We start from the raw sequence: 210,175 nt of genomic DNA on the forward strand, positions 1-210,175 counted from the left end.
TCAACTTCCACAGACCAATGGTGATCTGCCAGGTCCAGGGGTCTAAGTCTGTGTAACCGCTTTCAATTACTTTCATTGCAGTTAGATTAGCTAGAGTCCGTGTCTATCATTGAAATTAAAGTCTCTAAATATGACCATTGCTGTTTTATGACAGTGCCCACTTCAGGCCTACCATTGCTATTGTTTATGGTGCAACACTTTGTGACACTGATTTCAGCTATTGAAGAATCGATAACTGGACTCCAGCATACTATGTGTGTCCAGTAGCAGAAATAGGTCACTTAGTAGCCTGCCACTGGTCATACATGTGGAATGATCGCTAGGCTAAATCAATATGGCGGGAAATTGGTTTGAAGCAATTAAGGAGGTCAGTGTTGTTTTAGGTCATTATTTACAATGGCACCCACTATTAAAGGGTTAGTTCACTCAAAAACGGTATTTTAGTATTTTGTTAATTGGCCCACTGTTAATAGTTTAATAGTTTTTGAGTGAACTATCCCTTTAATACAGGTTTCTCTCAAATGATCAATGAAGAGATATTTGGAGGGGCGGAATTAAGCATCACAAATTATTATTATCTGGTGTAATATGGTTTATTAATGTGGAAACATCATGTTAAATTTACTAGTAAATTATCTGAAAGGTCAGCTAATGAGAAATGGTTGTCTTTTTTACATATAGATGTGTAATCACAACAAAGAAGGAGAACTCTTGAAACAATGAAATCAATTGAATATATTTACTCCAGTTAAATTATGACTGCATCATTCACTACATTTCATTGGCCTGGAAATATTTGTGAATAAGGAAAATAAACACAAACTCTGATTTAACTCAGCTTCATTCAATTTCCCAAATTCCATTTTCAGACATGATGTGCATCATGTCACACATCACACATTGAGGTTACACTGGTTCTTACAGGCTGTTACAGGATTATACATTATCCTCTCTTCTCTAATGCAATACTGTACTGACTGTACTGCAGTGACCATCAATCAACCAAGACATTACATTTAGTGGAGGAGTCTGCCATCTACTGTAGACTTGTAGCACCATCTAAAACACGGGCTCCTGCAGAGTTATATACACTGAGTGCACAAAACATTAGGAACACCTTCCTAATATTGAGTTGCATACCATTTTCTCCTCAGAACAGCCTCAATTCGTCAAGGCATGGACTCTACACAGTGTCTAAAGCATTCCACAGGGATGCTGGCCCCTGTTGACTCCAATGCTTCCCACAGTTGTGAGGCTGGATGTCCTTTGGGTGGTGGACCATTCTTGATACACACAGGAAACTGTTGAGCATGAAAAACCCAGCAGCGTTGCAGTTCTTGACACAAACCGGTGCACCTGGCACCTACTACCATACCCCGTTCAAAGGCACTTAAAACGTTTGTCTTGCCCATTCACCCTCTGAATGGCACACATGCACAATCCATGTACCAATTGTCTCAAGGCTTACAAATCCTTCTTTAACCTGTCTCCTCCCCTTCATCTACACTGATTGAAGTGGATTTAACAAGTGACATCAATAAAGGATAATAACTTTCACCTGGATTCACCTGGTCAGTCTATGTCATGGAAAGAGCAGATGTTCTTAATGTTTTGTACACTCAGCGTACATTTACATTACATTTACATTTACGTCATTTAGCAGACGCTCTTATCCAGAGCGACTTACAAATTGGTGCATTCACCTTATAGCCAGTGGGATAACCACTTTACAATTATTATTATAATTTTTTTTTTTTGGGGGGTTGGGGTGGGGTAAGGGGGGTTAGAAGTATTACTTTATCCTATCCCAGGTGTTCCTTAAAGAGGTGGGGTTTCAAATGTCTCCGGAAGGTGGTGAGTGACTCCGCTGTCCTGGCGTCGTGAGGGAGCTTGTTCCACCATTGGGGTGCCAGAGCAGCGAACAGTTTTGACTGGGCTGAGCGGGAACTGTGCTTCAGCAGAGGTAGGGGAGCCAGCAGGCCAGAGGTGGATGAACGCATTGCCCTCGTTTGGGTGTAGGGACTGATCAGAGCCTGAAGGTACGGAGGTGCCGTTCCCCTCACAGCTCCGTAGGCAAGCACCATGGTCTTGTAGCAGATGCAAGCTTCAACTGGAAGCCAGTGTAGTGTGCGGAGGAGCGGGGTGACGTGAGAGAACTTGGGAAGGTTGAACACCAGACGGGCTGCGGCATTCTGGATGAGTTGTAGGGGTTTAATGGCACAGGCAGGGAGCCCAGCCAACAGCGAGTTGCAGTAATCCGGACGGGAGATGACAAGTGCCTGGATTAGGACCTGTGCCGCTTCCTGTGTAAGGCAGGGTCGTACTCTCCGAATGTTGTAGAGCATGAACCTACAGGATCGGGTCACCGCCTTGATGTTAGCGGGGAACGACAGGGTGTGGTCCAGGGTCACGCCAAGGCTCTTCGCACTCTGGGAGGAGGACACAACGGAGTTGTCAACCGTGATGGCGAGATCATGGAACGGGCAGTCCTTCCCCGGGAGGAAGAACAGCTCCGTCTTGCCAAGGTTCAGCTTGAGGTGGTGATCCGTCATCCACACTGATATGTCTGCCAGACATGCAGATATGCGATTCGCCACCTGGTTATCAGAAGGGGGAAAGGAGAAGATTAGTTGTGTGTCGTCTGCGTAGCAATGATAGGAGAGGCCATGTGAGGATATGACAGAGCCAAGTGACTTGGTGTATAGCGAGAATAGGAGAGGGCCTAGAACTGAGCCCTGGGGGACACCAGTGGTGAGAGCACGTCCGGCGGAGACAGCTTCTCGCCATGCCACTTGGTAGGAGCGACCTGTCAGGTAGGACGCAATCCAAGAGTGAGCCGCGCCGGAGATGCCTAGCTCGGAGAGGGTGGAGAGGAGGATCTGATGGTTCACAGTATCAAAGGCAGCATACAGGTCTAGAAGGACAAGAGCAGAGGATAGAGAGTTAGCTTTAGCAGTGCGGAGAGCCTCCGTGACACAGAGAAGAGCAGTCTCAGTTGAATGACCAGTCTTGAAACCTGACTGGTTTGGATCAAGAAGGTCATTCTGAGAGAGATAGCAAGAGAGTTGGCTAAAGACGGCACGCTCAATAGTTTTGGAGAGAAAAGAAAGAAGGGATACTGGTCTGTAGTTGTTGACATCAGAGGGATCGAGTGTTGGTTTTTTGAGAAGGGGTGCAACCCTCGCTCTCTTGAAGACGGAAGGGACATAGCCAGCGGTCAAGGATGAGTTGATCAGCGAGGTGAGGTAAGGGAGAAGGTCACCGGAGATGGTCTGGAGAAGAGAGGAGGGGATAGGGTCAAGCGGGCAGGTTGTTGGGCGGCCGGCCGTCACAAGTCGCAAGATTTTATCTGGAGAGAGAGGGAGAAAGAAGTCAAAGCATAGGGTAGGGCAGTGTGAGCAGGACCAGCAGTGTCATTTGACTTAACAAACGAGGATCGGATGTCGTCAACCTTCTTTTCAAAATGGTTGACGAAGTCATCCACAGAGAGGGAGGAGGGGGGGAGGAGGATTCAGCAGGGAGGAGAAGGTGGCAAAGAGCTTCCTAGGGTTAGAGGCAGATGCTTGGAATTTAGAGTGGTAGAACGTGGCCTTAGCAGCAGAAACAGATGAAGAAAATGTTGAGAGGAGGGAGTGAAAAGATGCCAGGTCCGCAGGGAGTCTAGTTTTCCTCCATTTCCGCTCGGCTGCCCGGAGCCCTGTTCTGTGAGCTCGCAATGAGTCATCAAGCCACGGAGCTGGAGGGGAGGACCGAGCCGGCCGGGAGGATAGGGGACATAGAGAGTCAAAGGATGCAGAAAGGGAGGAGAGGAGGGTTGAGGAGGCAGAATCAGGAGATTGGAGGGAGAAGGATTGAGCAGAGGGAAGAGATGATAGGATGGAAGAGGAGAGAGTAGCGGGAGAGAGAGAGCGAAGGTTGCGACGGCGCATTACCATCTGAGTAGGGGCAGAGTGAGTAGTGTTGGAGGAGAGCGAGAGAGAAAAGGATACAAAGTAGTGGTCGGAGACATGGAGGGGAGTTGCAGTGAGATTAGTAGAAGAACAGCATCTAGTAAAGATGAGGTCAAGCGTATTGCCTGCCTTGTGAGTAGGGGGGGATGGTGAGAGGGTGAGGTCAAAAGAGGAGAGGAGTGGAAAGAAGGAGGCAGAGAGAAATGAGTCAAAGGTAGACGTAGGGAGGTTGAAGTCCCCCAGAACTGTGAGGGGTGAGCCATCCTCAGGAAAGGAACAGTATAGGGTGTACAGTATAGGGTGTGCACATATTTGTACCACCCCATCTCTAACACATTCAGTTCTAGTAATTAGTTGCTCCTTAGGACCTTGATTAGCTGAATCAGGTGTGTTAGTGCAGGACTGGAACAAAAGCCTTTTCAGGAGTAGGTTTGGCCTAATGATATATTGATATTCAGTTAGTATATTGATTAACTTATTGTGCCTCCAGGTGGTGTACGAGCCCAACTCCTGCTATGTGGAAACATCTTACTGTGAGACAGACCTTTACACAGACACCGTCTTAAAATTATTTTTACCCAAGCATGAACCACAAATAGGAGAATGCTCTTGCTTTAGAGGTAAAAATTATCCTTATATGTCTAATTGAAGGAGTATGTCAGAGAGTTAGTGGTAAATCCTTAAAAGTCAATGCATACCCTATGTATAAAATCTGTGAGTTCGCGGCTCCTTTTCAGCCAGCACTGTTGTAAAGCACTAATAGTCATGCTATTAATAAATCAGCAGTGCTCGTTTTGTTTAGTCTTCCCAAATTCACTGCTCAAAAAAATAAAGGGAACACTAAAATAACACATCCTAGATCTGAATGAATGAAATAATCTTATTAAATACTTTTTTCTTTACATAGTTGAATGTGCTGACAACAAAATCACACAAAAATTATCAATGGAAATCAAATTTATCAACCCATGGAGGTCTGGATTTGGAGTCACCCTCAAAATGAAAGTGGAAAACCACACTACAGGCTGATCCAACTTTGATGTAATGTCCTTAAAACAAGTCAAAATGAGGCTCAGTAGTGTGTGTGGCCTCCATGTGCCTGTATGACCTCCCTACAATGCCTGGGCATGCTCCTGATGAGGTAGCGGATGGTCTCCTGAGGGATCTCCTCCCAGACCTGGACTAAAGCATCCGCCAACTCCTGGACAGTCTGTGGTGCAACATGGCGTTGGTGGATGGAGCGAGACATGATGTCCCAGATGTGCTCAATTGGATTCAGGTCTGGGGAACGGGCGGGCCTGTCCATAGCATCAATGCCTTCCTCTTGCAGGAACTGCTGACACACTCCAGCCACATGAGGTCTAGCATTGTCTTGCACTAGGAGGAACCCAGGGCCAACCGCACCAGCATATGGTCTCACAAGGCGTCTGAGGATCTCATCTCGGTACCTAATGGCAGTCAGGCTACCTCTGGCGAGCACATGGAGGGCTGTGCGGCCCCCCAAATAAATGCCACCCCACACCATGACTGACCCACCGCCAAACCGGTCATGCTGGAGGATGTTGTAGGCAGCAGAACGTTCTCCACAGCGTCTCCAGACTCTGTCACGTCTGTCACGTGCTCAGTGTGAACCTGCTTTCATCTGTGAAGAGCACAGGGCGCCAGTGGCGAATTTGCCAATCTTGGTGTTCTCTGGCAAATGCCAAATGTCCTGCACGGTGTTGGGCTGTAAGCACAACCCCCACCTGTGGACGTCGGGCCCTCATACCACCCTCATGGAGTCTGTTTCTGACCGTTTGAGCAGACACATGCACATTTGTGGACTGCTGGAGGTCATTTTGCAGGGCTCTGGCAGTACTCCTCCTGCTCCTCCTTGCACAAAGGCGGAGGTAGCGGTCTTGCTGCTGGGTTGTTGCCCTCCTACGGCCTCCTCCACGTCTCCTGATGTACTGGCCTGTCTCCTGGTAGCGCCTCCATGCTCTGGACACTACGCTGACAGCCACAGCAAACCTTCTTGCCACAGCTCGCATTGATGTGCCATCCTGGATGAGCTGCACTACCTGAGCCACTTGTGTGGGTTGTAGACTCCGTCTCATGCTACCACTAGAGTGAAAGCACCGCCAGCATTCAAAAGTGACCAAAACATCAGCCAGGAAGCATAGGAACTGAGAAGTGGTCTGTGGTCACCACTTGCAAAACCAGTCCTTTATTGGGGGTGTCTTGCTAATTGCCTATAATTTCCACCTGTTGTCTATTCCATTTGCACAACAGCATGTGACATTTATTGTCAATCAGTGTTGCTTCCTAAGTGGACAGTTTGATTTCACAGAAGTGTGATTGACTTGGAGTTACATTGTGTTATTTAAGTGTTCCCTTAATTTTTTTGAGCAGTGTATATACACCAATGAACACTGGTATGGTATCCATTCGTCCAGCAGCCTTATCTGTTGCTGTAATGCAGCTCTGTGCTGTGAGGATAGCCCTGTCTTTAATAGTCTACTTCAGTGGTTCTTAATCCTGGTCCTGGGGACCCAAAGGGGTGCACGTTTTAGTTTTTGCCCTAGCTCTACACACCTGATTCAAATCATCAACTCCTGATGATGTGTTGATGATTTGAATCAGGTGTGTAGTGCTAGGGCAAAAACTAAAATGTGCACCCCTTTGGGTCCCCAGGACCAGGATTGAGAACCACTGGTCGACTGCAGTGGTAAGCTACTGCCTGCTGCATGCTGCATCCACCCGACACCACAACACCAATGATCCCATCAAAGGATGGGACAGAAAGCGGCTTTACATGCTGTGGTGACTGTCTGGCTGGTCACTGGGGCCAGCCCATACAGAGGATCAAACACAGGGCCGGCCCTAGACATAAGCGACATAGGCGACTGCTTAGGGACATTTTTTTTAGTTCGTTTTTTTTAGTTTTTTTAGTTAAATAGTAGAATAAACAAGGTGCATTTTCGAAATCTGGTTGTGCATCAGCAGTTTTTCTCTGGTTATGTCAGTCACTTACAGTCACTCAATTAACCCATGTCAGCTTAAAATGTTTACACTGAACAAAAATATAAACGCAACATGTTAAGTGTTGGTCCCATGCTTCAACTGTATTCTTATGTCTTTTTTAACGCAGCCTGTGATCATCATAGAGGAGAACAGAAGGCACATCCATATTCCAGAGAGTCTTGGCTTTCAGGAATGGGGTCATAATATACTGAACTAAAATAGAAACGCAACATGTTAAGTGTTGGTCCCATTTTTCATGACCTGAAATAAAATATCCCAGAGATGTTCCATACGCACAAAAAGCTTCATTTCTGTGCACAAATGTGTTTACATCCCTGTTAGTGAGCATTTCTCCTTCCCTGTTAGTGAGCATTTCTCCTTCCATGTTAGTGAGCATTTCTCCTTTGCCAAGATAATCTATCCACCTGACAGGTGTGGCATATCAAGAAGCTGATTAAACAGCATGATCATTACACAGGTGCACCTTGTGTTGTGCTCAATAAAAGGACACTCTAAAATGTGCAGTTTTGTCACACAACACAATGCCACAGATGTCAAGTTTTGAGGGAGTGTGCAATTGGCATGCTGACTGCAGGAATGTCCACCAGAGCTGTTGCCAGATAATTGAATGTTAATTTCTCTGCCATAAGCCGCCTCCAACGTCGTTTTAGAGAATTTGGCAGTACGTCCATCCGGCCTCACAACCGCAGACCACGTTTATGGCGTTGTGTGGGCGAGCAGTTTGCTGATGTCAACGTTGTGAACAGAGTGCCCTGTGGCAGTGGGGTTATGGTATGGACAGTCACAAGCTATGGACAACGAACACAATTGCATTTTATTAATGACAATTTGAATGCACAGAGAATCTGTGACGAGATCCTCAGGCCCGTTGTCGTGCAATTCATCCGCCGCCACACCTCATGTTTCAGCATGATAATGCACTGCCCCATGTCGCAAGGATCTGTACACAATTGCTGGAAGCTGAAAGTGTCGCAGTTCTTCCATGGCCTGCATACTCACCAGACATTTCACCCATTGAGGATGTTCGGGATGCTCTGGATCGACATGTATGACAGCGTGTTCCAGTTCCCGCCAATATCCAGCAACTTCGCACAGTCATTGAAGAGGAGTGGGCAACATTCCACAGGCCACATTCAACAACCTGATCAACTCTATGCGAAGGAGATGTGTCGAGCTGCATAAGGCAAATGGTGGTCACACCAGATACTGAATGGTTTTCTGATAGCAAAATGTGTAGAATTGCAGGAAATTAGCTTCAAAACTGGATAAATGTGTAGTATTGGAGTAAATTAGCTGTAAAATTGCAAATTTCTCTCTCCGCCCCATGGCAAAATGAGTAGAATTGCATGAAATTAGTCATACAATTGCAAAATCTTTTTCTCCACCCCATGGCAAAATGTGTAGAATTGCAGCAATATTGTTAAGAAACAGCAACATTTTCATGGGCAGCAGGTAGCTTAGTGGGTAAGAGCGTTGTGCCAGTAACCGAAAGGTCGCTGGTTCTAATCCCCGAGCCGACTAGGTGAAAAATCTGTCGATGTGCCCTTAAGCAAGGCACTTAACCCTAATTGCTCCTGTAAGTCGCTCTGGATAAGAGCGTCTGCTAAATGACGTAAATGTAATTTTCTATATGCCCCATGGCAAAGTGTGTAGAATTGCAGGAAATTAACACTAAAACATCTTATTTTATTTTCTCTCCACCATCAAGAGGGGGCCCTCTCTCTCTCTCTCCCTGTCCGCCTCTCCCTCTTCCTCTCCCTCTCTTCATTGGCCCCAGCCCGTCTTCCCGACTCACAGATTCTCCAACAGCTTGCGCGCACCCCCTGAGTCGGCATGGTAGTTGCCGTGGTAACTCGACACGTCTCCATTTGCTCTGATCAATGGGAAGGTTTTCGCGCAAGCCCCTGGAAGACCCTCAGCTCCAAGGGAATGGAGAAGGAGCAGTGTGTGTGTGTATGTGTGTGTGTGTGTGCATGTTTGTACATGTATATGGTTTTGTGCTAAATTGAGAGGATGCCAAAAGGACAAAAGGAGGAGTGTGTGTGTTGGGGGGGTTGCTCCACGGCCCAGGGGATGCACAAATGGTTCGCCCCTCTCTCCAGCTCAATTCTCTTTGCAAGGAAGGGATTTCATTGTTGCGCATAGGAATCAATGACTATCGGTAGTTGCTTTTTGATGGGTTCACATTGAGCATCAAGAGACACCACAAGGACACTGCAAGATGCAATATTCTCAACAGGAAAGGATTGCAAACACAAAGTATAAAATAAATGTAAATTGAATTCTATTGTATAGTTGTTTTACTTTATATGTTGGGACTAAATGGCCTACATAAATGTAAATAAAGAAGAGAGAGGGAGGGGGAGAGCCTGCAGTGTCAAACTGGCTTCTACCACATGAGGTTTCAGACAGATAGCGCGTGTCCTCTCATCTGACTGAAAGAGTAGGAAGAGAGTAAGTGGGAGGAAGAGGTTTAAGGAACGGGGAGAATTCATCAGGGAAGAATCGTCAAATAGACATTGGAGACCCGAGAGGCAAAGTGAAAGAAGTAATTGACATCAACTGTAAATAAAAGATACTGCAGAGTAGCAGTAATGAAAGACGACTCCTAGCAGGTCCAGGGAGAGAGTGAGAGGCAGGGAGAGGGAGAGAGAGAGAGAGAGAGAAGACCTGGAAATTGGAAACCAACCAAGCAAAGAGTAACCCAGGAAGAAAAAAATCTGTAGAGAAGGAGAAATAGAAGGAGAAAGCTTTGGTAAAACAAGCAAAAGGCAGGGAAACTTAAAAGGGAATCTTGAAAAACACAATATTAACATTTTACCTTTTAGTCATTTAGCAGACGCTCTTATCCAGAACGACTTACAGTTAGTGAGTGCATACATCATTTTTTATACTGGCCCCCCGTGGGAAACGAACCCACAACCCTGGTGTTGCAAAAGCCATGCTCTACCAACTGAGCTACATCCCTGCCGGCCATTCCCTCCCCTACCCTGGGCCAATTGTGCGCCGCCCCATGGGTCTCCCGGTCGCGGCCGGCTACGACAGAGCCTGGATTCGAACCAGGATCTCTAGTGTAACAGACCACTGCGCCACTCGGGAGACATAACACAGGTAGGAAAAACATGACAAGATTTAAGTTACAGAAATGAACAGAAATTATGGTAACACTTTACTTGACACCCAGCGTCATAACATGTTGTCATAACAGCTGACATAACTTGTTATAACCTGTCATAATATGGTCATAACAGTGTCATGACACATATATTTACACCTGTTGTAACATATATTGCATTATTTTATGGCTGGTTATGACACCTACATGAGTGTCAAAACCCACATTTATTACATTTGTTTTTCTCCCTGCCAAGAAGGTTCCTTTTATTTGAAAGTTTGTTTCTTAAGTCCTTAATTGTTGTTGTAATGAATTCTTTAGTCATGTTTTTTTTTCCATCATATTTTAAATAACTTGTAGAAAATGCACTTTATGTCACTGTCAATAAGCATTATGACCATCCTGTGTCACTTTACTTGGACTAAGAAAATACACTTTATGACACTGTCAAGAAGTGACCTTCATAATCATATAAGTCAGATAGGCCTATCATGTACATGCCCTTATGTCAGTCATCAGTCAAAAAGAGGGTGTCTTGTTCTGCTCCTGAAATCTGCTCCTGCATTCATCCAAGTCATCAGCAACAGAGCATTGAGGTAGGTGCATGTCTGACATCAATGTGTGCGCAATTACAATTATAATTGAATATGATCAATTTCAGAAAATGTTATATAACATAAGAATACTGTTGACAAATGGGCTATGGTGTAATGGAATGTTTTGCCTTGTGTGGTAGGTTTTGTGGGTTTTGACACTCTTATGTAGGTGTCATAACCAGCCATAAAATAACACAGTATATGTCACAACAACAGGTCTAAATATATGTGTCAGTGTTATGACCATATTATGACAGGTTATGACAAGTTATGACAGCTGTTATGACATATTATGACATGGTTATGTCTGTGTCATAATGTGTTATGATGCTGGGTGTCAAGTAAAGTGTTACAGAAATGGTCATATGACAAGTAAATGTTGTACGCACATAGAATTTGGCACAGGAGCTGTGTCTATGGTCCATAGTTGTTTACTTAGCACACAGCCAGCAACTAATTTAGTAATTTGGATGAACTATCCCTTTAAGCCACACAATATGCATCCTCTTTTTGTCTGTTGCCGGTGGTGAAGATTATAATGATCTATCAAAGGGTGTACTGCAAGCCTGATTAATCCATGCTGCTGAAAATTAAGAGCCCTGGCCATTTTGCTGAGTGGGTATTTTTGTAAGCAGGGCAAGATGAATGTTTCCTCTCAGTTTCTAATCCCTGTCACCCAGCAGCCATTAAATCCTTATGATAATACCCACAGCCATTGAATCCTTACAATAAGGTGACATACAGCACTCATTGTAGTTAATATAATCAAGGTTTGTAAGTGGCATTTAAGATTCAATTCAATTCTCACGCATACATATTGCATTCCACTATTCACATCATATACAGATTTTGTTTTCTTTGTAATTAATGAAAGTACCCTTTGGTGCCATTTGTATTGAATTCTGCCTAGAGTGGCACAAGATCAGAGGAATGGTCATGAATGGTCATCCCACTGTAGTACACCATAGGGAGCAGACACACATAAAGACCACTGACGTGAGCACACAGATGCTGTATGTAGGCTGCACTGACACACAGACACAGGCAGACATGCAAGGGCCCTCTCTTCCCCTCTCGCTCGCTCTCTCACACACACGCACACACACACACACTCAGAGTGAGTGCTGTTATCTCGTCTGGTGCAGAGACAGAGATGGGGATTGGTGGGGAAATGAAAGGGAAGGACCAGAGGGAGAAAAGCAGCACAAATGACCAGGAAACTGAGCGGCGCTACAGAACACTGAGAATATTATATGTGTGGGCTTTGGAAATGGTTGACCTGGATTACAAGATGGAGTCCGTTTTTAGAGTCAAAAATCTAGTTGAAATGGGTACATTCAGCCACCAACTTGGTACTATCAGATTTGTGTAATAACCTGGTATAGGCCAAGGTGAAACTTGTATAACCAGCTAAATCTTCTACCAGTTCTGTTGTTAGCTTAGTTGCCTGTTTTGAAATGGCAAGACATGGCAACAACTGTACTTTTAATTGGTGTTTCATAATCCCTTTTACGAAGTGTTGGTGTTTGGAGTGGCATGTTGGTCATCCTCAATACGAGGAGCTTTGAACATATCCGCTTGCGGTGGGTCGGAGAAAAGGCTTGACACAGCCAGCGAGGCTTTTGCACCTGCAGATCAAACACACCCAATTAAAGCTCCTGAAATTTTAATCGTGGTGAATGAACTGCCACTGAGAAGGAGAGAAAAAGAGGAGAGAAGGCGCAGAAAACGAGGTAACTTAATGATCGCATCGTGCCCTCGAGAGGCAATTCGCTCTCGCTGCGCTTTGCGGCACTCAACATCACAATCACAAGGTTCATTTAGGCCACACAAACAACTGTGAAGGGAGGCACTATGTTTGCTAATTGCTGATATTGTCCCAACCTAGTTATGGCTGTGTCTATTTGACAGCCATTCCGGAGGGACTCTGCCAGCTGAAGTGCAGTAGTTATAGCCTTGTCAGTTGTCATACAAACATTGCTTTAACAGTTTCCATGGGGTGCCGTTCTAAGGGCAAACTTGTCATTGCTCTAGCTATCTGTGCAGTGCATAGCAGCACCACCATAGCACCATACTGACAGACACAGTTTAGGGACAGAGTGACAGAAGACAGATAAGATACTGATTGGACTGGATATGTGTTTGCCAAGTGGTCAGAAGGGACACACTGGTGGGGCATGACCCATTTCTAATCATGACTGAATGCTGGGTTGTGACAGGAAACATAAGCCCTGTCCAGAAACAAGCCCTAACCCCTACCACCTAGGGCACGTGGATCTGGAAGGGAGAATATTAACAAGTTGGCAGAAATTCAACCAAGTGTATTAGAGTGTAAGGTGGAGTTACTACCATAATTATGTCTGATCTACTCAAGTGCCTAGGCTAGGGGGTAGTGGTAGTTTCTGGACAGAGCCATAGTTTTAATCAATCGGGATAGAGGGCTACAGGAAAATGCTTTTAGGAGGTTCACACTCAGCAAACACAAGAAACATTTGGGAGACACAGATCATGAGCAGCATTTACAAGGGGAAACTAGCTGGTCTGAGTGGGCTAAAGTGTGGTACCTGACAGGGCTGCGCTCTATCTCCAAAGGGCTTTTGCTGCATATGATTGAAGCTGTCATCCACACTTCAAATACCTTCTCCATTGAGTCAGAGAGCTGAAGAGGAGTCGTGATCTTGTAGAATAACTCATGCCAACAGGGAGACAGGCACACCAAAGCTCTTTGAGGTTAAAGTGATGAGATCTGAGTAGGAGGTAAAGAGGGAAAATGGATGGTTAAAACCAAAAGAAGACTGAGGATCATTGCAAAAATGTACTCACTCTAAGCCCTGGTTAAACAAAATGAATGGAAGGATTTTAGGGAGCAAATCTGTAATTGCTTTCTCCGTTGATAGGTTGGTCACGAACCAGTGAGGATAGCGATAATTGCATGTCAAAGTCATCCATCATGGATGCGTGTTAGAGACAGAGAGAAAGCCAGGCAGGGAGAAAAAATACAGCATTCATGTAATGTTTTACTGTTTGATTAAAGTCATGAAAGGTTACCCATTTAAAAACATTTAGAAACTGTATGTACACATCTTTTTATAGCATCTACATACAGGTAAGTGCCAAACTAATGGAAACACCAACATAAAGTGTCTTAGTAGGGCGTTGGGCCACCACGAGCTGCCAGAACAGCTTCAATGCACCTTAGCATACAGTGAGGGAAAAAAGTGTTTGATCCCCTGCTGATTTTGTAAGTTTGCCCACTGACAAAGACATGATCAGTCTATAATTTTAATGGTAGGTTTATTTGAACAGTGAGAGACAGAATAACAACAACAAAATCCAGAAAAATGCATGTCAAAAATGTTATAAATTGATTTGCATTTTAATGAGGGAAATAAGTATTTGACCCCTCTGCAAAACATGACTTAGTACTTGGTGGCAAAACCCTTGTTGGCCATCAGGTTTGCACACATCTCAGGAGGGATTTTTGTCCCACTCCTCTTTGCAGATCTTCTCCAAGTCATTAAGGTTTCGAGGCTGACGTTTGGCAACCCGAACCTTCAGCTACCTCCACAGATTTTCTATGGGATTAAGGTCTGGAGACTGGCTAGGCCACTCCAGGACCTTAATGTACTTCTGCTTGAGCCACTCCTTTGTTGCCTTGGCCGTGTGTTTTGGGTCATTGTCATTCTGGAATACCCATCCACGACCCATTTTCAATGCCCTGGCTGAAGGAAGGAGGTTCTCACCCAAGATTTGACGGTACATGGCCCCGTCCATCGTCCCTTTGATGTGGTGAAGTTGTCCTGTCCCCTTAGCAGAAAAACACCCCCAAAGCATAATGTTTCCACCTCCATGTTTGACGGTGGGGATGGTGTTCTTGGGGTCATAGGCAGCATTCCTCTTCCTCCAAACACGGCGAGTTGAGTTGATGTCAAAGAGCTCCATTTTGGTCTCATCTGACCACAACACTTTCACCCAGTTCTCCTCTGAATCATTCAGATGTTCATTGGCAAACTTCAGACGGCCCTGTATATGTGCTTTCTTGAGCAGGGGGACCTTGCGGGCGCTGCAGGATTTCAGTCCTTCACGGCGTAGTGTGTTACCAATTGTTTTCTTGGTGACTATGGTCCCAGCTGCCTTGAGATCATTGACAAGATCCTCCCGTGTAGTTCTGGGCTGATTCCTCACCGTTCTCATGATCATTGCAACTCCACGAGGTGAGATCTTGCATGGAGCCCGATGCCGAGGGAGATTGACAGTTCTTTTGTGTTTCTTCCATTTGCGAATAATCGCACCAACTGTTGTCACCTTCTCACCAAGCTGCTTGGCGATGGTCTTGTAGCCCATTCCAGCCTTGTGTAGGTCTACAATCTTGTCCCTGACATCCTTGGAGAGCTCTTTGGTCTTGGCCATGGTGGAGAGTTTGGAATCTGATTGATTGATTGCTTCTGTGGACAGGTGTATTTTATACAGGTAACAAGCTGAGATTAGGAGCATTCCCTTTAAGAGTGTGCTCCTAATCTCAGCTCGTTACCTGTATAAAAGACACCTGGGAGCCAGAAATCTTTCTGATTGAGAGGGGGTCAAATACTTATTTCCCTCATTAAAATGCAAATCAATTTATAACATTTTTGACATGCGTTTTTCTGGATTTTGTTGTTGTTATTCTGTCTCTCACTGTTCAAATAAACCTACCATTAAAATTATAGACTGATCATTTCTTTGTCAGTGGGCAAACTTACAAAATCAGCAGGGGATCAAATACTTTTTTCCCTCACTGTAGATTCTACAAGTGTCTACAGTGAGAAATTCCATCATTTGGTGTTTTGTTGATGCTGGTGGAAAACACTTTCTCAGGCACTGCTCCAGAATTTCCTGTAAGTGTTCAATTGGGTTGAGATCAAGTGACTGAGACACACACACACACACACACACACACACACACACACACACACACCACTTAAACCCCATATACTCCTTTGAGACCCCTCTTTCAAAGTCACTGCGATCTCTTCTTCAAACCATGGTAGCAAAAATAATGGTCAATTGAGCATTTTTATACATGATCCTAAGCATGATGGGATGTTTATTGCTTAATTAATTCAGGAACCATACCTGTGTGGAAGTATCTCCTTTCAATATACTTTGTATCCCTAATTTTCTCAAGTGTTTCCTTTATTTTGGCAGTTACCTGTATCTTATGCTACAGCTGAATAGCATACTCCTGTGGGTATTGAGATATTCCCACACAAGAAAACAATGGGAGGTTAATGAAGGAAATAATAGACCAAAATAGAAAAACTACCACACAATTTAAAAGACAATGAAAACATTTGCATACAGTCTATGGTATATTTACATTTACATTTACATTTACGTCATTTAGCAGACGCTCTTATCCAGAGCGACTTACAAATAGGTGCATTCACCTTATAGCCAGTGGGATAACCACTTTACAATTTTGTTATTTTTTTGTAATTTGTTAATTTTTTAAATTATTTTTTTTTTTAAATGGGGGGGGGTGGGGTAAGGGTGGGGGGTAGAAGGATTACTTTATCCTATCCCAGGTATTCCTTAAAGAGGTGGTCGCTGTCCTGGCGTCGTGAGGGAGCTTGTTCCACCATTGGGGTGCCAGACCAGCGAACAGTTTTGACTGGGCTGAGCGGGAACTATGCTTCCGCAGAGGTAGGGGAGCCAGCAGGCCAGAGGTGGATGAACGCAATGCCCTCGTTTGGGTGTAGGGACCAGGGACGGCTTGTTCAATAGGGCGATATGGGCGACGCACTGCCAAACGGGAAAAGGAAGGGATTTTTTTTCTAATCAATTATAAAAAAATAAAAAATTATTTAAAAAATTTATAAATTTATAAAAAATTATATCACGGCAACAGCAGTTATCAGTGTTCACGTCTGATCTGACAGCCACTAAATGTCAAATCAGGCTAAAGTCGTGCTTCAAATGGCCCCGCCCGTTTTTTTTGGGGCGATTTCAGTCAGGTTGAAAATCGCCCAGAAGTCTCTCATAGCCTGTCATGTAAAATCTATTTGTTTCACATTTCAAAGCTTTCAATACATTCTCTATGGGTGTCTGTGGGCTTGCACTTACGCGTTTCGTCATACATAACGTAACCACGAATGAACGTAACTAAGAAAAGACCAGGTAGCAGCCTCAATCAATTCACTACTACTATCAAAATGGCTAGGCTTCAGTCCAACTCGATTGTGTCTTTGAAAGAAGTTCCTTTTGTCGGCGAACAAATTAAGATAAATTGGCAACGAAACAATTAGGACCTCCCAGACCAAATTTAATAATTCAACAGGTTTCTACTAAAGGCGGAAAGTCCTACACCCGAGGATTTTCCAAAAATTGGTACGAACGAAAAAAGACATTGCCACTCACTCAACTGGATGACGAGGGATACAGGCTAGCTGTCCGCCGCCACAACGATGAGGTTAGTGTTGATAATCACAAGTTTACTGGATGTGGATATGGTGTAATAAAGGCAGTTTATTCAGAGGTAAATATATCTGGAATCGCGTTCACGGACCCGTTCGTCAAACTATAAGCTATAAATTAAGCCCCATTACTTACCATATCAGATAAGAGAAATTGCTGCAGCTACATATATTTTACATCCTGGCCCTACATAGTTCACTATTTGCATCACTTACCAAAATATTAGCGTTTGCTAGCGAAGAGATTTGTTGTGGCAAATGAACTTGGGCTGGGAATTGCCAGGAACCTCACGATAAGATATATGCATCAGCATTGCGAGTCTCATGATTCTATACGTATTGCGATTCGATACTGTGATTTTATTGCGCACCATATGTCTGTTGCAGAGGGATCAGAAAGCCATGAGAACGAGTTTTGATCAGTCATGGAAATAAAAGTGCTGAAAACTAATTGGCTCCCAATGTGAAAAGATTGAGAACAAGCTATGAAGGAACAATAATGGTGTTTTGGTGCAGGTACAGCCAACTAGCGCTAAAATATTGCGATATTGTCAATACAGTATATCGTAAAGTATCACTATGTAACTCGATTTATTTCACCCCAATCCCTCAAATTAACGGTAAATAACTGAATTGTTTGCCCCACATTTAGCTAAGATGATTAGCTAGCCAGCTAAAATGTTTTATTTAGTTAGCAGTCGCATCTACAATAGTTTACTGTCAATAACATGTCTCCAAAAATGACGTGGTGTCTCCAATTGTGTTGACATTTTACAATTGCAATGCGCATCCATGAGTATCCACTTTCTGTAGCTCAGCTGGTAGAGCATGGTGCTTGTAACGCCAAGGTAGTGGGTTCGATCCCCGGGACCACCCATACACAAAAATGTATGCACGCATGACTGTAAGTCGCTTTGGATAAAAGCGTCTGCTAAATGGCATATTATTATTATTATTATTATTATTATTTCTGAAGAGAGCCCCGAAACATTGTGTGCAGACATTTTATGCAATAAATGAAGTAGGTTCAATCTAGTAGTTCTGATCTTCTGATTGGTCCTGATGAGTTGGGCGAGGTCACCTCCAGGCTACTGTCACTGTTGCATTGGCTCTGAGTCGGGTTCTCTGTCTTCAAATGTTCAGCCTAAGAGAGGGGATTTTTGTGTGTGTGTGTGTGTGTGTTTAACAGTGATGATGAGTGTGTGTGTGTGTGTGTTTAACAGTGATGATGTGTGTGTGTGTGTGTTTGTGTGTGTGTGTGTGTGTGTGTCCTCAGAGCAAGAACTCGTGAGTTGGAAGAACTGAGAGGCCTATGGCGTGGGTGTTGTCCTTGGCCACCTGCTGACAAGGCTGACAAGATAGGACCCTTTTGTCCATTGTTATTGGATAGGAACAGAACTTATAACCAGCTCCTGACCTAAATAGATCTTAGCACAACATTTTACTCAACATATCATATTCCATATTCACTATAACAAATATATTTACTACGACATTAGCAAGAACCGCCACATCCTCAGCCGGCTAATCCAGTGTGTGAAGTTTTAGGAGTGTTTGAGTTAGCTTTGCGAGGCAAAGATGAAACTGAGGGCTCCACCAACCCTGGTAAGCCAACACTTTTGAGATCAGTCAATAAATGCTTCTGGTATTGACTTATATGCTGCCCCTGTCTTCATGTTGTTGCTGGACATATCTTTTTTTTTAAATGTGTGTAGGTCACCTAAATCATCAGAAAAATTGCCCCTCCTGAGAATTTTTTCAGGAGCCGCCACTGGTAGGGACTGATCAGAGCCTGAAGGTACGGAGGTGCCGTTCCCCTCACAGCTCCGTAAGCAAGCACCATGTGTCGTCTGCACCATGTGTCGTCAGCGTAGCAATGATAGGAGAGGCCATGTGAGGATATGACAGAGCCAAGTGACTTGGTGTATAGCGAGAATAGGAGAGGGCCTAGAACTGAGCCCTGGGGGACACCAGTGGTGAGAGCACGTGGTGCGGAGACAGCTTCTCGCCACGCCACTTGGTAGGAGTGACCGGTCAGGTAGGACGCAATCCAAGAGTGAGCCGCGCCGGAGATGCCCAGCTCGGAGAGGGTGGAGAGGAGGATCTGATGGTTCACAGTATCAAAGGCAGCAGACAGGTCTAGAAGGACAAGAGCAGAGGAGAGAGAGTTAGCTTTAGCAGTGCGGAGAGCCTCCGTGACACAGAGAAGAGCAGTCTCAGTTGAATGACCAGTCTTGAAACCTGACTGGTTTGGATCAAGAAGGTCATTCTGAGAGAGATAGCAAGAGAGTTGGCTAAAGACGGCACGCTCAATAGTTTTGGAGAGAAAAGAAAGAAGGGATACTGGTCTGTAGTTGTTGACATCAGAGGGATTGAGTGTTGGTTTTTTGAGAAGGGGTGCAACTCTCGCTCTCTTGAAGACGGAAGGGACATAGCCAGCGGTCAAGGATGAGTTGATCAGCGAGGTGAGGTAAGGGAGAAGGTCACCGGAGATGGTCTGGAGAAGAGAGGAGGGGATAGGGTCAAGCGGGCAGGTTGTTGGGCGGCCTGCCGTCACAAGTCGCAAGATTTTATCTGGAGAGAGAGGGGAGAAAGAAGTCAAAGCATAGGGTAGGGCAGTGTGAGCAGGACCAGCAGAGTCATTTGACTTAACAAACGAGGATCGGATGTCGTCAACCTTCTTTTCAAAATGGTTGACGAAGTCATCCACAGAGAGGGAGGAGGAGGGGGGGGGGATTCAGCAGGGAGGAGAATGTGGCAAAGAGCTTCCTAGGGTTAGAGGCAGATGCTTGGAATTTAGAGTGGTAGAAAGTGGCCTTAGCAGCAGAAACAGATGAAGAATATGTAGAGAGGAGGGAGTGAAAAGATGCCAGGTCCACAGGGAGTCTAGTTTTCTTCCATTTCCGCTCAGCTGCCCGGAGCTCTGTTCTGTGAGCTCGCAATGAGTCATCAAGCCACGGAGCTGGAGGGGAGGACCAAGCTGGCCGGGAGGATAGGGGACATAGAGAGTCAAAGGATGCAGAAAGGGAGGAGAGGAGGGTTGAGGAGGCAGAATCAGGAGATTGGAGGGAGAAGGATTGAGCAGAGGGGAGAGATGATAGGATGGAAGAGGAGAGAGTAGCGGGAGAGAGAGAGCGAAGGTTGCGACGGCGCATTACCATCTGTGTAGGGGCAGAGTGAGTAGTGTTGGAGGAGAGGGAGAGAGAAAAGGATACAAAGTAGTGGTCGGAGACATGGAGGGGAGTTGCAGTGAGATTAGTAGAACAACAGCATCTAGTAAAGATGAGGTCAAAAAGAGGAGAGGAGTGGAAAGAAGGAGGCAGAGAGAAATGAGTCAAATGTAGACGTAGGGAGGTTGAAATCCCCCAGAACTGTGAGGGGTGAGCCATCCTCAGGAAAGGAACTTATCAAGGCGTCAAGCTCATTGATGAACTCTCCAAGGGAACCTGGAGGGCGATAGATGACAAGGATATTAAGCTTAAATGGGCTAGTGACTGTGACAGCATGGAATTCAAATGAGGAGATAGACAGATGGGTCAGGGGAAAAATTGAGAATGTCCACTTGGGAGAGATGAGGATTCCTGTGCCACCACACCGCTGACCAGATGCTCTCGGGGTATGCGAGAACACATGGTCAGACGAGGAGAGAGCAGCAGGAGTAGCAGTGTTTTCAGTGGTAATCCATGTTTCCGTCAGCGCCAAGAAGTTGAGGGACTGGAGGGTAGCATAGGCTGAGATGAACTCTGCCTTGTTGGCAGCAGAACGGCAGTTCCAGAGGCTGCCTGAGACCTGGAACTCCACGTGGGTGGTGCGTGCAGGGACCACCAGGTTAGAGAGGCAGCAGCCACGCGGTGTGAGGCGTTTGTGTAGCCTGTGCGGAGAGGAGAGAACAGGGATAGGCAGAGGCATAGTTGACAGGCTGCAGCAGATGGCTACAATAATGCAGAGGAGATCGGAATGAAATGAACTAAACATCTGGGAAAGGAGAGAGCGGGGCCTCCCTCACCACAACTCCCAAATATAACTCTCCCAACTTCCACCTCAGAAACTATAATTGTTGTAAACTACAGCGGTTCAATGTTTTCTAGGAATAGACTAACTTAGTTTATTCAGCTAGCTAACTAGGTGCAGTATTATTCCGTGAAAATCGTCCGGGCACCTCGTCATAAGACGCCACAGCCAGCTAGCATGCCGGACTCCAACAACATATATCTGTTCAATTATGAATAGTTTGCTCACAGTGTTTTTCAATGAGATATTCACATTCCATTAATTCACATTGAATGGCAAAGGGGAAGAACAGTCTAATCTTGAAGGAGAGAGTTCTTTCCATTGTGTATACTGTACCTCCTCTCATGCACACAGCAGTTCATTGCCTTGTGATCAGGGGGATTTGAAAAGATCAAAACAGAGTTTCATTGGTAAAGAATGTAAGTTCTAGTTTTACAAACTGACCGAAATGCTTAACATTTCAAAACTTTGCCTCTAGACCTGCCCAGGCGCCAGTATGGAGCGATTTCAGTGACAACAGAAATTGCATTTGAATTCCATAATATTGCATTTGAATTAGGATATTGAATTTGTGTTTCATGATTTTAAACTGAATTGAGTGAATATTGCATTCAGTTTAAAAATTCTACTGAATATTAAAATTGAATATTTATATATTCAGTTTCAATGTGGTAGATATTGCATTCATTGTTTGTGTATCAAGTTGACAAATTATCATTTCAAGTTGATCAAGGTTTCATATATGCAACTTCTCAGATGCATTCAGATTCAGTTTCCAAATTCTAAACCAGAGACAACATCCTGGTACTTTGCCAGCCAGGAAAAGTAGATGAGAACAGATAGAATTAAACACTCCTGTGGTAAATAGAAGCTTCTGGCGGTTTCTGAAGCCATGTTGAATTTATTTTCTTCCTATGAATTTGGCTCTAGTGTTCGAACCGTTTCGGCTATAAACTATACTGAACAAAAATGTAAACGCAACATGAAACAATTTCAACGATTTTACTGAGTTACAGTTCATAGAAGAAAATCTGTCAATTTAAATAAATTCATTAGGCCCTAATCTATGGATTTCACATGACTGGGCAGGGGTGCAGCCATGGGTGGGCCTAGGAGGGCATAGGCCCACCCACTGGGGAGCCAGGACCAGCCAATCAGAATGAGTTTTTCCCCACAAAAGGGCTATATTACAGACAGAAATACTCCTCAGCACCCCCCCTCGCCCTCCTCAGACGATCCCGCAGGTGAAGAAGCCGGATGTGGACGTCCTGGGCTGGCGTGGTTACACGTGGTTTGCGGTTGTGAGGTGTGATTTGCGGTTGTGATGCCGGTTGGCTGTACTGCCAAATTCTTTAAAACAACGTTGGAGGCGGCTTATGGTAGAGAAATGAACATTACATTTTATGGCAACAGCTTTGTTGGACATTCCTGCAGTCAGCATGCCAATTGCATGCTCCCTCAAAACTTGAGACATCTGTGGCATTGTATTGGGTGACAAACCTGCACATTTTAGTGGCCTTTTATTGTCCCCAGCACAGGGTGCACCTGTGTAATGATCATGCTGTTTAATCAGCTTCTTGATATGCCACAACTGTCAGGTGGATGGATTATCTTGGCAAAGGAGAAATGCTCACTAACAGGGACGTAAACAAATTTGTGCACAAAATTGGAACATTTGGAACATTTTTTATTTCAGCTCATGAAAAATGGGACCAACACTTTACATGTTCTGTTTATATTTTTGTTCAGTATATTATGACCCCATTCCTGAAAGCCAAGACTCTCTGGAATATGTATGGGCCTTCTGTTCCCCTCTACGATGGTCATAGGCCGCGTTAAAAAGGACAAATTGCCCCCCATAAGAATACAGTTTAATAGCCCCGTCATAGCCCTTCTAAGGATAGCCTTTCCGCTCCCTATTTAATCTTGCGACTGACTGGGTTCGAACCAGGTCTTCTGCATGTCACAAGACTGTTAGCCCACTTCGTTAAAGCCCATAGGGATGAATTCTGGAAGCTAACAAGTCTTCAAGTCTCCAGCAAGGTTGCTCGCCAAAAGAGCGTGGTTCCTCAAACCACCTCAGTTACATTTCAACCCCCTTTGACCTCATAATCAGAGATCACGGCACCAATATAACTGACTGGGTTCGAAATCAGGCCTACTGCACAACATTTTCTGTGGCAAACAGAAGCATCTGTGCACCCCATTTAATGAGTGCCACAGACGTGGTTTGGTGATCCAGGTATGTGAGGAACAACCTTGCCGGAGACCTGAAGACATGTGTTAATGTCAAAAACCAAAGTTATTTCAATCCCAATACCACAGACACAGGCAAGAAGCGAACAGTGTTCACGGTTCTTTAATATGTTAATTTTCTTAGTATTAAAAAAGGGGTTATAGAAGAAAAGCAACAGAACAAAACACAAGGACAGGCCCAGGCACACACACCACATCCACGCTAGTCCATAGTTGATTGGCATGGAGCGCTCGTCACTTCGGTGTTGGCATCATGGGGTTCCGATGCAGTAGTCGCAGCCTCTGCAGTCTCGTCGTAGCAGGCCATGTCTGGAGGGTGGAGAAAGCTTAATCAGTAACGTCATCATACTGGAAACCATTGGTAAGCACTCACACGTCATTCGGCTCTTCGTCCCGAGCAGGGTTGTTCCAGAATGAGTTTTTCCCCACAAAATTGCTTTTTTACAAACAGAAATACTCCTCAGCACCCCCTCCCCCTCCTCAGACGATCCCGCAAGTGAAGAAGATGGATGTGGAGGTCCTGGACTGGCGTGGTTACACGTGGTCTGTGGTTGTGAGGCCGGTTGGACGTACTGCCAAATTCCCTAAAACGACATTATGGTAGAGAAATTAACATTCAATTCTCTGGCAACAGCTCTGTAGGACATTCCTGCAGTCCGTTCATCATCCGGTCCTCTTGCCTCAGATGCGCCGGTAGTGGCGTGGCAGCGCACAGCCTGTGACACCTGTCCTCTCCTGTTGCTGGCTTGAATCTCTGCTGAACATTGTCCGAGAGCTGCCTTTGTGCAGGGGCAACTCATTAACCCCAATACTGTACTCCTCAGGTGTGGTGGGTGTGGCTCAGGTCCCTAATTATCATACTCATTCACACAACGAGACAAGCACTCAAAAGGGGTTAACCAATTCAAAGGAAAGGAAGTCACTCAAATAAGTAAATAAGAAGTCAACCAAAACACAGCACATGCTAGGAATAAATAAATATTAAAGCACTTCTAAGTAAATCAATTCAAAATAAAGCATGAGGTAAACGGAAAAAGGACTAAATAGAACCATTGGCACATGGGGCATTAGTTTGAGTGATGGGGTTCTAACCCAGGTCTCCTGTGTGCCAGACAATGCAACTTTTCAGGTCTCATCACGCGAGCATGGTCACCGAGCCACCTGTATTAGACTTCACCCCCCTTTGAGCTCCTCCTTGAAGAGACCCATCCAAGTCACAGGACCAATGCCTAGGCTTTAGCTCAACCTAGTCAGTCGCATGTTAACCTTATAATGACTACACTTGCTGGAAACTTGAAACTAACACGTCTAACACAAACCATTTACAATTTCAACTTCAATGGGGTGGGGACGTCCCAAGGATCGCGGATAGCATGGACCCTTCTGTTTACCACAGTGAGCGTTTGATTCGATCAGTTCTCTTCTAAATTTCCTGGCTGGCAAAGTACCAGGATGTTGTCTCCGGTTTTGAATCTTAATTTAGAGCACTGAATTTGAAAACTGAATCTGAATGCAGCTGAAAAGTTAAATATATGAAACTGATAAACTTGAAATGATATTTTGTAAACTTGATGCACAGATAATGAAAGCAATATTAACCATATTGAAACTGAATATATAAATATTGAATTTGAATATTCAATTAAATTGAATTTAAAAATTGAATGCAATATTCACTCAATTCAGTTTAAAATCATGAAATACAAGTTCAATTTATGAATTCAATTATTCAATTTGTGCATTACAAATTCAGAAACATTACATTCAAATTCAATAATTAAAAATTATGGAATTCAAATACAATTTCTCTTGGCACTGAAATCGCTCCATATTCCTGCCCTGCCTCGCTTTCTTCCTTCCTTCCCTGTAGTCCTGTCCTGCCTCTAGTCCTGCCTCTAGTCCTGTCCTGCCTCTAGTCCTGTCCTGACTCTAGACCTGTCCTAAGATGAAGATGAATCTCTTACCATTTCCTTGTCTGTGCTTCTGTATACACTGACAGGCCTTCATCGACATCTTAATTCAAGCATAACATTACACGCTTTGAGTGCAGTCGTCCATGAAATGCCATGAAAAATGAAATGAATTGAATGCCCGTCTCATGTGCACCTTTTGACCCGTCCTTTGCTGCCCCCCTCGCTCTGTCGCTCTCGCTCACACACACACACTGACACAGTACACACAAACTCCTCATTAAAATGATAAATTGATTCACACTCGAAGCGCACATTGCCGAGCCCCTGTCGCCATAGCAACAGCCTGGGCTGTGCTCGCCTCCAGGAAATAAATAAATAAACGAATAAATGTATATCACGGGGTGCTGACCGCCGTCTCTGCCCCTTGCGGTGTGTGTGCGTGCATTAGTGTGGGTGGGTGGGTGGGTGTAGGTGTGGTGTTGAAACTACAAAAAAGTTCAGTGCAAAGCAATGAGAAAAAGGGACCATTAGGTACTGTATGTAGGGGCTGAACTCAAGTCCCTTTTTGTGTCTGAGTTTGGTTGTTTAAAGAGATACTGAGACCAACAACATTTACATTACATTTTAGTCATTTAGCAGACGCTCTTATCCAGAGCGACTTACAGTTAGTGAATACATTTTTTATTTTATGTTTTTATTTTTTTATACTGGCCCCCCGTGGGAATCGAACCCACAACCCTGGCGTTGCAAACGCCATGCTCTATCAACTGAGCTACATCCCTGCCGGCCATTCCCTCCCCTACCCTGGACGACGCTGGGCCAATTGTGCGCCGCCCATGAGTCTCCCGGTCGCGGCCGGCTGCGACAGAGCCTGGATTCGAACCAGGATCTCTAGTGCCTGGATTCGAACCGGGATCTCTAGTGGCACAGTTAGCACTGCGATGCAGTGCCTTAGACCACTGCGCCACTCAGGAGCAGTGGCGCAACAACACCTCTCCTTAACAGATGGCTGATATTACTTACATTTTTCATCATCCTTAGGCTTCGGCTGTTGCTCCCTGCTACTTTGTTCATGTTAATGACTTGGATTAAATTACACTGTACCAGGTCTCTTCGACAATCGTGTAATCACAATGCCTTTGCAATTACAGATTTGAATAGTGCTTGTCTATCTACTCTGGCTTTTAATCAGACGGCACTGTTTTGATCAGATATTGCTGGATGAGATAAGTGTTTTTGTATCAGATGATCTGAAAAATTCAAGCACTGAGGATATGAATTTTCATTGACGCTCAAAGCTGGAATTTACCTATCCTAGAGAAAAAGCTTACAAATGCAAGCCTGAATTCAGGTTACAATGCAGTGTACAGAAAAATCTACTTTGCACTGCAAATCCACAGCAAGTTCCTATCTGTCTGGCAGCAAAATCAAATAAAATGGTCATCACCAAGTGGATGCTGACCCCAGGTGTACATTAATGCAGAATTATGCTGATCTGAAATTGACTGGTAGTAGGCCTGTCTCCAGCCTCCTGTGTGTGTGTGTGTGTGTGTGTGTGTGTGTGTGTGTGTGTGTGATGAAAGAGAGGGAGAAGGATAGAGAGATAAAGAGAAGGAGAGTAGGAGGAAGAAGGGAGGGGGGAGTGTGTTTCTCCTACACGTTGCCCTGGTAACTGCATAATGAGGCCCCAGGTGTGGGACACAAGGTTCCGTGTGCATCGTCAAGGATACCATCGGGGCATGGATGCTGTTTAACCATCCGATAGGGCAACTATTCTGTCCAGATCTATACTTGCATTATTCATCTTTCCACGAAAACAAAACTCACAATAAGCAAGAACACAGTTAACTCCCATCCTCAATCACTGAGCATGTATTATTAACACAATCAGTTAAAGGGCCTCTCTGCGGGTTGAGATAACTTGTTTTGGTGTAGCATGTGTTAAATAGGCAGGGATTTTTTAATCTCCAATCGAATTGACACAAGTTCAGATGTGGATAGCAGACCATTTCTGGGGGGTTGAAAACTCTACCCTTGAGACTATCTAGGATTCTGCAGTTAATGTTTGGTAACGTCTTTTCATATCTCTGGCTCCCTTTTATTGGCGAGTTTAACCAGTCACCTCATGCGGCATGCAGATCTCTATTCCGGGCACCTCAATTTAAGAGCATCGTTTGAACTGCGCATGAGAGAAGAAGTTAACAGACTAAAAGAGAAGGATTAGCGAAAGTAGTCAGTTGGAGACCACGCAATTTGCCCTGAGAATTGACTCATTAAAATTGTTGCAAAACATAGTTTAGCTCAATTTGTTAAACAGAGAAGATGCAATGCTGTGTTTTGTTATGATCCCATATGGTTAATGAAGTGAATTCCAGTACTACTGTATGTAGCTATGCACGTGTGGCTTTGTGAGTGGAGACATTCATGTGAACACATGAGTAAGTGTGTGTGTGTGTATGTGTGTGAGTGTACATGCCTGTGTGTCTGTTTAGCATATTCCTCAGTAATAAATCATAGTCAGTGTATGCCCGCAGGCGTTTTGGTGCTCATTTAGACCCCCAGTGGTCGTGGACACCATCCACAGCAATCTGTTCGGTGCCTGGGGCTCCCCTCTCTCTCTCGCTCTCCCTGACACCAGCCTGATCGCCTAGCTAGCCTGGCTAGTGAACCCCAACTCGCACGGTAATCCAGCAAATGAGCGCTTTTCCAACGTGCAGTGGCCGTACATCTGTTGTTTAGTCATTTGTGTAGTCTGTTGTGCATTTGAGTGTGTTTAGGATAAACTACTGTAATTAAACAAATGGAACACATTGTGCTGTTCCCAGACAAAGCAATGTGTCTTCTTTCTAGACAAAATAGTGGTCTATTTGGTCTTTTATGAATTACTTATGGTAGCCTATAGGGTAATGAGCATCAATGTGTATCATGGTGGCTGAGAGTTTTAGAATGAGGAAAATAGATGGCCTTTGAAGAGCTTAATACCCCACACAGCCAATACTCTTTCTGACTCATCTCCTATTGGAAGAAGATTCATGCATGATTCATGAGTACAGTGTTACGGTAGCCAACTCTAGGAAGACAGACTGTGTGACCTAATCATTCTAGTCTAAGATATTGTTGTATTTTTAGGGGACAACTCAGGGTGCTACTCAAACCAGGGACTTGGAGTATTCCGAGCCAAGACATTGCTGACTGTAGGAATGGGTCCGTTTGGGTCATAATTAGCTGAATTAACTGATACAGTCGGCACACTAAGGCCAGGATTCAACCCGAAATGCATTGACAACAAATGTATTGCAGTTGTTTAGGCGGTGTCAGAAGGACCTTTTAAAGGTAATTTACGTTTCAGCCGACCTCCGCAGCGTTTACCATGAATGTGATCTCCTTGAACAGTGGGTAAATTCCCTTTAAAAAGGCACATTGCTGGTATTTTGTGCGCAGCGCTAGAATGCGCTTTGAATGAAGCCGAAATACAGCACATACTAAAGTTGTATGTGTAGTAGATGAGCTCCCTCCCTGTCTGCACCACTACCTCGTCTCATCACTGTTGAGTAGATGAGCTCCCTCCCTGTGTATGCACCACTATCTCGTCTCATCACTGTCGAGTAGGTGAGCTCCCTCCCTCCCCGTCTGCACCACTACCTCGTCTCATCACTGTTGAGTATATGAGCTCCCTCCCTGTGTCTGCACCACTACCTCGTCTCATCACTGTTGAGTAGATGAGCTCCCTCCCTCCCTGTCTACCACTACCTCGTCTCATCACTGTTGAGTAGATTATCTCCCTCCCTGTCTGCACCACTATCTCATCTCACCACTGTTGAGTAGATGAGCTCCTTCCCTGTGTCTGCACCACTACCTCGTCTCATCACTGTTGAGTAGATGAGCTCCCTCCCTCCCTGTGTGCACAACTATCTCAACTCATCACTGTTGAGTAGATGAGCTCCCTCCCTGTGTCTGCACTACTACCTCGTCTCATCACTGTTGAGTAGATGAGCTCCCTCAATGTGTCTGCACCATTACCTCGTCTCATCACTGTCGAGTAGATAAGCTCCCTCCCTCCCTGTCTGCACCACTACCTCGTCTCATCACTGTTGAGTAGATGAGCTCCCTCCCTGTGTATGCACCACATCTCGTCTCATCACTGTCGAGTAGATGAGCTCCCTCCCTCCCTGTCTGCACCACTACCTCGTCTCATCACTGTTGAGTAGATGAGCTCCCTCCCTGTGTATGCACCACTATCTCGTCTCATCACTGTCGAGTAGGTGAGCTCCCTCCCTCCCTGTCTGCACCACTACCTTGTCTCATCACTGTCGAGTAGATGAGCTCCCTCCCTGTCTGCACCACTACCTCGTCTCATCACTGTTGAGTAGATGAGCTCCATCTCTGTGTCTGCACCACTACCTCGTCTCATCACTGTCGAGTAGATGAGCTCCCTCCCTCCCTCCCTGTCTGCACTACTACCTCGTCTCATCACTGTTGAGTAGATGAGCTCCCTCCCTGTGTCTGCACCACTACCTCGTCTCATCACTGTCGAGTAGATGAGCTCCCTCCCTCCCTCCCTGTCTGCACCACTACCTCGTCTCATCACTGTCGAGTAGATGAGCTCCCTCCCTCCCGCCCTGTCTGCACCACTACCTCGTCTCATCCCTGTTGAGTAGATGAGCTCCCTCCCTGTGTCTGCACTACTACCTCGTCTCATCACTGTCGAGTAGATGAGCTCCCTCCCTCCCTCCCTGTCTGCACCACTACCTCGTCTCATCACTGTTGAGTAGATGAGCTCCCCTCCCTCCCTGTCTGCACCACTACCTCGTCTCATCACTGTTGAGTAGATGAGCTCCCTCCCTGTGTCTGCACCACTACCTCGTCTCATCACTGTCGAGTAGATGAGCTCCCTCCCTCCCTCCCTGTCTGCACCACTACCTTGTCTCATCACTGTTGAGTAGATGAGCTCCCTCCCTGTGTCTGCACCCCTACCTCGTCTCATCACTGTTGAGTAGATGAGCTCCCTCCCTAACTGTCTGCACCACTACCTTGTCTCATCACTATTGAGTAGATGAGCTCCCTCTCTGTGTCTGCACCACTACCTCGTCTCATCAATGTCGAGTAGATGAGCTCCCTCCCTCCCTGTGTGCACAACTATCTCAACTCATCACTGTTGAGTAGATGAGCTCCCTCCCTGTGTATGCACCACATCTCGTCTCATCACTGTCGAGTAGATGAGCTCCCTCCCTGTCTGCACCACTACCTCACCTCATCACTGTTGAGTAGATGAGCTCCCTCCCTGTGTATGCACCACATCTCGTCTCATCACTGTCGAGTAGATGAGCTCCCTCCCTCCCTGTCTGCACCACTACCTCGTCTCATCACTCTTGAGTAGATGAGCTCCCTCCCTGTGTATGCACCACTATCTCGTCTCATCACTGTCGAGTAGATGATCTCCCTCCCTGTCTGCACCACTACCTCGTCTCATCACTGTTGAGTAGATGAGCTCCCTCCCTGTGTCTGCACCACTACCTCGTCTCATCACTGTTGAGTAGATGAGCTCCCTCCCTCCCTGTCTGCACCACTACCTCGTCTCATCACTGTTGAGTAGATGAGCTCCCTCCCTGTGTCTGCACCACTACCTCGTCTCATCACTGTCGAGTAGATGAGCTCCCTCCCTCCCTCCCTGTCTGCACCACTACCTCGTCTCATCACTGTCGAGTAGATGAGCTCCCTCCCTCCCTCCCTGTCTGCACCACTACCTTGTCTCATCACTGTTGAGTAGATGAGCTCCCTCCCTGTGTCTGCACTACTACCTCGTCTCATCACTGTTCGAGTAGATGAGCTCCCTCCCTGTGTCTGCACCACTACCTCGTCTCATCACTGTTGAGTAGATGAGCTCCCTCCCTGTGTCTGCACTACTACCTTACAACTTCTGATTGTAACTTGAAGGACTTTGGTGGACAATAAAGTCCAAACTTGTCTCAGATATACAACATTTGCCACACTAGTACTTCACAGTTAAGTTACTAATGACAACTTTTAATTTCTTTTTTTTGTTCTTGTTTACTGACAAAGTAGTATTTCCAACCTGACAGCCACGTACATTACATGCAGTAGTCCATCTACAGGAGTATGCTGATTTGTATACATGTTCACTTCGAGGCTTTCAGCGATCAGCAAAAAGAAAGTAACCCATTCTATTTTACACATACTGCCTCTATTACTTTGATAAAATGACTGATGTCACTTTTCTTATTGTAGTTTTGTTCTCATAAAATATGTCCAGCCAAAAATACCCACGGTTAATGCTTTAAGTCAAGAGGTACTCCCGTTGCTGTCTCAAAAGTAACATCCATATGGAAATGTTGAAATTGAAAAGCACTCCTTTGCACGACTTGCAGCCATTCAGTCCTGTTGGTATCCTCCATCAAAAGAAGGAAGTTCAGGTTACATTTTTTGTTGTTCTTCAGTTTTAGAGTTAAGATCAAGGTCTGAATTTAGTTGAGAATGGGCACCATCATGGGCCTCCAAACATCACTTGCATGAAGTTTTTTGAAAGCATACTGTGCTTCTTCAACACATACACACACACACATACACATACAAGCACCTGAACCACTGACCCAAACACACAAAAACACCCAGACATACAGTACATGCTCAGAATCTACTCATTAGCAATCAAGTACTAACAACGGAAAGGCCACAACATACAGTAGATGCCATTCCAACACTAGACAATCAGCCCATCGAATGGTCATAACAAGAGAAACATTGAAAGGAAGATGGAGTCAATAAAGATGTTGGAAATGTAACAAAACTGCCTGGTTCGGCTCAGTAGATTGAGCTTTAATACGTTGTCCTTTTTTGGTTTGTGTTGCGTGGTGGTGTGCTTCTGATTTGAACCTTTGAAAAACGTCTTTGTGCTCCTGAAAATACCTTAGGGTCCCACATCAACTCGAGATGTTTCCTTCCATCTAGCATACATCATAGTACAGTCGTGGTCAAAAGTTTTGAGAATGACACAAATATTAATTTTCACAAAGTCTGCTGCCTCAGTTTTTATGATGGCAATTTGCATATACTCCAGAATGTTATGAAGAGTGATCAGATGAATTGCAGCAGGCAGGTGTGAGTGCGTCTGCACGCACAGTGAGGCAAATACTTTTGGAGGATGGCCTGGTGTCAAGAAGGGCAGGGAGGAAGCCACTTCTCTCCAGGAAAAACATCAGGGACAGACTGATATTCTGAAAAAGGTACAGGGATTGGACTGCTGAGGACTGAGGTAAAGTCATTTTCTCTGATGAATCCCCTTTCTGATTGTTTGGGGCATCCGGAAAAAAGCTTGTCCGGAGAAGACAAGGTGAGCGCTACCATCAGTTCTGTGTCATGCCAACAGTAAAGCATCCTGAGACCATTAATGTGTGGGGTTGCTTCTCAGCCAAGGGAGTGGGCTCACTCACAATACATTTACATTTTAGTCATTTAGCAGACGCTCTTATCCAGAGCGACTTACAGTTAGTGAATAGATATATTTTTTTATACTGGCCCCCCGTGGGAATCGAACCCACAACCCTGGCGTTGCAAACGCCATGCTCTATCAACTGAGCTACATCCCTGCCGGCCATTCCTTCCCCTACCCTGGACAACGCTGGGCCAATTGTGCGCCGCCCATGAGTCTCCCGGTCGCGGCCGGCTGCGACAGAGCCTGGATTCGAACCAGGATCTCTAGTGGCACAGTTAGCACTGCGATGCAGTGCCTTAGACCACTGCACCACTCAGGAGTGGCCTCGGGGAACAAAACATCAACATTTTGGGTCCATGGCCAGGAAACTCCCCAGATCTTAATCCCATTGAGAACTTGTGGTCGATCCTCAAAAGGCGGGTGGACAAACAAAAACCCACAAATTCTGACAAACTCCAAGCATTGATTATGCAAGAATGGGCTGCCATCAGTCAGGATGTGGCCCAGAAGTTAATTGACAGCATGCCAGGGCGGATTGCAGAGGTCTTGAAAAAGAAGGGTCAACACTGCAAATATTGACTCTTTGCATAAACTTAATGTAATTGTCAATAACATATTTGGACACTTATGGAATGCTTGTAATTATACTTCAGTATACCATAGTAACATCTGACAAAAATAGCTAAAAACACTGAAGCAGCAAACTTTGTGAAGACCAATACTTGTGTCATTCTCAAAACTTTTGACCACGACTGTAGGCTACAACCGTTTTGCACAGCTCCTTTGATAACATCACACATAGTTCGAGAGATGCATAGCAGCAGAGCCCAGCTTGTCAGTCCAGGTTTTGTACTGTTTTGTGGTTTGACTGTAAGGCTTATTAGTTAGTTAGTGACTACTCCTTATACCTCCGGCCACCCTGTATTTTTTTATAGTAGTTCTCCTGCTCACTCTTGTTTTGAAATTGAATGTCCCTCTCCAGGAGGACTAGCGCAGTCTTGCGTCGTAAAGTGGACTCCCGGCTTCTCCCATCGTGGGGGACCTCGGTGTGGGGGAGGGGCGGAGGGGGAAGCATCTCTGGGTCTCCGTCGCTGGTCGAGGAGCAGGGCGAGATGGTCTGGTGCAACCGGAAGCTACCAGTGCTGCCGCGAGCACCACCGCTGTCGCCGCGGTTCAGATCGTTGAGCTCGTAGGAGTCTCGAGGGTCGCTGCCGTTGGACGCGCCCCTCCACTCCCAGGGGTTCCCGTTGCCTGAGGAGGGGGGCTGGCCACCGTGCACCACGGGGTGGTGGGGGGCGTGGGCATCTACGGTGATGATGGTCGAATCACGCTGGGCCTCTGAGGGCGGCCGGTAGTGGGGCGAGTCGGCACTGGCCGTAGAGGAGGTGCAGGAGGAGGTGGAGGTGGTCTCGGAGGACTTGGGCGTGCCCCCCGAGGAGGAGGAAGGGAGGAGTCCCTGCTGCTTGGACATGGCGATCACTTGCATGATACGCGGCTGGTTGGGTGCCCCGCGAATCGACCCGCCGCCACCGCTCTTCTCTGTGATGGACTGCCACTTGGCGCGGGTTAGTGCACTTTTGGGCGACACTGGCGGGGGACCCACCTCGGGGATGTGGGGGGGTCTAGGGGTTGCCACCACCCTGGCACTCCCTGGAGGCCCCACACTGATGGGGATCGGACTGGTGAAAGCTCCCCTGTTGGACTGCACCGTAGATGGATACAGCGAGGCCTGTGGACCCCCGTCCTCTGACCCTTCCTCCCCCCCTTCGGAGCCCTCCTCACTGGCCTCCCGCTCAGCCTCATCCCTGAGGCTCAGACCCCGCATCTCCATGGACTTCTGCTTCCACTCTGTCACTAACTGCTGTGAGCGCATGGGGTCCATGGGCACCTGCACAGCCTTAAGCCTCCTCTGCATGGGCTGAGTAGGCTGCATCATGGGCTCCTCTGGGCCCCCGTTAGTGCCCAGGCCCCCGTTAGCGTTCATGCTAGATCTGGGCAGCGTGTTGCTGAAGGTCACCATGGTCTGCTGGCCCATGGGGCTGCGGGGCGCCAGGAGCTCCACGTCCACGCTGGCCCTTTTCAAGCTGCCGATGGAGGCCTTCTCGCGCTGCAGCGGCCGCCCCATGCCCTCCAGCCGGTCCAGGGAGGGCGGCACGGCGATCTCGTCGGCGCTCTCCGATGCTGAGGCAACACCTTTGTTGTAGACCGAGTCGTGGCCCCGCTGGGTCAGCGCTCGCAGGGCGTCCTCCTTCTGGGGTGGTGGAGCTGGCCTGATGATGATGTTGTCGGAGGACCTGAAGTTGCCAACGGCGTGGAAAGCCTGGAAGAGAAGAAGAGAAGGCCTTGGTCGCCTGAAATCCCTCCACAGCTACTCAGCATAATAGTCCTGTGGAAAGTCATTATCATTCAATATAATTCTTCTTCCTGGTTATTTGCCTGCGCTTTACACTCCAGAGGAAGCCGACTTAAACAGAACTGAGGAGCTGGCTCTAACCACCGCTCGCTATCTCTGATAAGAGTGAGAGAACACAGGGACAAAGAGGAAATGAGAGAAGGACAGAGATATGAGACAGAAAAGAGCTATGAGAAAAAATGGCATACGAATGAGAGAGCATGATAAAACAAATGGGTATGTAGAGTAGGCCCCACCATTGAAAGACAGAACGTCATGGAAAGACACTTCCAGAATCTGTTCAAATAATCCCCATTCAGGCGAAGGACCGAAAGAGTGTCTAAAATGGAGAGAGAGAGAGAGAGAGAGAGAGAGAGAGAGAGAGAGAGAGAGAGAGAGAGAGAGAGAGAGAGCGAGAGAGAGCGAGAGAGAGCGAGAGAGAGAGCGAGAGAGAGAGAGAGAGAGCGAGAGAGAGAGAGAGAGAGAGAGAGAGCGAGAGAGAGAGAGAGAGAGAGAGAGAGAGAGAGCGAGAGAGAGAGAGAGAGAGAGAGAGAGAGAGAGAGAGAGAGAGAGAGAGAGAGAGAGAGAGAGAGAGAGAGCGAGAGAGAGAGAGAGAGAGAGAGAGAGAGAGAGAGTGAGAGAGCAGGAGAGAAATGATGGGCATGAAAGTGAACTCCATCCCTCCTTGAGGACAGATAGTCGTATGAAAGCGGAAAGCAAATGAGAGAGGGAGGAGTGTGAGAAACTTCAATAAGAGCAGCAATCTGGAGATATCAAAGAGCCTAGCGCTAAACTGCAGGTAAGCCGTTTAAGTGGGGGAGGGAGAGATGGCATGCAGTTTGATCAGCTGAAATCCCACATCACTGTCTGGTGAATAACACTTTCCTCTCCAGTGCTCACATCAAATAAAATCGCAGAATGGTTTTGGCTACTACAGGAAGTATTAGGTAAACTCCCCTCACAGATACCTTTCAGAAATGTATGTGCGCAAGAATAGCCCTTTGTAAATCAGCTTTGATAGAATCCTTAAATGTCATGTTCCTAAATGTTTTCATCAACTGTCAATCCTGCAGATAGAAAAAGCCCATTTACAGAAATAAAGATTAATATGCACCATCACTGTCAAATAAATGTCACGTCAAGATAGATGCCCATGGAAGTTAGGTCTTACCAGGTAGGCAGCGATGCCGGCCCCTATGAGGAAGCCCACGTAGACGTCGATGGGGTGGCTGCGGTACTGGGTGATCTGGGTGAGGCCGGTTAGCGCCGCCACGATGGCAAACGCAAACACCAACACTGGCTTCAGCAGCTTGGTGCTGTCTGAGATGGTTGAGTTGAAGTACATCTGCAAGAAGAGAGAAATTGAGAAAATACATGGTGAGATATTATAACAGAAAAACTACAATACATTCCATTCATCTATGAATATGATACATTTGATTTCTGCTTAGAAACGGGTTCTACGTGTTTTCCCTTAATTCAATCCGCAAATGTTAAGCTTTGTGATAATATTTTAAGCGGTTTGAGGCAAACATTTCAATTTAAGAGCTACCAAATATATATATATGGGGGGAAAGCCAGTTTGGCACAATACGTTAACCTCGTCCTTAAAATAAATAGCCAGGACAGATTTGCTCAAAGGATTTGTGCATTGAGAATCTGGTGTGAATACTTTGGCTACAATTCCACTTTATTCTCAATCAATATTAGCACACAATGCCCTAATTTGTGGCTAATCAAACTGGTATTGTACTTGGCCAGCCACTGAACAACGCATTAAAAAGAGCCAAAGACGGAATCTGGGGGGAAGTTTTTTTATCACGACTTCAAAAGCATTCTCAGCATGTTTAATCAATAAAACTAGCTAATCGTGTTTTGTCGCTGTTTTTGTTTGTAAGTTGACTTAAAGCGATAGCCACTTTTTTATTTCAGTTGAGTCCTGGGGACCTATAGGGAAACACTGCCACATAAAATTGTACCTGGCCCTAGCAATACACACTAACCATGCTATCAACTCCATTCTTGATACACACAACAAACTGTTGAGCGTGAAAAACCCAGCAGCGTTGCAGTGTGCGCCTAGCACCTACTACCATACCCCGTTCAAAGGCACTTAAACCTTTTGTCTTTTTTATTTTTATTTTATTTCACCTTTATTTAACCAGGAAAGCCAGTTGAGAACAAGTTTTCATTTACAACTGCGACCTGGCCAAGATAAAGCAAAGCAGTGCGATAAAAACAACAACACAGAGTTACATATGGGGTAAAACAAAACATAAAGTCAAAAATACAACATAAAATATATATACAGTGTGTTCAAATGTAGCAAGTCATGGAGGTAAGGCAATAAATAGGCCATAGTGCAAAATAATTACAATTAGTATTAACACTGGAATGATAGATGTGCAAGAGATGATGTGCAAATAGAGATACTGGGGTGCAAATGAGCAAAATAAATAACAATATGGGGATGAGGTAGTTGGGTGAGCTAATTTCAGATGGGCTGTGTACAGGTGCAGTGATCGGTAAGGTGCTCTGACAACTGATGCTTAAAGTTAGTGAGGGAGTCTCCAGCTTCAGAGATTTTTGCAATTCGTTCCAGTCATTGTCAGCAGAGAACTGGAAGGAATGGCGGCCAAAGGAGGTGTTGGCTTTGGGGATGACCAGTGAGATATACCTGCTGGAGCGCATACTACGGGTGGGTGTCGCTATGGTGACCAATGAGCTAAGATAAGGCAGTGATTTGCCTAGCAGTGATGTATAGATGGCCTGGAGCCAGTGGGTTTGGCGACGAATATGTAGTGAGGACCAGCCAACAAGAGCGTACAGGTCACAGTGGTGGGTAGTACATGGGGCTTTGGTGACAAAACGGATGGCACTGTGATAGATTACATCCAATTTGCTGAGTAGAGTGTTGGAGGCTATTTTGTAAATGACATCGCCAAAGTCAAGGATCGGTAGGATAGTCAGTTTTACGAGGGCATGTTTGGCAGCATGAGTGAAGGAGGCTTTGTTGCGAAATAGGAAGCCAATTCTAGATTTAACTTTGGATTGGAGATGCTTAATGTGAGTCTGGAAGGAGAGTTTACAGTCTAACCAGACACCTAGGTATTTGTAGTTGTCCACATACTCTAGGTCAGACCCGTCGAGAGTAGTGATTCTAGTCGGGTGGGTGGGTGCCAGCAGCGTTCGATTGAAGAGCATGCATTTAGTTTTACTAGTGTTTAAGAGCAGTTGGAGGCTACTGAAGGAGTGTTGTATGGCATTGAAGCTCGTTTGGAGGTTTGTTAACACAGTGTCCAATGAAGGGCCAGATGTATACAAAATGGTGTTGTCTGCGTAGAGGTGGATCTGAGAGTCACCAGCAGCAAGAGCGACATCATTGATATACACGGCGAAAAGAGTCGGCCCAAGAATTGAACCCTGTGGCACCCCCATAGAGACTGCCATAGGTCCAGACAACAGGCCCTCCGATTTGACACATTGAACTCTATCTGAGAAGTAGTTGGTGAACCAGGCGAGGCAGTCATTTGAGAAACCAAGGCTATTTAGTCTGCCAATAAGAATGCGGTGGTTGACAGAGTCGAAAGCCTTGGACAGGTCGATGAAGACGGCTGCACAGTACTGTCTATTAACGATTGCGGTTAAAATATAGTTTAGCACCTTGAGCGTGGCTGAGGTGCACCCTTGACCAGCTCGGAAACCGGATTGCATAGCGGAGAAGGTACGGTGGGATTCGAAATGGTCGGTGAGCCTTTGCTTTCCTAACTGCTTGTGTATATTGGTTCCTAACTTCCCTGAAAGGTTGCATATCGCGGGGGCTATTCGATGCTAATGCAGTACGCCACAGGATGTTTTTGTGCTGGTCAAGGGCAGTCAAGTCTGAGGAGAACCAGGGGCTATATCTGTTCTTAGTTCTGTATTTTTTGAATGGGGCATGTTTATTTAAGATTGAGAGGAAATTACTTCTAAAGAACAACCAGGCATCCTCTACTGACGGAATGAGATTGATATCCATCCAGGATACCTGGGCCAGGTCAATTAGGAAGGCCTGCTCGCTAAAGTGTTTTAGGGAGCATTTGACAGTGATGAGGGGTGGTCATTTGACCGCGGACCTGTTACGGACGCAGGCAATAAGGCAGTGATCGCTGAGATCCTGGTTGAAGACAGCGGAGGTGTATTTAGAGGGTAAGTTAGTCAGGATGGTATCTATGAGGGTGCCCATGTTTACGGATTTAGGGTTGTACCTGGTAGGTTCGTTGATAATTTGTGTGAGATTGAGGGCATCTAGTTTGGATTGTAGGATGGCCGGGGTGTTAAGCATATCCCAATTTAGGTCACCAAGCAGTACGAACTCTGAGGATAAATGGGGGGCAATCAATTCACATATGGTGTCCAGGGCACAGCTGGGGGCTGAGGGGGGTCTGTAGCAAGCGGCAACAGTGAGAGACTTATTTCTGGAAAGGTGGATTTTTAGAAGTAGAAGCTCAAACTGTTTGGGCACAGACCTGGATAGTATGATAGAGCTCTGCAGGCTATCTCTACAGTAGATTTCAACTCCACCCCCTTTGACAGGTCTATCTAGATGGAAAATGTTGTAGTTGGGGATGGACATTTCAGAATTTTTGGTGGCCTTCCTAAGCCAGGATTCAGACACTGCTAGAACATCAGGGTTGGCGGAGTGTGCTAACGCAGTGAATATCTCAAACTTAGGAAGGAGGCTTCTGATGTTAACGTGCAGAAAACCAAGGCTTTTACGGTTACAGAAGTAAACAAATGATAGCTCCTGGGGAGTAGGAGTGATACTGGGGGCTGCAGGGCCTGGGTTAGCCTCTACATCACCAGAGGAACAGAGGAGGACTAGAATAAGGATACGGCTAAAGGCTTTAAGAACTGGTCTTCTAGTGCGTTGGGTACAGAGAATAAAGGGGGCAGATTTCCGGGCGTTGTAGAATAGATTCAGGGCATTATGTACAGACAAGGATATGGAAGAATATGAGTACAGTGGAAGTAAACCTAAGCGTTGGGTAACAATGAAAGAGATAGCATCACTGGAGGCACTGATTGAGCCGGTCTCGGCGTGTATGGGGGGTGGAACAAAGGAACTATTTGAGGCAGTTTGAGAGGGACTTGGGGTTCTACAGTGAAATTGTATAAGAACTAACTGGAACAGCAATAGGCAAGGCATATTGACATGGGAGAGAGGCATAAAGCAATCACAGGTGTTATTAGAGAGAGCTAAGACAACAACTGGTAATGGCAATAAAGTTTGGGCTGAGGCTAAACGGATAAACAGGATGGGGTACTGTGTAAAGGAACAGTCCAGCAGGCATCAGCTGTGCAGCTGAGTGATCATAAGGTCCAGTGAACAGCAATATGTGAGTCCGAGAGCAGTTCGAATTGGTACTACAGCACAGCGATCAGGAAGCACGGCTGTCGTTTGCGTGTGCTAGCGGGCCGGGGCTAGCAGATGGATCTTCGTGGTCGTCGCAACCGGAAGCCTGTTGAAACCACAGACGATTACGTCAGCAGACCAGTCGAGATGGATCGGCGGGGCTCTGTGTCGACTCTAGGAGGTCCCGTCCGGTTGACAGAGAGGTAGATAGCCGGGAGATGTGCCTGACTCAAGGCTAGCTCAAGGCTGATTAGCCAACAACAACGTTCATTTGGTTGCAGCTAGCTAGTTGCGATTATCCAGTGTTAAAGGTCCAGTGATTCCGGCAGAAAATCTGATAGGTTCTGGGTCGATAACGCGCTGTGCAGACAGTGCAGACTGGCCGATAATAGTCCAGGCTAGAGCTGGCTGGTAGGTAGTGCAGGCCACGGATAATGGTGAAAAAACACTAATGGTGGCTAATAGCAAGTAGCTAGTTAGCTGGTTAGCTGGCTACTCCCGTCCGGTAGACAGAGAGGTAGATAGCCGGGATATGGGCCTGCTCGAGGCTAGCTCGAGGCTAACTAATGCTTGCTTCGGGGGCAGTGGTGATTAGCCTACAGCAACATCCATTCGACATCCATTCGGTTGCGGCTAGCTAGTTGCGATCCGGTGTTAAGGTCCAGTGATTCAGTTATTCCGGCAGAAATTCCGATGTTCTGGGTGAAAACCACTAACGGTGGCTAATAGCAAGTAGCTAGTTAGCTGGCTGGCTAGTTTCAACTGGAGATTCTAGATAAAGGTGAGTAAATAATAGAATCCGTTCTACACTGAGTGAGGCGGGTTGCAGGAAAGTATATTTAGTAGAAGGATGAAAAGTGTGATAGGGAAATATATACGTAAAATACAAAAAAAATACAAAAAACGATTTACATGGACACACAAGAGAACACGACCGCACTGCTATGCCATGTCTTGCCCATTCACCCTCTGATTGGAACACATACACAATCCATGTCTCAATTGTCTCAAGGCTTAAAAATCCTTCTTTAACCTGTCTCCTCCCTTTCATCTACACTGATTGAAGTGGATTTAACAAGTGACATCAATAAGGGATCATAGCTTTCACCTGGATTCACCCGGTCAGTTTATGTAATGGAAAGAGCAGGTGTTCTTAATGTTTTGTACACTCAGTGGCAAGTTTATTAGGTACACCACCCCGTTCACGAAAATGGTGGCCGTGGCTTGCTATATAAAGCAGGTAGACAGGCATCGATGCATTCTGTTACTATTCGACTGAATGTTAGAATGGGAAAAATGAGTGACCTAAGCGACTTTGCCCGTGGTATGATCGTCGGTGCCAGGCGTGCCGGTTCCAGTATCTCAGAAACGGCCGGCCTCCTGGGATTTTCACGCACGACAGTGTTTAGGATGTACAGAGAATGGTGCGACAAACAAAACACATCCAGTCAGCGGCAGTCCTGTGGGTGAAAACAGCTGGCTGATGAGAGGTCGAAGGAGAATGGCAAGAATCGTGCAAGCTGACAGGCGGGCCACAAACAGGTAAATAACGACTCAGTACAACAGTGGTGTGTGTTCTGCATCTCAGAACGTACAACTCGTCGGCCCTTGTCACGGATGGGCTATTGCAGCAGACGACCACACCGTGTTCCACTCCTGTCAGCTAAAAACAAGAAGAAGCGGCTCCAGTGGGCACGCAATCACCAACACTGGACAATTGAGGAGTGGAAAAACATTGGCTGGTCCGAAGAATCCTGGTTCCTGTTGCGTCATGCTGATGGCAGAGTCAGGATTTGGCGTAAGCAACATGAGTCCATGGCCCCATCCTGCCTGGTGTCAACGGTACAGGCTGATGGCGGTTTTGTAATGGAGTGAGGAATGTTTTCCTAGCACACGTTAGGTCCCTTGATACCAATTGAGCAATGTTTCCATGTCCCTAAAAATTCAGGCTGTTCAAATAAAATCAAATCAAATGTTATTTCTCACATGCGCCGAATACAACAGGTGTAGACCTTACAGTGAAATGCTTACTTACAAGCCCTTAACCAACAACGCAGTTTTAAGAAAGAATACCCCAAAAAAATATTTTTAAAAATAATAACATTAAGAGCAGCAGTAAAATAACAATAGTGAGGCTATATACAGGGGGTACCGGTACCGAGTCAATGTGCGGGAGCACCGGTTAGCGGAGGTAATTGAGGTAAAGGGGGGTCTGACACGCTACTAGATGGGTGTAACTAATAAACTGGCCACTGAGTGTACATAATAACCATCATAACGAAGTAAACTTGGAGTCACGTAATGATATGTTGTGTGGATTGTGTGCATGAAAATCTGTCGCCAACGGATGGAAACCTAGCTAGTGATACTTCATACTGTGCATTTGTCGCAGGAAGTGTACTTACTGATATGTACACAGCAGCAAAGGCAGACAGGGTTGCGTGCTGGGAGGGAAAGGTTTTCCTGACAAGAAAGAGAAAACGTGTTTGTGGCAAGATGAAATGCTAGAGAAGCAGACAGACAGACACCATATGTCACACAGCTTTGATCACAATCTAAAAGGGGAGAGGAGAGAAAAGTGATAGTGTGGAATAAAGATCACACCTGCACATTGCTACAATGCGGGTTAGTGTTGTGGTGTTGTTGTCAAGGTGTGCTGTATCTGTCTAAGTGTACAGTATCGGTACATCCCTGTTTATCTGTCTATGACTGATCTGTGAATCTGTGTTGAAATACCACAAAATGGCTTCCTTACTAACTCCAATTCCTGATCACTTAGTATATCTTAGTATACCTAAGACTGGATGAGATTGATTATCTGAAAGCAAAATGGAGGAACAGAAAACTTGTCGTGGGTTTCATCTTGCCAGTCGGTTTAGATCTGTGGTCCAGAGAGGAAGGAAACAAGAAAAGGAGGCTTTTCATGAGTATTAAGACTCATCCTCTGCCAGAGAATATAAGATGTTCTGTTCAAGGCTGCATTCCAATCCTTAGTACATCATGTCCTTGAAAACCCATTAAATTAATATTTACCCTTCATTTTTCCCAATGCAATGTTATCCCTTATTGTGCCTCAGTGAGAGCCTTTGAACCACTCTGTCTTTTTGATTGGGACCACCGGTATGAATGATGTACAGAGACGAGGACACACATTATCCAGACTAGCATACTACTAACAATGCATGCCAAAAATAATTGCTTCATTCAAACCGGTATTCTAGTATAGATACTGTAACAGAACCTTAATTCTTCCTGGTTCAGGTGGTTATGTTATGTCATGTTGCTACCTGGCAGAGACGATGGCGTGCTGGTCGTGACCAGAGCAGATGTCCTTGGTGATGTAGGGGTTTTTATCACAGGCCACCCCTGGCTGAGTGTAGTTGGGCTTGCACACAGTCAGGAAGAAGGGGGTGTGATAACCTGTGGCCAACTGAATCACATCAGTCATTAGAGCCGTGGCACACAACCCAAACACATGGACACCTGGAGAGACAGAGACAGAGGTAGAGAGAGAGAAAGGGAGTGAAAAGAGAGGAGGGTGAATGGGAAGAGGGAGAGAGAAATACAGAGAGAGAGATGGGTGGGGAAGAGAAAGAGAAGGGAGCGAGGAGTGACGTGAGGAGAAAGAGAGAGTAGTGAAGACAAGAACAAAAGAGGAAAAAGAAAGAGCAAGAGTGAGTCATCGTCATACTGGATATATACCTGAACAGGCGACATTCATTTGACACAGAGTGGAACCATACCTACGAAGCGCACCGTTCGCCGAAGGAAGGAGTTGAAGTTGCACCCACCGGCGTTGATGCTGCCTTCCACCCCAGGTCGGATCTTAAGACGTGACTGCATGAAGTAAACCAGGCCCTCCCCAATCATGATCTGACCAGACGACAAGATCACACAATCAGAGATACAGCAGTACTAATCAATGCATTTGGACTTGATAATTGTGTTGAACGCCATCTCAGAGACCGGCTATTAGAGAAAACAATTTGAGTATTAGATTTTTGTATGTGGTATGTGTGAACTTGGTCTCATGTTATATGGTCTGATTTGAATGTAAGCCTATATATTTGACAACTATATTTTGGTTTGAGTGAATTCAACGTATTCATACATTATACATTATTGTCTGAATGTTTTTACCATGAGTTCATGTAGTTTGAGTGTATAATAGCTTAATTATACATAGAGTGTATCACATAGGCCATACGTGGGTGTGTTTAGAAGGGTACTCATACAGGCAGAGCAGCATCGTGTGTGTGTGTGTTTGGGTGTGTGTGCACACGCCCAAGTGTGTTTAGAGGGGTGTAGTCACCGAGGCGGCCGGCCCAGCGAAGGCCAGGCTGAGCAGCATGAGTAGAGGGATGAGCTCGTCTCCACCGTCAACGTAGGGCATGCTCAGCATGCGGTCATGGCAACGGAAGCCTACCTGGGCAGGCTGGAGCAGGTCCGTCAGCTCCAGGAAGTAGAGTGACACCATAGAAGAAGCCACAATGGGCAGCTGGGAAACAGGAAGTGCAAGTGTAGGTCAAAGGTTGTTGTCAGACTTGTCACTATACTTACTACCACTAACTCTAACCTTAAAGATAACTATATAGAAGTTTGCGTCTGGGGGTACTCTTGAACCAGAAGGGGTCCCCTAAATAGACTAACTAGATACTTGAATAGATAAGGTTCAGATCGTTTAAAATAATGACATGTGAGCGGAAAAGATAGGAAGGCATGTCATCCTCAGCTTCAGCGTATTGATCCAAATGTATCCACCCATGATAATCACAAACAGAAGACACAGCGAGAGAGAAATGCAGAGCGCCAGACAAATATATTCTTATGGAGTCAATAAATATGTGTTTGTTAGTTTGTTCATTCGTTTGTTTGTTTGTTCGTTCATTCATTCGTTCAGTCAATCAATCAGATACAACCAAAGACTATCATTATAGCATGTTGCTACATGTCGAATTCATAACGCTGATATTTCTACCCACCTCTACAAAATAGAAGCATGGCAACAGAGTCAAGCTATCTTTCGGCGGCTTCTTCTTGGGCTTTGGGTCTCTTGGCGTCATCATTGTGACGTCTGATGTGGACAAACCTGAAAGAACACATAGTTGAAGGTTAACAAAAAAAATCATAGTACTGAATGAGCTCAGGGCCATTTCTTAGTTATTTTAACGGACTATATTAAAATGGATTCAATTTAAATAATTCATTAATTTATTCCATTAAAATTGATAAGAGATGGTCCTGAGCTCGGAATGCCATGTAGGCAAATGCAATGGTAAAACACGTAGGTGTCCATGATAATGAATGACTGGGGAGCACAACTCAAGGCCCTCATGTTCCACAGTATTGATGGTTTTCGTTTCTCTTTGGCATTTAATTGATAAATTAATGTTATTGGTTTCCTGGAGAGTGCACACACCTTGTTCCAGGTAAAAACCAGTCACAGGTTAAAAGACAAAAACCAGCAGGACAACCAGCGCCCTTCGAGGACCAGAACTGCACCCCTAACCTAGACACTAATCTATTTCCCTGTTGCCATTACTTGAGCATATACTGGCACGGTAGGCCAACTTGTGTAAGCCAAATTTGCCAGTGAGTGGACACACATTGAAAGTGGTTCCTTCATTATTATAGCCCACACATACAGTACCTTGATAGGCCTATTCTGGCACTGAAAACCCATACCTATGGAGAGGAGGATGCCAAAGTAACTAACTAGTGCTGACTTTGGCCGACCACGCACACAGCCAGTCTCGCTAGCACTCTGAGCATACAGGTGAGAAGCCAAGCCTGGAACAGACTCTCTCCATGGGTACTGTAACATTACTATTAACCTTCTCTGCTAGCAGCTAATTATGCTAACCAGCAGGCGATGAGATCAGGTGCTAGATGTTTTTAGAAAGGTATTGCTAGCCATCTTAATGTAGGTACTGAAGAATAGCAAAATTGTGATAGTGAGTTTCTCATTTTCTCATATTGTTTTGCCAAGAGAATGTTCACAAAAAATGTGCTAATAATTGGCACCAATATCGAAATGTGTCGGAGGTTTTCATACCTCAACAGCAGTGTATTGTGGAGATGAGTCCATGTCCCACACCATCTGTTGTGTAGATTGATATATATATATCTGCATCTACTCAATATATGGCATGGGACATGGAGTCATCTTGACATTAGACCACTGTTGAGGTCTGACTGATTTTGATATTTAGGAATCAAAAAACATGCAACTTCGATATTGGTGCTAATTATCACTTGATTTAATGTATGGCACATTTTTTGTGAACATTCTCTTGGCAAAACAATATATATATATGTATATGTATATATATATATATATATATATATATATATATTTGTTTTGCCAAGAGAATGTTCACAAAAAATGTGCCATACATTCAATTAAGTGATAATTAGCACCAATATTGAAGTTGCACGTTTTTTTATTTATAACACTATGCAATGTACAGACATTTACAACCGCTTATGTCAGCTTATATCAATATCTACAGGTTGAAATAGGGTACGCAGTGATACCAACTTGCAATTGACATAGTGTAGCATTAACGCAGCTGTTATGTATGGTATATAAATGTGTTATGTAGTCCCTCAAAAGAAAGTACTTCCCTGAGCATATAGATACTCACTTGCTTGCTGTTTGTGTAGGGAAAATACAAGTGCCAAGATACTTGACAAGACAACCCTAGAGTGAGGGAGGTAAAATGCCAACAGAGTGCTCGTCTTTCATTGGGGAAAATACATGTTTATCTAGAGGACCCAGATTTTCCTTAAAAGAGGGTGGGAGGGAGAGAGAGAGAGAGAGAGAGAAAGAGAGAGACAGACAGAGCGACAGAGAGGGGGGAGTTGTGTGTGTTGAAGGGGTTGGGGAGTGTGGAGAGGAAGGGGGTTTAGACAGTGCCTCAAACAAACTGAGGTCTGTGTATGTCTCTGGTCAGAGAACCAGCTTGACAGCCAGCGAGAGGGTTTGAATGGGGAGTCTTTTAATTAAACAGGATGGATTAGATCACAGCTGTCCTCACTGGGGCTATTGTTGCACTCAAGTGAGAGTCAAGATGGTCCCTCAGTCTAAGACAAAAAGCAAGTAATTTTTACACACGTCCTCCACAATGTCTGTGTGGAGTGTTGTGGGCAATGCTGTCCTTGCTCCAGAGAAAAACAACACTATTCTATACAAAGGTGGGGACTCCTTTTGGAGGAGGCTGAAATCAGGGGTTCCAACATCTTATTAAGCAGGCAGGAAAAAATTTGAATGATTTTAAATATTGTAAAAAATATATATTTTGGCGACAGTTCCACCACCTACAACATAACAGTAGGTTGAGGTACCCTGTAACTCCCCAATTTTAATCCCAGCAAACCAGGGAAATCCTGAGGACATTCGACAACGTTTCCATCAGGTCCCTTAAGGGTTTCGGTGCGACGTTATCCCTCTGACGTTCTGAGAACATTCAAAGAACATCGCATGATGGTCCCAAGGGAACGTTCTCTGGAGGACCTTTGTCTAGTTCCCTTTAAGTTCCCAGGACATCACTGAGGACCATGTCAGGACCTTTTTAGGATGTTCTCAGGACGTTCATTTTACTAGTCCTTAGGACGTCACATGATGGTCCCAAGGGAATGTTCTCTGGGGGACCTTTGTCTAGTTCCCTGTAAGATCCCAGGACGTCACTGAGAACCATGTCAGGACCTTCATGTCAGGACCTTTTTAGGATGTTCTCAGGATGTTCATTTTACTAGTCCTTAGGACGTCGCGTGATGGTCGCAAGGGGGACCTTTTTCTAGTTTCCAGTTTGTCCCGGGGACTTCCCCAAAGACGTTTTCAGGATGTTCTTGGGACGTTATGTCATGGTCCCCTGGAGGTTTTGTCTAGTTCCCGATCTATCCCAGGGACGTTTTTAGGACATTCTTGGGACGTTGTGTCATGGTCCCCTGGAGGTTTTGTCTTGTTCCTGGTTGGTCCCGGGACATCCCAAGGACGTTCTTGGGACATTATGTAATGGTCTCCTGAAGCTCCCTTGATTGTCCCAGGTGTCCCAAGCCATTATAAGTAAAGTAATGACATGGTATCAGAGCATTAAGATAAAGTGGTACGCTGTTCAGCTTAAATATTGTAAAATCTTTCATCAATGACAATATGATTACAATATTGACATGATTACTTAGTACTGACTTTTCAATATGACCCCACCTGGGATTTGGGGTATGCTGATCGGTCTGCTGCACCACAAAGTCTGTAGAATTTCAGAAGTCCCCTATCTCTGCACTTAACAAAAGAGTGCCATCTGCACTGCTAGTTTATTATGAGTTAATCTGACTATTCTCTCATTGATTTAATTTACTTATTTCAGCAATTTGAGTTTGGGTTTTTGGTATAGTCTAATGTTGGTGAGGCATATTATTCTGTTTTAATGTTACTCCTGAATCACTATGATAAATATAACCGTTTTTCTTGAGTGTATTTTTAACAGAGCTGAGCTTTACTTTGAAATGCAACGTGTAGGAATAGGGCTAAAGGTGAAATCAGTCACTGATTCAGACATGGTGGAGTAGCAGGAAGATCGGAATGCTGTGAACCAAGAGATTGTGAGTTCAAATCCCAGGTGAGGACATGTTAAATAATAATGACTGTATGAATAAAAATACACAATGCTGCTGTTTATTTGAGACCATCAGGTGATGTCCGCAGGACCCGGTAACTAGACAAAAACCTCCAGAGGACCATGACACAACGTCCTCGGGACGTCCCCGGGACAAACTGGGAACAAGACAAAACCTCCAGGAGACCATGACACAACGTCCCAAGAACGTCCTCGGTACAAATAGGGAACTAGACAAAACCTCCAGGGGACTATGACACAATGCCACAAGAATGTCCTTAAAACGTCTCGGGACAAACCGGGAACTAGACAAAACGACTAGGGGACCATGACACAATGTCCTGACGACTTTAGGCGACCATTTCTTGACATCCCGGGAACCTCCTAACAACTCATTATTGATTGCAGGGATAAGAGTGGCATTGTATAACTAAGGCAGGATTGGACTGATAAAGAGGATTAAGCAAATTCAATATTCCAAAACAAACTAATAATGTACTACTGTAATACAACTTTATTAACTTAGCTATACAACCATGGTAGGTATGTACTGTAGGTAGGTAGATACAGACAAGACAGACACACACACAGGCAGACATGAACATATTTGGTGCAACAATAAAACAAATTCCAAATGTATGGGTGTATAGGCATTAGGTCCTAGGTGTGCAGCTGCCATACAACGTGGGGTGCTTATCAATTGAGAAAAATCCAGAGATAAAACTGCGACATTGATTTGTATCTTTTAATGTACGCAAATTGTCAGGCTACCAAAGAAATTACCTATGGTTACATGGCACAACGACAAAACGTGCTGTCTGGTGAGTGAGGCAATAGCCTATACCTCAAATCCATATGGGAATCACATTTTATATGAATCACTAGGGCAGGCTGCCTATATGACTACAAACACACATGGTTGAAAATATCATGATCATGGATGATGGTTGCTTGACATGCACACAGTGAGAGAGCTATAATTAATTCGATCAATTAGCCTATGCATATCAGATATATAAAGTAAAATACATTTAAAGCATAAAATCCTTATAAGAGAATAATAAAGACCAAAACTCACCTAGGCTATATGTAGCCTAAATACAAATAATAAATAGAAAATCAGCAAAAGTTAATTGATTACAGATATAGCACGAGGAATATATGTGATGGTAAGACTAGGCTACTACTGTCGCTGTTCCCCCTTTACGCACCGCAAGTGGAAATACCGTCAACGTTTCTCACAGCAACTCAGTCCATTTCACTTTCTTCTTTCTGCTCACGTCTCACACGGAGCGATCCCGAAGAAAGCGTTTAGTGGGTGCAGTTTTGGTGGAGTGAAAATGCACGATTTCCTCGGCCTCAGCGGGCTTTTGACTTGGGCAACACTGGCGATTCAGCGAGAAATGCCTTGCACCGCTCCCGGTTCAAAAGGTTGCTTCGGATACTGTGGTCTCGCTCTTGACCTTAGCTAGATGGATGACAGATAATCATTGATAACCTGTCTATTGACAGCCCTAGTATACCGTCATGGGGGAACGGGGACTGTCAATGATGCATCCTAGGCTACTGCAAAAAGACTGTGAGAGCAGAAGAAGCGGGGAGGAGTGTGGGTGTGTGTGTAGCCTTTCGTGTAGTGCGTAGCCTTTTGTGTAGTGCGTGTGTGTATGTTGCAGCCAATATGAGAGAAAGGCGGTTTCTTCCCCCACCATAATTTTAGGGACACATGGCGTCAGTCTGCCCTCATGCATTCTCTCTCTCTCTCTCTCTCTCTCTCTCTCTCTCGTGTTCTTTTGAATGCTCAGTGCTGTAGCTTTACACCAGAATAACTTCAAGGAGTCATTGTTTGGGACCACGAACGGGAATCTGTGCAGCACGTCCATTTTTAGAGATTCTCTCACTAATCAGGTAATTGCTGCAGACACTCAATCACTGCCTTTCAATGAAAACGATCCTCCTATGGAGGAATCTGCACCGAACGCATGCTGCACAGCATTGTCCACAGGAGAGTAGGCTGTGCTTGCCTTAGCCCTACAGCTCTTGCCTCTGTCTTGCAGGATTTTCTGTGGGTTCTATTTTGGGACAATATGAGGGACAATATGATATACCAGCATTCAAGCCTATACACTGCCTGTGCCTGCAACACATCCCCCATAGTCCTTGTCGTTTAGCTCCATAGTCCTTATTATAGGCTACAGCTATTATAAAAGGGATTGTTTTTTTGACCACTATCTCTGTAGTCAATCACTTCACATGCAAAGAATAATTTTACATTTTAGCAGACGCTCTTATCCAGAGCGACTTACAGTTAGTGAGTGCATACATTTTTCATACTGGCTCCCCGTGGGAATCGAACCCACAACCCTGGCGTTGCAAGCGCCTAATAATCAGTAGGCTATACCCTTTGGGCACACCTAGCTATCTTTATTAACGTAACTTCTGTGCACATTTGACCCTGGCAAGCTTAGCGTTACAACAGGAGCAAGCAGATGGAGTCTCACGGTCATAAATGACTAATAATATACATGTTGGAAACTCAGCATAACACAGTGCTACATGAGCAAGTATTTAGACCCAGCAGCAATGGCACCACATTGTAAGCGACTGTGTGAGCAGGACCCAGAAATGGATCCAAATGTCTCAGCGGGTGGTGTGATCCACTGCATCACTCCACTCTGCCTGCCTGCCTGCCAGTGTGAAAAACCTAATATCTGCGCTGACACCCACGCTCAATGCAGACAGGGAAATGTTTCACAGTGCAGTGGGGAATGGAGGTGGTGTTTAAGTGTCATCATTCCAAGCCAGAGGATCTCGGCTCACTTAATGAAGGGGATTTGTAATTGATAAAGGGGATGCAGTCCAGGCGGCACGCTAGCTCTAGGCTCTCTCTCTCTCTCTCTCTCTCTCTCTCTCTCTCTCTCTCTCTCTCTCTCTCTCTCTCTCTCTCTCTCTCTCTCTCTGGGTAATGATGATTGAGGTCGTGGCCGGGCCCCCTTCGAGGTCTCTATGTCACTGGTTGGTCGTGGTGGACCCCCAAGGTAACCCTCTCACAGTCGGATATAAAAAATACACACAGGCACGCACGCGCACACACACACACACATGAACACACGTGCACGCACCCATAAACACACACACAAACATGTATCCACTGTATACCCCCCCCCCACACACACACAGAGACAGACAGACAGACACACACACACACACACCATCAGGGCCAGCTGCGAGACAGACAGCTAATGAATGAGCTCCATCCAGCCGTTTAGTCTCATCCAACCAAACACTGGGCCATTAACTACTGCTTCTAGTAGCCAGGCTGGGCTAGCCCCCTTACTCTCCACACCAGATACATTCCTCTTTGGACAAATAGTATATTTACTATTTATTCTATTTATTATTTAGAACTTTGCAAGAGCACTACACAGAGCCTACCAGCAGTTGTTGGGTTAAGCATTTATGTTTAAATATAGGTAGAAAGGTGCTATGAATTGTTTATGAATGTGTTATGTCATCCTTATTTTGGGCGGCTGTACTAAAGCGTCACCCAAAAAACAACATGGGGTGTAGTTTGACGGAGAGAGAGACTGTATAAAGTGCTACACTTTATATGGAGAAGGAAAGAAAAAGAAAAAAAGTGCTTTGTTATTGTCCTCTCCATTCCTCCCTGGTGAAATGGTGTCACGGCTGAAGTTCCTGAGGGCCTTTGTTACAACAATATACTGTACATTGGTTTAAATAAGGGACCACTGTGACACTGGCCAGGAAAACCTAGTGGGAATTTGTCCACATCATATGGCACACTGTTACTGTATGCATGTATGCTGCTGTTTTGGCCTTCCTTGAAAAAAAGGGATTCTGAACCTCAATGGATTTCATCCTCAATTCTGACTCTCAACCTAAATGAATAGACTAGATGAAAATATAGTCTTCCACCTGGCATAGAAAAAGGCAGCTCAACTCAACATAACACTGTCTGTTTAATTGAGAATACAGTAAAGCCTAATATTCCGTCGAGCCTCAACACTTTTTCTCTAGTTTTCAGGTAGTACACAACACGCTTGTGTTCTTTCAGTACAGCACATTGCCAATTTGTACCCTTTGTATGACTGAAGAAGGAAGAACCCTCAAAGGATCTATCCGTCTCTTGAGCTGATGAAAAAAAGCTGATAACGCGGTGGAAATGCACTCCCCTTCGCCCTCTCTCTCAGTGTTTATGGTCCTGCATTGACTGATTGCATTGTGATAGATTTTTCCCTCTCCTCCCTCCTTCTCTTCCCTCGTTGGTCCCTGGGCTCGCTCGCTGCAGAGCCGTTCCGCTAGGTTGCGCGGATGCCTCGACAGAGGGCGAGAAGAAACAGCTGCCTCGCATGAATTTACACTGGACGATTCACCAGCCGCCACTGCCCTAGCCATCGGCTGCTCTGCTCGGCTCAGCCAGTGGAATCAGTCTGTTCTGTTGGTATCTCCTCTCATCTCCACTGAGCTATCAGAGGACACCTGGCACTGGCAGACCAACAGGAGGCATGGCTACATGCAGTCCCCTTGTTTCCTTGTCTCCTGATCTGAAAGGACTTGATAGAGAAGAGGAATGGCGGGTTAGAAAGAAAGGAATGTCAGGGTTTTCAATTTCTATTGTTCAATCCCATATTGAGAAAGATACATTGTGGCAACCAGATTGTCCTGGCCTGACCGGCACCTAGCAATTGCGGAAAAAAAATATATAGTCAGTGATGAGAGGTTAAACTCTCCACTTCTCTTACTGTATAAAGACCATCGTGGGCCTAGGAGACCAAGATGATGATTCCAAATCTGTTCCGTTAAACCTATCTTTCCTACACTGTCCCCAGGAAACTGTCTGAAGATACTAGTATCAGTATCTGCTCCAACATGAAATATACTGTAGCTCTCGATTAATGCTCTTTGACAGTATCTTTTGGGAACCTTATTGCAGAAGCTGAGAGTAACTGTCAAATGGGATGAGTGGATCAGCGTAGGCTAGTGGAATAGAAGTCAAAGCCCTTCTATGCTGGGTCTTTTGTGTAAATAGAGCAGAGTAGTAGTCTTAAAGGGTATCACCTCACAGTTCAGACTGAGGAACAACTGTATGGAGAGGCTGGTCTCCAGATGTGAGAGAGATAACCATGTGTCCTACCCCTTCGATTCCAGACATCCATTTAACCCTGAAAATCAGCCCTGTACAAGAGATGTATTCAAATGTTCCGAATGTTGCAGATAAAAATATGTATCGAGTTGACCCAATTTCCTACTTTACAACATGAAAGCTTCATATATGTTCTACAGAATACATACAGTATCTCACTGAACATTCTGTAATGTTGCACCCTGCTGTAGGCCCATGGTACCCATTTAAACCTGAAAATCAGATGGATACTATCTACTGTAGATACACACTTCTCTCTTCTTTATACCACCTAATACCAGACAGCAACTTATCCCATTTATTAGCTCTACTAAATCACTCAGGTCATTCATTTCTCTAACAGACATATAACAGAACTGAATAGAATACAACTTTATTGTCCAACAGGAGAAAGGTACCCAAATCAAGGTGACCTGATTGTGTGGAGACCGCATGCGATGAGGGCAAGCAGCCAACCACAACGGAGCAAAAGACAGGAGGGCACAGAGTTCACCTGAAGGGGTTTGGTTGAGGTGGGTATTGTGCCAATGGTAGGAGGCACTATTTTGGTGGCTGAAAGGAGAGGGGAGTTCGACTAATACATTTTTTTTGTTTTATGGGGTGAACCAAGCGGTTTTTCTGATATTATGTAAAGCAGTGGTCCATAGGAAGTATTAATTTGAGTGCTAATTGCTTTGACTTTATACTATTGGGAAATAGACAGGCAGTTCCCTCCTGTAAAATTGATTCAGAGACATTCCCTGGTTAAATCAGTCTCATTTCACTTGGACCTGGACATAAATTGTGTTTGAATATTACATAGATGAAAGAAAAAATGTAATCATGCTTTGAAATGTTTAAATCTTGTGGTAAATTTAAATAAAAACCTACACTCTTCACCCTGAATTGGCTATACTAGATCTTTTGAAGTTGTCCAGACAGTCAATTTCATTCCAGCTATTTCAGGGACTGAGATATGACTTCAAAGAAAATAAGTTGTGTTTGAAAAATCTCTAGTCCTTTTCTATTAAACAGAACCTCTTCTGGGAATGGGAAGTAAACCCTTCAATTTGATATACCATCTTCAGTTAATTCCACTCATTATTAGTTCCTTCATCTAATCCCTGATGCACATGACGGGACTAACACCAGATTAGGCTCTATGCACACTAGACGTCTAGAGCCCCCCCAGTGGCACTACTTTCCAACTACATCTGACACACACTAAACCACCAAGGGCCAAATCCTAATTATTGCGCAAATCTCCCATTGCCATCAATGCACAATTTATATGAAAATATGTCGAAATAGGATTTGAAGTGAAAAGTCACACCTCTCAACCGTAAGGTCCTCAAGAAGCTTTATTTTCTTGACATGCATTTGGATATAAAAAGAGACATGAAAAACATGTGGGTTCTATTTACAGGTAGAAAACAATTATGGCATGATCACAGCCTTTCCAAATGGCGATATGTGCAATACAACTGCATTGATATCCAATACTTCATCATATTGGATATGGGATCTGTCCTTCATGATATCTGCTAGGAGGCAGCAGCGCTGTGCCAAGCTACTGTCCAAACTCCAAAGGCTGATCTAAAGTCAGGGTTTGCGGTGGCGATGGGCTTGTCCGAGTCAATAGTTGTCCGTTGACTGATCTCAGGACAGTGTGGAGGGGATCCTTCTCCAGAGGCCTCCGCACAGGCAGTTCTTGATCCAGCGTTGCTCCCACTGCTTCATGGCGTTGGTCTTGTTGGGCGAGCGGAGCATGGTCACACAGCCACACCTGAGGTAGAGAGAGAGAGGTAGAGAGAGAGAGGTAGAGAGAGAGAGAGAGAGAGAGAGAGAGAGAGAGAGAGAGAGAGAGAGAGAGAGAGAGAGAGAGAGAGAGAGAGAGAGAATAAATACTGAAAAAGGCTGAAAAAACAGGGTCGGGAAAATACAATCTTCAAAGTGTTGCTTGGACCAACAAAGGTTCTTAAAAAAAGTTAAAAGTTACATGTAGAGGGATATAATGATGTTAATGTTAAGGTAGAAAATAGGGGAAAGATGCAAGTGCTAGGGAGTGGGTGAAAGAGTAAGTGGTGTCTGACCGGGTGCAGGCTTTGCTCTCCTCTGTGGGGCAGACTCCCATGTGGAGACAACGTAGATTATCCATCCTCTGGGCCCCTGGGCTCCTGGAAACACACGTGCACACCCACACATTTTAGCAAATGGGCTGTTACTTTTTCAACTTTACAGCAGGCTGAGCTTCATCTGACCTTTGACAACAAACAGTGATCCAATGACAACTGTGTGTAGTGTGCTTTGGGTTTTCGCCTCAACATAGTACAGTGTCACTTGAGCACTATCCCCAATGTAACCCTAAAAAGTCTACCAGGTTCCCTAAAATACCCTTTTCTAAATGCCAGCTAGCCGGCTCCTGTGGGTCTCACCTGGAGAAGATCTCCACCTGAGCGGTGGAGTTGAGACCCGGCAGGCTGTAGGGTTTGCCAAACTGCAGCCGCAGCGGGTGCTTGCCCTGCAGCTTGCAGATGATGCCGTCGTTGACGGGCAGCCAGTCCATGCTGGGCACTAGCAGCTGGCTGGGCAGCAGGCAGCACTCGTCTATCAGCGGCTCATCAGGCTCCTGGGGGTGGCCCTCGTCCCGAGCTGGAGACATTCATGGGTGAAGGCCAGGCACACATACAGTGAGGTCCAAAAGTATTTGGACAGCAACACGTTTTGTTTGGGCTCTGTACTCCAGCACTTTGGATTTGAAATGATACAATGACTATGAAGTTAACGTGCAGACTGTCAGCTTTAATTTGAGGGTATATTTATCCATATCGGGTGAACCGTTTAGAAATTACTTTTTGTACATAGTCCCCCCATTTTAGGGAACCAAATGTATTTGGACAGATTTACTTACAGTATGTGTATTCAAGTAGTGAGTAGTATTTGGTCCCATATTCCTAGCACGCAATGACTACATCAAGCGTGACTCTACAAACTTGTTGGATGCATTTGCATTGCAAATGAATAGTAAATAATGTATTGTATCATTTTGGAGTCACTTTTATTATAAATAAGAACAGAATATGTTTCTGAACACGTATACATTAATGTGGATGCTACCATGATTATGGATAATCCTGAATGAATCTTGAATAATGATGAGTGAGAAAGTTACAGAGGCACAAAGATCATACCATCAAGACATGCTACCCTCTCACCATTACCAATAACAGGGGGGTATGATATTTATAACTTTCTCACTCAACATTATTCACAATTCATTCATGATTATCTGTAATCCACATTAATGTAGTTTAGAAACCTATTTTATTCATATTTACAATAAAAGTGACAAATAAAATGACAATATATTATTTACCAATCATTTCTATTGGGCACAAAATAATCTGAAACAACAAAAACAAACTACAAATGCATCCAACAAGTTTGTAGAGTCACAAGCTTGATGAAGTCATTGCGTGCTGCTTTTGACTACTTTAATACAGTAAGTGAATTTGTCCAAATACTTTTGGATATTGGGCAGGGCTCCCCAACCCAGTTCCTGGAAAGCTACTAGGGCTGGGTAATTTGGCCTAAAAATCATATCTCGATTTTTTCAAATTCATGGGCAATTCACGATATATATCTATACATTTTTTTGTATGTTCTCTAAATAAGCTAGTTGTACAATTAAAAGTCAAATACACTGCATTTCAAACAGTCAGCAATAATCGAACGAATTCAGGGCTTGTGAAATTATACCTAGGCTAAATATAAACCTTCCACAACCATAAGACCCACTAATAATTTAATTATTTTATCAAAATAGTTTAACCTGCTTTTTTGCAAAAATCACTGATCTGGTTTTCAAGTCTGTCCCTTTCGTTTACAAATTTAACCACAATCATGCATAATGCACATTCACTAATAATGTCCAACTTCTTGTAGCATACATTATAGAAAATTAACACAGATCTCATAATCAACCTCTCAAGCACAAGCTAGTGAGTAGCCAGCTAATCTTTATATTTAAAGTCTAGCCAACTTGGATCTATTTGCTAGCAAACAAAGGTAGAACAGTTGTATTGTTATGAACAAACCTTTCTGTCCGTCTCTGTTTGAACAGCATGCTAGCCTGTCCACTTTGTTCATATGTTGAAATCAAGTGACCTAACTAATAAGAACGAGTTGCCAATTCCTTATATAAATTGTATTTTAAGCTCATTGCACTTTTATAAAACATAGACTAGATGGCTAGTATTGCAGTCTGTGGCTAAAATTCTACTAGCAGTCCGTGGTACCGCAATGCAGCACAACAGAAACTGAACATTCATTTTCCAGAATCAATGTTCACTGTAGCCCTTGATCATGACTCTCAGTTCCATTACATTACACATAAGAGTCATTGGACGAAGGTGTCTTCTGTAGGGGGGGGGGGGGGGTTTGTTAAGAGCCCAGACGCTCAATCTGAACATTAACACGCGTCGCTTGCTGCAGTACGGTTTTGGAAGAATAAGGACGTTACCTTTCATATCAGAAAAAAAAACTTTTTAAAAAAACGAAAGGTTAAATTGATACACACCTTGATAGGGTTAGGGTTGCCACATGGCCATATCTCCATGTTATAGCACTTGCTTACGAAAGACAAGAGGCGAGCACCTGTGCTAATTAGCTATCTAGCTGCTCTGAACACCTGTGTGCAAGCATAACTCGGGAAGTGTAGCGGAAGTCTAGTTTTGTCGGATGGAGGCAACCATATCTGTATGAATCTGTGCAAAACTGCTACAGTAAGTGTATATTTTTCTTTCTCGCTGATGAAAGATAAGGGCCATATGTTGTTTCGAAAGCCGTATCGCAAGCAATGATTATTGCATCGTCGGGATTGTAGTTCACATGAGGTAGTCGTGGGCGAAGCTAATGGCTGAAAACAGAAGGCAGAATGCTGCCTAGATTTTGAGAGCTATGTTCATTGATACTCCCATTTTAGTAGGGTCTGTTCTTCGCGCAATTTGAGAAGTTGAAACATACAAAGGGTATCGATAGGGTCCTGGGTGGCGCAGCGGTCACCACTACAGCCTGGGGTTCAATCCCAGGCTGTGTCACTACCGGTCGTGACCGCGTGCCCCATAGGACGGCGCACAATTAGCGCCGCGCCCCTTGGCTCATCGTGCTCAAACGACTCCTTGTGACAGGGCCGGGCACCTGCAAGCTGATTTCGGACGTCAGTCGAACAATGTTTCCTCCGACACATTGGGGCGGCTGACATCCGGGTTAAGCGAGCAGTGTGATAAGAAGTAGGCGGCCGAAAATGTTTAGGAGGACGCATGACTCGACCTAAGCCTCTCACGAGCCCACTGAGGAGTTGCAGAGATGAGCCAAGGGACCTAATTCGGGGAGAAAACAGGGTAAAAAACGATGCTTGTGGCCATACCACCCTGAACACTAGGGGTCACATCAGGGTCGGGCCTGGTTAAGACTGAGATGGCAGACCCCCTGGGACTACCAGGTGCTGTAAACTCAAAAAATGTATACTTTTTTTTTTTTTACTAACAAAAAAATAACCGGTATCGATATAAAAGGTTAACTTTTCCTCTATTAAAGTAACATACTGTCTCAATGCGTTTTGGTATCCATACGATGGATTCTGTTGTACCAAACCTCAAAACCGTTTTAAAGCAAATTTGCTGCAATTATACACATTTTGCCGTAGGGTGGAGAGAAATGTTTACAGTTTTGAATATGATATCTGAGTGAGAGTGACAAAAAAAAAAAATGGGGTTCCCCCGTTCAGTAATTCAACCATGAATACTACAAGTGTAGATAGCTGGCTGCTACACTAACTTACCAATTAATTTATTTTTAGACATGGGCTAATGTGACTGTCAGTGACTGACATAAGATAAAAAACTGCTGATGCACAACCAGATTTCCAAATTGCACCTAAATAAATAAAGAATATAATATAATAATATCTATATATTTTGGTGGAAATGGATCCCCGGACCTACAAAAGGGGGGCCGCCAGTTGCCCATCCCTGGAGTAGACTGATAGACCAACAGAGCAAACCGATAATACTGTTATAACCAAAGGTATCTGGCACATTTAACCCCACATACACACATGCATCCACATAGTCAGCTACACATGTTCGCCCCATCCTTACAGCAGAGCCAGAGCTTGGTGAGCAGGCGGAAGAGCAGCGACATGCTGTCCTGGTTGTCCGAGGTGGCCGTGTAGATGGGCAGGCAGCCAGGCTTCAGCAGGCCCCAGATCCGGATCATCACCATCATTTCACGCAGCATGCCCAGGGACGAGCCGTCACGCAGGAACCCAAAGCCGGGACGCACGATGGAGCCCTGAGAGTGGACACAGGTTAATACGGACAGAGACAGACACACACACTATACTAGCACCAACTCTACATTCGATAGAACGCTACATTCTTTCAATGCAATATCATATCTTTAATATCAAATGTGGTAAGCATGGTTTTCTGGAGCAATGCACCATTTTTCAGCACGTTGTGAAAAGGCCTACACTGGTAGCTCGATTTAATGAAAATGTATGAGTAAATCCACACATAAATGGTGGCACACTGGAGACCCACCTGATTGGGTAGGTTAGCCATCAGGTAGAGCACAAAGTCTCCCACCCATTGGATGAGCTGCTGCAGAGACTGGAGAGGGGGGCCGTCTAGCACAAACTCCTCTGTCTTCAGGTTGATCATCACCTTATCGATATCTACGGAGAGGGGGAAGGTCAATCTCAACCCGAATCACTGAAGTCTTGAAATAAAACGGCCCATAACTGTAGGTACTAGCTAGCAGATACGAGGGCCAGCAATGCAGCCTTAAGCCTACAGTTTCTGTCTGTTCAACAATAACAACAGGTCACTATGTTCAACTCCAGCTCGGTTACAAACTGAATAGAGTTCCAGCCTCACATTAAAGCTGCAATATGTTACCTTTTGGGCGACCAGACCAAATTCACATAGAAATGAAGCAGTAGATCTGTTCTGTGTGTGCCATTTCTATGCTTTCCGTTCTTACGTTTACTTTTTGCGTCTTTTACATTCGGTTTTGTACACCAGCTGAAAATACAATATTTCTGGTTATTGAAAATATATTTCACAGCGGTTTAGATGGTACAATGATTCTCTACACTATACATTGCCTGAATGTTAGCAACCAGGAAATGGCGGAACGATTTCTGCATATTGCACCTTTAAGTGAAATTGGTATCCGAAGCAGGATCTTTCTATTCATTGATTATACAGGTATAATGGTAGTGATGCTAGTCCTCCCACCAGTGTCAGTATTTTTGGCGCATATCTCTGCCAGCCTATCCCCGGGGCTCTTGTCTGGCGTGTTGAGGACGTGGGGCCTTAGCAGGGACTTGAGGGTGGCGCTAATGGCGATAAGGAGGAGCTTGGCGTGGAAGTCGCAGGCTCGCGCCGCCGTAGCCGCCGATAGCTTACAGAGGGAGGCCTTCACTGCGACGATGCGTGTCGAGAGCACCTACCACACACACACACACTGTATATTAGAAAAACAAACAAACACTTCCATCCTGTCATTGTCACACATTTCAGTCTGTCAAACCTAATGCCATGCAGTGGGGATCCCTGGGTTGTGTTTTGAAATGTCAACTAATACCCACATTTGTCCAATAAGAACATACACTACATGACCAAAAGTATGTGGACACCTGCTCGTCAAACATCTCATTCCAAACTCATGGCCATTAATATGGAGTTGGTTCCTCCCTTTGCTGCTGTAACAGCCTCCACTCTTGACTGCGAGCCAGGCCTAATCGCCCAACATCAGTGCCCGATCTCACTAATGCTCTTAGTCACCGCAGCAATGTTACAACATCTAGTGGAAAGCCTAGAACATTGCTGTGGTGACTAAGAGCATTAGTGAGGTCAGGCACTGATGTTGGGCGATTAGACCTGGCTCGCAGTCAACGTTCCAATTCATCCCAAAGGTGTTTGATGAGGTTGAGGTCAGGGTTCTGTGCAGGCCAGTCAAGTTCTTCCACACCGATCTCGACAAACCATTTCTGTATGGACCTTGCTTTGTGCACAGGGGTATTGTCATGCTGAAACAAGAAAGGGCCTTCCCCAAACGGTTGCCACAAAGCTGGAAGCACAGAATCTTCTAGAATGTCATTGTATGCTGTAGCGTTAAGATTTCCCTTCACTGGAACTAAGGGGCCTAGCCCGAACCATGAAAAACAGACCCAGACCATTATTCCTCCTCCACCAAACTTTACAGTTGGTCCTATGCATTCGGGCAGGTAGCGTTCTTCTGGCATCCGCCAAACCCAGATTCGTCCGTCAGACTGCCAGATGGTGAAGCGTGATTCATCACTCCAGAGAACACATTTCCACTGCTCCAGAGTCCAATGGCGGTGAGCTTAACACCACTCCAGCCGACGCTTGGCATTGCGCATGGTGATCTTAGGCTTGTGCGGCTGCTCGTCCATGGAAACCCATTTCATGAAGGTCCCGACGAACAGCTGACGTTGCTTCCAGAGGCAGGTTGGAACTCGGTAGTGAGTGTTGCAACCGAGGACAGACAATTTTTACTCACTACGAGCTTCAGCGGTCCTGTTCTGTGAGCTTGTGTGGTGTACCACTTCGCGGCTGAGCCGTTGTTGCTGCTAGAGATTTCCACTTCACAATAACAGCACTTACAGTTAACTGGGGCAGCTCTAGCAGGGCAGAAATTCAACAAACTGACTTGTTGGAAAGGTGGCATCCTATGAGGGTGCCACGTTGAAAGTCACTGAGCTCTTCAGTAAGGCCATTCTACTGCCAATGTTTGTCTATGGAGATTGCATGGCAATGTGCTCGATTTTATACACCCGTCAGCATGGGTGTGGCTGAAATAGCCGAATCCACTAATTTGAAAGGGTGTCCACATACTTTTGTATATATAGTGTATATTTCAATTTCACTACGGTGTGCCCTACTGAACACGACCCTGGTCCACCTACCTGCTGCAGGGCTTGGTTCTGTCTCATGTACTCCTCATGGAGCTTCTCCACCAGGTTATGGACCATGCCCGGCTGCACATGGAGCAGCACATCCCACCAGTCGTAGCCCGTCACCATGCAGTACTCCAGCAGGAACAGCAGGTGGCGCAGCAGTGTGTTCATGTCCAACATCTGGCCCATGGAGGGAGACACGCGGATCATGTGCAGCTGAGGAGGGAAAAAGAGCCAAAAGGGGAGATCTAAAATATTGGTGGAGTTTTTTTGTTGCTGTTCATATCTGGGGGCTCGCCTGGGATGATTACCAGAATTAAGGACAGCGATATGGATAGCTTATTGTTGTAAAAGAGGATAAAGTTATTGGAGTTTTTATTTTGCCTTTAGACCATACACTGCTGTAAGCTTTAACACCAATGGCTGGTCGACATTCAAGGGACATTGAAGGTAGAAATTATCTATTTTTCCTTTTTCAAAAACATAAGCCATCTAAGCTACACAACATCTACCTAGATAAAATGGGTGATGAGGTGCTGATATGTTAAATCCCTACAACTTATCCAGAATGCCGCAGCCCGTCTGGTGTTCAACCTTCCCAAGTTCTCGCACGTTACCCTGCTCCTCCGCACACTCCACTGGCTTCCAGTTGAAGCTCGCATCTGCTACAAGACCATGGTGCTTGCCTACGGAGCTGTGAGGGGAACGGCACCTCCGTACCTTCAGGCTCTGATCAGTCCCTACACCCACACGAGGGCATTGCGTTCATCCACCTCTGGCCTGCTGGCTCCCCTACCTCTGCGGAAGCACAGTCCCGCTCAGCCCAGTCAAAACTGTTCGCTGCTCTGGCACCCCAATGGTGGAACAAGCTCCCTCACGATGCCAGGACAGCGGAGTCACTCACCACCTTCCAGAGACATTTGAAACCCCACCTCTTTAAGGAATACCTGGGATAGGATAAAGTAATCCTTCTACCCCCCTTACCCCCACCCCACCCCCCTTACCCCACCCCACCCCCCCCAAAAAAAAGCATTGTAAAGTGGTTATCCCACTGGCTATAAGGTGAATGCACCAATTTGTAAGTCTCTCTGGATAAGAGCGTCTGCTAAATGACGTAAATGTAATGTTACTGTGTGAGACATTTAAGGTCACTGCATAGTCAACGGATCTGAACGCATTGACACGCAATTGATGTGCTCCAACTAGCTAACCTGTGCTACCTGCGCTCACCTTGCCGTGGTTGTCCACTCCGGCCAGGGCCAGCGAGGTCCAGGAGAACTGCAGGGCCTTGAAATGGACGGTGGGGCCGCCGGCACGCTGGCGCTTGATGGCCGGCTCGTCCCCGGGCCGCTGGGAGGAGCCCGAGGAGGAGCCGTAGAACATGCCCATGGTGTGGAGGGACAGCCGGTGGAGGATCTGGATGCTGCCATCGTGGAAGGCTAGGGCCAGGCCTGGGAGGGACCACCAGACAGAATCACATGAAATGTAATTAACTTTATTGATCTCCAGAGGTGGACACTGAGATTGACACCAGCAGCACACACAGACAGGGGCAACACAGTGAGTGTATAACATTACACTCACCACTTTCTCTGCCATTATACATCAGTCTGTCCTGATATAACTACAGTGGGGGAAAAAAGTATTTAGTCAGCCACCAATTGTGCAAGATCTCCCACTTAAAAAGATGAGAGAGGCCTGTAATTTTCATCATAGGTACACGTCAACTATGACAGACAAAATGAGAAAAAAATTCCAGAAAATCACATTGTAGGATTTTTAATGAATTTATTTGCAAATTATGGTGGAAAATAAGTATTTGGTCAATAACAAAAGTTTCTCAATACTTTGTTATATACCCTTTGTTGGCAATGACACTGGTCAAACGTTTTCTGTAAGTCTTCACAAGGTTTTCACACACTGTTGCTGGTATTTTGGCCCATTCCTCCATGCAGATCTCCTCTAGAGCAGTGATGTTTTGGGGCTGTCGCTGGGCAACATGGACTTTCAACTCCCTCCAAAGATTTTCTATGGGGTTGAGATCTGGAGACTGGCTAGGCCACTCCAGGACCTTGAAATGCTTCTTACGAAGCCACTCCTTCGTTGCCCGGGCGGTGTGTTTGGGATCATTGTCATGCTGAAAGACCCAGCCACGTTTCATCTTCAATGCCCTTGCTGATGGAAGGAGGTTTTCACTCAAAATCTCACGATACATGGCCCCATTCATTCTTTCCTTTACACGGATCAGTCGTCCTGGTCCCTTTGCAGAAAAACAGCCCCAAAGCATGATGTTTCCACCCCCATGCTTCACATTAGGTATGGTGTTCTTTGGATGCAACTCAGCATTCTTTGTCCTCCAAACACGACGAGTTGAGTTTTTACCAAAAAGTTCTATTTTGGTTTCATCTGACCATATGACATTCTCCCAATCCTCTTCTGGATCATCCAAATGCACTCTAGCAAACTTCAGACGGGCCTGGACATGTACTGGCTTAAGCAGGGGGACACGTCTGGCACTGCAGGATTTGAGTCCCTGGCGGCGTAGTGTGTTACTGATGGTAGGCTTTGTTACTTTGGTCCCAGCTCTCTGCAGGTCATTCACTAGGTCCCCCTGTGTGGTTCTGGGATTTTTGCTCACCGTTCTTGTGATCATTTTGACCCCACGGGGTGAGATCTTGCGTGGAGCCCCAGATCGAGGGAGATTATCAGTGGTCTTGTATGTCTTCCATTTCCTAATAATTGCTCCCACAGTTGATTTCTTCAAACCAAGCTGCTTACCTATTGCAGATTCAGTCTTCCCAGCCTGGTGCAGGTCTACAATTTTGTTTCTGGTGTCCTTTGACAGCTCTTTGGTCTTGGCCATAGTGGAGTTTGGAGTGTGACTGTTTGAGGTTGTGGACAGGTGTCTTTTATACTGATAACAAGTTCAAACAGGTACCATTAATACAGGTAACGAGTGGAGGACAGAGGAGCCTCTTAAAGAAGAAGTTACAGGTTTGTGAGAGCCAGAAATCTTGCTTGTTTGTAGGTGACCAAATACTTATTTTCCACCATAATTTGCAAATAAATTCATTAAAAATCCTACAATGTGATTTTCTGGATTTTATTTCCTCAATTTGTCTGTCATAGTTGACATGTACCTATGATGAAAATTACAGGCCTCTCTCATCTTTTTAAGTGGGATAACTTGCACAATTGGTGGCTGACTAAATACTGTTTTCCCCCACTGTATGTTGTGTGGGACACATTCAATGTAGCTACCACTTCCCGACAGAATTACTTCATCTTTGGTGGGTTTAATAGTCCTGCAAACCAACATTATGTAAAGGTGTATGCTGCCACCTGAAGTAATCAAGAGTAGATGTGGAGGGTGGATGATGGGTTATTGGGCACTTACCGAGGCCTGGGCAGAACTTAGTGTCCGACGCCACCTTTAAGTCAGGGTTGGAGATGGAGATGGGCAGCTTGGGCAGAGCAACGGCCGACACGCGGTCCAGGTCATTGGTGGCTGAGAGGATGCGCCATTTCAGGATCATCGGCTGTTTCTCGCCCACTGTGGGGATGGAGAGGAGAAAGGGTGAGTAAGGGTTGTGTGTGTGTGTGTGTGTCTTGATGGGGGCATCTCAGTTGTGGAATCATTAACTGGTCTCCTTTCCTTTAACTGTATTGATCTGAAAACACAATGGAGAATGCCTAAAGAGAATTGACTGTCACCAAAGTGGACAATTGGAAACTACTTTAAACTATTGAGATACCCCCTACAGTTATACTTAGATTTTCCATTAGATTACTTCCTGGTTTTTGTTGTTCTCCTCCTTACCTGCTGGTGAGCGATGCTGGAAAATGTTATTAACAGGGAGGCCTTCTTTTCGCAGTGACCAGCACTCTACGATGCTGCCTGTCTGACTGGAGGCACACAACAGCACCTAAAAGAGTATTAGGTTTTAGGTTTATTTAGGTTTTATTTATTTACACCAAAGAAAAGAAGAGAAAGACAAACAGTACAGATAAAAACAGTGTGCAGGTAGCAAAAAAGACAAATAACAAAAAAAGTTATAATAAATTAAAAGAAGCACATTTCCTCCTGACTGCATGTGCTGCTGCTGCAGGGAGGGGGCAACCAAAGACTCGTTAGCTACAACACCTGACTTGTTTCAGCAAGGAGCAACAAAGTTTAATCATGTTGTAGAGTCCATGTTACTGTAGAGTCCATGTTACTGTAGAGTCCATGTTACAGCAGAAACAGACTCAACCGCACGAATGCCCGTCAATCCTGTCTTAAGTCAGCCTTTTTCTTTTTTACGATGATCTTCATCCATAGCCATCCATTACATGGTAAGGTAATTCTGCCAGCCTTAATTAATAAAAAGTATGCTCTACACTGTTTGAATACTGTGGGGGATTTATTATTCTCATAATTGATGGGATGACTAACTTAGAAAGAATGCATTCTGGACTGTGCTGATGTGGGTTGTGTCACCTGGCAAGCTGTGATTGATGTGAAGAGCTGTTTTAGGGGGTAAGATAAGATAATAATTTGTGTCTCCAAATACTAGACTATACTGTTTCTTTGTGATCTGTGAACCATCCTTGGACGTAGGAATGGTGTCTAGGGGAGCTGGCTCTTCTCACCATGACAGGTTGTTATGATAAGAACGTATGCCTGGTAACAGGAATGCGCCAAGGGACTGGGACTAGCCTGTGCGCCAATGGATTGGCTGAGTAAGTCTAAACCACGCTCAGCGTCTACTCTGATTGGCCAGCAGAGAGCGGGAACTGAGAACTGTCAAGAGTATTTGAAGAACAATCTGAAACAATGGATTAGTTCTCTGAATGCCCTGCGAGGTATTTCAGGGAGCCCGTATATACGAACATCATATTTACCATTGAAGGTTTTGCATTAATTAAAATACTAGTCTATTTAGAAGACGTGTATTGACCTCTTTTGTTCCTAATACCAGATTTGAATTGATGCAACTTAACAATACATATGTTGTACTGGTAAGTGACAAAGCTGGAAAGAACTCCCAATAAAGGACAATGTGTTCCCAGTGTCTCTCACCTGCTCCGAGTTCTCCCTGGTGAGGAACTTGAGGTGTGTGACGGCAGGGTACTTGTCCCTCCTGACCGGGTCTGTGGTGCAGCGCATGAAGAGCGAGGGCAGCAGCTCCGTGTCGATGCGACACTTCTCGTTGACCACGCTCACGCACACCTTGAGTTAGGATGACAATGGACATTTCGAAACCACGACTCAGTGATAATAGCATTGCAATAATAGTACTTAATCGTACAGTAAACCCTCTTTACAAGAAAAGAAAATGCATTAGCATTTGTACAGTGTCGCTTGCCAGACTTACCAGAGACACGGCGACTGGCTAACACTTCTGGTGTTAGCCAGTAATGAAAAAATATAATGTTGTAATATCATTGCTAGCTAATACCTTGTAGAACTGCACAGGTGAGGAGCTACTGCCGTCCGTGGCCGCCACCACGATGTTGCCCCCGCCAGTGAAGGCGATGTCGGCCAGGGCAACACGGCCCCTCAGGCGACACAGGCTCTCGCTGGCTGTAAGCAGCTGACCGTTGGGCTTCAGCAGGGACACAGTGACCAGGCCGCTCACCGTCACTGCCATCCAGCCCTCCATTGGCTTACCCCCGAATAGCGTGAGCGATGGCGAGAACTTGACTCGTGAAAACTTCTCCCCGAAGTTGGTGGAGCCCGACTGTGGGGGAAGGTTGGAGGAGAGGTAGAAAGAGAGTGGGGTGTAGCACATTTCAACAAACTAAGTGGCAAATTACAGTTATATGTCCGTATATAGTTGTTATATGAAGTGCTCCACAGCCAGTGTACAACACCCTTGCCAAATAATGGTATATATAGTATTGGCATATCTCAAGAGCTTTAACCCCTTACATTCGTGGGAATTGGCCTATATGGATAGGGCTAAATTGACTAACATAAGAAACATGGAAAGCATATGCATAACCATTGTAGAAATTAAAAAGGGAACAATTTTGAGATTATGGGAAAATTATTAGACTAAAAAGGTGAGGACACAACAGTTCACCTGACAAGACTGAATCCAAACATTACAATGTTGATTTTATGTGCATTTTACATTTACTGTACTTCTTGCAGCATTTGTTGATAACGAAATCTGAAAATACTCTGGATACATTCAGTAACATAATAAGAATATTCTTGGAATATTTGGGGTAGGTGCAACATAAGACAAGAAAATGACAAGGGTTTGAGAGAGAGGCCTAACTGGTGTTTCCAAGTGGCCACATTACCTCTCCAAAGTGTGCACAGTTCCTAAGTAATTTTAATGCACTTTTATGACTAAAAAAAAAGTATTCAACTATAAGGTGCATTTTTTAGCTCTCCTAGCTGTGCCATTGGGGAACTAGAGCAAGCACACAAAGTTGTTTTGATGTAAACCCAGCCCTGCATTCCCGCCTTTACACAATTACTGTTGTTGCTTACTAAATCCAAAATCTGTCCATTTTAAATCGCAATCTGGGTCAGGTGGGCATAATTTGAAAGCTTGTTCTATTGCCAACATGACTAGCTAAATTATAAAATACGATTTTACAGTGTTAGGCTTTCATAAGGCAATTCAGAGAAGCAAATTGTAATTTTGGTGTGCATAGAATGAAGGCATGAGTGCATTCTGATGCGTGGTCCGCGGCAACTTTTCTTCAAAATTAAACAAACATAGGTTCATTCTGTTCAGGACAGTCCAGGGTGTAACGCCATGTCATCTTGTAACTGTACATCAAACATAGTGTTCATAAACGTTGACACTGTATATTACATACGTTTTATGATTTGGAAATGTGAAGTGCACATTTGGACTCATGGGTGTTTGGCTTGCTTGTATGACATCAAAGCGGTATTTATTATCATCCTCAACGTATCATCTTTCAAAATACATTGAGTCCTCGTAATTGACAGCATTTCCCTCACTCAGACAACAAAACATTTGCAAAAGTTGCCCAATTAGCGGGAGGAATGGTGGCAACTTCTTGTCGTGCGCAGTGCTCAAGTTAAGAACGGCTGTCAGTCAAAACCCATACAGCGCTGTGAAGCTGAGACCCTGAGCTCTGACATCATGTATAGCATGTTCCTGTACAGCCACTGCATTCCAATTTAGGAGCTTATCAGTGTCCAAATCTGCCATTTTCAACCCGTATACGGGTACGAGTGTAAAGGGTTAAACTTGTCTATAAAATACTGACAAAGTAATAAATCATAAGGTCCACACAGACAGTTGAGAAGAGCTGGTAGACTGTGTGAATATGAGAACATGCTGGTCCATTACCATCTCCACATGCAGAGCCAGCTTGACTCCATTGTGCAGCCAGGACAGAGCTACGATGGGGTCTCCGTCCACTGCACTCCCTAGTGAACTCTCCCAGCTGTTGACCAGGTGATCTGCCATCGCCCAGCACTTGATCTGCCCGTCTCCATCAGCAGACAGCAACCTGGAACCTGGAACTCACAGACACATGAACGGATGCAATCGAGCGTGCACACACACACACCCACACAACCTTTTAACTCAATACACTAGGGACACTTCCTGGCATTCTATTGAGTTCCACATCAGTCTATCTGGACTGATAGGGCAGTTGCACCTTTACAGGAATAATCCACTCAAACTACTTTGTGGTATTTTCTTCATTAGTCCACTGTTGATACAGTCCCAAAATGTTTTCCTTTCAGCAATCAAGTTTTCAATAACTTGCCACATCATCATGATGATGCAAAATGCATCATATGATGTAAAGCGTATCATCATGATTATGTAGCAAGTTACAATTTGCTTTTTGAAAGACCTATATCTTGAGAAATTGATTGCTGAATGAAAAAACTTTTTGGGATTGTATCAACAGTGGACTAATTAAAAAAATACCAAAGGATAGTTTTTGAGTGGATTATTCTTTTAAGGGTGGATTTGGTGTTGCTACTATGTCGACCCACCTGATTGGTCCCACTCCAGACAGGATATGAATTCGGCATGTCCAGAGTTAATGGAGTACACATCCCATGGGTGCTCTGTGTCAATGATGTGGACCATATGACTGACTTCTGAAATAAAGCAAATCACTGTAGTGCATGTTCGGCAAATCAAGTCACTTGGCATTGAATTACATATGCAAAGTGATATACGGATATAGGATTAAAACTGATACTGGCAATGGGATGTTTGATTTCAAATTCCTACTGAGCTTTGCTATGCACAACAACATCAAAACTGTCAGAAGATCAGTACCAAGCACAGTCGTGTACCTTTCTCGTCTTCTTCATTTTTTAGGTCTGTCGTAAAGGCAACTAGGTTCCTGCAGGACCAGGCACACACCAGTGGGATGGATGGACAGTGGTTGCTCTTGGGTCTCTTCTCCCACTCACAAACATAGGCCACCTCCATCACTCAACCATACACTTGTCCACTGATTGAGCAAGTATGTTCAGTCCTTGTCCAATCAGAGAAATTGATGTTTAATCAGTCCCTTTGCATGGCTTCATTGGGCTACACTTTGCAGGTATACCACAAGCAAGACATCATTCTAGATAGCTGGATTTCAAATTTACTTGCATCACCTTCTTTGCAATCGTATTATTCTAACATCGTCACTTATTAGTTAGGTTACTTAGTTAGCTAACCGTTATATGCTCCTGTAGGTTGCTCTGGATAAGAGCGTCTGCTAAATTACTAAAATGTAAATATATGCTGTAATAAAGCTGGCTAGCTAGCTAGTAGCTGCTTGCATAAACTACCTGGTTTATAGCAATAATTGTCCTGATTAGCAAGCTAGCATTTGCTAGATAGCATATAGCAATGGTAAAATGTAGAGAACCTGACCATGAAGCAACTACACTAGACGAACTTCTAATAAAATAGTAATAATCTAGCTAAATGTAATCTCTTATTCATATAACTAGTAGGTGAGATTTTAAATGTATTTCCTTACCATCTAGTACAGTGCAAGAAATCAGGGGTATATTCATTAGTTGGATCCGTTAAACGTTTTGCAACGAGAGTTTCTATTGGACAAATTGTCTTAAGTCCCTCCCCGTTTGCCAGTTTGGTTCCTAGAGTAAACTGTTTAAACGGTTTCCGTTGCAAAACTAGTGAATACACCCCAGCCTACTACAAACAAAATATGGGTCATGGCTAGAAGAGATACAGCTTTTGTCAAATTATTATCAGATTTCCCTTTTCATAGCAGGTTAGGATAATTTTACGCAGCAGATTTTGATAATTAGGTTAAGGTTAGGAAAAGGGTTAGCTAAAATGCAACAAAATTTAACTTTTGACGTAAATTTGACAAAATATGGATACCTTCTAGCCATGAACACAAAGATGGTACGGTAGGACCCCTGAATTTAGAAGTATTTTCAGTTGCCTGCAGCATTATTTTTTCTAAATTGCGTTTTCCTTGGTAGGGTATCGTTTCATCGAAAACGAATCACAGTTTAATCTTTTTTTTTTATGATCTCTTTATAAAACAGTGTATGGACGTTGCATCTACAGAGGGCTCTTGAGCGAGTCGACTCTTTATTTGCCTTATTGTTTTCCAGGCTAAATGTTTGATGCTAAGGAATCGTTGAAAACTGGTTGAGACTATTGCAAACGCTAGCGTAGAATCATACTCGTAATCGGCATCTAAGAAGTCAAACTGAGATGATCGACATTCTCGAAGCGAACTCTCGACTAAAAAGTAACATACGGGTTATCATCGTAGAACTTGAGCGATATAGATAGCTATCGTGAGCAGGGTAGTGCTAGCTAACTTGATAACAAACGTTTTCTTATTTGATTGGACGTCTCTGGTGAATTGCAATAAGACAAATACATAACAGCTAAGTTAGCATACTATACTAAGAATATATATCGAGACAACATCACCATAATCGTCAATGTTTTTGCCTCGGAAGTTGCGTACTAGCTAGCATGTTAGCAATGGTATGTTAGCTAGCGGGGGTTTGAATGTTGACTGACGCTTAGTTATAAGGCCTAAAACGGCTATTGAAAATTGTAAAGAAGATTAACATTCCCTTATGCGCCATTGTTAGGTTAATACAATCTGTTAGGTTACTACAGTAGTTAGCCGAGTTGTATTGAAACTCATTAGCTAACATTAGCTACGCTAGTGTAGAGCTGGGACGCTTTGGGCGTTTAGTCAGAATGCCAGATACACAACGACTATGTCGGAAAAATTGATGTAACGCACAGCCCTTCTAGACATCAAATTTGTCACATCTAGCAATTGTGACTGTTCTATGTAAACTGACAGCTGCATTATTGCATTAAGTTAATGCAGTTTTGCACCATCATACCGTTTGAGGTTTTGGTGCCAGTGCCGTTAAATTGCGTACATATATCCACGTTTGAACTGGATTGAGATAGCAAGTCACTATCAATCGTCTTGCAAGACATAAAATGTCAGAAAACCAGGGCAATGTGAACAATAACGTCCCGCTAAATAACAATGGCGGGGCGAACAGAATACGAAACCCTAATATCAACCAGAACCCACTCATAAATGTTAGAGACAGACTTTTCCATGCCCTATTCTTCAAGATGGCAGTTACCTATGCCAGATTGTTTCCACCATCTTTCAGAAGAATCTTCGAGTTCTTTGTCCTGTTGAAGGTAAGACTTCCCTTTCACACGATCTTACCTTCATGTAGGCTACAATGTCAAGAATAGACTAACAAGGACGGTAGGCTAATTTGCTTCAAATAAATTGGTTTCTTACATGCGTGATCTCTGCTTCTCACATAGGGTAACTTCTTCCAATGATTACAGAAAATGTAGGTGCTTTTAGCAACACGGGTGTGTTCCATACACTAGCATTGCTTTCTAATATATTGGGTTGCACAAAATAGTCCTTGGGAAGACAGAAGTTAAATCCAATTCCATTTCAATTTACTGTGCGGATGGGCAGGGCGGTTGGTCATTATGGCGGGGAATTTGAGACAAAATATCTAATGGATCTTATTATTAAACAGTTTCCAAACGGTGGGTATTTTGTAGACCCAATTCATCAATGCTTAACTCATGTCAAAGTCCCTCACAAGTTATTCCTTTTCCACATATGGCGCACGTGCAAGACTTTTATTTTGACTTTAGGTAAGCAGGTCTACAACAGACCAACGTCTGTTTAATAATACAATCCTTTTAGAAATGTGTCTCAAAGTGGGAAGTGAATGGGTCTATGCAGCCTGCCCTCACCATTCTTTACATACTGTGATCATGCCACAGTCCAAATTCCTCATTTGTTTGGAGTGGTTCTGCTACTAATGCTGCTGCTTATGTTTTGATGTGTGGATTAGTGTGGGTGTTAGATCTTAGATGGGTAGAACAAAAGTAATCAACCTCCACAATTTCTGCTTGATTGCATCAGATCAGTGGTTCCCAACTATTCTGACCAAATAAACAAATCATGTAAGTATTTAGCTCTGTGGCACACCACACTGGCACATAGGAATAGAAAAAAAGAGGACTGAGCACGCCCCCATTCTCATCGACAGGGCTGTAGTGGAACAGGTTGAGAGCTTCAAGTTCCTTGGTGTCCACATCACCAACAAACTATCATGGTCCAAACACACCAAGACAGTCGTGAAGAGGGCATGACAAAGCCTATTCCTCCTCAGGAGACTGAAAAGATTTGGCATGGGTCCTCAGATCCTCAAAAAGTTATACAGCTGCACCATCGAGAGCATCCTGACTGGTTGCATCACCGCCTGGTATGGCAACTGCTCGGCCTCCGACCGCAAGGCACTACAGAGGGTAGTGCGTACGGCCCAGTACATCACTGGGGCCAAGCTTCCTGCCATCCAGGACCTCTATACCAGGCGGTGTCAGAGGAAGGCCCTCAAAATTGTCAAAGACTCCAGCCACCCTAGTCATAGACTGTTCTCTCTGCTACCGCATGGCAAGTGGTACCGGAGTGCCAAGTCTAGGTCCAAAATACTTCTCAACAGCTTCTACCCCCAAGCCATAAGACTCCTGAACAGCTAATCATGAACAGCTAATCATGGCTACCCGGACCATTTGCACTGCCCCCCCACCCCCACCCCCATATTTTTACGCTGCTGCGACTCTGTTAATTATTTATGTATAGTCACTTTAACTGTAACCACAAGTACATATTACATCAACTAGCCGGTGCCCCCGCACATTGACTCTGCACCGGTACCCCCCTGTACATAGCCTCCCTACTGTTATTTTATTTTACTTTTTTTATTATTAGTTAAGGGCTGTAAGTAAGCATTTCACGGTAATGTCTACACCTGTTGTATTCGGCACATGTGGCAAATGTTTGATTTGAATGTGGAACAGTTAGGCATACTGTGTGGTTTGAGTCAGCACAACAATAACCAAGAAAAACCATAGCATTAGGTGAAAAGGTTGTACATGTGAAATGTATTAGTTCTAGCTACTAGCCACATCATTGTCATCAACAGAGTTGATGATTGACACACCTATTCTACATCAATTTATTATTATTATTATAGCCAGTAATTAGCTTGACTTTCATCATTGCAGTCAGGCCGGCCTTTCCCAACTGTGATTAGGCTTAAACCCGGGAAAGCCTTTGCTTGTGCAACTCGGGGCATAAAGGAACACATTGACTAAAATACACACTTATCCTCATCAGCTCTGATGGTTGCAGGCAGCATAACAGCAAAGACAGGCATTTTCAGAGGGTTATAATTGCAATGACCCTCAACTCAAGGTCTAGTGAGTCATCTTAACAGGCATCACATTAGAGCTCTCCTGTCCTAGCGTTTTTCCATTTGTGTGTGTGTGTTTGGATAAAAACTAGACCTGTGAAAGAACTCAGAATTCTATCTGAGATTGTTGACTATGTTTTTATGCAGTCAAGGTGTGTGTGCATGCGTACATACACTGAGTGTACAAATCATTAAGAACACCTGCTCTTTCGATGACAAAGCCTGACCAGGTGAATCCAGGTGAAACATATGATCCCTTATCGATGTCACCATTTAAATCCACTTCTATCAGTTTAGATGAAGGGGAGGAGACGGGTTAAAGAAGGATTTTTAAGCCTTGAGACAATTGAGACATGGATTGGGTATGTGTGCCATTGAGGGTGAATGGGCAAGACAACATTTTTAAGTGCCTTTGAACGGGGTATGGTAGTAGGTGCCAGGCGCATCGGTTTGTGTGTCAAGAACTACATCGCTGCTGGGTTTTTCTCGCTCAACAGTTTCCTGTGTGTATCAAGAATGGTCCACCACCCAAAGGACATCCAGCCAACTTGACACAACTGTGGGAAGCATTTGAGTCAACATGGGCCAGCATCCCTGTGGAAAGCTTTCGAGACCTTGTAGAGTCCATGCCCCAACGAATTGAGGCTGTTCTGAGGGCAAAAGGGGGTGCAACTCAATATTAGGAAGGTATTCTTAATTTTTGTACACTCAGTGTATGTGTGTGTACATTGCGTGCATGTGTACACACACTGTGAGCAGGTGTACCAGGCCTCCACACTAGCTAACTGACAGTGGGAATCTGCCTGCCTGCCTGAGTGCGTTACCAGACAGGAGAGAAGAGCGATGCTCTAATGCAGAGAGAAGGAGAGGAAGAGCGATGGACAGCCATTTGCAGAGGCACCTGCCTGTCACTACTGATTGGGATGCGATGGGTGTGAAACAAAATGGCACGTCCCCTATCTGTCTCTGTTGTCACTGACACTTAGCTTTAGGCATCTTTTTGATATTCTGAGTATTGGCTTCCTGTTGAAGAGGATCATTTTAAATAGACCAGGCTCTCTAGCACCTCACGTTTCTCCTCAGCTGACTGCTCTCTGTAGGAATCTATCCTACTGCACCTTTGTAGTGGGCACCTACACTAAGCAGCCTCTGTGACGTTCATTTAGGCCAGGGTTTCCCAAACTCGGTCCTGGCGAGTTTGGGCGGAAAAATTGCCTAATGGTGGAAAAATAGCCTCCTGCCCCCCCCCACCCCCCCAGGTGCACGTTTTGGTTTTTGCCCTAGCACTACACAGCTGATTCAAATAATCAAAACTTGATGAGTTGGTTATTTGAATCAGCTGTGTAGTACTTGGGCAACAACCAAAACGTGCACTTGGGGGGGTGGGGAGGGGGCCCAGGACCGAGTTAGGCAATTTTTCCGCCATTGATGTACAGGATCCAGGGTTGGGGAACATTTGAAAAGGAATTGACCCCAATCCTGATAGGTTCTCTCTCTGCTGCTCCTCAAACCTTGCACGTATGTGAACTATCTGTTGTTTCTGTTTCTGGCAATGTGATTGTCATTAACAGTGTTGCAGGAGGAGAAACATACAAAAATGTATCCTACCTGTGTCCCTTTCAGCGCCATTAAACTAGGGCTGGGAATTGCCAGGGACCTCACAATACGATATTATCACGATACTTAGGTGCCGATACGATATGTATTGCGATTCCCATGATCCTATATGTATTGCATTTCGATATTGCGATTTGCTATTCCAAACATATTGCTCCCTATATGTCTGCTGTAGAGAGACGAGAGGGCAAGAGAAAATTAGTTGAAAACAAAAGATTGAGAACAAGCTATAAGATGAAAAATACCAGACTTTTGGCGCAGGTACAGCTGACTAGCGCCAGCTAACACTACCTAGCAAATTATCTATATAATATTGTCCAAAATAATATTGCTAAACAATCTGTCATAATTGAATGCCCTCCACCCTCTCTCTCTCTTCCTCTACCAGGCCCTGTTTGTGCTCTTCATCCTGGCCTACATTCACATCGCCTTCTCCCGCTCGCCAATCAACTGCCTGGAGCACGTGCGGGAGAAGTGGCCGCGTGACGGCATCCTGCGCGTGGAGATCCAGCGCAACTCGTCGCGTGCGCCCATCTTCCTTCAGTTCTACGACAATGACGGCTTCCAGGGCCTGGTCAAGGAACCAGAGGGAGAGGGAGAAGGAGGGCTGGGTCTGGCCGCGCTGCACCACGAGGAGGAGGAGGAGGAGGAGGAGGAGATGACCCTGGAGATGTTTGACAACAGCTCTGTGAGGGTGAGGCGCTGCTACAGGGTTGCAGGGAGAGGGGTTGAGAGGAAGGCTAAAGGCAGAGACAGACCAATAATTCTGCTACCGAGTGTCCCTGACCAGAATAATGACCACGTAATGACCTTGCATTGTTCATGCCTTCAGAAAGTATTCACACCCCTTGACTTCTTCCACATTTTATTGTGTTACAGCCTGAATTCAAAATGGATTCAATACAAATAAAAAATCTCACCCATCTACACACTATCCCATAATGACGAAGTGAAAACATGTTTTTAGAAATGTTTGCAAATGTATTGAAAATATAATATAGGAATATCTCATTTACTTAAGTCTTCACACCCAAGTCAATACATGTTAGAATCACCTTCGCAGCGATTACAGCTGTGAGTCCATCCGAAGTGTAATAATACAGTGAGGGGAAAAAAGTATTTGATCCCCTGCTGATTTTGTACGTTTGCCCACTGACAAAGAAATGATCAGTCTATAATTTTAATGGTAGGTTTATTTGAACAGTGAGAGACAGAATAACAACAAAAAAATCCAGAAAAACGCATGTCAAAAATGTTATAAATTGATTTGTATTTTAATGAGGGAAATAAGTATTTGACCCCCTCTCAATCAGAAAGATTTCTGGCTCCCAGGTGTCTTTTATACAGGTAACGAGCTGAGATTAGGAGCACACTCTTAAAGGGAGTGCTCCTAATCTCAGCTTGTTACCTGTATAAAATACACCTGTCCACAGAAGCAATCAATCAATCAGATTCCAAACTCTCCACCATGGCCAAGACCAAAGAGCGCTCCAAGGATGTCAGGGACAAGATTGTAGACCTGCACAAGGCTGGAATGGGCTACAAGACCATCGCCAAGCAGCTTGGTTAGAAGGTGACAACAGTTGGTGCGATTATTCGCAAATGGAAGAAACACAAAATAACTCGTGGAGTTGCAATGATCATGAGAACGGTGAGGAATCAGCCCAGAACTACACAGGATGATCTTGTCAATGATCTCAAGGCAGCTGGGACCATAGTCACCAAGAAAACAGTTGGTAACACTACGCCGTGAAGGACTGAAATCCTGCAGCGCCCGCAAGGTCCACCTGCTCAAGAAAACACATATACAGGCCCGTCTGAAGTTTGACAATGAACATCTGAATGATTCAGAGGAGAACTGGGTGAAAGTGTTGTGGTCAGATGAGACCAAAATCGAGCTCTTTGGCATCAACTCAACTCGCCGTGTTTGGAGGAGGAGGAATGCTGCCTTTGACCCCAAGAACACCATCCCCACCGTCAAACATGGAGGTGGAAACATTATGCTTTGGGGGTGTTTTTCTGCTAAGGGGACAGGACAACTTCACCGTATCAAAGGGACGCTGGACGGGGCCATGTACCGTCAAATCTTGGGTGAGAACCTCCTTCCCTCAGCCAGGGCATTGAAAATGGGTCGTGGATGGGTATTCCAGCATGACAATGACCCAAAACACACAGCCAAGGCAACAAATGAGTGGCTCAAGAAGAAGCACATTAAGGTCCTGGAGTGGCCTAGCCAGTCTCCAGACCTTAATCCCATAGAACATCTGTGGAGGGAGCTGAAGGTTCGAGTTGCCAAACGTCAGCCTCGAAACCTTAATGACTTGGAGAAGATCTGCAAAGAGGAGTGGGACAAAAATCCCTCCTGTGATGTGTGCAAACCTGGTTGCCGACTACAAGAAACGTCTGACCTCTGTGATTGCAAACAAGGGTTTTGCCACCAAGTACTAAGTCATATTTTGCAGAGGGGTCAAATACTTATTTCCCTCATTAAAATGCAAATCATTTTATAACATTTTTGACATGCGTTTTTCTGGATTTTGTTGTTGTTATTCTGTCTTTCACTGTTCAAATAAACCTACCATTAAAATTATAGACTGATAATTTCTTTGTCTGTGGGCAAACGTACAAAATCAGCAGGGGATCAAATACTTTTTTCCCTCACTGTAACTTCACCATGCTCAAAGGGATATTCAATGTCTGCTTTTTTTTACCCATCTACCAATAGGTGCCCTTCTTTACGAGGCATTGGAAAACCTCCCTGTTCTTTGTGGTTGAATCTGTGTTTGAAATTCACTGCTCGACTGAGGGACCTTACAGATAATTGTATGTGTGGGGTACAGAGATGAGGTAGTCATTCAAAAATCATGTTAAACACTGTTATTGCACACTGAATGAGTCCATGCAAATTTGGACTCCTGAACTAATTAAGGCTTGCCATAACAAAGGGGTTGACTTTATTGACTCAAGACATTTCAGCTTTTAATTTGTAATTAATTTGTAAATATATCTAAAAACATATTTCCACTTTTGACATTATGGGGTATTGTGTGTAGGCCAGTGACACATCTCAATTGAATCCATTTTAAATTCACAACAAAATTAGCAAAAAGTCAAGGGGTGTGAATATTAAGTCTTTCTCTGTTTTCTTTTTCTCCTCACTTTGTCAGTTTGAGCTAGACATCGAGCCGCGGCTGAAGCCCTCGCTGAGTGGCATCGGCCTTGGGGGAGGGGGCCTCAACAACAGCCAGGACCTCTCCTTCAGCCAGTCGCCCACTAAAGGTATGCAGCCGCTGAGGGAGACAGTCTCCGAGATTGAGATGCTAACACGAGCAGGTAAACTCCCCCCCTGCCCTACCTACCTGAGATTCCTCAATCCTCTCCTCTCACCGCTTCTTTCTTTCTCTTCACCTCCTCCTTCTAGCTAGCTCCCTTATCGCCCCTTCCAGCCATCTTCTTGTCCTTGGTCACCCCCTTTCTGGCATGATTCCATTCCAAAAATGTGTTCCCTTGTCTTCTGCTCCTCAACGACTTCCTGCAGCTGTTGTTTTGAAGGATCAGACTGTTTGAATCAGACTGTGTGGCCATGATGCCATCGCATCTCCCGCAGTGGGCCCTGGCTGTGCCCAGACAAAGACTGTGTGTTGAGCTGACCTTTTGCAGCTCGCTCCAGCAGTAGCAGTCGAGAGCCAGGCTCCAGACTTTAGTTTAGGCCGTGTTTGTGTCGTGTCTGTGTGCCCTTGCATTGGTTTTAACAATTCTAAATGGCCTAAAAGTTTTTTTATGTGCTACGTATGCATGGTTTGTGTTTTATTGCTCTAAGTCTGACTCCTCCTTTCCTTAATTTGATTTTAATTAAGAGTTTTGTTAATGCGTTTCTGTCAATGTTTTGCCATTTTAGGTGGGCTCTAACTTTATAGTTGAAATATGAGTTGTTCTAATGCAAAGCAAGAGTGTGTGGGGTTGGTGGGTTGCTGTGTGTTTTCTGTGTTGGCGAGGTGTGGTAAGCTGCACTGCTTACCTGTGAGTGTGTTTCTCTCTCTGTGTGTGTTGTCTTCAGTGTGGCCTCAGGAGCAGTACATAGTGGAGTACTCTCTGGAGTACGGCTTCCTCCGCTTGTCCCAGACCACCCGGCAACGCCTCAACATCCCTGTCATGGTCGTCACGCTGGGTAAGCGGTTATAAAGCCTACTTATCACGGTCATAAGCATGACATAAAACATGATCGCCGATGTCATGAACGGTCTTAGCTAGATGAGCGGTGTTATTAAGCCAGTCCAACACTCATAAGCATGACATAGGTGTCATTAAACAGTCATGTCTGGGTAAGCTCTGTTACAAAGCCTACTATAAACACTCAAAAGCATGCCATAGCATGTGTCATTAACAGTGATAGGAACTAATGTTGCTAAAGTGATAGGAACTATGACCACTGACTTGCAAGTTAGCTTGCCAATGAGCAGTAGTTGGTTAGATCAGTAGTTACCAATGAGCAGTAGTTGGTTAGATCAGTAGTTACCAATGAGCAGTAGTTGGTTAGATCAGTAGTTACCAATGAGCAGTAGTTGGTTAGATCAGTAGTTACCAATGAGCAGTAGTTGGTTACATCAGTAGTTACCAATGAGCAGTAGTTGGTTAGATCAGTAGTTACCAATGAGCAGTAGTTGGTTAGATCAGTAGTTACCAATGAGCAGTAGTTGGTTAGATCAGTAGTTACCAATGAGCAGTAGTTGGTTAGATCCTTAGTTACCAATGAGCAGTAGTTGGTTAGATCAGTAGTTACCAATGTGCATGCTGATGTACTGTAGCAAGCACTCAACCTCGGGTGGCTAAGATGGACAGGAGCTAGCTGCTGACTTTTTTGATTATATCAGTATATGGGCCATAGGTCATATTGGCCAACACAATGGTGCTTTGTTAAGCACTCCTATTAACGAAACTCAAAGCTGAAGCGCTCTCAGACCACCCTTTGTTGAGCGCCCAACGGCAATCTTTGACATTAGCATTTTAGCAGACGCTCTTATCCAGAGCTTAAAGGCAAGCGCAATAAAAGTATCGCCAGCGAAACACTTCAAGATACAGTGAGGGGAAAAAAGTATTTGATCCCCTGCTGATTTTGTACGTTTGCCAACTGACAAAGAAATGATCAGTCTATAATTTTAATGGTAGGTTTATTTGAACAGTGAGAGACAGAATAACAACAAAACAATCAAGAAAAACGCATGTCACATTAAGGTCCTGGAGTGGCCTAGCCAGTCTCCAGACCTTAATCCCATAGAAAATCTGTGGAGGGAGCTGAAGGTTCGAGTTGCCAAACGTCAAGCTCGAAACCTTAATGACTTGGAGAAGATCTGCAAAGAGAAGTGGGACAAAATCCCTCCTGAGATGTGTGCAAACCTGGTGGCCAACTACAAGAAACGTCTGACATCTGTGATTGCCAACAAGGGTTTTGCCACCAAGTACTAAGTCATGTTTTGCAGAGGGGTCAAATACTTATTTCCCTCATTAAAATGCAAATCAATTTATAACATTTTTGACATGCGTTTTTCTGGATTTTGTTGTTGTTATTCTGTCTCACTGTTCAAATAAACCTACCATTAAAATTATAGACTGATCATGTCTTTGTCAGTGGGCAAACGTACAAAATCAGCAGGGGATCAAATACATTTCTCCCTCACTGTACGTAGTCAGCATAGTAGTCAGGCACACTAAAAAACCTGGTAGAAGTAGCACAGACAGTGTTTGAGGACAGGAGGTGCTGTCTGTGTGAGGCTGCGTATCCTAATCCTGCGTGTGTGTGCGCGCAGACCCCATGAAGGACCAGTGCTTTGGGGACACCTTTAGCCGCTTCCTCCTGGATGAGTTCCTGGGCTACGATGACATCCTGATGTCCAGCGTCAAGGCCCTGGCCGAGAACGAGGAGAATAAAGGTACATGGTGGAGAGGGATGGAGGTGTGTGTCAGTGTTTCTCCTGCATCAGTCTTTCCTTGGTGGTGTGCAATGCTGTGCGCGCGTCTGATCGGTGCTCTGTGTGTGTGTGTGAACAGGCTTCCTCAGGAACGTGGTGTCAGGGGAACACTACCGATTCGTCAGCATGTGGATGGCCCGTACCTCCTACCTGGCTGCCTTCGTCATCATGGTAATATTCGTAAGTATCAGTCTCCACACAAAAGTGTTAAAAATCCTACGTTTAAAACATCCCAAGTGTTCAATTTAGCCCACGAGAAGCCTTTATTTGGGTTCCTTCGTTTCACCAAAACAATTCAACATACACTACCGGTCAAAAGTTTCAGAACACCTACTCATTCAAGGGTTTTTCTTTATTTTTTTTTACTATTTTCTACATTGTAGAATAATAGTGAAGACATCAAAACTATGAAAGAACACATGGAATCATGTAGTAACCAAAAAAGTGTTAAACAAATCAAAATATATTTTAGATTATTCAAATGGCCACCCTTGCCTTGATGACAGCTTTGCACACTCTTGGCATTCTCTCAACCAGCTTCACCTGGAATGCTTTTCCAACAGTCTTGAAGGAGTTCCCACATTTGCTGAGCACTTGTTGGCTGCTTTTCCTTCACTCTGCGGTCCGACTCATCCCAAACCATCTCAATTTGGTTGAGGTCGGTGGATTGTGGAGGCCAAGTCATCTGATGCAGCACTCCATCACTCTCCTATACACAGCCTGGATAGTCCCACTAAGCCCAAGCCAGATGGGATGGCGTATCGCTGCAGAATGCTGTGGGAGCCATGCTGGTTAAATAAATCACAGACAGTGTCACCAGCAAAGCACCCCCACACCATAACACCACCTCCTCCATGCTTTACGGTGGGAAATACACATGCGGAGATCATCCGTTCATCCACACCGCGTCTCACAAAGACACGGCGGTTGGAACCAAAATCTCAAATATGGACTCCAGATCAAAGGACAGATTTCCACCGATCTAATGTCCATTGCTCGTGTTTCTTGGCCCAAGCAAGTCTCTTCTTCTTATTGGTGTTCATTTGCAGTGGTTTCTTTGCAGCAATTTGACCATTAAGGCCTGATTCACACAGTCTCCTCTGAACAGTTGATGTTGAGATGTGTCTGTTACTTGAACTCTGAAGCTTTTATTTGGGTTGCAATTTCTGAGGCTGGTAACTCTAATGAACTTATCCTCTGCAGCAGAGGTATCTCTGGGTCTTCCATTCCTGTGGCGGTCCTCATGAGAGCCAGTTACATCATAGCGCTTTATGGTTTTTGCGACTGCAAAAAAGTTCTTGAAATGTGCCGTATTGACTGACCTTCATGTCTTAAAGTAATGATGGACTGTCGTTTCTCTTTGCTTATTTGAGCTGTTCTTGCCATAATATGGACTTGGTCTTTTACCAAATAGGGCTATCTTCTGTATACCCTCCCTACCTTGTCACAACACAACTGATTGGCTCAAATGCATTAAGAAGGAAAGAAATTCCACAAATTAACTTTTAAGAAGGCACACCTGTTTATTGAAATGCATTCCAGGTGAGTACTTCATGAAGCTGGTTGAGAGAATGCCAAGAGTGTGCAAAGCTGCCATCAAGGCAAAGGGTGGCTATTTGTAGAATCTCAAATATAAAATATATTTTGAATTGTTTAACACTTTTTTTGGTTACTACATGATTCCATATGTGTTATTTCATAGTTTTGATGTCTTCACTATTATTCTACAATGTAGAAAATAGTAAACAAAATAAAGAAAAACCCTTGAATGAGTAGGTGTTCTGAAACTTTTGACCGGTAGTGTATTTTTAATGATAAATTAGCTGGTGCTAACTACACTCTGTGTTAGTCATGTAAAGAAGAAGGGTGAGATAAGCTTTTGTCTGTTTCCACAGAAATGAAAGAGGGAAAGTGAAAAGTAAGAACGAGGGATTCCATTGGATGTTTGTTTTTCTCTGTATCTGCAGACCCTGTCAGTGTCCATGCTGCTGCGCTACTCCCACCACCAGATCTTCGTCTTCATTGGTAAGAACACACACCCCTCTAGCAGTCTTGAAAGACAAACTCAGTGCCGCACATCTCTTTGGCCCTACGCCAAACTCTCTCAACTTTAACCCTTTCCTCTCCGTCTCACCAGTGGATCTGCTGCAGATGTTGGAGATGAACATGACCATCGCCTTCCCAGCAGCCCCTCTGCTCACCGTCATCCTGGCTCTCGTGGGTAAGAGTGTCTCGCCGTTTGAGCCGCCATATCTACAGTTAACTGCAACAAGCTGGGTCTTGGTATATATTTTTTTTGGTTTGAACAAATGAACAGTGGGTAAGTAGAAACTTTCCCTCTCTCCCAGGAATGGAGGCCATCATGTCGGAGTTCTTCAACGACACCACCACCGCCTTCTACATCATCCTCATCGTGTGGCTGGCTGACCAGTACGACGCCATCTGCTGCCACACCAACACCAGCAAACGTCATTGGCTGAGGTAAGCTGTGCATACCCTCCACTCTCTCATAAAATGAGTGACGGGTCGAGAGAAAGGGCCCCGGAACTATTTTGCGCATTTCTATGATTTCAGTTGAAATAATTTGCTTAGAGCTGCTTTTTCATCAGTCTCTCCACTAGCAAACAACTGATGACTTTGTCTCTCCAGTTCCAGGCATTCCTTCCATTCCACTGTCAGTCAGTCCAGTGTGATGCTGTTATTTTAGGCTACTCTCTAAGGAGGCTGTCTCTGTCTCTCCTGCAGGTTCTTTTATTTGTATCACTTTGCGTTCTACGCCTACCACTACCGCTTTAACGGCCAGTACAGCAGCCTGGCTCTGGTCACCTCCTGGCTCTTCATACAGGTGAGATACGGCAGAGAAGGAAAGGAAGGGATGGATGAAAAAAAGTAGTGGAAATGTTCAAATAAACTAGAGAAAAGACACACAATCCCAAACTGTAGTGTGATTTCAAAGTGTGTGTGTGTTTACTAGCCCACATACTCCTCCATCCTCCAGCGTTTTGAATACGAAACACTAGAGGCTTTGCCTTTGTTTCAAGAGGCCTACACACTTCATTTATTTAGTACAGAGCTGGAAAGTGCTTTATTATGTTATTGTGCTGTTAGACCGGTTTATCATTCTTTAAATGTTACGGTAAACTAAGAAAACAGAACTGAATTTATTTTAGTGAATAGCAATGAAAGTCATATTGGGTTAGTGGGTTTTTAAACCCAATTTAAAAAATTCCTGAATAAATCGATTTCTCTATAGTAATGACTGTGCATGATGCTAATGGTTTAGCCCTAAAAGATTAGCATCCTAGGCTACATTTTAGCCAATGTAGCGATTCGCCTGTGATTTTGAGATCAGACCACTGAAGTCATGCCAGCCACAGCTCTTGTTCGAGTTTGTAGCCCTCCTGCCTCTCTAGGCCCTGTTTCTAACTCCCATTACTTAAAAACAGACTTATGTTAACCCCTATACCACTCTTCTTCCCTCTATAGCACTCCATGATCTACTTCTTCCACCACTACGAGCTTCCGGCCATCCTGCAGCAGATCCGTATCCAGGAGTTGCTGCTGCAGAACCAGCAGGCGGGCCAGGGGGGCAACCAGACTGCCCTGCAGGACAACCTCAACAACAACACCACCACCGCTGCAGCTGGAGCAGCTCCAGCCCGGGGAGGGGTAGCCAATGGCCAGGTCCGACCGCCAGACGAGCCCCAGGCTTCTTCGGCGGCCCAGGCCCAAGGTACAGCGACCCAGGCTTCCCAGTCTAACAGCCTGGCTGGCAGCGCCACGTCAGAAGGGGCCGGAGGAGAGTTGACGATGACGACGGAGCTGGACTGGATGGCGGAGACGGCGGCCATCATCACGGAGGCCTTGTCCTCCTCCTTGGCCCCCCAGCTGGAGGGGTCTTTGCTGGAGAGCACGGAAGGGGGGTTGCTGGGGGAGGTGGGGGGGGTCATGGTTTCTGAGGCAGGCCTCAGCGTGGTGGCGGAGATTCGAATGGGGGGAGGTGGTGGAGGAGGAGAGGGCACAGATGGCGCCAGTCCCAGTTTGGCTGCAGTGGAAATCAAAACCATAGGGGCCTGCAGTGCAGCGGGCTCAGGCCCGCCTCTTCCTCCCTCTCCTCCAATGGGAGGACTTCAGGAAGCAGAGACTAGCCTCTCTAGTGTCAGTCCCTCCCTTCTTCCTCCTCCTTCTCCACACACAGACTGCAGTAGGGCAGGGGCTGGGGAGCCAGAAAGCCCTGGGCAGAGCCCCACAGACTGGGAGCCCAAGACAGAGGAACCCCCCAGCCCCACTCCATCCTGAGCCCCCCTTCTCCAACTCACTCACATACACACATGCTACCACACGCAGAGGCATCATGTCTTCTTCTCCCCCCTCAATTCCTCTTTCCGACACCGCAAGATGGCCGCCGTGGCTTTATTACTGTAATCTCATTCTTATGACAGCAAGGAGAAGAGAGGGATGGAAAGCTGAGAAAAGGAGAAGGTGCCCCCCTCCACTCTCCTCTAGGATCTCTGCTACGGAAATGTTTTGTTTAGCTTTTAGTTTCCCCATCCTTAGTGGGACAGTGAATTTTTCCATCCGTCGCAGAGTTTTCTCTCGAATTATGTGTCAGACACACCAACTTTGCTGCAAAGGTGTGGAATCGTTCGGGAAAGGCTACCGTGACATTTTGCCATGTGATTTATTTTTATTTTTTATGATTGAGAATTGATTTGTAAAATAGAGAGGCGGCAATCCTATTGCATTGATGTACAATTCCTTAAAGGATGTTTCTGTTGGTTAGGAGGTGTCTTGACGGGCTTTGGAAATGGCAGTGTACCGTATGCGTTTTCTTTTGAGAGCGCAGTGGACTACCATACCAGTCATCACAAGGCTGCAACACATATTGACTCTTATCCTAGTCATTCATTCCATCTGGTCCTCGAACCCAGAAGAAAAAAAAAGAATACAACCTAGAGTTTCTGAGTTGCTCTAGTGTCCGAGTTGGTCATTTGTCTTTCAGAATGGTAAAACATAGGCTAGTAACGTTGGAGGTTGTAGTCGTAACTGGCAACCGGCTCCACAAGTTAGCGCTAGCCCCGAGTGGAGCATCATGGGAAATGGAGTTTACATCCACTGTTCTGATTGTTAAGTAGACCTGCTTGCTCTTGCTCAGATTTTTTTCCCAGTCCACTTCTCTTACGACGATTGGTAGTTGGCAGTTGCTCCCTGTACTTCTTGAGCTGAAGAAGAGCCGCCATCGCTGCGGTTTCTCTCATCTTAACCCCTTTTGAGTGAAACTGCATCATTGCTCCCCCCGGGAGCATTTCTGTGTACTGTCTGGAGACTAGGCCCATTCTCTCATCACCATGTTTTGTGTTTGTCTTTCAAATTAGAATCGCTTCACTAGTCATGTGCAAATGAAACAGAATCAACTTGAAGGCTCGACCGTTGCCTTAAACACCTGTTTCATGGTCTTCAAACTAATTTCAGTCAATATTTGTCCCCATGGCCCCTTAGACTGTATTCCAAAAGAGGAGCATGTGACTGTAAGAAAGAAATACGCTTTATCACAAGGAAGTTTTATGGTTCCTGGCGTCAGCTGACTGAGGCCCACTCCAAGCTCCTATAAAACACAGATCTTTGCCCCAGACTGGCACAAGACAATACCAGGCGATATTGAACAGCTTCAGGGTAAAGTCATTGTACCCAGCCAACCCATCTGCATCTCAATGTGTCATTGAGATCTACCATTCAGCTGCCCAACTGGATAGTTGTGACAATAAGGCATATATTGGACCCTGGGGGCATTTAATTTGGAAAAATTATATTTCAAATTAATATTTCATATTTCATACATTTTCTTGTTTCAAAACCTCCAGAAGATGATAAAGCTGCACTACCTTGATAACCTTACCAGACTATTATAGTCACTGCTATATAACTACTCAGAAGGCTTGTAAAATGCTACTGTGATGCTAGTTGTATTTGCTAGGGTCTAAAGACAAAACGTTGTTTTCCTTTACCTGTAATCAGATGGACCTGACATGCATCATGCTTCCCCTTTCTGGAACTAGTGAACACGGTACTAACATGGACAGGGCATAATACAAGTTGAGAGGTTTTGACATTGTAACAGTAGTCAATAATGACAGGTGTGTTCGATGTCTTCGTCCTCAGCTGTTTGAACTGAGAACAATTTCCTGACCAGAGAGCTTTATTTTGATGATACCTTATATGATTCCAAATGAGATATTAGTGCAAGTTGAGATTCCCTTGGTGGCCTCATATCAGAGGAAAATTGGTTATATTTCAACAGAATGACGATAATCAAGGGACATTTTCGTAAAATATAATTGTTAAGAGTTCTATTGAGATACGAGGGGCTAGAATAATTTCTGCTCAGTGAGTTGGGTGGAGATGTAGTCAAGGCTATGCAATGGGCAGGACAGAGGACGTGGTTATGGGATGAAAAGGTTGTCCAAATTGTGCAATATGACAAGTCGGTTTAAAGATGTCTTTTGAGTTCATTCTAGGGGAAGCTATTACTGATATGACAAAAATATGCTCCATCAATGAGGTTTTTAATGATCAGTTTCTTTATCTGTGCCTATATTCCGGTCTGAGAGAAAGCGGGATGATTGTAGCCTTGCAAAAGTTGCTATCCATTTGTAGTTCATTTTAGACAATGTTAAATGAATCCTTCGATCTGTGATGGACTAGATTCCTCATTCAAATGTATTTAACTGTTCAGTAAAACAAGTGCAGTAGAAACATTCTTTGCACAAATTGCCGTTGGTGTGGTTATTTCTGTTTGTGTGTCCTGGTATTGGTCATGGGAATCCTAGACAAAGTATGTTGTCCACCACAATATATATATATATATATTTTTTACCTTTTATTTATCTAGGAAGTCCCATTGAGGTCAGGAGACCTCCCTTGTAAAATCAAATCACATTTTATTGGTCACATAAAATAGGAACTTCCTGGGTATTGTACGTTGACATTCCAAATACTGTCACATGGATGTCATGTCACATCCATATTTGGAGCATGTTTATGGGGACACCCCTGATTGACAAAAAGGATCCTATATCATAAAGGAGAAATTACACCCTGTTTAAATGTGAATACATGTTTAGAAAGAGTTCATGTGTATAGAGTTCGCCAGCTTGTAGTCCTAAAAACCGGTAATGAGTTGCCTCTGGTTCAGTCAGCTGTTCCTATGGGGAAAGAATAAGGTTGTGATAAATGCAGAAAATAAGGTTAACGCAGGCTTAGATCTTTGTTCTGACGTTTTGTTCTGAGATAATCCGTCAGTCAACATGACCTTTATGGATTATGAAGCCTTTTATGTGCTTTTTGATTGCATAAATTCTTAAAAATTCACAAAGTGATTCTCATAGAACAAAACGTATAAGATCTCCTAAGCCTGCGTTTACCAGGGAAAAACCCTACAAAAACTCAATTTTCCCATAGGCTTTTTCAACCAACCATGCCTACAAAAAGACGCCAGTACTATTGCTCTCTATACACTGCCAGACATTAAACAGGCCTACTACCTGTTATTCTATCACTGAAATACTCCAGCATTTCTATGAGGTTAAACACCCCAATTTCCCCATCAGTACCTGAAAGGTAAAAATACAGACCACACAAAGTACACTTGACAAGGATTCACATTTCAACCTTATTCACAACCAACACTTCCATCAGACTTTATTCTTGAAAAACATGTTAATCAAGGCCAGTGAACAATATTCGATTTGGATCTCAAAGGAAATAAACAAAACATAAACACACCACTCCTGATTCCTCGGCAGAGTCTGTGGACTCCACATAGCACAGATTGTTTCAGGTTGCTGTCACGTTAATAAAATTCAGTTACCCCCACACCGTTTATGAGCCCCACCACTAAAATCAACAGGCTGGAAAAAGGTTGCGGGTGGGTGGCAGCCATTTTGGGTCCTGTGGCAGAGGAGAGAGAGCGCTAGAAAGTCAATGGCTCAGTTCACAGAACAGATGCAGCGCCAGTGGGGCTCGGTTATGGGGGCATGCTGGTACGATATACTGTATTCAAGTAGGCCTGAGGTTGCACACACATTTTACCAGCCATATGAGGCAGTTGGGCACCGGAGAGCACAAGGAATTCTCAGTGCCCTGGAAGCTCTTTCATCTATCACCCAGTAGCAAAATGTTGAAAGGTTGGTGTCCAGGGAAAGAGCTCCCATGCTACGGCATCGGGCTCAAAGGAAGAGGATACATCCAAACCAAGGGAATCCAGCTGCTTTCAACAAACCCCTCCCCTTTTAACCCCTTACTACAACATTGGTTGGTCTGTGTCCAAACACTAGGGGACATCACCTCTTCTCGTTGGTGTGTCTGGCAGGGGCTGTGCAGACTGTGGGCAGGGCCTTGAGGACAGGGTCTGTCGTGGTGGCACATCGGGTGGAGGGGAGGGACGAGGTGGTTTTGGTGGAGGTGGGGAGGGATGCAGCAGCTAAAACCACGGGGGGCGTTCCTGGCACTATATGTGCAGAGCAGGCGGCCTTCTCCTTGGCCAGAGAAGTCTGCAGCTCAGCCCTCCTGGCCAGAGCCATCCTTAGCTGATCCCGGATCAGGTCGATCTTCTCCTGTAGCTCTTGTAGCTCCCCTGGCCTTGGAGGAACGCCCGAGGAGGAAGATGAAGAAGGGATGGATGAAGAAGAGGAGGAGGGGAGGGAGAGCACCAGGCTGGCAAAGGAAGTCCCGAAGCCTCCATTCGCGCAGACACGTGTTGCCTGGTTAGCCCCGGGGGTAGCTTCCCCCCCTCTCCCCCCTTCAGGCTTGGCCATGGTCCGGGCTAGAAGGCGGCGGCTGTTGAGGGTCTCCAGGTTGAAGTGGACGCGCTTGTTGTCCTTAGCGGCTGCAGCGGCGGCGTCCCTGCTGTTCTCGTTGTTCCACTTGGCCGATGTCCCGGAGAGAGGGGGGTCAGGGGGAGGCTGGGGCTGCTGATTCTTCTGGATGCTGCAGCTACTGGGAGATAAAAGGCTTGTGTCAGTAAAAAAAGAAAGACACTGGTCTGGTGCGAAATCAACCCCTACCAGTGTGTTAGCTTGCTTTAAATCTGTATCTCAGTAATACAACTGCCTCCTCTCCTTTCCCTCATTACCACTGATGGGTAAAAGGGCCATATTGATTCTACTTGTCATATCACTGATCATGGAGGAAAGGACAAGGAACGTAAAAAAAAAAAATGTCTCCATAATGGCAGCCATTTTGTCACCTTTTCTCTGTGTTGGTGCCCTGCTTCTTCTTCACGTCCTCATAGGTCTGGTTCAGGGCTCGGTGGATTTTCTGCAGAATAAATGGGGCTATAGTTACACTGACAGGCAAGGGATATGGGTGGGGGGAGGGAGGGAGAAAAGCTCCACACTGTTTTATTCAAAACGTGCAGAATCGACACCATCTTAGAAATTGTAATTACTTTCCCCCTCTCGTTAATAATCCTCCATTGGGGAAGGAGCTTAGGAGACCTCCGGGTACTTAAGCCAGGCAGATTTGAATTGTCAGTACTCAACTTGGACTGGGTTTCCCAAATAGTGGCTCTCTAAGTCAACAGCAGGTGGCGGTGTTGCCTTTATGTTTTCAAATGACAGCCAAGGTGATATACAGTCCCAATGACAGTCTTTATCCAAGAGCATGAGAAACCTACACCATAAACAACCTTTAACAAGCAATAACGGCTTGTTAATATTGAATTCACGGCGGATATGTGACGTTTAAGTGCTTTTAGATATAGAGTTCGTAAAACATATGCCAGGGAGAGCAAAAAAAGAGCACTTTAAAAAGGCCAATGAAAGAAACTATGAAAAAGTCTGAAGCCTGAGGCAGAAACAGGAGGAGGGTTCTTAAGGCACTGGCTTACTGTGAAAGGATATTGTATTGATACAGACATGCTGTCATTTAAACACACACTTTCTCTGTTTTTTTCTCTTGCAAACACACGTACATGCACACACACACACACACACACACTCTCCTTTGGTTCACTCACACACTCCCTCCCTCCATCTCACCTGGCTGGTGTGGAGCCAGTACTTGTACTTTTGTCGTCGTCGGATGCGGGGCAGGACCATGTGGTAGAAGGCGTGCTCCCCAGCCAGGGTGAGCAGCGATGTGGCCACTCCCACACACAGCAGCACAAACAGCCCTGAAAAGTGACGGATGCCCATCTGGAGAGTCTGTGGATGTGGGGGAAGGGGACAGTTCAGTTACTTGGACAGGGTTAATACACGTAACACAGGGGTTAACAATATAGTCAATTGTTTGTCAACCTCCGGTCCATGGACTGGAGCCAGTCCTTGGAATGATGCTGATCGGTCCCTGAGAACCTTGTCATTAGATCTCAATCTAATGGATAATGAGCATCATTTCAGGTCTCAAATATTTTTCGGTCCTGTATGGCTCAGTTGGTAGAGCATGGCGCTTGCAATGCCAGGGTTGTGGGTTCGATTCCAGGGGCCACCCATTCATAAAATGTATGCACATATGACTAAGTCGCTTTGGATAAAAGCGAAATGGCATATATATTATTCTGCACTGACACTCCCTGTTTTCGCCTCTAGGGGGCAGTTTCTATTCATCTTGATTCAGACAGAGATTGTCCATAGACATGCAGTTATTTTGACATCAAGAGGCATCTGTCGGCCCCTAGAGTGGCCTGGAGGGGTCCTGCGTAGGAGAACTAAATAGAATGTAGAAAGCATGGCGGCTAGGGCTATTACGATGATCGTAATACCGCTACACCGGCGGTCATGATCCATTAAGTCACGGTACCTACCCACTGGGCACACACTAGTTGAATCAACGTTGTTTCAACATAATTTCAATAAAATTACGTTGAACCAACGTGGAATAGACGTTGAATTGACGGCTGTGCCCAGTTGGTAGGCCTCTCCAGAATTGCGCTCCGCAAATGAATGGCATTGATGGTCGTTAGTAGCCTACCAAACTTGCTAACGGCCCTCAAGTTGCTAATGGCCTGTTACTCAGCGCTCTATTGTCCCTCTAATCACTCTGACATCAATGCAAATCAAATCGAAAATCAAATCTAACACTTCATGATTGAATTTGAATATCCCCTGTCGCGCAGCGAGAGCCAGGTCCTCAAACAGCTTTTTGATGCGTGGAATGAACTAAGTGTTCCTATAAGCCCAGTCATTGTGTAACATTTCTATAGGCTATGCAATCGCGTGTGAAAACAGAGTTTGATGGGGTCTATTAAAAAGAGGAGGATCCCAGCTTTCACTCACTGAAATAGATGATGCTGTGTTCCCATTAGAGACCTGAGCAGTGAGCCCACTGAGCAACACATGCCTGATCTCTGTCCCATGAAGGTTTCCAACCTCCATGCCATGGGCTGCCTTCGGGAATATTCTTATTGATCTGTTTCCTGATATTCTATTTGGTTCTAGTTTATTCTACTTTGTGTTCTCATTGTATTTCTATAAGCCTACACTTCTATTCTACTCTGCTCTATTTTACCCTGTATGATTAGTTTCTACCCTGTGGGCTGCTGCAGAGGCCCCTTTTGAATTGCAGCAGTGCTTAGAGGGCATTTAGCCTAATAGCCAATTTATGCTTGATCTGAAAATGTGGTCGGAGGCGCTGTATGGGGGGTGTGACGCAATTGCGGAGCCTCCGGAGGCATGCAGAGGCCAAATCGAGCTCTGTACCGCATCGCTGTGCGCCTCCCAAATGTTTTAACAATGCGGAGGGCTCCGTATAGCTCCGCATTGACATGATCGGTTGACGCTAGGTGGGGGCGGGAGGTCCTGTATAAACACAAACTCACTTCCTTGACAACTTCCTTCACAACAGCTCTACTCAACAGCTCTGCGCTGCTCCACGAAGCAAAACAAAATATGAATGCCCTGCAGAGGCCCTATCACTGTAAATGCTGCACGGCCAATGCAGACCTCGGATTGACCATGCAGCGCCTTTTAGTTAGGACAATGTGTGCTTGAGACAGTGTGTGCTTGAGACGCGCAGTGAGCATCCTGTCTGAGTATACTTATGGTGGGCCTGCCTGCCAGCCCATACAGCAATACAATACAGTCGTTTTATGGTACAGTACACCTCCATAGTTTTATATTACAGTACATCTAGCCTGTTAAGGTCTAACAACATGAGTTGTTGGGGATGTGCTGTATATATACAGTATACGCTGAGTATACCAAACATTAGGAATACCTTCCTAATATTGAGTTGCACCTCCCACTTTTGCCCTCAGAACAGTCTCAATTCTTTGGGGCATAGACTCTACAAGGTGTCGAAAGCGTCCACATGGATGTTGGCCCATGTTGACTCCAATGCTTCCCACAGTTGTGTCAAGTTGGCTGGATGTCCTTTGGGTGGTGGACCATTCTTGATACATGATCATAGCTTTCACCTCGATTTACCTGGTCAGTCTATCATGGAAAGAGCAGGTGTTCTTAATGTTTTGTATGCTCAGTGTTTATGTAGCTGCATTGTCCAACACTGTTTGACACTTTCCCGAAAAGGAGAGAAAACCTTTCAGAGGAAATGTTCTAAACCGAATGCCGACCTCCTGCCTCTCACTCTGATCGTATCTGTAGAGGTTTGGACGTAGGTGTGAGAGAGGGAGAGAAAGAGGGAGAGAGGGAGGGAGGAAGAGATTGACAAAGGGAGAGGTAGACGATGGCAGGCTTGTTTCAGAAGTGCTGACACAGTGAACCCCAGGGGTGCAGTCAAGGCCCACCTCATCCCTCCTTCCATCCCTCCTTCCATCTCTCCCGCCATCCTTCACTCCGTCCCTCCTCCCATTTCATTCTGGGACTCGGCCAAGAAAGGGAGCTGCCAGCCTCAGCCTCGTGCCACTCTGCTCCCTCTTTCTCATTCTCTCTCTCTACCACTCTGCTCCCTTTCTTTCTTTCTCTCTCCCTCCACCTCACCATTATAGATCTCTCCCTCTTCTTCTTACCCACTTCATTCACTCCCTCTCCCCCATCCATCGGTCTCTCCTGCCCCTCTCTCCCCCATCCTTCTCTCTCCCTCCCCCTCTCCACTCTACCTTCTCCCTCCATCCTTCTCCCTCCCTCTCCCTCTCCCTGATCCAGTAGTGTTTGGTATGCAGGGGGAATGACTCATCCTATTAGCACTTAGGGCCCGAGTATGGATGGTGTTAGCCTGTCGACTGTGTTTAAGAGTGGACCCGTCCTCCGCCATATTGTTTCTGGGCAGCCGTAGCTCATCTCCCCCCTGTTCCCCTCCCCACTCCCCTGTCCCTCAGCCTTCCCCCTCCGAATCCGTGTGAGCAGAAGGATTTGGAATGGAAATTAGGAATAATGCAGGCCATGGTAATGCTCTACCTCCTTCAAATTATAGTAAAATAGTGAAACTGTGAAACGCATTAAACTGTAAAATATATAAATAAAACTGTGAAAGATGAAACTGTGAAAGATATAGATGAAACTGTGAAAGATGAAACTATGAAAGAAGAAACTGTGAAAGATATAAATTAAACTGTGAAAGATGAAACTGGGAAAGACCTAAATTAAACTGTGAAAGATGAAACTGCGAAGGATATAGAGAAACTGAAAGATATAGCCTAGATGTGTGGTTTGTAGGGTGGTTTTTCTACTGAGTTTCTTACATTGATCCAAGGCAGCTTGAAAATGACAGTCTGCCATGTGATTCTGTCAAAAGCGTATATTTTTACATTCCCAAATATAAATTTGAGCATCTTTTGAGGGGTCGACATGGCCAGGTACACGACGACAAAAAAAATACATCAAAACGTATGACATCACAGTTCAAAGGAGTGTCACCAGGGGCAAATCAATAAGAAAAGGGGAACAACCAAAAATCTTTCCTTAGCCGTGCTAACAGAATAAACGTTATTGTCAGTCGTGTCGTGTGCAGCTCAGTCGAGACGAACGGGAGATGTTGCGATGTGGGAAACATCCGTGTTCTACCATCCATCCCTCAGTCACTCCCCAAAGTTCGGATGATAATTTGATAATTAGGTAATGACAAGACTGGGAATTACTTTGATGTTTCTGCACAGATGGCTAGGATCACTGCTCGTCTCGCTCTAGCACCGTTTTCCCCATCCTGAACTCGCACACCGGCAGGCATGCGCATGCAGGTACGCACGCAAATACACACAACCTCACAGTCATACATAACCTTACAGTCACACACACACTGCCTCTCTCTCCACACACTCTCTCTTCAATGGGTCTGTGAAGACCACAAATCAGTGCTAGCTGATGTGGTGTTGGTATTAGAAAAGCAATCCCAGAGTCCTCAGTTGCTGTCTGTCTGTCTGGGGAACGGGAAGAAATAGGTAAACAGCCCCCATCGTCATGCTGATGGGACCAGATGGTTGCCCCAGTAACAGGGCAGCAACAATAATAACACTAGCTTAATATGATTCAAACAACCAGTTAATGAGTCAGTAACAGCCAATAATGTATATAAACACATGTCTATACTAAGAAAGCCATTGGGCCAGGGCAGTTATACCAGCTAAGTAAGTAAGCAGCCTTGCTGAGCAATCCGGAACGGCTAAGTAGCCTTGTGCAAGCAGTAACAGCTCATAGGAGCAAGAGCCTATCTCCTGTTTCTGTAGCGTGAGGCAGCTTGATGTACAAGTACACCCCCTGAACAGGACACTAGTCTATCGCAGGGCCTTACCCCCATATATCTACTTAATGCTAAGTGCCAAGCAGAGACGCATTGGGTCCCATTTCTACAGTCTTTGGTATGACTCGGCTGGGAATCAAACTCCCAACCTTCCAATCTCAGGGCGGACACTCTAACCACAAGGTGTGAGTTGGTGTACTATACTAGCTAAGAGCATGAGGTTAAAGGATACATTTAGGATGACACACAATCCTGAGAGGATATCATAGACACACACAGAGGTCGAATCTAGCAATCAATATTTTCCCTAAACATCTGACACTGATGGATTCCAGACCGTCTGAGGAATGTCTGCAACCCAGACTTGCATAGCTCTTAGAATGCATGCCCAATACATTGCTTCATTCAAGTGGTATGCTAGTGTGGATCTTAGAACAGAGCCAAACATCCAGTTTGACATGTCCAGATGTATCAGAATGGCCAAACCCAATGTCCATCAACTGTCTGCAACCTATGTGAAGTGCCTACAGGGGGCGCCACTCCGCCACACCCACACTAGCCTGGTCCCTGATCTGCCGGTGCTGTCTGCACAAACAGATCTGGGCCCAGGCCACAGACAGACAGACACTCACCTCGGTGACGGCAAAAACCCTCTTCCCACAGGGCACCACCTTGTACCACTTGTCGTGCAGCATGTCCATGTAGCCGTCTGACTTGTAGCGACTGATGAACTCTGACACATTGTTGGTCAGAGGGGAGTTCTGCGGTAGGCCTATTCCATAGCCTGGGGGGATAGAGGAAAAAAGTATAGGACAATGGGTGTAGTAGTTTATAGAAATTCATGGAATTAAAATAACTACTACAAGCTTAGCAAAAAGGGTTCTTCGTTTGTCCCCATAGCAGAACCATTTTTGGTTCCAGGTAGAACACTTTGGCAGAGAAAAAGGGTCTACTTAGAACCTGTTAGTGGTGAAAAGGTTCCACGTAGAACTTTGTATGTGAAAAAAGTTATTTTTCAGAGGGTTCTCCTTTATGGTTCTAGGTAGCACCTTCTTTTCTAAGAGTATAGATTCGATTATTAGATTATTTCTATGGTTTAATTATATTTTTTACAGGTGATCCCATTGAGATGAAAAGTATCTTTTACAAAGGAGAACTGTCCTGTGAAGGCAGCAGTCAACCATTTGTTACACACCATACCATACATAAAAGTAGGCACAGTAGGCAATGGCAGGATATCATTAGATGCGAACAAATGAAAAACAATACAAGAGGGTGGTTTAGGAGGTAAACAACATGTTTACAATGTAAGCATGTAAAGATGTTAATGTTGTAGTGCGTCCCCTTCTATACCACAAGTCACATGGCTTTGCAATCTGGATAGAAACAGTGACACTGACGTCTCATATCTGCAAAATAAACAGACTTTATTTTGGCAGTATTTCTTTTTTCTCCATTCCACATAAAATGCCCTAACTGCTTTAAAGAGTTCTTTAAATTGTTTGGTGGATAACTGAGCAGTGGCCTATATTCGTATCATTCCAAGCTTCATGCAGAGTGAGTTAACTGGCAGACCGAGTCTGGATCCTCTCCTCCTCTCTGCCCAAGGAGATGAAGTGGATCAATACCACTGGCATTCCACCCACCCCCCTCCCCAGATAGCCTATGAACACGTCTTAAGCCATGAAAAAAAAAAATAGAATTACAAGAAATTAGCTGTAAAACTGCAACATTTTCTCTCAGCCTCATGGCAAAATGTGTAGAATAGGATGATATTAGCTATAAACTGCAAATGTTCCTCTCTGCCCCATGGCAAAATGTGTAGAATAGCAGGAAATAATCTTAAAAAATTCCAAATTCTCTCAGCCTCATTGGCAAATGTGTAGAATAGGATGATATTAGCTATAAACTGCAAATGTTCCTCTCTGCCCCATGGCAATATGTGTAGAACTGCAGGAAATCAGCTTTAAAACAGAAATCTAATGACAAGGAGTGTGTGTGTGTGTGTTGGCTTTGACAGCAGAATTAATAATGAGTTGTGGTGGGCTGGGGATAACAGAGGGTGAGCGCCTAAGAATCATTGAGACACAACAACCCTCATCCCTTCTTCTCTCCGTCCTCCCTTCTCTCCCTCCCTCCTCCCTTCTTCTCTCCCTCCTCCCTTCTTCTCTCCCTCCTCCCTTCTTCTCTCCCTCCTCCCTTCTTCTCTCCGTCCTCCCTTCTCTCCCTCCCTCCTCCCTTCTTCTCTCCCTCCTCCCTTCCTTCCATCCCAAAAGAGGACTGGCAGAAATGTTATTTAATCAATGGAGGGGCTTTACCTCTACCTCTACTTTACCTCTACCAACGCCCCATCCCTCATGGCTAATGTCTGTCAGTCATCTCCCCTTCCATCCCCCCCTCTCTCTCCTTCACTCCCCCCACCCCTCCCTCCCTTGGGCCAGTCAAGATGACAGACGCCAGACAAGCTCTGACATCAACACGTTTCATCAGAGCGAGACTGCCTGAGCATGCACACACACACACACACACACACAAACACGCACACACACAGTCAAGCTCACACACACTGTCAAAGCCGTTTTTAAATGAGGTTGTGTGCATGTGTGTATGTGTGCATGCGTGTCTCTCTCTCTCACAGCCTGTCTGTCTGCCTGCCTGCCTGTCTCTGTCTGTCTGTCTGTCTGCCTGTCTGCCTGTCTGCCTGTTTGCCTGACAGCTCCAACAGGTAAAAACAGCTGAACTACTACATTGTGTAAAGCGTGTGCTTCAGTCTAATATTCTTAATTAATGCATCTGAGATCCAATAAACTTCCCTTTGTTTCCCATAAAGCCAACAGAGTTGGCCCTCTGCGCTGGCACATACTGGCACAGACGTCCCTGTAGCCCAGTGTTGATGAGGATGTTGTGCTTAATAAAGCTTGGGCTTGATTCACAGTCATTAAATACTGGGTGGCTTTAATCACCAAAGAGTCCTGGCACCTTCCAGTTACACTGTCTGTAGCCCACTATGACTCATTCTAAAAACCCGAGACAAATAAAACCCTGAAGAGGCAGGGACAGAGATTCAGAAATACTTTTGAGTGAACTCTGTTTAAAGCGATAGTTCATGGCTGTATTTGTGTGGATACATTGTTTTAGTGCCTGGAAATGAGTAAACATAGGATTAGCTGCCAATCCAAGAGTATGTGTGTGTGTGTGAGCGTGGGTGCGTGTGTGATATGCTACTGGATGGAGGGATGTGTACTGTGAAGAACCATGTAGATAAAGAGCAATGGAAGAGCCAGGGAAGGTAGAAAATACAATTAGCGGAGGGGAGAGATGAGCTAGGGGAGGTCTAATTGAGCAAAACCCCAATTACTGTTTTATTGTGGATGACTGTCTAGAGGTCAGGGCCCAAAATGGAGGAATATTCCTCACCTCAAAACCCAGGGAAAAAGAGCAGGATAATATTCCAGGAGTTACTGTACATGAAAAGAGAAGGTGTCAATCTGGTTCCACACATAGTGTTGTCGTCTCCACTCCCCCAACTCCGAAAAAAATACTTCTTATCTTGTGAAATTACTCACCTGGAAAAATCACCTCGCAAGAGAAGCCAGTTGATCAAGTAATCAAGTACTCACAAGGCTGTTTCATGAAATATTGTGATGTAAAGGAAGCACTACCATTTTTTAGTGGGGGGGTTCTTTTCAGGAAAGCAGTGAAACAGCTTGAGTCAAATGCTATTTGATTACAAACTCATTGCTTCCCCTATCGCCCTTCCAGAGTGGGTGACTTAGTCTCATGAAAGATATCTGGCAGTGTCACGGTTCAGACAGACGACAAGAGGACCACAATTGCGTCACACCAGAAAGTTTATTAAAACTTAAGGGAAAAGGGAAGTAGGGAGTGAGTGAAGGCTCCAGGGGTTATCCCGTCCAACGTGCTGGGTCTGTGCCCCCCCCCAGTGGCAGCGATGCGTCCGATGACGCCGGTGGTTGGTGGTCCAGAAGTCCTGGGGGAGGAAACACAGACACAACGGGCGGATGAAACAAGGCAGAAGTACAGTTCAAGGGAAATCCAAATACGTTGTAGCAAGGCAGAAGGCTGGTCAGAGTTACCGGGGTCGAAGAGTAGTCAGGAGTCGTAATGGCAGAAAGCAGGTCTGGTTTTCCTGGGGCAGAAGAGTATCCAAGAATCAGGCAGGTCCGGGGTCACAAAACCAGGGTGAGCCAGAAGCGCGAGCACACAGGTTCCGGGTGTGAGCTTTGCAGACGATCTGACAAAGGAGATCTGAAAGACAGGCCTTTAAATACTGGGAGAGGTTAGTGGGTAATGCAGCGCAGCTGGCAGAGTAATTAGAGCCGAGCAGAGCAGGGACAGGTGGAGCTAGTTAGGCTGAGTAGAGAGAGAGAGATGAGCAGAGTGGAAGATAGTGGAAACACATTAAGGTGGTAACCCGGTGGAGTGAGAGGGCTCATGACAGAACCCCCCCCCCAAGGGACGGCCCCAGAAGTCCCAAGAGCAACACCACGCCGGGCGGGAGGAGGGGAGCCGGAGGAGGGCTAGAACTCCTCCGAACGGTCCGAGCGAACGCCCTCATCCTCGGAGGAAGCCGGAGGGCCGTGGTCGGGAGATGGGACAGGTCCCGAGACAGGATCAGGCACAGGACAGGAAGCCGAGCGGGCAGGACGGTTAGGGATCCCTCTGGGGCGGCCCCTACGGATTGCAGGTTGATCAGGATGCCGTTGGTGGAAGGCGGTGATGAGAGTCCTATCCACAATCCGACTAGCTGGCACCCAGGTCCTTTCCTCAGGTCCATAGCCCTCCCAGTCAATGAGGTACTGGAGACCCCTACCCCTCCGTCTGGACCGAAGCAGGCGGCGGACGGTGTAAACCAGACCACCATCGACGAGCTGTGGAGGAGGAGGACAAGGCGCAGCAGGGACCAGCGGACTCTCATGAATGGGCTTAATCCTAGACACATGGAAAGTGGGGTGCACCCTCATGGAATTAGGCAGTTGGAGCCGGACAGCAGTTGGGCTAATCACTCTTATGATAGGGAATGGGCCAATGAACCGAGGTGCCAACTTCTGCGACTCCACCCTGAGTGGCAGGTTCCTTGACGACAACCACACCCTTTGACCAACATGGTAGGTGGGAGCAGGGATTCTCCGACGGTTGGCCCCGGTAGTGTAGCTGGCAACGGATCTGAGAAGTGTGGCTCGGGCCTGTGACCAGGTGCGGCGACATCGACGGGCAAACGCAAGTGCAGATGGGCAAGTAACCTCCCCTTCCTGACTGGCAAATAGAGGAGGCTGGTATCCATAAACACATTGGAAAGGGGGACATACCGATGGCAGAGCAGGTCAGAGAATTGTGTGCGTACTCCACCCATGTCAATTGCTGCGACCAGGAGTGGGGGTTGCGTGAGGTCATGCATCGCAGTGCCTTCTCGAGCTCCTGATTTGCCCGCTCTGACTGCCCATTGGATTGGGGATGGAATCCGGAAGTCAGACTGACTGTGGCTCCCAGCAGGTGACAGAACTCCTTCCAAAAAGCGGAGGAGAATTGTGGACCACGGTCAGAAACTACATCCTTTGGCAGTCCGTGGATCCGGAAGACGTGTTCCAGGACCACCTGGGCGGTCTCCTTGGCGGTTGGGAGCTTGGGGAGGGGAAATGAAGTGTGCCATCTTGCTGAATCGGTCAACTATGGTGAGAATGACGGTCTTGCCCCTTGAAGGGGGCAGCCCCGTGACAAAGTCAAGGGCGATGTGAGACCAGGGACGTCTGGGCACAGGCAGGGGCTGCAGCAATCCGGCTGGGGGCTGGCAGGACGACTTGTGTTGGTTGCAGATGGGGCAGGCTTGGACGAATTCCCGTACATCCTTTCTCAGAGCGGGCCACCAGAACCTCTGGGCGAGCAGGTTGTAAGTGCGGGTGGAGCCAGGGTGACAAGCTAGGCGGAGTCATGTCCCCACTGAACGACCTGGGACCTTAGGTTTTCGGGGACAAAAAGGGCGGTCAGCTGGGCAAGTGCTGGGACTGGGCTGGTTACGGAGAGCTTCCAGCACCTGTTCCTCAACAGCCCAGGTCAGAGCTGCTACGATGCAGGGACTTGGCAGAATCGACACAGGATCCTTGGAGGGGTTGTCATCCTTCTGGAATTGACGGGAGAGGGCGTCTGGCTTGGTGTTGCGTGATCCAGGCCGGTATGACAGAGTGAAATTAAACCTGGTGAAGAACAGGGCCCAGCGGGACTGCCTGGAGTTCAACCGTTTGGCCGTGGATGTACTCCAAGTTCTTATGGATCGGTCCAAACGAGAAATGGAATGGTGGACCCCTCCAGCCAGTGACGCCACTCCTCCAAGGCAAGCTTCACAGCCAGCAGCTCTCGGTTCCCTATGTCGTAATTGCACTCAGAGGGGGGACAACCGACGTGAGAAAAAGGCACAGGGATGGAGCTTCCTATCCTCCGCAGCCCACTGAGAAATCACAGCACCAACTCCCACATCCGAGGCGTCCACCTCCACAATGAATTGCCGGTCCACGTCAGGCATCTGGAGGATGGGAGCGGAGGTGAACCTTACCTTGAGGGTACTGAAGGCCTTGTCGGCTGCTGGGGTCCAGGTGAAGGGTTGCTTGGTGCTGGTTAGAGCAGTGAGAGGGGCAGCAACGGTACTGTAGTTCCGGATAAACTTTCTATAGAAGTTAGCAAACCCCAGAAACTGTTGCAGCTTCTTTCTGTTCTCCGGAACTGGCCATGAAGTGACTGCTGATACTTTGGCAGGATCCATTTGGATACTTCCCTCTGCCACTATGTACCCCAGGAAGGCCACTGTCTTGACGTGAAACTCACATTTCTCTGCCTTGGCGTAGAGGGAATTCTCCAGAAGACGATGAAGGACTTGCTGGACATGGCGGGTGTGTTCAGACAGGTTTCTGGAGTAGATTAAGATGTCATCCAGGTAAACGAAGACAAACTTGTTTAACATGTCCCGCAGTACATCATTCACTAGAGCCTGGAACACAGCAGGAGCATTGGTGAGGCCAAAAGGCATAACCAGATACTCGTAGTGGCCTGTTGGTGTATTGAATGCGGTCTTCCATTCATCTCCCTCCCGGATCCGCACTAGGTGGTAAGCGTTTCTGAGATCCAACTTGGTAAAAACAGTGGCTCCCTGGAGCAACTCAAAAGCAGAGGTGAGCAGAGGGAGAGGGTAACGGTTTTTCACTGTGATGTCGTTGAGTCCCCTGTAGTCGATGCAGGGGCGAAGAGATCCGTCCCTCTTCCCCCACAAAGAAGAAGCCAGCACCAGCCGGAGATGAAGATGAACGGATCAATCCTGTGGACAGAGAGTCATTGATGTAGTCCTCCATGGACCTTCTTTCAGGAGCAGACAACGAATAAAGACGGCCCCTTGGAGGGGCTGTTCCAGGGAGGAGGTCGATGGCACAGTCGTACGGTCGGTGAGGGGGCAGAGATGTGGCTCTTGCTTTGTTAAACACTTCTCTGAGACCATGGTAGCATTCTGGGACATGGGAGAGGTCAGGAGCGGAGTTAGTAGGTACTGGCCGAGGGGTAGTGCGGCAGCAAGCAGGCAGGTTCGGTGGCAGTCCTCTCCCCACTCCCCTGATCACCCCGGTCACCCAGTCGAGCTGAGGGTTGTGCCGGCGGAGCCATGGGTAACCCAGGATGAGGGGTTGGCCTGGAGAGGGGAGCAGGTGAAACTGGATAGTCTCTTGATGGTCTCCGGACAGACCCATCAAGACCGGGGCCGTGACATGAGTGACCGATCCGAGTAAGTGTCCGTCCAGTGCCCGGGCAGGAATAGGAGGTGTCAAACGGAGGTTCTCCAGTCCCAGTTGGCGTGCCAGCTTGATGTCCATTATGTTGGCTTCGGCGCCCGAATCCACCAGAGCAGCCAGGGTGTGAGTTGAGTCAGAGAGGCGGAGGTGAACTTGCAGCAAGGGTTTGCGGTCGGAGGACTGGGTGGTCATTGAGCTCAACCGGACTCCCCCTATGCCCGGTGAGCTTCGGCTTTTAAAGGGCAGGTTACCACACGATGTCCATCACCTCCACAATAGAGGCAGAGGTTTGAGGTGAGCGGCGCTGGCGCTCTGCAGGAGTGAGAGAGGCTCGCCCAATCTCCATAGGCTCAGACTGATCAAGCTGACTTGGGTGAGTGGCAGTAGCTGACAGGAGCCCAGTCGGATCTCTCCGAATGCCGGTAGTTGGTGGACCTTGGCGCCCCCTCTCACGACGACGGGTCTGTATCCTTCTGTCGATCCGGACAGTCAGTGCGATGGCTTCATCAAGAGTGGAAGGCAGTTCATGGGAGACCAACTCGTCCTTGATATAGTCAGCCAAGCTATGGAAGAACGCGTCCCACCAACGATGGTGTGTTCCAAGAACTTCGCCTTGCCAGGGTTCGGAAGTCGATGGAATGGTCTGCGACTGTACGTCTGCCTTGTCGAATACTGAACAGTTCACGAGACGCCTCTGCGGTTGGTGAATCCAGGTCAAACACCTTCAGCATCTCCTCAGCAAACAGGTCGAAGGTTGCACATGCGGGGGTTTGACGTTCGAACTCTGCTGTTCCCCAGAGTCGAGCTCGGCCCGTCAGGTGAGTGATGGCATACCCGACCCTAGCCCCTCCGTGGCGAAGGTCCTTGGCTGCAAGGAGAACTGAAGTCGGCAGCTAGTCAGGAATGGCCGGACCTGGGTAGAATCGCCGTTGAACCGCTCGGGGTTTCCAATCTTGGGTTCCGGGGCAGCGGCTGCAATGACCGGGGCAGGTAACTCGGAGGCAGGGCTGGTGGGCAGACTGGCTGGGGTAAGGTTGGTGAGGAGTTGGATGATCCTGGCGAGTTGTTGTTGCTGCTGCTGGGACTGCTGCTGGTGCTGCTGGAACTGCTGATGCTGTTGGTGGCCGACCTGAAGCAGAGAGGTGATGTCGCCGCTCATGCGGCCTAGCTCTCTCTCAGCGTGTTCCAGGCGTAGCATGGCGGTGGGTTGCTCAGGTTCTTCGGTTTCCATGTCGGGGGGAAGTGTGCGCTGAGTCCATGATGGTCAGATCGTACTGTCACGGTTCAGACAGACGACAAGAGGACCACAATTGCGTCACACCAGAAAGTTTATTAAAACTTAAGGGAAAAGGGAAGTAGGGAGTGAGTGAAGGCTCCAGGGGTTATCCCGTCCAACGTGCTGGGTCTGTGCCCCCCCCCAGTGGCAGCGATGCGTCCGATGACGCCGGTGGTTGGTGGTCCAGAAGTCCTGGGGGGGGAGGAAACACAGACACAACGGGGCGGATGAAACAAGGCAGAAGTACAGTTCAAGGGAAATCCAAATACGTTGTAGCAAGGCAGAAGGCTGGTCAGAGTTACCGGGGTCGAAGAGTAGTCAGGAGTCGTAATGGCAGAAAGCAGGTCTGGTTTTCCTGGGGCAGAAGAGTATCCAAGAATCAGGCAGGTCCGGGGTCACAAAACCAGGGTGAGCCAGAAGCGCGAGCACACAGGTTCCGGGTGTGAGCTTTGCAGACGATCTGACAAAGGAGATCTGAAAGACAGGCCTTTAAATACTGGGAGAGGTTAGTGGGTAATGCAGCGCAGCTGGCAGAGTAATTAGAGCCGAGCAGAGCAGGGACAGGTGGAGCTAGTTAGGCTGAGTAGAGAGAGAGAGATGAGCAGAGTGGAAGATAGTGGAAACACATTAAGGTGGTAACCCGGTGGAGTGAGAGGGCTCATGACAGGCAGACAAAATTAACGAGTCTAAAATATGCAAATGAGACGAGGGGGCATCTCTCTTTCACACACACACCCACACACTTTCATGCCAAAAACAGGTACAGTGCATTCGGAAAGTATTCAGACCCCTTGACTTTTTCCACATTTTGTAATGTTACAGCCTTATTCTAAAATTGTTATCACATTTACATAAGTATTCAGATACTTTACTCAGTACTTTGTTGAAGCACCTTTGGCAGAGATGACAGCCTCAAGTCTTCTTGGGTATGACGCTACAAGCTTGGCACACCTGTATTTGGGGAGTTTCTTCCATTCTGCTGTGCAGATCCTCTCAAGCTCTGTCAGGTTGGATGGGGAGCGTCGCTGCACAGCTATTTTCAGGTCTCCGCAGAGATGTTTGATCGGGTTCAATTCCGGGCTTTGGCTGGGACACTAAAGGACATTCAGAGACTTGTCCCGAAGCCACTCCTGCGTTGTCTTGGCTGTGTGCTTAGGGTCATTGTCCTGTTGGAAGGTGAACCTTCGCCCCAGTCTGAGGTCCTGAGCGCTCTGGAGCAAGTTTTCATCAAGGATCTCTCTGTACTTTGCTCTGTTCATCTTTCCCTCAATGCTGACTAGTCTCCCAGTCCCTGCCGCTGAAAAACATCCCCACAGCATGATGCTGCCACAACCATGCTTCACCGTAGGGATGGTGCCAGGTTTCCTGCAGACGTGACGCTTGACATTCAGGCCAAAGAGTTCAATCTTGGTTTTCATTAGACCAGAGAATCTTGTTTCTTATGGTCTGAGAGTCCTTTAGATGCCTTTTGGCAAACTCCAAGTGGGCTGTCATGTGCCTTTTACTGAGGAGTGGCTTCCGTCTGGCCACTCTACCATAAAGGCCTGATTGGTGGGGTGCTGCAGAGATGGTTGTCCTTCTGAAAGGTTCTACCATCTCAACAGAGGAACTCTGGAGCTCTGTCAGAATGACCATCGGGTTCTTGGTCACCTCCCTGACCAAGGCCCTTCTCCCCTGATTGCTCAGTTTGACCGGGTGGCCAGCTCTAGGAAGAGTCTTGGTGGTTCCAAACCTTTTTTGGTACCCTTCCCCAGATCTGTGCCTTGACAAAATCCTGTCTCGGAGCTCTACAGACAATTCCTTCAACCTCATGGCTTGGTGTTTGCTCTGACATGCACTGTCAACTTTGGGACCTTATATAGACAGTTGTGTGCTTTTCCAAATCATGTCCAATCAAAAGAATTTAACACAGGTGGACTCCAATCAAGTTGTAGAAACATCTCAAGGATGATCAATGGAAACAGGATGCACCTGAGCTCAATTTCGAGTCTCATAGCAAAAGATCTGAATACTTATGTAAATAGGGTATTTCTGTTTTTAATTTTTTATAAATTTGCAAACATTTCTAAAACCTGTTTTCGCTTTGTCATTATGGGGTATTGTGTGTAGATTGATGAGGGAATTTTTTATTTAATCCATTTTAGAATAAGGCTTTAACTTAACAAAATGTGGAAAAAGGGAAGGGGTCTGAATACTTTCCGAATGCACTGTATATGTGCATAGCTATCCCATGGGTCGGTCAACCTCAAAAATCACAGAAAGAGGATTTCGACACCCACCATCTCAGATTGTTCTCAAATAGTTTCTGTAGTTAGTAACAGATACGATTAGCATTCCCGAAACATTATTTTATTGAAATATATCTTTGAGAAATTAAGCTAATTGATTGCACCCAAATTGGCCATTTTAATTTATAGGATTCAGAACATATTCAATTAATATAGTACCCACATGATTTATGAGTTTTTCAATTTAAATTATTATACAAAATTCTTGCAACCAATAGAATGTTACATATATGGGGGATACAACCATCCCAACTCTGCAAATGTTGCTGTGAAGAGACCATTTGTTTTGGTACTGTCCATATGTAGCTTGTTTTTGGTCACAGGTTCAGGAATGGCTGAATAATTGCAACATTACCTGGAGCTAACTCACCACTGCTGGGTGATTTAAAAAGTAATAGTCAATCGATCAATAATATAAAAATACTCTTAGCAAAAATGTTTCTCTTTAATTTACAATCTGTAGAAACTATGAGAATAAAAAGGTTCATAACTTTTGCAAAACATCACAGCACAGTTGAAAAATATATGGCAATTTGAAATCAAAACTGGATGGTGTTCAGAGATAGAGGGAAGGGATTGCGTGGAGCTGAAGGATGGGACTAAAAACAAACAAAAGATAACTATTGTAAAATATACTGTGTCCAAGAAATCTATATAGTATGTATAAGCTGGAAGTAGAAGCCTAAGTGTTGTTGTCCATTAGTTTACTCCAATTAGGGAAGGGGTGGTAGGGTTAAGGGAAAATAATAATTAAAAATATATATATACAGTACCTTTTATTTATTTACTAACAATATATATGTGGGATTGTAAATGATGCAGACAATTACATTGAAAGAAGCCACAATCTATCTGCAATATTAAAGCTGATATACCCCCTAAAAAAAATCTAATAATGAGTATGACATGAGGAATCTTTTTTGTTGTGGTCAAAAGCCACCCACGGACCATGTTCAGAGAAATTAGTAATTGAAGTCGCTTGCATCATTTACCATAAAGTAGGGGAAAGTACCCTGTTTTGACCACTAGATGCCGCTGTTTTTGCTATACCACAACACTCTTTTATCAATTTCAAATCAAATCAAATTTTATTTGTCACATACAAGTGTTTATTTAGCAGATGTTATAGCGGGTGTAGCGAAATGCTTGTGCTTCTAGCTCCGACAGTGCAGTAATATCTAACAAGTAATATCTAACAATTTCATGACATATACCCAATACACACAAAACTAGTAAGGAATGGAATTTAAGAATATATACATACATATATGGACAAGCAATGACAGAGCGGCATGGACTAAGATACAGTAGAATATTACAGAATATTATACAGTTTATACATATGAGATGAGTAGTGCAAGATATGTAAACATTATTAAAGTGACTAGTGTTCCATTTCTTAAAGTGGCCAGTGATTTCAATAGGCAGCAGCAGCCTCAAATGTGCTAGTGATGGCTATTTAACAGTCTGATGGCCTTGAGATAGAAGCTGTTTTTCATTCTCTCGGTCCCAGCTTTGATGCACATTTACTGACCTCGCCTTCTGGATGATAACGGGGTGAACAGGCAGTAGCTCGGGTGGTTTATGTCCTTGATGATCTTTTTGGCCTTCCTGTGACATCGAGTGCTGTAGGTGTCTTGGAGGGCGGTAATGCGTTCGGCAGACCGCACCACCCTCTGGAGAGCCCTGCGGTTGCAGGCTGTGCAGTTGCCGTACCAGGCGGTGATACAGCCTGACAGGATGCTCTCAATTGTGCATCTGTAAAAGTTTGTGAGGGTTTTAGGTGCCAAGCCTAATTTCTTCAGCCTCCTGAGGTTGAAGAGGCTCTGTTGCGCCTTCTTCACCACACTGTCTGCGTGGGTGGACGATTTAAGTTTGTCGGTGATGTGTATGCCAAGGAACTTGAAGCTTTCCACCTTCTCCACTGCGGTCCCGTCGATGTGGATAGGGGGGTGCACCCTCTGCTGTTTCCTGAAGTCCACGATCATCTCCTTTGTTTTGTTAACGTTGAGTGAGAGGTTATTTTCCTGGCACCACACTCCCAAAGCCCTCACCTCCTCCCGGTAGGCGGTCTCGTCATCGTTGGTAATCAAGCCTACTACTGTTGTTTCGTCTGCAAACTTAATGATTGAGTTGGAGGCGTGCTTGGCTAATAGCAACCTAATGCTTCAACCCAACTCTCCTTGAATAGTCCAACAAGTGGCCACTCTCTGAGAGGGCTATTCCTATGCAATTGTCAGATGAAGACTTTTCCTACAAGCCCAAAACTTTAATGGAAAAATGGGCAAGGGACTAAAATGTTGTGACAACCCTAATAAAATAACGAATCGCATGGCAGTCTTATGTCTTTCAATAAAATTATTGTGAAACTCTATATTTATCGTGATAAGTGACATTTACCGTTAAACCCAACGCAAGGTTGCTCTGTGTTCAGGGGTATCGAGAGTGCGGTATAGTCCAGTTGTGGGCATAATAAGCACAGTTCCTTCCCCACATTCAGACAAACGGTTGTCAAGGGTGATGGATATGAAAACAAGCATACTCTTAGAAAAAAGGGTTCCAAAAGGGTTCTTCGGCTGTCCCCAAAGGGGAACCCTTTTTGGTTCCAGGAAAAACCCTTTTGGATTCCATGTAGAACCCTCTGTGGAAAGGGTTATACATGGAGCTAAATAGGGTTCTTCAAAGAGTTCTCCTACGGGGACAGCCGAAGAACCCTTTTAAGTTGTGGTCCTCTGTAGCTCAATTGGTAGAGCATGGCGCTTGTAACGCCAGGGTAGTGGGTTCGATCCCCGGGACCACCCATACGTAAAAATGTATGCACACATGACTGTAAGTCGCTTTGGATAAAAGCGTCTGCTAAATGGCATATTATTATTATAAGTTCTAGATAGCACCTTTTTTTCTAAGAGTGCATGACAAAAAAAACGAATGATCCCAGTCTTCAGGGTGGTGCTCTGCCCCTTCAGGAGATAATGTATGGGAGATTGGCAGTGTGCTCTGTCCAGTGGCGGGCATGCACAGTTTCACCATGGGTAATGAGGACGGTGATGAGGGGGTACGGTCTGCAGTTCGCTGTGCGCCCTCCTCCTTTTCGTGGCGTCATTACGTCAATGGTCCCCGAGGTCCTAACACCTGTCTTGAGAGAGGAGATTTCCTCTCTTATTCAGAAGCAGGCTATTCGGGTGGTCCCAGTGTCAGAAATACAGAGCGGTTGGTACAGTCGGTACTTCTTAGTCCCACTTCTTAGTTCAAAATGCTCACACTTTGCCGGCTATTCTAGTCGGTGCGCCCTAGCGATTGGTCCATAGAGCTGAAGGATGCGTATTTTCATGTGGCTATACATCCTCCCCACATAACGTCTCTGAGGTTTCATTTTGAGGGTGTGGCCTACGAGTTTCTGGTCCTGCCTTTTGGGCTCTTCCTATCGCCCTGCACCTTTTCTATGGTCGTGCTTAAGGGCGTTGACTCTTTGGAGGGACCCGCGACTGCTGCTGCAGGGGTCCTCATGGGCCAGGTAGTGTCCTGCAGGGTGATCACAACAGACGCATCATTACTGGGATGGGGAGCGCTGTGTGTGGTCTACTTGGAAAGTAGGAATTTGGTCAGTGCCATCCAGGGATAGTATATCATCCCCGAAATCCGGACTCTGAACACTGCCAGAGAAACTGGAATAAGCCTGGCTGGGATGAGACCCTTATCAACTACGACCACCGCTGCTGCTCTCCCCCATTCTCGAGGTCGCTTCACCGGAAGACCCTTCGCCAGCAGCCCCAATCTGTCTCACAAAGTCAGCCCAATGCCCAACGGACGTTGAGCCCAGCCGGAGACAATGGTCACACGAACTGGTCTGAGCCAAAGCCTCCTGAGCGTGTTTCCACCCCAGGCAAACAGGACAGCACTCGTGAGTCTTTAATTTTCATTGTAAAACCACATGCCCTACGGCACGGTCAGAGGTTCAAACTAGGCTGGTAAGCCTTTTTGAACATACTTTTACCACTGTCCATCTTACTGAAGGAAGCACTGGCTACACAAGCAGAGCAGAAAGTAGTTAGCTTTTAGCAAACACAAAACCGATACAAAGACCCAAAACTCGCAACATCTAGGGGGACGAGTACTCTCTCCCCACTAACAGACACCTAAGTCGGAGCCGAATCTCGTAGTCTTCGTGTGCTTGAACAGTTAGCAAATTGCGTGACACGTTCTTCCTTCAGGCGAGCTGAAGAGCGAAACATTTAGGAAATGGATGCGAGCCCCGTTATTATAGCCAGGAAGGCGGGGCTTCCGAGGGCGGGCTCAGCATCCATTGGCCCGTTGGGTGTGATTTCAGTTTTCTTCAGGTGAATATGATTGGTCGTTGACTCCCATATTATGTTATACAGCGTGACTGACTGAAAAGGAACTATTGGTTTTCTACCCAAAGTTGCAAAGAAAATGTTGTGACCTATTTAATAAACACAAGAGACCAGCAAAATTGATAGAACTGTGGCGGTATAGCAGGAACAGCAGCATCTAGTGGTCAGAACCTGGTACTTTCACACTACTTTATGGTAAATAATGCAAGTGACTTCAATTACTAATTTCTCTGTACAGGGGGAAGAGAAATCACCAGATTCACAGGGAAAACATTGGCTTGCGAAAGTATTCACCCCCCTTGGCATTTTTCCTATTTTGTTGCCTTACAACCTGTAATTAAAATGGATTTTTGGGGGGGTTTGTATCATTTGATTTACACAACATGCCTACCACTTTGAAGATGCAAAATATTTTTTATTGTGATACAAACAAGAAATAAGACAAAAAAACAGAAAACTTGAGCATGCATAACTATTCACCCCCCCCCAAGTCAATACTTTGTAGAGCCACCTTTTGCAGCAATTACAGTTGCAAGTCTCTTGGGGTATGTCTCTATAAGCTTGGCACATCTAGCCACTGGGATTTATGCCCATTCTTCAAGGCAAAACTGCTCCATCTCCTTCAAGTTGGATGGGTTCTGCTGGTGTACAGCAATCTTTAACTCATACCACAGATTCTCAATTGGATTGAGGTCTGGGCTTTGACTAGGCCATTCCAAGACATTTAAATGTTTCCCCTTAAACCACTTGAGTGTTGCTTTAGCAGTATGGTTAGGGTCATTGTCCTGCTGGAAGGTGAACCTCCGCCCCAGTCTCAAATCTCTGGAAGACTGAAACAGGTTTTCCTAAAAAATTTCCCTGTATTTAGCGCCATCCATCATTCCTTCAAGTCTGACCAGTTTCCCAGTCCCTGCCGATGAAAAACATCCCCACAGCATGATGCTGCCACCACCATGCTTCACTGTGGGGATGGTGTTCTCAGGGTGAGGAGAGGTGGGGTTTGCGCCAGACAGAGTTTTCCTTGATGACCAAAAAGCTCAATTTTAGGCTCATCTGACCAGAGAACCTTCTTCCATATGTTTGGGGAGTCTCCCACATGCCTTTTGGCAAACACCAAATGTGTTTGCTTATTTTTTTCTTTAAGCAATGACATTTTTCTGTCCACTCTTCTGTAAAGCCCAGCTCTGTGGAGTGTAAGGCTTAAAGTGGTCCTATGGACAGATACTCCAATCTCCGCTGTGGAGCTTTGCAGCTCCTTCAGGGTTATCTTTGGTTTCTTTGTTGCCTCTCTGATTAATGCCCTCCTTGCCTGGTCCGTGAATTTTAGTGGGCGGCCCTCTCTTGGCAGGTTTGTTGTGGTGCCATATTCTTTCCATTTTTTTATAATGGATTTAATGGTGCTCCGTGGGATGTTCAAAGTTTCTGATATTTTTTTATAACCCAACCCTGATCTGTACTTCTCCACAACTTTGTCCCTGACCTGTTTGGAGAGCTCCTTGGTCTTCATGGTGCCGCTTGCTTGGTGGTGCCCCTTGCTTAGTGGTGTTGCAGACTCTGGGGCCTTTCAGAACAGGTGTATAAATACTGAGATCATGTGACAGATCATGTGACACTTAGATTGCACACAGGTGGACTTTATTTAACTAATTATGTGACTTCTGAAGGTAATTGGTTGCACCAGATCTTATTTAGGGGCTTCATAGCAATGGGGGTGAATACATACAGTGGGGAGAACAAGTATTTGATACACTTCCGATTTTGTAGGTTTTCCTACTTACAAAAAACCAGAAAATCACATTGGATGATTTTTAAGTAATTAATTTGCATTTTATTGCATGACATAAGTATTTGATACATCAGAAAAGCAGAACTTAATATTTGGTACAGAAACCTTTGTTTGCAATTACAGAGATCATACGTTTCCTGTAGGTCTTGACCAAGTTTGCACACACTGCAGCAGGGATTTTGGCCCACTCCTCCATACAGACCTTCTCCAGATCCTTCAGGTTTCGGGGCTGTTGCTGGACAATACGGACTTTCAGCTCCCTCCAAAGATTTTCTATTGGGTTCAGGTCTGGAGACTGGCTAGGCCACTCCAGGACCTTGAGATGCTTCTTACGGAGCCACTCCTTAGTTGCCCTGGCTGTGTGTTTCGGGTCATTGTCATGCTGGAAGACCCAGCCACGACCCATCTTCAATGCTCTTACTGAGGGAAGGAGGTTGTTGGCCAAGATCTCGCAATACATGGCCCCATCCCTCCTCCCCTCAATACGGTGCAGTCGTCCTGTCCCCTTTGCAGAAAAGCATCCTCAAAGAATGATGTTTCCACCTCCATGCTTCACGGTTGGGATGGTGTTCTTGTTGTTGTACTCATCCTTCTTCTTCCTCCGAACACGGCGAGTGGAGTTTAGACCAAAATGCTCTATTTTTGTCTCATCAGACCACATGACCTTCTCCCATTCCTCCTCTGGATCATCCAGATGTTCATTGGCAAACTTCAGACGGGCCTGGACATGCGCTGGCTTGAGCAGGGGGACCTTGCGTGCGCTGCAGGATTTTAATCCATGACGGCATAGTGTGTTACTAATGGTTTTCTTTGAGACTGTGGTCCCAGCTCTCTTCAGGTCATTGACCAGGTCCTGCCGTGTAGTTCTGGGCTGATCTCTCACCTTCCTCATGATCATTGATGCCCCACGAGGTGAGATCTTGCATGGAGCCCCAGACCGAGGGTGATTGACCGTCATCTTGAACTTCTTCCATTTTCTAATAATTGCGCCAACAGTTGTTGCCTTCTCACCAAGCTGCTTGCCTATTGTCCTGTAGCCCATCCCAGCCTTGTGCAGGTCTACAAATGTATCCCTGATGTCCTTACACAGCTCTCTGGTCTTGGCCATTGTGGAGAGGTTGGAGTCTGTTTGATTGAGTGTGTGGACAGGTGTCTTTTATACAGGTAACGAGTTCAAACAGGTGCAGTTAATACAGGTAATGAGTGGAGAACAGGAGGGCTTTTTAAAGAAAAACTAACAGGTCTGTGAGAGCCAGAATTCTTACTGGTTGGTAGGTGATCAAATACTTATGTCATGCAATAAAATGCAAATGATTTTCTGGATTTTTGTTTTAGATTCCGTATCTCACAGTTGAAGTGTACCTATGATAAAAATTACAGACCTCTACATGCTTTGTAAGTAGGAAAACCTGCAACATCGGCAGTGTATTTGCACATCATCTCTTGCACATCTATCATTCCAGTGTTAATACTAATTGTAATTATTTTGCACTTTAGCCTATTTATTGCCTTACCTCCATAACTTGCTACATTTGCACACACTGTATATATATTTATTTCTGTTGTATTTTTGACTTTGTTTTGTTTTACCCCATATGTAACTCTGTGTTGTTGTTTTTATCGCACTGCTTTGCTTTATCTTGGCCAGGTCGCAGTTGTAAATGAGAACTTGTTCTCAACTGGCTTACCTGGTTAAATAAAGGTGAAATAAAATAAAATAAAATAAAAATAAAAGTATCAAATACTTGTTCTCCCTACTGTATGCACGCACCACTTTTCTGTTCTTTATTTTTTAGAATTTTTTGAATCAAGTTATTTTTTTCATTTCACTTCACCAATTTGGACTATTTTGTTTATGTCGATTACATGAAATCCAAATAAAAATCAATTTAAATTACAGGTTGTAATGCAACAAAATAGGAAAAACGCCAAGGGGGATGAGTACTTTTGCAAGGCTGTATATTACATAGTATGGAGAAGCAATGCTCCAAGTCGCAGCTTCATACTACTTGTCAAACATAGAGAATTGATACTGTATACTGGTTGTTTGGGTGGGATTGGCATGGGGTGTGGTGGGTCCGTGGGTGGCTATTGTTTTTTGGGGGGGGATTTCTCATGTCTTACTCATTAATAGGAAAAGGTTTGGTCCAAATTGGATGTGGGGTACTATATTTATTGGACATTATCTGAATCTTAAAAATTTAAATGGCCAATTTGGGTGCACTCAATTAGCTTAATTTATCAGCGATAACATTTTATTTCAACAGAATAATGTTTCAGGAATGCCAATCTTACCTGTTTCTTACTAAATAAACAATTTCAGAACAATCTGAGATGGTGGGTGTCATGGCTTGCTGAAATGACATGGAACAACTCTCACGGTTTTAAAATGTCAGGAGGAAAAGGTAAAAAGCTAATCAGGAGTGTGTGTGTGTATCTGTGTGTGTATGTGCATCCTGCCCAGTGATTAATCTGAATACACAGCATGAGCTGACGTTCTACATAGCCAACCCCGCAGGCCTGCCCTTTCAGGCTAATAAAAACAGCGTCCAGATGACAGCCTCTTCCATTACTGTTCCCTCTCTTCCCCATCCCTCCTGTTACCGCTCCCCACCTCTCAAATGAAAGTGAGGTGTTCCACGGAAACTCAATAAGCCATATCAATATCTTATGACAGCTAAAGTTTACAGCCCGGCTCCTTGCTTCTGTATCTCAGTACGTATGCAAGATTGGGGGAGTCAGGGTCAGGGAGGGATACTTCTCTGAAACAGTGCTCTTCAATCCTGGTTGAAGTTGAGACCCACAGGGCGTGCTGGCTTTTGTCCTATCCCTGCACAAATACATCTGATACAGATAACCAAGTACTCATCAAGACCTTGGTCAACTGAATTAGGGTTGTGTTATTAAGGCACACAAATTATGTTTTGTTCAACAGAAAACTTGTTTCTTACTTGTTCAGATACTAGTATGTCTCCATTTCATGCTGTTTCATGCTGTTTCCTTCCGTTTCATGCAGGGTTGGAATAAAAGCCTGCACACCTTGTGGGTCTCCAGAACCCACTACTAACTGCTATAAAAAAGATTGACAGTGAAAAGATAACCTTAATGCGTTGACAATGTGGGAGCACCAATGCAGAAAGACAAAAACAGAAAGGCGTGGGAGTCTATTTCCACTTATTTCTCATAATCCTGCACCAGCTCTCAGAGACAGGGGTGTGATGTTGATTCAGATAAAATAGCAGCAAATATATTTGAATAATTACATATTCAAATCAAAATAATGTTAATTTGAGATGTGGACGAACGTAAAAACAGGGAGAGGACGGGGAATCCAAACACACAGGCAAGCAAGTGCATGCCCACTTACACCAGGGCACTCAAGCAAACACACACTCGCACACACACGTAAAAAGAGATGTACACTGTAACACATACACTGTAACACACATACACATAAACATGCACAGGCAGACAGACAGACGCATACACACACACAACAGAAGATAAGGTCACTACAGCCGCTAAGTTCGAGAGCAATCACAACAATACAGTGTTGGGGTGCACAGCGGTTTCTTACCTTCGATGGCGAAGGGTTTGCCCACGGTGAGCAGCTTGCAGTCTGCGTCGATGGACACCTCGTAGTCCAGCAGGGCCTTGTCCATGATGAAGGCATCAAGCTGAGGGGGATCTACCCTTCAACACACAGGGAGAAGGGGTTATAGACAGAGAACAGGGGACAATGGAACGCCCCACAAAACGTATGACAACAAAAGTCATGTCCCAAACGCTAGGCCTACACACCAAATAGACCACGTCCCATTCGCCACACACCAAACAGGCCAAGTCCCAATCACAACACACCAAACAGAACACGTCCCAATAGCCACAAACCAAACAGGCCAAGTTTGAAATAGATCATGTCCCAATCCTACGCACCACACACCAAACAGGCTATGTCCCTAACAAACCTTTTACCAATCGCCACAAACACTCGTCTCTGTCCCTCATCCGGCCTTGGGGACATTTCCTCCCTCATTCCAGATTTAGCACATGACCCTCGTCACCATCATGATTATACTTAATGTCTCAGTGTAAATGGGGGACTCAGAATCAGTCCGCTAGAGAAATTGGGCAGAAGGAGAATGGTAAAGCAAAGCCATTCATCGCTTGTCCGACCAAACAAGACTGGAATGAATGCAGAGTACACTGATTGAGGCAATGGCAAAATGGGAGAACACCCAAATCAGGCACTCAACTTATTTTATGGCGTGACCCCTGACTAGGCACATTAGCTGTACCAGAGAGGATTATGGGTCATGGGAACTATCGTAATGGAGGCTCAAGATGTCAAAACTGCATATTATCATGTGTGTCAGCTCTCGAATCCTCTGACTTCAATTGTAAGGGGTGGATGACCTCTTGGGTAAGAAATCAACAGTGAATATTACTGGCAATTTTCTGTCACTTTGGTTGTTTAATCAAACCATCCATCAAACCATCCACTTAGAAGAGTTGTATTGAGTTATTTTGCAACTGATTAAGAGCCTGGAACACAAGCTACAGGTCTTTGTAAACTCCTGCCTCAGACAAATCCTGCTCACTCATATGGTTGCCTGAGCGGATCTCTAATATAGACCTGTGGAAGAAAAGCAACCAGAAGTCCGTTTCGAGCACCATCCAGGAGCGGAAGTGGAGACGGGTTGGTCACACGGTCCAGAGAGGCCCGGAGAACATTGCAAAACATGCCCAGGATTGGAATCCTCAAGGCAAGTGAAGAAGAGGACGTCCAACAAGCGCAGGTGTCTAGAAGCAGAACTCAAGAAGATCCGCTTGTCATGGCCTGAGGCAAAGAATACAGCAACAATGGAAAACTTTAGTACAGGCCCTATGTTCCTCCAGGGACGAATAGGAGTAGCCCTTTACACTTGTACCTGTATCCGGTTGAAAATGGCACATTTGGACACTGATAAGCGCCTAAATTGGAACGCAGTGGCTGTACAGTAACATGATATACATGATGTCAGAGCTCAGGGTCTCAGCTTCACAGCGCTCTATGGGTTTTGACTGACAGCCGTTCTTAACTTGAGCACTGCGCGTGACAAGAGGTTGCCACCATTCCTCCCGCTAATTGGGCAACTTTTGCAAATGTAATACTGTAAATTACGAGGACTCAATGTATTTTGAAAGATGCGACATTGTTGATTATAATAAATACCGCTTTTATGTCATACAAGCAAGCCAAACACCCATGAGTCCAAATGTGCACTTCACATTTCCAAATCATAAAACGTATGTAATATACAGTGTCAATGTTTATGAACACTATGTTTGATGTACAGTTACAAGATGACATGGCGTTACACCCTGGGTTGTCCTGAACAGAATGAACCTATGTTAATTTTATTGTAAAGAAAAGTTGCCGCGGACCACGCATCTGAATGCACTCATGACTCCATTCTATTACGATCTGCTTCTCTGAATTGCCTAGTAAAAGCCTAACACTGTAATATCGTATTTGATCATTTAGCTTGTCATGTTGGCAATAGATCACGCTATCAAATAATGCTCACCTGACCCAGATTGCGATTTATAATGCACCATTTTTGAATTGTGTAAACAACAACAGTAATTGTGTAAAGGCGAGGATGCAGGGTTGTGTTCCAAAGAAAACAACTACAAGTGTGCGATTGCTCTAGTTCATCAACAGCACAGCTAGGAGAGCTCAGAAAAGCACCTTATAGTTGAAGACTCTTCTTTGAGTCATAAAAGTGCATTGAAATGACTTAGGAACTGTGCACACTTTGGAGAGGTGTGTGGCCACTTGGAGACACCAGTTAGGCCTCTCACTCAAACACTTGTTATTTTCTTGTCTTATGTTGCACCTACCCCAAATGTTCCAAGAATATTGTATCATGTTAATGAATGTATCTAGAGTATTTTCAAAAACAAATGCGGCAAAAAGTAAAGTAAATGTAAAATGCACATAAAATCAACAGTGTAATGTTTGGACTGTTGTGTCCTCACCTTTAGTCTAATAATTTGTCCCATAATCTCCAAACTGTTCCCTTTTAATTTCTACAATGGTTATGCATATGCGTTCCGTATTTTCTTCTGTAAGAAACATTTCAATTTAGCCCTACCCATATAGGCCAACTCCCACAAGTGTAATTAAGGGTAAATCCATTTCAATTCAATCACTTTTTGACAGCATCCCTTTTGATTTAAACAAAACTTTACATATATGTTTGCCCATGGAAGAAGTGGTCAGAAAGTGACTTTTTGGACCTGAATGCCAAAACATTCAGGAGATAAAGGTGCTCAAAGTTGTCCCATTTTCCATACCCCACCATACCATGAGACATCCATGTCTTCATCACTGGAAAAGATAAATAGTTGACTTTGATATCATTTAAAAGTTTACAAACAGGGTTGTCAAACAGTTTTATAATTTTGTAAAATAAATGTTTTTTAATGAAAAACTATGACATTTTTAACCTTTAATGTCAATGATCTAAAAACACGCAAACTCCGTTTTTTCCCTTCATATTCGCATATGTTGTAGCTTAGAACCTATTTTTACATCATCTGAGGTGTTTGTGTTGAGCCCACTATCAGTTGAGACACAACATGCTTTTAAATACAGGGTGGATGTAATTTCAATCATAGAAATATAATTTGTAGAATGGACCTATTCCTTCAGAACACTGCAATTTAGCTGGTGCTCCATTGAAATGTAATTCAAATTGAAATTGTAACTTTTAATTACTATCATAAAGATGGCCACTGGTCCACCCACCGTCGAATGTCAACTTAAATTGTCATGTATATTATATATTATATTTCTACGATTTCAATAGGTTTCTTATGGATAATTGACAGTATCATTTAAACCAACAGATATTCCCATTCAAGTAAATATTCTCTGATGTGTGGACCTCAAAACATCTTTGTGGTACAATTTCAAAGTTTACATTTCTATTTTATTCCCATTTTAGTTAATTTATCAGCCAAAACATGACACCCACCCTGTATTCAAGAGCATGTTGTATCTCAGCCGATAGCGGGCACAACACAAAAACCTCAGATGAAGTATAATATGGAATATATAATATATGTAAGCTACTACATATGCGAATATGAAAACCCCCCCGAAGATAATTGACGTTTAAGGTAAAAATATGAAAATTTTTATTAAAAAGCTTTTTTTTCAAGAAATTACAAATTTTTCGACAACCTTGTTTGTAAGCTTTAATTTTTATAAATCTCAACTGTTTATCTTTTCCAGTGATGAAGACATGGATGTCTCATGGTATGGTGGGGTATGCAAAATAGGTCAACTTTGAGCACCTTTATCTCTTCAATGTTTTTGGCATTCAGGTCCAAAAAGTAACTTTCTGAGCACTTCTACAATGGGCAAATACTTATGGAAGGTTTCGTTGAAATAAAAAGAGGTGCTGTCAAAAAGTCGTTGAATTCAAATGGATGGACCCTTAAGTAAGTATTTGCAACACAATACAAACAAATATCTGTATGTGGCTACTGGCTAACATAGTCAAAAGATCTAACAAAGCAAAGATAGGAGGATCCACATTCCATACAGTAACACACAAAAGCTCAAATGCCAGCAGTCTTCTCTCGCCTCGTCTGAATTGAACTATAACCCTCTTTCATCCATCTCAAGTTCAACTTTGCAACCCTGTGTAGAGAGCCATTTTGTTTATGTGTGCTCCCTTTCACATGTCATCTTGTTTTGAAGCAATACCACTGGGCTCTGCTCTCCTTTGCCTTTCTCTTCTGTCTGCCTGGATGACAGACCTTTGCCTGAGAACCACAACAAACACTTCTCCCGTAGGAAGGTGAGAAGAAGACAGAAATAATTAAAAACTCTTTCTTGACAGAACAGAAAGAGTTCTACTTTATCCACCTCTGGACAAATAACTTCAACAACACTTATAAACACTCACATGAATACGATCAAACTTAGGTTAACGTGCATTTAAATAGCATTTCTACGGCTATAGAGCAGGGGTGCCATGGACAATCCTACTCTTGGAAACCTACTTCAGAAGCAGCTGCTCATTAGGACCTTGATTAGCTGAATCGGGTATGTGAGTGTAGGCCTGTAGCTCTCCAGGAGAAGGGTTGTATATGTTGTGATCTCTTACTTGAGGGTGGACACTCCATCAGGTGTGGTGGGCTCATTGTAGCGCCTCATGTACTCGTGCATCTCTGGGAAACTCTTCTTCATGTACTCCTCTGCACTGCTCTCTCTCACCGTCCCAAACCTGAAACCATGGGACGGGTGGTGGAGCTAGGGAGGAAGGGAGAGGAAAGAGTTAATAATCAAAACAAATAAATACAGACAACATTAAAATAACCATTTAGTGTGGGTCTCACCTTGGCGTCGTGGATCCCCGAGAGCTCCTCGAAGGTCTTCTCGCCGACCATGACGGCGGCCAGGTTGGCTGTATAGCTGGACAGCACCAGCAGGCAGAAGATGGCCCACAGGTTCATCAGAAACCGACCCGTCCAGCACTTGGGAGTCTTGCTGGAGACCGTGCGGCCGAACAGGATGGCGTAGCACAGGTTGAGTGCCGACGAGTAGGAGAAGACGCGCAGGCGGTTGCGTCCGTGTGGCGTCATGCCAAAAGGGCTTTTCCACTCATAGAGGGTGAGGAAGAGGGCGGTGATGTGCAGTGCCACAAAGATGCCCACCCACATGGACCAGTGAAGGGGCCACATGAAGGCGCCGATGGGCGCCGCTGTGTCCTTGCTGCGCACCAGGATGCCCAGCGAGGTGGAGAAGAAGGGTGAGGTGAAGTCGATGACACGGCTACGCACTGAGTTAATGCTGAATGAGGTGACGGCCATGTCGGCCACGCCATTGAGCAGGTCGCCCACCAGCCCTGTCCAGCGGCCGCTCTTCGACGCGCCATACTTCCCGTCACCCACGATGTACAGGTCGTACTCGAAGCGCAAGTCCTCGGCCAGTTTCTCCAGCAGGTCAATGCAGTATCCATAGCAACACTTGCTGTGGTCCGTGGGCAGGAAGGTAGAGTTTCCCGAGGCGCGCTCGCTGAAGTAGCGCTCCAGCATGTCCGAGCTGTTCGTCCCTGCATCCAGGCAGTACTGTCCGGCCGGGCAGTTCCCGTCCTCATCCACTTCCCGCGTGAATACAAAGGGGTGCTCCACCAGGGTAACTACCCGCACCCGGCTGTCTGCCACAGGCATGCCTGCCTGCCACCGGCCCCCGCCCCCCTCCCCCAGGCCATGGCCCTTGCCATTGGGCCCCTGCCAGAGGCCCTGGTCCTCCACCTTCAGGCGGCCCCCCTCCCAGCTGCCCACCGTCACCCAGGTGGGCTGGCCCACCGCATCCCGCCGCAGGCTCCAGATGTGGAAGCGCTGAGAGGTGAGAACCCGGGACAGGTTCCTCTGCACCGACACCGGCCCCGTCAGCCCTGAGAACGATGTGTTAGACAGGAATCTATGGGCCAGAGGAGATCACATTAGATTACAGGACTTCATTATCCTTCAGGCTTTTTATTGCATGCATTTGTGAGAGTCCGAAGCCAGTGCATAATAAATCACCAGTGTTTCCCACAGATTATTTCTTATGGTGTGGTGGGGGGAGGGGCATGTATGGACTCCACAAACTTCTTGCCAGAGGGGGAGTGAGTCAGACTGTACAGTTTCAAACTTACTGTAGAAAATGGATGGACAGTGAACTGCATCGCAGACAGTGACACATCTGACCTGCAGCACAGTCTAGACAGGAACCGGTACTGTAGTACAACATGTCAAAACCAGGATTAGCATCTATTGAAGCCAAACTAATCCACCCTGCTCCTGCAGCAAGGCCAACAGTGTATCATCACAGCCCTGACTGACAGCTAGTTGTTTTCCCGTGGCTAGGATTAGCTATCTTTCTGACTGACACACTTTGGGCCTCCTCACAGACTGTAAACTCCCGGCTCTACTTTGTCTCACTGGGCACACCACGTCATTTCAACATTTCAAATGTTGGTAATATTTGGTTGAGACATTGATCAGTGAGATGTCAAGCTTTATTCACCCACTCAAAAAGACAGCCAGAAGTTTGTTGAATTCCCAATGTGTTATCACTATGCTTTCTACCATCTAAAAGCAAAACCAAATTCCAATGGAAGAACAATGTCTGATTTTTGGTTTAGTTGTCATCTAAATGTGTTATCTGCGCTTTCAACCATTTAAAAGCACAACAAAGTTTAAATGGGAATACAATGTCTGATATTTTGTATTTATACAACAACTTAATGTGTTATCACTGTGCTTCATCTAATAGCACAACCAAATGACCCAGATTGCAGTTGAGATTACATTAAAAGTAAATAGTGCAAGTGATCAATGCTGTTTGAGATTCTGCACAGATCATTATAGCAATTGTGAAGATCTCCACAGACCTGCGACGTTTGCATGTTATATTGAACATGCACGCTTTCTATGATTACATAAGAAGACATTTATAGTTACAGTAGGCTAACCTCAAAATGTAGCCATGGATGTGTTTTAAGGTTGAATAAATACTGTTACATTCGTTTGTAAGATAGCCTTAGCTTTAGGCTATTTACTGTATTAGAAAAATATTATTTTATTGTGTTTGATTGACAACAAATTCCAGTTTGTCTACAAATTAATCATTGATATGTTGGATTCATGTCTCCATTTCAACGCACCCAAATATCAAAATTTGAAGGATATGTGTCTTCTGCTTGGATAGATGTGTCTTCTGCTCTGTTAAACCTACCTTTTGGAATGACTTCGATAGCAACAGTGAACATATTTAGTTATTAAGAGGTCTCTCAACAATCATTCTCAATGTACCACATTGGTAGTAGTCAGTGACAAATATAAAAGCTGGGCTTGGTTAAAACCCTGGATGGGAGACCAAAGGAATAGTTGTAGATCAACTCTCCAATAGGTGGTGCTGCAAAACATATTTATTTAAATTTTTTATAGTGGGTATAATGTTGAAGATATGACATTGTTCGAAAGGTACAAATTCAACATATTTTATACATGGTTTGTCTAAGTTGAAAATTGGTTACAATGATGACAATCATGTGGTTGAAATTTCACACTCAAAACAACAGTTGATTACTTTTTTCAAATCCACGTAGATTCCACATCACAATACGCTGACAAATTACGTTGAAACAATGTTGAGTCAACCGGTTTGTGCCCAGTAGGTATTTCCATGTAAAAACCTGCCCCCGTTCATAAATGTCTGCCTCGGATCCATGTTTAGCGAATCATTAGCCCATAGTGGTTAGCCCTCCAATTAGTTAGCTTAGCCTAGCGAAGGGGTCACATCAGGAAATTCAGGGCAGCTGTGACCGTCATGTTGAGTCATGAGGAATGTGTGCAGCCATTAATAATTGAGGTGACGCCGCGCGATCGCCGCTGAACTCCTTTCATCTAAAAGATGGAGGAATCAGAAAAAGGTAATTTGGCCCCAAACCTTTAGGTAATTAATTTCTCCCTATCCCAGCCTATATAGTTCCCCACCTCCCCTCCTTCTCCTCAGCTCCACAAGAGGGAAAAGGAGCTGAATGCCATTACATCGTTACATTGAAAGGCTATGCGTTTCTCTTTACCAGTAGGTACAGGTTGTAATTACTTAAAAGCCCCCCACACATCCCCCCCAACCTGTACCTTTGGGTTTCTCTCTACCGCTCCTCTCTTTACTTACTATCATCCCTCATGTATTTCTCTCAAATTCCATTCCTTCCTCCCCGAAGCCCAATTCTCTCTCTAATAGCTGTTCTATTATGTATCTGTTATGTAGCTAGGGGCCATTGTGATTATGACACTTCATCATGGAGTTGTTCTTGAGCAAAACGCCGTCTTTAGCTCGACATCGTCGATCTTTACTAGGCACCCAGTGCAATCCCATTCGTTTGATGGCCCTCTTAAATGACTTGGTAGAACTGAACATTGTTATAATGGGGTGATTTCCAAAATGTTTCTCATACGCGGAGACGCCGTAATGTTGTAATCATTCTCCTCTGAGTTGAAGCCCCAGGCAACAAACTCTACTCCTGAAGCTTACTGGTTAGTGCTCACCACGGGGAAATGACTTGCCTTTTTTCGCCAATGAATAAATGCAATTCACTAGTGCTCTAGCAGTCCAGCCCCCACCAGTTATTGTCTTGCATCATTTCCGCTATATTATTTTTCCCAACATGCTTTAGCTGAGTCGGGGTACAATTGGGCCCAATTGTAGCTCATCCTATTGTGTTTTTGTGCTGAGACGCTGGCTGCATTGCTAGGTTGCGCGGCGGTTGTTACTCTGGTCCGTGGCAGATACAGCGGGTGCAAAGCTGTGTGCTGCTGTCGCTCTGCTCTGAGCCACTGAGAGGCAGAAAGGGCTGTGGGCTCTTTTGATAAGGAAGCATGCCTGTCTGGCTGGCTCCTCTGTTGTGGAGGCAACTGACTGGAACTCATGAATAAAGCTTAAAGCTCTACCCTCCTCCACTTCATGTTTGTATTCCAGCTGGGTGCGCACACGCGTGTGTGTGAGAGAGGAAGAGAGAGAGTGTGTGAGTATCTGTCTGTGTGTATGTGTGTGTGTGTGTGTGTATGTATGTGTGTGTACAAACACACTCCAGCCTCTCTCCAAACACAGGAGGCTGCATCTATCACTGTGTTTGGAAGAGCTGCTCTGTGGTTAGGGGTGACGAGCAGTCTGACCTCCGCAAGAGATAGGCCTATTTGCAGACTCATGCAAACACTGGGAAAGAACCACTATTCAACTGTCTATAGCGCTTACTAAACAAGTCTATTATAATAATATCTCCCCGAAAACACTATTCAGACACAACTTGGCTAAAAGGAGGAGATGTAAGAGTATGTATGTATACCAGTGGAGGCTCCTCAGGGGAGGAAGAGTAGGAATTTTATAAAAATAACAATTTCAAAACATTAAAAAAGTTATCCTTTTTAGATAAAACTATACTAAATATAGTCACGTCACCAAATAATTTATTCAAGCACACCGTTTTGCAATGAAGGTCTACAGTAGCCTCAACAGCACTCTGTAGGGTAGCACCATGGTGTAGCCGGAGGACAGCTAGCTTCCGTCCTCCTCTGGGTACATTGACTTCAATACAAAACCTAGGAGGCTCATGGTTCTCAACCCCTTCCATAGACTTACACAGTAATTGTGACAACTTCCGGAGGACATCCTCCAACCTATCAGAGCTCTTGCAGCATGAACTGACATGTTGTACACCCAATCAAAGGATCAGAGAATGCATCTAGTACTGAAAGCATAAGCTACAGCTAGCTAGCACTGCAGTGCATAAAATGTGGTGAGTAGTTAACTTAAAGAGAGAGAAAGAAAATGGAATAGTTTTGAACAAATTAATTTCATCAAAAATGAAGGAGAAGCAAGAGAGAGATTGTCTTATTTTTTTTTTTTTACTTTCAGTTGAACTTACTTAGCTAGCAAATGCAGCTAGCTAGTTTAGCCTACTCAAAAACCCTGCTCAAACAGAGGGATGCTATGTTAGCTAGCTGGCTATGACTATCCAACACAACACTGGAACTCTTCCAAGTCAATGTAAGCTTTTGGTTCTACTGATTTATTGCCACCGGGGCCCGCCGGTGTAACTGCTAAACTGCTAACTGATTATACACTGTAAAGTTACTGCATGATTGTAGCGGGTTTACTAACGCGTTACTGTAGTTCTATTAGCTATGTTGACTATGACGTTATTTAATATGGTGACAACGATGTAGGCTGTGTGTAGCAGTTATGATACTGTTTGGCTTGGAAAGGTTTTTTCGCCTGGTCACATACAGCTGATGTGTTGTGCATTGAAGTCCACAAAAAAGGTGAGAGGAGAGCGCATAGATGCGAGAAGGAATATAATGTGGCTGCTATGAATGTGAACTGTGTTTACCCATGACCAGGGGTGTATTCATTCTGCCGATTCTGTTGAAAAACATTCATAGGCTAGGTTGTAGCAACCTCATGATGGGTATAGGGAAAATTGGAGTATCATGTAGTAGCTTAAACCTATCGATGTTACTTTGAACTGGGTGAATGGAATATGAATGACAGTCATCCAATATGCTATAATAGAAATAAGGCCATGCTCATGAAAAAAAAAAATTGTCCTCCCTCATCTTTAAATGGCACTGACCACCACTGATGTATACACAGTATTTAAGTATAAGAAACATGTATGTATGTATGTACAGTATGTATGTGGCAGGTATGTATGCATGCGGCAGGTAGCCTAGCGGTTAGAGAAGCGAGTCAGCAACCGGTTCGAATCCCGGGTCCGACAGGAAACATCTGTTGGGAAGAGAGCTGGCAACCGGAGGGTTGATGGTATTAAATCATAGATGCCATTGGCTGCCGCTGTGCCCTTGAGCAAGGCACTTAACCCCCCACAACAACAGCTCTCTGGGCACCCAGTATGGCAGCCTCCCGCAGCTCTCCAAATCCTGTGTATGTATGTGTGTCTTTCGGGGGGTTGGGTTAAAAGTGGAAGTCAGATTTCAGTTGGACGTTATGTGCAATTGACCAATAAAGTGATCTCAATCTTAATGTGAGTATGTGTGTATGTGTGTAATATAATCCTTCAAACCTCCAGAGACTTTGTGAGTTAAAAGTTAAAAGTAAACCAGCTTTACCTGGCGAGGTACTGTCCAGACGAGGGCACCTCGTGCTTGTTGGGCTTGTCGTAGCAGTTGACCATGTTCTGGATGAGCGCCAGGTCAGGACGCACCACTGTAGCCGCTGCCACCGCCCGGCCCACCAGCTGCAGCGCATCGCGGATGTAGAAGTCCAGCGGCTTGCGCTCCACCTCACCGTAGGCTAGCAGCCCCAGGGGCAGGCCGATTGAGTGCAGGGCGTCGGGGCTCAGCGGGTAGCCCAGCACCCAGTGCACTGTGGGCAGCGTCAGCCCCAAGTCCTGGGCGCTCCGCAGCACCGCCGCTGCACACTCCGGGTCGGCCCCGAACAGCAGCACCGCGGCCGGCGGCGGGATCTGACTTGGGCCTTGCCCCCGGAAGTGTTCCGAAAGGAAGTCCTGGATTTCAGATTCTGTGGGTCCGGCCCGGGTGAGGTTGAGGAGGGCTCGGAGGTGCCAGCGGGTGGCCCCCCAGCCAAGGCGGCTCTGGAGATCCAGTAGTTCCAGCAGGCCAGCCTCCTCCCAGCCCTGGCACAGCACAGCCATGCCCTCCTGCCAGCCGCTCCGCTGGAGGATGGTCAGCAGCAGCTCTGTTAGGCCTGACGGGGGGATCCTCGTAACCATCTGCAAGTGGAAGCGGTTCTGGGAGGAGATAGAGAGAGACGGAATAAGAAAGTGTCACAATTGCTATAATCAAAGATAGCATTGCTCACCCTTTGTAAAGCGCAGCTTTGTGAGGGTATGACATAGTGGTGATGTTACATTTGGCAGAGCAACCTACATACAGTGTGGACTTCACTCTCTTCAGTATGACATTTGCTTATAAATGAGTTGTGAACCATCTATGTAGGGCTTATAAAAGGCATTATGAAGGCTTCATTTTCAAAAAGGAAAATAGATAAAGCTGTATATAAGAACCAAAACAAATGATTAAGTGAAATATCTTCTGAGAGAATGCAACTCTACTCACTGACTCAAATTCAAACACCCTCTGTATGTTAAAGGATGGAGAAAAATGGTTATCTTTTCAAATGGTTATCTTTTAAATCCCTTTTTCATTAAACAAAACTTAGAGCTTATGCTCTCCTTAGTCACACTTTGACTCAAAAAGCAATATCAACAGATGAAAGTGCTGATTTCAATCCATCTGTTTCAAAGGCCTTGGTTTGATTACCGCTACATAGCCATTCAAAGTTGGGCTGCCCGTTTTCATAACCCTCCCTGACACGCTGTGGCAAGCACGACAGGAGAGATGGAAGCTCAAATTGCAATTCATGCTTTGTCTCGGGTTCCCCCTTGTGTGTGTGGGTCTCTGTTCATTTCCCCTTCTCTCTGACTGCTGAAACCTCAAACATTACATTTAGCAGACGCTCTTATCCAGAGCGACTTACAATACTGAGTGCAGACATTGTCATACTTTTGCGTGCTGGTCCCCCATGGGAATCGAACCCACAACCCTGGCGTTGCAAGTGCCATGCTCTACCAATTGAGCCACATGGGACCCAGTCACTGTGACTGGTGCGTCAGAGGAGAAGTTGAAAGGTGAACGTTTGTGCGTTTGCAGGCAGCATCCACAAAGCATTTCAGTGACACTCATCAAAAGTTTCAGTATTCTTCTGCTCCAGATAGACAGATCAAGGCTAGGTTTCTCCTGGAACTGAGGGAGAAGGAGCTTTGTAGTCAGCTCCTCCCTTGGCATAGAGGAAGAATAGACTGATGTTGCCCCCTCTACCAGGGGTGGGAAACCCCCTAGACAAAGGTTGGGCAACTCCCTTTGACCAGAGGTGGGCAACTCCCTTCGTTTCATGAGCTGCTGAAAACATACGCTCCACAAACACAGAGTGAACAAAAAGGTCATAATGCGTCTGTAGTTCACTTTGAAGTATACTGTGCACCTCTTTTTTTTTTTTTTTTTTACATACTTGTTAAAAGCATATTACTTTATTTCTATCAACTCGACATTGCTTCTCATCTTGTGGGTTGTGTTGCCCCTTAGAAAGATTGGTGTGCAGATGTTCTACCTTTTGATGAGCTAAAGCTCAAAATCACAGCTTACTATCAATGAATGTGTCAGTTAGTCAGACTTGACAATGACATACACATGGCACACAACCAAAAGTCCTGTCATCAAAGCATCTTACTCCTCATGAATACTCATAAGTACCTTTTGTACCAAAGCCAGATTCAAACATGTGAGGGGTTTTTATTATATAATTTCTTATAACTCCCAAACCAATCCTCGTAGTCAAAAAAGGATACCCACACACTGTCTGTAGCCTCCAAATAAAAGGGAAGGATTATCGTTATTGTGCCACATCTCAACCATATTTTCACCAAGCACCTGATAAACGCTGGATGTACAGTTTAAAAAAAGCCTCTGAAGCTAGGTTTCCATCCAATTGGCGACAGATTTTCATGCAAATATTCTAACATCCGCAAAAAAGCAATATGCGCATTTTCCCCAACAGAGATGTTTCCATCAAATTGACTTGTTGCAGATAAAAGGCTGTGCGTGATGATGTAGTGCACATAAAAATACCTTTTGCGGTTAAATTCCCATGTACCGAATAAAAAATACAAGTTAAATAGGTTTCCATCGCATTTTCAACTCTACTGATGGTATTTTCACAAATAATGTCGCGTTATATAGCGAATGTGTCCACTATGTTATCTGCGTGCTGTTGGCTAGAGTTCACATATATAATGAGATTATTATGGACAAAAGAGCCAAATTCTTTGTATTTGTGAAACGGCAAGCATCGACACAAAAAGATCCCACCTTGTCTAGCATATTTTGACATTTGAAAAGTTTACCAAAACATTTCCTGTTTCCATCAGGCCTGTCATGAAATGTTTTATTCGACATGTACTTTACTGGTTAGTGATTTTGAAAAATCCTGCACATTGGTTGATTCAATCAAATATCCAGCATTATTTCTCACACCATGTGAATAGGTTATTTACAATGTAATTATCATTTTCACAGATGCACTAAACCCAGTCCATCACCAATTCAATGAAAACCCTCAATAGCATCTCACTGAGACCACAGGAGTATACTGTATGTGAGTTCTTCCTGTCTTGCAAAGCCGTTTGAAAATGACAATATAGAGGTGCATTATAGAGGTACTCTCAGAGCACACAAAGGTCAACAAGTGTAACTAATGACTCTAGTAACCTGAGGGAGGACAAAATGACAAGGACATCATATCATAGTGTTTGATTGGAATCGGGAACTACAGAGGGAGAAGAAAAGAGAGAAGGGAAATAGTGGGTGACCACGGAATGACAGGATCCATTTAGAATCCAATCTTTCTTACTCCTGGAAATGGAAATAAATGGAAAAGGGAAATTGAGGGAATGAAGATTTCAAGATTCTGTCCCAATTCCTTTACCACACAGCAGCAGCCAAAAATCTTTCTCTAACACTTTACTTACAGACAGCGGGCAGTCATAATTGTGACCCAGGGGGTTCTGAGTACCTCCATCACAAATCCAGACACCCCCATAAACATTAAGCATTTGAAGGTGTGCATCCCCATAACAGTTACACATTCTTATGTTGGTACAGCCAACTATTTCTAGAGCACCCCCAGGAGTCACTGTGTAATTCATTCTAATACTGATGATGACAGGGGGAGAATATGGTCAATGGAAGGTAGATTAGAGGACACTGGTAAGTGTTTGCACCTATGCAAAGTTTGCTCCCGTCTTTTTCAAAAGGGAATAAAAAACAAAGATAAAACCATGAAACTGTCTTTATCTACCCTTTCCCTTTTAGATCTTATCCATCCCCCAATATCCTTGTTTTACCTTTGGTTGAAACGCTTCTGTTTTGTTCCCCCTGAATATACAGAACCATGAACCTGCCTTTGTTTACACTTTACATTCCGATCTTATCTGTCTCCCAACACTTGTTTTACCCTTGGTTCAAACTGATATATTTTATAGCCTGTAGAATAGGAACGTAGCAGGCAGCAGTGCACTGGTGTGAAGGCTGAGTAAATCCAGCCCCAGGGAAAGGACAGAGTTCAGATAGATATGGAATAGAGGTGAGTGAGGTGGAGCACCCAGGGTTTCCTATTTATTCTCTGTCCTATTCTTTTTTTATTCTGCAACCTTTTTTATTTTTCATTTATTCATGTTTGATAGAATCGTACAGGGGGAGGTCGTTCTGAGTTGAGGCAGGGGGAGGTCATGTCAGAAGGAGTATTCCTGCAAACAAAAATGCATAATTAGGACTTCCCCGGAACGTCACAAAATGGTTGTCTAAAGTGGTCAGGATGTTGTGTCATGGTCCCCTGGAGATTTTGTCTAGTTCCTGGTTTGTCCCGGGGATGTCCCCGAAGATGTTTTCAGGACGTTCTTGGGATGTTGTGTCATGGTGCCCTGAAGATTTTGTCTAGATCCCGGTTTGTCCCGGGGATGTCCCAGAGGACGTTTTTAGGACATTCTTGGGATGTTGTGTCATGGTGCCCTGGAGGTTTTGTCTAGTTCCCGGTTTGTCCCGGGGATTTCCCAGAGGACATTTTTAGGACATTCTTGGGATGTTGCGTCATGGTGCCCTGGAGGTTTTTGTCTAGTTTCCGGCTTGCTCCGGGGACGTCACCTGATGGTCGCAAAGAAATGGGGTGTTATGGTATGTTTTGCTGCCTAGAGCCTATCTGACCAATGTCATATCCCTCATACCGATCGCTCTGCACTCAAGCGAGATATAGGCCTACAGTATGTAGCCAAAGAGCAAGCAGCAAATGACCCGTCCAGGAACTCTGGCCTTGCTTTAGAGCCTTCAAACACATTTGACTTCTAAAAAAGAAAGAGGTTCTTATAGACAGCGGGCTTTGTGTCTAATGCAGACTCCTCTACTCAGCACAAATCTTAATTTATTCTACATTTCAAGTGACAGTGTTTATCTGCCGTACAATAGTTTAGCCAAGTGCATTGTCAAGTTCAGGCCCATAGCTAAGAACTTCAGATCTCTACAGTACTCTACAGATCACTCAAACCCAAGTGAGCGTGATCTGAATATGAAAAACAGGGAATATGCAACAGTAGAGATGAGAAATAAATAATAATTCATTTCTTTGGTTCTCATCTGAGTTTAGGCTTTATTAATTGGTTTCTTTGTGAATGTTCATCCTTTTCAGACTAGAGTAATATCTCAGTTGGAATGTGCCTACGTGGGCCTATAATTTCACATGTGGAATCTTGCCAGCTACCATAGCATAAGAATATCAATCCCCTCCATATAGTCATTTTCTGAAACTATGGCCAATCAAGTCATCGTATGTACAGATGTAGGATCTTAAGTTGATCACCCTGTTGCAGGACAACTATGAAATTTCCACTTTGAAATTTCAGACTTGATATTCCTTATGAAAAATGTATCAACCCCTTCAACAATGTACATTATTTATAATCCACATAATAATTCACATTTCCTGCTTCTGAAGGATACTTTTCCTGCTGTAGCAAACTGGCTCAAATGAAGATCCTACATCTGTACCACTACCATAAAAGCCATTTTTAGAGCGATGAGAAAAGTAGCGTTAGATCATGTTAGAGTAGTAACATCACAATAATGACATAGAACAAATTATATTCCAGAGGGCTTCATCTGACGATTTTCTCATCAATGAAGGAATCCATAAGAGGGATTTAAAACCAGTCATGTGTAATGTGGTGAAAACTCTTAAGTCATCTCTCTTGTACGAAATGCATTGAGCAGATTAGGCTAGACTCCAGGGCATACAGACTAGCAGCTTGATTAGCATTTCTTAACCAAGCCTAGCTAAAAATTGTAGAACTGTAGAAAGGTGCTGGTTGTTCATGAGGGTCAGTCAGACAGGTGCTGCATAGAAAATCTGATCTACAAAATCACCTCAACTGAGCTGCCTACTGAGCTGCCTTTACACATCCTTATTGTGAAAAGATGAGCAAATCTGTGAAACACCTCATTAAAGCCACGCCACAGATGAGGTGGCAGTTACCAATCAATCAACAAATCAATAAATTGGTTACCACAGAATTCAACAAACACTGGCAGTTACATTCGCCAAGACCCACCACTTAGTTTACAAAGAAAAGTTGCTCAAAGTGGGTGAAGACAGATTGAGGAGTGTGACTTTAAGGCCAACCCTCACGAACAAGCAGGTGGTGAGAAAAAGCAATGCTACTTTCTCCAACATCACTGCTATTTTATGAAAGTACAGTACATTAGTCTTCTGTGAATGAGAAGTAACAGAGAGACACTGGGAAGGTTCAAACTTGACTGGAGCGAAGACGGGCAGAACTGATGGACCTTGAAGTCTGACAGGAAACAAAAATTGACAATAATGATAAGAGAAGAAAACCTCATGTGGAACATTAGAAGAGAACTGCAGTAAGCCTTTTACAGCTGAGGTAAAACTGGATTCTTATAAAAGACAATAAAGAATTGGAACAAACCTATTTAGTATTGGCAGACCATGTTAAATCTTAGCAATGCACTAGTCTCTCGAGCCAGACTCAAAAACGTGCATTGCCTCAGCCTTCTGGCCATAGCGAGACTAGAAATGCACATACAATATTAAATATTAGAAATGCAATATGAGTAATGTCTTTCCTATCTATGCAAATTCTTTCCAAACATGCATGATGTGCAACCAAATTTGTACATATACATCCAATATGTTTGGAAATGAGCCCACCTAAATACTAAAATAAACATAGTCTGAGATAGTTTCAAGTTTCAAGTTTTATTAGTCAAACATACAGGATACACATGGTATACACTGTCCAACAAAATGCTTACCTGCAGGTTCCTTCTCGACAATGTAACAACAATAAGAAATAAGAAAAGACAAGAATACAAACAAAGTAGGCCTCCTGAGTGGCACAGCGGTCGGCATCGCAGTGCTAGAGGAGTCACTACAGACCTGGGTTCGATCCCAGGCTGTATCACAACCGGCCGTGATCGGGAGTCCCAGCGTCGATAGGGGAGGTTTTGGCCGTGGGGGAGCTTTACTTGGCTCATTGAGCTCTAGCGACCCCTTGTGGCGGGCCTGCAGGCTGACATCGGTTGTCAGTTGAGCGGTGTTTCCTCCGATACATTGGTGCGGCTGGCTTCCGGGTTAAGCGGGCGCGGTTTGGCGGGTCATGTTTCGGAGGACGCATGACTTGACCTTCGCCTCCCGAGCCTGTTCGGGAGTTGCAGTGATGAGACAAGATCGAAAAAGGGGGTAAAATACACAACAACCACAACAATATATATATACAAACATAGTAAATGGCAAATGTATTTTCTTACTGCTGAGAGAGAATATTTTAGGGGGGTTTTCTTCTGATTAAAATCAGAATTACAGTATATTTTCTGAATCTGATATGAGATTGACTGGTTAGGGAGTCATTTCTAGTTGAGGAAAAGCAAACAAACTCAGTAGTTTTTTGCTGTACTGCTGTTATCCCTAAACATGACAATGAAAACCTGACAATGCATGCTGCTATGGGCACATACATATGTTTCTCGACAAAAAATTATACATTTCTCCCTCCGAAATTAAATAAGGTCCAATTATCTGGCAGTTCCAGAGAACTGAATAGACATGTGTGGGTTTTCTGAGAGAGGCAGTCTGGTAGCTACAGTGCCTTCAGAAAGTATTCATACCCCTTGACTTATTCCACATGTTGTTGTGTTACAGCAGGGTTCTTCAATTCCGGTCCTGGAGGGCCGAAACACATCTGTTTTTCATCCTCTCCTTCTAATCAGGGGCTAATTCAGACCCGGGACACCAGGTGAGTGCAATTAACTACCAGGTAGAAATAAAAAACAGAAGTGTTTCGGCCCTCCAGGACCGGAATTGAAGAACCCTGTGTTACAGCCTGAATTGTGTCACCCATCTGCACGCAACATCCCATAATGACAAAGTGAAAACATTTGAGCAAATTCATTGAAAATGAAATGCAGAAATACAGTATCTCCTTTACATAAGTATTCGCACCCGAGTCAATACTTTGTAGAAGCACCTTTGGCGTGTTTTAGTCTTTTTGGGTAAGTCTCTAAGAGCTTTGCACACCTGGATTGTACAATATTTGCCCATAATTATTAAAACAATTCTTCAAGCTCTGTGAAGTTCATTGTTGATCATTGCTAGACAGCCATTTTCAAGTCTTGCCATAGATTTTCAAGCCGATTTAAGTCAAAACTGTAATTAGGCCACTCCGAAACCTTGGTAAGCAACTCCAGTGTAGATTTGGCCTTGTGTTTTAAGTTATTGTCCTGCTGGAAGGTGCATTCCTCTCCCAGTTTCTGTTGGAAAGCAGACTGAACCAGGTTTCCTGTAGGATTTTGCCTGTGCTTATAGCTGTAATCCGTTTCTTTTCATCCCCCAAAAAACCTCCCTAGTCCATGCCGATGACAAGCATACCCATAACATGATGCAGCCACCACCATGCTTGAAAATATGAAGGGTGCTACTCAGTGATGTGTTGGATTTGCCCCAAACATAATGCTTTGTATTCAGAACAAAAAGTGAATTTCTTTGTGAATTTCAGTATTACTTAAGTGCCTTGTTGCAAACAGGAGGCTTGTTTTTAAATATTTTTAATCTGTACAGGCTTCCTTCTTTTCACTCTGTTATTTAGGTTAGTATTGTGGAGTAACTACAATGTTGTTGATCCATCCTCAGTTTTGTCATGTCACAACCATTAAACTCTGTAACTGTTTTAAAATCACCATTGACCTCATGGTGAAATCCCTGAGCGGTTTCCTTCTTCTCCGGCAACTGAATTAGGAAGGACGCCTGTATCTTTGTAACCACAAAGCCTAATTAATAACTTCACCATGCTCAAAAAGCGTATTTTTTTCTACCAAATGGTGCCCTTCTTTGTGAGGCATTGAAAACTCTCCCTGGTCTTTGTGGTTTAATCTGTGCTTTAAAATCACTACTCGATTGATTGTATGTGTGGGGTACAGAGATGGGGTAGTCGTTCAAAAATCATGTTAACCACTATTATTGAACACGGAATGAGTCCATGCAACATATTATGCGATTTGTCTACTCCTGAACTTACAGTATTTAGGCTTGCCATAACAAAGGGGTTGAATACTTTACGACTCAAGACATTTTAGCTTTTAATTCTTTATTAATTTCAGAAATGTTCTACAAACAAAATTCCACTTTGAAATTATGGGGTATTGTGTGTAGATCAGTGACACAATATCTCAATTTAGTGCATTTTAAATTCAGGTTGTAGCACAACAAAATGTGGAAAAAGTAAAGGGGTGTGAATACTTTCTGAAGGCACTGTAGCTGTTAGTCCCTGATTGTACATGTTAATGAATGTGTTTATCTGTCCGGTGCAGAAAGTCATAGGCAATATCAAGGCATTGTGTTTTAAATTGGCTGCCATAGGGGATTAGTGGAGACTGGGACATTAACGGGAGAGGGATGGCCATCCAGCCTCCATATTAAACGAGACGCTCTGTTCAGAGAGGAGGTAATGAACAGGTAATCCTGAGGTTATGGGGGTACTATACAAAGGTCTTGGAGGCCCATGCCGAGCGGTCACACTTGAATCCATAAAATCATTACAGTGCTAAGTACAACCAGCTCCGAACACCTGACACCAGTATACGAAACCGTATACGAATTTGAACTGCTGCAAAATGTGCATGCAGTCTTTACATTATTATTCTTAAAGGTGCACTCTGCAATATTTTCCACTATGGGCACTTAAAACAAGGTCCTCCCCTTCCATTTTTGTCGATCCAGGATGTATTGTCTCGATTCTAGTTCGAGCAAGGGGAGGGGCCATCAGCCCCTCAAGTGCCCCCTCGAAAAACAGACAGAGCGAATTCAAGTTCAATTTGAAATTCCAACCATGACATATTTTGCAATAACATCACGTACGTGATGGTGGTGTTGAAAATGGTTTAGAGTAATCACTTTATGATATTAATCCGGAATCGGAAGCAAACCGTCTCTGAGATTTAAAGAGATGTTGGTATTCCATGGTAATGGGATAATAAGAACAGGAGATGTCGTCAGCTAGTGTAGTCAAGTCATACACCCGGGGTATTGAGAGGGACAGAGGTGAAATAATATTCAGCAGGTGTTTTCCTCACTCACACACAACAAGGAGGAGCGCCATTGCACACACACTGAGAGACACAAAGCCCAAACATCCACATCTGTTTGCTATTGACATCTTGCCTATGTAACCGAAAGAGATAAAACCTAGGTCTCTGGCCAACCCAATGTCTTAACCATTAAACTAAGAGGACATTCTCAAGATCCGAGGGCGACATGATTCCAAATCACCTCCATTACACCTAGTCCAACAACAAAAATAGCAAACTATTCTGCATGCAATTGCCCTGAGAGAGTGCAGGCCATTTTCCTTTATTCAGTAAAGACTTTGTTCTTTATGGCCAAACCCCAAACACAATCATCCTGATGTTTACATCTCATGACCCTCTCATTATGTTAAGCTGGGCTTAGGTCACTTTGGGAGAAATAGTCAATACTCAACGTTTGTCCAATTACGCAGCTTGCTGAGGAGATTTACAATGGCTAAGCAAACCTATCAGCATAGCCTGGGCAAACACGGAATTTAAACAAGCTTTTCACTTGGCCCCAGAATGCTACTAATAAATTAGCTAGCATGGGAGTACAGCTGGAATAGGATGGGGGTAACGCTCCTAGATAATATAAATATTGGGGAAAACCATTCAGAATGTTGACATTCATGTTGGACATGATGACACATGGAACAGAATACGGTACGCATTGAAAGTGAATTTGCATAGAAGGTGTGTCACAATCGTCATTTTTGGAGACAGGTGTTTGACACGAGAGCTCTAAGGTAGCTAGAAAAGGGTGTCGAAGAGGTTGCTAACTCACCGTAAACAACCTTAGCTAGCTAGCTACAACTGTACCAAATATACATTTATTTTAAGCCCAAATCCTGACCAACATCCTTAAATAATCCATTTGGAATGTCATTCAAAGCCTGATGTTTGCATGTGGCATGTTCTGCCTGTCATCACCAAATGGACAGGGACAAAGCCAAACACATGATGGATGGTCCAATATCACTCTCTACTGTATTAGAATTCATCATGTAATGCTGCTATAGCGTCTGCATGGCATCAGGTCTGCAGCCACCACATCCAGCCAAAGTGAAGGGCTTTGGCAGTCTGATTTGTGTTGTTTTGCTTCCTTGGCAGCTGGAAGATCGATGGATGAACTTACTTATGCCAAATTACAATTTGTCACTCGGCATACATCTCTGTGATAAGGGCCAATGGAACACCTTCATGGGGAAATGAATTCAGGTCGTGAATCATAAACAAGCCCAATCCGCCCACGGAGGCTCGTAGATATTATGCGTTTGGCATGGGGTGCCTCTGTAAATAGGAACATTGAAAACAAAAATAAGGAATAATAATAATGACTATTCCATCAATCCATTCCGCTATTGTCTCTGGGACATTGATTAGACAGCTCATGCACAGAAGCCCAAAGTGGCACAAATGTCCTGGCTTTCTAATACAATATATCCCCAATAGAGGCACAACTGTCTATGCTTACTTACTTATCTCGGTTCAAAATGCATGGTTGACTCATTTAAGGTTCATGCCTTCTGGTTTAAAGTTCCAATCCTGGTAGGGGAGCCCCATAGGAGAGAAAGAGGTAGGGGAGTGAGACAGGGGGAGGGAGGGTTGAGGGTGATAGTTGGTGACAGGGGTAGGAGATACCCTCTCCCAGGGGTGGTCTGAGGCCTGATTGCCCCCGGGACCAAGGAGGAGGCTGCTATGGCCTTTTTAGCCATAGACTCTGATTCAATCCCTCTGATCTCCCAGCCCTGCCTGTGTCCTCCTAGTCTCATACGAACCATCATGATCTCTCATGCTCACGAAACAGAATGTGAGCTCCAGAGATCAAGATGGTTCGTACGAAGCTAGTGTCCTCCTGAGGTCACAAACTCCCAGAAAATAGGAATTCTGCTATTTTTCAGGACACTTGGAATGAAATATTGATCAGGGTTCGTATATTCTCTCTTTGTTCAACCACGGTGGCGCTTGAATTTCTGTGAAAGTGAGTCAAGTTGCTGCTTTCTTGTCAACCGCGACTCGCACAATTTCAGAATGGGTATGAGTGACAGTTGGAACCGTTTGTTATGAAATATGGCAGAAAGTGGAAAAAGCCCAAACAAAAAGTGGAATTATTGTGACAAATGGCATCTGCCGGGTTTCAAGCGGTGTGTTTCCGCATGTAACGAGGACCCACACAAATGGTAAATTAGTGTTTGCTTATCCGAGCACCTCAGAGAGAGGGAACAAATGGCTTTCTTTGTACTGTACTCCACATGTAATGCATGAATCGTAGTGAATGGTTGGTGCTTTATTCTCTCTTGGGGTTTTAGGACTGTATGGGGGGGATGTTATTGCAGTGTATAAATAGAGCTTAACCCTTTGCAGTGTATAAATAGAGCTTAACCCTTTGAACAATCCAAAATTAATCAGGTCTGCCCATGTAATGACTAAAGGGACATTTCCATTCTAAACAACTCTATACAGCACTGAGTTAGCCCATTTAAAAAAAAACTTTGCACCACACACAAATCCGACTTGTACACCATAAAACACAGCACCTTAGTTTCAAACTCAAAACAAGTTTTGTTTTCCTCACAGTCATTCGAAATCTAGTAACAGCATCCGAACTTTCCTTCCACCAGGCAATGATTACCACCTCCTGCTTGGCAACGTTCTAAAAACGACAAAGAGATCAATCTAGATTTCTAGTTTCCTGCTGGCCCTAAACATGTAATGAGGATACATTTATAACCTTCATCAATCATTAGAAATAAAAATACATTATAACCATCATCTATTCACATTCTGTCATTTAAGGTAATCACAACTTCACAAGATAGATGAGTAGATGAAGGCAGATGTTATAGACATTAGTCTGTGTACATATTTAATGCCGTGGAATGAGCAGAAACAGTGGGAGTCCTCCTCTCAGTCACTACCAGTCTAAAGGGCAGGCCGATCATCAGAGCGCACCGACAGTCGGGAGCTGAAAGGCAGCCCCTGGCTTCTCCCCATCAAGCATGAACAGACACACTGTGCAAATGGAATTCCATATACATTTAAATGCCATCAATCTTATTAGATTCATGAGGTATAGTGCATTCGTAAAGTATTCAGACATCTTCCCTTTTTCCACATTTTGTTAAGTTACAGCCTCATTCTAAAATTGATTTTTTACACACAATAACCCATAATGACAAAGCCAAAACTGTTTTTTAGACATTTTTGCTAATAAAAAATATATATAACTTATTTACGTAAGTATTCAGACCCTTTGATATGAGACTTGAAATTGAGCTCAGGTGCATCCTGTTTCCATTGATCATCCTTGAGATGTTTCTACAACTGGATTGGAGTCAACCTGTGGTAAATTCAATTGATTGGACACGATTTGGAAAGGCACACACCTGTCTATATAAGGTCCCACAGTTGATAGCGCATGTCAGAGCAAAAACCAAGCCATGAAGTCAAAGGAATTGTCCGTAGAGCTCCGAGACAGGATTGTGTCAAGGTACAGATCTGACGAAGGGTACCAAAAAACCACCAAGACTCTTCCTAGAGCTGGCCGCCCGGCCAAACTGAGCAATCGGGGGAGAAGGACATTGGTCAGGGAGGTGACCAAGAACCCGATGGTTACTCTGACAGAGCTCCAGAGTTCCTCTGTGGAGATGGGAGAACCTTCCAGAAGGACAACCATCTCTACAGCACTCCACCAATCAGGCCTTTATGGTAGAATGGTCAGACGGAAGCCACTCCTCAGTAAAAGGCACATGACAGCCCGCTTGGAGTTTGCCAAAAGGCACCGAAAGGACTCAACCGTGAGAAACAAGATTCTCTGGTCTGTTGAAACCAAGATTGAACTCTTTCGCCTAAATGCCAAGCGTTACGTCTGGAAAAAACCTGCCACCATCCCTATGGTGAAGCATGGTGGTGGCAGCATCATGCTGTGGGGATGTTTTTCAGTGGCAGGGACTGGGAGACCAGTCAGGATCGAGGGAAAGATGAACGGGGCAAAGTACAGCGAGATCCTTAAAGAAAACCTGCTCCAGAGTGCTCAGGACCTCAGACTGGGGTGAAGGTTCACCTTCCAACAGGACAACAACCCTAAGGACACAGCCAAGACAACGCAGGAGTGTCTGAATGTCCTTCAGTGGCCCAGCCAGAGCCTGGACTTGAACCCGATTGAAGATCTCTGGAGACACCTGAAAATAGCTGTGTAGTAACGCTCCCCATCTAACCTGACAGAGCTTGAGAGGATATGCAGAGAAGAATGGGAGAAACTACCCAAATACAGGTGTGCCAAGCTTGTAGCGTCATACCCAAGAAGACTCGAGGACTCGAGGCTATAAGGTGCTTCAACAAATTACTGAGTAAATAAGGGTCTGAATACTTATGTACAGTTGAAGTCGGAAGTTTACATACACCTTAGCCAAATACATTTAAACTCAGTTTTTCACAATTACTGACATTTAATCCTAGTAAAAATTCCCTGTCTTAGGTCAGTTAGGATCACCACTTTATTTTAAGAATGTGAAATGTCAGAATAATAGTAGAGAGAATGATTTATTTCAGCTTTTATTTCTTTCATCACATTCCCAGTGGGTCAGAAGTTTACATACACTTAATTAGTATTTGGTAGCATTGCCTTTAAATTGTTTAACTTGGGTCAAACGTTTCGGGTAGCCTTCCACATGCTTCCCACAATAAGTTGGGTGAATTTTGGCCCATTCCTCCTGACAGAGCTGGTGTAACTGAGTCAGGTTTGTAGGCCTCCTTGCTCGCACACGCTTTTTCAGTTCTGCCCACAAATGTTCTATAGGATTGAGGTCAGGGCTTTGTGATGGCCACTCCAATACCTTGACTTTGTTGTCCTTAAGCCATTTTGCCACAACTTTGGAAGTATGCTTGGGGTCATTGTCCATTTGGAAGACCCATTTGCGACCAAGCTTTAACTTCCTGACTGATGTCTTGAGATGTTGCTTCAATATATCCACATAATCTTCCTTCCTCATGATGCCATCTATTTTGTGAAGTGCACCAGTCCCTCCTGCAGCAAAGCACCCCCACAGCATGATGCTGCCACCCCCGTGCTTCACGGTTGGGATGGTGTTCTTCGGCTTGCAAGTACCCCTTTTTCCTCCAAACATAACGATGGTCATTATGGCCAAACAGTTCTATTTTTGTTTCATCACACCAGAGGATATTTCTCCAATAAGTACAATCTTTGTCCCCAAGTGCAGTTGCAAACCGTAGTCTAGCTTTTTTATGGAGGTTTTGGGGCAGTGGCTTCTTCCTTGCTGAGCGGCCTTTCAGGGTATGTTGATATAGGACTCGTTTTACTGTGGATATAGATACTTTTGTACCGGTTTCCTCCAGCATCTTCACAAGGTCCTTTGCTGTTGTTCTGGGATTGATTTGCACTTTTCGCACCAAAGTACGTTCATCTCTAGGAGACAGAACGCGTCTCTTTCCTGAGCGGTATGATTGTTGGAAAAATTACTTGTGTCATGCACAAAGTAGATGTCCTAAACGACTTGCCAAAACTATAGTTTGTTAACAAGAAATTTGTTGGGTGGTTGAAAGACGAGTTTTAATGACTCCAACCTAAGTGTATGTAAACTTCCAACTTCAACTGTAAATATGATATTTCAGTTTGAGATTTTTTTTCTAAAAACCTATTTTTGCTTTGTCATTATGCGGTATTGTGTGTATATTGATAGAAAAAAAACCTGATTTAATCAATTTTAGAATAAGGCTGTAACGTAACAAAATGTGGAAAAAGTCAAGGGGTCTTAATACTTTCTGAATGCACTGTATGCTGTCCCATAAGGTACAGTGCCTTCAGAAAGTATTCATACCCTTTGACTTATTCCACATTTTGTTGTGTTACATAGATCTTTTTCTCTCACCCATCTACATACAATACCCCATAATGACAAAGTGAAAACATGTTTTTAGAAATGTAATACAGAAATATCTAATTTACATACAGTACATGACAAAAAGTATGTGGACACCTGCTCGTCGAACATCTCATTCCAAAATCATGGTCATTAATATGGAGTTCGTCCCCCCTTTGCTGCTATAACAGCCTCCACTCTTCTGGGAAGGCTTTCCACTAGATGGAACATTGCTGCAGGGACTTGCTTCCAGTCAGCCACAAGAGCATTTGTGAGGTTGGGCACCGATGTTGGGCGATTAGGCCTGGCTCGCAGTCGCCATTCCAATTCATCCCAAAGATGTTTGATGGGGTTGAGGTCAGGGCTCTTTGCAGGCCAGTCAAGTTCTTCCACACCAATCTCGACAAACCATTTCTGTATGGACCTCGCTTTGTGCACGGGGGCATTGTCATGCTGAAACAGGAAAGGACCTTCCCCAAACTGTTGCCACAAAATTGGAAGCACAGAATCGTTGAGAATGTCATTGTATGCTGTAGCATTAAGATTTCCCTTCACTGGAACTAAGGGGACTATCCCGAACCATGAAAAACCGCCCCAGACCATTATTCCTCCTCCACATAACTTTACAGTTGGCACAATGCATTCGGGCAGGTAGCGTTCTCCTGGCATCCGCCAAACCCAGATTTGTCCGTCAGACTGCCAGATGGTGAAGCGTGATTCATCACTCCAGAGAAAGTGTTTCCACTGCTCCAGAGTCCAATGGCGGCAAGCTTTATACTAATCCAGCCGACGCTTGGCATTGCACATGGTGATCTTAGGCTTGTGTGCGGCTGCTCGGCCATGGAAAGCCATTTCATGAAGCTCCCGACTAACAGTTATTGTGCTGGTGTTGCTTCCAGAGGCAGTTTGGAACTCGGTAGTGAGTGTTGCAACCGAGGACAGACAATCTTTACGCGCTACGCGCTTCAGCACTCGGCAGTCCCGTTCTGTGAGCTTCTGTGGCCTACCACTTCGCCGCTGAGCCGTTGTTGCTCCTAAACGTTTCCACTTCACAATAACAGCACTTTCAGTTGACCGGGGCAGTGCTAGCAGGGCAGAAATTTGACGAACTGACTTGTTGGAAAGGTGGCATCCTAGACCATGCCACGTTGAAAGTCACTGAGTTCTTCAGTTAGGCCAGTCTACTGCCAATGTTTGTCTATGGAGATTGCATGGCCGTGTGCTCGATTTTATACACCTGTCAGCAACGGGTGTGGCTGAAATGGACTAATCCACTCATTTGAAGGGGTGTGTACATACTTTTGTATATATGGTGTAATATAAATATATTTTCTAAATAAAAAATTCTTAAATAATGCTTTCTTTACCAATCAGTATATTTGAGTTTAACCATAATATTTGTTGTAATATTTGTTCTGTCTTTTCTGGAGGATAAAATGTAAATTGTAACCAGCTTTGTATGGCTTGTTTATGAAAGGGTTTCATTGTCAATTGAGCAAGACACTTGCATGCAGACCCCTTTTGCCATGTGCGGGCCACTGCCTTTGCAGTTGACGGGCTGCTCATTGGCCAACGTAAGCTTGCTAACTGGGTTAGGCCAGTATTGGAACCACTGAAGTATGACCAGACTCTATTCTATTCCACCACATTAAGACAATACCCAGGCTAAAGGTTCAGACAGGGAGGCCATGCTTCTGGAGTCACTACCTGTTCTAGCATCACCTCATATTTACAAACATTTGCATCACAACCAAAGACAGAAAAACAAGAGTATTTACATAACAGAGGTGTGCGTTGAATGTGTGAAGCATTGAGTATGCCAAACCAATCTCCCCAACTCTGAAATTCATCTCGTAAGAGACTGCTGTGGTGGGAAAAACCTGTCGCAATCAGACTTGCTGATGATCCGTCAAAATTAAAGGAACGCGTCGGCTTGCGGCTCTTGATGTTCAGTGCGCGGGACAATGAGACCCCAGTTGTTAAATGCATGAGTTCTGTGGGGAATGAGTCAGGAAAAGGCCCAAGGCAACACAGGCAGCAGTGTCGAGGCAGCCGAGTCGTTCCGTTAAAAGCAGTTAGCGAAGCGCTGCAGCAGCATCCATTAGTCCAATTCGAAGCAATAACACAGCCATGACCGTCTGGAGAGTAAAGGATTTGCTCTAATACTCACATGGAAAATGATCCTTCACATATGGCTGCTATATGAATATTAAAGACTCCCGTGGCCCCAAATGACTAATTAAATAAAGCTTGAATATAAAGGCTATTTAGGGACACACAATTACAGATTATCCATTTTGATAAATGACCTGCACCCAACTGCAGTCAATGTATGGAGTCTTCAGAGCACACAACACTATAGCCATTACAATTCTGCTGGTAAGATATACAGTATTTCCTTTACATAAATATTCACACCCCTGAGTCAATACTTCTGTAGAAGCACATAGTGTATTTTGGAAATGTTCAAGCTGGAAAGCAAAGGCAATAACATTACCATAATAGCTAGGAGGGAAAAAGCTCTTTAGTTAGGGAAACGGCCTAACAGAAAGCAGCCCATACTGTGGGGTGAATTCCAAATGTTATTGATGATGGGGACCAAAGACACTTAAGTCTATACATCATTCGACAAAATAGCTAATATCACACATGAAAAAGTACTACAGTTTATTATAGAATTCTGTAGTATATTGTAGAATACTATACTACACACTGTAGTATCCCTCAATTCTGTAGTGCTTACTATATAATTTTGTATTAAACTGTAGTTTATTGTAGAATACTATACATCACACTGTAGTATCCCTCGATCATGTGTAGTACTTATTATATAATTTTGTAGTATACTGTAGAATACTATATTACACACTGTAGTATCCCTTGATCATGTAGTGCTTACTTTAGAATGTTGTAGTATACTGTAGAATACAATACTACACACTGTAGTATCCCTCGATTATGTAGTGCTTACTTTAGAATTGTGTAGTATACTGTAGAATACTATACTACACACTGTACTATCCCTCGATCGTCTGTATTACTTGCTATATAATTTTGTAGTATAATGTAAAGTACTATAGTAAATACTACAGTATTATCCGCAAAAACACTACAGTGTCCGCAAAAACACTACGGTTTTATTATCTATATTAATACTAAAGTATTTAATTTGCATATATCAAATCAAATCAAATCAAATTTTATTGGTCACATGCGCCGAATACAACAAGTGCAGACATTACAGTGAAATGCTTACTTACAGCCCTTAACCAACAGTGCGTTTATTTTAAACAAAAAAAGTAAGAATAAAACAACAACAAAAAAAAGTGTTGAGAAAAACAAAGAGCAGAAGTAAAATAAAGTGACAGTAGGGAGGCTATATATACAGGGGGGTAACGGTGCAGAGTCAATGTGCGGGGGCACCGGCTAGTTGAGGTAGTTGAGGTAATATGTACATGTGGGTAGAGTTAAAGTGACTATGCATAAATACTTAACAGAGTAGCAGCAGCGTAAAAAGGATGGGGTGGGGGGGCAGTGCAAATAGTCCGGGTAGCCATGATTAGCTGTTCAGGAGTCTTATGGCTTGTGGGTAGAAGCTGTTGAGAAGTCTTTTGGACCTAGACTTGGCACTCCGGTACCGCTTGCCGTGCGGTAGCAGAGAGAACAGTCTATGACTAGGGTGGCTGGAGTCTTTGACAATTTTGAGGGCCTTCCTCTGACACCGCCTGGTATAGAGGTCTTGGATGGCAGGGAGCTTTGCCCCAGTGATGTACTGGGCCGTACGCACTACCCTCTGTAGTGCCTTGCGGTCAGAGGCCAAGCAGTTGCCATACCAGGCGGTGATGCAACCAGTCAGGATGCTCTCGATGGTGCAGCTGTAGAATTTTTTGAGGATCTGAGGACCCATGCCAAATCTTTTTAGTCTCCTGAGGGGGAATAGGCTTTGTCGTGCCCTCTTCACGACTGTCTTGGTGTGCTTGGACCATGATAGTTCGTTGGTGATGTGGACACCAAGGAACTTGAAGCTCTCAACCTGTTCCACTACAGCCCCGTCGATGAGAATGGGGGCGTGCTCAGTCCTCTTTTTTTTCCTGTAGTCCACAATCATCTCCTTTGTCTTGGTCACGTTGAGGGAGAGGTTGTTGTCCTGGCACCACACGGCCAGATCTCTGACCTCCTCCCTATAGGCTGTCTCATCGTTGTCGGTGATCAGGCCTACCACTGTTGTGTCGTCGGCAAACTTAATGATGGTGTTGGAGTCGTGCCTGGCCATGCAGTCATGGGTGAACAGAGAGTACAGGAGGGGGACTGAGCACGCACCCCTGAGGGGCCCCCGTGTTGAGGATCAGTGTGGCAGATGTGTTGTTACCTACCCTTACCACCTGGGGGCGGCCCGTCAGGAAGTCCAGGATCCAGTTGCAGAGGGAGGTGTTTAGTCCCAGGATCCTTAGCTTAGTGATGAGCTTAGAGGGCACTATGGTGTTGAATGCTGAGCTGTAGTCAATGAATAGCATTCTCACGTAGGTGTTCCTCTTGTCCAGGTGGGAAAGGGCAGTGTGGAGTGCGATAGAGATTGCATCATCTGTGGATCTGTTGGGGCGGTATGCAAATTGGAGTGGGTCTAGGGTTTCTGGGATTATGCTGTTGATGTGAGCCATGACCAGTCTTTCAAAGCACTTCATGGCTACAGACGTCAGTGCCACGGGTCGGTAGTCATTTAGGCAGGTTATCTTAGAGTTCTTGGGCACGGGGACTATGGTGGTCTGCTTGAAACATGTTGGTATTACAGACTCGGTCAGGGACATGTTGAAAATGTCAGTGAAGACACTTGCCAGTTGGTCAGCACATGCTCGGAGTACACGCCCTGGTAATCCGTCTGGCCCAGCGGCCTTGTGAATGTTGACTTGCTTAAAAGTCTTACTCACATCGGCTACGGAGAGCGTGATCACATAGTCGTCCGGAACAGCTGGTGCTCTCATGCATGCTTCAGTGTTGCTTGCCTCGAAGCGAGCATAGAAGTGGTTTAGCTCGTCTGGTAGGCTTGTATCACTGGGCAGCTCGCGGCTGTGCTTCCCTTTGTAGTCTGTAATAGTTTTCAAGCCCTGCCACATCCGACGAGCGTCAGAGCCAGTGTAGTATGATTCAATCTTAGACCTGTATTGACTCTTTGCCTGTTTGATGGTTCGTCGGAGGTCATAGCGGGATTTCTTATAAGCTTCCGGGTTAGAGTCCCGTTCCTTGAAAGCGGCAGCTCTACCCTTTAGCTCAGTGCGGATGTTGCCTGTAATCCATGGCTTCTGGTTGGGGTATGTACGTACGGTCACTGTGGGGACGACATCATCGATGCACTTATTGATGAAGCCAGTGACTGATGTGGTGTACTCCTCAATGCTGTCTGAAGAATCCCGGAACATGTTCCAGTCTGTGCTAGCAAAACAGTCCTGTAGCTTGGCATCTGCGTCATCTGACCACTTTTTTTATTAACCGAATCACTGGTGCTTCCTGCTTCAGTTTTTGCTTATAAGCAGGAATCAGGAGGATAGAGTTATGGTCAGATTTGCCAAATGGAGGGCGAGGGAGAGCTTTGTATGCGTCTCTGTGTGTGGAGTAAAGGTGGTCTAGAGTTTTTTTCCCTCTGGTTGCACATTTGACATGCTGGTAGAAATTAGGTAGAACGGATTTAAGTTTCCCTGCATTAAAGTCCCCGGCCACTAGGAGCGCTGCATCTGGATGAGCGTTTTCCTGTTGATTAATGGCCTTGTACAACTCATTCAGTGCAATCTTAATGCCAGCATTGGTTTGTGGTGGTAAATAGACAGCTATGAAAAATATAGCTGAAAACTCTCTTGGTAAATAGTGTGGTCTACAGCTTATCATAAGATACTCTACCTCAGGCGAGCAAAACCTCGAGAATTCCTTAGTATTTGATTTTGTACACCAGCTGTTGTTTACAAATATACAGAGACCGCCACCCTTTGTCTTACCGGAGCCGGATATACCCCACCCGTTCCCCTCCCCCATAGGCCCAAGTTGTGCCACCCATGAGTGAGAAACCTACATGCCAAGTATAGACCATATATTGTGTTCCCTACAGGTTATAGAAAAGAGCTGAATCTCTGAACTGTTCAGACTACAGTCATAGTTTTTTTCCCCTTCATTTTTTATTTTTTATACAGTAACCTTTATTTAACTAGGCAGTTAAGAACAAATTCCTATTTACAATGACGGCCTACCAAGAGGCAAAATGCTTCCTGTGGGGACAGAGGCTCTGATTATTTTTTATGTAGGGCAAAACACACATCATGACAAGAGAGACACCACAACACTACATAGAGAGAACTAAGATAACAACACAGCATGGTAGCAACACAACATGGTACAAACATTGTTGGACACAGACAACAGCACAAAGGGCAAAAAGGTAGAGACAACAATACATCACGTGAAGCAGCCACAAGTGTCAGTAAGTGTGTCCATGATTGAGTCTTTGAATGTATAGATGGAGATAAAACTGTCCAGTTTGAGTGTTTTTTGCAGCTCGTTCCAGTTGCTAGCTGCAGTGAACTGAAAAGAGGAGCGACCCAGGGATGTGTGTGCTTTGGGGACCTTTAACAGAATGTGACTGGCAAAACAGCAGTGCTTAATTTGACCTCTCGCGGCATGATTTATTAATTTTTTCACTGTACACACTGTAAACATTCTAATAAAAGCGATCAGCGTTAAATTAAGTTGCCTCCTTGTTATTTCTCCCGCCCCCCAGAAAAAGACCATAATGTAAAAGTGCGGTGATCCTTCTGTGTAATCATCCTATCCTGCCACACTGATTCCAGACCTGCTCGCTTATTTGTACATAGAGGTTATGGGGAGGGCCAGTGGCGTAAATAACTGATCTTGACACAGGTCTTGGTAGTGGTGGTCAGCTAATGAAGAGGTCCCTACGTAATCACGTCACGTAGCCTAGGCTAGTCGTCTCCCTACTGAATTTGAATCGTGGAAAAGCAAAATAAAAAATGGATAAGAAAAGGCAATCGAGTTTGATTACATTTTTAAAGTCCAAAGATCCAGAGAAAGATGGTGAATCAAACTGTGCTGGAGGAGAGGAGTGAGGGGCAAACTGTTCCTGATGGCAATGCCTTAGCTAGCAGCGCTGCTAATCCCACCAGTTCAGCATCAACACTGGCACCTCCACTTGCTAGTAGGCCTACTAGCGAGTCAGACTCAGCGGGAGAGGGAGACGGGGAGCTGGGGGGGAGATGGGCAGTGCATCCACCAACGAAGTGCAAGGAGCAGGTGCAATTTGCAGTTCAAGAACAAGAAAACGTATAACCCCTGGCTTGTCATGAAGAATTCAAAGCTGGGCTGTATAACATGCAGAAATGTAGGGGGCTTGGGTCTAGAAACGACTGGAGGGATTAAACTAGCAAAAGAGTGGGTGGAATGTACAGTAAGTTAACAGCCTACATTGATTTATTTTATTTGAAGTTAAATTCCGATATTGTGATATTTGTTCTACTGCTACATTGATGTCTTGAAAATTATATTAAATTCAGGTCTTGTAAGCCCCACAGCTGAGTATGTGTGCATATGGCGGGTGATCTGCTGTGTTGTCTAAAAATGTTGCTGTACATTGATGTCTCGAAAATTAGGCTATAAGAAATTCAGACTTGTGTAAGCCCCGCAGCTATACTCAAGTATGTGGGTATACTGCAGTGATGTCTAAAATGCTTTGAATTAATCAGCACCTTGGAGAGTGCTGTCCATTTCACCACCATAGATAGTAGGCTACTTGGCTGTTTACTCTGTCTGCTGCTCTGCTAAATTGTGTTTGACACTTTTTTTCTCAATATGCTCCGGTACCTCAGAGCCCCCTGGATAACCCCCCCTCACTATATGTTCCGGGACCTCCAGATTTACAAATTAAGCACTGCAAAACGGGTGTTATATGTGGAGGATGAGGGCTGCATTAGGTATCTCAGATAGGGGGGAGTGAGGCCTAATACGTTTTTATAAATAAGGATCAACCAGTGGGTCTTGCGTCAGGTATACAGAGATGACAAGTTTACAGAGAAGTATAGAGTGCAGTGATGTGTCCTATAAGGAGCACTGGTGGCAAATCTGATGGCCGAATGGTAAAGAATATCTATCCGCTTGAGAGCACCCTTACCTGCCGATCTATAAATTACGTCTCCGTAATCTAGCATGGGTAGGATGGTCATCTGAATCAGGGTTCGTTTCGCAGCTGGGGTGAAAGAGGAGCGATTACGATAGAGGAAAACAAGTCTAGATTTAACCTTAGTCTGCAGCTTGGATATGTGCTGAGAGAAGGACAGTGTACCGTCTAGCCATACTCCCAAGTATTTGTTGAGGTGACTACCTCAAGCTCTAAATCCTCAGAGGTAGTAATCACACCGGTGGGGAGAGGGGCATTCTTCTTACCGAACCACATGACCTTTGTTTTGGAGTTGTTCAGAACAAGGTTAAGGGCAGAGAAAGCTTGTTGGACACTAAGAAAGCTTTGTTGTAGAGCGTTTAACACAAAATCTGGGGAGGGGCCAGCTGAGTATAAGACTGTATCATCTGCATACAAATGGATGAGAGAGCTTCCTACTGCCTGAGCTATGTTGTTGATGTAAATTGAGAAGAGCGTGGGGCCTAGGATCGAGCCTTGGGATACTCCATTGGTGACAGGCAGTGGCTGAGACAGCAGATGTTCTTACTTTATACACTGCACTCTTTGAGAGATTATGGAAACCTCATTGAGAGGTTATGGAAAATGTGCTCTTTAAGCATTTGTCCAGGGGGTTTCCTCAAGGAGAAAGCCCCTGCTTTTATGTCAAAGATAATAAAACTAAAACACTATAGGCATACTACAGTAATGTCCGCAAAAACACTACAGTAAATACTACAGTATACTACAGTCAAAACCGCAAAAATACTACAATGAATACTATAGTATATAAATAGTAATAGTACAGTATTTAAACTATATTATACTATAGTATTTTTTCATGTGGTTACAGACAAGCCTGTAGGGAGGGCAAAATGTGTCTGTTCATTGCTTCAGTGTAATCTATTGTTCATTCCTTTGTGTATTTATCAAAACCCCAATTAAAACAAATGGATTAATGGGAATTGATGGGGTTTTCAATCTAACATTTAATCCTCCTGTCAAGAGATCATGTTCCAGGAATGAGGTTAGAGGGGGAACAATCGAACAGAGTATATCACCTTTGATACAATGTTTTTATTGATGTCAAAGCATTAAACAAATCAATTACCGGGCTGACATTAATGCTATGCTATGCTATGCGTATAAAACAAGACATTTGTCAACGTTATGTTTATCACCTGCCATTACGCAGAGATTACCTTTTGGCTAACCTCGTTTTGCACAACGCTCTCTCACGGAAAGAGAAACAAATGTATTTAAAGTGCTCAGAGAAGACACAATAAAGCATTTAGGTATTTCTCCCACAACAGCAGACTCGTTCAATAATTCAACTCTAAGTGATATTACAGCTGTTTCCTATTTCCTTCCCAAAATACAAGAAAATGAAAATGTGACATTCTTTCACTTGAAGAGAAGAAACAAAGCATATCATACATAAAGGGTGAGAATGCCCCTCAATAAGGCCCACACTCCAGGTAACCTCCATCTTTTTCTTAACCGTGTTTACAGTGCAGGTTGACGTTTATTGTCATGAAGGCAGAACTGAGCAATTTCCACTAGATGGGCAAAGTCAAAATTGTCTGTATCATAAAAATCAATGAAAACAAAAACGTGTGGTCTTAATTTAAGGTTAGGGTTAGCAGTGTGGTTAAGGTTAGGGTTAAGGTTTAGTATCAGATTGTATGACTTTGTGGCTGTGCCAGCTAGTGACCACTCTGCAGAGCTGTCTCCAGTAGAGGTGTGCTGAGTAGTCGGACAAAATGAGTATCGTAACGGATATGGGCAATTTTTTGCATATGATTATGATCTGAGTATTTTTGGTAATTATCCATGATCGGAACAATATACATTTTCGGGTGCCAGCACACATTTTTCTCATGTCAGGCTAGTTTGCCTGTCTGTAAAGAGAAAGGCGGGCTGTACGTTGATCCTGCTCCTCTTATTGGATAGAGGTAAGCTGTATTTCTCTGTCTACTCGATTTATAATTTCACCCGATCACTTTCACTTCTCTGTTTCGGTCTAATCATTCAGACTGCTGCTGCTTCTTGTTAGCCTGCTACTATGATACATAAAATGGCATCAAGCTATCAAAATGTGCAGAATATCTAACAAGTGGGGCGAGGGTAGGGGAAAAAAATGAAACACCGACGTGCATTCTGACTGATACTAAACCTGTCTGCCCGCTGCAAATTGAGGACACACAGACACAGGTCAGACACAGACACACACACACACACACACACACACATTCCCCTCCGCGGCTCCTAATCTGCAACTTGTTTGGTCTATAAACCTGCAGGGAGATAGGTAGCCTATTTTGCCAACATCTACTTAGCCATATTAAAACATTTCAATTTTTTCAGATCACAAGTATCATCCAATCCGACTATCAACTGTCAATTTACGGATAGGATTACGAAAACGAGTATGCATAGCCGCGGGAAATAGTCTGGGGATGGGGGTGCTACAATTTTTTTGTAATGCCTGCGGTACCTAAGGCTATATCAGTCCACTAATACAGGACTAGTAAAGGCCCAGTGCACTACTTTTGTGAATATATATATATATAGATTTATTTTATTATGATTTTTCAGGGGGTTTCTGCGGCTATGCAAGTATGGCCATGTCGGCACACCCCTAGTACGAGTCATCCCAATAACAGCCTTTGTCAGTTTACACACCACCGGCTGTGAGGTGTTTCAATTGATACTGGCACTGACGGAGCCGGGAGAATCAGAATCAGCTGTTGAGTACTGTATCAAGCTGAACACCTGCCTTCACTCGCACTGAAAACTACGCTACAAAGCCCACAGCCTTAACGGTGGAAAATGGAGCTAGCTATATTACTGGATGTATGAAGCCCATGGGTATGGTAAGTCTTGGGAAAATAGGATATCCCTCTCTCCATTCCATGGTGACACTTCACACATGGGATCAAGCGGAGGCAGACTTTGCACAAAGCCCAAATCCCAGTACACATGGATTACTGGGATTGGAAAATGGAGGGAAGGGACTGCCAAGATGAAACGTCAGTGGGGGAATTTATCTGGGAAGACATGGAGCTCAAAGGAGGAGACCTAGGAACAGGGGAGGGAGAGTGGCTTATTGGTTGCTGGCAGGTGAGGTATTTAGGGCCTCTCTAGATCCTCACATAGGTAATTACAGCCGGTCTCTCTCTGAATGGCTCAACATGTTCTTCCCATCACACACTGTGGGTCTAAGCAGACATGTGTGCAACTCAGAGAGGCCTTTATGACAAGACACCTCCAGAAGTGTTAACCTTTAACAACAGGGGGGCGCTGTTGGAAGCCAAGGATGTAGCTCCTGAGTTAGTGACCAAATTTATATATTTAACTTTGCAAAATTGCATACATTTCTGTTTGCCCAGGCGTCTGAAGAGACCCATAAACAACTCAGTTCAAGTTTAATAAATTCAAATTCGTAATGACATCAACCCGGCCAAAAACAGAGTCTGCAAGAGCAGGCCGCAACAAGCCTGCAACTTCTCCCGACTCACCCCCGCCACCGAACGCTGCCAATGCCGGCCCCACGGAAACACTGACTGTGGAGATGCTGCAATCCGTGATAGGCACCCTCAAAACCGACATTTTCGGAAAAATTGACTGTCTCTCTACCAATCTCAGGTCAGAGATATCAACGATCAAAGACGAGCTTAAAAAATCTATCGAGAGTATACAGAATAAGCTCGACGCACATGGGGTGACTTTATCGGATTTGGAGCGAGGTGCTACAGACCACAGCACTCGCATTAGCGAGCTAGAGGCTAACGTCGGCTCATTGACAACTAGGGTGGCATTCCTCGATAATAGATGCGAAGATATGGAAAGTAGAATGCGGAGGAACAACATTCGTCTACTGGGAATACCGGAGGGAGTGGAGGGCCCAAGGCCCACGGAGTACATGGCCCAGCTACTTCAGGAGCTACTCGGGCTAGAGGAGAAGCCATTGCTAGACCGGGCTCACCGCACTCTGCGTAGCCGACCCAGGGACGGAGAACCCCCACAACCATTTGTCATCAGGGTGCATTTCTTTCACGTCCGCAGCGACATACTGAGAAGATCGGGAGAAGCATCCCCTCTTCTACATAAGGGTAAAAGAGTCTCGATATTTGCGGACTACACAACAGCTGTGGCTAAGAGGCGGGCTAGCTTTGGAGCTGTGAAACGCCAACTACACGCCTGCCCGGGCGTGAAGTTCGGCCTCATCTACCCTGCGGTTTTGAGACTGACTTTACCGGACGGCTCCATGCACAGATTCGAGGACCCGGCTATAGCGGCAGATTTCATCAACAAGAACGTGAAAGCGGCTGTTGTACCGCATGGTGTGTAACAAATGGTTGGCTGGCTGGTCTTCCTAGCAGGCTAGTTAGCAGGCCGAATGGGTGACTAACGAAGCCATCTTTGCTGGGTTCATCGACATATGAATGTCATTCTCTTTTTTATCTCTTTATTTCCAGCCCAGGTTTGCCGCCTCTAATGCCAATATCTGGGGGTCTGCATGGCTGTTTCAGTTTGTTCATTTACCATCTGCGTCGAGGTTAAACCTCTCTTAATCGAGGATAATTTTCCTTAAACTCTGTTGGGGACCATTCTATCCATGTTTGGCTTACTCTAGTTAAATGGTCACTAATCTTAGGTAGCACAGAGTAAGAGTTATCATGCTTAGCTCTAAACTTTCTTTGTATTTAGGGTTTTGCTTGCATCTCATTTGGGGAGATGCTTCGGCAAGGGCGGGTGTGAGGGAAGGGTTTGTTCACTCTATTTGTATATAGTTTGTATATGTTTTTTGTGCCTCTTCGCTTGTTTTTGTTTTTTACATTTGCGCTTTTAGGTTCAACTAAGATCTTCAGTTTACATTGTACCTTGTCCTTTACACATCCTCTCTCTCTCTTAAGATATGACTCAGCCTAGTGTAGCCCATACTGCTGGAGGGAATGGCTTTAATTTTCTTACTTGGAACTGCAGGGGCATAAATAACCCAGTTAAACGTAGTAAGGTGCTACACCATCTTCATCATTTGAAAGCTCACATCATCTTTCTTCAAGAAACTCATCTAAAGGTATCACAACACTCAAGTCTTAGGTGCAGATGGGTGGGTCAGGTGTTCCATTCCTCATTTCAGAGTAAGGCGAGAGGGGTGGCTATTTTACTTCACAGATCGGTACCTTTTACATGTTCTAAGGTGATCGCAGATCCCCATGGTAGATATATAATTGTCAGTGGTAGGCTGCTCAATACAAAGGTTCTTCTTGTTAATATCTATGCTCCTAACTGGGACAATGGTGATTTTTTCAAATCGGTTTTCTCTACACTCCCAGATATGTCCACCCATATGTTGATTTTAGGAGGTGACTTTAACTGTTGGTTAGACCCACAATTGGATCGATCCTCCACTAAACCTACCACCTTATCAACCTCAGCTAGAGTTGTTCGAACCTTTATGTCTGAATTCGCAATCTCAGATCCTTGGAGAATGGCTAATCCAGCTGGGAAAGCATACTCTTTTTTCTCATCGGTTCACCACACTTTTACGCGCATAGACTACTTCCTTGTTGATGACCGGCTCCTCCACTCCATATCTTCATGTTCATATAACCCAATTGTTGTATCTGACCACGCCCCTGTTACTATGGAAGTAGCTTTTCAAAATGTAGACAATCAGCGACCGCCTTGGCGACTAAAAACTCAACTGCTCAGTAATGAACACTTTGTCAATTTTGTTTTGAGTCAAATCGACTTTTTCATGATTACAAATAGAACCCCAAACATCTCTGCGTCTACCCTCTGGGAAACTTTGAAAGCTTATATCAGAGGTGAAATTATCTCCTACACCGCACATGAGAACAAATTGAAAAGGAATAGGTTATCTATGTTAACACGCTGTATTGCCCAATTAGATGACATTTATGCCGTTTCACCATCCCCGGATATTTATAAGGAACGTTTAACTCTGCAAGCAGAATTTGACACACTATTAACAGACCAGGTTACTGAAATGCTTGTCAAGTCTAGGAGCACTTACTATGAACAAGGAGATAAAGCCAGTAAATTATTAGCTCACAAGTTACGTCAACTATCATCATCATCTCAGATTACAAAAATTCGTACATCATCTGGGATATCATTAGATCCTGGGGGGATCAATGAGGAGTTCAAGAGATTTTACCAGTCTCTATATACCTCTGAAAGTAAAGCGGATACACTGGAATTGGATGATTTCTTCCACTCACTTTCTGTGCCTTCGGTCGGCCGGGATTTGGTTAAAAAATTAGAGCAGCCGATCACTGTTGAAGAACTGTCTAACGCTGTCAAATCCCTTCAATCTGGGAGAAGCCCAGGGCCTGATGGCTACCCGACAGAGTTTTATAAAAAGTTTATCACCAAAATAGCCCCTATTCTAATTGAAATGTACAATGATGCATTTGTAAATGGTGCTCTCCCACATACTCTCACTCAAGCAACCATTTGTGTTATTCTTAAAAAAACAAAGACCCTCTTGACTGTGCATCATACCGTCCAATTAGCTTGCTAAATGTGGACTATAAAATTCTAGCCAAAATTCTGGCAACGCGGCTAGAAACAGTCCTCCCATCAATTATCTCTCCGGATCAAACAGGATTTATAAAAAATAGACACTCATTCTTCAATCTCCGAAGATTATTTAATATTATATACAATCCTTCTATCGACAATACCTCTGAAGCCATTATATCCCTGGACGCGGAGAAAGCGTTTGATCGGGTTGAATGGAAATACCTTTTACACTCTAAATAAATTTGGCTTTGGCTCCAAATTCATGACCTGGATAAAACTTCTGTACTCATCCCCCAAGCCTCTGTCAGGACTAATAACACTCAATCAGATCGCTTCCCTTTGCAAAGATCGACACGTCAGGGTTGCCCTTTAAGTCCCTTACTGTTTGCTCTCGCCATAGAGCCACTTGCAATAGCACTTCGCTCCAACCCCCTCATCAAAGGCATAGTCAGATACGGGCACGAACACAAACTGTCTTTATATGCAGATGATTTATTAATATACACATCCAATCTTTCTGTCTCTGTCCCTGCTGCCCTTGCCACTTTCGCATCCTTCGGTCACTTATCAGGGTATAAACTAAATCTCAGTAAAAGTGAATTGATGCCACTTAACATGGCTGCAAAAAAATCCCCTTTACATAACTTGCCATTTAAAATAGCTCACAGTAGTTTTATTTATCTCGGGGTACATGTCACAAGTAGGTTTGAAAACCTTTTTCAAGCCAACTTTGCTCCTCTCTTAACCCGTACTAAGGACGATTTGGAACGGTGGTCTTTGCTACACCTCTCCTTAGTTGCTAGAATTAACTCTATTAAAATGAATACTCTCCCTAAATTCTTATACCTCTATCAGTGCCTTCCAATATTTCTACCCAATACATTTTTCAAAAAGATCGACGGCCTAATTCTACCCTTTATATGGGACAAAAAGCCTCCTAGGATGCGAAAACAGCTCTTGCAGAGGCCCAAACCAGACGGCGGTCTAGCTCTACCAGATTTCAGATTCTATTATTGGGCCGCTAACCTTAGGATCATTCAGTACTGGTTGCAGAGCAGAGTGATATTCCCACCCCCAACTTGGCTGGAGATGGAGGCTGCCTCGTCTACACCGGCATCATTGTCTTCCCTCGCTCACTCCTCTATTACAGGCCCTTACTCCTCCTTCACCAATAATATATGTGTCAAAACAACATTGAAGATCTGGAATCAATTTAGACGCCACTTTGGGTTTCAAACAACCTCTTCCTTGGCTCCGGTAGCCTCAAACCCAGCTTTTCCCCATCTATGATTGATGGTGCTTTCTCAACATGGTCTAATCTCGGTATTAAAAGATTCAGAGACCTGTATACTAACAATACATTTAGTACGTTTCAACAATTATCAGCTAAATTTGGTCTCCCCAGACATCATTTTTTTAGGTTCTTACAAGTCCGGAGTTATGTCCGCAGCATAGATCCAGGATTCCCCAACCTTTCTGGTGGAACACAGTTCGACACATTTCTCACCCCACTTCCTAATCAGAAAGGCACATTGTCAATAATCTATAGACAAATTTGCTCACTACAAGCCATCTCATTAAACAATATCAAATCCTCTTGGGAGGAGGAACTGGGTGAGGAAATATCTGATGAACTATGGGAAGGGGCACTCAAAAGGGTACATAGCTCTTCTATTTGCGCTCGACACGGCCTCATCCAATGCAAACTCATTCATAGGGCCCACTGGACCAAAGCAAGACTATCAAAAATTTACAAGGATGTGAACCCTAATTGTGTTCGATGTAACCAGTCCCCTGCTAATCATGTGCACATGTTTTGGTGCTGCCCATCTCTTGTTGGTTTCTGGAAAGACATCTTCAACACACTCTCAGAATTAAGCGGCACACAGATCGAGCCAGATCCTCTCATTGCATTATTTGGAGTTTCCTTACCCACAATACAATTGACCAAAATGAATAAGGATGTAATTGCCTTTGTCACGTTGTTAGCGAGACGATTAATTTTACTTAGATGGAAATCCTCTGCAGCCCCTTCTCATGCTCTTTGGATTAAATCTATTTTGAATTGCATAAAGTTGGAGAAAATAAAACAGACACTCAATGGGTCTGTAGACAAATTCTATGCAAAGTGGGCTCCCTTCTTGTCACGGTTCAGACAGACGACAAGAGGACCACAATTGCGTCACACCAGAAAGTTTATTAAAACTTAAGGGAAAAGGGAAGTAGGGAGTGAGTGAAGGCTCCAGGGGTTATCCCGTCCAATGTGCTGGGTCTGTGCCCCCCCCCAGTGGCAGCGATGCGTCCGATGACGCCGGTGGTTGGTGGTCCAGAAGTCCTGGGGGGGGAGGAAACACAGACACAACGGGGCGGATGAAACAAGGCAGAAGTACAGTTCAAGGGAAATCCAAATACGTTGTAGCAAGGCAGAAGGCTGGTCAGAGTTACCGGGGTCGAAGAGTAGTCAGGAGTCGTAATGGCAGAAAGCCGGTCTGGTTTTCCTGGGGCAGAAGAGTATCCAAGAATCAGGCAGGTCCGGGGTCACAAAACAAGGGTGAGCCAGAAGCGCGAGCACACAGGTTCGGGTGTGAGCTTTGCAGACGATCTGACAAAGGAGAGCTGAAAGACAGGACTTTAAATACTGGGAGAGGTTAGTGGGTAATGCAGCGCAGCTGGCAGAGTAATTAGAGCCGAGCAGAGCAGGGACAGGTGGAGCTAGTTAGGCTGAGTAGAGAGAGAGAGATGAGCAGAGTGGAAGATAGTGGAAACACATTAAGGTGGTAACCCGGTGGAGTGAGAGGGCTCATGACAGAACCCCCCCAAGGGACGGCCCCAGAAGTCCCAAGAGCAACACCACGCCGGGCGGGAGGAGGGAGCCGGAGGAGGGCTAGAACTCCTCCGAACGGTCCGAGCGAACGCCCTCATCCTCGGAGGAAGCCGGAGGGCCGTGGTCGGGAGATGGGACAGGTCCCGAGACAGGATCAGGCACAGGACAGGAAGCCGAACGGGCAGGACGGTTAGGGATCCCTCTGGGGCGGCCCCCTACGGATTGCAGGTTGATCAGGATGCCGTTGGTGGAAGGCGGTGATGAGAGTCCTATCCACAATCCGACTAGCTGGCACCCAGGTCCTTTCCTCAGGTCCATAGCCCTCCCAGTCAATGAGGTACTGGAGACCCCTACCCCTCCGTCTGGACCGAAGCAGGCGGCGGACGGTGTAAACCAGACCACCATCGACGAGCTGTGGAGGAGGAGGACAAGGCGCAGCAGGGACCAGCGGACTCTCATGAATGGGCTTAATCTTAGACACATGGAAAGTGGGGTGCACCCTCATGGAATTAGGCAGTTGGAGCCGGACAGCAGTTGGGCTAATCACTCTTATGATAGGGAATGGGCCAATGAACCGAGGTGCCAACTTCTGCGACTCCACCCTGAGTGGCAGGTTCCTTGACGACAACCACACCCTTTGACCAACATGGTAGGTGGGAGCAGGGATTCTCCGACGGTTGGCCCCGGTAGTGTAGCTGGCAACGGATCTGAGAAGTGTGGCTCGGGCCTGTGACCAGGTGCGGCGACATCGACGGGCAAACGCAAGTGCAGATGGGCAAGTAACCTCCCCTTCCTGACTGGCAAATAGAGGAGGCTGGTATCCATAAACACATTGGAAAGGGGACATACCGATGGCAGAGCAGGTCAGAGAATTGTGTGCGTACTCCACCCATGTCAATTGCTGCGACCAGGAGTGGGGGTTGCGTGAAGTCATGCATCGCAGTGCCTTCTCGAGCTCCTGATTTGCCCGCTCTGACTGCCCATTGGATTGGGGATGGAATCCGGAAGTCAGACTGACTGTGGCTCCCAGCAGGTGACAGAACTCCTTCCAAAAAGCGGAGGAGAATTGTGGACCACGGTCAGAAACTACATCCTTTGGCAGTCCGTGGATCCGGAAGACGTGTTCCAGGACCACCTGGGCGGTCTCCTTGGCGGTTGGGAGCTTGGGGAGGGGAATGAAGTGTGCCATCTTGCTGAATCGGTCAACTATGGTGAGAATGACGGTCTTGCCCCTTGAAGGGGGGCAGCCCCGTGACAAAGTCAAGGGCGATGTGAGACCAGGGACGTCTGGGCACAGGCAGGGGCTGCAGCAATCCGGCTGGGGGCTGGCAGGACGACTTGTGTTGGTTGCAGATGGGGCAGGCTTGGACGAATTCCCGTACATCCTTTCTCAGAGCGGGCCACCAGAACCTCTGGGCGAGCAGGTTGTAAGTGCGGGTGGAGCCAGGGTGACAAGCTAGGCGGGAGTCATGTCCCCACTGAACGACCTGGGACCTTAGGTTTTCGGGGACAAAAGGGCGGTCAGCTGGGCAAGTGCTGGGACCGGGCTGGTTACGGAGAGCTTCCAGCACCTGTTCCTCAACAGCCCAGGTCAGAGCTGCTACGATGCAGGGACTTGGCAGAATCGACACAGGATCCTTGGAGGGGTTGTCATCCTTCTGGAATTGACGGGAGAGGGCGTCTGGCTTGGTGTTGCGTGATCCAGGCCGGTATGACAGAGTGAAATTAAACCTGGTGAAGAACAGGGCCCAGCGGGACTGCCTGGAGTTCAACCGTTTGGCCGTGCGGATGTACTCCAAGTTCTTATGATCGGTCCAAACGAGAAATGGAATGGTGGACCCCTCCAGCCAGTGACGCCACTCCTCCAAGGCAAGCTTCACAGCCAGCAGCTCTCGGTTCCCTATGTCGTAATTGCACTCAGAGGGGGACAACCGACGTGAGAAAAAGGCACAGGGATGGAGCTTCCTATCCTCCGCAGCCCACTGAGAAATCACAGCACCAACTCCCACATCCGAGGCGTCCACCTCCACAATGAATTGCCGGTCCACGTCAGGCATCTGGAGGATGGGAGCGGAGGTGAACCTTACCTTGAGGGTACTGAAGGCCTTGTCGGCTGCTGGGGTCCAGGTGAAGGGTTGCTTGGTGCTGGTTAGAGCAGTGAGAGGGGCAGCAACGGTACTGTAGTTCCGGATAAACTTTCTATAGAAGTTAGCAAACCCCAGAAACTGTTGCAGCTTCTTTCTGTTCTCCGGAACTGGCCATGAAGTGACTGCTGATACTTTGGCAGGATCCATTTGGATACTTCCCTCTGCCACTATGTACCCCAGGAAGGCCACTGTCTTGACGTGAAACTCACATTTCTCTGCCTTGGCGTAGAGGGAATTCTCCAGAAGACGATGAAGGACTTGCTGGACATGGCGGGTGTGTTCAGACAGGTTTCTGGAGTAGATTAAGATGTCATCCAGGTAAACGAAGACAAACTTGTTTAACATGTCCCGCAGTACATCATTCACTAGAGCCTGGAACACAGCAGGAGCATTGGTGAGGCCAAAAGGCATAACCAGATACTCGTAGTGGCCTGTTGGTGTATTGAATGCGGTCTTCCATTCATCTCCCTCCCGGATCCGCACTAGGTGGTAAGCGTTTCTGAGATCCAACTTGGTAAAAACAGTGGCTCCCTGGAGCAACTCAAAAGCAGAGGTGAGCAGAGGGAGAGGGTAACGGTTTTTCACTGTGATGTCGTTGAGTCCCCTGTAGTCGATGCAGGGGCGAAGAGATCCGTCCCTCTTCCCCACAAAGAAGAAGCCAGCACCAGCCGGAGATGAAGATGAACGGATCAATCCTGTGGACAGAGAGTCATTGATGTAGTCCTCCATGGACCTTCTTTCAGGAGCAGACAACGAATAAAGACGGCCCCTTGGAGGGGCTGTTCCAGGGAGGAGGTCGATGGCACAGTCGTACGGTCGGGTGAGGGGGCAGAGATGTGGCTCTTGCTTTGTTAAACACTTCTCTGAGACCATGGTAGCATTCTGGGACATGGGAGAGGTCAGGAGCGGAGTTAGTAGGTACTGGCCGAGGGGGTAGTGCGGCAGCAAGCAGGCAGGTTCGGTGGCAGTCCTCTCCCCACTCCCTGATCACCCCGGTCACCCAGTCGAGCTGAGGGTTGTGCCGGCGGAGCCATGGGTAACCCAGGATGAGGGGTTGGCCTGGAGAGGGGGAGCAGGTGAAACTGGATAGTTTCTTGATGGTTTCCGGACAGACCCATCAAGACCGGGGCCGTGACATGAGTGACCGATCCGAGTAAGTGTCCGTCCAGTGCCCGGGCAGGAATAGGAGGTGTCAAACGGAGGTTCTCCAGTCCCAGTTGGCGTGCCAGCTTGATGTCCATTATGTTGGCTTCGGCGCCAGAATCCACCAGAGCAGCCAGGGTGTGAGTTGAGTCAGAGAGGCGGAGGTGAACTTGCAGCAAGGGTTTGCGGTCGGAGGACTGGATGGTCATTGAGCTCAACCGGACTCCCCCAATGCCCGGTGAGCTTCGGCTTTTAAAGGGCAGGTTACCACACGATGTCCATCACCTCCACAATAGAGGCAGAGGTTTGAGGTGAAGCGGCGCTGGCGCTCTGCAGGAGTGAGAGAGGCTCGCCCAATCTCCATAGGCTCAGACTGATCAAGCTGACTTGGGTGAGTGGCAGTAGCTGACAGGAGCCCAGTCGGATCTCTCCGAATGCCGGTAGTTGGTGGACCTTGGCGCCCCCTCTCACGACGACGGGTCTGTATCCTTCTGTCGATCCGGACAGTCAGTGCGATGGCTTCATCAAGAGTGGAAGGCAGTTCATGGGAGACCAACTCGTCCTTGATATAGTCAGCCAAGCTATGGAAGAACGCGTCCACCAACGATGGTGTGTTCCAAGAACTTCGTCTTGCCAGGGTTCGGAAGTCGATGGAATGGTCTGCGACTGTACGTCTGCCTTGTCGAATACTGAACAGTTCACGAGACGCCTCTGCGGTTGGTGAATCCAGGTCAAACACCTTCAGCATCTCCTCAGCAAACAGGTCGAAGGTTGCACATGCGGGGGTTTGACGTTCGAACTCTGCTGTTCCCCAGAGTCGAGCTCGGCCCGTCAGGTGAGTGATGGCATACCCGACCCTAGCCCCCTCCGTGGCAAAGGTCCTTGGCTGCAAGGAGAACTGAAGTCGGCAGCTAGTCAGGAATGGCCGGACCTGGGTAGAATCGCCGTTGAACCGCTCGGGGTTTCCAATCTTGGGTTCCGGGGCAGCGGCTGCAATGACCGGGGCAGGTAACTCGGAGGCAGGGCTGGTGGGCAGACTGGCTGGGGTAAGGTTGGTGAGGAGTTGGATGATCCTGGCGAGTTGTTGTTGCTGCTGCTGGGACTGCTGCTGGTGCTGCTGGAACTGCTGATGCTGTTGGTGGCCGACCTGAAGCAGAGAGGTGATGTCGCCGCTCATGCGGCCTAGCTCTCTCTCAGTGTGTTCCAGGCGTAGCATGGCGGTGGGTTGCTCAGGTTCTTCGGTTTCCATGTCGGGGGAAGTGTGCGCTGAGTCCATGATGGTCAGATCGTACTGTCACGGTTCAGACAGACGACAAGAGGACCACAATTGCGTCACACCAGAAAGTTTATTAAAACTTAAGGGAAAAGGGAAGTAGGGAGTGAGTGAAGGCTCCAGGGGTTATCCCGTCCAATGTGCTGGGTCTGTGCCCCCCCCCAGTGGCAGCGATGCGTCCGATGACGCCGGTGGTTGGTGGTCCAGAAGTCCTGGGGGGAGGAAACACAGACACAACGGGGCGGATGAAACAAGGCAGAAGTACAGTTCAAGGGAAATCCAAATACGTTGTAGCAAGGCAGAAGGCTGGTCAGAGTTACCGGGGTCGAAGAGTAGTCAGGAGTCGTAATGGCAGAAAGCCGGTCTGGTTTTCCTGGGGCAGAAGAGTATCCAAGAATCAGGCAGGTCCGGGGTCACAAAACAAGGGTGAGCCAGAAGCGCGAGCACACAGGTTCCGGGTGTGAGCTTTGCAGACGATCTGACAAAGGAGAGCTGAAAGACAGGACTTTAAATACTGGGAGAGGTTAGTGGGTAATGCAGCGCAGCTGGCAGAGTAATTAGAGCCGAGCAGAGCAGGGACAGGTGGAGCTAGTTAGGCTGAGTAGAGAGAGAGAGATGAGCAGAGTGGAAGATAGTGGAAACACATTAAGGTGGTAACCCGGTGGAGTGAGAGGGCTCATGACACTTCTTTTCTTATGTTAAAAGAATACATTTCCCTGCAGTTCCAGAGTGATGTATATTTACAGTGGGGGAAAAAAGTATTTAGTCAGCCACCAATTGTGCAAGTTCTCCCACTTAAAAAGATGAGAGAGGCCTGTACTTTTCATCATAGGTACACATCAACTATGACAGACAAATTGAGAAAATAAAATCCAGAAAATCACATTGTAGGATTTTTTATGAATTTATTTGCAAATTATGGTGGAAAATAAGTATTTGGTCACCTACAAACAAGCAAGATTTCTGGCTCTCACAGACCTGTAACTTCTTCTTTAAGAGGCTCCTCTGTCCTCCACTCGTTACCTGTATTAATGGCACCTGTTTGAACTTGTTATCAGTATAAAAGACACCTGTCCACAACCTCAAACAGTCACACTCCAAACTCCACTATGGCCAAGACCAAAGAGCTGTCAAAGGACACCAGAAACAAAATTGTAGACCTGCACCAGGCTGGAAAGACTGAATCTGCAATAGGTAAGCAGCTTGGTTTGAAGAAATCAACTGTGGGAGCAATTATTAGGAAATGGAAGACATACAAGACCACTGATAATCTCCCTCGATCTGGGGCTCCACGCAAGATCTCACCCCGTGGGGTCAAAATGATCACAAAAACGGTGAGCAAAAATCCCAGAACCACACGGGGGGACCTAGTGAATGACCTGCAGAGAGCTGGGACCAAAGTAACAAAGCCTACCATCAGTAACACACTACGCCGCCAGGGACTCAAATCCTGCAGTAACAGACGTGTCCCCCTGCTTAAGCCAGTACATGTCCAGGCCCATCTGAAGTTTGCTAGAGTGCATTTGGATGATCCAGAAGAGGACTGGGAGAATGTCATATGGTCAGATGAAACCAAAATATAACTTTTTGGTAAAAACTCAACTCGTCATGTTTGGAGGACAAAGAATGCTGAGTTGCATCCAAAGAACACCATACCTACTGTGAAGCATGGGGGTAGAAACATCATGCTTTGGGGCTGTTTTTCTGCAAAGGGACCAGGACGACTGATCCGTGTAAAGGAAAGAATGAATGGGGCCATGTATCGTGAGATTTTGAGTGAAAACCTCCTTCCATCAGCAAGGGCATTGAAGATGAAACGTGGCTGGGTCTTTCAGCATGACAATGATCCCAAACACACCGCCCGGGCAATGAAGGAGTGGCTTCGTAAGAAGCATTTCAAGGTCCTGGAGTGGCCTAGCCAGTCTCCAGATCTCAACCCCATAGAAAATCTTTGGAGGGAGTTGAAAGTCCGTGTTGCCCAGCGACAGCCCCAAAACATCACTGCTCTAGAGGAGATCTGCATGGAGGAATGGGCCAAAATACCAGCAACAGTGTGTGAAAACCTTGTGAAGACTTACAGAAAACGTTTGACCTGTGTCATTGCCAACAAAGGGTATATAACAAAGTATTGAGAAACTTTTGTTATTGACCAAATACTTATTTTCCACCATAATTTGCAAATAAATTCATAAAAAATCCTACAATGTGATTTTCTGGATTTTTTTTCCTCAATTTGTCTGTCATAGTTGACGTGTACCTCTGATGAAAATTACAGGCCTCTCTCATCTTTTTAAGTGGGAGAACTTGCACAATTGGTGGCTGACTAAATACTTTTTTTCCCCACTGTATATATTGGTGATGTAAGAAGCCTGGTATGTGCATATACGACATCTCGGATGTTAAGGACGGTAATAACTGTGCTAGCTGACCTATAACAACTGGATCAAAACAGATATTTCTCCTTTTTTTTTTTTTTTTTTTTGTGTTTTATCTTATTTATGTATTCAATGCCTATTTTTTCTTTCATGTCTGTCTCTCTATGTTTTGCTGTATCATTGTCTTCAAATTGTTGTTCCATATTCATACCAAATAACTTTCAAGTGCAATTATTTACTAAATGCTGGTACTGAAAATTCAATAAAAAAAATAAATAAATAAATAAATAAAACCTTTAACAACAGTAGTGACTATATTACTGGAAGACATGACACAAAACACTGGTATGAAAAGGAAATCCAGGCCTCATTCTGAATACATTTGGTTATAATTGTAATAAAAATGGAATCAATGTCTTTCGGTGAACCATGGACAGAATTCTGTGTATTTACTAAAGCAATGATCTGCTAGTCCTCAGTGTAGTCAGACAGACAGAAGAGTGTGTTGGCATCATAATCTAGGGAGCTAGCTTTTTTTCATTAGCACAGCAGACAGTGTCAGTTTTCCAGTCACCAAAGAGGATAAGCTGTGAATCCAATCTGCGTTACAGACTGAGAGTGGAAACTCCTCCTGACACTGGGAATTGGGGCCCTGATTAGACTGCTCCTCCTTCGCACGCCAAGACAATGGCAGCCAGGTTGTACCCCTCCGTCAGCCCCCTCCCCTTCGTGGAGCTGAAGAGGGCCGCTAATAAAAATGACACAGATGTCTTTAACAAGTCTTTGAAGACTCTGCCAGGGGCCCGTTCACTTCAGTTAAAGCCAGTTGCTGTGAAAAAGCAATTTGAGGGAAATGTATTATCCCCACCAACAAAAGGCTGATGCACACTGTCCAGAGTAAATACATACATATAAAAGCACCATTAAGGGATCGGGTAATTTGATCTATTTAACTATCCACTGGAAGGACAATAAGAGGAATTGAAGATATTTAATATTTGACTCCATTACAGGGAGTGTTAATTTGGGCCAGAGCCGTCAGACCAAGACCAGGTAGCTCAAACCACTTCTAAAACCCTCAAGCATCCCCAGCATCTCATATATTTTCAGAGGATTTATTGCCTCAGCGTGATAAATTACCAATTAATAATTAACTAACCTCAAATGAACTGGGGATGGATTCATCTTGGAGGAAACCCCAGTGGCTGACGTGGACCATGCGCCAATTACCTGGGAGGTCAATGTGGACAAAACTCCCATCTATCTAAAATGTAAGGATGCAGAAGGATGCCTACTCAGAATTAGAGCTTGTTCTTTAAATATACACTTAATACTGTTAGATCTGTGCCCAAACATGGGGCATATACCACTCCCACTGCGCTGCAGATCACTCCCCTGTGGCTATTAGACACCTCTACACTTCAAAAGCTTACGAAATCAAGATGGCCCATCACTGCTGAATGTGAAAGAGAGGAAGATTCCTAATCACGGTGGATCTTACAGTTTGGGCTATTATCACCATTGGGTGAAACAAAGGTAGAATAGAGGCCACTGTATCTCTCTCCCTCCATGGTGTGTTTCCCATTAACCCTACAGCATAGGGGAAAGAAGCCATGGGTTTTCATCACAATCGGCAGTCTTTAATTGCTACACTTAACCTCGGTCTCTGATAGGGCTCCTTTGTCAAGGCGGATTATATCCCTGGCAGACTTTTTGAACGACACCCCCAATTTTTTGTTTACCGTAGGTAGGCCACTGCTGATGTGGCGGCTAATCATGTGTCAAGTCTGGCCACATTTGAAAAGCATTAGCTGGGTGACAGCGTTTACATCACTTGTGCATCTCGTGGCACCCTGATGGGAGATCATATTCAATCCCTCAACGGAGATGCCATGCTTAAGCACTCTATATGTGCAGCGCGGTGCGGAGATATAGGCCTTTACTAGGGAAGAGACATCTTGAAGGATACATTCTAAATGACAGGCTAATGATCCACTTTCCCTTTCTCCACTGACACAGGCAGAGAGTAAGATGCATGTACCAGCTGGGGAAATATGAAGAAAAAAAATCCACAGTTTACAGTACTGTAGCTTATACCGAGTAAAGAAAAGCTGTTAATGTTGACGACACCCATCGAGCAACAAATAAAATCTTTTATCACTGTCATTTTAAACTAGGTGTATTTGGGCATCTAAATGTCACGGTTCAGACAGACGACAAGAGGACCACAATTGCGTCACACCAGAAAGTTTATTTAAACTTAAGGGGAAAGGGATGTAGGGAGTGAGTGAAGGCTCCAGGGGTTATCCCGTCCGATGTGCTGGGTCTGTGCCTCCCCCCAGTGGCAGCGATGCGTCCGATGACGCCGGTGGTTGGTGGTCCAGAAGTCCTGGGGGGGGGAGGAAACACAGACACAACGGGGCGGATGAAAACAGGCAGAAGTACAGTTCAAGGGAAATCCAAATACGTTGTAGCAAGGCAGAAGGCTGGTCAGAGTTACCGGGGTCGAAGAGTAGTCAGGAGTCGTAATGGCAGAAAGCAGGTCTGGTTTTCCTGGGGCAGAAGAGTATCCAGGAATCAGGCAGGTCCGGGGTCACAAAACAGGGGTGAGCCAGAAGCGCGAGCACACAGGTTCCGGGTGTGAGCTTTGCAGACGATCTGACAAAGGAGAGCTGAAAGACAGGGCTATAAATACTGGGAGAGGTTAGTGGGTAATGCAGCGCAGCTGGCAGAGTAATTAGAGCCGAGCAGAGCAGGGACAGGTGGAGCTAGTTAGGCTGAGTAGAGAGAGTGGTGAGCAGAGTGGAAGAAAATTAAGGTGGTAACCCGGTGGAGTGAGAGGCTCATGACAGAACCCCCCAAGGGGACGGCCCCAGAAGTCCCAAGAGCAACACCACGCCGGGCGGGAGGAGGGGAGCCGGAGGAGGGCTAGAACTCCTCCGAACGGTCCGAGTGAACGTCCTCATCCTCGGAGGAAGCCGGAGGGCCGTGGTCGGGAGATGGGACAGGTCCCGAGACCGGATCAGGCACAGGACAGGAAGCCGAGCGGGCCGGACGGTTAGGGACCCCTCTGGGGCGGCCCCTACGGATTGCAGGTTGATCAGGATGCCGTTGGTGGAAAGCGGTGATGAGAGTCCTATCCACAATCCGACTAGCTGGCACCCAGGTCCTTTCCTCAGGTCCATAGCCCTCCCAGTCAATGAGGTACTGGAGACCCCTACCCCTCCGTCTGGACCGAAGCAGGCGGCGGACGGTGTAAACCAGACCACCTTCGACGAGCCGTGGAGGAGGAGGACAAGGCGCAGCAGGGACCAGCGGACTCCTGGGCACAGGCAGGGGCTGCAGCAATCCGGCTGGGGGCTGGCAGGACGACTTGTGTTGGTTGCAGATGGGGCAGGCTTGGACGAATTCCCGTACATCCTTCCTCAGAGAGGGCCACCAGAACCTCTGGGCGAGCAGGTTGTAAGTGCGGGTGGAGCCAGGGTGACAAGCTAGGCGGGAGTCATGTCCCCACTGAACGACCTGGGACCTCAGGTCTTCGGGGACAAAAAGGGCGGTCAGCTGGGCAAGTGCTGGGACCTGGCTGGTTACGGAGAGCCTCCAGCACCTGTTCCTCAACAGCCCAGGTCAGAGCTGCAACGATGCAGGGACTTGGCAGAATCGACACAGGGTCCTTGGAGGGGTCAGGAGCGGAGTTAGTAGGTACTGGCCGAGGGGGTGTGCGGCGGCAAGCAGGCAGGTTCGGTGGCAGTCCTCTCCCCACTCCCTGATCACCCCGGTCACCCAGTCGAGCTGAGGGTTGTGCCGGGCGGAGCCATGGGTAACCCAGGATGAGGGGTTGGCCTGGAGAGGGGAGCAGGTGAAACTGGATAGTTTCTTGATGGTTTCCGGACAGACCCATCGAGACCGGGGCCGTGACATGAGTGACCGATCCGAGTAAGTGTCCGTCCAGTGCCCGGGCAGGAATAGGAGGTGTCAAACGGAGGTTCTCCAGTCCCAGTTGGCGTGCCAGCTTGATGTCCATTATGTTGGCTTCGGCGCCAGAATCCACCAGAGCAGCCAGGGTGTGAGTTGAGTCAGGGAGGCGGAGGTGAACTTGCAGCAGGGGTTTGCGGTCGGAGGACTGGATGGTCATTGAACTCAACCGGACTCCCCCTATGCCCGGTGAGCTTCGGCCCTTTAAAGGGCAGGTTACCACACGATGTCCATCACCTCCACAATAGAGGCAGAGGTTTGAGGTGAAGCGTCGCTGGCGCTCTGCAGGAGTGAGAGAGGCTCGCCCAATCTCCATAGGCTCAGACTGATCAAGCTGACCTGGGTGAGTGGCAGTAGATGACAGGAGCCCAGTCGGATCTCTCCGAATGCCGGTAGTAGGTGGACCTTGGCGCCCCCTCTCACGGCGACGGGTCTGTATCCTTCTGTCGATCCTGACAGTCAGTGCGATGGCTTCATCAAGAGTGGAAGGCAGTTCATGGGAGACCAACTGCGTCCTTGATATAGTCAGCCAAACTATGGAAGAACGCGTCCACCAACGATGGTGTGTTCCAAGAACTTCGTCTAGCCAGGGTTCGGAAGTCGATGGAATGGTCTGCGACTGTACGTCTGCCTTGTCGAATACTGAACAGTTCACGAGACGCCTCTGCGGTTGGTGAATCCAGGTCAAACACCTTCAGCATCTCCTCGGCAAACCGGTCGAAGGTTGCACATGCGGGGGTTTGACGTTCGAACTCTGCTGTTCCCCAGAGTCGAGCTCGGCCCGTCAGGTGAGTGATGGCATACCCAACTTTAGCCCCCTCCGTGGCGAAGGTCCTTGGCTGCAAGGAGAACTGAAGTCGGCAGCTAGTCAGGAATGGCCGGACCTGGGTTGAATCGCCGTTGAACCGCTCGGGGGTTTCCAATCTTGGGTTCGAGCAGCGGCTGCAATGACCGGGGCAGGTAACTCGGGGGCAGGGCTGGTGGGCAGACTGGCTGGGGTCAGGTTGGTGAGGAGTTGAATGATCATGGCGAGTTGTTGTTGCTGCTGCTGGGACTGCTGCTGGTGCTGCTGGAACTGCTGATGCTGTTGGTGGCCGACCTGAAGCAGAGAGGTGATGTCGCCGCTCATGCGGCCTAGCTCTCTCTCAGTGTGTTCCAGGCGTAGCATGGCGGTGGGTTGCTCAGGTTCTTCGGTTTCCATGTCGGGGGAAGTGTGCGCTGAGTCCATGATGGTCAGATCGTACTGTCACGGTTCAGACAGACGACAAGAGGACCACAATTGCGTCACACCAGAAAGTTTATTTAAACTTAAGGGGAAAGGGATGTAGGGGAGTGAGTGAAGGCTCCAGGGGTTATCCCGTCCGATGTGCTGGGTCTGTGCCTCCCCCCAGTGGCAGCGATGCGTCCGATGACGCCGGTGGTTGGTGGTCCAGAAGTCCTGGGGGGGGGAGGAAACACAGACACAACGGGGCGGATGAAAACAGGCAGAAGTACAGTTCAAGGGAAATCCAAATACGTTGTAGCAAGGCAGAAGGCTGGTCAGAGTTACCGGGGTCGAAGAGTAGTCAGGAGTCGTAATGGCAGAAAGCAGGTCTGGTTTTCCTGGGGCAGAAGAGTATCCAGGAATCAGGCAGGTCCGGGGTCACAAAACAGGGGTGAGCCAGAAGCGCGAGCACACAGGTTCCGGGTGTGAGCTTTGCAGACGATCTGACAAAGGAGAGCTGAAAGACAGGGCTATAAATACTGGGAGAGGTTAGTGGGTAATGCAGCGCAGCTGGCAGAGTAATTAGAGCCGAGCAGAGCAGGGACAGGTGGAGCTAGTTAGGCTGAGTAGAGAGAGTGGTGAGCAGAGTGGAAGAAAATTAAGGTGGTAACCCGGTGGAGTGAGAGGCTCATGACACTAAATGAAGTAAGATAGCAGTGGATGATAGATTTTGACGTATTTGCCAAAATGTTTAATGTTCCCTTTCATGTCAAGTAGAATAAATGAAGGGACAAGTCGACCTCAAGTTTTGAAAGAAGTAGTTTATCCTGAAACAGGATAGATTATGAAAGGATTTGTAGGGGCTCTCCTGACATGTTATAAAATGAGCAAAACCTGAGTACTGCTTAATCATGAAGTGCTTCGAGAGGCTGGTCATGGCCCACATCAAGGCCAGAATGCCAGACACACTGGACCCTTTTCCAATTTGCCAACCTCTCCAATAGATCCATGGAAGATGCCATTTCCATTGCTATTCACACGGCCGTAACATACTGTATATGGACAAGAGGAACACCTATGTGAGAATGCTGTTCATTGACTACAGTTCAGCATTCAATACTATTGTTCCCTCCAAGCTTGACACCAAGCTCAGAGCCCTGGGTCTGGACACCACCCTCTGCAACTGGATCCTGGACTTCCTGACGGGCAGACCACAGGCTCTGAGAATTGGCGACAACACCTCCTCCACACTCTCTTAACACATGGGCCCCCCAGGGGTGTGTCTTCAGCCCTCTGCTGGACTCCCTGTTCACCCACGACTGTGTGGCTTTGCACAACACCAACTCCATCATCAAGGTTGCTGACGACACCACGGTTGTAGGCCTGATAACCAACAACGACGAGTCAGCCTATAGGGAGGAGGTAAGTGAACTGGGATTGTGTTGCCAGGACAACAACCTCTCCCTCAAAGTCAGCAAAACAAAGGAGTTGATTGTTGACTTCAGGAAGCAGAGGAGGGAACATGCCCCGATCCACATCAATGGGACTGCAGTAGAGAGAGTCAGCAGTTTTAAGTCCCTTGGCGTCCACATCCCCGAGGGCTTGTCATGGACCAACAACACCATCACTCTTGTCAAGAGAGCGCAACAGCATCTCTACTTCCTAAGGCGGCTGAAGTAATTTGGCATGCCACCCCTAGCAAAAAGTTATGACTTAATAGGCTATACAATCAAACATACATACTTACAGCATGGTAAGAAGGTTGTTTTGTCTCATCCTGTGAACATCTGGACAGCCGTTTTCATCTCACTTGGCCCCTTGCACTACATCAAAGCATGAACAGAACTACAAACTGTACATCAAAGGTCATACTCAAGGTAAAATAAAGGTTAAATTGTGTAAATGAATGGGTCATACTTTATTTGGATAGTCCGAGATGCTCTACAGATGGTCATACTATCAACAAATCTAAGGTTACAGTTAGGTTTAGAATAAGGGTTAGGGTAAGGGTTAAGTTGAGGGTTAGGAGAAGGGTTAAGGTTAGGGTGAGGGTTAGTAGATAGTCAGTTGAAATGTTACTGATAGTCTGTAGATAGTCTGTAGAGCATCTACAGATGGAATATCCAAATAGAGTGTTACCAATCACTGCCTTCACATACAGTAAACAGATAAAAGAGCTGATGTATTGATTGTCTATTTAGTCCTTCTATCTATTCACTCAGGACGGTATGAGTGAATCACTGGTAGCGGAGGCATCTCCGAGTGTGATGTGAAAGGCGAGATACCCAGGGCAGTCTTATCAGGTTCGCTACAGACACTCCTGACAGATCTCATCTGGTCCTCACTCAGTCACTCACTCTGTCACCCTGTGTTCCCAGGAAGCCATTGACTGGCCCTGAAGTCCCCTCTCTGTTTGATTTGAGTGCGGGAGGTGGATGGGCAGTGAGAAGGACATTTTCCCTACATCAGTCTTGGTGGGGCTGACAGTCACAGAGCAGAGGGGGAACTTCTGGCAACACAGAAGTGAGGGGGGTGTGGCGAGGGTGGACAGCCACCAGTCAGCCAATACGTTAACCCGATGTACCATTCAACTAGCAAGGCCAATTCATTTGTCAATGTTGACTCTCTGTTGCAATTGGTGTCTGTACTGCTCTGAGGCTGTTTGAAATTAAAAAGGTATTAAACAGCTTTGCAACATAACCTTAAAAGTTCAGTCACAGGCTTCTAAAACGTCAGTCTTTATTCTAGGGAACTCTTCTCACACTCATTGCAAGGCTTATGTCTCTCAGGTTGTAAATGCTGTATTGGAGGTGATGACACATCCCCCAAACTGCTTCCTATGCGTCTCTGTGCTCTCAGATTGACATCTCCCAGAATTATTCTTACAGTCAAGCAATGCCACAAAAGTATTGATCGTTTGCAGTTCCAATCAAGAAAAATTATTGAACTGACATTTGACGTTTTGTCATTTCTGTGTGGAGTCGGTGTGCCAAAATGAATCAAGGTGAGTCAGTTTAAACTCAGATGCCCTTGTATTTCAACACCCATCTCAAGATGCACATAAGCTCCCATGTTCATCTCAGTTCTGCCACCAATTACATCCCAAAAGTCTGAATGGGACACTTCACTTCATCTGTTTCAAGTGGTATTATTAAGTGCACACAGTGACTCCATTTGAATGAGGGAGTGGGGTAGGAAGGACACTGACAATAAGGTTGCCAGCATTACCTCACTACTAACTGAGTGGGGGTACTACATGTTCATTAGTCAAGCCTGGGTGTCCATGGAACTACTAGAGCTCAATTATTTGTTAGGATTATATGGGGGAAAGTATGATAAGCACATCTGAGCTGCCGGGCAGTCTGAAATCAGTCAGATAAGGTATCAGAGGCAGGTCTCTGTCATGTTATCTTAGCTACCAGTGCACGTGGCTACCAGTCTGTAAATTCTACACTCCCCTAGAAAATAAAGACAATACCCACATGAAAAAATACTACAGTTTACTATAGAATAATACAGTACTTACTATAAAAGTCTGTAGTAAACTGTAGTATACTGTAGAATACTATACACTGTAGTATCCATCGATCATGTGTAGTACTTACTATATAATGTTGTAGTATACTGTAAAATACTAGTAAATACTACAGTATACTACAGACCGCAAAACACTACAGTAAATACTACATTAATGTCCGCAAAAACACTACAGTAAATACTACAGTGATGTCCGCAAAAACACTACAGTAAATACTAAAGTATATACTACAGTATTTCATTTGCATAACCCTTCCCATTCCCCTCCCCCATATCCCAATTTGTGCCACCCATAAGTGAGAAACCTACATGCCAAGTATAGACCATATATTGTGTTCCCGATAGCTTACAGAACACTGCAGAAGCTCTGAACCTCAGTCCTATCTACCTACAGATTGTGGAAAATCTGCACTTTGGGTATTTTGTCCAGCAGGTTTCCTCAAGGAGAAAGCCACCACTGCTATTTCAAAGATAATAAAACAAAAACATTATAGTAAATACTACAGTATTCTACAGTCCGCAAAAACACAGTAATTACTATTGTATATCCTACAGTTATTTCCGACAATATTTACTGTCAGTGTTTACTATAGTACACTGTAAATACTACAGTATACTACAGTCATGTCCGCAACACTACAGTAAATACTACAGTTAAGTCAGACAAAACACTACAGTGAATACTATAGTATTTATACAATAGTATACTATAGTATTTTTTTCATGTGGGTTATGCTCTGTCTTCTATGCTTCCTAATCAGTAATGATTCACTGCACTAAATTAGCTTGTTTCTGGCATGTTGATTAGCCATATATACACTACTGGTCAAAAGTTTTAGAACAGCTACTCATTCAAGGGTTTTTCTTTATTTTTACTATTTTCTACATTGTAGAATAATAGTGAATACATCAAAATTATGAAATAACACATATGGAATTATGTAGTAACCAAAAAAGTGTTAAACAAATCAAAATATATTTTAGCCATCCTTTGTCTTGATGACAGCTTTGCACACTCTTGGCATTCTCTTAACCAGCTTCATGAGGTAGTCACCTGGAATGCATTTCAATTAACGGTGTGCCTTCTTAAAAGTTAATTTGTGGAATTTCTTTTTCCTTCTTAATGCATTTGAGCCAATCAGTTGTGTTGTGACAAGGTAGGGGGCTATACAGAAGATAGCCCTATTTGGTAAAAGACCAAGTCCATATTACGGCAAGAACAGCTCAAATAAGCAAAGAGAAACGACAGTCCATCATTACTTTAAGACATGAAGGTCAGTCAATACGGAACATTTCAAGAACTTTGAAAGTTTCTTCAAGTGCAGTCGCAAAAACCATCAAGCGCTATGATGAAACTGGCTCTCATGAGGACCACCACAGTAATGCAAGACCCAGAGTTACCTCTGCTGCAGAGGATACGTTCATTAGAGTTACCAGCCTCAGAAATTGCAGCCCAAATAAATGCTTCACAGAGTTCAAGTAACAGACACATCTCAAAATCAACTGTTCAGAGGAGACTGTGTGAATCAGGCCTTCATGGTCGAATTGCTGCAAAGAAACCACTACTAAAGGACACCAATAAGAAGAAGAGACTTGCTTGGGCCAAGAAACACGAGCAATGGACATTCAAATGTGTCCTTTGGTCTGGAGTCCAAATTTGAGTTTTTGGTTCCAACCGCTGTGTCTTTGTGAGACGCGTGTAGGTGAACGGATGATCTCCAAATGTGTATTTCCCACTGTAAAGCATGGAGGAGAATGTGTTATGGTGTGGGGGTGCTTTGCTGGTGACACTGTCTGTGATTTATTTAGAATTCAAGGCACACTTAACCAGCATAGCTACCACAGCATTCTGCAGCGATACGCCATCCCATCTGGTTTGGGCTTAGTGGGACTATCATTTGTTTTTCAACAGGACAATGACCCAACACACCTCCAGGCTGTGTAAGGGCTATTCTACCAAGAAGGAGAGTGATGGAGTGCTGCATCAGATGACCTAGCCTCCACAATTCCCCGACCTCAATGAAATTGAGATGGTTTGGGATGAGTCAGACTGCCAAGAGTGTGCAAAGCTGTCATCAAGGCAAAGGGTGGCTATTTGAAGAATCTTAAATATAAAACATATATTGATTTGTTTAACACCTTTTTGGTTACTACATGATTTCATATGTGTTATTTCATAGTTTTGATGTCTTCACTATTATTCTACAATGTAGAATACAATAAAGAAAAACCCTTGAATGAGTAGGTGTTCTAAAACTTTTGACGAGTAGTAGATTGTAGTAGGTTGTATGCACCATATGTACCCCACAGACAAGGAAGTAATATGTTAATCAGCACTGTGATGGACAGATCATGGAAATATAATTAAACAATACTATAGCGTATGTGGCTTGGAATTTGAATGAAGTAAGAGTATCCCATGAAATTTGTCATGGATATGATGGTTTCGAATTATATAATGCTTCTTGGAGTTTTATATTTAAATCCATTAAACCCCAATTTAGATCTTGTTTCTAGTGCCATTAGACATCCTTAGGTTTACATATCCTGATCTTGATAGGTAATGGACTCGCCTAATGTACAGTAGTCCTGCAGGATGCTAGCCGACTAAACAAGCATGTATGCTGGTCTAACACATCAACTTCATAATCATCAGGCATTCTCTCTCTCTCTTTGAATTAGTATAGGTGTAGGATCTTAATTTGACCAGTTTATCACAGCATGAAAACAATCCTGTAGCAACAGGAAATGTGAATTATTGTGTGGATTATAATTGATGGAAATTTTTGTAGGGGGTTGATGCATTTTTTGTTAGGGCAAACCAAGTCTGACATTTTAAAGTGTAAATTACAAACTTTAGAAGCTTTTTAAAATCTGGAATACACTACAAGTTCGCATTTCCTGCTGTTCCTGCAACAACAGGTTGATCAAATTAAGATCCTACATCTGTACTTTGCAAGTTCTCCCACCCCCCCAAAACATTTTAAATCGGGCTAGAATCATATCGGAAAACTATTTCAGTATTAAGCTAACAATTCCCCACACATATTCTTTATTCCAAAGGAACATTGCATACAGTCGGTGAATACTGGGCACTAAACATTATAGTATGTTGCCCAATCTGGATAATACTAAAATGCTCTGTGTGATAACAGTGTATATTTAATCTCAGTTATCCGTAGCAAAGAAACCCCATAAGCCCATAATGGAGCCCAAATTCTGAGACTTAATGAGGGTCGTTGCTCTCGAGGGACACTACAATCAAAACAAATGACACTTTCTGGGCCTCTCTCTGATTAGCCTGTCCCTGTCATGATCACACTTTGCATACTCTGCTCACCAAAGAGCCCGAGATTTCTCTAATAATGATCTAGGTCAAACATACGGTGATTACACAATGTCCTCTCTTCTCTCTCCCCTCCCCTCTGACCTTCTCCTCCAATGGGTTTTGAGGAGGTGGTGAGGAGAGAGGACACGGAGAGAGGGCATGAGGAGAATGCAATTGAGATTCTCCCATAGCCCTCATAAGTCATGCCATGCGTTACCATACCATTAATTATTAAGCAAGTGAGGAGTTTTTGTATGGGGTGCAATGAGAACATGTCGAATTTAGTCAAGATAAAAATGAATTGCTATTTTGATATGTGAGGCTTATTTGATCTAATACAAGTTTCGTAATGCTTAGGTTGTTACGAGACTACTGATATGTGTGATGCATGTGACATCCCAAAAAATTTGAGAAAAAACACTTTATATCAGAGTTGTCCCTGTTGAAATCAAATAAAATCTAATTTTATTGGCCACATGCGCCGAATACAATACTGGACCGTACCCTCTGTAGTGCCTTGCGGTCGGAGGCCGAGCAGTTGCCATACCAGTGGTGATGCAACCAGTCAGGATGCTCTCGATGGTGCAGCTGTATAATTTTTTTGAGGATCTGAGGACCATTGCCAAATCTTTTTAGTCTCCTGAGGGGGAATAGGCTTTGTCGTGCCCTCTTCACGACTGTCTTGGTGTGTTTGGACCATGATAGTTTGTTGGTGATGTGGACACCAAGGAACTTGAAGCTCTCAACCTGTTCCACTACAGCCCCGTCGATGAGAATGGGGGCGTGCTCAGTCCTCTTTTTTTTCCTGTAGTCCACATCACAAATTGGAGATGGTCTATGCATATTGAGGCTGGCATTACATCTTACTCTCCATTGAATACAGGCGGTTGACGTCAACACCACTCATCGAATATTCAAAAAAGTATTCAAATAACGAGATGTATGCCCCAATCCAAAAAGAGGAATAGGCAGGAGCTTGACCGCCACTGTTCCGCTCTGTGGACAACTAATTCCATTGTTAAGGCAAAGACACAAGCATCTCCTCATTATATCCAGTATCTCTGGTCATTACGTTGGGGAGAAACAAGTTCAGCTCAATAGCGCTTTTGACGCTTGTCTTCATCAAAGCTTTAAAATCTGCAGTGAAGATGGTGTTTGCATACTGAAGGAGTCAGGGCTGGTCCTCGCCGTTTTGCCACCCTAGGCGAGAAAAAAAAAATGCCGCCCCTACTAGAATAGTCCTAGTAAGCAAAGTGAGGTTGAAAATATGCATTTCCCAGACATTGAAGTTAGGTTCAATTTAGGTTCTGAATTAAAGGTGAAAATACGTATTTTTCAGATGTTGAAATCAGGTTCATTTTCGGTTCTGAATGAAAGTTGAAAAGACGTCATTTATAGATGTCTATGTTTGGGCTAAATCAAGTTTGGTCCAGACCTGACAAAATCTGAACCAAACATAGACATCTATGATTGGTTCAGATTTGGTCCTGACCTGACCAAAAACCAACGCCCGTTGACGTGGAAATCAAGGCCCGTCTGCACCAAAAATGAAGTCCAGACAGGACCAAAAAAAGACTTCCAAAAGACGTCGACGTCGGTCCGTGCTTACTGGGATGTAGCCTTTTAGGAATGCCCATCCATGTGGTAGACTCACTGTTTGCATTGACTTTATTAGTCCTGATTCCTGTGATTAATCAATTTGGCTATTTAAGCTCTGAATATCAGCAACCCAACTTTATCAGGAGAAGTTATCCTGAGCCTATTGCAATGTGTTTACACAGCAGGAAATACAATAGTATTTTCTTTTTCACTATGATCAGCTTGTAAAAAATTGATGGATACAAAAGCGAAACCACTGATCATGACAATTTAGCCCTCGGGATGAAACTCCTGGACAACAGTTGTGAGTAGCCTGATTAATCATTCCATATTGTCCATTTTACTTTGACCCGCTCTGTTTTTAGGATATGTTGTTTGATAACATGTAAGCAAATTTTTTTATTTGATTGGGAGCCATTTAGGTTAGTTGATCGAAGAAACCTGCATGATGTAAAAAGTTTCCATCGCATTACATTGTCATACATTTTATCTCCTGTAGGCTACAGAAAAGGCCACATAGTATTTCTACCATAGGCTATATCTGTTACATAATTTATGTAAAATATTTTCAACAAAGGTAGAGGTAAGAATATGTAGGCTATAAGAATATGTTGAAGGCTAGCTGTATTGGGTGCAGATGACTGAACTGCTCACTTTTGTCTCTGTGTCTGCAGGTATACAGACAAGGAGGCATAAAAAGGTATGTCAATTGGTATTGGTACGTTATGTAGATCACATTTACCATCCTCCTCCCTTAACTCTTCAATGAATATCCCATAGGCCTCTACATTATGGATAACGTATGTGTATGAAAACCATTATCAAAACAGTTTTTTTCATTCACATTCTCCACAAAAACCAAGGTATGAATACTGTCGTGTGCATGTTTTGTTAATCATCTACAGTGGGGAGAACAAGTATTTGATACACTGCGGATTTTGCAGGTTTTCCTACTTACAAAGCATGTAGAGGTCTGTAATTTTTATCATAGGTACACTTCAACTGTGAGAGACAGAATCTAAAACAAAAATCCAGAAAATCACATTGTATGATTTTTAAGTAATTAATTTGCATTTTATTGCATGACATAAGTATTTGACACATCAGAAAAGCTGAACTTAATATTTGGTACAGAAACCTTTGTTTGCAATTACAGAGATCATACGTTTCCTGTAGGTCTTGACCAGGTTTGCACACACTGCAGCAGGGATTTTGGCCCACTCCTCCATACCTTCTCCAGATCCTTCAGGTTTCGGGGCTGTCGCTGGGCAATACGGACTTTCAGCTCCCTCCAAAGATTTTCTATTGGGTTCAGGTCTGGAGACTGGCTAGGCCACTCCAGGACCTTGAGATGCTTCTTACGGAGCCACTCCTTAGTTGCCCTGGCTGTGTGTTTCGGGTCGTTGTCATGCTGGAAGACCCAGCCACGACCCATCTTCAATGCTCTTACTGAGGGATGGAGGTTGTTGGCCAAGATCTCGCGATACATGGCCCCATCCATCCTCCCCTCAATACGGTGCAGTCGTTCTGTCCCCTTTGCAGAAAAGCATCCCCAAAGAATGATGTTTCCACCTCCATGCTTCACGGTTGGGATGGTGTTCTTGGGGTTGTACTCATCCTTCTTCTTCCTCCAAACACAGTGAGTGGAGTTTAGACCAAAAAGCTCTATTTTTGTCTCATCAGACCACATGACCTTCTCCCATTCCTCCTCTGGATCATCCAGATGGTCATTGGCAAACTTCAGACGGGCCTGGACATGCTCTGGCTTGAGCAGGGGGACCTTGCGTGCGCTGCAGGATTTTAATCCATGACGGCGTAGTGTGTTACTAATGGTTTTCTTTGAGACTGTGGTCCCGGCTCTCTTCAGGTCATTGACCAGGTCCTGCCGTGTAGTTCTGGGCTGATCCCTCACCTTCCTCATGATCATTGATGCTGCACGAGGTGAGATCTTGCATGGAGCCCCAGACCGAGGGTGAATGACCGTCATCTTGAACTTCTTCCATTTTCTAATAATTGCGCCAACAGTTGTTGCCTTCTCACCAAGCTGCTTGCCTATTGTCCTGTATCCCATCCCAGCCTTGTGCAGGTCTACAATTTTATCCCTGATGTCCTTACACAGCTCTCTGGTCTTGGCCATTGTGGAGAGGTTGGAGTCTGTTTGATTGAGTGTGTGGACAGGTGTCTTTTATACAGGTAACGAGTTCAAACAGGTGCAGTTAATACAGGTAATGAGTGGAGAACAGGAGGGCTTCTTAAAGAAAAACTAACAGGTCTGTGAGAGCTGGAATTCTTACTGGTTGGTAGGTGATCAAATACTTATGTCATGCAATAAAAAATTACAGACCTCTACATGCTTTGTAAGTAGGAAAACCTGGAAAATCGGCAGTGTATCAAATACTTGTTCTCCCCACTGTATATAATTACAATTTTTTGGATTCACAGACTTCACTCTCCCTACACCTGTGATGAATATAACAGGAAACCTGTGATCACCATGCACTACAAAATCATTCTGGCTATGGATACGGAGAACATCAACACATTAACATCAACACGCCAGAGGATATACCCATTGGACTTGGGGCTCTGCTGCGAGTTTACCTCATATTTAGATTTTTAAATTCTGCTTTGCCACTAAAATCATAATAAACACTGACAACTAAAATATTGAGATATTGTTTTTATTGTTATGCATATTCTTCTTATTATTCTTATTCTTATTCAAAAGGTTATTAGAGGATCCATTAAAAGGGGTTCTTTGAAGAACCCTTTTAAAGGGTTCTTCAAATAACTTATAGGGGTTCCCCCACAGTTTCAATTTGAAGAACCCCTAAAGGATACTCCAGGAACCTTTTCTTTTTAGAGTGTAGGTGGCCGCCTAATCTTGCCTAATGAGCGGGTCGGCCCTGGAAGGAGTAAACAAATAGGTTGGAAAAGAGTGGACCATCTTTTTATTGTTGGGTTTACTGTAACGTGAATTGAGATGTTTAAATGCACTTTAGATCAAATTTTATTTTATTTATGGTCCAAAATGACTGCAATCGTTTTCAGTCCAAATGCAAGACTAATAAACAGGTGGGAGGCCTTCAGGAGGTTGATAAGTAAGTATGACATGTGGGGCTGTCAACTGTGACTCATTCAGAACTAAGACCTCTGATCTAAAATCACAGAAGACATCACCTAGATGCCTGAGAACATGTTATATGGAGAAAATAATGAATGCCATCATTGAGCTGACTTGGACCAGTTCTTTCCTGCCTCTTTGCTGCATGCAAATTTGGTCTCCAAGACCCAACGACATCCAAATGACCTTTTACAGTATAAGATGGATGATTCATCTGGAACAAATCAATGCAGGCTGTAAACCAGCTAATATCCATTAAAGATAAATTAACAACTTCCATTTGGCTTAGCTAATTAAGGTTAAATAAATCCAGAGGACCAACGTTTCCAGTTCTCTATAAATTGCCTTTACCACAGCATAAGGCAAATCCACAAATAATGAATTACGACCTAGGCCTTGTATTTATGCCATGACTCACTTTGGTGATGCTATTGCTCCATTTTATAGAACCAAGGCAGCAACACATATAATCTGATTCAGACACAACTGTATCAGTTTCCACCTTTGATTTTATTTATTAGGATCCCCATTAGCCGACGCCAATGCACTTTAGATCAGCTAGTCTAACTGGGGTCCGACACATAACGGAAAAGACATTACAGACAAAATACTTTACAATTTACATACATTTAAATTGCAGCAGATTAATCCAAAACATAATCATTTTATTGCGTGTTCTTCAATGAATGTTAAATGAAAATCAAAACACCCCGGAAGACAAAATGGCTGACGAAAAAAAGATAAACATATTTAAAGTATTATGTGGGGGAGATAGCTAGACAAAAAGGTAAAAAAAGGCAGGGTTGGATTTGAATAGGAAATACGAACAATTTTGAATAGTTAAAACTTTAACCAGATGATGTTCGTTTTTCTCTCAATCTGTTCCTTCCAAAACACTCCTGAGCCTTATCAGTCAAACTTGATTATGCAAATGTCCTCTATGTCCACAAGTGGTTGCTCTGAGTGAGGGAGTAATAATTAACTGCCATGCTTCATCAAACCCAACAACCAATCCTCAATACCAGGCAACAAAGGTCCTGAGTCTAAAGGACCTCGTAAGCAGACCTCGTAGACGCCTGTCTAAATCACTCCACTGCCACAGATCCCTACACCACTGTAGTTCGGGCGAACAGGCAAAAACAAAAGGAAAAAACCAAAAGCAAAGAAAAGTATAATCTCAGTGAATTCTGCATACTACTTTATTTATCCCACATGGCAGTCAAGTCTATTACTGAAATACATGAGTATTTATGAAGATAAAATGCAATGTAAAAATACACATAGGGCACATGATAAAACACAGAACTCTGAGAACACAGGAAACACCAGAAACAGGAAACTCAACATGAGACAGATAAAAAGATGTTAGGGAAATATCCGACTTCATAATCAAAGCTACAGCATTCTAATTTGCCTGGAAGGAGTTCCGCTAATAACCTTGTCCCTGGATTTTTACCAGTCTTCCTCTACTTAATTGAAGAAGGGGGAAACCACCGGCACTAACTTCACTTTCTCAACCCTGACTGTTTACCTTGAATAACACCTTGGCCAACTGTTACTGTTTGAAGGCATGATAGAGGCTGAGAGGAGTAAGTGGTGGGGAATGAAACTCATTAACCTCCAATCAAACACATAGACAAACTGTTACTCCCCAGCCCTGTTGACAACCCTTTAATGTGAACACGAAAACACTTAGCTATCTGCTGTAGTAGCTGAGAAAACACTTCGCTATAGTCATTGTAAGCCGAACCAAATACAAGGCTTGGGAAATGAAAACCAATTATAGTTGCGTTAGTATATCGAGAGAAAGTATCAACTTCTTTATACTTGGACCTGACTCAGCAAGTCTGCTTGAAGTGTCCTCATCCTGCATTGTTTAACATGGCCAACGGAGTGTGGCCACAGTACAGTGGATTTCTGTAGCTGGCACCATTGAGAGTGCAGAACAGCATAGCACCTTTGGTGATGCAGAATGTTCCCTGTTGCACCAACGATATTTATGACCTCATGAAGATATTTATGTGCAGGTATTCAATCCCTTTTTCCGACACCCAGCCTGGCCTGCCACACTGAAACCCCAGCACCAAGATCATCACGGCAGGTCCCTTACCCATACTATGGTGAGTCATTTGTTGCACACTCTCTTTGGATAGTTTAAAAAATATAATCACCGCTGATGGAATGATCAGGTCTGTTTAAGGTTATATCACTATCTGCTGCATGTCTGCTCCAAATAGGTAGCTCAGATGTGCGAGTGCCTTTTACATTTTGCTCCAAACTAGTGAAACGAATGTTGAGAGCTTTTTTTCTGAAAGTTTGTGACTGTCCAGTGTCCATTATGGTCTGCGCTGAACAATATGAATGCAAATACTAGTAATTCATTATAGTGACATTGTACCTGTTGATCAAAAATAATGGCGCCAACATAGACAACGATTTAAATTACACATTTGCATGGACATCAAATCAGTCAACTAGGGACAGCCCCAAACGCAAAATATATCCTAATATAATTATTACATCATTCATAGGCTGCAGGTAATCAAGTCTTTGATGATTGAGCTTATTCAATGAGAGGTTTTAACACTTCTGTCTCTATGGAGAGGCCTGAGGGGTGAGGGGAACCAAAGCTAAATGGCCTGAAGCACTGAGGGGAGCTACAAAGGGCTGCCATTCACAACCAGTCTCATAGATCTCACCTGGGATAAATATGAAACACCCAAGACAAGACCCAAGTTCATACCCCAATTGCTGTCCATTACCTTTTCTGCTATAAGCAGAAGGAAGGTATGATCATTATTTTCTTTCATCTGACATACAGTGTGAGTTTTAAATGTTTCTCATTTATGTTAATTTACCAAATACTGTAATTCACTCTGGATGAGGGAACTATGTTTACTTTAATTTTTAATTGTGCTCATGCAATGATTGGTGTGGTATGACTGGACTGGAGTGATATGCTCATTATATTTATTAATTAGGCATGATCAAAGCCATGTTAATGATGTACCCAGGGTCCTAACATGAAAAATGGTGTGTGTTACTATCAGAACTGTCACAGCTGCAATCACATATGTATTGCATACAGCAGATTAGATTGATTGAACATCCTGATGGCATTTGATTTGTTTAGAGATTGCCTATGTAAAGTGCACAAGTACAGTGAAATGCCTTTCTTGCAAGCTCTTTCCCAACAATGTAGTAATCAATATCAGTAGTACTATAAAATAAAGTAAAGTACAACAAAAACACACGAGAAATAGAAACACAAAGAACGAGAAAGTAAGGAAGCTTCCTACAGGGTCAGTTCATACAAATAAGTGATGTGACTGCTGACTTACTATCTGCATTGTTCTACTAGAAGTAAATCAGAAGAACAACATGATTGCCAAAGTTGGAGGTCAGGAGATGGATTGTTGCCAATTTACACTTTCCTGTTATTCTCAAGTGCATTCTTTTTTCTTTTTTTTTGGGGGGGTTAAGAGTAAGCCGTATGCAGGAGTAAGATGCATTTCAATGATAAAGGGTTCAACAGAAGATTAGGTGAGTCTTTCAAAGAGATTCATTCAATTGTCAAGAGTTGTTCTTTATTTTTCCCTTCCTAATCTTCCATCTCCACATCAATGCTGTTATTATGGCTCAATATGCAGAGTGCATATTAACTGCTAGTAGTGCTTTGCAAAAGTATTCAGACCCCTTGGATTTCTTCACATTTTATTGTGTTACAAAGTTGGATTAAAATGTAATGTCAAAGTGGAAGTCTATTAGTCGTTGCATAATTATTCAGTTCCCTAAGTCAATACATGTTAGAAACACCTTAGGCAGTGTCACGATCGTCGTAATGAGTGGACCAAGGCGCAGCGTGAAATGCGTACATCTTTTATTGAGTACTATTAACACTATGAACAAAACAACAAAACGAAACGTGAAGTCCTCGGTCATAAACACAAACCTACACGGAACAAGATCCCACAAAAGACAAGTGCCAAACAGGCTGCCTAAGTATGGTTCCCAATCAGAGACAACGAGCCACAGCTGTCTCTAATTGGGAACCACCCCGGCCAACATAGAAACACATAAACTAGAACAAGAACACATAGAAAACAAAACATAGACACTACACATATAAACTAACACCCTGGCTCAACATATAAGAGTCCCCAGAGCCAGGGCGTGACAGGCAGCGATTACAGCTGAGTTTTCTTGGGTAAGTCTCTAAAAGTTTAGTTATTTATGCAACGACTACATTTTAGTTATTACATTTTTATTCATCTATTTAAAAAAAAAAAACTTTTTCTTCCACTTTGACATTTATAGTATTGTGTAGATTGTTGACAACATTTTTTTCAAATAAATCAATTTTAATCCCACTTTGTAACACAATAAAATGTGAAGAAATCCAAGGGGTCTGAATACTTTTGCAAGGCACTGTATATCAATAATATTTCAACCCATTTGGGGAGTGAAAGACAGAGTCAACAACAAACATCGACAGTGTAAGAAACAAAAAATAAGTTCTGTACAACTGATTAACAGAAGCATAGAGGTGACAATGTTGAGTTAATTCATTTTAATTTCATGCTTGATCCATAGTAAACTAAATGAAACTGTATAACCTTAGAGCATGCATCACCACTTCAAACACATAGATTCAGAATGTTGAACATTCAATTTCACATTAACCTATAGTTAATTATTAATAAATAATTATAAACCATTTACAGACTCTTTATGAATCCCTTAATGTCAGTTAAAGGAAAACTCCACCCCAAACCTATATTTTGACATTTATTTCATTAGTCCATGGTTGATATAGTCCCAAAATGTTTAGCATTTCAGCAATCAAGTTTATATAACTTTCAAAATACATAAATACAGCCAGTATGATGCATTTGACATCATATGAGGCGGCAGGTAGCTTAGTGGTTAAGAGCGTTGTGCCAGTAACTGAAAGGTCACTGGTTCTAATCCCCGAGCCGACTAGGTGAAAAATCTGTCGATGTGCCCTTGAGCAAGGCACTTAACCCTAATTGCTCCTGTAAGTCGCTCTGGATAAGAGCGTCTGCTAAATGACTAAAATGTAAATGTAAATATGACGCTGCGTTTTGTCCTTTAATGAGTCAGCATACTGTTAATTACTCAACGTAATGAATTCTTACAAAACCACTAGGTTTACAACTGGAATATATAAATATCATACCTTAACTGCTAAATTAAATGTTTCTGAAATCTATTCAAGGAGTATCCAAATTGACAGTCAAATATCATTAAATGATATTGGCACTTAAGATTGGGAACTGTCTGGCACAAAAAGGCTGGATTAACTTTCAGGTTGATCAAATAATTAATTGGATCGGTGAAATCAAAGCATTGCATAAGAATATCGTTTCCTTCATTGCTAAGCCGTAGCATGAGCGAGGTGATGACTGCCACAGATAGTAGTACACTGACCATTCCAAACATGAATTTGTTTGCCAAAGATGTTTACACAGGTTAAGTTTACTCTTTGTTTGCTCAATCAGATCCTGGCTGAAGTGCCTGGTCTATTTGAGAGAGCATACAGTGGTACAAGCTTAAGTGCTACATTTACGAAGACCCCAACTTTAGCATTGACGGGGCAAATTAGCAATATGGCTAATACACTGGACAAATTCTGCAATACAATCACCAAAAGTGGGATTGTTTAGAATCAAGGGGATGGCAAACGAGACTGTGTCTAGAAAATGGTGGTCGCGAAATTAACAAGAAGAGCTCAACACAACTAGAGGTTGGATAATAACATGGGTGCAGTGGCAAGGCTGAATGGGAGTCTTTGGCAGGCATACGAGTCAAATGCAGAATTCAGGGAGCGGCGGTGCCTGCCAAAACGCTGTTTGCAGTCAGAGGGGAAGACAATGGATTAGCTCTGAAGTGAGATGCCAGCACACTCCATCCAGCCCCGGTGCTGGTCTGGTCTCTCGCTCAATGTGCTGCTTCATCCAACAACAAAAACAGTGAGCTGAATTCCTATGCAATGAGACAGACTGGAGGGCTTCTAAGAGTAATGAAGGCACAATAACCATGCTCCGTGAATCAGAAATAACACAGAGGGGCCTGACAGCATGACACAGCGTAAATGTACTGTTTATGCTCACTCACTAAGCCATATTGGGGGTCATTGCACAGTCTGCCCTGTCACTTTTATTTCCTGCATTTGTTTATGTGGTTGTAATCGAATAGCGTCTTTGTGATCTATGCTGTTTTGAAAATGGTACCAAGGCGTTCTCTCAGCAAAGTTGTGAAATTAATAGACAATACAGTGATAACTTACTCTGTGATAAAATAAAACTCCACTGAGGGAACATTGGAAAATGGGCAAATCAAATAGACTTGTTTGTGACTGCGTTATACAGGTGTAGGAACTTAATTTGATCACCCTGTTGCAGGAGTACTTTAAGGAAATTGCATGAAATTTAAAACTTGTAGTGCATTTGAGGTTTAAAAAGGCTTCTGAAGTTTGTAATATCCACTTTGACATTTCTGACTTAATTTTCCCTTACAAAAAATGTATCAACACCTACAAAAATGTTTATCAAGGAAAAGCGCAACAACAGTCTTGCCCAAACAATACAGAGATTGGGTACAGTCTGCCTCTAGTGTAAAAAAAAAAAAAAAAACTTTCACTAAGAATGTCCCTGGGAAATTATATGAATACATGCATAAGCCGCTCCGATGAATCTCTGTTTAGTTAGATCTGAGATAATGCAGCCCTAACAACAACAAATGGGAGTATAGATTTTTTGCCAAACAGTAGATACCATTCAGATCAGTATCAAAACTACAACATCTAGGCTTGATTTCAAAGCCCTGACTAGGATGTTTGGTGCAGTATTTCTCAAGTGAAAAAATGTGCATGAGGACGAGTCGTCTCTCATTGAATGAAAACAGGTACTTCATTGAAGAATCCCTACTGTTGACCAATCGCTGACGAGGGGGCGTAGACTTCGGCAACCGACTTTGGCTTGCCTCGAGAAAAAAATAAAAAATGTTGTGTGCCCGAACAGCTGGAAAAACCTTTGCCGAAGTCCAAAACGAACAAAAACGTCACAAAATGTTGTCATAATATATGCACAAACTGTTCCGAACTGTTTCGGCTGGGAAGCATGTAGACGCCTTCAGCACACCATCTCACAGCCCTCAGAGACACAAACTATGCAACTTTCTAACTTCTGCACTAGGCTCCCCTCCCCCACTGGAGCCAAGCAGGCCAGGGGGGTTGTAAACTGGCACCTCACACCTAGAGCCCTGACCACTGATTGGTTGCTAGTAGGGGTGTAACTGTACACAACAGTACACATATTCCTACCATATGGTTAGGGGACCTCGGTTCGGTCTGCACTGTGAACCCGAATTAATATATATATTTTTAAAATGTACACTAGGCCTATGCTTACACTGCGTTGTCTGCCTCTTGAGTAAAACTGAGCTATTCCGTTAAAACAATTAGAACCTATGCGCACGTTGTAATCAAAATTCAAATCTTAATTGGCGAATTTCAAACGGTCCTTTTGTGAGGCACAGCCGGGAGCTAGTTCTGTACGATGGCGAGTGGTGTGGTCGATAAACCAGGAGGATTCTCCATCATCGTTTAAATCTCCCATTTGGGAACATTTTGGTTTCCCAGTAGATTACAACGGCGATGGACAGAGAGAGTATGTCATCACTGCTCAATGAGAATAGCCTATGGAGCTGCCAACACCTCAAACATGTTGACACATTTACGCCAACATCACCCCAGTATTCTTACCACCGGAGCAAGATGGAAACGCAAAAAAACAAAAACACACCTTTGTGTGCGGTAAGTATGTTTATAGCCGCGGATATGCGCCCATTCTCGGTTGGTGAGAAGAATAGTTTTTTTTTCAGCACCTTGTGAAAATGCTCGAGCCAGCATACTGTATATCACCTATTCGGCCCCAACAACGTTGCTGAGCGGATCAGGTGGAGGGACTGAGCATGGACATACTTGGCTAGGGATGTCTGCCCACTGTGGTCCTGCAGCATCACCTCAACATAGCCAGAAGGGGACATCTCCGGTCAGATATATATCGCATACCATCACCCCGTCTCCTCCCTATTACCACGTGGTGGTCTGCAACAAGCTGACTTGTGGAAGCAGGAGCGCAAGATGATGTTCATGTCATTCCTACAGCAGCGAAATCCTGAGTTGTTACGCCTGGCTTCCCAGTGCCTAGGACAATACAGGGCAGCCCCAACGTTGGGGGCGCCGGTGGCAGCCCGCAGGGAGGTTCTGCCGCCTCCCAGGCTTTATATAGCAGAGCAAGAACCTCTTCCACCACACCCAGCACCACAGATCCTGCTGTTTTACTGCCCGTGTGTGGCCCAGCGACATTCATTCCGTTCGCCACCAGTGCTCGAGCCAGCACTTCAGCTGACAACGGAGACAGCACCCCAGCTGGTGCCTCTGTCAGCAACCCCACCTAGCCAAGGGCCGTAGGCCCTTTTATTAGGCCAGCAGCAGCCAGAACCCCAGCTGACCCAGCAGTCATCTGCCCTCAAGCCCACCCGGCAGCCGCCAGCACTAGAGTCCTCAGCGATGTCCTCTATCCCGCAGACGCCAATGCAGCAGCCCCCAGTGGACCAACCTGACCTGCCTGCTGCTACACCCAAAGAACCATCCTGACCCGGGCCCATCGGGGGCCCGAGCTGCAGCACCCAGTCCATGACTCACACCATCTCCTGAGGGCCCATCTTCTCCCGACCCCGCCACAGCACTGGGTCCCAGCACGGGCTTTCAAGAACTCCCTGTCCAGTATGCACCGCCTGACCCAGCACCAGCGCTGGCCCTGCTGCCGCTGGACTCCCCAAACCTACCACCACTGATTCCTGACCCGGCCTTAACCCTGAGTCCATCACCTGGTCCTGATCCCTTCTCTGGTTCCTGCACTGGGGGAACAGCAGGCCACTGCGCCACTCGGGAGGCCACCAATTGGTTGCTAGGGGTCATGGTTGCCAGGGGCCTTATCACACCGTGGGGTCAGCCAATCACAGGCAGTCAGCTTGGGTCCCAGATCCCCAACTCCTGCCTCTCCCTTGAGCAGTGACAGAGAGCAACATCTCTGTCTCTGCCGATCAACAACTGGACTCAATAACATCTCTTTGGATGGTGTGTGTGTGCACAAAGTGAGTTGTGTGACATGTATATATTGTTCTTAATAGTTAGTTATTGTTGCATTTTGTACGCTGCCTCTGTATAGCTTGTAACCTGTAAACTTGTACAGGGATTATATGCCATTTATACAGTCCTTTATTACCGTTATTACCGTTCTTGTGATTACATATGTACAGTATTTTCATTTATTTCTACAGAACCACTAACATTCCATGTACATTTCATCCGTGTGTGTGTGTCAATAAAGTATCCTTGTGTGTAACTCTGAGGTTACCTTATTCCCCTCTTACCGGGGGAGGAGCTAGTGGGTCAGAGATCAGCCCAAACGGAGAGTCGCTGTCTTTCACTCAACCACGCTGACATCCATTGCATTTTGGACATGATTTACTATGGGTGAGCTTATCCTTCTCGGTTCATTTGTGGTTTTAAAAAGTAATTAGCAGAAAAGCCCAGATGATGTATATTGGACCAAGGGCGGTTTTTCAGGTCCAAACCAGAGTAGCAGTCCAGTGTCATTGCGTAACTGTCATTGTTAAACGGAGCCACTAACCTGATACCAAGATGGGACAGATCCAGTTAGCTCTACCGCTGGCCGACCGTTGAGGGGGGTGGCAAACAATGATAAACAATAGGCTTGGGCGGTATACCGTATACCGGGGTATTTGGAAAAAACACGGGACGGTTTTTCAATACCGTCAACACTCAATACCGTTTAAATTATATCTTGGAAGTTTTTTTAATACATTTGAATATTTGTAGCTACCTTTAAAGTAAATACCTGCAGTCAACTTGTGCAATATGTTAGAAGATAAAGATTGCGTTCTTTATTTCACCTGTCACATAATTTCTCATTATGAAGCTTACCGGTAGTCCCCAGTCACGTGGTGTTTGTTTACAAGCACACAACGACGAGAGACAGGAGCCTTGTGAGTCACTCACTGTTGTGCAGCACGTGCCAGGTGATCTAGTTACAGTATAGAATTCACAACTAAATGTTTGCCAGCTAGATATCTTATAACTATTAAGTTAACTGTCTAAAATGTGCTAAATGCTCTGCAGTTGCTCATTTGGTTTGGTAATTTAGTAGCTAGTTAGCTATCTAGCTAAGTGCTTAGCTTCTTCCAAAATCAAGCATTTGCTTGGTAACAGCAGAGAATCTGCTCCTGGATCAAGAGCCTTGCTGGCTAAGATTTGATTTGTGCGTGCAGCAAACTGTGAGTAGCATTTTTTTGTTACTTGTATAGTTTAGGTTAGAGACTATAACATTTTTGCAATCCGCTCATTAGCATTTAGTTAGCATTCTCTATAGAATTTTACATGTTCTTGTTAGCATTGCTAACCTTCGGATTACAGAGCTTCAGTGGGGTTTGAAAACAGCGCCCCTTGCGTTCAATGCCAGTATTACCAAATATCCCAATATGGCACAAGGTCGGTATTAAGGTATGACAATCTGGATACCGCCCAAGCCTAATAAACAACCCTACGTTTACAGCAGTATCATTACGAGATTATCTTAAAAATAAACAGACCTTTCTGTCCCCTAGTCCAGTCTTCACCTCCATCTTGTCTTCTGCATCTAAAGGACCCTTTGCCGGGCAATGCCCCCATTACTACCCTGGGGTAATGGGGGTCTCCATTCGAAGCAAAGGATGAGTGCCCTTCTTGGCCCCTCAAACACCTCTTCCGGCAGCAACCGGATTTTCCCAGCCAGTCTCCCCTGGGTCTGTAACCCTAACCTTAGCCAGATCCTAACACTGCCCATCACTCTCCTCCACCTGTGATGAATTACCAGTTATCTCCGCCAGGTATTTCACACCTCTCTCTGCACAGCTAGGAGAAGCAGACTGGAGCTGTTAGGACAGGGCTGCAATGGTCACCTCTGAGTGGAGGAACAGACTGCAATTATGGTGAATCTGTGTTTGCATGATGAAGAGAGAGAAAATATGAAAAATAAGATGAAAAATAGAAAGATTTCTATGGGGAACAGGATGTGTATTTATGTGCTTACTCCTGGAAGAAAGGGAAATGGAGCTACTGTATATGTCAGCATATTCTGAATCCCTTTTCTCATGTTTGCCAACACCCGCCTAGTGTCTGTTCAGCCTCTTAGTACTATCAGCAACTTATCTTATTGGTGAGGCAAATATCAAACAGAAATAGGTCAAATTTCAGATTCTGCCTGAAATGGCAATGCGCATCTGAAGATTAATAGAAGAATCAGGGGTGTCAAACCAGGAGAATCAGGGGTGTCAAACCAGGTCCCTTCTCTTTAATAACCTTTGCTAGGCATTAGAGCACCAAATAGCCTTTGATGACTCATGTCTAGTTCTGCAAGTGGCAAAGTCTTGGGGAGGGGGAGTTTTAATCGTTGCGCTCCCTGCCTTTTGTCCCTTGAGCGGTAAACTGGACCTGCGGCATGAAAGGCAGGCCTCTATCTTTGGTGCTCAGGAGTCTACTGACTCAGACCTTTTTCCGCTAATGCACTGGGCCTGCCTTGACTTCAACCACTGCAAGCCGAGCTTCTGCTGCTGACAGCAAAGCTCGGCTTGGGTAGTAAAGAAACACATTGACAAAAAAGAGCTTTCACACCCGGGCTTTTCCCCCTATTTAACAAAGCAGTCAAGAATCTCACTCAAGATAATCCTAATTAAATGCTATACTCAAGTAAGTTGCATAAGGAGGAAAGTTAACCTCTCTGAAAGTTGTACCTTTGCCCTCTAATGTTGGGACGGAGCAAGAGATCTATTTGAACCCTGAAGCCAAATCCATTTCTCTCCAATATGCATTTTTCTGCAAACTTATCTGTAAACATTTCTCTGGGACAGACGATTCATTAAATGTAAAGACCTACTGAGAAAAAAGCCCAGTGCTGAACCACTGAGAAATAACATTCAATGAGATTCTAGGATTATAAAGAAAAAGGGGGGCAAATTGCTGAATATTTCTGAGAATCAATCCACTTGGCCCGACTGTAGCAGAAAAAAGGCACCATGAAAGTTAATGTCATCCCCAATGTCTCAAGAGTTCTCAAATGAGAACATGGTTTGATTACTTTTAATGCTGTTTGCATTAGAGGTACATCACAGCTTGGTATTTTAATCTTAAAAGAAGGACGTGGTACCTACTGTGTGGGTGTATTAGCTTAATCATTGTGCAGTATTACCAACATATAAAACTGGCAACGTTAATTGCCTGTCACACTCACTAAAACCATTTCCATTGAGCAAATAATTAGGGGTTTAGCTCTAGTCAAGAGCATCCACAATCATGTCTGCTTGCCATAAGAAATACCACTACTAATAACACACTCAAACAAGAGCAAATCTTCAAACAGATTACAGGGGTTTGATAGCGATTCAACTGTCAAAGCGTCAAAACAGGCTGCCTCTCACATCTTAAGTGATGATCTGTTCTTTTATTAGGCACGATTGCATTACAAGTGCAGCCGGCGAACTCGCCCAGGAAAGCAAAGTATGACAACCTCAGTTTGCAAGACCTCACCATGCTTGTTAAAGCAAACATTTCACCAGAACAGCAGGGACCATCTTTCAGCTCAATCCCCTCACAGAGCCTGTAGTTCTATCTCAGTATCTGATCTAAAGTAGACTCTGCTCTAGGCACTAATATGCATCTCAAAGGAGCTTGAAGCCAGCCAATACCCCCTTTCTAAGGCATTGTGTTCTACAAGCCCTCTCTATTACTCACATTCATTAATTTTTTGTTACACAACATGCGCCACAGTGCAGACCAATGAGAGCTTTTAGACTGATTGGCAGACTGAAGAAGGCGAGGGAAAGGGACTTTATTGTGTCTGTGAGATTGCCATCTCTGCTCTGCCCCATGCATGTGATGCCATTCCCACATGCCACCTTCACACTTTTCACAGGATTAAAAGGCTATTTGTGCCACCTTTATATTGTGTGAAACACAATGTATAAAACACTGAACGCAGTATATGACCTACATAAAACTATGACGTGTAGACATTGAATAAATTACATCCTACCACAGGGATCATTCCTATTCATAAAAGTTGGTTTGAAAGCAGAGTAAGACATCAAAAGGCCATGTCATAAACCCTACATGACATGACTTATTCCTTTCCTTTTAGCTCCTAGTGGAGCAAGGGGACTCATCAGGACCTCAGATAACCCCTACATAGGACTTTCATTAACAGGACATGCCTATTTGTAAGTCGCTCTGGATAAGAGCGTCTGCTAAATGACGTAAATGTAAATGTAAAATGACTCCTGCAATAATATTAATGTCAGATCATGGCAAATTCCTAAACACTGGCATGACACATGCAGTGATTTACTGGGAGGTTGGCTTGTTGGTTAACCATGAAGGTGGCGTTCATGATTGTCCACTGCTGTTTTATTTATTTATTTTTATTTCACCTTTATTTAACCAGGTAAGCCAGTTGAGAACAAGTTCTCATTTACAACTGCGACCTGGCCAAGATAAAGCAAAGCAGTGCGATAAAAACAACAACGCAGAGTTACATATGGGGTAAAAAAACAAAGTCAAAAAATACAACAGAAAATATATATACAGTGTGTGCAAATGTAGCAAGTTATGGAGGTAAGGCAATAAATAGGCTATAGTGCAAAATAATTACAATTAGTAATGCTGTGTGTCATGACATTGTCAAATTGTTGTCATAAATTTCCTGAATAATTCTGACAAGTTTCATCTGCTGCTGATCATACCATTATGAGGTGCTACTGAGGAAGTCAAGTGAATTGGTACAAAACACTCCAGGTGGGCGGACTGTGTGTACGTTCTGCCTCCCATCTCTTTCCCCATTCAGCCCAGTGATCATTTCACAGTCAGTTAAGGAACCCTCCAAATCGATTTTAATGGGCAGACATTAAACAAGACAAATGTGTGCACTTTTCCCTGCCCACCCTAAGATTTACAGTGTGTGATTTTTTTCCTTTTAATTTGTTAAAGTACCTTGTGATGTAAGCCGTCTGAAACTGGAAAGGTCTGCCAAGTTCAATAGTACACAGACACACTGACATAGCAACTATGCACATATCAGGACAGGCGTGTCAACAGCTGGAAGAAAAGTCCACACAATCACGTGGCCTACAATCACATCAACAAAAGACTTAAAACACACTGCACATCTTACAAAGAATAACTGACAAACACAAACTGACAAGGCACAGAGACATACAGCTAAAGGTGTTTTTCGATAACCTAAAGCGGCTTTCCCTCCTCTCCTTTATCTGCACTGATATGAAGACACGGGATAGGTGAACGCAATATGGAGGATGCCTACTGCCCATCTGCGTACACAGCTGTCCAGTTCCTTCAGATTACTGCCAGTAAGGAAAGAAGGGATGCACCCAGAGCAGTGGCGGCTCCTGAAAAAATTCTCAGGGGGGGCAATTTTTCTGATGATTTAGGTGACCTACACACATTTTAAAAAATATATGTCCAGCAACAACATGAAGACAGGGGCAGCATATAAGTCAATACCAGAAGCATTTATTGACTGATCTCAAAAGTGTTGGCTTACCAGGGTTGGTGGAGCCCTCAGTTTCATCTTTGCCTCGCAAAGCTAACTCAAACACTCCGCAAAACTTCACACACTGGATTAGCCGGCTGAGGATGTGGCGGTTCTTGCTAATGTCGTAGTAAATATATTTGTTATAGTGAATATGGAATATGATATGTTGAGTAAAATGTTGTGCTAAGATCTATTTAGGTCAGGAGCTGGTTATAAGTTCTGTTCCTATCCAATAACAATGGACAAAAGGGTCCTATCTTGTCAGCCTTGTCAGTTTCAGTTCTCCAGTAAACTTGTGATTATCAACACTAACCTCATCGTTGTGGCGGCGGACAGCTAGCCTGTATCCCTCATCCAGTTGAGTGGGAATGTTCACTCTCCCCAAAGCAGACAATCTCAAACAGCTATCCATGTGGGTCTTTGACAGCTCATGTTTCTTAATCTTTCCTGAAAGATGGTGCATGTCCGTTACACACCAGTCGCTGTCCAAGCGGTGCTGTCTGCCGTGCCGCCTTCAGGGTGAAAGAGTAAGCAGGGGGGTAGCAGAAGACTGCATTAGCTACATCGCAGCCTGCTAGCCAGGTTTTTCGTTCGTACCAATTTTTGGAAAATCCTCGGGTGTAGGACTTCCCCCCTTTAGTAGAAACCTGTTGAATTATTAAATTTGGTCTGGGAGGTCCTAATTGTTTCGTTGCCAATTTATCTTCATTTGTTCGCCGACAAAAAGGAACTTCTTTCAAAGACACAATCGAGTTGCACTGAAGCCTAGCCATTTTGATAGAAGTAGTGAATTGATTGACGCTGCTACCCGCTCTTTTCTTAGTTACGTTCATGGTTATATGTTACGTATGACGAAAGCGCGTAAGTGCAAGCCCTCAGAAACCCATAGAGATTGTATTGAAAGCTCTGATATTTGAAAAAAATAGATTTTACATGGGAGTCTATGACAGACTTCTGGGCGATTTTCAACCTGACTGAAATCGCCCCAAAAAGGGGGGCATTTGAAGCACGACTTTAGCCTGATTGGACATTTAGTGGCACTGTGGCAGATCAGACGTCTAGATTACAACACTGATAACTACTGTTGCCGTGATATAATTGATTAGAAAAAAAATCCCTTCCTTTTCCCGTTTGGCAGTGCGTCGCCCATATCGCCCTATTGAACACACCGCCCCTGACCCAGAGACAAATGAGAGAGAGAGACAGAGAGAGAGAGACAGACAGACAGAGCGAGAGAACAACCACGGGAGTACCACAGCTAGAGACTCCTGCTGAAACTGTCAGAGTGAGCACTCTGACACATCATGCTATGGCAGGCTGCCTGACAGGTTCATCCAGTCTCTTAAACCTGGGACAGGTGCATTAGAGCCAGCATAGCATGACAGGCAGGGTAATAGCTGACCTGAAGGGTCAGAAAGGAACTGCCAGTGCCCAGGCAAACCCCCTGTCATCTCATGTAGTGCTGATCAAACTGCAGGCCTCTCTCTGAAAGCCATGACAGGGCTGGAGGTTGTATACTGTAGGATGCACCATTAGCCATAGTTGTGATGTGAGCTTGGTTTTGATGGCAAAATGGAAAGGGGCCGAGGAATACAAAACGAGACAAGAGTACAAGTTTTCAATCGGCGTACGGATACTGTGACTGCACTTCCCACCTCTCTCTCTCTCTCTCTCTCTCATATTTTAGGGACAGCTCTCCCCAAGAGTACAGAGCTTGCAGTGCTCAAAAGGAATCTTCCAGCTGGCTATGATTTTAAGATGTGCACGTCGTCTCCCTTGCATACCAAAGGAAATAGCAAAACCAAATCCACTGACACTGTGAAATCATACATCTTTTGAGAGACATTTTGAATGAAAGATGGTGAAATTCTCTCACAAGTACATGGCCTTGTCCCTTACCAACAAGGTGAATGAGCAATGTCATGGTCCCTATGGAAGTTACCGATCTGCATAATTTTGAGGCAAATCATTGCGGAGCTATTTTACCATGAAAGTCACGTTGCTTCACATTGCTCTAAAGTCAAATATACAGATGGAAGTGTGTGTGTGTGTAAAGCAGTCATTGTCAGGTATTAATGTAAAAACATGACAACTGACAGGCATAAATAATATGAACTCTGCCTCAGGATGATGCCTCCTGTGTTGCTATAATATACTGATTAGCTGTAGCTCATTCTATGTCATCAAGAAGGCTCATATAGGTCAAATCAATAACCAGTTACCAGTAGTCTGCAGTGGCCAAAGGCATTTCACACAGCACAATGAGCACATAATCCAGCCTGGTCTCATTGACTAGACGTAACATAGTAAAAGTAAATCCGGGACACTCAAATTAGTATGAGATGTTACGTTTGGTATGGTTCCATAAGACAGATGGTTACAGATGGCAAAAACAAAAGTAGGGTGGATGGGTGGGTGTGTAACGCAAACAACTAGCAACCTAAAGGTTGCGAGTTCGAATCTCATCATGAACAACTTTAGCATTTTTCAACTACTTACTACTTTTTAGCTACTTTGCAACTACTTAGCATGTTAGCTAACCCTTCCCCTAAAGGGTCAGCATGCTTCAGTTCGGCTGGTGGCTAGCTGAAGTCGGCTAGGCTAACGAACGAGTGTGCTCGCATACTCCCTTAAAAGACATTCGCTTGAAAAACGAGACAAAAGTGACAACAGTACTGTTTGCCCATTTTGAGACGCCATAGCCAGTATACACTTACTAAAAATAGTCAGATTTGATCTAAGACACATTTTTTAATTTTGATGTTTTTGCCGAGATCTTAGTCACGCAATTTTACATCTAACTAAGCTGTGTGGTGCAGTATTTCTCAACAAAACAAAAATCATGAAAACGAGCCGTCTCTCATTGAATGACAACAAAGACTTTATTGAAAAATCTCTAATGTTGACCAAGCACTGACAAAGGGGCGTAGACTCCGGCTTGCCTCTAGAAAAACTGTTGTGTGCCCGAACAGCCGGAAAAACCCTCACCGAAGTTCAGAACGAACAGAAACGTCACAAAATGTCGTCATAATATATGCACAAACTCTTCCGAACTGTTTCGGCTGGGAAGCATGCGGAAGCCTTAACCCTAACCTTAACTCTTTCAGCTAACCCTTCCCCTAACCTTAACCCTTTAACCTCTATGGGATCGGTGTCCCGTATACGGGATGGTTGAGCTAACGTGTGCTAATGTGATTAGCATGACTGTTGTGAGTAACATCAAACTTTCCAGGACATAGACATGTCTTATACAGGCAGAAAGCGTACATTCTTGTTAATCTAACCACACTGTCCAATTTACAGTAGCTATTACAGTGAAGAAATTACTATGATATTGTTTGATGAGAGTGCGCAACAACAAAAAACGTATCACGGCACCTAGCTTGATACATTCACCTCTGAAGGTAAATAATGTACTTACATTCAGTAATCTTGCTCTGATTTGTCATCCTAAGGGTCCCAGAGATAAAATGTAGCATAGTTTTGTTTGATAAAATCTATTTTTATATTCAAATGTAGGATCTGGGTTCTACAGTTTGAACCCCTGATGTCTCTGGCTCCACACCCACCCCGCCCGGCCATCTAGATGTGTGAAAGTTAGTGTATAAGCTAATGATCCATCATGTATGACATTCCAGGGAGTGTGTAAACTTACATTTTGTATTCCAATATCATTTTTGTAAGTTCTCTATAGTTATGTACTGGAAAATATATCAATTGACCAAGTCGGCATATTTGGGCAGACTTGATACAAAATAATAAATCTGAAACTTTGCAAAAACATTGCTGCCATCTAGTGGCCAAAATCTAAATTACGCCTAAACTGCAATGTTATATCATGGCCTTTCTCTTGCATTTCAAAGATGATGGAACAAAAAAAACATTACCTTTTACTAGATCTAATGTGTTATATTCTCCTACATTAATTTAACATTTACACAAACTTCAAAGTGTTTCTTTTCAAATGCTATCAAGAATATTACATTTCATTGCTTCAGGTCCTGAGCTACAGGCAGTTAGATTTGGGTATGTCATTTTAGGCAAAAATTGAAAAAAAGGGTCAGATCCTTAAGAGGTTAACCTAACTCCTAAACTTAACCCCTAACCCCAAGCCTAGCTAACATTAGCCAGCTAGCTAACGTTAGTCACCTAGCTAGAATTCGTAACATATCAAACGTTTCGCAAATTCGTAATATTTAGTACCTTTAGCAAATTCGTAACACATGCACCGAACTAAAATATAAACACAACATGCAACAATTTCAAAAATGTTATTGAGTTACAGTTCATATAAGGAAATCAATCAATTGAAATACATTCATTAGACCCTAATCTACGGATTTCACATAACTGGGAATACATATATGCACTCACTAACTGTAAGTCGCTCTGGATAAGAGCGTCTGCTAAATGACTAAAATGTAAAAAAAAAAAAATCTGTTGGTCACAGATACCTTTAAAAAAAGGTAGTGGCGTGGATCAGAAAACCAGTCAGTATCTGGTGTGACCACCATGCAGCGCAACATCTCCTTCGCATAGAGTTGATCAGGCTGTTGATTGTAGCCTGTGGAATGTTGTCCAACTCCTCTTCAATGGCTGTGCGAAGTTGCTGGATATTGGCGGGAACTGGAACACACTGTTGTAAACGCCGATCAAGAGCATCCCAAACATGCTCAATGGGTGACCAATCTGGTGAGTATGCAGGCCATGGAAGAACTAGGGCATTTTCAGCATCCAGGAATTGTGTAGAGATCCTTGCGACATGGGACTGTGCATTATCATGCTGAAACATGAGGTGATGGCGGCGGATGAATGGCACAACAATGGGCCTCAGGATCTCATCATGTTATCTCTGTGCATTCAAATTGCCATCGATAAAATGGAATTGTGTTCCTTGTCCGTAGCTTATGCCTGCTCATACCATAACCCCACCGCCACCATGGTGCACTCTGTTCACAACGTTAACATCAGCAAACCGCACGCCCACACAACGCCATACACGCTGTCTACTATCTACCCGGAACAGTTGAAACTGGGATTCATCCGTGAAGAGCACACTTCTCCAGCGTGCCAGTGGCCATCGAAGGTGAGCATTTGCCCACTGAAGTCGTTTATGACGCCAAACTGCAGTCAGGTCAAGACCCTTGTGAGGATGACGAGCACGCAGATGAGCTTCCCTGAGACGGTTTCTGACAAGTTGTGCAGAAATTCTTCATTTGTGCAAACCCATAGTTTCATCAGCTGTCCAGGTGGCTGTTCTCAGACGATCCCGCAGGTGAAGAAGCCGAATGTGGAGGTCCTAGGCTGGCGTGGTTACACGTGGTCTGCGGTTGTGAAGCTGTTTGGACGTACTGCCAAATTCTCTAAAACAATGTTGGAGGCGGCTTATGGCAGAGAAATGAACATTAAATTATCTGGCAACAGCTCTGGTGGACATTCCTACAGTTAGCATGCCAATTGCACGCTCCCTCAAAACATCTGTGGCATTGTGTTGTGTGACAAAACTGCACATTTTAGAGTGGCCTTTTATTGTCCCCAGCACAAGGTGCACCTGTGTAATGATCATGCTGTTTAATAAGCTTCTTGATATGCCACACCTGTCAGGTAGATTGATTATCTTGGCAAAGGAGAAATGCTCAATAACAGGGGGATATAAACAAATTTGTGCACAAAATTGGAGAGAAATAAGCTGTTTGTGCATATGGAACATTTCTGGGATATTTTATTTCAGCTCATGAACAAAGGGATCAACACTTTACATGTTGCGTTTATCTTTTTGTTCAGTATAATACAAATTGTAATTCGTAACATATCATACGAAATGGATGATGGCCATCCACAAATTAATACATAACTAAAACTAACATATCATACTAAATGGAGTGTTTCGATTTATGTACAGAGTAATATCAAATGCTCTGAGAGCAGGTTGCAGCACCACATTATGGCCCTAAAGCAAACACACATTGACAATGTATTCTGCTAAATGAGAAATTAATAGCTTCAGGTCTGATGGAAATCATTTTTGGAGGTACAATCAGTGCGCTCTCGCGCAGTGTGCTACCGAGACAGACCTTGTACTTGATCAGGTCAACAACTACACCCTTTGAATAAAATCTCCCTTGAAAACAAAATCTCAGTTCACAGGGAAAATGTAATATTACAAGAATCAAAACCCTGACATGGTGGTAGAAATCGAGAAAGGCAACAGTTGGGAGAAGCAAAATAGTGGATAGTTGCCATGAGACTATACTGCCACTATATTAATGTGCTCTTTTCACAATATCTATCCACAAATGTTTTATATAGGCTATATCTCCACAAAACCATGTTAACTGCACATTCACCCCCTTGGTTTCGATTGGGTTTAGGGAAAATGCAGCGCGACACTTTTGCGCACAGTGGCGCACAATAACGAACAGGCATTTGAATTTACTAAGTTTACTGTGGCAGCACAAACACTGTAAAGACTACTTCAGCTGTGACATAACTGAATGTAAATGTGTTACCTGTGTTTTCAGAGGCTCTCCGTGTTCAATGATGCTTATAAAAGGGATTTCCAAAAAAGAAGCCATAAATTCCACTTGTACGATCTCTTCCTGGGTCTGGGGGAAGGCGAGAACAGCGGAGACCCCCTGAACAACGATAGCCTGACAAACACACCTGAAAAGGGACTCCGGGTCTCCGTTGGCCGGCTCTCGAGGAACCACTTCCAGGCTCAGGTTGTAAGGAAGAAAGTTGTCCCCCGTTTGAACGAGACCGGTGAGGGCGCGGTTCAGGGCAGCCTGCACTCTGGCCGGCTGGCGGGTTGGCAGAAGGGCACCAAGGCGCACGGTGTGTCCTATCTGCGCCAGAATGTGGCACGGCTGGGGATGGGGGTGACAAGGGTCGATGAAGAACTGTAGAATAACTTGGAATCCGAAGTAAAAGTATGCCAAGAATCTTGAGAAGATTAAATTCATCCTGCTGCGCTCTCAAACTGAATGAGATATTGTCAGAAGATAGCATTGCTTGCCTTATTTCTTTCTTCCCTTTTCTTTGATGTAAGGTCCTTTTTCGACGATGATATTACCTGTAATCTACAGATGGAGTTACAGTGTGAATGTGTGACTAGAAGGGGAGGGGGTGCACAATGGAAAGGCGTAGATGCCGCTGGACTGTCATCCTCGGAGAACACCAGCTGAGCAGCAGTCCTGAGGCGGGAGTATTGGACCGGGGTATTGACAAATTAACACATGCGTGTTGCCAACATGAAAATAATGATAAAATGTGTTTTTTTGGAACTTGCACTTTTTTAACTTACTAGTTTTATCAAAAAGTTGAACCACGTCATTAAATAGCATAACTATCTCATATATATATTTTTTTAAACGTTAAAACACCCTTTGTGAAATTTTTTTTGGGTGGCATTCATTGATTAAATTTCAACCTTAAAAAAAACGGTTCCGCTCAATTCCAAATGTATTTACAGAAATACATCCGGTCATCAAAGGTCGTGCTGAGGAAAAAATATGTTATGAATGTCCAAAATGAGATGTGACACTCCTGAGAGTGAGCAAGTGATTGGACCAAAAAGCAGAATTGCGCCTGCGTCGGATGACTTGGCACACGCACAGGACATGGGTAAATCTGCTTTTAAATGCAGGATAAAATACCGTCTCAGCTAGAGGCCAAACTAACTTTGGGAAACTGCACTGAATCAACCTGGACAGTTCCTCTGTGGTTGTTTTATTTATTACCAAGTCATAAATTGTCCATGGGTAACATGTCTTGAAATAAAGCACAATCTAAAGCCTATATAAACTGATTTTGAT

The 210,175-nt window shown here is 44.8% G+C and overlaps 4 protein-coding genes and 1 non-coding gene across 11 annotated transcripts; 2 read left to right on the top strand and 3 right to left on the bottom strand.

Moving 5' to 3' along the window:
* Positions 1-33,462: 33,462 nt before the first annotated feature.
* plppr3b (phospholipid phosphatase related 3b) lies at positions 33,463-50,832 on the bottom strand. 2 transcript variants are annotated; one of them, XM_045205345.1, is made up of 8 exons: positions 50,384-50,832; positions 45,537-45,643; positions 44,867-45,052; positions 44,298-44,427; positions 43,842-44,037; positions 42,960-43,017; positions 36,331-36,504; positions 33,463-35,087 (listed from the first exon to the last, which is right to left on the bottom strand). In XM_045205345.1, exons 2-8 carry the CDS (start codon positions 45,618-45,620, stop codon positions 33,663-33,665), a joined length of 2,253 nt encoding a protein of 750 aa, XP_045061280.1. In that variant the 5' UTR covers positions 45,621-45,643; positions 50,384-50,832; the 3' UTR covers positions 33,463-33,662. The 2 variants fall into 2 exon arrangements, with proteins under 2 accessions (XP_045061280.1, XP_041695753.2); XM_041839819.2 differs by having other exon boundaries at positions 50,251-50,832.
* A 4,823-nt stretch (positions 50,833-55,655) lies between these two features.
* med16 (mediator complex subunit 16) lies at positions 55,656-74,198 on the bottom strand. Of its 4 annotated transcripts, none has more exons than XM_041839814.2 (16): positions 74,072-74,198; positions 71,598-71,782; positions 71,289-71,396; positions 70,627-70,796; positions 68,743-69,024; positions 68,364-68,513; positions 67,122-67,227; positions 66,699-66,854; positions 64,532-64,752; positions 63,311-63,517; positions 61,617-61,827; positions 60,918-61,051; positions 60,474-60,666; positions 56,748-56,964; positions 56,406-56,489; positions 55,656-56,098 (listed from the first exon to the last, which is right to left on the bottom strand). In XM_041839814.2, the coding sequence occupies exons 2-16, from the start codon at positions 71,734-71,736 to the stop codon at positions 55,972-55,974; spliced, it is 2,505 nt and encodes an 834-aa protein (XP_041695748.1). In that variant the 5' UTR covers positions 71,737-71,782; positions 74,072-74,198; the 3' UTR covers positions 55,656-55,971. The 4 variants fall into 4 exon arrangements, with proteins under 4 accessions (XP_041695748.1, XP_041695747.1, XP_041695749.1 ...); XM_041839813.2 differs by lacking the exon at positions 74,072-74,198 and adding an exon at positions 73,905-73,990; XM_041839815.2 differs by lacking the exon at positions 74,072-74,198 and adding an exon at positions 72,281-72,384 and having other exon boundaries at positions 71,289-71,393.
* tmem259 (transmembrane protein 259) lies at positions 72,550-90,407 on the top strand. 3 transcript variants are annotated; one of them, XM_041839817.2, is made up of 11 exons: positions 72,554-73,965; positions 78,058-78,363; positions 80,837-80,948; positions 81,727-81,837; positions 83,474-83,596; positions 83,715-83,815; positions 85,603-85,660; positions 85,773-85,856; positions 85,984-86,116; positions 86,381-86,480; positions 87,122-90,407. In XM_041839817.2, exons 1-11 carry the CDS (start codon positions 73,753-73,755, stop codon positions 87,932-87,934), a joined length of 2,154 nt encoding a protein of 717 aa, XP_041695751.2. In that variant the 5' UTR covers positions 72,554-73,752; the 3' UTR covers positions 87,935-90,407. The 3 variants fall into 3 exon arrangements, with proteins under 3 accessions (XP_041695752.1, XP_041695751.2, XP_041695750.2); XM_041839816.2 differs by having other exon boundaries at positions 72,555-73,965; positions 80,837-81,002; XM_041839818.2 differs by lacking the exons at positions 86,381-86,480; positions 87,122-90,407 and having other exon boundaries at positions 72,550-73,965; positions 85,984-86,120.
* A 181-nt stretch (positions 90,408-90,588) lies between these two features.
* On the bottom strand, positions 90,589-209,518 carry LOC121532926 (glutamate receptor ionotropic, NMDA 3B). The gene is made up of 9 exons (XM_041838715.1): positions 208,871-209,518; positions 130,438-131,078; positions 124,153-125,239; positions 123,921-124,066; positions 119,333-119,448; positions 98,899-99,050; positions 93,673-93,837; positions 92,880-92,950; positions 90,589-92,626 (listed from the first exon to the last, which is right to left on the bottom strand). The coding sequence occupies exons 1-9, from the start codon at positions 209,321-209,323 to the stop codon at positions 91,975-91,977; spliced, it is 3,483 nt and encodes a 1,160-aa protein (XP_041694649.1). The 5' UTR covers positions 209,324-209,518; the 3' UTR covers positions 90,589-91,974.
* Positions 155,186-155,238, top strand: LOC121534367. Its single transcript, XR_005994599.1, has one exon. It is a non-coding gene; the product is annotated as a U7 small nuclear RNA (small nuclear RNA).
* Positions 209,519-210,175: the final 657 nt, after the last annotated feature.

Source organism: Coregonus clupeaformis, chromosome 20 (genome assembly GCF_020615455.1).
Source record: "Coregonus clupeaformis isolate EN_2021a chromosome 20, ASM2061545v1, whole genome shotgun sequence".
Classification (NCBI taxonomy): Eukaryota; Metazoa; Chordata; class Actinopteri; order Salmoniformes; family Salmonidae; genus Coregonus; species Coregonus clupeaformis.

What these genes read in the sequence shown, in the direction of transcription:
- plppr3b (XM_045205345.1), bottom strand. Translation starts at nt 45,620, where the DNA reads ATGATGACGCCAAGAGACCCAAAGCCCAAGAAGAAGCCGCCGAAAGAT. An exon ending in CACGCCATCGTCTCTGCCAG is followed by an intron (nt 43,018 to 43,841) that starts GTAGCAACATGA and finishes CTTTCTTGTCAG; the next exon opens with GAAAACCTTTCCCTCCCAGC. An exon ending in CCGGCATCGCTGCCTACCTG is followed by an intron (nt 35,088 to 36,330) that starts GTAAGACCTAAC and finishes CTTCTCTTCCAG; the next exon opens with GCTTTCCACGCCGTTGGCAA.
- LOC121532926 (XM_041838715.1), bottom strand. Translation starts at nt 209,323, where the DNA reads ATGAATTTAATCTTCTCAAGATTCTTGGCATACTTTTACTTCGGATTC. An exon ending in GATGGAGTGTCCACCCTCAA is followed by an intron (nt 119,449 to 123,920) that starts GTAAGAGATCAC and finishes TGTGTGTTGAAG; the next exon opens with GGTAGATCCCCCTCAGCTTG. An exon ending in GGGTTTTTGCCGTCACCGAG is followed by an intron (nt 93,838 to 98,898) that starts GTGAGTGTCTGT and finishes CCACATCCACAG; the next exon opens with ACTCTCCAGATGGGCATCCG.
- tmem259 (XM_041839816.2), top strand. Translation starts at nt 73,753, where the DNA reads ATGTCAGAAAACCAGGGCAATGTGAACAATAACGTCCCGCTAAATAAC. An exon ending in TTGACAACAGCTCTGTGAGG is followed by an intron (nt 78,364 to 80,836) that starts GTGAGGCGCTGC and finishes TCACTTTGTCAG; the next exon opens with TTTGAGCTAGACATCGAGCC. An exon ending in CGTCATCCTGGCTCTCGTGG is followed by an intron (nt 85,857 to 85,983) that starts GTAAGAGTGTCT and finishes CCTCTCTCCCAG; the next exon opens with GAATGGAGGCCATCATGTCG.
- med16 (XM_041839814.2), bottom strand. Translation starts at nt 71,736, where the DNA reads ATGGAGGTGGCCTATGTTTGTGAGTGGGAGAAGAGACCCAAGAGCAAC. An exon ending in CCAGCATCGCTCACCAGCAG is followed by an intron (nt 66,855 to 67,121) that starts GTAAGGAGGAGA and finishes CCATCCCCACAG; the next exon opens with TGGGCGAGAAACAGCCGATG. An exon ending in TAAGTTCTGCCCAGGCCTCG is followed by an intron (nt 64,753 to 66,698) that starts GTAAGTGCCCAA and finishes GGTCCCTCCCAG; the next exon opens with GCCTGGCCCTAGCCTTCCAC.